Source organism: Triturus cristatus, chromosome 5_2 (genome assembly GCF_964204655.1).
Source record: "Triturus cristatus chromosome 5_2, aTriCri1.1, whole genome shotgun sequence".
NCBI classification, from domain to species: Eukaryota; Metazoa; Chordata; class Amphibia; order Caudata; family Salamandridae; genus Triturus; species Triturus cristatus.
In genome coordinates this window covers 507,564,660-507,853,017 of record NC_140588.1, presented here as the reverse complement: position 1 = coordinate 507,853,017, position 288,358 = coordinate 507,564,660, and positions in this window count along the sequence as shown.

Here is a 288,358-nt window from a genome sequence, read left to right as displayed (position 1 = left end):
GTTCAAGTAAGTGAGGGGGTAGGGGGTGAAAAAAGGAGGTAAGCTGGACCTTTCAGAGGGGAGCAAAAGTAGCGGTGCGGCAGAGGGAAGAAATTGCTTGCCCCCAAAATTAAGATAACTCCATCTTTGAAATCATATTATAAGGTTCTAACTGCCCCCTGTCCCCCCACCCATTGGCATAGTCGGCCGAGTGGGCCGCTGCTCTAACCCCGTTCGGGAGATGGATCCAGAGCAATCTCAAAATAAGCCTCTCTTGACAGTAGCTCAAACCTCCCCTGTTCTCCTGGATTCCGATAACTTGACAATAGTACCATCAGAGGACCTTTGTGGCTCCCAGACCCTTATTCATTCTGAAGTCCCACTCTCAAACTGTTTTGCTCTTTTGGAGATGCAAGATAGTGAATCCGTCTGCGGTTTAGAGCCATTGCAACAAGAAAACCTATTCCAGTTTTCTCAAAACATTTCCCCCCCTAGGGGAGGCTCGATGGCTGATATTTTATTGGCACTTAAAGAAGAGATAGGGAGCAGATTCACTGTCTCTGAAAACAATCAAGCGGCAATACAAGCCTCCTGTGCTGTATTATCCCAGAAGCTGGAAGAGGATTCCCTAAGAACGGATGCGCTTGAGCAAGAGATTCTAAAGATTAAGGACACCATGAGCGCCTCCTTAGTAGAAATGATTACATTAAAGAATCAGAACCAGGAATTGAAGGAAGATCTTGACCGGCTGGAAAACCATTCTAGAAGGAACAATTTGAGTGTTACATGACAAGCCTCCTGTATGATCGCCGGGGCTCAGGGAAGAAAGGTGGTAGGGTCATGCACTTTTTAGACGCTCCGTTATTGTATAGAGATAGGAGTAGTTTATACCTGTTCCCTCCTTTAAATAGTTCTCCTTAGCAGGAAACCGGTGCTTGGCTTTCAGATTCTTCGAGTCCCGAGTCCACGCCCTTCCTGTCAAGTGTTTATTGTTTTCTTAGTTCCTCCCTAATCCTTGCTCTGCCGAGTTCACGGATTCTCACTAACCTTTTAGACCTCCTCCTCTTTGCAAGTCCGTGTTTGTGAGGTACTTCCCTGACACTCGAGTCCCTATCTTCCGGTTGTTCGTGGCCGCGAGGTTGTTTCATTGAAAAACGTGGCAGCATCTCTAAAGCAACCTTGTTGCTCTTTACTTACTCCCAGACGCTCGGTCTGAGCGATACAAGGTTTCCACGCCATATGCGCGAGTAGGAGTGCAGGCGAATACAGTGTCTCCAGTATTCGAGCACACCGCGCTTAGAGGGCGAGGGACGGTTTTCTTGGTTATACGCGCTGGGTGCATTTCCGAAATTCTTTTGAGGATCCTCAACTAAATTTCTGGGCACACTTGGTGTGCGTAGGGCATCCTTCCTTTTCATATACTTCGATGTTAGGAGGCGCTGCCTAGAAGGGCCTCGAATTCACAGTGAAGCATTCTCCTCCCTGTGAATCTCCTCCCCGTAGGGTTTTGCAAGTAAGAACCCCGTAGATACTCCTCTCTTCTAGAGTCTCCTTTGACCCTCCCCGTCTTGATACCTGGCCCTCATCATTCCCATATCCTTCGTTTGCAGCAGCGACTCCGCCCCTATCTACTTTGCTTGGCTACTATCACTGCCCTGCCCAGCTGCTCCAACGTATGCCTGCTGAGTCGCTTCTTAAGACCTAACGAGATGTCCAGCGGATAAGAGGGGTAAGGGGAGGGCACAGCCACCTTAGTAAGAGGATGTATGTTACCCTTCAATAGCTGCTAGAGAGAAGAGAACTAATCTCTATTCTTGTCTTTACTGTCTCTTCTCCAGGTGATTCTCTGCTGTTCCCATTAGGAGACACCCGCTGGGGGAATCAAGTGAGCTCTTCCAAAGCTTGGGTCCCCACATCTCTCAGGGTCTGTTCAGGGTTAGAGTGTATAAAAGTTCACGCTGTCGTGGACAGGCCTCGAGAGTGTGGGGGTATTCTCGTTGCTCCTGTGGATTGGGAATACTGACTCACGCAGGTGCGTTGGAACGGCGACAGAAAGCCAAGCCCACAAATTAAGTCCACCCGAGCGACGATGAATCCGGAAGGAGCTAGTCTAGTAACTGAGAACCCCCATCACAGTCCTACCGTAGAAGAGTTGGCCGCTGCTCTGCTGGACCTCCAAAGAGAAGTAGGGAGACTCAGGGCAGAAAATCATCACTTACACGTAGAATTAGAAGACAACACCATGTAGACAGTGCTACAGTGTCAGAACCTCCACAGAAGAATAAAAGGACATACATACAACCTGCCCGTTTTCTAGTTCCTTCTCCAATGGAGGAGCCTGTGACTGCTAGCCCTTCTACTCCACAAACTATACAGGTAGATGTGCATACACATAACCCCGTCCCTTTAGCGGTCCCAGAAAGGTTTTATGGAGAGAGCGCCAAATTTAGTGTTTTTCTCAATCAATGTCCGTTACATTTCCTTTGTAAAGCTGCTGCCTTTCCCGATGACGCTGCTAAAGTAGCGTTTGTAGTTTTGTACTTAAGGGGTAACGCCGCGAATTGGGCGGTCCCTTTAGTGGAAATCAACGATCCCCTTCTATATAATTATACGCTTTTTAAGGAGAAATTGAAAAGCCTGTTCGCGAAGCATATATATGTACAAGCTAGTGATAGTGAATTATTAAGCTTGAAACAAGGAAGCAAAGATCTATTGACCTATGTAACCGAGTTCAATAGGTTGATCATTGAAACACAATGGCCGGAAGAGAAAAGAACCTCTCTTCTATAGAGGATTAAACGATGACTTGAAAGATCTTTTGTCTCATATTGTGGACCCACCGGAAGATTGTGCTTCCTTTATTGATTTAGTGGTGAAACTCAATCACCGATTAACGGAACGAAAAGGGGAGAAATCCCGGGGAAGCCTAGCTCGTCTACTCATAGTTCGAGGGGACAAAAGAGAAAATAAAGAAATAAAAAGACACGAGTGAACCGATGCAAATCGGAGGTATGAGAAATCCTTTGACTGTGGAAGAAAAAGACAGACGTAGGAAACAAAATCTCTGTCTTTATTGCGGAAAAGGGGGTCACTGTGCGAGAGGTTGTCCAGTTAAAACCGGAACGATCCCGAAGACCGCAGCTATGTGTCAAGAATATGATGTAACGTCGGGAAACTACCGCACTTGACGAAAGAAGAGACCGTTTCTTCGAGTGATATAGGTGGAAAGGTCTCTGTAGAGGTGGCTGGTATTCACACGCCTGTGGCTCATCATTTCACCCTATCAGTTACTCTCATTGTGTCCGTTCAAAGCCGCAAGAACCTATCCATCCTTTTAGACTCAGGGGCGACTGGCAATTTCCTAGACATAAGACTGGCTCAAACCCTGAAAATACCTTTTTTGCCTAAAGCTAAACCAGAACCCATTAGAGCAGTGGACGGAACGGATTTGTCCTCCGGTTTGATCACCTACCATACTCCGGAGTTGACTATGGTGTGCAGCAATGGGCATTCAGAGAAGGTTGTGTTTGATCTTATAGATACTCCTAACTTTTGGGCCATCCTAGGGGTACCATGGTTACAGGCACACAACCCACATATAGACTGGATTTCTCGCAAGGTCACTCTTAAATGTGCCTACTGTATGTTACATTGTTATAATGAAGCTCCCGATTGGGAGACACCTTTATGTTGTGCTGTGGAGAGGTTAGAGCCTTCTCTCCCCCCTATGTACAGAGAGTTTGCAGAAGTTTTCGATGTAGAAAAAGCCTCGGACTTACCTCCTCATAGGAGTTAAGATTGTAGAATAGATCTGATTACTGGGGTCGAACTGCCAGTGAGCCGTGTATATGCTCTAACTGAACCGGCAACCGAGTACCTTCAACAATACCTTGCTGAAATGTTGGACAAGGGATTCATACGACACTCTACATCCCCGGTGTCCTCTCCCCTCTTCTTCATTCCTAAACGCGAAGGGGGGGTCTACGCGCTTGTTTGGATTACCGTGCCTTAAATAAGGCAACAATAAAGAACAAGTATCCATTACCTCTCATTTCTGTACTTCTGGATCAAGTGCGAGGGGCCAAGATATTCACCAAATTGGATCTTAGAGGATCATATCATTTGATTAGGGTTAAACAGGGTGTCGAGTGGAAGACGGCCTTTCGTACGAAGTTTGGCTTATTCGAGTACTGTGTCATGCCATTCGGTCTTTGCAATGCCCCTGCCGCTTTTCAATATTTCATCAATGATATATTATGTGAATATCTTGACCTCTTCGTCATTGTATACACCGACGATATCTTGATTTTTTCCAAATCTGAGACAGAACATGTCGAACACGTAAAAAAGATTTTGAGAAGACTAATGGACAACCATCTCTTCGCTAAATTAGATAAAAGCACGTTCCACACAGATAAGGTGGATTTTCTGGGATTCATCATCTCTCCGGATGGTATTTTGATGGATCCAAAGAAGATAGACGCCCTAGTCAAATGGCCTAGTCCCGCCTCAGTGAAAGAGGTGCAATCGTTCATCGGATTTGCAAACTTTTATAGACGCTTCATCGATCACTTTTCTGGTCTTATCACCCCCATTACGAAATTGTTACGTAAAGGAAGTCGATTCATGTGGTCAGAGGAGGCAGAAAACGCCTTTCGACAGCTAAAGAAAAGTTTCACTACAGCTCCTATCATGTGTCATGCAGACAACACTCAACCATATTATGTGGAAGCAGATGCTTCGCAATATGCGGTAGGAGGAGTGTTATCACAACGTAACCCCACCACGGGGTGTTTACATCCTGTAGCGTATTTCTCAAAGACGCTCCTTCCTGCCGAGTAGAATTACACCATAGGGGAAAGAGAACTCCTGGCTATAAAACTAGCCTTTCAGGAGTGGAGGCATTATTTACTGGGATCACCACATACTATTACGATCTACACAGACCATCGTAATCTGCAATTTTTTAAATCTGCCAAAGCTCTAACCCCTAGACAATTGAGATGGGTGTTATTCTTTAGTGAATTCGATTTCATCATCACCTATCGGCCTGGGACACAACAGGGAAATGCTGATGCGTTGTCTAGATTAAGGGCGGACCATAGAATCCACATCAGCGAACCCACTCCTCTCATTCCGTGCACTAAGATAGTCGGAGTTACTACACAGAACCACTCCCCTTCACCCTTCGTGGATCAGCTGATGAAAGCATATGGAGAGATATCTCCATTAGAGTGGACTACAGACACCCAGCGAACCATTAAAGACGGGTTATACCTTCACAACGATAAGATATATGTTCCACTTATACCTCTCTAACAACAGATAATCAAATGGTGTCATGGTTCGTCTTTAACTGCTCATCCGGGGGGTGAAAAAAACTATTCAGTTATGTCAAAGAGGGTTTTGGTGGAAAGAGATGAGCAAGGACATCATGTCTTACGTATCGAAATGTCAGGTATGCGCAAGACAGAAATCTTTGCATACTGCCCCGGCAGGATTGCTGCGCCCCATATTCATACCGACTATTCCTTGGCATACGGTCAGTATGCATTTTATCACTGATTTGCCTCCAGTACAGGGGTACAACACGATCTTAGTCGTGGTGGATCTGTTTACGAAAATGGCTCATTTCATTCCTTTAAAAAACTTGCCCACTGCTAAAGACTTGGCACAAGTGTTCATCGATCAAATCATTTGATTGCATGGAGTTCCCTCTGTAAGTACCACTGACAGAGGTGTTCAGTTCATTTCACGGTTTTGGCAGGGTTTATGTACAGCGCTAGGAATAGATCATAGATTGTCCACAGCGTATCATCCCCAGACTGACGGCCAGACTGAGAGAACAAATCAGACCCAAGAACAATTCCTGAGATGTTTATTGTCAACCATCACATCTAACTGGGTGCATGCACTATCTTTAGCTGAATTCGCCTATAACAATTCCCCCCTTCTTTTTTGCTCAGGCTCACCATCCCCGGTTCATGCCTTTACCAGTATCTATGCATCTAGATAGCATACCTGCAGTCCACCGTCATCATACTACCATTTTAGACACATGGAAGGCGGCGTCGAGTGAGTTGAGAAAAACCCAAGAAGTCATGAAGAGACAAGCAGATAAACATAGACGGCCAGCCCCCGAATATAAAGTTGGTGATCATATTTGGTTGTCTACTAGGAATCTAAAATTGCCAGGTCCATGTAAACTACAACCCCGTTACATAGGACCCTATAAAATAAGTAAGGCAATCACTCCCGTATCTATGAAATTAGAGTTACCTGAAGAAATGCAAATCCATCCAGTTTTCCATGTGTCCCTCTTGAAAGAATGTCTATTCCCTCTGACTCCTGATGTTCCTCCTCCCCCTGTCCTAGTTGGTGATGATCTAGAATACGAAATCAAAAGAATCTTGGATTCACATAGACATAGGGGGAAACTGCAATATTTAATTGATTGGTTGGGTTTTGCTCCCGAGGATCGTTCTTGGGAACCTGCAGAAAAAGTTCATGCCCCTGTCCTTGTTCGTAGATTTCATGCCCTCCATCCTGACAAACCACGCCCGGTACAGCGGCCTTTGGGTGGGAGAAGTGTTACACGACAAGCCTCCTGTATAATCGCCGGGGCTCAGGGAAGAAAGGTGGTAGGGACATGCACTTTTTAGACGCTCCCTTATTGTATAGAGATAGGAGGAGTTTATACCTGTTCCCTCCTTTAAATAGTTTTCCTTGGCAGGAAACCGGTGCTTGGCTTTCAGATTCTTCGAGTCCCGAGTCCACGCCCTTCCTGTCAAGTGTTCCTGTTTTCTTAGTTCCTCCCTAATCCTTGCTCTGCCGAGTTCACAGATTATCACTACCCTTTTAGACCTCCTCCTCTTTGCAAGTCCGTGTTTGTGAGGTACTTCAATGACACTCGAGTCCCTATCTTCCGGTTGTTCGTGGCCGCGAGGTTGTTTCATTGAAAAACACGGCAGCATCTCTAAAGCAACCTTGTTGCTCTTTATTTACTCCCAGACGCTCGTTCTGAGTGATACAAGGTTTCCATGCCATATGCGCAAGTAGGAGTGCAGGCGAATACAGTGTCTCCAGTATTCGCGCACACCGCGCTTAGAGGGCGAGGGACGGTTTTCTTGGTCATACGCGTTGGGCGCGTTTCCGAAATTCTTTTGAGGATCCTCAACTAAATTTCTGGGCCAACTTGGTGTGCGTAGGGCTTCCTTCCTTTTCATATACTTCAATGTTAGGAGGCGCTGCCTAGAAGGGCCTCGAATTCACAGTGAAGCATTCTCCTCCCTGTGAATCTCCTCCCCTTAGGGTTTTGCAGTTAAGAACCCCGGGGATACTCCTTTTTTCTAGAGTCTCCTTTGACCCTCCCCGTCTTGATACCTGGCCCTCATCATTCCCATATCCTTCGTTTGCTGCAGCGACTCTGCCCCCTATCTACTTTGCTTGGCTACTATCACTGCCCTGCCCAGCTGCTCCAACGTATGCCTGCTGAGTCGCTTCTTAAGACCTAACGAGATGTCCAGCGGATAAGAGGGGTAAGGGGAGGGCACAGTCACCTTAGTAAGAGGATGTATGTTACCCTTCAATAGCTGCTAGAGAGAAGAGAACTAATCTCTATTCTTGTCTTTACTGTCTCTTCTCCAGGTGATTCTCTGCTGTTCCCATTAGGAGACACCCGCTGGGGGAATCAAGTAAGCTCTTCCAAAGCTTGGGTCCCCACATCTCTCAGGGTCTGTTCAGGGTTAGAGTGTATAAAAGTTCACGCTGTCGTGGACAGGCCTCGAGAGTGTGGGGGTATTCTCATCGCTCCTGTGGATTGGGACTACTGACTCATGCAGGTGGGTTGGAACGGCGACATTGAGACTGGTCAAAGTTCTCGAAGCTTTAGAAGGTTCAGATCTGAAAGGTATTGTAATCTCACTACTTAAGGAGACAGTGCTAAAAAATCCGAGCATTGATCTGGAGTGAGAGATACAACGGGTACATCGTGATCCCTATAAGAGGAATCCAGCGAGACTGAAAAATAGGAAGATCTTGGTAAATTTCCACACGTACACAGTAAAGGAGGCAATATTATCAGCAGCTTTGAAGGAAGGGGCACTTACATCCAATGCCCTCTCTAACACCTTTACATTTAACATCAGGTCCGACAACTGTCATACAACGGCGCAGAAACAGTGGGAGATGGGCAAACGAATGGTCGAATTAAATAAACTAGGGGCCAGGGCACAGCTGAGGTTTCCGGCTACTCTTCGTGCCATGTGGAATAATCATATGTACATTTTTCGTTCAGTAGATGAGGCGGATGATCTTATGCATAAAAAATTAAGGAAGGAGGAGAGGTATAAGATTGGATCTTTTTCAAGAAGGGGGAAGCTCAGGACCAGAGAGAGGTAGGGTTTGTAAACGGATATTGTAGTTTTTAATTGACCCGAGGACCAGACGCGTTTAGGCTATTGCCTAATAGTAGGGGGGGTTCACCAGTGGGGGGGTGGGGCACAGGAGGTGATGGGGGGCAGGAAGTGGGGGGGAGCACGGGTGGGGGAGCAGTGGAAAAAAAATGTAAAAAAAAAGTCCTTTGGCCCAACCATCTTTTCTAGGTGACATGCTCTGGAATCTTGGAGTCTTGGTCTCGGGTGTAGTTATAGGAGATGGGTGCCCTCTTACAGTTAAGATCCTGTAATGGGTAGTAGTGATTTAAAATTCCTGTCTTGGAACATTAACGTGTTGCGCTGCCCACATAGACAGAGGTTAGTAATGAAGTATTTAGAACAAAGCCCTGCTCAAATTTGTCTAATTCAGGAGACCCACTTGAGCTATATAGAGAGTCGAGCAGTTTTTTATAAATACACATTGATAAAAAATTATGTGTCGGAGCAGACGGTCCACTGTAAGGGAGTGGCCATTTTGATTAAGCACGGAGCTGGCTGTACTATTAAATCGGTAAAAACAGATCAGTCTGGGAGGTGGGTATTAGCTAGTTTAGTTTTTGGAGGGTCAGAGTTGATATGGGTCTCCTTCTATGGTCCTAATATAGACGATCCCACCTATATTTGTAAGGTACAATGGGTCTTGATGGAAGTAGTTTCGTCGGTAGTAATAGGTGGAGATTTTAATGTCCTTTTAGATCCTCTTAAGGATAGATCAAACCTGAGCCATCATGTTGGAGTTCCCTGGGTTCGCCAGGCCCTGAATAATATGCTACATGATTTAGAGCTTATAGATCTGTGGAGGGCAAAGAAGGGTGACAAACAGGGGTATACATTCCACAGTAAAAAATATGGTCACTTTTCCAGGATCGATTATGTTTTGATCAGTCGCTCTATTGTGGAGAATACAACTTTGATAGACTTTCTGCCTAGCCACATATCTGATCACGCCCCTGTAGCATTTAACTTAAAAGGGTGCCAAAGTAATATAAGGTCTAGTTGGACATGTAAGAGATCTGTTTTAGCTGATCCCGAGATAGTAAGAGACCTTAAAGGTGTAACTCAAAATTATTTTTCAGATAATATGGGCTCCACATCCATGGACTTTGTGTGGGATGCCTTTAATGCATTAATTCAGGGATTCCTACATAGCCGTATTAGTGCAAAGAATAAGTAGGAGGCATGGGATCTTCGGCTAATTGAGGAAAAAAATCTCTCGGTTAGAGGCGGAAAGGACTAGGATCAAACAGGGGGACACTGATGCAATATCCCAAAGACCAAAAGATCTTGATAACGGAGTTTAGAGTTATGCTTGATCAAAAATGTAAGGCTCAGTGGCTCTCTAAATCCATGCAGCATTTCGAATATGGTGAGAAGGGACGAGCTTTGTTGGCATGGAAAGCTAGGGCTGATCGTGCAAAAAACCATATAAGTGAATTAATCATCAATGAAAATGGTGATACTTCAAGCTGGTTAGATGATATTCAAGCACAACTTATTTCTTTATTTGCAGAACTCTATAAAGAGGGAACTACACCCAACCCGAAGGCACTTAAAACATGGCTGAGGGAAAAATCCCTCCTGCGAGTAACAGATGAATGCCGTTCCCTTCTTGACAACCCAATAACGGAGGGCGAGATCAGGGAACAAATTGGGAAGTGTAAAAATAATAAAGCAGCTGGTACAGATGCCATTCCTAGCGAGATATACAAACTTATGCTGGATGAACTGGTACCCATTTTGGGAGTTTTGTTTAATTCAGTTTATCAATCAGAAGGTAAGATACCTGGCTCTTGGAAGGAGGCAACCATTGTTCTTATATTAAAGCCTGGAAAAGACCCACAAAGGGCAGACTCATATAGACCGATCTCCCTGCTGAATGTTGATTACAAGATCTTTTGAGCATTCTAGCAGGGAGGGTAGTTAAAATCGCCCCTCAGCTGATCAATACCGATCAGAAGGGCTTTATTACCAAAAGATATATCCAAGAATTAGCACAATGGCTAATAGGTAATATAGATTTTGACACTGCTCAATGCGAACCCTTGGCTGTAGTGGCGTTGGATGCAGCCAAGGCGTTAAACAGAGTCTGTTGGGTTTATCTTTAGGAGGTTCTGAGGGCTATAGGGCTTGGGCCTATCTTTATTCAAAGCCTGGTAAATTGTTATCAGGGGGCTTCTGCTAAGATTCTAGTAAATGGTGTTCTAACACCTAGCTTTGATATTCTTAGAGGGACATGGCAGGGTTGCCCCCTTTCACCTCTGCTTTTTAACATACATATATATATCGAACCCCTGCCCAAGCCATCAGGGCAGAGGAACTGATTACCCCCTTCAAATCTCATCAACACAGCAGTAAGGTCGCCCTGTATGCGCACGATTTGGTTATATACACTGATGATCCAGGGGGTAACAATACCCAGGGTTGAAGCTCTGTTGTTAGAATTCGGAGCTTACTCAGGATACCTAGCCAATACCGCTAAAACTGAGGTCATGCTTTGGAATATAGACAATTTGGCGGGTAATATTAGCAAAGAATTCAAATATTTGGGTATTATAATAATTAAAGAGATTTCAGAAAATTGGGCAGATCAACTTGAATAGAATCACAAAAGAAGTTGGGCAAATATTAGCAAGGTGGAAAAATCTCCCGTTAACAATCTATGGTAGGGTTAACTTAGATAAAATGGTCATACTCCCCAAATTAATGTTCATTTTAAATGCTATTCCCCTTGCCTTCCCAGAATCAGATATCAGCAAAGTCCAAAGTAAGATTACAAGTTTTATTTGGGCTCAGAAATGGGCCAGATTGGCTTGGAAGAAGCTAAGGCGCAGGTTGATCAAAGGGAGATTGGCTCTCCCAGACCTAAAGTGATATTGTCTTGATTTTCAATTTAAAAACATTCGGTTGATGCTCTCAAAACCAGATGATTCAACATGGGGCAGGTTATTAGCAGAGATGATAACGCAGGAGGGTGGAGAAGGCTTTTCATATAAATTTGGAGCACCGAGAAACTTCAAAAAATTTTGATTGAAAGTCTTAAGGGATGCTCTGAATCTTTGATATAAGATTAGAACCAGATGGGGGATAGGATACTATTCGGAATTTGCCTCAATTTGGGATTCTCCTGGGACACCGGAGTTTCTTAAAGATTATTTGGCAATTCCAATTAAAAGAGCAGGTGTCTCCATCTGGTCAGATCTGGTATCTTCTGAGGGGGTACTTCCATGGAAGGTTTTAAGAGCAAAGATTGGTGAGGACCTTGCTAGATTCAAATACATACAACTGGCTTTGTGGTTCCTAGCTGAGAAGAGTAATATACAAGGGCTATGGGAGGTTGAGAGTTCCCTTCAGGATATTAATCTTAAATATAAAGAAATCTCAAAATGGTATAACATGCTGGTAGAAGCAGAGGATAAGGAACTCCCCCCTTCAACTCATATTTGGAGCCAAACCCCTCTCGGAGGTAACATTGAAGATCTTTACGAACCATCACTGAAGCTGTGGTATAAATACATTAAGCCGGCTAATCTTAAGAAGAACCATTTTTTTGTTATTAATAGATTATACTATACTCCTGCTAGGATTGCAAAGTGTGCCCCTCTTTCAAATCCCAAATGTCCAAGATGTGACCTGCCTCAGGCCAATGACCTTCACATCTTCTTTTAGTGTCCCCTACTATTTCCTTTTTGGTGTGGAATTGAGGAAGTCTTAAGTGGGATTTTCAAAGAAATAAAATCTGCCTAAATATATCTATGGTGTTATTTGGAGATGATGGTATGTTGACGAAGAAACTGAGGCACACCCACAGAGGTCTACTGCTGTACCTGATCTTTATCGCCCGAAGAGAAATATGCTTAAAGTGGAGAGATCCCCTGCCCCCAAAGCCCCAGGATTGGGTCAAAGCTGCTTCTTCAGTGGCCAGGCTGGACCAGAATAGCAATAATGACAATAGTTCAAACATCTGGCAGGCCTTTCCCGATTGGGGCAGAGGCCTGGGCTTTTTGTCAAACCTGTTGGTCCTATGATTACACCAAGCCACCAACAAAGGGACTGGTCCAGGTTGGGACTGAAGTGAATGCAGTGGCTGCGGGGCGCACAGGTTGTGTAAGCAGCTATTCAAGAATTGCAGACACTTTTGGTGAGATGAGGATTAATAAAAAAAAATAATACTAGTTTTGAATCATGTACACACATGCACACATGTACAAGAAAAGCCAGTGGTTGAATTATCTTGGTAAGTTAGGACTAATATGGAAAGAAGAGTGCGTATCATCCGTACATCAGTTGGAAGTCTCAGTATCCATGGAGAGGGAAAAATTATGATATAGGAATGAGCGAATGTCTTCAGGATGATGACATGATTTAGAAATGCCATCTTTCCAAATGTGCAGAGTTGCAGGATCAATAAGTCCATATTTGAATTCTGAGTTTCGTATCTGTGGTCATTGAGGAGAGAGAATCTTAAAGTAGGCTGGCTGTGTCCTTGGCAAAATCTTGATGATTGAAGATTTTATTGCTGTTGACGAGGAGTGAAGAATTTTCTCTTGCCGTTTTCCTTATCAGTAGCTGTTTGTGATGCAAAACCTTAAAAATAACTTGATGTGGTTGACCAGGCTTTCGGTGTAGCAGTATGCTGTGGGCTTTATCAATCTCAATTTCTCTAGAAAGTTTTCATATAGAAGTTCTCCAAATACCGTATGCAATCATACCCCTCTATGCCTTCAGGCAGATTGAATATTTATAAATTATATAATTTATATTGTCTATTTTGTTTTTCCAAGTCAAATTGTTTATTCATAGGAAGAATTTTAGCTGTGATAGGAAGTAGTTGATTTATCTTAGTTTTATTGCCTTTTATTTTAATTTCATTGCATCATTCTTTCATGTGAGTTAAGCCATAACTTTGTGAATATTTCGGTGAGAATATTGTTCATATTACACTGGACAGCTTGTAATTCTTCCATATTTACGATAAGTGATGGTTCAGAGGAGTCAACAATCTTTGATTTAATAGGTGGTAGAGGAACAGCGTGATAATGCTTATTGACGTTAAAAATATGTTTGCCTTCCGTAGTCATCAATATGACAATAAAAATGTAGGCAAGCAGCGTGAAAATGATAGAAATATTGAAATCCATCAAATCAGTGAGATTCTGTAGGTGAAGCAACTAAGTCTGTCTGCAGGGGGATTGTTAGATCTGGGGGGTCTCTAATTGGCAGAGGTAGGTACCACTGTCCAAATAGGGACCCTTACTTCTAGTCAGGGTAAGGGGGATACGCTCTTTAGATAACCCCTGCTCACCCCCTTGCTGGCTTGGCACGAGCAGGCAGGCTTATCAAAGGCAATGTGTAAATTATTTGTACCAACACTCACAGTAACACAGTGAAAACACCAGAAATGGACTCCACACCAGTGTAGATGAATAAAGTACTTTTATATAAACTACACAAGACCAAAACGACACAAATCCAACATACACAGTTCAAGAATATGGTTTCGAAAAGAGTTCTTAGTTTAGCGACAAAATCATTCACCTTAGCATCAATTTTAGCCAACAGTACCTGGTGATGCGATAAAAGACCCTGGGAAGGCGAGGCAGCAACCCCGCTGCACGCAGCGGGTGTGGGCGACAAATCCGGTCTGTATAGGGAGTGAGGCGATACTTGTATGGATTCCAAGGCGTAGCTTTTCCGGTAGAAATTTACTCGCTAAAGCAAGATGCGACAAAATTCGGCCCGCTAACGAGCGGGGCGACAATTTCACCAGCGATGACCTGTGTTGGCTCTGCGATGATATTCACAGAGATAAAATTCGGCATGCTAACGAGCGGTGCGATGATCTTGTTTGGCTCCGCGAGGATCTGACCCAGCGGCGGCATGCTCTGCGACGATGTTCTCAGCGATAAATTTCTGCCCGCTAATGAGCGGAGCGGGGATCTGGGCTGGCTCTGCGACGATGTTCGCAGCGACAAAGTTAGCGGGGTGACGATTCCACCAGCGATGATCCGGCTCAGCGGCAGCAGGCTTTGCGACGATGTTCACAGCGATAAAATTCTGCCCGCTAACAAGCGGAGCGACGGAAATTTTCTCGCCAAGCCGGCTGTGCGTGAAAAAGTGTAGATCCTTTGCTTCTTTCTTCTGGGTCAGCTTCCCAACAGCAGGCACAACTTCCAGAGGCCCCACAATTGGATCAAGCACTCTAGGAAGGGCAGAACTCACTCAGCAGAGTTCACGGGGAAGCTGGGGGTGAAGTCCTTTTGTTCTTGGGACTTCTTAACAGGAGGCCAGACCTTCTCAGGCCCTTGGAAATCTCTTCAAGCAAGGGGACACAGCAACAGCAAAGTCCTTCTCCTCTCCTTGGCAGCAAAGCAACTGCAGGTCAGCCCACAAACACACAGCAGGACAGTCCTTCCCCTTCAGCCTTCCAGCTTTCTCCTTGGCAGAGGTTCCTTCTTGATTCCAGGATGATCTAATTTTCTGTAGTCTGGGTCCCAATACTTCTACCCCAAAATCCTTTGTCCTCTGAAGGCCTTAGCCTAGTCAGAACCAGTTCTGGCTAGTCCTGGAACACTCTGTTTACTTGGTTTCTTCTTTCCTTTGAGAGAGAGGGGCAGGGTCGTCAGCCGCCCAGCAGGGGGTGGAGCCAGCATTGTGGAAGGCAGGCTCAGCCCTATTCAGGCCCAGGTGCTACTCCTCCCACCCATCTACAGGGGAATTTCCCTATTCAGCCCTGGGCTGACTCATCCAGCCTCTGGGAGCCACCCCTGTCCCTCACAAACCAGACAGTCAATTCACAAACAGGCCAAGGCACACAGGAGGACAGAAAAGGAAAACAGCCACCTTCTAAAAGTGCTGTTTTCACACACAGGATTTAAAAACCATCCTTCCTAAAAGATGTGTTATTAAATTCTGAATTCAGGGATACCGAACTTTAGCTTTCTATCTTGCTCCTATGGGAAGATATGCAGGTAAACATTATACTCAGCATTCCCCATTATAGCCTATGGGCAAGATAGCCTTTCAATAGTGAAAAACAAAAATGGCTGTAATTCACTACCAGAGCATGTCACCTACACCAATACATGTTCTACCTTTCACATACACTGCACCCTGCCCAGGGGGGTACCTAGGGCCTTCCATAGGGGTGTCCAATGTGTACAGAAAGGGAAGGGTTAGGCCTGGCCAGTGTGGACACTGGTCAGATCAGCATGGCAGTTAGCAACTGTACCCAGGCACTGCGGTGGCAGGCCTGTGACACCATTTTAGGGCTACTCCTGTGGGTGGCACAATCAGTGCTGCAGGCCCACTAGTAGGATTTGAATCACCAGCCCTGGCACACTCAGTGCACTTTACTAGGGGCTGACAGGTGAAACAAATATGCCAATCAGGGATAACCAATCAATATAACAATTTACCTAGGGAGCACTTGCACTTTGACACTGATCAGCAGTGGCAAAGTGCCCAAAGCATCTAAACCAGCAAAAATCAAAACCCAGCACAGCGTCAAAAATACAGGAGGTAGAGGCAAAAAGTCAGGGGAAACCACGCCAAAGATTCCAGGTCTAACAGGGATCCTAGGCCCAAGCTGCTCCTTTTCTTGAAGAAACTTCTACCTCTCCTGATAGTAAGTTCAGCTGCAAGAATAGTGAGAGCTCGAACACTGTCACCACGAGCTCTTTGACACCTAAAAGAATTCAATAACTACCAATTATATTACCATAGATAGCCCTAAGGTTAAATGTAGGGGTAGGCAGTAAACTATGGTCCACAGGCAGAGCTTGTGGAGTTTTGTCCCCGTGCTCTGCTTGAAGCATAGAGTTCGGCAAAAAGCCTGCCAACCGCCAGGTGGCAGAATGTTTCTCATGTTTCTCATGCACGGCTCGCCAATGTTAAGTTGGTGAGCGGGAAAAAAGGAGTGCTAGACTGCCTCCTGGTGAGCTTTCTCAATGCAGGTGGTCACAGTAGGTCATTACCGCTTTCATTTAGAAAGTTGCAGCATGGGGTGCCAAAGCTACTGCTTGAGTAGAAAGTCTACTCAAGCGGCAGAAAGAAGTAGCATCCCCTGGCATGCCGCGTGGTGTCATTCGTCCTGATTTAACAGTGCGGGACAAGCTCCCAGTACTAAAAATCAGCGAGAAGGACCGGAACTCCAACGCTCACGGAACTCTGCAGAATCTCAGAGATTTTAGGTAACTCCACAGAATACCGCATAGTAAAATGCTGTGTGTTCCGCACACCCCTAGTTAAAAGGTGAGGGATATTCACCTTTAAAACAAAAAATAATGGCCTAAAAAAGCTTACATTTGTTATGGGCTGATCAGGAGCTACTGGGAGGCCGCCATCTCCAGTTCCGCACTCAAGAGGCTCCACGCTCATCCAAACTTTTTGCCATAACCAACACTGTCTCTAACAGAGCACACATGCACACGATAGCAGTGAGGTGAAACATCACTGCTTTTTCATCAATGTGGCAGGGATTAACGGGTTTCAATTTAGCCTATACACTTTCAAATCTGCGAGGTTGGCATGCACATTTTCCATAACGAATGAACAGCAACTCTTTTCTGTGCGAGGACATTACCCCCGAGTTCATGGGAAGATTGAAGTATTTAAGACACGGGTGATTTCTGGTGCCTGAGCTAGTGGTCTGAAGCATGAGGCTGTTCAAACATCAAAAAACGTAGCAGCCCCACCTCTGTGGGGTGTCTCCCTGGGCACTGGTTTGTGGCCGTGTTGGCCTTACTTGGTTGTAAACAAAGTGTGTCTTTCACTCATTCGCTTTTTTTCCCAAGATTGTTCTTTATTTTCACAATCTTCTTACTAGTTGTTCAACATACTACAATTCCCAAAATGCAATATCAAAGCATCATCTTGTTCGGTGTTCCAATGCATTTCGGCTTAACGCCTTCCTCAGGGAACATATTAATGAATGTGATATGACGACTTTCTGCGAGCAGTCCGATATGATATCCACAATCGCCGTGGATATGTATCAATATAGTAAATATTTACATGGCTAACTGCTGTACATGGTTTAAAGATAACAAGAAAATTCCACTCTGTTATTCATCCCATGAGGCTGTAGAGTACTTAAGTGGTATATCCAAAAGTTTTCTCTTTGTAGCAACGCATTGTGGTTGTCTTTTCCTTCTCGTTTTTCCACTACCTCTAAGATGCAAGCTTTTAGTTGGCTGTTGTGGTGTTGAGCCTCTATAAAGTGTTGGGCTATTGTGGATTTCATTTGTTTGGTTCTGATATTGCTTTTATGTTCATTCATCCGCACCTTTAGTTTTCTCTCTGTTTGGCCAACATAGGCTTTCCCACATGGACATTTCAGTAAATAGATTACATTAGATGTATCACATGTAGCCGTTACTTGAAGTTTAATTTTGTGACCTTTCATTGGATGCGTAATGTAAGTCCCTTTAATGATATTGTTGCAGTTGCTGCAGTTCAGGCAGGGACGGTGCCTTTATGTTCTGTTTGAATTTTTTCTGTGGGGTGTTTGATGAGTTCACCAATGTTCTTGCCCCTGGTATAGGCGAATATTGGTTCCTGAATAAAAATGTTCTTGAAATCTTGCTCTAGTTGTAGTAGTGGCCAATGTTTTTTTATTGATCTTTTGAGTTGCAGACTCATGGTGAAGTATTTGCTGACATATGTGATTCTTTCTGTCTTGGTTTTAGACTGTGACGACAGTAGTTGTGTTCTGGTGGAATTGTTTGCTCGGTTCTGAGCTTGTTGGAGTGTGTGTTCTGGGTATCAACGCAGTGCACAAGTGACTTCAATGTGCTGTTCAAACATCCTCAGGGAGCAACCAGTAGATTTGCTGCACCAAATAGCTGCCCTTAACTGTACAGGCATAACCGGAGGTAAAAGCTACTCCATGAATGATCCTTCCTTCGCTAAATGCATGTAAAAGGTAATTCAGGGTATAAACTCGCACTGGCAAGATTGTATTTAATCCTCAAATGTATAGAGTATATTCTGTTGATTAAATCATTCCTAATTGCTGCATTATTCTTGAGAACATACTGGGGTAACCTTCCTGCTGTCTAAGTGTCACCATTATTCCTTCATGATGATAGGCAGATTTGAAATTCTGCTCAGGAAGTATTTAACTTCGATTTTTTTTAAAAGGCATTTGTAGTGGGGTAGAAAATGAGATCATACAAACTTACAAACTTCCATTTCTTTTAAAGTTTAGTCTGTTAACTCCTTTGTAAACCAACTACCCTACTTATTGGCAACGTAAACAGCCTGGGTTTGGAGCATTAAAGGGTGTTCGGATCCAGTTAGAAAATAGATTAAAAAAACTACTGATTTTCTAAGGCTGGGGGTGACGATGCCCTACAATCATTTTGCAGCATTGTACTGAACTTTCTAGTTGCAATTGGCCAGTGCAATAGGAGGGCTTGATATGAAAGAATTAGAAACAACTGTAACACGACAAAACTTGAACAAATCACTTGTAGGTGGACAATAACCTGCATTATATTTCTAAAGGACATTCGCCTTAATGAAAACAGATACTATGAAACTATAACAAAATAAAATATTGTCAACTCATTTTATCAATAAAACAATGAAGTTGTGGGTGAAAAGACATTTTATAACAACACATTTACGGGAAAATGCAGCCAGCACTGGCTTTCAATAACAATTAAAAAAAAAAATAAAGCCAATTTGAAACCCAATTTTAAAGCTGTTTAAAATTATATTAAAAGTAGTTCGGAAATAAGCAGCACAGATGGAGAAAGGCAAACCAGGGAAATCTGATGAAGGTAACACTGGATTAGGCTGTTAAAATAAGAGAATATTATAACAATTAATAATTAAACATACTCTAAAGTGAAATAATATCTGCAAAGTATGCTTTTTCGAATAGGCAATGCAATCTTTATTTATCAATTTAATGCTAGGAAAGCAGATGAGAAACACAAGCAATTTGAGGGTTAGGAAACAAGCCAGAGATGGAGGCATAAAACTAGTTTGAGTTTTGCAGCAGCTCCTAAATAATTGATGACAGCTGGCATTAAAGTGTGCAAAAAATGTGAACATAGCCAAGTAGCTTTACGGGCAATAAATGTAAAATGGATGCAGCTTAAATATAACTAGTTACCCTTTCTTGGATTTGCTCATTGACATGTTAATATTTAGGCCCATATGTATCATTCCAAATTGCGATCGCAAACGCCGAAATTCGCAGAATTCCGGCGTTTGCGATCGCAATTTGGTGCAGGGGTATGTATGAAATCAAAACTTCCTTACAAAATAAGGAATCTCAATTTGCGATTCCTTATTTTCCGATTGCATTTAAGGAATCACAAATTGCGATTCCTTAAATGCAATGTAAGAAGCACAGAAAAAGTGCAATTCAACTTGGTGGTAATTTGCGATTTTCTTTGAAAAATGCACTTTTTTGCATTTTTCAAAGTGCCATGTGGCGCACATACATGCCCTTTAGGGCAGGATTGTGTGTCACATGTGCACACATGCACATTTCAGGGGTGCAACAGGTTGTCCTTTTGACACCCTGGCACCCTTGAAATTACATTCACAATTTGCGATTCTCTAATTGAGAATGTCTTCCCATTCATTCCTATGGGCCTCTATGCCCATTGGAATGAATGGGGAGGTATTCCTTACTTGCGAATTGCAATTTGCAATTCACAATTAAGGAATATGTAGGATTTGCAAAATTATTTGCAAATCCTACATACATAGCATTTTGCGATTCTCAAATAGCGATTCTCTAAAAATCGCTATTTAAGAATCGCAAAACCTAAGGATCATACATATGGCCCTTAGTCTAATACAGTTTTCTTGTGTCACCTTTCTCTGAGAACAGTCTTTGCTTTTCTACTTTTTTCTCTGCATGTGTTTTCTTTCCTTGATTTTTCACCAATTTAATTAAAATGTGAATGGGGGCAGGGCAATGCTCCATACTGAGATATATTTCTTAAGTTACCGGATGAAATACTTTTTATATGACTACTGTTTATTGATGGCGCGCCACCTTTTTTTGGTTTCACTTGTACCACTGGGACATGACAGAATGGTAAGCTCTATCTATTTTAGTTGACTGTTATGCGCCAAAAGAAGATTGTGCTCAGCTGCAGTGGTGTGTTTAGAAGTGGTTAAGGGAGGAGGCACAGAGCAGGCCGCAGATAAAAAAAAAAAAGATGGGACCATCTGCAACAGGCATCCTTGCAGTGTGAGCTTGGGTATCTATCTATCTATCTATCTATCTATCTATCTATCTATCTATCTATCTATCTATCTATCTATCTATCTATCTATCTATCTATCTATCTATCTATCTATCTATCTATCTATCTATCTATCTATCTATCTATCTATCCTCCACCACAAGGGACAACCTCTAGATCATGCCATTTTTTAATCCTTCCACCCAGTACTTAATTAGTTTAATAAAAGTGTCTGTGCCCTCATCAGGAGGCTAATACAGCTTGCACCACCCTGCCAGTGCTGCTAATGACAGTACCGACACAACTACTAACCATCACACTCCTACATGTGTGAGAAATCCGACTATTGCAGGCCACCCACAGCTGTAAGAATGACTTAGGCAGCAGGTATTATTAATTTTGAATGAATATTGAACTATTATGCAACTTTATTTATTTATTTGGTGTTTTATATAGCGCAAACATGACCCTAATAGGCTATCAAAGCGCTTTACATTTACATATCTTACAACTTAGAACAACACAAACGCAACGCAGTTTCTGGAAACCTAATCAGCAAGTTGCTAGAAACAGTTACGCTACAAAATCATAAATTAATTGTACATTGATTTGTGAGAGAAACATTTGTGTTTGACAATTGTATTTAAAATACAAAAATGATGTTAGTGGTCGATGTGTGGTAGTGTATGGATTGGACAAGAGGGTCCTCTCATAATGTCAAGACTGCTGGAGTTAAGGAAGAAATTTGCTCATAAAAAAGGATTTGGCTGCATTTATAAAAGCAGCGATGGACGACATTTTTCTAATGTTAGGGGGGTAGTGATCCAAATGCTTAGTGCTGAGCCAGAGAAAGTTCGGTCATCAGTTATTTTCTTTCGGAGGAGGGCCGGTTTCAGTAATAGATCTCCAAGACTCCGGGAAACCCGGCATCCTCCTGATAGAGTGATATTCTTGGCTAGGTACCTTGGTGTATTGTAGTGTATCGCCTTGTGAGTGATACATGCCATTTTTAGTTGTAATCTTGCTCTGTAGGGCAGCCAGTTGAGCACTTTCAGATGAGGGGTGATGTAGTCGGGTTTTCTGGATCCAGTTATAAGTCTTGTGGATGCATTGAGACAGGCTTTTAGTGGTGCTGTAGAAATCTTAGGAAGACCGGCTAGTGTTGTGCAACCATACTCGATCCTTGATATGACTAGAGCCTGGACTGTTGTTTTAAGATCAGAGTTATTTATGAAAGGTTTCAGTTTTCTGCGGTAGCTTAAGTGGAAGCGGGCGTTTTTTGCCATCGTCTTAATATATGTAAGCATGTTCAGGTTTTTATCTAGCAAGATGCTCAGGGATTTGGTTTAATCTACAATCCTCGGAATACAGTTTAGTGCTGTGATTAGTTTGGTCCACTCCATAATATTCGTTGCGCTTTTCTGGGGGAAATCAGAAGGAATTCAGTTGTATGCTGGGTAACTTGAGGTGATCACTAGTTAGCCAATGGGTGGTTCTCTTTAGTGCTTGGTTCATGATACCGATCTCTTCTATCAATGTGATCTTGATGTACAGCTGTGTATCATCAGCGTACATGTGGAAGGAGATGTTTGCTTGCAGTAAGATTTCTGTGAGTGGCTCTACGTATAAATTGAATAGAGCAAGGGATAGTGTTGAGCCCTGTGGTACTCCGATAAAATGTATGGGTGAAGCAGATAGTGTTTGGTTCACTATGAATTTTTGCGATCTCTTTTCTAAGAACAAACTAAACCACTTCAGCACTGTATCCTCTAAGCCCATCCTTTTTTCAACTGATCTAGTATTTTGGTATGGTTTACAGTGTTGAATGCCGATGAAAGGTCAAGCAGGATTAGGAGGCAGGTTTCGTTGTGGTCAAGGGCAACTTCTGTTACCTGTCTATTTATGGAACCAACACCACCATGTGACAGACTGTAATAGGAGCCAGTGTTGACAATTAAGTGTAGGTGACAGGTACTGGAAACTACAGCTCAAATTAAGTACCACTTCAACCTCAGAAAACAGACGACAGGAGAGTTGGACAGATTTTGAATTCATGTTCTCTGGTGGGATCATATTCCTTATTCAGCCGGCCCCAAAGTCTATCAAGGGTGTATCCTTTTAGACATTTCTAATTGACCCTACTCTAGCCTGAACACAAATATTCCACTTGAAAGAATTACCAAATATTGTTACTGCTGCACCCCCATCATCTCAACAACCAACATCTTTTTGGCCATCAACCCTTAATATGCCCTTACTACCCATTTCCCTGCACACCCTAAACCCTAAAATCACAGTTGGCACCCAAATACCTTTACTCACCCTAAAACCTAAAAATACCCTTGCCACCCAAATACCCTCACCCACCCCTAAATGCTAAAAACACCTTTACCCTTAGAAGGTATGTATGTGTCTCGCAACGCTGCTGGCCTCGTCTACCAAGTAGTGCTAGGCAACGGGTGCGAGTCCCGTTTGCATTCCACAGAAACAATCCTTGTCAGTCCACAAGAAAAGAAAGCCCACGCACAGCATATCAGCTTCACTTTAAATTTAATCGGCAACGCTTTTCAACCTAAGCAAGTCTTCACCACAGTCTCATTTTACAAATTGTGCCCAACCACCTTTAAAAATTGTACATAGTGTGATACATAGAAAAAATAATCCCATCACCAGTCCAACTGCGATAGGGTAGATGCAGTCATGTTATAAACTTTTTTAAATTTAAACAAATTAAATTCTTACAATATGCAATTTGAAAGTCTAATGTTCATAAAAGCAGAAAATTGCGATTAATGTCGGTCAATATGTCAAACATCTATGATGTCATTTCTTTTTCATATTATTGGCAAGTGGCTGAGTCGTCATTGAATCGAAACATATACCTGGACATGTGCTCAAATTCTTCTGTATACACAAAGGACATCAGATATCTGTTATGAGGAAAATATTGTATTAGGAACATACATGTTTTGTTTGTAAGGGTGTGTACAATCATCCTGCCCTCTGATCCAAAAATTGGGTGATGTTTCCCTTTTTCCTCAAATACTGTCAAGTGGCCTGTGCCCTGATATCCATATATTGACATACATTTTCAGTAGTAGTAGTAGTAGTAGTAGTAGTATCTCCTCCTCATACTTTTCCAATCTGGTTTCCATCTGATGTAAAAAAAAACATAATCTCTTCTTGTTCCGTATGTTTCTCCAAATTTGCTCAATATTTGGCAATTTCCTCCATGGCCTGATCAAGCTCTATAGCAGCATACTTTGAAAAAAGGCCCATCATGGCTTTACAGGTCCCTGCCATAGGTGTTGACCATTCTTCTAAAGGTTCTGGATTAGGGTTTTGGTATGTAGGGCTGATCAGTATCCTCAGGCCTCGCGGGACCCTCCCTACTTCAATGTAATTCTCCAAAGACATGACTTCTGAACATCTGTTGATTTTTTTTTTCCATACATTTCTCATACAGGTTAAGCTACTGTTTCAATGTTTTAGCCACATTGGGCTTACCTTGTATGCCTGTTTCTGAGATGTCTGTTATGGTATTGTCATGTTAATTGAAGAGGCTCTTAGCTGCCTCCATTCTTCTCCGTCGAGCCTCACTCATTATTGCTTAATTTATGTGCACAATTGAATTACATCAGACGCTCTTGGCGTGTTCGACTTGAATTCAACATTAATGGTTTCTCAACTATAGCTCTTGAAACACTCCACAAGCCATGCAGTACCAGGGTGGCACCCCTGCGATACCCAATTTCAGATTTGCAGCTGACAGACACATACGGCAGTACAAATGAAGGGGAAAAACAGTTTAGATTGGATTACATCAGACGCACTTGGCGTGTTTGACTTGAATTCAACATTAATGGTTTCTCAGCTGAAGCTCTTGAAACGCTCCACAAGCCATGCAGTACCAGCGTGGCACCCCTGCGATACCCAAATTCAGATTTGCAGCTGACAGACACAAAAGGCAGCACAAACGAAGGGGAAAAACAGTTACAATTAAAGGTCAGTCACCCTTTGCATCCCTTCGATCAGCTTGGTCTTCCTGTTACTGAGGGAGCCAGAAGTCACGACTCCTTTTATTGCTTTTTTCACAATTGGAAATAACGCCTGGACGGTGGAGGGGCCTGGGGGAAAAAAATCCGCAATGCTGCCGGCCTTGCCCAGCAAGTGAGGCTGGTCCTGGGGTATGGATGCAAGTCCCATTTGCAATCCACAGAAAAAATCCTTGTCAGTCCACACGAAAAGAAAGCCCACATACAGCGTGTCAGCTTCACTTGAAGTTTAATCAGCAACGCATTTCAACCTAAGCAGTTCTTAGTCACGGCCTCGTTTTACAAATTGTGCCCATCCACCTTTAAAAATTGTGCATACTGTAAGACATAAAACATACTCCCATCACAACTGAAATAGTGGAGATGCAGTCATGCTATAAACTTTTTTAAGTTTAAAATTTAACCAAATTAAATTATTACAATATGCAATTTGTTCTATTAATCCAAAGTGGTTGAGTCGTTACCGAATCCAAACATATACCTGGACATGTGCTCAAATTGTGCTATATACACAAAGGACATCAGAAATCTGTTATGAGGAAAAAACCGCATCAGACATTTTGATCATCAGTAGATAGTTGTAGTCAGAACCTAGTTTCCATTGGAAAAGCGTTTTTTGACTTGCCTATATCTTTAGTGCTGGTTGAAGAATCTTCACATAATTTCTCCCCAAAAAGTGTCATAGTACGTCTTGTTGTGCATAGCAAGTTTCAGGCTGATCTGTTAAGCAGGGGCCAAGCAAAAGGGGGCTCAGAAAAAGTGCATTTACTTATGGTATTTCCCACAGGTTGCGTAGTTCAACCTACAGTCGAAACCGCTAGACAGAATTACACCAAATTTGGCAGAAAGGTAAATGTTGTTACACAGATTCTTCTTTTGTTATTTGCTGGAAATCCATTCAGTAGTTCATGAGAAATTTAAGTTGAAACATATATTGATATCTGTGGCTGCTGTTATTTCACAGAGATTTGTGCCAACAGGAATACTGTGATTGACTGGAGGCAATCTGAACAGAAAGTCGCGGCTGCCATTTTATCAATCGGGGATGGCTCCCAGGGCTGAAACGTTCTGTTAAAGCGAATATAAGGGGACAGGGTGGAGATGGTTTCATTAGTCCGACACATGTATCCTCTCACTGAACCTGTCCGATTGATACATCCACTTACAGACCCATTCATACACTGACACACCCACTCACTGACCCATGCACCAAGTGACACCTTCACTCAGAGATGGACACACTCAGTAACAGACCCACTGCTACAGCCACACACTCAGTCATAACCAGTTATAGATCTAGTCAGACAGTGATGCAGCCACTCACATAGGCACTCAGAGATTCATACACCCACTCTCAGACCTACTGAGAGACTGATACATCCACTCACAGATTCACTGACAGTCTCATGGACTCACTCAGAAACCCATTCATATTCTCATGCAGTCACTGAGACATCAATACAGACACTTACGCTCTCACTAACAGATCTATTTTTATTCTCACACAGTCACTCACACATCCACTCAGATACTCATACAGCCACTAAGAGATGTACAGAGAGAATCATGTGTCCACTGACAGACCCTGTCAAAGACTGAGACACTTACTCACAGACCAACTGAGAGACTGACACAGCCAGTGATAGGCCCATTCAGAGACTTATGCACCCAGTCCCAAACACACACTCAATGACAGGTGTGCCTACGGACAGAGCCAATATGAGACTTATCGAGCCACTCTAAGACCTACGCAGAGACTCATAGACCATCATTGCACCCACTAACAGTATGATACACCCAGTTACAGACCCACTTAGACCCTTATACACTCACTCAGAAACTCAGTGACACGTTCACAGAGCCAGTCATCTAACTCAATCATTCATACACACTGCCACAGAAACATTCAGAGACTGATATGTTTATATAGAGTTATTAAAATAGTGATGTATCTAGTGTGATGGTTGGAATGAATTATACAATTATACCTTTTGAACGTGGCGATAACTATTGAATTCCTGCTTTTGCTTTGCAGTTTCATGACTTATTCGTGATTGTCGTGGTTAATGACATCATCACAACTCCTGCGTCACCGCAAAAATGAGAAACACTAAGTGGTTTTGCTGAAAAATCATTATAGACAGACAACTTTAAAGAGAAGATAAATAAACAACTTGTGTCAAACATCAATTAAAACATGTCTAGAGTTGTGTCCTGCGTATCTGAAAAAACACGTACTCTACGTCATCACAACAAGAATCGTAAAGACGTCGCATTGATAAAAAAATAGAAAAGAAAACACAACTCTTAATCCACTGAAAAAAATAATAATTGATAACTTTATAAAAGACTCCTCTGGAACGTTTCATAAAAAAGTTTAGGGGTTCCTCATGCCTGGAAATACAGTCACATCTGTACTACACAAACAAGCACTTACTTCTGCAAATAAGAAATCAGCAAGTGTGTTTTCATTGCAGTACCATTTTGTACAGCTATTAGTTAATGACGCTCGAGCTACAATCTCAATAGCACACTTTCACAGCCATTACCATTGGAGACCTTTTGTTAGTGTTCTTTACACCATTGTACTGTAGGAGATACACTATACACTAAGCGAGCTGAGTAGCACTTTGTAATTATCCATTAAAAATGAGCCAAGTGGTATAGATGTGTTATACAAAACAGTTGGCTGCTCTTCAATAAATACATGGGCAGTACTCTTTCAGATACAATACTCATTTTGCTGAAAATTAATTTTCACAGGTTACACTTAGAAAATAAAATGTATGAAATTTGCTCAAAACAAATAAGACGGGGCCATTATAGTTAGGAAAAAAAAATTAAAAACAAACCTTAGATATTCTTTGAAAAAACTAAAGGTTAGAGGGACATTATTGTAAGACTGACAATTCGCTTGTACAAAACCACAGAAATTCAGCAGCTAACTATAACTCACAACCCCCTCAATGCACTGCTTATGACCTCACATATTACATCACTGATGACATGGTCAGTGACATCACTGATATCACTCATGACATCTCAAATGACATTACTGATGGCATCATCAACAGAACCACTCACACATCCACGTATATCCCTGATACAAGATCTTATACTCCCAATTCCACACAAGCACTCATGTGCACATTCGCAGACCTATACAAACAATTGCACACCTACTAACTGATCTATAGAAGCACTCAACATCATCTCACCCATACAGCCACTAACACAACCAGTAAGTCAAATATATAAACACTGATGCATCTACTCACTCACCAGTACTGGCACTCAAACATCTAGTTATGTACACATACAGACACACACCCACTCATACACCCATACAGCCACTCACACCTTTTCACTTGCCCATACAGTCAGTCACACAGCTGCTAAGTTTCTCACACACCAGCTAAATTACACATACATATACACACACATGTACGCACTGACCTCTACAGTCTCTGAAACAAGCACATAATTTCTAGTACAATCTCTCTCACTCACTGTCCTATACAGCCACTTACATAGACATTCACTCACAGTAAAGCCACACACTCACCATAGAGTTACTCAAGCAGCCACTCAGTCACCCATCTATCCACTTACACACCCATTCACAAAGCCTTACAGCCACTCATTCCCTCTCGCTCACCCATAGACACACTTACATACGTGTTTACTCACCCATACAGTCTGTTATGCACCATCTCATTCAACATTTACAGCCACTGATAAACCGGAACAATCACACATGCACCCACTCATTCTCCATTGCAGCCACTTCACAGACACTCAGTAAGCCATGCACATACTCACACACCTACTCACTTACTCATACACCCACTAAGACACCAGTCGCTGACCCATATAAATACTCACACACACCTATTCACTCATGTTTATAGTCTCTCACATACCAACTCACTCTTCTATATATATCTATATATATATATCTATATCTATCTATATATATATATATATATATATATATATATATATATATACACACCTCTCCAAAGATGTAAACCACGCCCTCTGACAGCCAGGCAAGACAAGTGCATGAATCCCTTTGTTTTTACAATACGCATTACGACTGCCCAGCAACCTTGATCACATGTAAAAAAAACACCAATTGTGTGTCCTTAACACTCAATGAAGTGACAACAACGAAGGACTAAAGGAGCTGATTATCACTTCAGCCATCTTAGAGTGTTGTACAACCACACATTTCAGAATGGAAAACGGCCAGAGTTAGACATGTATACAGTAAACAAAATTGTCATGGTTCTTGAAAATAAGAAAATCGTTCTCCTTGGTGTTTCTGAGTGCAGACAAAATAATACTAATGAAAAATCACAAATGCTGATTGCTTCGCGAACACTTCTCAGCCTGCACATAGAAGGAGCACACAGAAAATATGATATGAACATGGATGTGAGTGGTAATCTATGTTTGTCGAACAGTGAGACAACGTTGAAAAATCATGTTGAAAACAATGTTTGAAAGGGAAACAGAACAAAACCATGTCTATTAAGTGCTGTAGGACTGCTGGCAAAATACCATGATCATGGCAATGAAAAGGCATCAGAGAGACGGCATAGTACGAGACCCTGCTGTGTCCCATGAGGCAAGTGCCTGTGTGAAGTGCCTAGATCCAGCAAGACTGGGGTTGATGAGACAGGAAATCCTCATGTGACACGAGAAGATGGCTATATAAAATTGCCCCTATATTTACTGCCTGTTCCACAAAAGCTACAAAATAAAGTCCTCAAGACATGGGAATGAGAAATCTCATGAAAACCAAGCACATCTCAGCAGTGTCTGTATGCGAAGCTCATAGTACAACCATTGAAGAAACAATATAAATTAAAGGCAATCTTAACTGTGATATAACTCCCAGTTGTGCCTCCGAAGAAAAGGGTAGGGAACCTGTGCTGGTGAGCTTAAGGGCGAGTGGGTCCCTTCCTTTCCTCCTGCAAATAAAAACAGAAAAATGAAATAAAATTATAAAATGCAGATAAGAACATTAAAACACAATTTTTGCATAAACCGTGTGTGTCTATGTTTCCAATGCCAAAAACAGTGGCATCCTGGGAGGATGAGGTGTGCCCAATGGGGTGGGGGGAGGGTATGGTAAGTTGGTCAAAATTACTACAATTCCCGCAGATGGGTCCCAAATTCTTCATCCTGGTTTAATCCACCTGGGTTCTTGGTTTGGAAGTCAATGATATATTTGGATTCTTTCTTTCTCAGTTTGAGAACCCTGCCTCTGCCTCTGGTGTTGATCATCCTCTGTTCAATTGCTAAGTAGGAGAGGAAAGATCTGTCTGAAGTGTTTTGCTTGGAAATGACTGGCTACTGGGTAACATGGATCCTTGTTGGTGATTGTTCTCATGTGTTCCAGCACCCTTTTCTTAGCCATTAAAGCAGTGCTCCCAATGTACCACAGTTTACATGGACATTCAATAACGTATATAACGAATGTCATGCTGCATGTGAGAAACTGGGTGATGCATTTGACTGTTTTACCCAGAGGAAATTCCTTCCACATGAAGCTGTTCTTGCAAACTTTGCAATAACCACCTGGGAAGAAACCCTTTAAGATTGTGTTCCTCACTGGCTGCACAGTAATGTCACTGTGGACCAGCAAGTCCCTTATGTTGTGTCAACTACTACAGGTGATGTTGGCTCTGCTCTTGACAGAACAGCCTAGGATGGGACTGCTGGTAAGTATGTCCCAACTTTTCACAAGAATCCATTTGATATCATTAGAATTCTCATTGTTCGTCCAAATGATTTTGGTGTTGTCCTCACTCTCCTCTTCTTCCGTGTTGTTGGTATCGAAAAGGATCTAATTTCTATTGATTCTGTTTGCTCTGTCTATGGCTTTGTTCAATACCCTCTGTGGGTACATCCTTTCCCTAAATCTACCAATCCTGGTATTTTGATCAAGTAGGTAAGCCTCTTCAGTGTTGCAATAGCGCTTTGCGCTCAGCAATTCCCAGTGCTTTAAGTGCTTAAATAAAAGTGCAGGTATTCATGAAATTGAACTGTGGCCTACGGGGCATGGCAAGAAGGAGGACTAGGATGCAGTGCAATGGGGAGGAACAATGACCCGTTTAAAAGGAACAAGAATTGTTGCAAATGATGACAAATTGCTTCATTCTGCAATGTATTATTGATGCCCATGCATGTATTAAGGATACATTTAACACTCTCTTTCAAATGTTGCATATATGAAATTGCCAGTGCACCAATGGCACATGAATCACATTTATTATACACAGTTTCAGCGACCATGGGCAGCTTATAGAAGAAAAGTAGACAATGATTTTCTACCAACCAATACTAGGTGACAAATTATTGAGTAGGTAACCATCAGGTTTCTCTTTTTATCAAAGGCGTTGGTCCAATGAAAGTATAATCTGGAATTCTCAATCCACCAAGAGCAATTGCAAAAATTAAAGTTTTAGTAATCCAATAGGACACAGTTCAGATGAAACCCAACATATTCAGAAAGCACGAGCTAAAGTACTGGATCAAAACAAAAAAAGAAAACTTTGTGGGACTACATTTGGAAGCTTGGAAATTGTCATTAAATGTTACAAAAAGATCAGAAGTACTTCTTGTCATACATCAAAAAAGCATCCACATAGCTTCAAAGGGAGACTTTTCTTCCCCCTGGTTGCGTGAATGACAAGCTGTCTCATCACCTAATCTCCTTCCTAGTTGCAGCCCTGTTTTAACATTTGGTAGTGGTTCAAACCTTTGAATTGGTAGGGCTACACACTTCAAGAACAGAAGGGATGACAGACTATTTGTGGAAAGACAATTTCCCTTTGGTGTAAGCAGATCACTCATGGAGCTAAAGCTTTTTTCACATTCACTGGCGGATACAGCAATGGTTTCAACAGCTTTCATGAATAGCATAAAATCTAGAGGTATGTAGGCAGCTTTGACCTCCATGTACTCTCTAAATCCCCTGCTACTATTAACCACATTTACTCGCAAGATTTGACACAGCAGCCTCACATCCTTGTCACCATATTATATACCCATGCTGTCTTCTGGCCAGTTTTTGGGATAAAGCTGTTTTATGTGCTGCGTAAACAATTTCAAGTTGTCTGCTGTGGGAGTGTCTGCCATTTTAGTGCTGACATGGGACGATTTTGTAGTGGAAAATCTTGTTATTAGGTTTTCAGCTAAGCTCCTTTAGAATTGACCTGCTTTTATCATTGGGAATTTACCCTTTTCATGCAAGTCTACACCCCTAAATGGAACGCATTTTCAGGCTTTCATGGATTCCTCAATGTAAGGACCAGGGGTGTTAACCATTGATTCCTCAGTGTATGGACCAGTGGTGTTAACCATTGATTCAAAGACCCTGACTGCCACTGTCAGCAATTTTTCAGCATCTGGAAGAGTTGTATGATTGCGCTGAAGCTGGCTAGAAAAGTCCCTCAATTCTGCTAGAGCATCCAACATAACACCAACATTCTTTACAAATGAGCAAGAGGTCAGAATATTGTTAAGGACAGCATATTTTGCTCTATCTCTGGCATCACGTTTTGGTCAACAGCAACTTTTGAGAAATGCTGGTGTAGTGATAAAAAGCTCTGCCAAACAGCCTAACACTCCTTTCACTGGAAGCAACCCAGCGAATGCAAACAATCCGCCCAATTTCAAGAAAATGCTGCTCAATTTCTCTTGCACACTGCCTCAGTTCCCTTTGATTTTTTTGGCGAAGCATGGTACAAAGAATATCTGAAAGTGTTTTATGCCTGAAATGTCTTTCATAACATCTCCCACAGCTAACTTCAACCGATGATTGCTGCAGCGCCACACAAATAATCCTGGATAGCGAATCTGAAGCTGTGTTGCAACTCCAGCCTGCTTCCCAAGCATAACTGATGCACCATCACAGGCCTAGGCAATCAAACATTCTTGAAGAAAGTCCTCATGATATCCATGCTTGTGTAGACACTCCATCACAGCAGTGCTGATATCATAAGCTGTGGTGCCTAGAACCAAGTCTTGATTTGCATTGTGCACAGAGATCTACTTAACTTAAAATGAGCGTGCTGTTGTAACTTGCATGGCACCAGTACACTAAACAAACATTAAAAGCTGCATAGACTGGTTTTACTAAAAGATGAATGATCCTGTTCCTATATTATGGCACTGCATTAGCAAGAACATTCAAGGTTGCTTACAGGTGTGAGGTTCTTTATGACAACCACTAGAGTTCTGAGGCAGGGGAGAACCAAATTACATGGCAGGGATTGCAACAAGAAAAGACAATTATGCATCAAGAAAAGACAATTGCTGTGTAACGCAGCACAGTCTGTGGCAGTATCACTTCACTATTGATTGATTTTTACACTGTAACTCAGGGTAGCATGATCACACTACTGCTGCAAATCAACTAGTGACAACAACCAAGGACTGAAGGAGCTGATTATCATGTCAGCCATCTTAGAGTGTTGTACAATCACACATTTCAGAATGTAAAACATTCAGAGTTACACATGTATACAGTAAAGAAAATTGTCATAGTTCTTGAAAATAAGAAAATCCTTCTCCTCTGTGTTTCTGAGTGCAGACAAAATAATACTAATACTAATGAAAAATCACAAATCCTGATTGCTTTGCGTACACTTCTCAGCCTGCACATAGGAGCACACAGAAAATATGATATGAACATTGATGTGAGTGGTAATCTATGTTCGTCGAACAGTGAGATAACGTTGAAAAATCATGTTGAAAACAATGTTTGAAATGGAAACAGAACAAAACCATGTCCATTAAGTGCTGTAAGACTACTGGCTAAATACCATGATCATGGCAATGAAAAGGCATCGGAGAGATGGGTTAGTGCCAGACCCTGTTGTGCCCCATCAGGCAAGTGCTTGTGTGAAGTGGCTAGATCCAGAAAGACTGGGGTTCATGAGACAGGAAAACCTCATGTGAGACGAGAAGGTGGATATATAAAATTGCCCCTATATTCGCTCTGCCTGTTCAAAAGCTACAAAATAAAGTCCTCAAGACATGGGAATGAGAAATATCATGAATAGCAGGCACATCTCAGCAGTGTTTGTATGCGATGCTCATAGTACAACCATTGAAACAACAATATAAATTGAAGACAATCTTAACTGTGATATAACTCCCAGTTGTGCCTCCGAAGAAAAGGGTAGGGAACCCGTGCTGGTGAGCTTATGTGTGAGTGGGTCCCTTCCTTTCCTCCTGCAAATAGAAAAAAAGAAAGAAAATTATAAAGTGCAGATAAGAAAGTTAAAAAAACACTTTTTGCATACACTGTGTGTGTCCATGTTTCCAATGCCAAAAACAGTGGCACCCTGGGAGGATGAGGTGTGCCCAATGGGGTGGGGGGAGGGTATGGTAAGTTGGTCAAAATGACTACTCTTCTCGCAGATGGATCCCCAATTCTTCATCCTGGTTTAATCCACCTGGGTTCTTGGTCTGGAAGTCAATGATATATTTGGATTCTTTCTTTCTTAGTTTGATAACCCTGCCTCTGCATCTGATCATTATCTGTTCAATTGCTAAGTAGGAGAGGAAAGAAATGTCTGAGAAGTGTTTTGCATGGAAATGACTGGCTACTGGGTAACAAGGTTCCTTGTTGGTAATTGCGCTCATGTGTTCCAGTACCCTTTTCTTAGCCATTAAAGTGGCACTCCCAATATACTACAATTTGCATGGACATTCAATAACGTATATAACGAATGTCATGCTACATGTGAGAAACTGGGTGATGCGTTTGACTGTTTTACCCAGAGGAAATTCCTTCCGCATGTAGCTGTTCTTGCAAGCTCTGCAATGACCACACGGGAAGAAACACTTTAAATTGTGTTCCTCACTGGCTGCACAGTAATATAACTGTGGACCAGCATGTCCCTTATGTTGCATCAACTCCTATAGGCGATGTTGGGCTGCTCTTGACCGAACAGCCTATGATGGGATCACTGGTAAGTATGTCCCAACTTTTCACCAGAATCCTTTTGATGTCATTAGAATTCTCACTGTACGTCAGAATGATTCTGGTGTTATCCTCACTCTCCTCTTCTTCCGTGTCGTTGATATCAAAAAGGATCTCATTTCTATTGATTCTGTTTGCTCTGTCTATGGCCTTGTTCAATTCCCACTGTGGGTACATCCTTTCCCTGAATATAACAATCATGGTATTTTGATCAAGTAGGTATGCCTCTTAGTGTTGCAATTGCACTTTGCCCTCAGCAGTTCCCAGTGCTTTAAATGGGGAAATAAAAGTGCAGGTACTCATGAAATTGAACTGCGGCCTGGGGTCGTGGCAAGAAGGAGGGCTAGGATGCAGTGCAATGGGCGGGGAGAATGACGCATTTAAAAGGAGCAAGAATTGTTATTGGGTGCGAATTATGACAAATTGCTTCAATCTGTAATGTATTGTTGATGCCCATGCATGTATTAAGGATACATTTAACATTCTCTTTCAAATGTTGCACATATGAAATTGCCAGTGCACCAATGGCATATGTATCTCATTTATTATATACAGTTTCAGCAACCATGGGCAGCTTATAGAAGAAGAGTAGACAATGATTTTGCACCACCCAATACTAGGTGACACATTATTGAGTAGGTAACTAACAGGTTTCCCTTTTCATCAGAGGCATTTGTCCAATGAAAGTATAATCTGGAATTCTCCATCCACCAAGATCAGATGCAAAGATGAAAGTTTAGTAATCCAACAAAACACAGTTTAGTTAAAATCCAACATATTCAGAAAGCACGAGCTAAAGTACTAGAACAAAACAAAATAAGAAAACGTTGTGGGACTGCATTTGGAAGCTTGGAAATTTTCATTAAATGTTACAAAAATATTAGCAGTGTTTCTTGTCATACATCAAAAAAGCATCCACATAGCTTCAAAGGGGGACTTTTCTTCCCCTTGGTTGTGTGAATGAAGAGCTGTCTCATCAGCCGATCTCCTTCCTAGTTGCAGGTATGTTTTACCATATGGTAGTGGTGCAAACCTTTTGAATTGGTATTCCTACACACTTGAAGAACAGAAGGGACGACAGACTATTTGTGGAAAGAGAATTTCCCTTTGGTGTAAGCAGATAACTCATAGAGCTAAAGCTTCTTTCACATTCACTGGTGGATACAGCAATGGTTTCAACAGCTTTCATCAATGGCATAACATCTAGAGGTATGTAGGCGGCTTTGACCTCCATGTACTCACTAAATCCCCTGCTACAATTCAACACTTTTCTCTCAAGATTTGACACAGCAGCCTCACATCCTTGTCACCATATTATATATCCATGCAGTCTTCTGGCCAGTTTTTGGGAGAAAGCAGTTTTATGTGCTGCGTAAACAAGTTCAAGTTGTCTGTTGTGGTAGTGTCTGCATTTTAGTGCTGATATGGGACGATTTGGTAGTGGAAAATCTTGTTTTTAGGTTTTTCAGCTAAGCTAAAATTGGCCTGCATTTATCATTGGGAATTTACCCTTTTCATTCAAATCTACGCCCCTAAATGGAAGGTATTTTCAGGCTCCCATCGATTCCTCGGTGTATGGACCAGGGGTGTTAAACATTGATTCCTCAGTGTATGGACCAGGGGTGTTAACCATTGATTCAAAGACCCTGACTGCCGCTGTCAGTTATTTTTCTGCATCTGGAAGAGCTGTATGATTGCGCTGAAGCTGGCTAGAAAAGTCACTCAATTCTGCTAGAGCATCTAACATAACACCAACATTCTTTACAAATGAGCAAGAGGTCCGAATATTGTTAAGGACAGCATATTTTGCTCTATCTCTGGCATCACGTTTTTGGTCAATAGCAGCTTTTGAGAAATGCTGGTGTAGTGAAAAAAAGCTCTGTTAAACAGCCTAACGCTCCTTTCACTGGAAGCAACCCAGCGAATGGAAAGAATCCGCCCAATTACAAGAAAATGCTGCTCAATTTCCCTTGCACACTGCCTCAGTTCCCTTTTGATTTTTTCGGCGAAGCATGGTACAAAGAATATCTGAAAGTGATTTATGCCTGAAATGTCTTTCATAACATCTCTCACAGCTAACTTCAACCGATGATTGCTGCAGTGCTACACAAATAATCCTGGATAGCGAATCTGAAGCTGTGTTGCAACTCCAGCCTGCTTCCCAAGCATAACTGATGCACCATCACAGGCCAAGGCAATCAAACATTCTTGAAGAAAGTCCTCATGATATCCATGCTTGTGTAGACACTCCATCACAGCAGTGCTGATACCATTAGCTGTGGTGCCATCCAGTTAAAGTAAAAAAAAAAGTACGCACATCAGAATCATTTGCGACCGCAGCATGCAAGCAAAGGACAAGCACAGATTTTTCATTAAATGTGGTTGACTCGTTATTTAACAAGCATATTTTATGTTTTTTTCCAATATATCCTTAACAAGTGTTTTTCCTCATGCCTGAAGCTATATGGTCTAAAATGTCAGCACATGAATTGTTACTATGAAGAACACTGCCCATATTTAATCCGTTCAGCTGTTGCACATCAACATCCAGTGACCTATCTACAAATTGCTGCCATAATTCCCTATGTTATATGCTGTACGGAATATGCGGCATGTTTCCTGTTCTGCAATATACATTAAATGGGCATGCTTTTACATGCTTTGTCTCGGGGTCTATTGTACAATTTGTTCTTCAGTGACATGAGCTGTTGAAAATGTATGCTCTCTGATATTTTTACGTAGGGACATCTGCTGCTTACATTTATCTTCTCCATAATGAGTTACTTTGCAATCGGACCATTCATGTGCAAATCTTAAACCTTGGATTTTATTTGCACCCAGTGTTAGCGATGTACATGTTGAGCATGCTATATTCTTTACAGTAATATTGCATTTACTCAAATTTCCAGAAGTCCCCCTCTTTGAATTCCTTTGTAGCATTTGTAGTAATAAGCAGTGCTTTGTTTGGCAAACAGGACAAGCTCTCACTAGATTGATGCACAGTAGTGTCCACAGTAATATAATCATCTGCATTATGATTAGTATTATCACCATCAGATACAACACATTCAATACCGTCAGCTCACTCTGGCTCCATTTGTTTCCTTTTAGTGCCTTGAGAGGCACTATCCTTTTGTAACCACTTCAGCAAACTAATTTTCACCACGTAGGCTGAACTTGGAACTGTAGCAACCTAACATCTGACACTGACAATGTCCCTGTTTGCAATGTCTCACAAAGCCCGACTCAGTTAAACTGAAAAAAAATGCTTTGATCTTCAATGACAATACACACATGTTGCATGGATGGTGTCAACGGACTTGTCAAGACGAAATCTTGCACAAATTGATATTGACTTGATAAACAGCACACTAACGCAAATTCTGAAAAATTCGCGCAGCGAGTCCAGTCCATAAGTTAAGTGAGTTAAAGAGAATACGTAACTTGCTAAGGATCACATAATTCGGTCATAGCAGAAGACTCGCTTTGAAAGATGATATGGCTTCCTAGAACCAAGTCTTGATTAGCATTGTGCACAGAGATCTACTTAACATAAACTGAGCATGCTGTTGTAACTTGCATGGCACGAATACATTAAACAAACATTAAAAGCTGCATAGACTGATTTTACTAAAAGATGAATGATCCTGTTCCTATATTTTGGCACTGCATTAGCAAGAACATTCAAGGTTACTTACAGGTGTGAGGTTCTTTATGACAATCACAAGATTTTTGAAGCAGGGGAAAACCAAATTACATGGCAGGGATTGCATCAAGAAAAGACAATCATGCATCAAGAAAGGACAATTGCTGTGTAATGCAGCACAGTCTGTGACAGTATCAAATCAATATGGAGTGATTTTTAGACTGTAACTCTGGGTAGCATGATCACGCTACTGCCGCAGATCAACTAGTACAATTCTTCTAGTTCACTTGCACTATTCATTCATAACAGTTTAGTCTTCATGTAACTAGTTTGTCATGCCTTCTCTGCATGACATTAGCTAGAGTGGCCAGAATGAATATTCATAGAATAGAGTACCTCTCATCTCCTCACAGATCTATGTACCCTGATACTCTTCTGTAAGCCCTGGTGCCCTACCTCTATGCCCCCTGGGTAACCTACCAATCTGCCCATGGGTGCCACTTTCTAAGTACTTTCTTTATACTGGAAACCTCTGCGGTCCCTGACTCTGTACCCTCTGGTTGTCTTGGGTCTGTTCCCCCTGCACCATCCGGTGCCACTGTCCATGTGTTCTCTTGTACCCTTTGGTACCATCTGACATCTCTTCCCTGAATCCTCACTGCACTGCATTTCTGCCCTCTACACCCTCAATGCACTACATCTCTACCATATGGTATCTTTGCACCCTTAGTACACTGCATTTCAACCCTCTGGTCAATCAAGCAATAAAACATTGCTTGTTAAGCGCGCCTACTCACCTGTGAGGGTCTTGAAGCGCTGGTAAATCCGCCTGTGTACCCTCAGTGTACTGGGTCTCTAACCCCTGGTACCTCTGGACCCCCTGGTTCCTCTACCAGCCTACCCTCTGTACCCTCATGGAATAACTCTGCACAGTGCAGCAACACCACCCACATGGTTCTAAGGAGATATGACATTCTTTAAAACAGTTCACAAGAGAGCCGCTTTACAAACCAAGGCCAGAAGGCTGCTTGCACTAAACACGCTGTGTGTGTAGGACAGAGACAGCGTAAGGATTTTTAGGGCTTTGGGACAAATGTATTGTGGGGGCCCTTGCCTGAAACCGTATTGAATTTACGATCTAATTTCAGCTCTTTCGTGCCCTGGTTGGCCAGGTCACTCACATTGCACAGGTGCACTCGTCTAAATTCCAAATCTTCTTACATCTAAAATTTATGGAAAATGACATGTTTTAAATATTGTATTTATTAAAGTCAAAGGGGTAACCCTGTGTCACTCGGAACCTGGGTATTGTTGATATAGTCCACAGAAAGTTCTGTTGGGTAAAATCAATTATTTCTTATATCCTAATCATTTGAATGTGCAAGCATTCCTTTTTCTTTCTAGTCAAAACGTAGCACTTAACACACCATAAAGATACTCCTTGTTATATATACATTGTATTTATATAATTCATTTAGGCGGTCATACAAAGCACAACATAAAATAGCATGAACAAAACAACTAGTTAATCAGTGACTGATGTGTCATATAGTGATCAAAGGAGATAGATTGACAAACAATACATACGTACATGGATAACAAAACAAATAAGGCAATCTCAGTCTAATTAGAGAGTTCGACAGTAACCCGCAATGCCAACTGATTATGGTTACAATGACTAAGGATATGAGTAGGTTATACGTCGACTTTTCGACCCTGGTGTCTTCTTCAGGACAAAATACACCACTTTGTGATAGCATCAATACAAAAAGGGGGGGATTAATTAGAAAGGTGTGTTTATGGTAAGTGATACTTTAAAAAGGGGGAGGCCCGAGCTCAACTCACCTAGTTGTTCCGTTAATTGAAAAACAATGACTCGACCAATCCTGGATGGAGTCGGTAATAAATAGTTGCATCCAAAAACAAATAGGTAACTCCTCCAGATCTGGATGGAGTTAAACGGGGGTATCAAATCATTTAAGGAAAAGCGAAAAAATTGCTTAATTCAGATATCCTTCCAACTGATGGATTGCATAATTAAAAGTGCAAATGGTGAACTCGCAACAAATGCATCATCCTCTGTGCTTAAATGTACTCCAAAATGGTAAGTCTGCATGGACCTCCCATGCGACCGATCGTGAAAGATTCGTAAATGCAGGTACAGATACATTTTGACAGTCTTGTACCATAGTGGGGCCCAGGATTCTGTGGGTTGATCTAGTATAGAAAGGGAACAATTAGGGCCAGGTTTCGGATGGGCAATCCTGTCTCCATGTCGCGGACCAGAATCTCACCTACCCATATAAATCGTAGCACTCAATGCACACTGGCAAGGACAATGAGTGCGGCCAGAGTAAGCTGGTATTTCAAGGTGCTGTATGCTGCATCCACAATCACGTCTGTGGTAGGGGTGCTCGGAACTTGCTTAATCGCGTTACGCAAATCTCCGCGAAACGGTAAAAAGTCTCCGCGAACACGCAGAAATTCCGCGAACACGCGGAATTGCTTGTTCGCGATGCTTACTTCCTGTTCACAATCGCTGTTTGCGTGCTCGGGGAGAAATATCTCGCGAACACGCATTTTGAGAATGTGAACAAGCAAAAAATTTTGCGTAGTTGCGGAAAGCAGATTTTGGGCAATTTCGCGTTCTCCGCGGAACGCGATATTACCCAAATTCCGCAAATTTCGCGAGCGGAACGGAATTTACCGCCCAGGCCTAGTCTGTAGCACACCTGAAATGCCAGAGCTGAATGTCAGATTATGTCAGCCAGTGAACTGAGTCATGGGAAATGAACATGGCTGGGTTCCTTTGTGGATCATTCAAACATTGGTGACTCTTTTAGAAAAAGGGGGGATTGAAAAGGTAACTAATACTACCAATGTTAAATCCCCAGGTATACGTTTGATTACATGACTGTGTGAATGATCATCGTGTGTAATTGTGATATGCTCGAGCGGAGGTGGAATCACAAGTTTTGGTCATGGAAGACCACCTAATTCCCCAATTCGGGCTTTTGTGGAATAACGATAAGAGAGTATGTGATCTACATGAAAAATATCGATGCGCCCCTGAGATGGTCTACATGAAGGCCAAATGCATCCATGACAAAAATGTTCAATTAGTATGGGATATACATTAACAATTTAGTAATTGTAGAGCTACACACTGCAATTATAGGCAAAAATGAGCACAGGGCAGAATGTAGGGATACAATCCATGTCAAAGTTCAATCCTTACATGTACATTTACAATGAATGTGTCTAATCTAATTAACAATGTTAAAAATAAGTATTAAAAGAAAAGCAATTCATGACAGTTCAAGGAGTTGGACCATTGTAGTCAAATCGTATTATGATCGCGAGATGGAAAGGGAGGGGGGGTATTATTTCAACAAGCCATCTGTGTGAAAATGCGTTGGTGAAGGTGCCCAGAGGTTATGAAGCAGACCACTCATGGAGGATGAATATTAACCTGAGTGTTTGTATGTGTGTGTGTCCCACAGGTCATGTGTATGTCAATAGGCCTGTCTGTCTGTTTATCTCTTCCAATTCGTTTAGCCCTCCAGTAACTGAATCAAGGGTATTTATCCACCTACATTCCACCTATATCAAGTTTCAATTGAATGTCACCTCCCCTCGGATTGTGTATTATTCTCTCCAAAATCCACCATCTCAGGCTTTCAGCTGGATGACTATGTTCGTGAAAGTGTTTCAGCAAGGGGTTCCCCTGAGTTTTACACCTAATCCTGCTGCAGTGTTGAAGGATTCACATTTTAGCTTTTGTTTGGTCCGTCCCACATAGATTTTATCACATGGGCATTTGATAGCATAGATTACTTCTGTAGTGTTGCAGTTCATATGGTGTTGTAGTGGGTGTATGAGACCCATATAGCCAAAATGTTTTCCTTCAATTGTGAGTTCACATGCCTTACAATGGCCCCATTTATAGTGTCCTACAAGTAGTGGTAGATTAAGTTGGGCTCTTAGGTCTGGGATTCTGTCCTTTCTAAGAAAAGAGCTAACAACATGGTCCCTAAAGTTATTGCCTCTTTTGAAAGCAAACATAGGTTTCTCTGACATGTCGCTCTCAGTGACCACCAAATTCCGGTATTTATTGACTATCTTCTTGATCTCATTACTCCTGGTGTTGAAAGTGGTGACACATACAAGTTTGTTGGACGTGTCCTCTCTTGCCTTGGTCTCCAAAAGGTTGTCTCAGGGGCAGTACCAAGATCTCTTCCTTGCTCTGTGGAGAAGGCCTCTCTTTCAAGTGATTCATAAGTGTGTCAGTCTCTTTGAAAGAATCAGCACATCGGGTACAATTGCTTCTCAGTCTTAAAAACTGGCCGTAGGGAAGATTGTCACGTAAATTCCTAGGGTGATGAGAGTTGTAGTTTAGAAGTGTGTTGTGCTCTGTAAGTTTTCTGAAAAGGGTTTTGTATGTCTTAGCCTCCTCTATCTTTAAGGATAAGTCAAGGAAGCTGATAGCCTCATTATCACAGGCCATGGTGAACTTGATGTTCGATGATCTGGCATTGAGTCATTGGGAAAAATCAATGCGACTCCATTCATCACCTCTCCAGATCATTAGGACATCATCGATGTAGCATTTCCACATCATGATATTATTTAGGAAGGGGTTATCATAGCCGTAAATGTGTTTGTCTTCATATTTGTCCATAAAGAGATTCGCCAGACTGGAGCAAATCCTGCGCCCATAGCCACTCCCTTGCATCGGACATAGTACTCATTTTGAAACACAAAAATCATTTATACGCATGGCAATATCTGAGAGTTGTATCAAAAAGTCAGTGGGAACTCAGTAGGGTTTCTCCCTTCCTTCCAAGGACTCACGTACTACATCTAGATCCTCATTTTGGGGTAAGCTGGTGTAGAGTGAGGCACCATCCAGGGTTACTAAGAACTGCATTTTAACATTGGATGGTTGGTCTTCCACTAACTGTGTCACATGCATGGTATCCCTAACTTAGGATCTAGTCATCACCACCACTGGTTTCAGAAAAGTGTCAATATATTTATTCAAAGGTTCCAAAATGGAGCCACATCCCAACACAATGGGTCTTCCTGGGGGGTGGTGTAGATCTTTATGCACCAGAGAAGGATGTAGATGTAAGGTGGACAGGGATTTTTTTGTTGAGAAACTTCTACTCTTATTCATTGAGGAATCCCTTGTTCCCCCGTTAAATACTGTAACAGGAGCAGCTCACCAACATTACTGCAAATAATCTGTGGCACCCCCCTGTTTGTGATATGCGAAGTCCTGTTTTGATCTAAATGAACCTTTAACGGATGTTGCATGAAACAAACACAAAATTTCTGGGCTAAAAGTCTGTATTAAACTCCCACATCACCGACATTAAAAATAAATTAAACGAAAATGCTATTTCAAAGGATCTGATTGAACAATTATTTAAGGTCATCAGGGCGAAGCTCTCTGCAGAACAGAGCTACATTTAGGTGTTTTATCAGTGTGCCTTTTGACGTAATGTTGCTGTAATGATAAATATCCTGACTGCCCTTGGTTTACATAATTTAGTAAACGTTCCTGTCCTCTTAGAACTGCAGCTTCCTCCTGGAGCAGGCTAACCTGCTCAGTCAGATGAATACCCCTGCGGACAACTGTCTTGCTGAGCTGATAGGAAACTGCTGTACTCTGCTGGATGGATTGGGAGAGGCTTAGTGAATAATATTAGGAGTGAGTGAGCCTGAGCTTTCCCAACAAGCCGCATTGAGTATCTAACTAAAAAGGAGAGGCGGTGGACAAAGGCATCGATTTAAAGGGCATACTGGGTGGGGCATGGCCAAATGGTAGAAGGTGACAATCCCAAACCAAGAGAACCCCATTCCTTGCACTATAGTAAAGGGACCCTTAAGTAGTAGCAAAACAAGTGGAGGAGGGCCGAATTAAAGAAAGGAGTTCCAATATGATCAGTGGCAATTGGCAGTAGAACCACGCACTAAACAGGAGAAAATGTTGGATGAAAACTTATTGGTAAAGTGTACATTTATCCCCTGTGGCATTTTGGTGCTTCCTGAAAGAAGTATATTATTACCCAAGTTAATGTTACTTATTTTAAACCTCCTGGGATTTAAAGCTGAGACCAAGAGGTCAAACACACATTATTTAAGTGGATGCATTAGGCCACTGAGTAACCACAACACCAACTCCCACCCTATTTCTTGAACATCTAGCAAGTACCATCTAAACCTGAGACAGGCCTGCTTTCATTTCTCTGCCTTGCTTCTATCAGTGCTGCTCTAATAGCCACAGTTGTCCATTCTGGTGGTGAGGGTGGGTAGAGGAGAATCAGTGTAGCTATGAAGCACATCTAACCTAATTAGTTTGACCCTGACTTTCTGTGCCTGCATCAGTGTCTTTCCTGAGACCCAACGCGAGGAGCATCAGTGTGAAAATAGCCTGCTGCGTGCACAGCTCTTACAGTGTGAGGGAGAGGCGACCTACGGCACATGACTGGCTCACAAAAGAGTTCACTGTAGGCTAAGCATTCCACATTTAGGGCCACCAATATATCAGTCTTATATATATATATTATCTACTGGCGGTCGCCAGTAGATAGTTATAGTTAGGATCGTGTTTCCATAGGAAATCTCAAAATTCTATTTTGAATAACTTTGGCGCCGGTCGACGAATCCTCGCGAAATTTTCAAAACAAATGGGGCGCTCCGCTCAGCTCCTACCCTGAAAGTCTCGGGGTGATTCGTCAAGCGGGGGCCGAGAAAAAAAGGGGGGTCCCAAAACGCGTTTTCTCCATGCATTTTTCCATAGGACCTTTAGTCGAAGGTACAGCCCGAACGGCTGAACAGAATTACTTAAAATTTGGCAGAGAGGTAGTCCCCAGGTCAGGGAAGTGCCTTTTGCAGGTCTGGTGTCAATCTGTTCAGTATTTCCTGAGAAAATAGCATTTAAAAGCATATAAATATCTATACGCGCGCACGGTGCCGTGCGCGAGCGAAATTCTGATTGGTTGTTAGATGTCGGTAAACATTCGAATCGGTCGAAATCAGGAAGTGTCGGCCGCCATTTTGTCTCTCGCACTGAAAAGGAAAAAAGGTGGAAAACGTCAAAAGGGGGCAGGGAAGAGAGTTCCTGACCCCCTAGCCTTTGTCAGGGGGTCACAGAAGGACCCCCAAGGGGAAAAAAAACATTTTATTTTTTTAGAAAAAAAACGTGGGGTGCGGGCGCGGTGTGCGCAGCGCACTGAGTGCCCAATGCGCTCGCACGGTGCGCGCACTGTGAAAAACCTTGAAAAAAAAAATTTAATAAATACATAACTTAGCATTTAAAAAACTGTACAAATTCACTTAAAAAACCATAGGTTTCACACACGTTATAGTTAGGAATTAGCATTTAAAAAACCTTGCAAATTCACTTAAACCATAGGTTTCACACAGGTTATAGTTCAGATAACTATAACTCGCACGACCGCCACTCTATCACAAGGATGATGTTATCAGTGATGTCATGAGTGATGCCACTGACCATGTCATGAGTGATGTAATATGTGACGTCATGAGCAGTGGATTGCGGGTGCGCTAGTTATAGTTATCTGAACTAACTATAACGGGGGAATTTCATTGGTTTTTTTACGAGTGAAATATCCACCTAACTATAACCTGTGTGAAACCTATGGTTTTTTAAGTGAATATATATATGTGTGTATATATATATTATCTACTGGCGGTCGCCATTAGATAGTTATAGTTAGGACCTATTTTCCATAGGATATCCGCAACATTTTATTCCCAATAAGTCTGGCACCGGTTGACGAATCCTCGCGAAACTTTCCAACCTTTTGGCCAGCTCCGCTGCGCTCTTACCCTGAAAGTTTTGCGGTGATCCATCAAGCGGGGGCCGAGAAAAAAGGGGGGTCCCAAAACGCGTTTTCCCCATGCAATTTCCCGGATCTGTTGTCGCAGCTACAGCCCGAACCGTTTAACGGAATGACACCAAATTTGGCAAAGAGGTAGTCCTCAGTTCGGACTCGTGCCTTTTGCATATATGGTGTGAATCTGTTCAGTAGTTCCTGAGAAAATTAGGGTAAAATAGTTAGTGATATCTATGGCCGCGGAGGATCCGTGGACCGCCAGCGCACCCTCCCCGAACCGAGCGCGCACCCTCCCGATCGCGCGCTGAATGCAAATTGGCTGTCGAGTGTCTCTCTACATTCGAAACCAGGAACTGTTGGCAGCCATTTTCTGCCTCGGTAGAAGCGAGGCTGAAGAAGCAAGGGGAAAAAGTGTGTAAAACATATAAAGGGGGCAGAGTGGAAATACTCTGACCCTCTAGAGGTGCTTAGGGGGTCCCAGAAGGACCCTCTGGGGCCCCCTTTTTTTTATTTAAAAAAAACGGCGAAATGCGCGCACGGTGCGCGCATCCTATCGCATTGGATGCACGGATTCTCTCACGGTGGTTGCGCGGATCCAAAAACATGGCAAAAAAATATATAAAATAAAGTTTTGCACATATAGTTAAAAAAATATTTTGAAAAATATAAAAAAATATGTTTGAAAAACCCATTAAGTTCAAATACTATTTTTTAATTTTTTAAAGAATTAATTGAAAAAATACATTTAAAAATGGTGATAAAGTATTTTAAAAAAAATGTAATTAATGAAATGACACACTGAATTTGAAAAATATAGAAATCCAATCAAAATCATTAAACATGATATCTTCAGAGATAAGTTATAGATAGGAATTAGCATTTAAAAAACCTTTGAAATTCACTGAAAAAAACATAGGTTTCATGCACGTTATAGTTAGGAATTGGCATTTAAAAAACCTTTGAAATTCACTGAAAAAATCATAGGTTAGAGGCACGTTATAGTTAAGAATTGGCATTTAAAAAACCTTAGAAATTCACTGAAAAAAACCATAGGTTTCAGGGGCGTTATAGTTAGCTGGACATTTCCCTCGTACAAAACCCTAGAAATTCCCCTGTTATAGTTAGTTCAGCTAACTATAACTCGCGCCCACGCAATGCACTGCTGATGACGTCACATATTACATCACTCATGACATGATCAGTGACATCACTGATGACATCACTGATGATAACACTGATGACATCATCCATGTGATAAATTACTGCATCTTCTCACACCCTAATTTAACCGTTGATACACAAACTCAAAATTTCAGACGTCCATTCTCAAAACCATAGTTACTCCAATACCAATAACTACATACCCACTTATTAACTCTTAGGTCTACATACACCTCCACTCATTCACATGTACAGTCACTCATACTTACAGTCACTCCGTACAAGACTATCATATGCATTTATACACCTACATAGACACACACACACCACCAATCATCCATAGAGGTACTGTCACACCTAGTCAGTCATGCAAATAATTAATCACACTCCCATTTACTCACCTATGCAGTTATACACACTCAAGTTCACTTACTCATAAAAATAGGACCACATTCTTACGCTCTTATACAATCATTGATACAAGCACACACATCCATACAGCCACTCTCACAATCACACACTCTCACATATACCCACTAATATACTCTTACACGCATATATACTGCCTTTCACATATGTAGTTAGTCAGAAATGTACCACTGTGATATACATTCAATCCCTAACACACTCATACATATACTCACTCAACCATACAGTTCATCACAGATGCACTCTTAAAACCATGCACCCATAGAATCACCCACTCACACATCTATGCACAGAGTCGCACACAGCCTACCCACACAAACACTCAGGCACCCATACAGATACTCAGACAACCAATCGATAACCCATATAGACACTCATATAGCTATTCACAAAACCATGCAGCCACTTATACACCAACAGACAGAAACATACAGACTTTCACACAGTTTAGTCACTAGTCTGCAGTAAGATACATTTAATGACTCACTTACAGAGTCAGTTACGCACCACAGAAAATCATCCATTTACACACTTGTACACCCACTTATTCTTCAACAGGCCTTTCCCTATATATATTAAACATATTAAAATTGTTCAGAAACACATATTCAATGGATGATGTCATCAGTGATGTCATCAGTGATGTCATTTGAGATGTCATCAGTGATGTCATTTGAGATGTCATCAGTGATGTCACTGACCATGTCATGAGTGATGCAATATGTGACGTCATCAGCAGTGTATTACGGGGGCGCGAGTTATAGTTAGCTGAACTAACTATAACAGGGGAATTTCTAGGGTTTTGTTTGAGGGAAATGTCCAGCTAACTATAACGCCCCTGAAACCTATGGTTTTTTTCAGTGAATGAATATATGTATATATATATATATACATAATGGCTCCAACTGCACCTGGGACCAGCGCACTCACGGACGGGTGCTTTGTAGCGCCGAGGTGCAACCGCGCTAAAATATTCGCTCACTCCTTTTCCACCATCCGGTTAAAGGAAAGCATTCGCAGGGGTTATCTTTCGTATTCTTTATTTAGACCGCTTTAAAACATGACGCGTTTCGGCTTGCGCCTTAATCTGATGTTTTTAGATTTCGCGCCGAGAAACGAACGACATTTTAACAACGCGTCAATGCTCACGTGATACATCAACGTATGGAGAGCAAAAAAGGACCACCATAAGTCCATAAACAAGCGCCATATTGGAGTGAATAAACACCCATTGGAACATCATATAGCAACAATCCCGCTGAATAATTAACAGCATACAGTATATATGTTTACCACAAATGTGTGAACCATATCATGCATAAAATAACATCAACTGTAGTTTGTTGCTAATTAACACAATCATGCCGTGTATTGGCTATAAATCCTAGGAAGACCTATTGTTTCCTCACAAGGTGGACTCACAGAACATTTGTCAACTTTTATTGATTTTTTCCTTTTTCCTTTATTTATTATTTGAAAGTTTTATAGAGCGCGGACAAGACCCTTGCGGGTATCAGAGCGCTTAACAGTACATCAAGTATTATACATAAACCAAAGACAAATTGAAGCATCTATATGCAAAACATGTTACAAAAGCAAGGTGATCAGGTACAATAGGACGCTATTCTCATGCGACAAACAACAGGAAGATGGGATGTCCAGATTGCTTAGTAGGTCCCTTGTCCTAGTCAGGGTAATGGCCACGCTGTATTAGTTCGTCACAGAACAATGGGCCTTAATCAGGTGAATTTGGCCATGAGAATTGATTTTACTTCCTTTTTGAATGAGACAATAGAGGGGTTAAGTCTGGTTTCAGATGGTAAAGCATTCCAGATTCTTGGTGCCATTCCTGAGAAGGTACGGTTGTATGTTTTTTTCTTGTTGAATCTCTGTGGTTTTAGTAATAGTTTTTCCGCACTTCTGGAAGATCTGAGCCCACCAGAGATAGTCAACTTCTGTGTTAGATATCTAGGTGCGTTGTGGTGCAGGGCTTTGTGTGTCATACACGCTATCTTCAAGTGAATTCTGGCTTCCAGGGGAAGCCAGTTCAGTGATTTGAGGTCTGGTGAGATGTGTACATTTCTTTTAGAGCCGGTGATGAGTCTCGCTGCGGCGTTGATTGAGGCTCTTAATGGTGCCGTAGTTGCTTTGGGTAGGCCGCAGAGGGAGACGCTACCGTAATCCACTCTGGGGATAACTAGTGCTTGTACTGCTTGCTTGAAGTCCTTGCTTGGAAGGAAAGGTTTCAGCTTCCTCAGTGTGTTAATCTGGTAGTTAGCTCCCTTTGTAGCGTTGCTGATATGTTTTTGCATATTGAGGCTACTGTCGAGGGTTATTCCCAGTGATTTGGCTGAGTCAACGATGATTGGTTGAACATTGAGTGCCGTCAGGTGTTTTATCCACTCTTGCAGTACAGGGACTTGGGCGGGTGGAGCTATAAGCAGGAATTCAGTTTTTTGGGCGTTAAGTTTGAGATGGTTTTTTGCCAGCCATATCTGGGTGTCCCCCAGCGTTGTGTTGAGTAGTTTGATGTCTTCTAAAGTGTTGATCTTGAGGTATAGTTGTGTGTCATCCGCGTACATGTGGTAGTGCACGTTAGATGCTTGAAGAAGTTCGGTGAGGGGTTCCATGAACAGGTTAAACAAAGTCGGGGATAAAGAGGACCCTTGCGGTACTCCTAGTGTAACTGGTACGGGTTTTGACATGGCGTTGTTGGCCTTGAATTGTTGTGTTCGATTTTGGAGAAAAGAGGTGAACCAGTTTAGCACTACGCCTGATAGACCCATTCTATGCTTCAGGAGATCCAACAGGTTCTCGTGCTTGACCGTATCGAAAGCTGAGGATAAGTCTAGCAGGATGAGTAGGCAGGCTCCGTTATGATCCAGGATTTGTAGCGCGTCATCAATTATGTGTGTCATGGCTGATTCAGTACTGTGACCTGCTCGGAATCCTGATTGGTATTTATTCAGCAAGTCAAAGTGGTCAATAAGACACTACCTGCATACATTAAAGACTCACGGGACTTCCTCATGCACATGGAAAAACAACAATGGAACCCACAATACAAATTAATTGTATTAGATATAACAAGTTTATATACTCGGATCCAGCATGAACATGGCCTTGAAGCAGTAGCTCACTTTTTGAAAAAGAAGCCATTAAAATTTACAGCACATAATGAAATGATTCTTCAATTCACAGAGTTCTGTTTGAAAAATAATATCTTTGTCTTTGGTGAGGACTTTTACCGTCAGATCTCAGGTACGGCGATGGGCACCTGCTTTGCTCCCAGCTACGCGAATTTATTCGTGGGCTGGTGGGAGGAGCAGGTGCCCAAAGGACCCAACAGTACCAATATAGAAAGGGTGATCTCCTGGTATCGTTATATAGACGATCTTTGTATAATCTGGAATGGATCAGAGCAATCAGCCAAAGATTTCATTGATGATTTAAACAGGAACACAGTGAATTTGGAGTTTAGTGGGGAAATCAGCTCTAAAACCATTAAAAAAAAATTGGGATCTTAAAGTAAGCATTGACAATAACAACATAAATATGTCACTGTATCGCAAACCCACGGCCGGGAACTCCCTATTACATGCGGCAAGTAACCACCCACCAGGACTAGTCAAGAGTATCCCCTATGGGGAATTTTTAAGACTCAAACGGAATAGCACTAGGGAAGTGGACTTTGAAAAAGCCGCACAAGCCAGTGTCTCCAGATTCCTGATTAGGGGTTACAATAGCGATCTTCTGGATATAACCCTTAACAAGGTTAGACATGTATCTAGAGAAGACCTTTTTACCAAGGAGAAAGCTAGCAAGGAAGGAATGGGATTGAATAAATTCAGAATGATCACTACTTTTTCGAGTGATGCCAATGAATTAAGAACAATCATGAGAAAAAATTGGCACATTTTGAAAACAGATAGTGTCATTGGTTCAGATATCCCACCTAACCCTTTACTAACCTTCAGAAAGGCTAGATCTTTAAAAGACAGTCTTGTCCAAAGCCAATTTTGTACGAAACTTCCCAAGGGGGGGACCTTAAGGGAGCTTAGGGGTTTCTTCCCTTGTGGGAAATGTAAGGCTTGTGTGAACAGTAGAAGAACATTCACGTATAGGGTCATTGGCCTTAAGAAGCCTAAAGCCATAACTAAGTTTCTGACATGCAGCAGCGCCTATGTAGTGTACTGCCTGGTATGCCCATGTGGTCTGCGTTATATCGGCAGCACTATCCATCCAGTTAAAGTAAGAATCTTGGAGCACATGAGAGCGATAGCGCAAAATGATGCCACCTATTCTGTGGCAAGACATTTTGCTGACAAACATGATAGCAACAGGGAGCTGCTGCGTTTCTATGGGCTAGATCAGCTCCCCTTGAACATCAGGGGAGGGGACAGGATTAAACAGTTACGTAGACTGGAATCGCGATATATTATAGACCTAGGCACGAAGATACCCCAAGGGATGAATGTAGGGGAAGAATTAGCAGTGCATCTAGGAGATTAGTCTTTCTCATTCTTAAAGTCTTTTATGTACTGATGTGTTTCTGTAAAATTATGTTGAATTCAGTTTTATGTACTCCTTAAGGTAACCTTTTTTATACGTTGTTTGGTCTAGAATTATGTATGGAGAGACTTTGATAAAAGCCTATACACGGCGTAATAAGAATACCACCTAGGATTTATAGCCGATACACGGCATGATTGTGTTAATTAGCAACAAACTACAGTTGATGTTATTTTATGCATGATATGGTTCACACATTTGTGGTAAACATATATACTGTATGCTGTTAATTATTCAGCGGGATTGTTGCTTTATGATGTTCCAATGGGGGTTTATTCACTCCAATATGGCGCTTGTTTATGGACTTATGGTGGTCCTTTTTTGCTCTCCATACGTTGATGTATCACGTGACCATTGACGCTTTGTTAAAATGTCGTTTGTTTCTCGGCGCGAAATCTAAAAACATCAGATTAAGGCGCAAGCCAAACGCGTCATGTTTTAAAGCGGTCTAAATAAAGAATACGAAAGATAACCCCTGCGAGTGCTTTCCTTAAACCGGATGGTGGAAAAGGAGTGAGCGAATATATATATATATATATATATATATATATATATATATATATATATATATATATATTTCCTCCAATTGCCACTTACTGCCGAATCAACTTGCGGGTGGGTGCCGTTGGCGTGATTGTGGCAATCACGAATAAAATGTATTCACCAAATCCCTGCCATCGGGTTTTACAACGCACTCCACGGACTCCACCTTTAATTCAAAATTCTTTATTTAGCAGGCAGACCGGTTTCGGCATTCCGCCTTTTTCAATGCCTTGCACGCTGTTTTTAAACGCATCGCCTCCGCTTTTAATTGTCCATTTGTACTCTTCTCTTGTTCAACAAGAGTACCGGCAAGTGATGACGGACTTTCATGGCACACATTTAGTTCAATGTATTAGGTCCGCCATGTCATCGTGGCTAATACAACAATAGTCTCTTAGTGAGCAGGATTGCATGTCTTGATTTTCCATTCAATGACGGCTTGTTACTCTAGTAGACACGATCATGCATTCTTTCAATAAACACCACATTGAAACTCACTCACCACGGGGGCTGAATTAAGGTATGTTCCTCACCCTGCCGTGATCCACTATATCCAGGGGTCAGTCCACAGAAAACAGTTTTGTAACCGCATTCCTGCAATTGAAGTAATTGCTGACTTGGTGTCAATGGGCATCTCTTTCCTGAACATGTGGCGGCGGTTCTGGCAGTCACGTTAACACTTCCTCCAATTGCCACTTACTGCCGAATCAACTTGCGGGTGGGTGCCGTTGGCGTGATTGTGGCAATCACGAATAAAATGTATTCACCAAATCCCTGCCATCGGGTTTTACAACGCACTCCACGGACTCCACCTTTAATTCAAAATTCTTTATTTAGCAGGCAGACCGGTTTCGGCATTCCGCCTTTTTCAATGCCTTGCACGCTGTTTTTAAACGCATCGCCTCCGCTTTTAATTGTCCATTTGTACTCTTCTCTTGTTCAACAAGAGTACCGGCAAGTGATGACGGACTTTCATGGCACACATTTAGTTCAATGTATTAGGTCCGCCATGTCATCGTGGCTAATACAACAATAGTCTCTTAGTGAGCAGGATTGCATGTCTTGATTTTCCATTCAATGACGGCTTGTTACTCTAGTAGACACGATCATGCAGTCTTTCAATAAACACCACGTTGAAACTCACTCACCACGGGGGCTGAATTAAGGTATGTTCCTCACCCTGCCGTGATCCACTATATCCAGGGGTCAGTCCACAGAAAACAGTTTTGTAACCGCATTCCTGCAATTGAAGTAATTGCTGACTTGGTGTCAATGGGCATCTCTTTCCTGAACATGTGGCGGCGGTTCTGGCAGTCACGTTAACACTTCCTCCAATTGCCACTTACTGCCGAATCAACTTGCGGGTGCGTGCCGTTGGCGTGATTGTGGCAATCACGAATAAAATGTATTCACCAAATCCCTGCCATCGGGTTTTACAACGCACTCCACGGACTCCACCTTTAATTCAAAATTCTTTATTTAGCAGGCAGACCGGTTTCGGCATTCCGCCTTTTTCAATGCCTTGCACGCTGTTTTTAAACGCATCGCCTCCGCTTTTAATTGTCCATTTGTACTCTTCTCTTGTTCAACAAGAGTACCGGCAAGTGATGACGGACTTTCATGGCACACATTTAGTTCAATGTATTAGGTCCGCCATGTCATCGTGGCTAATACAACAATAGTCTCTTAGTGAGCAGGATTGCATGTCTTGATTTTCCATTCAATGACGGCTTGTTACTCTAGTAGACACGATCATGCAGTCTTTCAATAAACACCACGTTGAAACTCACTCACCACGGGGGCTGAATTAAGGTATGTTCCTCACCCTGCCGTGATCCACTATATCCAGGGGTCAGTCCACAGAAAACAGTTTTGTAACCGCATTCCTGCAATTGAAGTAATTGCTGACTTGGTGTCAATGGGCATCTCTTTCCTGAACATGTGGCGGCGGTTCTGGCAGTCACGTTAACACTTCCTCCAATTGCCACTTACTGCCGAATCAACTTGCGGGTGGGTGCCGTTGGCGTGATTGTGGCAATCACGAATAAAATGTATTCACCAAATCCCTGCCATCGGGTTTTACAACGCACTCCACGGACTCCACCTTTAATTGAAAATTCTTTATTTAGCAGGCAGACCGGTTTCGGCATTCCGCCTTTTTCAATGCCTTGCACGCTGTTTTTAAACGCATCGCCTCCGCTTTTAATTGTCCATTTGTACTCTTCTCTTGTTCAACAAGAGTACCGGCAAGTGATGACGGACTTTCATGGCACACATTTAGTTCAATGTATTAGGTCCGCCATGTCATCGTGGCTAATACAACAATAGTCTCTTAGTGAGCAGGATTGCATGTCTTGATTTTCCATTCAATGACGGCTTGTTACTCTAGTAGACACGATCATGCAGTCTTTCAATAAACACCACGTTGAAACTCACTCACCACGGGGGCTGAATTAAGGTATGTTCCTCACCCTGCCGTGATCCACTATATCCAGGGGTCAGTCCACAGAAAACAGTTTTGTAACCGCATTCCTGCAATTGAAGTAATTGCTGACTTGGTGTCAATGGGCATCTCTTTCCTGAACATGTGGCGGCGGTTCTGGCAGTCACGTTAACACTTCCTCCAATTGCCACTTACTGCCGAATCAACTTGCGGGTGGGTGCCGTTGGCGTGATTGTGGCAATCACGAATAAAATGTATTCACCAAATCCCTGCCATCGGGTTTTACAACGCACTCCACGGACTCCACCTTGCAAATTCACTGAAAAAACCATAGTTTTCACACACGTTGTAGTTAGGAATTAGCATTTAAAAAAACCTTGCAAATTCACTGAAAAAACCATAGGTTTCACACATGTTATACTTAGCTGGACATTTCACTCATACAAAACCATTGAAATTCCCCCGTTATAGTTAGTTCAGCTAACTATAACTCGCGCGCCCGCAATGCACTGCTGATGACGTCACATATTACATCACTCATGACATGGTCAGTGACATCACTCATGATATCACTGATGACATCCCAAATGACATCACTCATGACATCATCCAGTGAATGTGTGTTTTTCTGAAAATTACATATGTTTTATATATGTATATCTCAAGGTCGATGGAAGAATAAATGGGTATATAAGTGTCTAAATGGATGATTTGTTTTTGAAAAATTGATTGTATAACTGACTGATTAAGTGTATCATAGTGAATACATGGCTTAGTGAGTAATGTTTAAATGTGTAAATATCTGTATCAGTCTCTCACTTTGTGTATAAGTGGCTGCATGGGTTGGTGAGTAGCTACATGAGTGTCTATAGGTTATTAGTTGGTTTTTTGAGTATCAGTATGAGTGTCTGAGTATCTGTATGGTTCGGTGGGGGTATTACGTAGTGCATAGGTGCATGAATGAGTGACTCACTGTTTGTATGTGTTGAAGACAGCATGTGTGCAGGACTGTATGGGCGGATGAGTGTGTGCATGGGTGTGTAAGTGAGTGATAGACTGTCTCAATAGTGTCTTTGAGAAACTACATATGTTTTAAACTAGTATATGTGACTATTGGTGTATATAAGTGAGTATATGTGAGAGTGAGAGATTTAAAGAGTTCCTGTATGAATAAGTATGTATTTCTATAAGTGATTGTTTAAAAGACTACGTATGTGTAAGTTTCTGTAGAAGTAAGTGTGGTGGTGTGTGTATAACTGTATATGCAAGTAAATGGATGTTTGATTCTTTATTAGCATGAGTGACTATGTGTGTGAGTAACTCTATGGATGAGTGGCATTGTGTAACAGGATGTATAGGTGTGTGAGTACATATGATGAGTGGGTACATGTATGAGTGACTGTATAGGACTGTTGGTGAATGATTGGATGTGTATGTGGATCTTAGAATTACTGAATAGGTTGTTGTAACTGGTATTGGTATGTCCATTGTTTTGAACATTGTAGTTTCTATTTTTGAATGTGTGTATCAAAGGTTATATTAGGGGAAGAGGAGGTCTGCCACTCTATCACAAGGATGATGTCATCAGTGATGTCATTAGTGATGTCATTTGAGATGTCATCAGTGATGTCATGAGTGATGTCACTGACCATGTCATGAGTGATGTAATATGTGACGTCATCAGCAGTGCATTGCGAGCGCGCAAGTTATAGTTAGCTGAACTAACTATAACAGAGGAATTTCAATGGTTTTGTACGAGTGAAAAGTCCAGCTAACTATAACGCCCCTGAAACCTATGGGTTTTTCAGTGAATTTCTAAGGTTTTTTAAATGCTAATTCCTAACTATAACGTGCCTGAAACCTATGGTTTTTTCAGTGAATTTCTAAGGTTTTTTAAATGCTAATTTCTAACTATGCCTACAGAGATAGGACATGTGAAGAAAGAAAAAAAAAACGCACAGAAATAAAAAAATGAAATGCAGAAAGAAGCAACAGAAGTCCTCAAAGACGAAGAAAAGTGCAGGAAGAAGGATAACGTGCAGAAAGAACAAACAGAAGAGCAGAAAGAAGCCTTGTTGCAAAATCATCCTGTACCCTCAACTTTTTCAGACGGATACTGGTGGTAACTGAGTCTGACTAACCAGTCCTAGAGCCAGTGCTATGTTAAAAGACACTCAGAATACAGTGAAAATGCCTACATACACTAGGGAACACTATGCGTTGGGGTCCCCCTGTGATTAGCATGACCTCCTCTGTAAGCACCTAGTATATAATAGGGCAGGGGATTAAAACTACCTCTTAAAATGCGCCACAGGGCGTGTTTGCACACGTCACCTCAGGCCCCGTCCCCTCCATTCCCCACTGTGTAAACACGCCCTGTGGCCGTTTTAAGTTGGGAGATTAAGTCCCCTTGAATCCTGATTGTCCCTAGGGTCCAACTAGACCACTAGGTACCCCCAGTAAGCGCCACAGAGCTGCGTTGCAGAGAGGTGTAAAAAGTGGTACGTCCTGGACCACCTCTCTGCAACGCAGCTCAGTGGCGCTTACTGGAAGCACCTGGTGGGCTAGTTAGCCCCCAGGGGCCCTCAGGATTGAAGGGGAATTATTTCCCCAACTTAAAACGCACCATAGGGCATGTTTGCACACGTCACCTCAGGCCCCGTCCCCTCCCTTCCCCACTGTGTAAACACGCCCTGTGGCCGTTTTTTAAGTTGGGAGATTAAGTCCCCTTGAATCCTAAGGGTCCCTAGGGGCAAAATAGCCCACTAGGTACGTCCAGTAAGCGCCATTGCAGGGAGGTGTAAAAAGGGGCACAGCCTGCACCACCTCTCTGCAACGCAGCTCAGTGGCGCTTACTGGAAGCACCTGGTGGTCTAGTTAGCCCCCAGGGGCCCTCAGGATTGAAGGGGAATGATTTCCCCAACTTAAAACGCACCGTAGGGCGTGTTTGCACACATCACCTCAGGCCCCGTCCCCTCCCTTCACCACTGTGTAAACGTGCCCTGTGGCCGTTCTAAGTTGAGAGATTAAGTCCCCTTGAATCCTAAGGGCCCCTAGGGTCAAACTAGCCCACTAGGTACCTCCAGTAAGCGCCACAGAGCTGTGTTGCATAGAGGTGTAAAAAGGGGCGTGGCCTCAGAACACCTGTCTGCAACGCAGCTCCCTGGCGCATACTAGAGATACCTGTTGGGCTAGTTGGCCCTCAGGGACCCTCAGTATTGAAGGGGAATTAATTCCCCAACTTACAACTGGCCAGGGGGCGCGTTTGCAGAGTGCTGCAAGGAGGGGGCGCGGCCTCCGGCGCGATGCCGGTCTTTTATTTATTTTATTTTTTTAAGAAGGAGGGCTGTGTGGCCCCCCTTCTTTTTCTAATTTATTGGCCCTGGGGACCCCATCCCCCAGGGCCTGCACCCTAATTTTTTTTTTTGAAAAAAAAAATTTGGCCCTCCCAAGGCCTTAATCGGTCCCGGGGACCCCAACCCCCGGGTCACGGCCTTTTTTTAAAATTAATTCTTTAGGAGGGGGTTGCGTTGCCCCCCTCCTCAGGCCACTTATGGCCCCGGGGACCCCATCCCCCGGGGCCGGCCTTTGTTTTCTATTATTTAAAAAAATATATATTTATAGAAACACCTAGGACATGCTGGACAAACCGTATGTACCTTTCACCATGATGATTTGCGTGATATTCATTAAAAGGCGACTATGCGTACAATGAATCCACGTGGAATGTATTTACACCACTAGTGAAGCTCTGACGTGTCTGACGCCCTAACGTGCCTAATCCCAGCGCCCCCGCCGGTGGGTACTCTCCAAGTAGACACCCTTGTCGTTTATTTATACAAACATGGGTAGCTATTGACAGGCACATTTAACCCCTTCGCTGCTGCGGACATTCCGCTGCAGCGCTGGGGGGGGGCAGGGGGGCAGCGTGGCGGGCCTGTGCTCATGACGGAGCCGCTCCGTCATGAGCCACAGTTGAGCTGTGCTCATGACGGAACGGTTCCGTCATGACTCCGCCCATTTGCGTTGTCCCCTCGCACAGGCGGGGAAACAGCGCCGCGCAGGCGGAGCGGCCGCCAACAGGATTGTCATGACGGAACCGTTCCGTCATGAGCACACGCCAACCGTGGCTCATGACGGAACGGTTCCGTCATGAGCAGGGAAGGGGTTAATACACACGAACACCAAGCCATTCAAAGGGGATTCAACAAAAATTCGACCAAACTATGCAAGAAAGCCCCCTCACGGTTAATAAAACACACATCCACCACTGAATGTGTAATACTTTTTATTTTACTCTCTGGAAAGGAGACAAACCTCACTTGAGAGTCACAGCATGCTCCTGGCTGCGTTCAATGCTGTGTTACACCCACCAGTGCCCGCCGAGTGCCACACACCTTTGTGTTGTATTCCACCAGCTAGTGCATATGCTATGACACTCTCTAGCCCGTGTGCACTGTAACACCACCCCGTGAATATGTCATGCCACAATTGCCTTCGCACAGGTTATATTGCCCCATCTAACGTGCCTTCCTCGATGCCTATGTTACAACACACAGCGCTATGCCATACATATTACAAGCTGGGATCCATATCTTTGTCACAGTGCATATACAATGTTACACTCCCCAGCACATATTTTATATTACAACTTTAGAGACTAGTTAGGTTACACAACACTGCCCTGTGCATATTACACTCCAAGGCGCATATCGCATAGCACGCGCTAGTGCCTGTGCTATCTTGCGCTCTCCAATGAATCTGTCATTGTGCACAATGTATTGCATATTATATTTCACACCCCGGTTCATCTTATATCACACTTTTTGGTGCATAGTTTATACCATATACTATATCTAGTTTTTATTTTCAATCGTCCTCTCAGGACTATGTTCTATATAACACTGCGTCCACCTACCCTTTTCAAGGGCATTACATTTTGCGATGGGGGGTGGAGGGTCAGGGGTAGGCCTGGGTTAAAATTCCGTTCCGCTCGCGGAAATTGCGATAATTTGACATTTTCGCGTTCCGCGGAGAGCGCGAAAATGTAAAAATTTCCGCAATCCGCATTTTACCGGAAATTTTTTGCTTGCTTGCGCTGTAAAATAATACATTCTCGCGTGCGCGTGATCGCCTTACCTGAATCCCCGCGTTCGCCGACAAGTTTTCCAGATCCGGTCGCGTTCTCCACAAGATGTTGGATTGTTGGTAGCCATTTGCGCTGTCTCGCGACAGTTCGCGCCCGCAGTAATGTCATTCGTCGTGCGATCACATCTTTCGTCTCGCGATCATGCACCGCGAGACAAGTGAAAACAAGATGGCCGCGCCCGCGAGCAACCGCATGGGTAAGTTGGCGAGCCGCTACCAAGCAGAAAATACCGCGAACGGGCGGGAAAAAAACTTCCGCATCTTCGCAATATTTCCACGTGTTTGCGGAGATGTTTAACATTTTCGCGATAAATTGTGAAAGTGAATTTCGCAAATTCGGCCCACCCCTAGTCAGGGGGTGTTTCTGACAAGTGAGCCCGGAGTCACATCACAAACGTCCTCTTCTTCCTGAATAAAAGTGAGATTATGCTGCATACTTGTGCATATTTTAAGTAGTTCACACAGACACACATTTTAAAAACAATAAAGTTCCTAATACCCACCTTCTCTGAACAGTTAACTTGCTGCCCCATCTACCTCCTCCCTATCCTCTGTTGTCTGAATCCATGGACTAGCCTCCTCCCTCCTGCCATGCATGGTTTAATGTGCTGCCACTGCCCTCCATTTAGCATGATGTACCAGTCCACTCCTCCTGCCCTCCATTGCCCAGTTCTATGGCCCATCATTGACCTCCTGCTTAGCCTCTGTGCTTAGCTTGCCAACCCTATTCTCCTTCCCCCTGCCCTCCGATGTCTTTGTGCATGCCCCTGCTCCATCCTTTTTGCCCTCCATTGACCTGCCACTCCTATCTACTCTGAGTGTTCTGTTGAGCTGCCACTCCCCTCCCACCTGCCTAGCATTGTCCGATGACTGTAACCTGTCCCTGCCACCTCCACCCTGCCTGTCCACATGCCATGCCCCTATCCCCTTCCTCCTGTCCTCCATGGTCCATTTTACTGCCACACCCTTCTGCCCTCCCTGGTCTGTTGTGCTGCAACTGCTCTTCCTGCCTGCCCCACGTGGTCTGTTGTGAGGCCCCTTCCCTTGAACTTTCTTATCTGTGCCCAGGTCCTGACCCTCTCTTCTATCCTCCATGGTCCTTTGTGCATGCTCCTGCACCCTCCTTCTTGCCCATCATAACCATTGTGCTGCCACTAACCTTCCCGCTTGCCATGCATGGTCTTCTGTGCTGCCATGGCCCCTCCCACCTTCCCTGTGTGGTCAGCTAGTTGCCCCTGACCCCCTCCCACCTTCCCTCCATGGTCTGTGTGTATGCCATCATAGTCTCATTGTTGCTCTCCATGGTGTGTCTTGTTTCTAGTGCCCATCCTGCCTGACCTCCATGGTCATCTTGCTGCTCCTGCCCTGCCCCCTTGCCCCCAGCCCTCTGTTTCCATGTGCAGACCCCTATTCCCTCCCTCCTGGCTTGTCTGTTCCATTGTAATGCCCCTGATCCGTCCCTCATGCCCTTTATGGTCTGTTATGCTGCAGCTTTCTCTCCTGTCTGTCCATTATGGTCAGCTAGCTACCATTGCCTCTTTCCCCTCTGTTCTCTGTTGTCCATGTGCATGGTCCTGTCACCTCCCTATTGCTTTCTATGGATTGTTGTGCTGCACTCCTGTCCCGCATGCCCTGTGTGGTGTATTGTGCTGCTGCAAACCCTGATGCCTGCCCTGTAGGGTCAGTTTGGTGCACCTCTCCATGTTCCTCCTGTCCTCTGTTATCCAAGTCTATGTCCCTACCCCAATTCATCCTGCCTACCATGATCCAATGTACCATACTTGTGAACATTTTGAACTTGGTAAGAGGGAGATTTTGAATAACAACTGGGGTATTGATTTTCCCCTTTGAGTTAGATTGAAAAAGAGGAGATTGTAGACAGGAGACAGATCAAAGAAAGCCCATTTGAGCTTAAAAACATTGGACGTTTCCTGGCTGAAACGGGTCTGTTGGCATGTATGGTTGTACTACCACTGCCTCTTCCTTCTGCCCACAATGGTCTATTATATTGCCACTGCCTCTCTTGTCAGTCCTGTATTGTTGGTTTGTCTCCCCTGCCCCGCTTTCCACTGCCCTCCATAGTCTGTTGTGCTGCCACTGCCCTTCCTGCCTGCCCAGTGTGGTCAAATTGTTGCCTCTGCACTCTCCTACCTGCCTTCAATTTTCAGAGTCCGTGCCCCTGGACTCTGCCTCTCAGCAGTATCCCAATGAACAACTAGATTGCTAACATTCTATATTTATTACAAAAGTGTGGAACGCCTGACGTCATCTTGATGTAATCAAAACTGTAATACCTAGAGAATTTCCTTTAGAAATTACATATATGAGAGGGTCTTATTTGCATCAAAATTATGGTTAGTGCTCTAAAAAACTAAAATGAGGACATATTTTCTGAATTTTCAAATAGCGACAAAGAACTTCTAAATTATTTGTAATCTTTGTTTTTTTATCCAGTTGACCACTTGGTTAAATGTTGCACCTAGGGGAGAGGATGTAGTGTTATTTCCAGAGTTGCAGACTTTGCAACTGGGGAACCAGGTTGGAGTTTCTGCTTCAGCTCAACATTCTGTGATTCTGGTCAAATCACTTAGTCTCCCCATGTCTACAACCAAAATGAATTTGATGTTGTGTGATGTAACCAATGCTCATGTAAAGCACTCCAATACCTGACAAGTCTGCACTATATAAAACGATAAATACACAAAAAATAAGTGTTTTGCACACTTCTGTCATTGGGCTACATGTGGGCTACATCTGGGTGGTATTTGTGCTGCATTTGGGCTATTTTGTCTCTGGTGGCCATCTTGGGAGATTTATTTGTTATGAAGTTTCCTAATTTCCTCATTTACTGCAGTCTCCTCAGTAGGAAATGCTTTCAGTTTTTTACTTTGATTCCATCAAGAAGGTATTCAGATATGTCACACATTTGCCATAAATTCTGAATGTTAGCACTCTAGTTGCTCATTAGATCACTGTAGTAAAGCTACTGCTCACCAGGGAAGTCTGCTGCTGGTATTGAAAGTGCATGTTTCAGTCTGCATATCAGAATGTTTTAATGCAATAGAAGAGGATTTGAGAAGTCACTCAAAATGTGCCCTAATGTTTCTTTCTTCAGCACTAATCATATTTTCTATGGGAAAATGAACCCCCTCATTGTGTTCCTTTTTAAATTAAATGTTTTAATTGTTACCAGTTTATTCCAAACAAGATGACTTCAAGTGTGCCATACTTTTGTCATAAGTAAGACAGTAAGCGCTCTAGTTGCGCTTAAGAACACTCTGGGACATTCTGTCATTGGGCTATACTTGGGCTACATCTGGGTGATATTTGGGCTACATTTGGGCTCTTTTGTCTCTGGTGGCCATCTTGGGAGATTTATTTGTTATGAAGTTTCCTCATTTCCTCATTTACTACAGTCTCCTCAGTAGGAAATACTTTCAGTTTTTTACTTTGATTTTCATCAAGAAGGCATTCAGATGTGTCACACATTTGCCATAAATTCTGAATGTTAGCACTCTAGTTGCTCATTAGATCACTGTAGTAAAGCTACTGCTCACCAGGGAAGTCTGCTGCTGGTATTCAAAGTGCATGTTTCAGTCTGCATGTCAGAATTTTTTTATGAAATAGAAGAGGATTTGAGAAGTCACTCAAAATGTGCCCTAATTTTTCTTTCTGCAGCACTATTCATACTTTCTATGGCAAAATGAACCCCCTCATTTTGTTCCTTTTTAAATTAAATGTTTTAAGAGTTACCACTTTATTCCAATCAAGATGGCTTCAGGTGTGCAATACGTTTGTCATAAGTAGGACTGTTAACGCTCTAGTTGTTCTTTAGAACACTCTGGGAATCTGCAGTAGAACTCAAAGGAATCAACTGACAGTCTCTGCCCTTGTTGGATGTACATGTTTTACTGAGAATGTCAGACTTCATTCTCACATGACTGAGAAAGACAATGTGAATTTACAGAAAATATGCTCTCAGTTTAGCTTATAGATCACCTTCCAAACCTCTGTGGGAAAAGCATGAGAAAATAGTTTTCTCTCAAACATGATTCATGATATCACAGCAGAAGGCTTTTTCACATGGTAAAATCACCCTAGAACACACCACAATTCCTAAAATGAGTATGGTACCATCAACAAATTATTTATAATGTAACTAAAGTCTTAAAACCTTCTATTAACTGCAATGCTTTTTAATGAGGTGCTATCATGTATATTGGTCCCAAGATGGCTGCCAACACTTCTTGGATGAAGTACTGACAGCCAATCAGATCTCACGATGAGATGTGTGGTTAGGCTCCGCCCAGATATATCTATCTTTTTAACTCTAATTTTCTCAGGAACTACTGAACGGATTTACACCATTTAAGCAAAAGGCATGAGTCTGAACTGAGGACTACCTCTTTGCCAAATTTGGTGAAATTCCGTTCAGCAGTTCGGGCTGTAGCTGCATCAACAGGTCCTATGGGAAAATGCATGCGGAAAACGCGTTTTGGGACCCCCCCTCTTTTCTCGGTCCCCGCTTGACGAATCACCGTGAAATTTTCAGGATAGGAGCGGACCGGAGCTGGCCTAAAGTTTGGAATATTACGCGAAGATTCGTCAATCGGCGCCAACGTTATTCCAAATAGAATGTTGCGGATATCCTATGGAAAATAGGTCCTAACTATAACTACCTACTGGCGACTGCCAGTAGGTAATGTATCAAAAACTGCTCAACAGTAAAAACGCCACACGCGATGTGTAAGATTTCTCCTTTAATGTAGGGCAGGCAGCTGCACAGTCTGCCGACTTGCCATACGCGTTTCAGTATTGTTCCCTTGGTCACTGGCTCGGCTTGTGGTGAAATGCAGCTTAACAAAATATCTCGCACCTGCGTTTTCTGTTTAAATAGTCCTGCCCATCCGGGAATATTTTCAAGTGCATGCTGGTTTAGACAGTCCTTTAACTTTAACCATAGTGCCATCGCTGTATTAATCCTCCATCTGTATAAACCAGCGGGTTGCTGTTTAGTCCGTCGCTGTTGTGCCACTTTTCTTACGCTTGCCGAACAGGTTACATCACTCCTTAAGTGCGCTTGTGATTCAAAGCGCAAGGACCCACTAAACCACAGTGGGGCGTTTTCGTGGCTAGAGCAGGCCACTGTACTTTTCAATTGAAAACTGCTCAACAGCAGAAACGCCACACGCGATGTGTAAGATTTCACCTTTAATGTAGGGCAGGCAGCTGCACAATCAGTCAAGGCTTTCAAGCACGAAATCTGCCGACTTGCCATACGCGTTTCAGGATTGTTCCCTTGGTCACTGGCTCGGCTTGTGGTGAAATGCAGCTTAACAAAATATCTCGCACCTGCGTTTTCTGTTTAAATAGTATATATATATATAGTATAATATATATCTTTCTACTGGCCTGCGCTCATTTTAACATAGCTGTTGAGGTACCTGATTCTGTTATAAATGCATGTTGTTCAACCGTGATAGCTTGCTGCTGCAGGGTATGTCTCTTGCTTTACTCAAATGAATTGTGACAGCCAGCAGTAAACTACAATGACATGACTACATCTCAAAGCTATTTAAATATTTAATTAGAGGATAAGCCTTGATAGACAGAGCTTGAACAAGGACACATTTCACTGAACTATGCTAAACGATCAAAAGGGAAACTTCACAGAAGAAGATTATCAAAAGATAGAAGCAAATTTAAATTCTGAAAACAAATCACTGACATAAACCGTGTTCAAGAATTGAAATATATCACTGAGGGTTGAGATTTCTGGAAGAATACACACTGCATTGATCAAACTTTTATCATGCCAGATGTACTTTAAAAAGTGATTCAAGCACAACATAAGAAAACAGAAAAGCACAACCATAATGTAGGGAAATCCCAGAGTGGCAATTACAAGTTTGATTCCAGTGTGCAGCTGGACTATGCTGCAAACTAAAAACACTCGGTGCATATCAAACAGTTATAAAAGAAAGCTCTGCTCAGTAAACACTGAATTCCAGATGCACTAAACAGAAAATAGCATCAAGTACAATGGACAGGAAAATGTTGTAGTAAAATATGGACCACACCACCTGTAAAGAAATCTAGAATACCTGAAGAGTCTCATTGCTGACTGTCAAATTGCTTCTCAGTAGCATTTGATGTACTACGTGTGATAACAAGTTACAGAGGACATTATTTGGTCTGTAAGAGTGACATAATAAGTTTTAAATGAAGCTGTAATTCTTTTATGTTTGAAAAGAAGTATATAAGGTTAATTTGCTAAAGGCGCCCAACTTTTAGGCAGTCTGATTTTTTGTTTCTTTGTTGCAAATTCGAGGTGAAATTGTGGATTCATGAGAGAGGAGGAGAGTCTTGCTGAGGCAAGATGGCGGCTGCCAACTCTGACGAGTGAGCTGGCTGCTCCTGTACTCCCGCACCCATGAGAGGATTGACTGTAGGGGAAAGTAAGAGGAGGAAGCTTGAGATCAGGCCCTGAGTACAGCTGAGACTCACCGGCATGCTGGGCTTTAAGGAGGCTACATTCCTTGCTCGGTGTGCGCATCTCCACGGTGGATACATTGTGTCTGCGAGGAGCTGGCAGTGGAGGCTGAGACGCCCAGTCGCAACAGTAGCAAGTTTGAAACTCTGAGGTTCGGGTGGAGGAACTCGTAGTGCGCTGACAATGCCACCGAAAGGCGGAAGAGGGAAGCCCCAGCTTCAGGCTGATTCCAAGGCTACAGCGAAGATCACAGAGACACCAAGCGGCAAGAATACTTCAAACTCAAGCGGAAAAGCGAACAATGGGAATTGTGCTCCCAGCACCATTAACGTCGCAGACAAAGAACTTGCAATAAACGGAAGAGACACTATCAACAGCTCTGGTAAGCGAACCATCCCCCAAATATTTTCGGTGGGAAAGGGCAAAAAAAAAGATGCTCAGACTCCCCATTGGAAGCACCTTCAGTGGTATTGGGGGATGAGGACGTCGGTGACTGTCTGGGGGGGCAGGAGGTAGTGGAGGTAGTGGAGGAGGGCCCTTGTACTCCCCTGCTTACCCAATCTTTTGCTGTGAGTGATCTCAGCCCCGTACCAGGCAATAATAATGACATGAGCAATGGTGAGGTACAACCAGTAGAAGGAGAGCCAGACAGGACAGTACTTAGTAATGGTGAGCAGGGGCTTGAGATGCCTTTGGAATATGATATAACTACTAATGCTAGTGCTGGCAATCAGGAAGGAGCTGGTTTAGCTGGTATCAATAAAGGGGCAGAACAGCAGAGCAGTGAGCCTCTCATGAAGGAGGCAGAATTGTCGGGTATCTCTCCTTTTATTTCTCTACCTTATTGGACACTGTATTAAGAGTCTATATGGATGGTGGAGATTTGAATGGGTGTCTACGTTTTAAATCCTTCTCTGCTTATGGTGTATTATACTCCATGAGCATTAATATTTCATATGTGCTTAGGGGGAAAAGAATAAGTAAGGAACTTTGGAATGTTTTTGAGTTTGCTAGGTGTTTTCTCTGTGCTTAATTGGAGAGGTTACGGACTGGCTACTGCACATGGGGTATCATACGGGTGTGGGAGGCACTTTTTGGGTGGTGGGAGCATGTCATCGTTAGGACTAGTAGTCCTAAAGCCTCATTGTAGGGGTAGGGTGGGGCGGTTCGGGGGGGGGGGGTTTGTGGGGGGAAGGGTAGTGGTGGGAGGAAGGGGGATGGTGGGGGTAAAAATAGGAAAATGATCCACAGCAGCAAAGAAAGGTGCAGAGCTTTGAGCATATTTATGTATTGTTCTGAACAAGTGATAATATTAATGCGGAACATATGGCTAAGATAGGCCTTTGAATATGTACATTGAATGTGTGTGGGTTAAATAACCATTATAAGAGGCAGAGGGTGGCTACAGAGCTAGGGGTGATCCAGGCAGATGTAGTGTGTCTGCAGGAGATGCACATTCCGTGGGGGAAACCAAAGATTTTGTCAGAATTGGGGTATGTAGTTTTGAGCAGCTTCACGGCAATCAAATATGATCAGGGGGTTTGCGATCTTAGCAAGACCCTCTATCCAAACAACGGGACTTATATTGGTTGATGCGCATGGACGATGAGTAATATTTACCCTATGTACAGTATATGGCTCTAATTTCGACGAAGCCCTGATACTGGAATATCTCAACCAATGTATACATTTTGTTATTTCATCTTTATGGCTACGGCGGTGGCACGGATATCAATAGCTTCCTTCTGGCTGCGACAAGAGGTTCCATCTTTTGAAATGTGGCGAGCCAAGCTGCTTAATATCTTTAATATGGAATATAGGCTATATTCTGGTAAAGTACCTAGAAAAAGAAAGTTGGGTTTACAGGTTTGGGGGGCTTTGAGGGATTATATGGCAGGATAATTTGTTATGGATATATGAAATTTGTCATTTTTTGAGTTATTTAGATGGAAAGCTATATTTATGTAGGATCATGTATGGTATGTCTTCTGTTATTGCTTGTAATAATCAAAGATGGATATTTTTATGTATCTTGCTGCTTGGGATTTCAATTAAAAAAAATGGATTTATTAAAGACTGACTGTGAGTACGAGCCCCTCATATTGGCAACTGCAATAATGACAGCGGAGATAATTTGACCTCAACCTCCTCAAGTGCTACCCTGATTTTTTTCTTTTTCCTGACTTGCTCTGGTGTTTTTCTGCTTGAGCTCATCAATGTGTGCATCACCAAAGGTGTTCTTCTTTGCTGATGCTCTCCAGCAGAGAACTAGAATCTGCAGCCCAATAGCAGCACCTTAAAATAGATTTTCAGGGAGAAGGACATTTGGTGGTTAGTGACTTTTGGTGGTTAGTGTAGGCTTTTTATGTGTACCTCTTATTGCGAGGTGGACTACTAGCACTCCCTAGGAAATTTGTTTAGTCCCCCATATCTGGGGATTCTTACTTCCACCCCCCCAACTCTATGGACTGTGCGGTTTTAAGAAATTAAGTTACACTTCAATATATGAGACTGGGTAACTATCTGCAATGTGCATGGTGTCAGGTCTAAGGGGTGTCTCCACCACCTGCTATCCTCAGGAGCAAAGATGGGATCCCATCTCTCCCATAGGGTACAGTCAACTCCTACTCATAGAGCAACAGGATGGCTTACTCGTACCCCTAGGGAGAGGAAAGACACTTCAGGACCTCCAGAGAGAAGACACAACGTTTTCTGTCTCAAGAAGGGAACTCAGGAGAATAAACTGCAGAGAATAAAGAGAGAAACAGAAGGTAAACAGGAAATCATTTAACCCCTTCGATGCTGCGCAGATTCCGCCGCTGTGCTGACGGAATCTTGCGCGGGCGTGGTCATGACGGAATGGTTCCGTCATGAGCACAGCTCAACCGTGGGTCATGACGGAACCATTCCGTCATGAGCACCGAAGGGGTTAAATAGCAATCTAATGTGTGTAAGCTAATAGCTACAACTCATATGTCCCTTATTGTGTGTGGTCCCACACTCACCTTAAACGGAGGAGGAGGTCTGTATAATATGAGAAGTTGTAGTCCAAATAGAAGAGGAAGCAATAACCCCTGCTGGAGACACTCTATCCCAGTCCGAGTGAAAAGTACAAAGAAAACAGCAGCAGCAGCTTCCGTAATGTGTTTTCTCTTTCAGCTCAGCAGGTCACTATTCCGTTCTTATCAGCTAGAATCAGAATATCCCACAAAAAATAAAAGTCTCCTTTGTTTTTGTACCCAAAAAGTATGGTCTGAGTTCAAGGTTATACGTGCCTCCTGGTGTAGACTAACGAAAGGAAGTTAAAGAAGTCTGTGTCTTCCGTAGCTTTTCGGAAGGATAAACGCCGTCCTAAACGAAAACAATGATTAATGGAAACCAGCAGGGAGGCAATTATCCCAGCGGGGCAGAAGCTTTTAGCGAGTCCGTGAGAGCGCGTGAGTCTGTATAGGACGATTCGCTTTCTCGCAGCTGGCGCGTTCTCATGCAGGGAAGAAGAACAGCGCCCAAAAATAAAAGTTCAATAGTCTCTCACGAGAGTTTCCAAGTCGGCGCTTCTTAGCGCAATGAAGGGGGCATGAACAATGCGATGACTATTGGAATTCCAAGTGCGTACTGCACCGCACAGCAGATCAGAAGTCCTGAGAGTCACGACGGATCAGGACAGGCAGGTTCCAACGGTAGTAAGAAGCCAAGCAATTAGTGTTAGGGGCGGTTCTCATTTTAAACACATGGTCAGCTGACACCTCCTTCGGCAGCGTGAGATCACACACAATCTGCTCGCCCACCCAGATGCATTGTAGTCCTAGTAGTGCAGTAAGTCCACCCACTGTCTGCTCAACCATCCAGATGCATTGTGGTACTAGTAGTGTAGTGAGCTGTGGGCCTAAGACTAGGTGCAAGAAGTTGGGCGTGTAACACATGGTGTCTAGTAAACAACATGTCTAATGTTGTACAAAAACTTTTTTCGCCTTCAGTTGTATGACATTATATTGAGAAAAACAATATTGACATACACAAATATCACCAAAAAATCAACATCATAAATATTTTGACCCTATATGGAAAAAAACCCTAAACTAAACATCATGAACAAAAAACACAGAAATAATATTACCTATGCATTAAAATGAAGGAAATTTAACAAAAATCCCATAAAACTAAATATTGAACACTGGAAAATTTACATAATTCTAAATGGAACTCACAATATCATATTAACTATAAACACACATGGAAATAAAATAAAATCTGCTTTACATTAATTGAATAATAAAAACATTAATGCCCCAATTACGAGTCTGGCGGTCAATGGACCGCAAGAATCGCCCGGGGGTGGCGGAGGTGGTCTCTCGACCTCTCGATTACAACTCTGAACCACTGTTTCCCGGCAGTGTTGTGGTGGTCAAAAGGAATAAATATGCTTGCGTTCCTGGCAAGCATATTAGAAGTTTACTATCTGCCACGGTTTTTATGGTGGTTCCACCGATAACAAAACCATGATGGAGAGGAAACAAAGGGGGCCCTACAGGGCCCCCAGGTGCCTCACGCCCTGTGGATGCACACAGGAGGGGACAACAGGGGCCCCCCTGTGTGCATGCACACCAGCTCCTGCACGGTATGGACTTTTCAGTCCATGCCGTGCAGGAACTATTTTTGGCATTCCAATTGCAGTGCCCATTGTAAAAAAAAAAGCCTACTAGACAGGAGTAAACTCCTACTCTGGTGGGCGGTCCGACCATGGCTTTGGCGATGCCGTGGCGGGGCATACCCTGCACCGCACTGCCAAAGTTGTAATCGGGCCATAATTGGTGTTCACCATGAATAGTCCAAATTATTCTAAATAGTCTCCAATCAGCTAATCAAATTCAACTCTAAAAACTGCTAGCAAATAAGAACGCTTTTCCAATTAACAAACAGTACAAATAGGCCAGAAAAATGAACAAGGAATTGCTTATTAAAGAGAATTACAGTAGTATAGTATCACTTTGCAGGGTTGCAAGCCTTCAAAAGATGACTTCAACACTTTAACGTGCCCAAAATACTACAAACAAAGTTAGTTTGACAATAAATGAAAATGAATACCTTTAAAAAAAAAACTAAAAGTATATTAAGATGACAAATAATAAAGATTATGCTGCATGTTTATTTCTCCAAATTACAGAAGCATCCTCTATTAGAAAGAGAAAATGCTGAAAAAGAAACTTAAATCAGGGATGCAAAATTACTGGAAAAACAAAAAGACCACCTAGAAAGACAGCAACAAAAGAAAACCTAGTTTATCATAAAATGTAAATTACATGTATGTATTAATTGTGTTTATGTATGTACATATAACTATCTATCTATGTATGGATATATAGGGCGCTGCGGCGGGTGAGACTACCACCTGCGCCGTGGCCACGGCAGATGGTTCTGCTGGCCCCAGTAAGTCAAGTTTATTATCATTTCTTACTTTTACCTATTCCCACTATTAAAATTATGGTCTTGTATTTTTTTATTCTATATATTTTTTCTCTCAACCTCCCTATCTAATGTTTTAGGGGGTGGAGAACTTAGTGTATGGATTGCAGGAAGGCGTTGACATTTCAACCCAGGAACGTGCGTTAATGAACCAATGTCACAATGGGCCTTCTTCAGGACAGGGGAGTGGACAGCCTATATGGGCAAAATGAGTCAAAGATTAAAAGGGGTGTGTTTCAAAGAAAGACGTAAGTACTTACTGGTTGGTCAAGCTGACCTACCAGATATAGTGGTGTTGAATTCCACCTGTGGGCCTTAAAGGTAGCCAATTAATCCACCGTTTGATTGGATTTTGTTGAATTCCACCTGTGGGCCTTAAAGGTAGAAAATTAATCCACAGTCCGGTTCGATTCAGTAATTGAAGCGTATTTACTTTAGGAAAAGAAAAGTTAAGACTGAACGAATAAGCCTTACTGCTTTAGAAGTGGTGGAGTGTACCTTTAGGTCAGTTTAAGCTGGAGTTATGAGGTAGCAGTGGGGTTAACCAGATGTTCGTGAACCAGAACTTAATCTAGGATGGAAAAATTAAGCAGTTTTAGTGTGGTGTTCCGTGAAGTGAGTGGTGTGCACAATTGATTGTGAAAGGTCAATCACATTTCGCCCTGTCATGTCGCTAAGGGAATCAAGGTCCAAGCGAAGTGTGAGAGATGGTTCATGCAGCTGAGGAACTATTATATGGATATTTTGAAGGGTGCCAACCATTAAATCAATTATGATATGCCGGGTGTGCATATTTACATTATGTGTAATTAATCAAAATACGCCAAGTCATGCCGCTAAGGAATCTGGGTCCGAGCGATGTGAGTCATGCAGCTAAGGACCTGTCATGTGAATCATTTGCGGGACGGCAGCCATTAAACCAAAATTAATTTCAATACGTTGGGTCATGCAGCTAAGGACCCGTGTCCTGGGGGAAGTGAAAGCCAGAACACAACAACGTGTGATCTAATTCATTCTAAGGCATATGGGTACGGGCAATGAGAACGCCGGTAAATATCAAAGTTAATGACTCCATCGTGTGGAGTATTAATGCGAGATGCAGTATAGACAGGTTCAAATTGTAACAGCCCCTAATTGAAAAAATTCCAAATGTGAAGCAAAATACAAGAAGGAATGCGAGCAGAGGAGTGTCCAGGCGTGTGTTTAGAAAAAGGGGCGTGCCTCAGCATCTTACTTATCTTAATGGTAGCCTCTGTAGAAATCAATAGGCTGAAAGACAAGGAAAAAGTATGCTCAAGGACTCTTATCCACTACGGATAAGCCAAACAAGGAGTCAAAGCATGCAACGAAGTGCTCGTGTTTCCTACCTGTAACCGCATATGTAGGTCACTGACTACGTTTCATGCGTGCGGGTAGAAAAAAGGAATTTATGGATGCCTCTGTTATTTCTTGACAGGATGCAATGTACACGTTGCGGAGTGACGTGATGGTGTAATGGAGGTAACACCCATAGAAACAGATATGCGCGTATTCCAGATGGCTTACAAAGTGGAGGGTCAGCGGAATTAATTATATAGGTCAGGATGTCTGTGCAGACAAATCAAAATTACCACTCAAAATGCATATCAACAATATGCAATACATATTTGATTACCATTGAGTTAACAAAAATTGACCTAAGAGGATTTATCAACATAATTTAAAAAATCCAAATAAGCAAAATAGGTTCTGTCTCGGGGGAAGACAGTCCCTTCATAGGTACATGAATGAATATATCAACACATAAGCAATGGGGAGAAAAATATTTACAATAATTTACAATGTGCATATTAGAGATGTATAACCATATACATGAACAGTTATTCAATTACAAGCAATTACAGGTTATCCAATGTTTATAATGTGAGTGCATATTAAAGACCCTTGTACTAGTGTACCCATAAAAAGGTATAACCATATGCATGACCAGTTAATCGGTTACAAGCAATTACAGATTATCCAATGTTTCTAATGTAAGATCTTATTAAAGACTCGAGTACTGGTGCACCCATAATTAGGTGGCATCAACCTTGGTGCACAAAGATGCCAGAGGCAATAGTGTATGTAGCACTAGGGACAAGAACAATATGGCAGAGGTCTGATGTAAAAACTGCGCTCATGTTGTCATAACTTTTTTTTTATTTTTTTTATTTTATTTATTTGCAGTTAGTACACCTCATAAAAAAATAAAGACACATCAGCATAAATACATAGCAGGAGAATGCAAAGTGCCATACATGAGATACAGTAAGAAATTTATAAAAGCAGATTTAAAAAAGAAAAAACTTTTTTTAAGTCTAGCTCGACTGATTACTGGTCATCTCTCTCCAGATTGAGACCGGCGCCCATAATTTTTGGCCAAAATCACGCATTTTTTTACCCTTCTGTTCATACAAACCGTTCTCCATGTTATGAATACTCAACAGCCTAGAAAGCCACATTTGAAAAGACGGGGCCATAGTATCTTTCCAGCCTGAGGAGATTAAAATCCTCAATACCGCAACCGACATAAAAACCAACGCTTCTTCAGCTTGAGACAGTTTTTGCTTATTATCACAACCCAGCAGCATCAGGGTAGGGGATAGATCGATCTTATGACCTAGCAGCCCCTCCCAAAATTTACAGACTTCCCTCTGTACTGGAGCAAGTGAGCTACAATGGAAAAACATGTGCAGGAGATCTGCTGGCCCAGAGTTGCATCTAGGACATTTATCATCCCCCCTGACCCCCCAGGCATATAATTTGGCTGGGGAATGATATAGATTAAATACCGTTTTATAATGCTGGGCCCTCAGGTTGGTGGATCTAAAAACTTTTTTATTCAGGGAAATGGCCAGGTCTAGGTCAGCATCGGGGTCATCTAATTTCCCGGCCAGAGATACTTCCGTTTTTTCCATATCATCTGGTATTTCCAAGATAAGCTGCTTATATACCAATTTGATCTTTTTAGGCCCTGCCATTAACAGTTCAATAACAGAGACAACCTCCATTGACAGGGGTTTTGGTCTCACTGCCTTAAATGCTCGGGCAACTTGACCATAGAGAAACCACTGATTGGTCGGAATACCATACAAGTGATGGATAGTATCAAAACCCAGCGGAGCATGGTTCCCCCAAATATCGCCTAGAGACCTAATACCAAAATTTCTCCAGGTCTGTAAATTCCTATGAGACCCAACAAAGGGAAGCAAACTAGAGTTACAGAGCTGGAGATAACGATTTACCTCAGGGATTTACATAACTTCGAAATAGATCTCCAAACCTCCCACACCCCTTCCAAAATCTTCAAACGAGGCCTCTTATAAAACCTGCGATCCACCTCACGCCACAACAGCCCAGCAGCCTGTTCCCCGATTAACAGCTCAAAGATAGAAGGTAGATCCGAGGCTAACAAATTAACACCATCATGGTTGACCTCCTGTTGGAACAGGATGGACATTTGTGTCAAAAGGCATGACCAATGATACAATCTTAGATTTGGTAAGGCCAAACCACCCCTTTCCCTGGGAAGGGACATATAGTTAGTTGAACGCCTAATCCTGCCATACTGCCAAACAAATTTGATAAAGATAGACTCCAACCTTTTAATAATTTTCTCATCCAAAAATAAGGGTATGGCCCTAAACAAATAGAGAACTCTAGGGAAGATAGACATTTTTAATACGTTTACCCGCCCAATCAAAGAAAGGTGTAGCACGTCTATCCTCTTTAGCTCTTTTTCAATGGATTTTATGATTGGGGGATAGTTCTCAGCAATTATTTCCCCGACTGAGGCATTGATCTTAATCCCTAAATAGGTTGCTGACTCCACATACCTCGAGTCGCTTTTAACTATATTCGGAGAGCAAATTATTTGGGTTTTGGTCTCGTTAAGAAGGTAACCAGACCGCTTACCAAATTCCTCTGTTATTTCAACCAAGGCCTTAAGCGCCTGCTGGGGGTTGTCTGTAATTATTGCCAGGTCATCGGTATAGGCAAAAATTTTACTAGTATGACCATTGCAAACCACCGGGCTAATCCTAGAAGACCCCAAGATTTTCTGAATAAGAGGGTCTATATAAAGCGCAAAGAGGATTGGGGAGCATGGGCAACCTTGGCGGGTGCCCCTCTTAATAACTAGTTTCTCGGAGCTCTCACCCATAACCACCACCCTAGCAACAGGATCTACATACATTGCTTGGAGAGCTCTGATAACCTTTTCACCAAATCCTCTGCCCACCAATACACCCCAAAGGAAATCCCAGACAACCCTGTCGAAGGCTTTTTCTGCGTCGAGCAGAATCATGGCGATCTCCCCTCCCCCCGCACCCTGGGCGTCAAACAGTGCTATAGCTCTTCTAACATGGTCAGTTGTACCGCGGCCCGGAATAAAACCATGCTGCCAGGGGGAGACAAGACCGCCAATGATCCTGCCCAACCTCTTAGCCCATACTTTAGAGTATAACTTCGTGTCTGCGTTTATGAGCGATATCAGACGATAAGAGCCAAGTTTCTCCGGGGGTTTCCCCTTCTTATGAAAAACCACGATGTTGGTTTCTCGCCAGGAGGCTGGAACCACTCCCGTGAACATTATTCCGTTGAACAAATCCACTAATAATGGAATGACTACCGATTCAAGACTTTTATATACTTCCAGGGGGATCCCGTCCGGGCCAGCGGCCTTACCAGAGGCCAGTTCGTGCAAGGCTTCTAAGATTTCCCCCTCGCTAATATCCCTATCCAGTTCAGCCTTCTCACAGGTGTTAAGACGGGGGCCGTTATCATCCACATCGAGGTCTTGTTTATCACCCTGAGCTTCGTCGTCATACAGGCGCTGATAGAAATCTTTAAAAGCCTGTAGAATCTCGTTTGGCTGTGTAAATATCTTGCCATTTTCCTCGATCAAGGAAATAATATTTCTGGCTCTCCCCTGTCTTATTTGCAGGGCCAATACTCTACCTGCCTGCTCCCCCGTTTCATATCGTTTAGCTCTGGATATCTGATACTCTGCTGAAACTTTCTGAGTCAAAGACTTCTGAAGTTCAGCTCTGATTTTTAACAAATCGCTCTGACTCCTCCTACTGTCCCTACCCCTGATTATATCTCTCATATGCTGTTCTTCGTCTGTAGTCATAATACCTACTAATTTCTCCCCTTCCCTCTTGTCCTCCTTTCTTAATCTAGCCCCGAAGCCTATAGATTCCCCCCTTAAAGCCACTTTAAAAGAGTCCCAAACAATGATCCTGGAGGCACTATAGCGATTGGCAGCAAAAAACGCATCTGCCCATTTCAAAATATGCCCGGTGAATCTGGCATCTCCCAATAGTTGCCTCTCAAACGTCCACCTAGACCTGACCCTAGCAGGACCAGATATTTCATAGGACAATATAAGCGGATTATGGTTGGACAATATCTTCGGGGGTTTAGTTATTCCAACCTTATTTAATTCATTGGCAGAGATGAGGAAATAGTCCAATTTGGAGAATTTCTGAAAGGGATTTGAAAAGTAAGTATAACCCTGATTTAATGGCTCTTTTGCCTCCCAGACGTCCTTAAGCCCATGTGAAGTAATAAGGGCCTTTATTGCCCTAAACACTCTTGGTTTTCTACCCCGATATACCACGGAGTTACTCCAATCAGCAGAGATATTGAAATCGCCACACATAATAATGGGGGCTGGCCAGGACGCGAGTTCTAATTCTAGAAAGTTAAATAGCTCCGGATCGTCTTCATTTGAGCCATACACCACACAGAGTGTCTGGCCGCTTGCGAGTTCGACCAGAGCCCATCTACCATTGCTATCTGATTTAGTCCTTCTGACCCCACCCAGAGTTTTTTTTACTAGGATCGCGACCCCTCTAATTGTAGAGGATTGAGTAGAACATGCTACCAACTCAAAACCAGTAAGGAACAACAATTTCCTTTTAGACCATGGAATGTGGGTCTCCTGAAGGCAGAGTATATCAATTCTGTTATTCTTGGTAAAATATCCCAACCTTAAACGTTTCTTCCAATCATTCAACCCACCTATATTCAGAGAACAAACCCTAATGCAGATCATCTTGACATGAAAAAACAACGGCACTATAAACCTGCTTTTCAAACTGCTTCTGAAGCATTACCGCTATTATCTGACAAAAAAGAAAAAACAGAGAAAAAAAAATAAACAAGGTGAAACAAACTGCATTTTTTACCCCAATTTTTCCCCCGATGAACCCCACCTCCCCCCCAACCACCCTGAACTCCCTCCCTACCAGAGAGATACCCACCCCTGAAGCTATCCCTCTCCAGAACCCCCCTAGGTGAGGCGCTCAGACTAAGTCTGTGCATGTGATGATAACGCAGTACGTGAGTGAGGGCAATGCCAGGAAACCAAGAAGTTAAAAGACCCTTAAATGCCCCTTAATTTAACAATATCTCCTTTCATCTATTTTTAATCAGCAGAGCGACCAACAACCCCACCACCCCAATGTATGAGAGATTAACACCCGAAGTCCAGTCTACCGGTTAATCGGCCTTCTTCTCCAGAGAGGCCAAGTACTCCTTTGCTTTTATTTCTGATGAAAAAAAGAAGGTCCTCCCTTCATTAACCACTTTTAACTGAGCCGGGTTAACAAGAAAGGCCTGGATTCTCTTCTCCTGGAATGGCTTGATCATTTCCCTCAAGCGCCACCTCCTTTCCACAGTCGTATGACAGTAGTCCGGGCGGACAAAAAAGGAAAACCCGTCACCATTCCTCCTAGCATCTGGCCTAGCCTTTTCTGCGATAGACTGTCTCAAAATGAAGTTTCCGAAAAATATTAGCACTGCTCGGGGTTTATCACCTTCCTTAGCGTTGGGCGTACGATGAACTCGTTGAATCTCGTTGGCCCAATTCCAACTTGAAAGCTCAGGAAATGCTTGATTAAACAGCTTGATTATCAATGCCTTTATGTCCGGCCCTTCCATCCCCTCCGGGATCCCCAAGACCCTCAGGTTGTTTCTCCGTAGCCTGTTCTCCATCTCTTCCATTTTCCAGTGTAGGTCTGTAACCTGAGAACAATGGGCGTTCACTTTACTAGTAGCCTCGGCTACCTCAGCCTCCGTTGACACCACCCTCTCCTCCAAATTTGAGACTCTATCAGCCGTATTAGTGCAGGCTTTCGAGAGCTTCCTGACCACTCCCTGCATCTTCCTCATGGCAGCCTGGACTTTGCGATTATCCTGGCGCGTTTCTTTTCTGTGAGCCAGGATCTCCTGATGTATGGCTTCCAGGAGGGGACGATCAGAACTATCCGCTACGGGACCTCCCTGCAGTGCTAAGTCGGGAGTGTGATCCCATCTCAATTCTCGGGTAGAGTAACCCATTTTCAAAGTCTGACTTTTAGCCACCGGGGGCCGCACAGTAGTTGATGTAAGGCCCTCCTCTGATTCTGAATCGGAGCCTAGGTAGGAGCTGTGTTCTTCTTCTTCGGACCACTCCGCACCATCGGAAACTGAAAAGTAATATTCACTTGGCACTTTTTCCTTATCAGCATTTACGCCAGTTAGCAGCAGGACAGTTTTCTGTACTTCTGTATTTGCTTCTGCTCCTGAACCCAACTGGTTTTCCACTGTATTACTGTTCTCCTTCCCAGTATCTAGGGAGGCTTCAATAATATCCTCGGAGACCGGCTCATCGAGGGCAACTATAGAAACTGAAGAGATGGGGGCAGTGCATTCCTCCGAGATCGTGCAGGGGTAACTAGACATACTATCCACCGAGGGATTTGCGCCAACCCCCAATAACTCAGAGCCCTTCTCCTTTTCCTTTTCCTTTTCCTTTTCCCTCCCCGCCTTGGGGAAAATATCTGCAATTGATGCTGCCGCCAGCCGGGTCCTACCTGCCACCTGCTGCTTTTTCTTAGACTGTGCGGGTAAAATTTGGGATCCTTGTGAGACCTCCACTCCTTCTGGCTCTATCACATCTCTTTGAGATTTCTTCCTGTGCGGTATTGATTTACCCCCAGCAGCCACCTTAGGAGCCATAACAGCCCTCTGTGCTCTCTGCACTCTCTGCACTCTGCTCTCCGCTCTCAGCACTCTCAGCCCCAGTGATTGAATTCCTCGGCTGCCTCCGCCTCCAATCTGGGAGCAGCACGTCGTCGCTCTCCGATGCCTCGAGACGAGGCTCCGCCTCTCCTCACCTCCGCAGAATTCTCGCGTTCCGCAGGCAGAGAGAACGGCAGCAAACGCGGCCAGGGCAAGACGGCGAGCCAGCTTCCACTGCTTCAGCTGCTGACACCCGGTGAGTACTGTCGACATATTCGGTTTCCAATGATCCGTTATTCCGATGGTATAATGAGCCCGTAACTACGGGGAGTCCGTAACTACGGGGAGACGCTCCTCGGGGGCTTAACTCATTGCCCTCACTACACTGCTGCGTCGGCCTCGGTTACGGGGACGCCATCTTGCCTCTCGACCTCGAACAGCTATCTTTCCTATGATGTGTCCGAAGCATCGCTCATGTTGTCATAACTATGTATACTAACTTGGATAGATGTACATTGGTCACAATGGCAATCCCCTATCAGTACTATCCTCATGTTGTCAACCCATGTCTTCTATTTGCCTCATGTCTTGAACAGGAGGCCTAGTTGTCTGTTTCTTCGAATTTAATCAAACCCTGGGTGACTGTGTCCAACATGTGTATCCATTTGCACTCCCTGTAAGTAAGGGATGATGTAATTTAGCCGCCTCTGGAGTGTTGTAAAATCCTTTCCACCACCCACCATTTCAGGCTTTCCACCTGGTGTGCCATGTTGGAAACGTGTTCTACCAAAAAAACACAACCAACGCATTTTGTTCACCACTGTGAACTTCTTCAGGGTCTTTAATAAGCCCTTACGTTAGAAACATTGGATAATGTGTAATTGCTTGTAATTGATTAACTGGTCATGCAACCGGTTATACCTATTTATGGGTACAGTAGTACTCAGGTCTTTAATAAGCCCTCACAATATTAACATTGGATAACCTGTAGTTGATTAACTGGTCATGCATATGTTTATAAATCTCTAATATGCACATAGAAAATTATTGTAAATATTTGTCTTCAGGGCTGTAATTTAACAAAAACATACTTAAATAAAATTACAATACAATACATAATATACCAAAGCAACAATAAAGTCAAAGTGAAAAAAATTCAATACTTGGCCTCCGAAAACAGAGAAATTGTATTTTCTTTTAAAATTATTATCCTACTACCTATATTGATACAAAAAATACAATAGAATCATAGAACTGTATTAAAACCCAATTAAAACCAATCACCTTCTAAATTGTGGAGTAACAGACAAACATGTCATATAGTACATGTTACAGTTATATCAGAACACATCCAACCAATTTTTCCTAATATGCAATTTTCAAGTCATAGGAGATTATGTAGCATACATCAACAGAAGGGAAAGATACCAGAGTCCGAAAGTAAATAGACATAATTCGGCTCATGTTCTAGTACATATACTAGCAGAATTACTATCATAACAGACAAAGGAAAAAGGATGAAATCGACAAAGTCAATATTTCCAGTAAGTACATAATTTACATTACAGTATTTCTTTAACAAGAAAAGAGGGAGGGAAAAAAACACAATTAACCAACAAAAGAATAATACATAATTTACTTGACATTGGCAAGGCTCCTACTCTCAACTAATATATCCATATATATCTTTTTAGCAACAATTATAAATACAAATCATCCCTATAATACACAGTGAATATACAATGATGTGCGTCTCAGAATACTGTAGTCCACCATGTGGAAAAATACCATATATGCATAGGGTCTCCTTTGTATTAAAAACTCTGGAAACTTTTCATATCAGGGCAGGCTGCCCCATACTTGACACCTAGGGCCTCATGTAGGTAGCATACCAGTTACCACTTCTAAAATACCGAACGATACCGAATCGGTATTTTAGAAGTGGTAACTCGTATGTAGGTAATGAGTCGGTATTTTTTACCGATTCGTTACAATTCGGTAATTACCGAATCGGTATTTACCGATTCGGTAATGAGGCATACCTTCCCATTGATGGGAAGGTATGCCTCATTACCGAATCGGTAAATACCGATTCGGTAATGTGGTGAACACATGCAAGGGTGGCAGGGTGTCACATTGACACCCTGTTGCACCCCTGATTCGGCCATGTGTACACATGTGGCACACATACATGCCCTAAGGGCATGTATGTATGCCACATTGCACACTGCTACGCGCGTAAAAATGCATAAACACATACATTGATTATTTACCACCAACTATAAGTTGGTGGTAAATACCGACTCTTAAACACACCCACACACTCCCCCTACATCTCGATTTTGGTTTCGGAATTTACCGAATCGGTAAAATTACCGATTCGGAAAAGTTACCGATTCGGTAACATTACCGATTCGGTATTATTACCGAATCGGTAATTTTACCGATTCGGTAAATTCCGAAACCAATAATTGTCCCCCTACATACCAATAGCCAAAATACCGGTCGGTAACGGTATAATTACCGAAAATCGGCCGTTACCGACCGGTATTTGGCTACCTACATGAGGCCCCTAGTGAGATAACAAAGTGCCCCATCAAACCAAACTCTAAAATATTATCAAATAGAGGACACAGCAATATAAATAGGCTTGTGTGCTTTTCAGGACTGTTTTAAATATGTTTATGTTTAATTGTCTTTTATAATGTGCTACCATTGGGTATGTTTGTACTTTTATGTATACTTCGTATCCAAATAAAGATGAATTGACTGATTAATTGTCAAGAATCCATGGCATTGCAATATAATTGAGTCCATCTGAAAAGCAAGAAAAGACAAATACCTTCTAGTCCGGCACTATCCCCTGTGGAGAAGTAGATATCCCTACAGCCAGCTTTGGATCACCTCACTACTCAAAAACATACAGACGACATATTGCGTGAATTCTAAGATGGCCTCCAAGATAACAGGAGAAAATTCTGGGCGGTCTAGTTGTTTGATCCAGTCCAGGCCGAGGTGCGTGCGTGTGCAGAGCATAACGCACTTCAACTGAATTCCTGAGGAGATCTGTAGCATTTCACCTGCGCACCTGTCCTAAGGAGAATTAGTGTCTCTTCTGTGCACTGGTTAAAAGAGGAATTCAAGTCAGAATCTGGAGAAATTATTGCACCAGTTATCCTGATGTCGCTTTTGGAGAGAGAATAATATTTTTTGAATCTGAGAGAGATAGCGAGTCGTGAGTATTGTCTTTTGACAAAACCTGAACTGAGGTTGAGAAATGTTTAAAAGACACTCAAATCTAATTATCATTTTCCTTCAACAACTATGATATATATATATATCCTTGTTACCGCGTCGTGAATTCGGCAATCATCCGGAAATCAACAAACAGGTACACGGACCTCTTTAAGTGCAAATTATACTTTATTGCAAAAAGCAACAGCCATAACGTTTCGGCTCCTCCGAGCCTTGCTCACATGACAACGTACCCACCAATGAGTGCAGCTTTTAAAGTGACAGGATCAGTTGATACAACATCACGTGGGAAACTCAGCCATAGACACAGAAAATATACTGCAAAATATATCTAGGACCCTATGGTACTCAGCCATCAAATAACCGACAGTTGTACACCAGATTGGTAAAGATATCGAACTGTAGTAGGTCATGAATAATATGCATAAATAAATGCAGAGTGAGCTGCGTGATTTACAATCAATGCTTAAATGCTTGATCTCAAAAATAAATGAATCAATTCACAAAAAAAAGCTCTACGGACTGTTAGTAGATACCAGATCCTAAGTAAATATACTGTACTGTGCCATCAGGTGACCTTTCCCAACCGTAAATGAATTTAAAGTGCTAAAGTGCATAAAAAAAATATATAAAACAAATCAAATCTTTAAAAAAAATTGTATCGCTTAAATGATTCAAATGTCAAAAGATGCGGTCCCGCATCAATTGTACAGATAATTGGAAACAGAGCAAAGCAAGGGGAAAAATGGGGAAATAGAGTTATCACAAATACAAGCAGATATTTTTTGGACCACATTACCAATGGAGTAATGGCTGAAAATGTGTGCAAAGAAAGGATCAAGGATCAAGGATCATGCCTCCATGTGCAAAAACCTGCATACAGTACTAATATTAGAAATAAATTATGATATAAATATAGAATAAATATCCATAAATAACAGAATAAATAGGTATAAGAACATATCAATAAAATATTGCATGATTCCAATTAGTCTGAGGGAGTTAAAACCAATGACCCTCCCTTTAAAAATATCTTACTTCAATATTAAATATCATATCTTCATTGCAATCTATACCATATAAGATCCCTAGATCGTGTTGTCACATTATCTTAACGTGTTCTAGCCATTATCAGGGTGATGGAGAGTTACATAAACCATGTTCAGAGTATTATGTACACCACATTGCAAGTTTCAGAAGATCAGCCTAAACATGTATGGAGGTCCTCTGTAATATTCAAACCCACTGGGAACTTAGAGTCCAATTGGAGAATATATCGGGTCTCTAATCTACGCAAGTTAGACTCCCTGTCACCCCCCCTCCTACTTGGTGCAATGGCATCGATGATAAAATACTTAAGACCACTGTTGTCACTGTTATGTGCTTCTCTAAAGTGTCTAGCAACTGGATAAGTATGATCCTGGTTAGAGATTGCACGGAGATGCTGCAATATGCGTTTGTGTGCGGCTAACTTAGTGCTACCTACATATCTGATGATGCAAGGGCATATGAGCACGTAAACAGCAAACTCTGTCTTACAGGTAAGCAGTTTATTAATCTTATGTTCCCTACAACTAAAAGGGTCAACATAGGTCTTAGTATTAATGCCATGGAGACACGCCTTGCAAGTCTTACATTTGTAAAACCCACTATTGGTTTGTAACCTAGTGGTCTTATCGATCACCTCCGGGTTGGTGTTAACCAAGCAATCCCTCATTGACGGTGCCCTGCTGTGTGTGATCGAAACCCTTAATGGAAGCATGGGGCCAATAACAGGGTCACTAAGGATAATGGGCCAATTCCTATTGATGATTTTGTGAAGACTAGAGTGTTGTTGACTATAGCCCATACTAATTCTAAAGGGGTCAGTTGTAATCCCTTTGGCTCCTGCTACTGTAGCATCCTGTTGCTTCGGTAACTTGGCCGTGATGGTATTGCGGCCCAGTAACTCCTCCCTACTCATGATCATGGATTTGGCGATGGCACTGTCTATCATATTATGGGAATACCCTGTTTCCCTGAATCTCTGTTTGCTCAGAGATTGTGCTAATATAAGATCATCTTTATTACTGCAAATCCTTCTCAGGCGCAGCATTTCCCCGTATGGTATGCTGCTGATAAGGTGGAGTGGGTGTGCACTAGTTGCGTGCAATGTAGAGTTACCCGCAGTTGCCTTACGATATAGCCTAGTTTCGATGTTGCCATTGTGTATATAGACCTCAGTATCGAGAAATGTAATACTGGTTTGACTAAAAGAGGCAGTGAAATGAAGGTTAAGATCATTCTCATTCAACTCAATAATAAAATTAACAGCTTCCTCATTAGTACCATTCCATATCAGAAAAAGATCATCGATATAACGTAGCCAAACAATCACCTTCTCTTCAAAATTCCTAGCATGTTTGTTCTTAAGCACAAATACCTCCCAGTAACCCATGTGCAGGCAGGCGTAGCTAGGGGAAAAACTAGCCCTCATAGCTACGCCTCGCAACTGGCGATAAAGAAGATTGTTATACATGAAATTATTGTTCATAAGGCAATGTTCCAACATCTCAACCAACATATCATTGTGATCCTTAAACTGCAGTGATTTTTGAGAAAGGTAATAATGAGTGGCCTGAATACCATCTTTGTGCCTAATACTCGTATATAAAGATGTTACATCCAATGCCAACATCCAATACTCTGATTTCCAGGCCACATTCATGATTTTGCGTAAAAAATCCCCAGTGTCTTGAACATAGGAATCTAATCATTTAACAAAATCCTGTAGAAAAAAATCAATATATTGAGAGGTTTTTTCATACATCCCATTCCGGGCTGAGATAATAGGTCTACCTGGTGGATAGTCCCGATTTTTATGTATCTTCGGGATGAAATATATGGTAGGGATGACAGGTTTGTCCTTTCTCATTAAGTTATACTCAGCTTCCGAAATCAAACTTTGCCTTCTCCAACACGCCAATTTGATATTAAAATCCTTATTTGATCCATTAATGGCTGCTGAAGTGGTTCGGACATAACAGTCTCTATCATTGAGTTGTGAAAAAGCTTCACGGCCATAGTCATCCCTTGTCATAAGTACAATATTGCCTCCTTTATCACTTTGGCGAACAATAACATTCTTTTCCTGCTTGAGTTTGCGCATAAGATTCTCATACTGCTGAGTTTGGTAGGTGTATCGACGTTGTTTTTTCTGGGTCTCAATGTGCAGTTTTTTTATTTCTGCTGTCACATTTTCATGATAAATGTCAAGAGAATCCCGTGGCATAATGGGATTGAATGTGGAGGGGAGTCTAAAAGGAGTTGTCGGAGTGAATTGATTAATACCTTCAGTTCCCATTGTATTGATGATGCTACTAGTTCCCTCCGTGTCCCCTAACTCTTGCATAGCCTCTAATAATGGGACCTCAGATGAGGGAGTAGCTATGGTGTTGCATTGTTTGATGTTTTTTAATGGAAAGGATTTTTTTAGTTTTAATTTTCTCACCGTTTTGTATACGTCTACTTTTGTGGCGGCATAGTCAAAATTAACTTGGGGTGAGAAGGAAAGCCCGATTTTGAGAATAGCCTTTTCATCCTCCGTGAGTGTTAGTGGGGTCAAATTGACTATAGTATTGTTACTTGTGTCCTTAGGATTTATTTCTTCATCCAGTGGCCTCTCCCCCTCTTTTTGTTTTGACTTGGGGCTCCTCTTCCTCGCCCTGCTCCTCTGCACCTCTGCCTGTGCCTGTAATTGGCGTGTTTTCGTCGTAATTCTTTACTGTTGGTCATGGACGTAAGGTTTGTCTCCTTTCTACACATAAAAAATTGATTTCTTCTCCCGGGGACGGTTTAGAAATCTGGCCTGTTGCCAGCCCATTGCGTAACTCTGACTCTGAATCGCTGCCCCCTGCTGAGCTCAATTTGGAATGTGAAGTATCAGCCACATTAGTATTCCTGCTAGGCCCTTTGGGGGTCGGTACACCTTTGGCCTTGGGAACTCGCAATACATCATATTTCTTAGCAAAAGTAAATATATACCATTCTCCCATTCTTTCTCCCAGGTAGCACAAGAAAAGAGCACGACATAGCTCCAGGATGGCTTTAATGATTTTTCTTGCGCATGATGTAAGCAGTCCATAAAACGCTTGGCAGACGCGTTTCAGCCTCAATTGGCTTTCTCACAGTCTCTTCATTATCCATGGCATCCTTCTCGGCCAGGCTGCCGAGTTAAATGCATCCAAAAGTTGCGAAAATACCTGCCCAAGTGGGCCGAACTGAAAACACCAGATACCGCTTATTACTTTAAATCAGGCAGCCTGGCCGAGAAGGATGCCCCACCATAAACCTTGCTTGGGGCCAAAGGGGCTTTGGATCTGCGGACCTCGAGGCGCAGCTTAGGACAGTAAGCGGTATCTGGTGTTTTCAGTTAAGCCCACTTAGGCAGGTATTTTGTAATAGAAAAAGACACTGTATTTTGAACTGCACCCACGAGGGAAAAATCTTTTTGCTAACACTGAACTACGGGTCACAGCATGCCTGAACGATGACTCACCTGTGAGACCCACGTGGGTAGTATTTCAGCATGCAGCAAATCGGCACTCGAGCTAGCTTGCTGGTTTGTACAGTGTCAACCTCTGATGAAGGAGCCTCCCGGCTCTGAAACGCGTAAGGACTTTGCATTGAGCAGAAAATACCGGTTCTGTTAAATGTAGCTCTTGTATGGAAGCACTCAGCAGCGTGGGCGTCCTTGCTTCAGAGCAACTTTTGTATGTATATGTATATATATATATATATATATTCAGTGAAAAAACCATAGGTTTCACACACGTTATAGTTAGGAATTAGCATTTAAAAAACCTTAGAAATTCAGTGAAAAAACCATAGGTTTCACACATGTTATAGTTAGCTGGACATTTTACTCGTAAAAAACCAATGAAATTGCCCCGTTATAGTTAGTTCAGCTAACTATAACTCGCGCGCCCGCAATGCACTGCTGATGACGTCACATATTACATCACTCATGACATGGTCAGTGACATCACTCATGACATCACTGATGACATCTCAAATGACATCACTGATGACATCACTGATGACATCATCCTTGTGATAGAGTGGCAGACCTCCTCTCACCTTAATATAAGCTTTGATACACACATTCAAAAATAGAGACTAAAAATTTCAAAACAATGGACATACCAATACCAGTTACAACAACCTCTTCAGTAATTCTAAGATCCACATACTCATCCACTCATTCACCAACAGTCCTATACAGTCACTCATACATGTACTCACTCATCATATGTACTCATACATCTATACATCCTGTTACACAATGCCACTCATCCATAGAGTTACTCACACACATAGTCACTCATGCTAATAAAGAAACAAACATCAATTTACTTGCATATACAGTAATACACACACCACCATACTTACTTCTACGGAAAGTAACACATAGTTAGTCTTTTAAACAATCACTTATAGATACACATACTTATTCATACAGGAACTCTTTCAATCTCTCCCTCTCATATATACTCACATATATACACCAATACTCACATATACTAGTTTAAAACATATGTAGTTACTCCTGAAGACACTATTGAGACAGTCATTCACTCAATAACACACCCATACACACACTCATCCACACATACAGTCCTGCACACATGCTGTCTTCAACACATACAAACAGTGAGTCACTCATTCATGCATCTATGCACTACGTAATACCCCCCACCGAACCATGCAGACACTCAGACTGATACTCAAAAAACCAACTAATAACCTATATAGACACCCATGTAGCTACTCACCAACCCATGCAGCCACTTATACACAAAGTGAGAGACTGATACAGATATTTACATATTTAAACATTACTCACTAAGCCATGTATTCACTATGATACACTTAATCAGTCAGTTACACAATCAATTTTTCAAAAACAAATCATCCATTTAGACACTTATATACCCATTTATTCTTCCATCGACCTTGAGATATACATATATAAAACATATTTAATTTTCAGAAAAACACACATTCACTGGATGATGTCATCAGTGATGTCATCAGTGATGTCATTTGAGATGTCATCAGTGATGTCATGAGTGATGTCACTGACCATGTCATGAGTGATGTAATATGTGACGTCATCAGCAGTGCATTGCGGGCGCGCGAGTTATAGTTAGCTGAACTAACTATAACGGGGCAATTTCATTGGTTTTTTACGAGTAAAATGTCCAGCTAACTATAACATGTGTGAAACCTATGGTTTTTTCACTGAATTTCTAAGGTTTTTTAAATGCTAATTCCTAACTATAACGTGTGTGAAACCTATGGTTTTTTCACTGAATTTCTAAGGTTTTTTAAATGCTAATTCCTAACTATAACGTGTGTGAAACCTATGGTTTTTTCAGTGAATTTCTAAGGTTTTTTAAATGCTAATTCCTAACTATAACGTGTGTGAAACCCATGTTTTTTTCAGTGAATTTGCAAGGTTTTTTAAATGCTATTTTTTGTTTTTTTTCTTCATTTTTTTCAAACATATTTTTAATTTAATTTTTTACCTTTTATAAAGACTATGTTTATTTTTTTAAAATCATTAAATATTTATTTTATATAAATTTTTTAAAATAAACAAGTGACATTTATTTCAAGATTTTTTTTTTTTTTTTTTTTTTTATAGTACGCGTACCGTAAGCTCACGGTAAGCGTACGGTTTACGCACTGTCCGTAATCTATCTACGCTGCTTGCGTATAGTTACGTACTTTGCGTGGCGCGCGTACTGCACGTGGGACGCGTGCGCGCTTACGCAACACGCGCACGTTACGCGGAAGTGCCGGGAAATGACTGTTATGCGCATGCGCGCAAGCGCGTGTCTTTTTTACGCGCACGCGTACTTTTTGCCGTAAGCGTACCGTAAGCGTACCGTAAGCGTACGGTAGGTCATGTGATCTTGAAACACAACTTTTGATTGGTTGAAACTACTTTCAGTTCTAGAAGTCTCCTACACCACACCCATTCCCCTCATTTCTGCTTGTGATCCCTTGGGAGAAGGAGCTGGTTTGTCTTTGGGATACGATGGCAGAACAGCAGAGCTCTTCTGAGAGTGAGGCTAGCACCAGCAGCACTGTCTTGAGGCAGAGAGCGAGGAAAGTAAAACCTTCTTATGTTTGGGATTATTTTACTTTTCCAGAAGGCCAGCAAAAGGTGAATGCACCCTTAGTTACTTGCAAGCTGTGTCAGCGTGTACTTTCTAGAGGTAATCCTGACAGGAAGTATTCCTTTGGGAATCACACCATGATGAGGCACCTCAAGGATGTACACAAAAGGACACATGCTCAACTTTTTGGAGGTAACTCTTCAGAAAGACGAGCCAGTACATCCACAGCAGCTCAGCCTGGACCATCACCTGCAGAGCTTACTCCTTCTTCTGCAGCTCAGGTGAGCCCTTCATCTGTGGGGGGAGAATCTCCTTTTGCTGGCCCTCTGGAAATGAACCCTCGATTTCGGAAGGTTGATATTCATTGCACATTTTGTAAAGCTCTAATTTGTTATAGGGAGACCAGTGTTTCCCTAATGAATAACAAAATAGATCAGCACATTTGTAGCTTTGAATGATTTTCCCATGGTTCCTTTCCTCTGTCCCTGCATGAACACAACGGTTCTTTTAAGAGCCAACCTTATCTTTCATCTTTTTTTTACATTTTTTTTAAAAAACTTTTTTTTTTTTTTTTACCGTACGCGTACGGTAAGCGTACCTTTTTTTTTATTTTTTAAAAAAAACACTAAAAATCATTTTTCACATTACAAGGTCCTTGAAAGACTACAATTATTACTATTGACTTACCATACTCACTGAAAAAAATATTTATTCATTTGTTTTTTTAAAAAATAGTTTTTAAAATGGTTGTAGTTTACGAAAATTTTCTATATCGATCTGAAAAAAAAGAAAAAAGTATTAATATTTTTAAAACATTTTATAATACAGTACACATATTTACATTTTTTTCCAAAAAATATTTTTGCCTTATTTTTGCTGTTTTCAGAATATATTGCATTTCACTATAAATTGTGAAAGCAATTGCATTCATCATTTTACAGCGGGCAAAAAAAAATAACAATCTCAAAGATTGTATTAAAAAAGCCCAGAATCTCTTCTCACTTAAACTTATCATTACAGAAATGCATATTATTCTTAAAAAATATCATCTAAAAACAATACTTTTTTCTTTAAAATACCGTCTGATATTTTTGTTTCAGGAGTATAATCACAATATTATATCTCAAATAACTCCAAAATACATCTGATTTTATTTCCTTTAGGCCAAATTGTATTTTTTTTTTTCCCTGGAATAAATTTCCAAGGGAAAACCATTAAAATTCTAAAGTTTAATCTGTCCAGATCTCACCGATTCTCTGTAACATTTTGGTTCACAAAAATTTTTTGAATTATTTATTTAGTCCACAATAGAATTGCTTACTTTTCCACATGGCCAAATAGTAATTTTTTAAATCATTTTTGTAAAAATTTCCAATGGCAGTCCAATAGCATTCCAAAATTTAAAATGTGCAGAAGTTACCGTTTATCTCTAAATTATTGGTTTTTCAGAATTGCATGAAAAATTTAAAAAGTCCACATTACAATTGGTTATCTTTCCTTTAGGCCAAATGATAATTTTAAAAAATATTTTTTCTACAAAATTGCAATGGTAATCCAGTAAAATGGTAAAATTATTTTGTCCACATCTTGCCAAGTCTCTCTAAAATTTAGGTTTCAGAAAGATTAGATAGGAATTTGCTAAATCAAAAGGCAAACGTTGTTTGAAAATCAATTGGGAATCATTACACAGTGTCCAGCCTTTTTCACATTTAAGATAAACTGTGTAATGTCCAGAAGTAACAGTAGGTCCATCATGGAAAATTATTGCAACAGTTACAAAAGTTTTTCCTGAAATTGATAATTGCTGTCCTGTAAACTTCTTTATTAAAGTATCCAATTTTGATCCATCAGCTCTACATCGTTGCATCATTAAAATTACATACTGTCCGTATTCCCTTAAAATTAATGTTGAAAACATGTCAGAATTACACTCACCACATTTCATGCTATGATTAGCATCTTTAACTAATTTTGCAAAAGTGACTGTTTTACTCTCTGGCAATGTCAAATAAATAAACCTTTCATTATCAACAATAGAGCCACATATATTATAACAATTTTCACAACTATGTTCCCATTTATAAGAGAGACCAAAAAAAATGTCAATGGGAACTCCTTCTTCTTCCACTACCTGAAGAAAATACATCAAAAATTCGTGTGCATCTTGCTGTTCATTTTGAGAAAACTGTGTTCGTCCTGAACATACATCTAAAAGTTTTCTAATGTCAGTAGCACTTTCTATTTGAGTTTTATCTTTACTCAGCTTTTGAAAAAGGAGACTGAGCTCTGAACAGAATCTTTTTCCCTGATTTACTATTATCTGCTCTTGCAAACTTTCCAGATAAAATGCAACATTCAGCACTACATTAGCGTAGCAGTTGACACCAGAGCTATTTTCAAAATGACATCCTACAACCTGTTCTTCATTTTCCTTATTCTTTTTGCTTGCAATTACATCACTCCTCTTTTTTTTCCTCTTCTCTACATCTTCATTACAGATATTCTCATTTCTCCTTTTACGAGAAACTACACGTTTCTCCAACACAGGATACTGACCTAAATGAGGAGCATAGCTTCTTCTTAATCTATTATACTCCTTTACACAGTTTGTATCAGCACTAACTTTTGAATCATCAAAGTCAATCATGAATAAACCTGATAATGTTTTGACTCGTGACAAAGCTACATATGCCATACCTTCTTTGAACACAGTTGAACCAATGTTCACAAATGCACAATCTACAGTCAATCCTTGAGACTTGTGGATAGTTACAGCATATGCTAGTGAAAACGGAAACTGCTTCCTACGTACATATAAGTCTTTCACAAGCATGAAACGAACTGAACAACGACAAATGTCTTTAACTTCCTCTATCTGATCAAATTTTATTTTTAAACATTCAATTCCATCTTTTTTCTGATAATTAATAAAACCCACAACTCTTCCCATCGCTCCATTCACTAAGCCTTTTTCAACATCCAAATTTCTCCTTAAAAACACTCTACAGTTCATGCAAACATATAGATTTTTTTCTAATCCTGCTGTTTTGGAGATATTCTTCTCTAGTGAGTCCAATTTATTTTTCAGTTTGCCTGTTACTGTGACAGTAATTCTTCCATCCTCAATTTTGTCCACTGCTTCCAATTTCATGATGTCTTCATTTTCCAATTTCAAAAGCTCCTCATTAAATATTGAGCATTCACGTAGAGTTGGCATTAAGCAGATGACACTTTTGTTTTCTGCAATATTCTTGTATATTTTCTCTGCAACTATTTCTTCCTTTGGAAATAAGTTATGTAGCAGCCGACTCTGTAATGCTTTTTTGCCAACTTCTGTGAGTAGTCCAATTCTGATATCTTTCAGAATACTTCCATATTCTTCATCGTTTGCTTGCCTCATATTAGTTGTAAGTTCCTTGTACTCAAAGAAGGACCAAATATTTGTATTTCCAATGCTTCCCAATGACTTCTTCGTGTCTTCATGTGTCACAGTATTAAACACTGGTTGACCTTTAACTGGAGTAAGTTGCAAAAGATCCCCAAAAACTATGACGTGTTTTCCACCAAATAACACGTCATAGTCTGTCTTCAAAATTTGCTGCATTCTTAAATGCACAAAGGCAAGCATTAAGTTTGATACCATGCTCACCTCATCAATAATGAGAACTTGCATCTTCTTCAATACTCTTGACACTTCTAAGGATGCTTCTCCAGTTAGCTTGTTGAATTGTATTTTGTTCTCATGCTCCACTGGTAACATTAGCAAACGATGTAAGGTGATTCCTTTTATGTTATATGCTGCTAACCCAGTTGGAGCAGTAACCACACAAGACAAAGTAGAATCCGTTTTTTGCTTTAGGTAGCTTCTGATGACTTTAATTAGGAAACTTTTTCCAGTGCCAGCTTGTCCGCTTACATACATCCTGATTGGATGAAATGATGTGCATGAGCACTCTTTTTTAATATGTAGAAATCCGTGATCAATTTTGTTTTTGATCTCTTCATAAATTTGTTGCTGCTCTTGATTCAGTTGTCTTTCCAAATTTTCTAAGTCTATAAATTCTTCTTGAGCTTGATTCATAGCCGTTTCCACTTCATTCATGGCTATTGATGCTTCATTTTCAACGATTGGTTGTCCTAGGGGATCTTGACTGTATGTTCCTGAACTTTGGCTGTCCTGAGAACTGTCTCTAGCTATTTCTGCTGCAATTGTAGTTTCCTTTTCAATTTCTTCATTTAACATTTGCAGATAAGTTGAGAATGTACTGCATTGTATGCTGTCTTTGCAAGCATTAAAAGAATCTTCATAGCTCTGAAATTCGCCCAGTAGTTCATCCTCTGTACGCCATGGTTTAAACAACTGTAAAAGAGCCAAGTAGTAAAATTCTTTCTTGTCGGTAGTGTCGCAACTCAGCTTCCGGTGATTTATCAAACTTCCTTTGGTTTGCTTCACCAAACATCCTTCTTCACCAACAACTTTATATTTTCCACTGTTGATGTCTTCTGCAGCTTTCCGTGAATAAATGTAGTTCTGCAGCACTTCATAGAGACACATGTTCTCCAGATGATGACTTCTCTTGGGATAATATGTGTCCAACATGTTTGTTTTCAATATGTCTGTACTTTCTGGGTCATTCTCGGCCAAATATTCAATTTCTCCAACAGATTTCAGTACCCGATTTCTCATTGCTGCAAGGCCTAAACTTGCCCAAATTATTCTTCTTGACTTCGAGTAGAGACTTGCAGAAGATAACCTATCTGAACATTCGTAGGATCCAATTTCTCGATGCGATAACATCTTCAAACTAAAACTGTACAGCTTCTTACTGACAGTCTTCTCGTGAGAAATCTCTTCCCACATTTCCTTCAATTCTGTTTTTTCTGATTTCGTAATGTAAGACGTTACATATCGAGCAACAGCAATGGAATTGTCAGCAACATACTGTATATCCATGTTAGCGTTCCACATGGATAAAATGACTGGGTTGTAGTCATTTATATTTTTTGATTCTTCTTTTCTTTTAAGGTTGTAGGTATTCTTAGGTGATTTTCTTGTGATAGTATGTCTCACAGCTGACATAAAACTGTTGACTCTTCCATTTGTAAGAACAGGTCTAGGAAATCCAAATCGACATTTAGTGTAGTATTTTTCTTTGCTCTTGTATTTCCGTCGACAGTATTTTCCACACCGATGACTTTGGAAACGTAGAACTTGCTCCTTTAACTTGTTCTCTTCTGTGTTTTTAGGTATAGCACATGTTGCATATTCTTCAATGTAAGATAACACTGCTTCATCAGTATCTGTTCCAAACTTTGGGGCATCCTTGATCCACAGCAGCATATGAATATGAGGAGCACCTCTTGCCTGGTACTCTTTTCTCCAAAAGAAATCCACTACTTCTCCAAGGGGTGGATTTTTTTTATTGCAGATGAAGGACATCATAGCCTCAAATCTATGATTGAAATATCTGCAAACATTAACCGGATCCAATGAGCACAGTTCTCCTGCTGTCTTGTATTCGATGTTTTCAATGTTTGAATTGGCCTCTCGTAGAAAATCCAGTAAATCATCCCAAGCGTACTCGGCGCAGCTTAGGGTAAGGAACCATGTTGGTGTTCCTAAGTTGCGTAACATGCATTTTAGTTCACCATGGCGTCGGTACCAATATTCATTTGTCCCACGCTGACAAGCCATCAGATTGATCAGTTGTGTTTCCAAATGATCATCTCGGTGCTGCACTTTCTCCATAAAATCCTTAGCAGACACATTTTGTAAATGTACTCCACTTTTTAAAATGTGATTTACTGCATAAGACAGTGCAGACAAGTCGCTTTCAAATAAAAGATGGAACAAATAAGGGATACTTTGTCGAAATCTTGGATCTTCAGCATATAGTCTTGTAGTCCGATACTCAGAAGCTGGAATCTGTTCCGGACGTTCATCGTATCTTCCTCCTTTTCCTTTAGGAAACAGCTGGGGAAAACATCGAGCTTCCAAGCTCTCCTCCCATACACTCACAGGATTTCCTTTTGCTTTCTTCATCTGAAAGAGATCAATATTGTCTCCCATAACTTCTTTCGAATGGAGAGGATGTATGCTAAAATGTTCATAAATTTCTTCTTCCTTTGACTTGTCCACTTTTTCAATTTGTCCAGTTGGTGTTTCTGTGTCTCCTTGTAAATCTTCTTCTTCTTCTTCTTCTTCTATATAAATTGATTCATACCATTTGTTATTTTTTTTCAAATACAAATTTGCTCTTTGTACTTTCCGCACATCTACCAGCTCCTGCCAAATCTTCTTATTCTTTGTAGGGACACCATTAACCAGAATAATTAATGGTTCAGTTTCCAAAGTATCCGCATCAATAGTTTCCATATTTTTTTTCAAATCCAAGGGCAAATACACCACTCTACCTTTTAAACCTCTCAGTAAATCTGAAGGAGGTAATTTACCAGTTTTGGGCTCCATACGTACTATGGTCTGGAACGGATGAACACATTGAATGAGTATAGACTCATATGTATTTAATTCAGAAAGTTCAGCAGGAATAGCATCCAATTCGAAATTATTATGTACAGCTCTGGTCGGCATTCTATTTTCCTCTAACTTGTTGTAGCAGTATTTGCAAATACGCTGATCTTCACCCAATTCAAAACAATTTTCAAGAAATATATATGTGGCAAAATCCATCCACTTATAATTATCTTCAATTTCACTCTTTCTGTAGAGATCAACATTCCTAGTTTGTTTTCTATAATGAGTTCTGCGGCAACAAATACAAGTAACATTTGGTCTTTCATTAGAGACTATTGCAAATTTTGTTATGTGATCATTAAATGTGTTACTTACAGAGGGTTCTACATTCTCTTCCACTTCTGCCTCATTTATTGTGTCCTTCTCTGCACTGTTTTGTTCAGGACCAAAGTAACAAAACTGAATTTCATCAACAACCTTCTCTACATCTGATACCGTTCCTCGGAACAGAGCCCTATTCAATTCATTTAACTTTATTGCTGGACTTTTGGCAAAATACAACCGTCTCACAAACTTTCTCATTTCAGTATGATGAACAGCCAGCATCCTAAAATGATGGAAAACACTATTGCACACTTTTCTAGATAGACAAGCAAGAGAATGACCCTGCAAACCAGTATTCTCTCTCACTCTGCATGGATCCAGACTTTGAAGCACCTTAATCTTTTGTTTTACACTTTTTTTACTATATTCTCTTAGAAACTCTCGAAATCTGTCAATAGATTCCTGACGCACAGTGCAAATACTACTACAATTCCAAGTGTACACTGGGGCTTTAGGACGTCTCCCCATTGCCTCATCTGCCATCACTTGTACCTCATCTCTTGGAACCATTATCTCCTTCTCCATTATGCAACCATTTTTTACTTCGTATGAACGACCTCTGGTGTCAACTGCATGCAGCAAACTATTACTTTGAAAATAGCTTTCTTCATTAAAAAAAGGTTCACTACTTGAACTATGCATCCACTTTCCTAAAAACACTTTACAAAAGTTTGTTCTGTTCACTACTCTTTTGCTTTTGCTTTGTGATTTCAGTACATTAACCATTTTATCTAATGTACGCATCCTATTCAAAATTAATATGAATAGTTTCCTTTTTAATTCTAATGCTTTTGCTGCAATGGCTTCAATTTCTTTTTTTCTCTTATAATATTTAGCCTTTTGCTTATATTTCTTTATATCCTTTATCAAATTGGACATAACTCTTCTCTGAAACATTTTTCTACGTATCTCTTTAAATGCTGTTTTTCTGTTTATGTTAAACTTTTCAATTGCAGAAGGTATATTTGCATTAACTAAATCCTCAATTTTTTGCTGTTCTGTAGGTTTTGTTACATTTTTCCGAGAACAGACATTTTGTACATTTTTGTTTGTTTTCAATATTTTGTTTAGGAATTGTCTTTTTTGCTTACCAGAAGATTTTTTCTTTTTCCCAACATCAGCATCTTCTACTAACTTTGATCCTCCAGTTGTCCTCAAATATAGTTTTTTTTTTAGCGTTTTTTGAACTCGAGATTTTGTAGGCATCTTAAATTTTGTTCACTGTTCTTCAGCAATACCTGAAAAAAACTAAAAAAAAAATCCTTTATTGTATTTAAATATATTACTACATTTCTTTTCACAATAGTCACAAAACGAAATTTCTTTGCCATTTTCAATGCACACAAACTGCTCTTTTTTTAAAATTTATTTAAATGCACATGTCCAAGCTTTTTTTTTTTTTCAGATCACCACCGTGTGTATTCTCTGTGACTGCCTACACTCCAGCAGGGGCCACCAGCCTTAGTGATGCAGAATATATTTGCATTACAGACTTAAACCTGAAAACCCCACTCGCTTCTAATTACTGTGCATGACTATAAATGGCAAGCACATGGGTGTGTGCTAAGCCTCTGCTTCTTCCCCCAAAAATTCGCTCCTCTTTTCCATCTACTGCAACTGTGAAATCACCAGAGCAAGACGCAATAAATTTCTGCCTATAATTCTTCTATGCACACAGAGTCATGTTTTCACATAAGTGCCAAAACGAAATTTCTTTGCCAATTTGAAAGCACACTTACTGCTCTTTTTTTTTTGGGCCAAGTGAAAATCTCTTTTTACACTTTGAAATCACTTTTACAGACTGACACATTCTGAAACCTTTTTTTTAAATTTATTTAAATGCACATGTCCAAGCTGTTTTTTTTTCAGACCACCACCGTGTGTATTCTCTGTGACTGCCTACACTCCAGCAGGGGCAACCAGCCTTAGTGATGCTGAATGTATTTGCATTACAGACTTAAACCTGAAAACCCCACTCGCTTCTAATTACTGTGCATGACTATACATGGCAAGCACATGGGTGTGTGCTAAGCCTCTGCTTCTTCCCCCAAAAATTCGCTCCTCTTTTCCATCTACTGCAACTGTGAAATCACCAGAGCAAGACGCAATAAATTTCTGCCTATAATTCTTCTATGCACACAGAGTCATGTTTTCACATAAGTGCCAAAACGAAATTTCTTTGCCAATTTGAAAGCACACTTACTGCTCTTTTTTTTTTGGGCCAAGTGAAAATCTCTTTTTACACTTTGAAATCACTTTTACAGACTGACACATTCTGAAACCTTTTTTTTAAAATTTATTTAAATGCACATGTCCAAGCTGTTTTTTTTTCAGACCACCACCGTGTGTATTCTCTGTGACTGCCTACACTCCAGCAGGGGCAACCAGCCTTAGTGATGCTGAATGTATTTCCATTACAGACTTAAACCTGAAAACCCCACTCGCTTCTAATTACTGTGCATGACTATACATGGCAAGCACATGGGTGTGTGCTAAGCCTCTGCTTCTTCCCCCAAAAATTCGCTCCTCTTTTCCATCTACTGCAACTGTGAAATCACCAGAGCAAGACGCAATAAATTTCTGCCTATAATTCTTCTATGCACACAGAGTCATGTTTTCACATTAGTGCCAAAACGAAATTTCTTTGCCAATTTGAAAGCACACTTACTGCTCTTTTTTTTTTGGGCCAAGTGAAAATCTCTTTTTACACTTTGAAATCACTTTTACAGACTGACACATTCTGAAACCTTTTTTTTAAATTTATTTAAATGCACATGTCCAAGCTGTTTTTTTTTCAGACCACCACCGTGTGTATTCTCTGTGACTGCCTACACTCCAGCAGGAGCAACCAGCCTTAGTGATGCTGAATGTATTTGCATTACAGACTTAAACCTGAAAACCCCACTCGCTTCTAATTACTGTGCATGACTATACATGGCAAGCACATGGGTGTGTGCTAAGCCTCTGCTTCTTCCCCCAAAAATTCGCTCCTCTTTTCCATCTACTGCAACTGTGAAATCACCAGAGCAAGACGCAATACATTTCTGCCTATAATTCTTCTATGGACACAGAGTCATGTTTTCACATAAGTGCCAAAACGAAATTTCTTTGCCAATTTGAAAGCACACTTACTGCTCTTTTTTTTTTGGGCCAAGTAAAAATCTCTTTTTACACTTTGAAATCACTTTTACAGACTGACACATTCTGAAACCTTTTTTTTAAATTTATTTAAATGCACATGTCCAAGCTGTTTTTTTTTCAGACCACCACCGTGTGTATTCTCTGTGACTGCCTACACTCCAGCAGGAGCAACCAGCCTTAGTGATGCTGAATGTATTTGCATTACAGACTTAAACCTGAAAACCCCACTCGCTTCTAATTACTGTGCATGACTATACATGGCAAGCACATGGGTGTGTGCTAAGCCTCTGCTTCTTCCCCCAAAAATTCGCTCCTCTTTTCCATCTACTGCAACTGTGAAATCACCAGAGCAAGACGCAATACATTTCTGCCTATAATTCTTCTATGGACACAGAGTCATGTTTTCACATTAGTGCCAAAACGAAATTTCTTTGCCAATTTGAAAGCACACTTACTGCTCTTTTTTTTTTGGGCCAAGTGAAAATCTCTTTTTACACTTTGAAATCACTTTTACAGACTGACACATTCTGAAACCTTTTTTTTAAATTTATTTAAATGCACATGTCCAAGCTGTTTTTTTTTCAGACCACCACCGTGTGTATTCTCTGTGACTGCCTACACTCCAGCAGGGGCAACCAGCCTTAGTGATGCTGAATGTATTTGCATTACAGACTTAAACCTGAAAACCCCACTCGCTTCTAATTACTGTGCATGACTATACATGGCAAGCACATGGGTGTGTGCTAAGCCTCTGCTTCTTCCCCCAAAAATTCGCTCCTCTTTTCCATCTACTGCAACTGTGAAATCACCAGAGCAAGACGCAATACATTTCTGCCTATAATTCTTCTATGCACACAGAGTCATGTTTTCACATTAGTGCCAAAACGAAATTTCTTTGCCAATTTGAAAGCACACTTACTGCTCTTTTTTTTTCGGGCCAAGTGAAAATCTCTTTTTACACTTTGAAATCACTTTTACAGACTGACACATTCTGAAACCTTTTTTTTAAATTTATTTAAATGCACATGTCCAAGCTGTTTTTTTTTCAGACCACCACCGTGTGTATTCTCTGTGACTGCCTACACTCCAGCAGGAGCAACCAGCCTTAGTGATGCTGAATGTATTTGCATTACAGACTTAAACCTGAAAACCCCACTCGCTTCTAATTACTGTGCATGACTATACATGGCAAGCACATGGGTGTGTGCTAAGCCTCTGCTTCTTCCCCCAAAAATTCGCTCCTCTTTTCCATCTACTGCAACTGTGAAATCACCAGAGCAAGACGCAATACATTTCTGCCTATAATTCTTCTATGCACACAGAGTCATGTTTTCACATAAGTGCCAAAACGAAATTTCTTTGCCAATTTGAAAGCACACTTACTGCTCTTTTTTTTTCGGGCCAAGTGAACATCTCTTTTTACACTTTGAAATCACTTTTACAGACTGACACATTCTGAAACCTTTTTTTTAAATTTATTTAAATGCACATGTCCAAGCTGTTTTTTTTTCAGACCACCACCGTGTGTATTCTCTGTGACTGCCTACACTCCAGCAGGAGCAACCAGCCTTAGTGATGCTGAATGTATTTGCATTACAGACTTAAACCTGAAAACCCCACTCGCTTCTAATTACTGTGCATGACTATACATGGCAAGCACATGGGTGTGTGCTAAGCCTCTGCTTCTTCCCCCAAAAATTCGCTCCTCTTTTCCATCTACTGCAACTGTGAAATCACCAGAGCAAGACGCAATACATTTCTGCCTATAATTCTTCTATGCACACAGAGTCATGTTTTCACATAAGTGCCAAAACGAAATTTCTTTGCCAATTTGAAAGCACACTTACTGCTCTTTTTTTTTCGGGCCAAGTGAAAATCTCTTTTACAGACTGACACATTATGAATCCACCATGTGTAACTACAACAAAAACAATTCCCATTTCTATTATTCATTTCTTTAGTTACCACATACATCCCCTCTCAAACTGTAAACTCACCTTTAAATTTAGTTAGTTGTGAAAGAAATGTGTCACTCAAACAGCAGATTATCAGAGCCAGGATCTCTGTTCTGTACACCTCTCTCCTCTCAGCAGAACCAGATAATGGCAAACTTTCCCTCTATTTTTCCACACATATACATGTAAGTTTCAAATCTCAGTGCTTCCCCCTTTTTTTCAAATGTAATGACACATTTCTATTGGTTGAAAACCAACCCTTTTCCAAAAGTACCCTGCCCCCAACTTGACTTCTGCCTAGTACCCTTCCCCCAACTTGACTTCTGCCTGCTACCATAGCAACAGCTCTTGGAACACTGCTGTGTGCAGTTAGGTCAGAAGTTCGACACACAATGTTTCAATTCCACAGAGCAAGAGTGCTTGACTTTTCAATCCTAACTGCAAATCCATAGTACTGTTCTTTGGTTACACATTTTTTTGTACCAATACAAAACATGCTTCTATTAATTTTCACATACAGCCTAGTTTTTATTCTAGAATGGTATGAAACAGCCAATCAGTTCTTTTTGTTTTGTAAAAAATATGTATGCCTCCATTTCCAAACTGTCTTTATTTTCATATTGCCATTCTACTGAAAGACACCTCCTGAGTGCATCCAGTTCTCCTTTGAAGATGTTCACAGTGTGGATTGTAGGGCACAGCTATGTCTTCTGGAGTGAAAAGTTTGCAGAGAAAACAGATATGGTGAGAGACCTTGCTTTGCCAAATGTAGACATTAAATGGATTGGTCAGAGAGGGTTAAAGTGGCACCAATTGATGCCATTGGTGAAATCCTTCATGCAAATCCAACACCCTGACCTCATAATAGTGCACTGTGGTGGCAATGACCTAGGCACTTTGACTGGGGTAGGTCTGGAAATGCTTATGAAGGACACCTTTGCACAACTGTTTACACTTTTCCCTAAAACTGCCTTTGTGTTTTCCAACATATGCCAAAGGCAAAAATGGAACTGGTCCAATCATTTCTGTCCACAGATTGACAAAGCAAGAAAGCACGTCAACAAATCTGTTTCTGCTTTCCTCCGTGACTATGGTATGGGTGCCATTTACCACAACAACTTGCGTTACGACATGCAAGACATTTATAGAGGAGATGGTGTGCACTTCAATGATGAAGGGAACAGAGTCTTCCTCTTGAACCTTAGACTCTGCATCGGTACTTACTTGTAAGTACCACTAAAAAAATGACTCCATAAACACAACAGCTCTTTTTAGAGCTCCCTAATTTCTAAACTCTTAAATCTGATTTTCATTTATTTATTTTTATTTTTTTTACCGTACGCTTACCGTGAGCTTACCGTACGCGTACCCCGTGATTTTTTTTAAAATCAATAAATGTTTTTTTTGTACTTTTCTGTCCTTCTTTGACCCCCTTACAATTGTTAGGGGGTCTGTAACTCTCCTCATTGCCCCCTTTCTTTGTTTTCACTCTTTTTTTTCAGAGTGAAATACACAAAATGGCGGCCGCCGCTTCCTGGTTTCGGCCGATTCGAATGTTTACTAAGATCTAAGAGCCAATCAGAATCTCGCTCGCGCACGCCACCGTACGCTTACCGTAAGCGTACGGTAAGCGTACCGTAAGCTGGCTCAGATATATATATTGATTTAAAGGCTATTTTCTCAGAATCTACTGAACAAATTTACACCAAACCTACAAAAGGCACTTCCTTGACCTAGGGACTACCTCTCTGCCAAATTTCTAGTAATTCTGTTCAGCCGTTCGGGCTGTAGGTCGTTCTAAAGGTCCTATGGAAAAATGCATGGGAAAAACGCGTTTTGGGACCCCCCTTTTATCTCAGCCCCCGCTTGACGGATCCCCCCGAGACTTTCAGGGTAGGAGCGGAGCATAGCGCCCCACCTATTTTGAGAAATTCGCGAGGATTCGTCGACCGGCGCCAAAGTTATTCAAAATAGAATGTTGCGGATTTCCTATGGAAACGTGGTCCTAACTATAACTACCTACTGGCGACCGCCAGTAGGTAATATATCTATATATATATATATATATATATATATATATATATCCAATACTTAACATCAGCGCTCACCGCACCAAAAGTCGCCCTTTCCCCGCCTCTCACAATGGCGGTCCGTGGTGAGGAAGCGAACCTCGACAAATGCACCCAGGCTGAATTCTTCGTTGTACGAAAAAAAGGACAGCAACCACGGACTCTTAAGATTTAAATGCGCTTCATTTATTTCGCAAAAGATGGCCCACTCTACGCGTTTCGGGATTGACTCCCTTGTTCACGAGTGTGGTGGTTCCAATAAAGTGTTGTTTAAATAAACAGTCATGTGATTACATAGAAATACATCAACATAGAGAACGGACTAAATGTTTGGGAGTTACTTCACTCCAATTTCAATTCAAAAAAGCAAATCCCACATCTTTGAACGGTGCGAGTCTCAGGGTAAGAAAACAAACTTTTCAAATCATCCCAGTGTTTGAATAAGACCATTATTACATAAATGACAAAGGAGCAAATCATTCAATGTTAATCTTCCCCGCTTTGCTAAGATTCAAAATTGTATCTAAATCTCTGAATATGTCTCAAACAACGTATTGTGCAATCATATTTACCAAGTGGAATCACGGGACACGAAAATGTACTTGCTATTCAACCCAAGTGGGTCAAAATGGTCTTTTCAAATTAAACTCATTAATATGGAACAGTCATACCATAAGTATTACTCTTATCTTCCTTCGTGGAACAATCCACAGATACTTTGGCTTATTTGCATTTCATTGAAGAATAATCTGATCTCTATGAAAACAAAAAGAAAAAATACAATTACCATTCAATTACATTGTCGTTTTATCATTACAAACTACACTGTACCACAAAAATAGACACTTTTAGAATGATGAATTCATAAATACTTAAAAATTCCTCTTTTGGCTGAGACTGAATGAAGAAACAATGACCTTGTTTCTTTGATTTCTTATTCCAAGCTGTACTAAGAAAATATGTAACACGTGCAGTGTTAAACACATCCAGAACGGTGTACTCTCCTATCCCAAATGAACTTCCATTTCCTCATCACAATTATGCCCATTGGGAACTAGGGTCTTGTACTGTATAATCAATTTCGACTCAAGGCGTCTAAGATCTTGCACTCTGTTCCCACCTCTTTCATTAAATCTTACTGAATTTAGTACACAAAAATTGAGCAGGGAATTGTTTTGCCCATGATGGCTTTGAAAGTGTCTTGCCATAGGGTATTGCTTGTCGCCATTCTTAATTGCACGTAAATGCTCCAATACCCTTTTCTTTGCCTTGTGGATCGTGCTACCAATGTATGCTTTTTTACATGGACAGAATAAGGCATACACTACAAATTCAGTATTACAGGATGTGTGTTTCAAGATCTTAAAAGGTTTACACTCTGCTGACAATTTACATTCTTTCTTGTGGGAATTGTTTTTGCATGCCTTGCAATTGCGGCATGGATAAAACCCCTGTATTCCAAGACTTCTCACCTCTACTGGTTCAACTGCTCTACAAAGAGTGTCCTTGAGAGATTTGGCTTTTCTAAAAGTAATCTGGGTCAGTGTCCCTATGTTACTTGTGAGATCTTTATCCGTGTGTAACACCGGCCAGAATTTAGTGATACTTTTCCTTACATCGTGTGCCTGTCTACTAAAGGTGGTAATGAATCTGATTTTAGGATCCTCTGCACTATTGTTTTTTTCTATCAGCAATGAGGCTCTCGTTCTCTCCTTCACTTTAGCTCTGGCCTTGTTAATCACTGTTTTTGAATAGCCTCTCTCAAGGAATCTTTGTATCATTATACTTTCCTCTTTTTCAAAACTCTCAAAAGTGCTGCAATTACGTTTGGCACGGAGGAGTTCTCCCAGGGGAATGCTGTCAATTAAAGAATGTGGGTGACAGCTCTTAGCGTGAAGTACACTGCTCCCTGCAGTGGTTTTCCTGAAAAGTGAACTTTCTAACTTGTTCTTGTGTACAGTCAGTGTTAAGTCAAGGAATTCCAAAGTTCTATTGGACCATTGACTAGTGAATTGTAAATTAAAGTCATTGGTATTGAGAACTTTTACAAACTCTTTAGCCTCACCTTCATTCCCCTTCCATACACAGAAAATGTTGTCAATATAACGAACCAAAAGTGCCACTCTGTCATTGAAGAACTCTAATTTCCTCACAATCAATTTCTCCCAGTACCCCAGATAGAGACCCGCAAAGCAAGGAGCAAAGCAGGTCCCCATCGAAGTACCGAGGGTCTGTTTAAAGATTTTGTTGTCAAAAATAAAAAAAAATTGTTTAAGACAGATGGACATCATTTCAATGAGCATTTCTGTGAGAACAAAGTATGAGACAGATCTTTCATTCAGGAAGTGCCTGCATGCCTGGAGCCCCAGTTCATGTGGTACATGTGTATAAACTCATCACGTCCAAAGACAGCAATGAGAATTCTTCTTGCCATTCGAAATTGTCCACGCGTCTCAAAAAATCCCCCGTATCTTTCACGTACGAGGGTAATGTTTTAACAAAAGACTGGAGAAAAAAATCAACATATCTGGATGCATTTTCCATGCAGCTCCCTCTAGATGAAACTATTGGCCTCCCAGGGGGATTTTGCATGTTTTTATGGATCTTAGGCAGTAGATACAACGCAGGGAGTTTAGGATATTTACAGAGAAGAAAGTAATATTCCCCTTGGTCTAAAAGTTCTTTATCTTTCCACTCTAAAAGACGTTTATGAAATGCTTTGATGGAATTCTCGTAATCCATTCTATTACTCCTCTCATAGCTGTCTTTATCAGCTAGTTGTCTAATCCCTTCCTCAATGTACTTTTGTTTAGATAGTATAACTACATTCCCTCCTTTATCGGATTTTTTAATGACAATGGTGTTGTCTTTCTTTAAATTTTCAATAACCGTCATCTGTTCTTTGGAAATATTTCCCCACCCATAATATTTCTTATTGGCTAACTTGGACGATTCCTGAATAACTCCCTGTTCAAAGACATTGATCGCCTCATTCTTAATTTGGGATAGAAAGATCGACTTTGGCTTAAAACTTGTTTTAGCACTCAGATTCAAAGGAACATTGTCATGCATTAAACTGGCAAAGGGATCAACATCAATTTGACTCTCATCGGCCAACACTTGCATAGTATGTAAAGTTTCAACATCAGACATTGTTGTTAAACTCGGGGATTCCCCCTCTGTATTTTTGTTACCTGTGATCTTAGTGGCATACCATTTTTTTATGCGTAATTTACGTGTAAAATAGAACAGATCAATACGAGTCTGTGTGTAATTAAAGTCATTTACAGGACAAAAGGTAAGTCCTAATGATAATATATCTACCTCCATCGGGCTTAATGTCCTTTCTGAAAGGTTGATGACTGCTTTTTTTAATTGAAATTGGAGTGAAGTAACTCCCAAACATTTAGTCCGTTCTCTATGTTGATGTATTTCTATGTAATCACATGACTGTTTATTTAAACAACACTTTATTGGAACCACCACACTCGTGAACAAGGGAGTCAATCCCGAAACGCGTAGAGTGGGCCATCTTTTGCGAAATGAATCAAGCGCATTTAAATCTTAAGAGTCCGTGGTTGCTGTCCTTTTTTTCGTACAACGAAGAATTCAGCCTGGGTGCATATAAATATCAACATCCTAGAGAACAAGATCGTATATACAAGAGCAGAGACTGTGAAAATATAGATTTCAAGCCTCCTAAACAATCATGAGGATTTTTCTCTGCTAAATTCCTACGAGAGAAGCTATTCCTCAGTAGCCCTCAGGTAATGGCGATACACATAGCCTAAATAGAAATTATAGAGTTGTGTTAATTAAGCTCTGGAGAGAAATTAAACTAAATGTCCCTAGTAATTGTTTTTACCTGTCTTTTAGGCACAACTTCAGACGCTTGCATAAAAAGCAGAAGTCCAATCGAAAAGTAGAAGAATATCTATAGAGGAGTCTCTCTTTTGTCCCATTCCACTTTCCCCCTCACTGGTATTGGAGATAGATATTATAATTCATCTGTCTCTGGAAGTTGTGGTTGGGACTGATGACAGCTCTTCTGCTCCTGTGGAAAGAATACGTGTGATCTCTTACATTCATTGAAATAGAGAACAATAGAGAAGTTGGAGAACAGACAGATGAAAATAAAAATAAAATAACAATAAAAAGAAAAACAAGGTGGTCAACAAAATGTGTACATTCTTAGTGTTACTGCAATCTGGCTTAATGCTCGTGCATTGATTCTCCTTTCAGAGCTCTTCATTGGGTTTCTGAAGAGATACCTTTTTCTCTCATTATTCCAAGTTAATTTAGAATAGGAATGTTTCCTTTATGGAACATGCTTGCTGTATTATTACTATATTAACTGTGATTTTACTAACATGTTGTTTCTATTTTATAATCAAATATTGATTGATGGACTATATTACCTTTTAATGCTTGAATCCAAAGATTAATATCTAACGAATAAAAAGATGAAATACTAAATGAATTGAAAATAAAACCCTTTAACTCACACTAAATTGCATATTGACTGAACTAAAATTCTTTTAATGATTTATTGCTATTCAGATGATTGCTCCTTACTTACAAAGGTCCATATGCCAGTGACGGGGATATTTAATGATTACACCCAAAAATGTAGATATTGAAAACCCTGCTCTCTCAATGTGTGACTTTTTAGGGTAGAGATTTTGTGTTATAAACATACCTGGAATACCTCCCATATGACTTTATGAAAGCGGTCTCGTGTTCCTGAAATTTGTCCCGAATTAAGTGGATCCAAATATTTTCACACCTTTGAAGTGAGAGGAGACCTGTTGATGAAAATGATTCCAGGGTTTCTTTTAGAGTGACATTAAAGGAAGGAAAAATTCCAGGACTCTGTCAGATCGGCAGGAATGAATGAACGAGGGGGTAAAGGAGATTACCCAGCTTGTTCGTTGAAGAAATCTGAAAACCTGAGTACCTAAGTTAGTAGCAAAAACAGAACAGCTTACTATCTTTTTCTGAGGTGGATGTGAAATTTGTTTTCCTGGTTGCACAACATTCCCTTTTTATTTAGTTAATAAGGATTTTGGCCACAAGATGTCAATGTTCTAATGAAAGAACCATGAAGGGTATAGGGTCTCTAGCCCCAAGGAGCAAAGGCACTTGCACTGGCTTGTTGACAAAAAGGCATTACTGATAAATCAACGTTTTATGGAGTAAAGAGGTTAAAACAGAATTTAGAAAGTGTAGGTCTGTATAAGCCACATGCGATCAGATTAATTTCGCACTGTAGAGTTTATTGCAAGCCATCAAGTACATATTGGATGTGAATGGTACTGAAATAATACCAGGCAGCTGTTGCAGCAAATAGAATATACCTATTCTAATTGAAACACGCACATATAGCTTTAATCTAAATAAACCATAATATGTTTATTTATAGCAGCAAAATCAGATTACTATAAAAAGAATGCTTTACACCTCAATGAGGGAACAGTCAGCCCTAGCAAGAACCCATTCTTGAAAGTTGTTGCCACCTGAAACCTGGTTGAGTGAAGGCTAAATCATTCTATTTCCAACCAAATCAAATGCAGTCAGACCCAACACTCTTAAAACAGTAAAAAAATAATCTGACACACGGTTATGGAGCTGTATAGATGAGAAGAAATGTTGGAAATGTAAGATCCACAACAACTGAGGAGTCTGGGGCAGATTGGTATTAAAGCAGCAGGTCACACAACTCTGCTAAAATATCACAATGCTCAGAAGGAGGTAATAATATAATACATGACCAAAAACACAGAAAATAGGGGAGAGGCAAACCAAAGGTCAATAATTTTAATTTGCATTAGCAAGGTAGCAGATAATTTTGCAGACTAAGGGAACACATTGGGCCATGAAGAATGACAATCTGAACATGAATCACAGGGATCAAGCTTTCATCTCTTACCACGTAGGCAATCACAATTGTTTGAAACATCAGAGCAGTTGTGAGTCTACCATTAGCATCAAGATCCTCTAATAAGATTCAAAAAGCTAAAGCTGGGGTTAAATTAAGCAGAAGGAAATCGTGACCATTTATCATTGCACCTTAGGCAGAACTGAAACGATTTAGTGCTCTCTTAGTTGAGCAAACAGCAATAAGTGATATGCTCAAGGAAGCACCTCGCCTGAATGACCAGAAGCAAAAAGATGTATGTTATATGCCGAGTCACTTTGATTCAGCAGAAATGTTCAGCTCTTTTAACAGACCCTTCTAATTGCACAGAATCTATAGGGCTTATGGACCCTAAAGATCAGCCTGAGGCTGACACAGGTACTAAGCAACCATGCGACTTCACTGGAAGCAAGAACAATGATAATGACTTGCTTTCCCCTGCCGACTCTGACCTCAGTAGGTGCATGGAGACCTAACTATTAAGGAAGAACAGTCAATACATGCATGCAATAGTGTCTAGATGTTCAAATAATAAACATGCTGCCTATTAGAGTCAAACTCAAGAAAACCAATCAGAAGAGTAACATGATTGTATGAGATTTTAGAGGCTGTCCAATAGTCTAATCAGGTGCATCTACATACAGGGCAAGATTTGCACCAGATTCATACTAAATTGGAATACTTTGCACAACAACTGGTGAAGGTTTAGGGAACATTTGAAAAATCCTGGGTTGCCTGCAAATACACTATAGCCTCTCATAGACTAAGAGGGGAGGAACTAGATGGATATGGGCATTGGGATTTTAACCCTCTAAACCATTTGCAAAGAGGAAAATTAAAACCCTACAAATCAGTGCTGTTCCCAAAGGGAGATTTCCCACACAGTGGGAGCAGTCTGAATACCCTGTGTGTAAAATGAAAATAAAGTGAACATATCAACATTTTCAGATAATCCCCCACACATCAACCCAGGTGTTGTGCTTCACTCTTGGGCTTTGCCATTCACCAAGAATGATTACGATGGGGAATGGGCTTCCTACATGACTTGAAGCACTTCAGCGCTGTAATTAGCTGAAGTGGGATTTCAAAAGTGAGGTTTAAAAATCCCTAGGGTGTTTTGAATATGTCTATATTCCTTGAGTACTGAGGAGCTAATTATAAATTTAATGTACATGAGACTGAAGAGAACTAATACTCCTGCACCTTGGTTGTCAACATTGTGTGCCTTTTGGAGTCGCCTATGAATCTCGCCTTGTGGGCTCACACCCTGTTTGACCATCTTGTTAGGAGGAAGTCACACCTCTTCGAAAGACAGGACCTCTGTGTTCCTTCCTAAGAGTCATTCACATCTCTCCACAGGACGGGCAGGGGCTGTCTGAAGGACAGCAATTTCCGTGCAACTGTAAAAGGTCACTGGAAACTTTGGGTTCTAAAGTTGCCATTTTTGAAAAATGTACACTAAATTCGACTTAGGCATCAGGTTTACTGCATTAATTCATTTGATACCGTAAAATATAATCTAGAGTAGCCCCATTCAGCAATTACCACTGCGGCATTGTCAGAGTGTAACTATATACTCACCGATCAGGCTACTAATCATTTCACAGTAAAAACGATGGTGCAGTGTTTTTACTGTCAGGGCATGTAAAATTTCCACAACACATGCCCATCTTTTTTATATAATGCATCCTGTCTTTGGTGCTCAGTTGGCCTGATTGAGGGGTGACTTCTAAATATTCAAAAGGAAGCTTTGAGATGTGCCATTACTTTAAATGGCAAAGTGTAGTCAACAGTGTAAAACTGATGTGCCAACCGGCAATTGTGTGCTGGGAGTCCTGCTTTGCTTTGTCACACTTTAGGTGGCACAACAATTGCTGCAGTCCACAAGGAAAACTTTAACTCACAGTCCCTGGTACCATATACTAGGGATTTATAAGTAAGTTAACTTATGCCAATTGTGTTTGAGACAATTAGACTTTTTTTATATATATAATTGGTTTTTAAAAGAATACAGAAAAATAGTGCAATACAAACAGTAGTCGATGAAAACATAGCCAGATTACATATCACAAACTTTAAAGAGTAAATTAATTCAAGTTATAAGGAACGACAGGTATTTTTAAGAGGGTCATCACCGCCTATTCATTTCAGAGCAAGAAACTGAAGACTATTGTGATGGTCTGTTAATGTGTAGCAAAGCTAAAAGTGATGTGCGTAAGTATATCAGAACAAATATAAGGGGAAAGGGGAGAGAAACAGGAAATAGTAGGGGGGATCAGGACCAATGGGACAGTAGAAGCCACGGATAAAGCCAACAAATAGTGGCAAATGAGGCGCCTGGAGAGGGTTATGCTGATTTCGAATCCAAAGCAGTATATTTGTCCAATGAGCATATTAGATTAGATATTTGGGGGTAGACCAGATGGGAAGATTGCGAGCTGTTTGCACTCCTGAGGAAAGAAACCCATGCCCACCAGTTGTGGTGTGAGAGATTAGTAAAAGATTTCCACTCTGAGAGGATAACTTTCACTGCAATCACCAGTAGAAGGTTAAGCAGGCCATACCATTGCTGTTTCAGGTAAATGTAGGCCTGGAGGCCCATCGACCTAGGACTACAGTGGGGAAGTCAAGGACAATATATACACAAAAAGCTCAGCTGCTTGTAAATTGGGTCCCAATAAGGGACTAGGAGTGAACACTGGAAGAACATGTGTTGATGTGAGCCAGTCTCTGATTACAGTTCCAATAGGTGTCACTGTCTCGCTGATTTAGCTTATGGAGTCTGGCAGGGGTCCAATGGAGTAGGTTAATTGTATAGAATTTAGATTGCAGGGGCAGCAGAACAATTGTATTACAAAATGTGAGCTTGGTAATCTTTTTCCAGGTCTTGTCAGCGATATGGCCAAATATCTTAGGCCTATTTTGAGTGTGGGATCAAAGTTTGTGTTTGGGACGGGTTGGATAGGAAGTTATACATTTTTCAGGTGCTACGGCCTGCAAGAAGCCATGTAGTTAACCAACATGGAAGGGAGGGATGGTTTGAGTGAGTAAACTTAGAGAATTTTACTTTGATCTTTAAGAAACTATACAAATCAAGGTTAGGAAGATCATATAGCTGTGCTAGTTGGGAGAACGAAAGTGGGGAGTTAATAGTATCATCCAAGTCTTTGATCTGACTAATGCCTGTGGAGGCCCAAGAGAGGGAGTGACTCCGCCACATCAGTCATAGTTTATGGTTCTGCCAAAGAGAGTTCATCTTGGAATTTTGGACAGAGATGGGCATCTGTTTGTCCAAGATCTTTAGTGCTGCCGCTGTGTCTGAAAATATGCAAAGAGAATGCTGAGGTTTGAATCTTGGCATAGTAATGATGGAGGACAGATGGAAAGGAGATCAGAGGTCTTGTTCTATCTCAATCCAATGCAGGATCAGGCAATCTGGTATCAGACATAGCGCCCTCTATGTCCCCAGAAAAGCTAATTGGTATTAGCTTCAGTCTGGGAGATTGCAGCCCCCTAGTGGAAAGCTCTTTCTAAGGGCTTTGTAGGACACCCTCATCTTATATCGCTCCATAAAAGTTTTGATTTAATTATATCAATTTCTTGAAGGAAAGAGGGAGTGAGTTTCATTGGAAGCATGGCGGAAACCAAATTTACAATTGGTGTAATCATCATTTTGAACTTTTGGAGCCTACCCCACCACTTAATATGTTTAAGTGATCAGCAGGTAAGCAGATCTTCAACTTTGGTAATTGTTTGGTATTCATTATTTTTTAGAGTTTCAGTTAATCTTTACAGAACGAAATATCAAGATATTCAAAATGTTTAGGTTGCCACCTAAGTCCTGAGTCGCCAAAAAGTTAGGAGAGATCACTGGGAAAACAACCATTTTATCCTTGTTCATACACCCGCAAGAATTCCTGAATTATATTATTGATATTTGGGATCGCATTCTCAATGTCTTCTGTGGAGATGAGAATGTTATCTGCATATTTTACGGTTCTGTAGACTTTAGCGCCAAACTAAAGACCCTTAATGTAGGGGGATTAGATGAGCAGTCTTTGTAAATGGTCAATATTGAGGAGAAAGAGCAAAAAGAAAAGGAGGCGCCCTTGTCTCGTCCCTTAGTGAAGATTGAAAGAAGTGGAGGTGGAGCCATTGATTCAAATTTTTGCCCTGGGATTGGCATACAGGGACATAACCAAGTAAATGATCGCACTACCAAGATTATGGGACTCAAGCACCGCTTGTAAGATGGGCCAAGAAACCTTGTTGAAGGCCTTTTCGGCAGCTAGGGTGGTCGTGGCAGCCGAGGATGAGGACGGGTGTGCATTTTCAATTACATGGATAAAAGTACGGATATTGTCATTAGCGAGTCGCCATTTAACGTAGCCGGTTTGAGATTTGTGAATACATTTGGGATTAGACGGGCTCTAGTACTTTGGCAATAATTTTTGCAAAGATTTTGGCCTCCATATTCAAAAGTGAAATGGGGCTCAATTGTTTTGGGTCCGAATGGTCTTTACCCTCTTTGGCGATAACTACTATTGTGGCATCTGATGCCATTTCTGACACCTAACCACTAGTAGCAAAATGAACAATGGTGTTCTTAAGGTGCCTGATAATATGACCAGTAAATGTTTTATAAAAGATTATGGAAAAACCATCTAGGCCTGGTTGTTTCCCTGAGTGGATCGAGTTTATTGGCGTCATAATCACTTTTTTGGTCATTGGATCACTCTTTCGGAGTCTGAGAACAAGTCTGCAGGGAGGGAATTTAAGAAGCTCCAGACATTTTGTCTTATCTTATGTAGTTTGAAGGGGTGTAAAGTTTTTAGTAAAATTCCCTAAACACTTCAAGGATGTTTTTGGTTTTGACCTTCTGCGATCCATCATGCACCTTAATATGTGTAATTTGGTAATTACAATTCTTGAGTTTGAGGGTGCTTGCAAGATCTTTTTCTGCTCTATTCCGAAAGAGGAGTTGTGTTGATTTTTGGGCCTGAACATATAAATTTGCTTCTTTACTAACAATGGTATTATATGTGTTCTTGAGCTGTTTTATTTCCTGTGGTGGGTTTCTTTTGTTAGAATGTCTTAAGGTTTACTCATTGCGCATAATTTCAGCTCCTAGAGATTGTAGGGATTGTGATGGCTCTATTATTCTTAGACTTAATGATTTGACCTCTAATTACACTTTTAAATGAGTCCCAAAGTGACACCAGGGAGGGGACTGAATGTTCATTCTCGTGGAAAAAGAACTTTATTTCCTTTTTCAATTCCGAAACATCAATTTCATTTTCTAAAATGCCAGAATGTAACTGCCTGATCTGGTCTACGCCTTTAACTGGTCCATTAAATATGGATATGGAAATGGCAGCGTGATCAGAGACCAAAATGGGGTGAATCTTTGGGTTAGAAGCAACTCTAAGGATTGAGGCATCTACAAGAAGATAATCAATATGAGAGAAACTTAAGTTGGGAACTGAAATTAAAGTGAAATTAATGCCTTTGGGATTGTGTAGTGTCCACACATCTGACAGACAGTGAGTGGAGCAAAGGTTCAGCTTTTTTTTGTGCGCCCTGGGAGTTCTAAATTTCAAGGCTGTATGGCACTCAAGAAAGGGATCCATACGGAGGTTAAAATTGCCTCCTAAAATCAGTTTTGAGTCCTAATGAATGTCCACTAACCTTTTGTTAAGTACGCCAAAATGCTGGATAATCAATATTGGCAGCATATATATTCATAATGTAAAGTTCCTTTTCTCTATTATTTGATCTATTCAAGAGCCATCTGCCATTTCTGTCATTTTCAGAGGCAATAACAGTACCTGATTTTTTTGAGAAAGTAGTGTAAGGATGCCATTCTTTTACCCTTGAGCCTCAGAACAAATAACATCAGATACTCATTCCTTCCTCATCAACAAGGTCTCTTTAAACCCAATCTTTTTTCTTGGAGAAGTACGATATTGCCTGCTAAATATTTACAATACTCAAGGATCTTAGACCTTTTAATTGTGTGGTTTAGTCCCTTCACATTGAGTGAAATAACATCTAATGAGGTCATTGGAGCTCTTGCTGGCCGTGATCCAAGTGACTAGGTAAGAACCAAGTTAATGAGACAGAGTTGGAATCGAAACAAGTACCTCCATCTAGTATAATTCTACAAAGAAAGCCACTGCTTAGTCAAACCAAGATCCAATATGTATGATAATATCAATACTACAAATAACCTCTATGAAAATCAAGCAGAGGATATACACAATGAAGTTCCTGGAACTCTGTCCACATCCATTCATGACTCCGATTTGTTATCGAGAAACGTTGATAGCTCAAAAGATTCTTGCCTGTCCTTTAAACGTAATACGGAACTTAGACAGGCTCGAGAAGGGTATCTCCATGTCTGTAAGTCTTTTACGTAATGCCATGAAACCTTACTGATGTATGACCATCTCTCTTGCGTAGTCTTGTGAGATGGAGATTATATGGTTCTGCCACAAGATCATTCACGTCTTCCATATCTGTGACAGGATTTGTTCCATATGCTGATGATGTAGTGGTTTAAAGATCAGTGGCCTCAGAGAGGACGTGGATTTTGGTCTAAAAGATAGGACCTTTGAGCTCGTTCAATCTCAAAGACTTTGGAAAAGGTAGTTTGGAGCACTTCTGGAATCCATGAGATTAGAAAGTCAGATTGAGACCAGGCTGAGTTTTCAATGCCCTCTGGTAGTCCAAAGATACGCACATTGCTCCTACAGTTACGGTCTTCCTCCTCAGTAAGATCCCTTCTCAGAGAAGATATAGACCGTTCGAGGCATTGTATTTGTTTTGCTTGAACATTGGTGTAATCCTGCACTGTGCTTATTCAAGATTCAACATTGGAAATTCCTATTGTTAAATCCTTGAAATCCTTACAAATACCTGTGAATAAGACCTTTAGCAGATCTGTGTTTGTCTTAGTGCTTTGTGCAGTATTATGCACTAAGTTCAGTTTGAGAAGAAAGGCCTTCAAAGTGGAGGAGGAGTCAGGACTGCCTTTCACTAGAGACTCCGGAATTGGACATGACTACTTGGAGCATTTGAGGTCTGCCTTGGCCTCTCTCTCTTTTATATTACTCTATCTAGAATCTGACATCTTGTAGGACGCAGAGACGCCGCCGGTTCCTAGATTGATAAAACCATTTTAAGCTCTACCTTTATGACGACATTCGTTTCTTTACAAAAAAAGTCCGTCGTTGTCATCATTCCACGACGTAAAACGCTTGACTAGTATATCTAGAATTTTATCTGTTACCGTACAACATAAAAAAAGAAGAGATTATCATCCCTAGAGAACAAACCACTTACCTAGAATCAACCACTAACGAAGTGAAGGAAGCATAATTACTAGAGTGTGAGAAACGTATCTAGAACACAAATAACGTTAACGTGTGGCTCCTCCTGATGAAGACGCAGCTTGCGTCGAAACGCGCGTCGAGAAAGAATCTACTCGTCAGCCACTAAATAATGTGTATTTTTGTAATTGTAATTATTATGTGATGGGATAAAAAGTGTAATATTTCAGAAATTTTAATAATTGTATCTTATTCTGTATGGTGAATTGTTTTTTAATATGTCATTAAATGAATGTTTTTAAATATAGTAATTGTTAGTTGACTTTATACGATTTGCACTCCAATATCTCAAAGAAATTAAATGCACTAATTGGGCATATATTTACCAACAGACTACAGACAGTCTAACCATATTTGCCTAGGATTTATACCTTACTTGATAGTACCCTGCCCTAGGAATTACATAACTATTGTACAGGGGGCCCTTGTTTACTTTCCTGGAGGAGTCAGGACTGCCTTTCACTAGAGACTCCGGAATTGGACATGACTACTTGGAGCATTTGAGGTCTGCCTTGGCCTCTCTCTCTTTTATATTACTCTATCTAGAATCTGACATCTTGTATAAGGTATGTGTAAATCCAGTTCCTTTAGGCTAACTTTAAAAACTCTAGCTTGAGATCCGTTGTAGCAGATTCAGAAGGCACCTACTCCACTGACACAGATAATTGAAATCTGTCGGCTATAGCAAGAATGACTCTTTGATAACACTCTCATGGGACTATTATAGGACCAAATAACTGCAATGAGTAGAAATTCCTCAGAGAAATGGTGAGTTAAGTAGAGCACTGAACAGTGTTTCAAGAGGAACATGTATATAGTTGAAGGATGGTCTTAGTTGCTGGGCAGTTCTCTCTGGTTAATAAGTGGAACCCCAGCTACCCTCCAGCACAGAGTGACTCTGCTCTGGTTGTGTCCCCGATAGAGTTCAAGTTGTCACTAGGCCTAATAGGACTGTAACCCAGCAATAACGACTAGTCTAGATCTTGTTGCAGATCAGCATGAACACAATAATTTCCTATGAGGTACAATACATTCCAGAAGACCAGAGGGGAACTGCCACACAATGGGATCTCACTCGAGCAGTTGACAGAGCTCAGGACAGCTTTCCAACCATTTCACTCAGTACAGCTTTACAACAATATCGTGGGTAGATTATGTCCCTCAGATCACCTATCAGTGTGGGCCAGTCAAGTAAAGTTGACTTACTACCACATAACATCCATATCTTCGCTAACAAGCAACAGTTTGACAGGCTACACTGAAAGCAGCCATCTTAGGAGGTCAGGATAGCAGATGTAGGCATTTCAAGGCATCATTAAAACAGTTCCAGGAAGTGGTCCCGCCCAGGCGTCTTGTTGGCCACCAGTGGGCAATAGAAAAAAGAGAAAGGAAAAAAAAATCAGTCACAAACCTGCACCCATCACATTCTGCGCTCAGGTAGGCTGGCAGCAGGACTCCTGAGAAGAACTACGTGGCATCAGAGTGCCGCCATCTTAGACCATTCTGTCATGGAATGTTAAGATCAGAAGACTGGTAAATGGCATTAAATGGTAGTTTTGTGTTAGGCAAACTGCATCAAGCAGGGGATACGACCGGTTCAAGCTTGCTTCAGCCAGGCTCCATAAGTAGCCAGCCAGAATGCAGATAGATGGGGTTTCAGCAAGAGCAGCCGGCCACCACAATCTTAAGTGTGAGGTCTCATCCATCCTGGGACTCCAGGGACGTAGTAAGTGGACATCAGGGCTGATAGTCAGGTTGATACTCGCTCCCCTCTGACCATACTCAGTTCCGCTTATTAGGGAGCACTGGCACTGAGTCCTGTTTGGCAGTACTCAGTGGACTTACAGAGTTGAAAAACCAGCAGCATCAGTCCAAAACCCTGGGTGTATTCATTAAAAAAACAGATCTTCATTTACAGGGAAAGGTCCGAAACGAGAGTTGTCTATTATTAAAGCTCAATGTGTTCCTTTTTAATAAAGCTAAACCCAGCCAACAGACACAAACAGAACTTGCCTGTTTTTCTAATTAGTTAATCAAGGAAGAAATCTTCGCCGAAGCAAGGGGTGATAGGATGGTTACATCGAAAACTAGATTCTCCAAAACACAAATTTTATAGCAATCCTGTCTGAAAATCCGATTGAATAACAATTTCAAAATAAAGCATGAAGTTGGCAAGGCTCTGGCGCTAGTACAGGATATGAAAGATGACAAACGATGAACAGCTTAAGGTAATTTGTTTAGGCCAACTAATATGAATCAATTCAGAAATACATTTTGCTAACTTTTTCTTTTAATGGACACAGATGTCTCTGACGTAGAGGTGCACTACCCCAGCTAGGATGCTTACCAGCGGATCCAGTCAATTGGAGAAAGAGAGCGGGGGGTTTGACCTGCACAGGTGCATGAGAGGGGGGGGCTTTTTTGGGGGGGGGGGAAAGCTTGGGGCTCATTTGCAGGGCTCAGGGATTCAGGAAATAAAGCATGTAAAATGACTGAGAAAGTATACTATCTTGATAAACAATAATTATATGCAACACATGTGAATGTTCTGTGGTGCTTCTGGACTAAACATTTTAGATGGCTAATGAAGCTACTTTGCTGGAACATTAAGGGAATAAAGAACCAAAATAAATGGAGAGCTATGAGAGTCAAAATAGAGGGAGGAGATTAACCATTGATAGCCTGCCAGCAGGAGCCACATGTATCCTATGCTGAACAAATGAAGATGAAGTAGTTTGCACTTAAAATAGCTGTTTGTAAACTCAAGCTATAATCATTTAAGAGTGACAATGTCTTACATATGGTGCAAGCTCTCACAGATACTGAATGTTAATGGCTGATTGCTGTATTACCTATAATTCTGATAGTTCCACCTTATGTTCTATTTACAGTCCTAAGAGAAATGATCGAAAAATATTCAATTATTCAGCTTTAGTGTTTTCTAATTAAAATGGTCTGTACATATTGGGCGGGGCTTCGCATTGTACCTTGAACTTAGCAAGAAGCACTACTAATTCTCGAAAAATCAATCCTATTTTTAGGTTCAAGCTGCCATTTTTATTCTTATGTTCAATAGCACAGGGAATCCCGGGCATTCCATAGTGCCTGGGGAAATCAATAGTGTTAAGTAACAGTGCTCCAAAGAATATTAATGATCTTCCAAAAAAATCAAATCAACATAGCCAAACAATATTAAAGAGCAATCAATTTATATACAGTAATAACAGTGTGGTGAAAAAACTGTGAATTGTTATGCATGCGCTCGGCGCTCAATCAGTGATACATATGTATGTGTTATGCAATATTTGTATCATATGCATAGTATTCAGCCCGTATGTTTCAAATTATTCTCATATAGGTGGGTCTGTATTTTTTATCAACGGCCTTTCAATCCATTACAATGGTGGGACATGATCAGGACAAAAAGGTCAATGATAGCTCGAGATAGTTGTGTTTGAAATAAAATGGACACGCAGGTGAAAAAAAGGACAAACATGCATTAATCAGAAAACTAAAGGCTGACAGCGAGAATCATTCTCACTATTTACTAACAATGGTGTTCTATCACAATGTTCGAAGTGGTGATAATGTCGGTGGAGCTGAGAAAATAGATAAGGAACAGGAGGAGAGGGTAAGTGACATATCGTGTAAGAATCAAGAATATAAAATAGTTCTCAGGTTTCTGGAAGGGCTTACCGGTCAAGGCGAGCAGGCAGAAAGCAGGCTGGATTAGAGAATGGTCACTGGTTGGTGTGGGGTGGTACACAAAGTGCCCCACTTCATTAGTGTTATGGCCATCAACTGGATATAAGGAGTGGGGTGAGAAATTTCTGCAGTGGGTGACAAAAAGTGAAAGATGTGGCAGAACTTTAAAACATTATATAAATTACTTATGGCCGAAAAACACTTTCAAAGCTTGGAAATGCAGAGGCGAAAATGGATAAGATGAAAGATGGATTGCTAGTGCCTGGAATAATTCTCTGGCACCGACAGTAGCAGAATGGTGAGCAATGTTGCAACAAGATTATGAGTCCGATGCTACCATAGCCAAGGTTAGAGGTCCTAGATTGTTTGAAAGGATCTAGTCCAGCTTACATTGGGAATAGTTCTGGGACGGGGGCGTGGTTTGGATGTCGGTGAAGATGGCGGCGTGAGCCTTCATCTCTCCTCATTGTTATGCCAATTTCAAAGTTTTCATCCGTTTTCAGCAACGTATGAAGTCACTTCTACCAGCGATTTTGTGGCAATACCTGTGAGGCACCCAACGGTATCAAAAAGTTGGTGCTTTGCCTGCTTGCCTTGCCTGCGTGTGAGTGCTTCCTGCACACCAGTCAATCACCGTATGTAAGGCGGAGCAATTTTAAAAGGGTCTGGAGCCACGTCTGTAATGTTAGGCACTAGGCCAGCATGCTGTGTGCAATGGCTGACACAGTACACATAGTTAGGGGTAGTGGGAATGGCCACGAGCACGTGCGCTCGGCCTTTTTATTAACAGCGTCACCTGACACAGTGACGTCTGTGGTGGGTGGGTGCATAGAGTATTACTAGGAGTAAGAACACTAGAACGTGTCCAGGCACGGACACTACATCCCTCCCAATTTTTAATGACAAAACCCAAAGTCAAAGTTCAACCTGTGGGAGAAAGAAAGATATATACAGATGTAATACAGTGACCAAACTTCTGCAGAGTCTTTTACGCCTCCGCTGCTTGGAGTCACAGACGATGTTCTTCCTGTCGCGGAGACCACCAGTTCACTGTGGCCCCAGCCATGGGTGCTCGATGGATCCAGTCCGTTGACGACTCTGCCTTGAAGTTGCCCTCACAGTCTTTTCTTCACCTTACTTCAGTGGCGACAAATGCGGTTGGAGTTCTTGTGGTTCACCGCTAGATGTTGCAGTTCATCTTTCAGTCCTGTCCTTTCCTTCATCGGTAGCGTGTGTTTTGCTTGGCAAAAGACGGGTTGTTTGCAAGACACCCCTCTCACCATGATGCCCCTCTCGCGGGTGTTCCCCTGCCACGGGATATCCCTGAGGCCCTCTTCATCAGATTTGTCCTGGGTTGGGTGTACTGTATTGTGTTACTCCCACTCCGATCAGTGTGGGTGCGGAGGAGACAACAAGTCTCACCTCAGATTCCGCAGTCGCACCTGGAGGGTAGCTGTTGGCTCCTGTCTTCGCGTGCGATGTCTTCATCCTCCCGGGACCTTTGCTGAAGGGCGGCTGATGACCATCTCTCGTCACGGGGACGCTCTCTCACTGGCATCCCTGAGGCCTCTGCCCCTGAGTCACCACGGCTGGCATTGTCCAGTGTCCGTGTGACCCCAAAAGTGGATGTTCTGAATGGTCCAGCCTGCTCACCTCTGCAGATCCCAGGTGTGCTGAAGCATCGTGAATCAGATGGTCTTCTCTCCGTGCCACGGGTGTTCTCAGGACTTGCGCTCCGTGTTCTGGCACTTGTCGCCTTCCTTATCTTCGGGGTGTGAGTAGTCTTGCCACACTCTTCTCTCTTTCCCTCGGTTCTTTTCTCCGTGAGGATGTCGTGTCACTCTGACTTCTTCTCCTCCCGCTCTTAACAGTGGCCAACGTGCCACGGATCTATTTCCTTCTTCTCCTCTTCTTGCAGCGGCAACCGTGCCACTCAGATCTCTTTCTTCTTTTCTTGTAGTGGCAATCATGCCACTCCGATCTCTTCTTTCTTCTTTTCTTGTAGTGGCAAACGTGCCACTCCGATCTCTTCTTTCTTCTTTTTCTTGTAGTGGCAATCGTGCCACTCCGACATCTTCATCCATTCGCTTCATGACGTAATCTGGACCGTTTCAGTTCTCCTCTGGTCTGGCCAGGCTTCTCCATGCAGCGCGCGCACTCTGCACGTGTTCCCCCTGGTCTTGTCCTCGTCCGAGGACACACTCTCCATCTTCCTCAGAATCTAGAGTTAGCGTTGTGACCTTCTCTTCGTCTTCTCCTTTCACCGGCTACTTTGGTTGTCGAAGTTCGTGGGGCCATACTCTTGGTCCTCTTCGTTCTTGAATTTCTTGGACCACTTGGCGGTCCACTCTGCCGATCTCTGGCAGGATACCTTCGGTCTTTTCGTCAGACCTCTTGTTCCGTAGTTTCACTGACCCTTGCGTTGGTCACCTCCTTTTGCAACCCCTGGTGGGTTGGCTTCTGTGTGTTGACCACCTGGCTGGTCACTTGTTGGTGTGATGTTCACTCTGACCCTTGCGTCGGTCACCTCCTTTTGCAACCCCTGGTGGGTTGGCTTTTGTGGTGCAACCATTTGGCTGGTCGGCTTTACGAGGTGCGTCACGTCGTGTGACTACCTGTGTCTTCTTACTTGTCGGGCGCTGGTGCGTGCCTCTCTTCGTACCGTCGTGGTACATCTTCAGTGTAGCGTTGCTCCTTGCACCGTGTGATCTCTGGTTGTGGTGGCTTCTTGGCGCCACTGGGTGTGCCCTCTGCATCCTTACCCTTGAGTGTCGTTGGATACTTGCTGCGCACATCTTCTTCAGTGAGTTCCACTCTTGTAGGCGCTGCTGTGTACCTTCCGCGTCCAGGGTACATCTGCGCAGAGTCCTTTAGCTCTCTCGAGGGTTCACTCCACTTGATGCGGCGACAGCGCAATCCTCGCTGGGGTGGATGTGGCTTGACCCTTTTTTTCCTCTTCCTCCTTGTCGCTGTGGGATGGCACTGCATCCCTCTGGCACACTGTTGTCTGCCTCCAAGGCTTCCCCTTGTTTTCAGACTTTGAACATGCTGTACACATTTCTTCCAGTGCAGTTGCTGGAAACGGCCACTAGATGGCAGTGTTGCTTTACGCTTCATTCAGCAGCAACCTTCTTTGCTGCTAAACTTTATGCCGTGTTTTCTTTCACTTTTCCCAGGCTTCACACGGGCCGTGTAGGAGAGCTGGAGCCACAGCAGAACATTGGGAGCAGGGCACCGCCAAGCAGCAGGTAAGTCTCTTTACATTTATGTATTTGCCTTAGTTCGTGCTGGGACATAAAGGGCTGGCCTCCTGATTGTTTTCTCTCCGCTACCCGCCTGCAGCAGTCCCACAGTTATCACGCTGCACAGGGGAGGGGAGAAAAACCAGCGCTGTTGCGGAAACATGCTGCCTCCATGCTTTGGCAGTCTCCAATCCTGCGGGATATCATAGCGGACATCAGCAGGGTCTCGAGCCAACGCTAATCCCCCTCCTGCGTCTCTTCTCGTTGCTGGGCGCAGCGGCCAGCTCTTCTCATTACGCCGCTTTTACGGGCCTTCACCTTTGACTCGCTCACTTCTCCCGCCCGCCTGGAGTCGCCTTGAGTGCTCTGCTTCGTGCTCCTCGCCCACAGTTTCAGTCACACGCTGCGCAGGGGAGCGGGCGGAGATTGGTTACTCACCGATGCGGCTGCGGGTGGGCTCCGCTCTTCGTTTCTGCTTCTTCCGCCCCCGCGGCAGGTCTCCTAGATTCACGGACCGCACGGGGGGTTTTGCCGGTGCCGCTCCACCGCCGCCTCATGCGGCGACAGACCTCTCCTCCGGGCACAGTCTCTCTGCTCCACTTCACTTTCGGACGTGGGGTGGGCACCCGCGGACCGTGCCGTGCTCCAGGCAGGCCACGCTTGGTCGCGGGGTTTGAAGGCGCGGGGTGGGCACTCGCTGGCCTTCCTTTACTTCCTCCCCTGCGCGGCTCCTCACCTTCAGCCGGCGGGCCTCCTGCTCCACGCGGGTGGGCTCTGCGTGATTCACGCCACTTGCCGGGTCGCGGCCGATGCGGGTGGGCTCCGCCTGGCTTGCCCTTCACCACGGGGCACAGCGGCAGGCTTAATGGGGTCGGGGTGGGCACCCGACTTCCTCGCCTTCTCTCTGGGGCGGCTTGCACGCCCGCTGGTCTTCGTGGTGGTCCGGGGTGGGCTCCCGGGCGCCGTCTTCGCGCCTGGGGCTCTTCACATGCCCGCAGGCGATCAGGCACTTCTCGCCTGCTGGGGGGCCTTCACGCAGGCCGCTCTCTCCCCCCCTTCATATGAGCTGGGCTGCTGCACACCAGGGCACAGCCCCCTCGTCGCCAGTGTAATGTTGGGCACTAGGCCCGCATGCTGTGTGCAAGGACTGACACAGGACACATAGTTAGGGGTAGTGGGAATGGCCACGAGCACGTGCGCTCGGCCTTTTTATTAACAGCGTCACCTGACACAGTGACGTCTGTGGTGGGTGGGTGTATAGAGTATTACTAAGAGTAAGAACACTAGAACGTGTCCAGGCACGGACACTACAACGTCGACGTTCTTCTAGCTGTATAAAGCCATAAAGTAAGGTTTTACGTGCTGTGACCATAGATGTGTGCGCGTAAGATGGCAACCATATCTGCAATTCGCACTTAGGTTTAAACCTAGACCTACAATCAATACAGCACAGCGGAGCATTGACAGCATTCAAAGGACCAAGACTCATTGCTCGCAAGGATTGTATAGCAACACAAGCAAGCACAAGCAGCGTTCGTGCATTGTGATGCCTGTTAGCAATTGGCACGAGAGCAAACTGGCGAGACCGTAATAATTACAAATGCCGCAGCTCCACAGCGGTCTCAGCGATCACACTTTTTGGGGGTACTTAAGAAGCATCACAACAGTAACAAAACAGATTAGTGCACGGCTTAACCAGGCTCATTTATCTTAAGAGAAGCCTCGTAGCTAAACCATGTGCGCAGAGAGGCTTGGGCACAAAATGGCGGACAAATCAGGTCCGTAATTATTGCAACACTGTAGCCCCTTCACACTGCAGTCACAAGTTTTAGCGCATTACTACGCTTCAGTGCTCTGTATATCAAGCTAGTGGGGCAATTTAATGCGAAGCAGTACAGTACGATCCTAATCATTTCAACTCTTCGCCACATGCGAGATGGAGTGCTAATGCACAGGTTTATCATGACCTTTTCAAACTGATTGCTGGAGCGGAAATTGCACGCATACTGTATTTCAGGACTAGAGACGTTGCGTGGACGTTTACTTCTCAGCTGGTCTTCCTATTATTGATTACGGAGTGATTATTCAGCATATCGATACATACTAGCCTTACGAAACACGTCTCGGCTGCCTGTACCTATATTATAGTTTTCTAAAAGAACAATAAAGAACAAAGTAAAGAAAACCTTGAATCAACCTGTGATCTTCGACTGTTTTGTGACAAATGATGAAAGCCAGCTTCACTGGCTTGGATTACCATTGAGTGTGTCTCAGTAAGTGTGCGATACATTTGTGGACTCCAGAGGGGATTTTGTCTCCTGTGGCGGTTGTTTTGTCTTCCAAAGGCAGAGGAGGACGTTTTGCCTGAAAAACACCTAAATACATGGAGTTAATGTAAATTATTTTATCAGACACACAAAATAGTAGATGTGCATGTTAAATCTGGCAGATTCTGCCTGGGTTTCTTTGTCCAATAATGATCCTATTCATGCTTTGCCCTCGGGATGCCTGACTTTAAAATGGCGGAAGCCATGTGACTGTGTCTTTGTTGTTCCTGCCCTGTAAAATCGCTATTCTGCTTAGAGCTGTTAAAATTCTTCAAGCTACTGCCTTTGAGGTAATAATCTTCAAATTGATACCTATGTGGTTCATCTATGCTGTGGATCAGACAATCACCATCTGCTACCCTATGCCTGTCCTTAGCATGGCACTCATAATAATATTCTAGAAGATTTTAGCAGATTCTGCAAAGCCAAACAGCAAAATATCGTCCAGACAACCAACTCTTCTTTCCTCTGTTGTCTCGCTCTGCTGCACTAGTCAACAGTAATCAACGTTCAGTGACAATCAGTGACAACCTGTGCCTAACGTTCTACGTCAACCAATAACAACCAGTGTTCAATATTAACCAGGGTCATCCTACTCCTAGTAACTGGTGTCTATCAATGACTATCAATGACTACCAGTGTCTTCCACTTTCCTTTCTTCCAGTGTCTACCAGTGGCTTATAGGGTTTAACAAATGTCTTCCAGTGTCTAACAGTGACATCCAGTGACAACCAGTGCTAACCAGTACCAACCAGTACCAACCAGTCCCACCAGCGCTTGGCTAACAGCAACCTGTGCCCAGTGACAAAGAGTATTATTCATGCTGCAACATTGCAACACTTCAAGTGCTGGAGCTGGTGCAACCAGAGTAAGCAATACTAGTACAAGTTTTACCAATAGTGCCAGTTGTACCTTTGGCACTGTCTAGTCAGTGGTCATCAACTTGTAGAGTCAATATTGAGATAGTGTCCATTGTGATAAGTGTGCCTCCAGGGTGCTCTTGAGGTTACGCTTCCTTTTACCAATAACATAACTTCTAAGGTCATCACTATGGGCACCAGCCGGTGTCTACAAGAAAAACTGAAGAAGCAGGGTAACTGCCCAAAAATGACTGACAAAGAGGTTATGACAAACCTCAAAAGAATCAAGGCTGACCCGCCAAATCCAAATTCTCCTATCAAAAGCAAACAGGACATCAATGCTATAATGGATACCTTATTAAGTAAGCTAGCAGAGGTCCACGCTAAATTCACGAAAGAAGAAATCTCTGCAATCAGACAAGATATTAGGGACACCAACGCTAGATTGACAGAAACAGAAAGCAGAATCAGCCAGCTAGAAGACACAGAAGCTAAAGTGAACAAATCCCTCAAAAGCCTAACAATCACGACGGACTATATTACAAAACGTCTTTCAGGGCTCGAAGACAGAAACAGGAGAGGAAATTAAAGATTTTTGGGAATTCCTAAAGGTGAGGAAGACCCATCTGGGTCATGCATCACTTTTTGGGAAAGTTGGTTAGGGCAAGACACTAACCTGTCTTTTAGTAAACCCCTAGAGTTTGACAGAGCCCATCGGGTTCTAACTAGAATCCTTGCGAGCCAGAAATCTCCAAGACCAATTGTTTGTAAACCTCTCCGCTACCAGCATGTAGAACAGATTCTTGCCTTCATGCGTAAAAATAACAACATCCTTTGGAAAAACAACAACATTTGTATCTCACAAGATTAACAGCAAAGTGACTGTGGATACAAGGAAAGGTTTTTCTGGCACTTCGCCCAAGACTAAGAGCCTTGAGCTATCATATTGCCTTTGCGGGCCCAGCAAAATTTCCTGTAATGATTCAGGGCTCTCCACACCTCTTCACAGATCAACTACAACTGAAAAGATTTCTTGACGAGAAAGATGATTCTCTTATGGACACGGCGGCTTCAGGGCCATCTACCATAAACACATTATTCTCCATTGTATCAACACTCCACCCAAACTGCACAATGGCAATTTGAACTCTCTTGACCTCTACCTGAAGCTACTTGCACGATTCCGCATCTGAATCGTATAGCGTCAATTTGTACTCTTCTGGCCTTTATCTGAAGCTACGTGCACGACTCCTCAAAATAACTTGATATGTTAAGGTCACAGGTCTGATTCTTCTCTCGGGTTTATCTGTCCTCAAACATCGGTGAGATGAACTCTCCTGGTCTTCAATTGATTTCCATTCACGACTCTTTAAGCTAAATTGATTTGTTAATTGATATGATAATGTCACAGGCCATGGGCTTGAATCTTTGGTCCTTACTGTAGGGCAACAGGTGAGATGATCTCTCTTCGTCTTCAATTGTTCTTCATGCATGACTCTTCAAGCTAATTTGATGTATTATTATGTTAATATGTTAATATCACAGGCCACTGGTTTGGATCTGGCTTGAGTCTTTCATCCTTACTGAAGGTCATCAGGTAATTGTCGGATATATACTAGGTAATATTATATAGACATCAGGTGAATGGATAGACACATTGACTGTTCACAGGTTTTTTGAGGGTAAGATGTGTCTCTGCTCCTGTTAATGTTTAGCTAGGTATCTGGTCCCTCCTGTTCACTATTGTGCTGATTTGACAATTGTTTATGCCCCGTTAGCAATCTGTTGTTAAACGGTCTATGAATATAACTACTGGCTAGGCGCGGTTAGATGACCAACTGGCCTGGTTGCCAATAGATACTGTTGATTATGGAGTTATATCAGACTACTTACTCCACTCTGCGTCATATGGCTAATACGCATAGGCGGTTATATATGTTAGCGCATAAGTTCTTTGTTCGTTCATGTATTGCAATGGTTCATATCACAGTCTAAGCGCACTCAGTTATCAGTTCTCTGCCTTAGACATTTTTACGTTTATTCCTTAAACCACAGATTGGACTCATTTATTCATGCGTTCAATGCATTCTTGTCTGGCCCCCATGGGAGGAGAGCTCTATTCTCCTGTTACCACACTAGTTCACTTCCTTCTGGGTTGGGTGGGAGGGTTAGTGATGTGGGTGGGTAGGGCATGGGTTTTGGATCTTTTTCTGATTTCATTTTGTTTTATTTGTTGTTGTCGTCATTTTCATTCTGATTATAATTATTGTTTTCCTTCCTCAAGTGCCATGTCACTTTAGTAAAGTGCCATGTTTTGCAGTGATAATCTTGTATATACAGGTGGTACATCTTTGAATGGTAAGCTTCATATACGTGATATGTTTCTTTACTCAAGTGCCATGTTTTGCAGTGATAACCTTGTATATACAGGGGATACTTCATTGAATGGTAAGCTCTAAATACGAGTCATATACATATTGCAAAGTAATTCAACTCCACTGCTTCTACTAACTTATTCGCAATTACAAAAAGGTACTACAAGCTCTCCTCATATATAGAGTAAACCGCACAAAACTAATCCCCTAATTAGAGAATGACTTACGATTATCATAACGCAATTATGATGTTGCAAACTTCCCCCGGTGCTATGACCCATAACAGTCACAAGATAGTCTCACTGAATGTTAAGGGCATAAACCACTCTATTAAAAGAAGAAAGATCCTTGACTATCTCCAAAAACAGAAGGATTACGTCTTCCTCTTACAGGAAACGAAGATCGATTCCAAACAATTTAACTCACTTAGAAATAGGTTTTACAGTGATGTTGCTGGTTCAGATGCACTAAGTAAGAAAAATGGTGTCCTGACTTTAGTAGCCAAAAAAGCCAACATAGACATGGTGACAAGCGCATCTGATACTCAGGGGAGGTGGATCACAGCGAAATTGGTAAAAGATATTACGGAATTCTACATTACTAATATTTATGCCCCCAAAAGGGATGACTCAAACGTCTGGGATGGTCTTAGCAATAAGGGTGGGCGGAATGTGCGAAATTGACTTTCGCAAATTATCGCAAAATTGCGCAAAATCTCCGCGAGCATGCAAAACTTTCGCGAAGATGCGGAGATTGCTTTTCACGCCCGTTTGCGATGTGTTTTTGCGTGCTTGCGGGGAAATATATCTCCAACTTGCCCATGCGGCCGCTAATGGGCGCAGCCATCTTGCTCGCGATGCTTATTTCCTGTTCGCGATCGCAATGACGTGTTCGCGATCGCAAACTCTTGCAGGATAGCGCGACCGGCAATCAACAATTCAACATCTTGTGGCACGCGCGAACGGATAGGAAAACTCGGCGGCGAACGCAGAGACCCGGTAAGTCACGACCGCGTGCGCGAGAATGCATTTTTAAAACGCGAACAAGAAAAAAACGTCAGTTTCGCGGCAGGCTGCGAAAGTTTTGACATTTTCGTGCTCTCCGCGGAACGCAAAAATGTAAAAATATCGCAAATTCGGTGAGCGGAACGAAATTTACAGCCCAGGCCTACTTAGCAAGCAAATTGAAACGATCCCAGATACTGCTATGCACATCTTAGCGGGCGGCTTCAACCTGCTCATGGACCCTGCCTTAGATAGGGATTCACGCTGTCCGTTTCGTACAAACAACTCTCACAAAGCCCTTATCAATCTTTGCACACGCTTCAACTTGACAGACACTTGGAGGCTACAAAATCCCACAGGGAGGGAGTACACCTTCTATTCTTCTCCACATAACTCTTACTCACGCATTGATTACCTAATTGTTTCTGGTAACGCTATAGCCAGGATCGAACATATCTCCATTGAACCTAGAGTGATCTCAGACCACTCATGTATTAGCTTGTCTATAACTGACACGAAGACTTTCAAGAAACAACCTCTTTGGAGACTCAATAATGAAGTCTTCAAAAAGGAATTAAATAGACAAAACATTGAAAGTGTGATCCGGAATTAAATAAAATAAAGAATTAAATAAAATAAAATGGGAGAAACCTTGGACCTCACAAGGTGGGAGGCTTTAAAAAGCACCATCAGAGGTGAGATCATTAAAATTAGAACTGCCATGAATAGGGACTCCAATAGCAATCTTGAAAACTAGAAAAGGAAATTGCTGTGCGAGAAGAAAAACATGTTATATCTAGAGATATCTCAGTCTTGAACGACATAGTGAAAAAGAAATACGAGTATAATAAAATAATAAGTGAAAAAACAGGGATATGGATAAATAAACAAAAAAACATCAAGCTTTGTGAATCCAACAAGGCAGGGAAGAGCCTAGCTTCATACTTAAAGTTCAAAATACAGAAGAATACGATAAAGAATCTAATAGACCAAAAGGGAATAGCTCACTCTGACCATGATAAATTTGCAGAAACTTTTAAGAACTTCTACAGCACTCTGTATAGTAAGAACCAGGATCTGGACAGCACAAACACCCAGGTCTATCTCAACAAATGTACCCTACCTGCCCTCTCAGAACAAGAAAAAAATGAAATTAACAGCCCAATCTGCGCAACAGAAATTAAAAACGTGATAAAGGCCCTCAAAGTTGGCAAAGCTCCCAACCCGATGGGTTTAATGTTTTTACTCTGCGCTGATTCCCCCACTTCTAAACATGTTCAACAAATTTAGTGACTCTGTCCAGATTAATGAGACACTGGCTGAGTCTATCATAGCAATGATTCCCAAGGAAGGGAAGGACCCAACACTCCCTAAAAACTATAGGACTGTATCTCTAATTAATATAGACTGCAAAATGTATGCAATGATCCTTGCTAAGCACCTCCAAATATTTTTACCAAATCTCATCCATCCTGCACAAGTTGTTTTTTTTAAAAACAGACAATCTCGTGATAATACTCGTACTCTATCTCACGTCCTAGAGAAAGCCAAACTTACTGACTGACCGACAGTGGTAATCACTTTGGATGCCGAAAAGGCTTTTGGCAAAATTGATTGGACCTACTTGAAAGTAACACTCGATAAATTTAACCTGGGTGAGAACTTTACACGTATGGTAATGACACTATATTTTAACCCCTCCGCCAGGGTCAGTTCAGGAGGATGCCTCTCATCTTTCTTTAAACTAGAACAGGGTACAAGGCAAAGCTGTCCTCTGTACCCTTTCTGTTCCCTCTTGCAATTGAACCTTTCCTCTATCAACTTAGGAACAATAACCAGATCACTGGGATACGCTTTAACAACCCCACGGTCAAAATAACTGCTTACGCCAATGACATGTTAGTTATATTCGAGAATGCGGAAGCTGCTATTCCTGCACTTATGTCCTCATTAGAAAAATTTGCTGCAGTGTCTGGTTATAAGTTCAATAAAGATAAGACTGAGGTAAAACTCCTGAACAACCGCGGTGGAAAATTAATCATTAACAACTTGGGTCTTTTATGGCGACCTAATTGCTTCAAATACCTAGAATTAAACTTCAAGAGAGATTTGATCACCACCCTTCAGACCAATGAAAAAAAAACCTTCAAGAAAATCTCTTCATTGCTAGATTGTTGGTCACCTAGATTTTTATCTTGGTGGGGAAGAACTGAGGCATTAAAAATCATGATTACTCCACTTGTTAACTATCCAGCCAGCATGCTACCAATGACGCTCTCAAATGACATCCTGAGCAGGATCTATAAACATTTTTAATTTGTTCCTTTGGCAAGGTAAGAGACCCAGAATATCCATGAAAAAACTTCAATTGTCCAAAGAAAAAGGTGGTCTGGGCCTTCTGAACTTTAGGAACTATCAAACTGCCTATCTTTGTAAACAGGGGTCTAACTGGCTACTTCCCCAGGCTGACTACATCCCAGTCTGGTTGGACATAGAAAGATCAATCATCAACAATATGCCCTTGCCTGCCCTCCTCACTATGGATATATCTTCCATGGATTCTCTATTGGGAACAGTGGTCTAAAAATGGCATAAATGTAGTCAAAGACCTTTTTACAGGGACACTCCCCTTACCTTTCTCCGAGCTTCAGTCTCGAGTCGGGCTAAACCCGGTAGATTTTTATAAATTCCTAAAACTAAAATCACTCCTCTCGTTGCGCTCTATAAAACCTTTCGATCCCTCGTTACTTTCAAAGATGCTGCAGCTACTAAAGTCAGGACACACCGTCTCTAAAATATACAAGCTCCTATCCCCTAAGTCACGCAAATCTCACATGATGTGTGAGGTAAAATGGGAATCCGAACCTAACTCTAGTAAAATCTAATTCGAATAAAAGAAGATATATATCATCCCCTTCTCGAATAAAATCTCTCCAATATTATCGCAAACCAAGCTTATAATAATGAATAGGACATATTGGACCCCCAAGAGGATCTTTAAACTTAACCTCAGCGAGAGCCCTACATGTTGGAATTGTAATTCTCATGTTGGCAACCTTGCTCATATGCTCTTCCATTGCCCTATCCTACAAACATATTGGGATAAGAGCTACGAATGTATAAGCAAAACTTTCAATACTTGCATGAACGCCAGTGTTTTGGAATTAAGAATAAGAATAGACCACAAGGTTGGAGAGGTAATCATGGTCAGCTATGAACCCTTCTTAAAACAATGCTCGCTTATCACACACAGGTGTAACAGATTACTGATCTCATTGATCTAAAACTGTAATATTGTTAAAATGGTTACTTTACTTGATTACATTTTGGGCAGCTTTGAGGTTATGAACAAGCTTATTGAACTATTACATTTTTAAAAGAAAGTTTATTGAGCTTATACCCACTTTGTCTGAGGCTCCAGGATTCGGGTTATCTGGTTAGGTTTTCAGATCCACAGTCCTTCAAACGAGTTAGATTATGGTAGTTAACAAAGTATTGTACATATGGCTGGCATGATGTAAAATGTTTCAAATGTCTAGATATATAATGCTCAGTCAAGATTCTCAATCATCAAACATTTCTCATAATCTTGGGAAAGTTGTTTCATGGCGGTATATTGAGCACTCCAATGAGCATTCAGTTGAATTTGTTCTGTCAAGTGGTGGGATTTATTGTCATACTTTGCATTTAGGCGGGGGTAAAGGGCTGTAAACCAAGCGCCTTTCAAATAGGGGAGGGGCAACAGGCACTCTGCCTTGTTTGGGAGTGGGTAGTTTGAAATCCACTGGCAGGGGGGAAGGGAGGGGGAGTTGTAGGATGGGGCAAGGGGGGAAATGTTCTGTTATTGTATTCAAGTCACAAAGTCTGGAAAATTTGATTGTCAAGTATACTCTCTCTGCATTAGCAAGGAATGGGGCCACACTGCTATTTAAGCCCTGTATACCTGACCATCAGTTCAAGCCTACTAACTCACAAGAAACGTTGATTATTGAAGTCACTGCTCCATACGATGTGCCCCGTGGCTCCTGTAATATCTATCTGCAAGAACTATGGCGGGAAACCTAGTAGAAACGTCACTGTCCGTCCTGACCTGGAACTTACACAGGATGGGGGATAAAATAAAACGCGAGGGAACGGAAATTGTCGCCCACCCTTAGTGCTTTCTCCCCATATCTACCGTCAGCAATTTGCTGTTATCATTGATGGAGGTCTGGGCATCCATGGGTTTCTCGAGCACAATCCCCGTATAGTTCCTGACACCAGTAGGTTCTGTCTCCTCATCTGCTGCTCTGGTCGGTCTCTGACCCTTTATAAACAAGAGGCATGTAAACTGCATACGTAAAAGCCCTGCCCCACACACTGGCGGTGTGTAACGTCTTCCCACCCTTTCCCCACTATGATGGACAGCTTACTCGAGGGACCCCGGTACCCATCGGCGCGGAGGCAAATTTACAGACACACATGGTCGCTGGAGACAACTCTTCTGGCCCTTTACGCAGCTGTAGTGTAGGAAAAGCACTATACATTTACCCAACGAGGTAGCACTTACTGATTAGCCAGTAGAAAGTACTAGAGTTGAGTAGAGGTATTGCACAAAACGGTGGCATCTTCTTGGATAAATATGCAGAGCAGGATTCATTCTGGCACGATGCTCCTGTCACAAAAATTAAACCTCAACAGGAAGCACTTATACTGAATTTGACCTTTAACTCAGGCACCTGCTTTATTTATATCTGTAAGTCTTACAGAGATAAATAAAGCAGGTGCCCGAGTCGAAGGTCAAATTCAGTAACGCATTAATCAGCACAAAATCTCAGCGATCACGCGAAATTTCGTGTGATAGCAGAGATTTTTTGCCATTTCGCGATATTTTGCAAAAGGCACTTTCGCAAATTCCGCCCACCCTTAATTTTAATATGACCATGGACGACCAAATAGATAGACAATCACTACGCCTCCAGATGCGACCCAGTACATATATGTCGGAGTTCACGACGGCCATGAGACTCACTGATGTGTGGCCCACTTTACAGCCGGACCTAACCCGCTATACCTTTAATTCAAATGCACCTAAAAGCAGGTCCCGTATAGACTATTTTCTGACATACCTGGCAGACATTGGCAACTTTTGGAACCCAAGTTGCCTATCACGGGGTATCTCGGACCATTCTCCGGTGTGGGTAGAGGTCACCTATTACAACAAGCGACATCGTATAATAACAATAGAAAATATTACAACTTGAGAGTGAACTCCAGCAGCTTGAGGCAGAGCATACCCAGTCGCCTAGTGAAGCTATTACACATAAACTGACCATTAAACAACTAGAATATAGAACCCTGGCTGGAGAGCGGATGCGGGCCCGAATGCTTCATACATGGCATAAATGAAGTAGGAGATAGGGCGGGGAAAATGCTGGAAATGGTTGGAAAAAGAGAACAGGGAGAGCGCTGGATATCCAGATTAACTCTTAGTGATACACAGTAAATCTCATACCCACAAGAGATTGCGGAGGCTTTCGCAGACCACCTGGAGAAGGTTTACACCTCCTCGAATGACTATATGGCAGAGGACTCCAGACAACTGCTGGCAGACATGCATATGCCTACCCTGACTGATGTAGACAGGGTCATAATGGAGGAGGATCTCACAGATGATGAAATCTGACAAACAATAAATAGTATACAATCGGGGAAGGCGATGGGACCCAATGGGGTCCCCATTGCATTTCTTAAAACAATGACCTCACAGGTCGCGCCCCACCTAAAGGAAATATATAACGAAAACTATGAAAAAGGAAACCTACCGGAAAACCAACGTTTGGCTTCTATTGTAGTTATTCGTAAGCCGGGGAAACCGACTGATTGTTGCAGTTCGTATTGACCAATTTCCTTTATCAACGTGGAAGCAAAGGTCCTTGCAAAACTCCTAGCCTCTCGACTATCTCCATAATCCCATCATTGGTCCATCCAGACTAGTCTGGCTTGGTGCCATGTCGGAACACGGCACTGAACATGCACCGCCTTCACAATGTCCTAGGTCATAAACAACTCCTAGAGGAAGATGCAGTGGAGTTATCTCTCGATGCCTCAATGGCATTTGACTCTATAGAATGGCCATGTCTCTTCGAAGTGCTTCAGTGCCTAGGGTTCGGCCCAAAATATATGGGCTGGATTAAACTGCTTTACAAGGATTTACGGGGCCAGGTCAGAGTTAACAACCGCATGTCCAGGACATTTACACTAGGCAGAGGTACTGGACAGGGCTACCGCCTGTCCCTTTTGACCTTCTCATTAATGTTGGAGCCATTGGCAACATGGGTGAGGAGTGACCCATTGCTCAGAGGGCTGAAATGGGCGGAGGGATAAGAAGAAAGGATATCTCTTTATGCTGACGATTTCCTGTTATATCTAGCGAACCCTCATAAATCTGTGAATAGAATCTTAGATATCATTATGAATTTTGGCAAATACTCCGGCTTTTCAATTAACTGGTCCAAGTCAGTAATTTTTGCTATTCAGGAACCAATTCCAAAACTCCCCCCCACCCCAGACTGAGAGGTGGAAATAGATCTCGATGGATTCCGATACCTAGGAAACTTTATAACCCCAGATTCTTAACTCTTCTACGACAAAAATGTAGTCATCCCCCTGGAAAGACTGAGTAATGATGTTAAGCACTTGCAGATCCCTGCCTCTTTCTTTGCTGTGTCGGGCTGCCCTATTTAAGATGTTGGCTCTCCCTCATTTTTTTGTACATCCTTCAGAACTGCCCTTACAGGGACCCTGACTCTTACTTTCGGAATGTAGAATTGAGGTTAGAACTTTGCTGTGGGATGGAGGAGCGGCTCGTATAGCGCTACATAAATTAACTAAAGGGTGGTATGATGGAGGGATTGCACTCCCAGATATACGACTCTATCATTGGGCCTCACACTTAGTGGTATTGAATCACTAGATATATCGCTCCCTGACAGACCCTGCATACTTGTTAGACAGATATCAGATGGGAAGGGAGGGGTGCCTAGGAGCTCTCTATATGAAAGTCCGAAAAGGGCGGTACTTGCGAAATCTGTCGCCAAGCTACTAGACGTCTTGGCTGGTCAGACGTACTGACCCAGGCCCCACCATTGTGGTCAACTCAAAAACTTGGACTTTTATGTAACCAACCTGTTTTGATAAATGGGGCACAATTGGAATCTCCACAATAAGCCATCTAGTAAAACAGGGCAAAATCCTCACATTTAAGAAGTTATGGGAATAGTATGAACTAGCTCAGGGGGAGACCTTCTGCTTTTTGCAGATCCGCCATGCCCTTTAAGCAGCACTCCCAGACACAGAAAGCCTACCAGAATAGCCCCCTTTGGAGGATTGATTGCTCTCTGAACCTATTTTAAACAAAGCCATATCACTAACGTATCGGAAACTATGTAATAACTTACCGGATCCGTTTCAGGCCCTTCGAGAAAGGTGGCAAGCTTATATAGGGCACATAGAAGATGATGACTGGCAAACAGCACTGATGTCCCCAAGGGAGGCAGCCATCCCTCTTCGTCTCCATCTGATTCAATTAAAAATCCTACATAGATCTTATTTCACTGGGGTCACACTAGCAAATATGGGGAATAGACAAGATGCAATATGTCTCCCCGGATGTCACCAAGAGGCAACCTTTTACCATACTATATGGGAATGTCCATTTGTACGATCTATATGGGAAAGAGCAACAAAACACATACAGGAAGCACTGGACAAAAAAATTAACCTCACATCACCACTAGGGCTCCTTAATATCTGGGAGGCGACTGACCTTACAGAGGTGGAGCAACAACTGGCCACTCTAGGGTATACATTAGTGAAACGCGTAATCGCAATGAAGTGGGGTGTGGCAGAGGGACCGTCGACAAGGATTGGGCAAAGGAACTAGACAAATGTATGGCTGCATAAAAAGAGGTGTTTAAATCTAGAGGCTTTCCTAAGAAGTGGGATAAAAATGGAGCAAATGGAACATATATCGGGGGGACTTGTGTATCTCTCCTACTAAAGAGATGGAGATGACAAAACACGGTGGGTATACTATGGATGTGCATGACTGAATCACTGTTAATTACTGTTAATCGCAATGTATTCCTGCACTTCATGTAACGAGGCTGAAATATATGAATACAACTGTTTATGATTATCAGATTTTTTTAAACAATAAAAATAGAACCTAAGCCTTTTAGTTTTGAATACTGTAGGCTAAATATGTAACATATATGAAATGCCCATATCAATTTATTGAAGTAAGTGAATAAGTAGGAGGTTTAGGGGCATTCATTAATTGGATTTATATGCTTGAGAGCCAATGATTAATCCGTGTATACATAAACAGAAGGAATTGAATATTCTTTCATAGTGATGAGCTTAATCGCTTGATTAATGCAATATTATAATATCTGACAATATTTATGCGCATCTATGGTTCTTTTTCTCCAATGTCTTAATAAAAACATCCACCTCAAATGAATGATATAAGCAGTGTTGCTTGAACTGACTGTGCATTATAAAAGGCAATAGACAAAGTTATCATCTGTACAGAGTGGTGCTGAACTGGGGTGGCGGAGTGAGCTAAAGAAAGATGATGGATTAAACCCAGATCAGTTGACTGGGGGTGAGGGCTTGCAATGTTCAACATTCCGTCCATCATCCCCTTTGGTTTTGCTTTGTTCACCCTAAGTTGGCAGGGTATGCCCAGACGTGGGTCCCTTGCTCACTTTGCCACTAGATTCAAGCTAGCCTGGCTGATGACGGCTGATTAGCCAGAAACCGGTCCCAGGATTCTTGTTTCTGGTCCGGGAAGACATGGCTTGGCAGTTCGGGCTGGACTGTTCCCATGAGGCAGAGGGTCAGACTGATTTGCATATGGCCATGTCTGAACTGGGGTGGTGGAGTTAGCTAAAGAAAGATGATGGATTAAACCCAGATCAGTTGACTGGGGGTGAGTGCTTGCAATGTTCAACACTCCGTCCATCATCCCCTTTGGTTTTCCTTTGGCACTGTATAGAGGCTCTTCCTGTTCATTTAAAGCATTTACTGAGCTATGCTGAATCATCTAGTCTGAAACCATCAGACTGGACAGACAGTTTTCTTCCCATAAGGTCATGCCATTGCCTCAGGTTGGTGTAGTCTCTGAAGACCGAGGAGGTATGTGAGTACCCTATATTGTTGCTAGTTTATTTCAGTGCTAACGTGAAATAAATAGCTAATGTTTCTTTTGAGAGGCCAATCTAGCACCCTCAAGAGTTAAGGATTAGCCTGAAGACAGATACAAATAACAAAAGAGCAAACAACACCTAACGAGCTTGTAGCAAGTTGTAGGCCATGCACAGCCATTCCCTTTATCAATAATATGTGGAATAAGTGTTTTAAATATCTTCATTCATTTTAGAAATCGCGTTTACATTTTTTTTTTTAATCCTCTTGATTCCCCACTTAAAACTGTTTTAACATTCGTCAATTTCGGACTCAGCACTATTCTAACATCTGTCATATTTCAAAGTAATAATATAATTTTTAGACACTATTAGAAATCCAGTCCTCAAAAAATGATGGAGTAATTTAGAATTTGGCGGATGCAGAGCATCTGCCAAGAAATAGTGGATGCACCACACAGATAAACTGAAGTTCCTTCGCCCCATTTGGTTTTGAGGAAAGCACAGCATTCCTGATGATACAACCTCGTCTGGCTCTGCCATTGGAACCCTGATGACGTCACCCAAAGGACCGCCAGGTCACAGAGGCCCCATCTTGGTTATGATGTCTGGCACCGGATTTCCCTGCACTGAACCAAAATTCAGTCCACGATAGGCCACCCGCCATATTGTATGTAACCTCCAAGTGCCTCTATGCCCTCTTGGGTGATTAGTGCGCTATACAAGCCAATATAACATACTCTACTTAGTTCTTTAATTAAACTTTATTCAGGCGGTCTCGAACCCTAATTCTAAGAATAGTTCATGCTGCCCTGCAGTCCTGGGTCATGACACTGGCGGAAACAAACAATGAGACAAGAAGACAGTGAGAAAAGAGGAGAAGTCACAAAAAATCCTGCCCCGTTTCGTTTCGAAAATGAGCAGAAGATAAGGGCTCCACGCTTCTAGCTCTCTCACAGTTACATACAGATGCTCTCACTAAAAAGTGTATGGTACTACAAATGCTTTTGATGTGTCCACCTCCAACCAGACTTTTCGAAAGAACAGAATGATCTTAAGCAGTACTTTTTATTAAACTATTTTGATGTCTGGATTTGGAAAAACACGCCCCCAACCAATGCTGTGCAGCTGAGCAATAGGGTCAAAAACTTCCTTCCCGGCAGGGGGTTTGTAAATAGCGTTAAAATCTGTATTCGTCTTGTCACAAGGGGACCATAGCTCCAGGGTTCTAACAGTATTGGAATTGTTGCCCTTTGGGAAACGAAGGCTTCTAATTTGTCGCATTCTAAGCCTTCCATATGTATTTGTGTCTGAAACTGGTGGAGTGAATAGGAAAATCGATGTAAATCACTAGCATCTTCTTACTTTGTTATACATAAAGGAAGATATGGAAAGTTTGACGAGTGCCTTCTTTTGCCTGTCAGAGGAACCCATGTCAAGGGTGTTGAAGGAGCTTAGGATTTGCATGTATGCAATTCTGTGGCCACTCTCCATCCACAGGCTGCAAACCGATATCCCACACATACATTAGCAGACGATGGGCCCTTAGATATTTCTGATGCACAGGGGAGGGACTTGGTGTTTTAGCATTATCCCACGCAGTTCTAATAAGTGAATAATTGTGGCAATAAATTGTGTCAGCAAGACAAAACCATGAGCTGCAGCTCAATGTTGTTCTTGACATGAAATGTCAGCAATGTATAAGCTGTGGGTGAAAGGGATAATTTACATATTAGTTAGGAAGGAGCACTGAATGCCAGAGAGGCAGCCATTTCATTATCTGTGAAGTTGAATTCGATGTATGTGAATGGATAGTAGTTGAACACACAGAAGACGATGCCTTTTATGTTAGTGCACCCTTTGCTTCTCCTAAAGGCTTTTGCATGCTAAGGAAAACAAGTGTGCATGACTGTTTGGCAGCAGTCGGCTCAGAAAACTGTCGACTTCTCTCCTCTCTTTTGCTTCATGTGACCTAGCTTGGAGTAGATTTGCAGTGGAAGGGGATGACAGAGTGATAAGCATTTTGATTGCTGCATTTTCCACCAGTCGCACATGTATATTCTTTCTAGGAAAGGTAGTGTAAAAAGTATATTTTGTTCTCAGGCACGGAAAAGGGCATTGAAGGAAAAAAATAAAAGTCATCAAAGGGCACAAAAGCACAGACGGCAGGAACCATTCTGGTCCTCTTTACACCAAGCAGCTTCTGAGAGAAGCAAGAAGGCTTTTTGGTGCATTGTAGCCTTAAATTCAGCCATGAATAAGAGTCCAGCAGTTATTGAAATATCTATCGGCAGAAAATTGGGCAAACTATATTAAAGATCTGTATAAACTAAATACGGACGCCATAGCCTATGTGATGCCCTACTCACTGACTGAATTAATTGACTCATCTTCCTGCGACCAGATGGTTGGGTATATAAATAAAGCTGGGGCTTCTTTTGCAATGGCACCCAATGAAATTCCGATTTCGGTTCTTAAAAATAATCCCAAAATGTAGGCCAAGTCGTTGGCCACTCTATTTGAGTACTGTGGCCACTGGTCGACTCGCAAGCTTTTGGAAAGAGAGCATCTTTGTCCCTCTCCACAGGACAGGAAATAAGGAAGTTGTTGGCCTTTATCTCCAAATTGCATTATCTGATGCAGTCAGAATTTATATTGCTAAGAGTATCTTGGACCATTTAGAGAACCGGACCCAGGAAGCAAACATTATTCCATTAGATCAATCTGGTTTCAACAGTCTGTAACAGACAATATCGTGGTATTTCAGAGTATATTAGAGAAATATATAGTAAGAAATAAGTCATCCATATATGCAGCTGTTTTTGATATTTTTCCAATGCATTTAATACGAGACCCACTTTATGGTCAAAACTGTCAGATTTGTGAATTTTAATAGAGATTTGTAAAACAAATATTATTTTGGCTATCTTTGATTGCAGGCTTTATTGAAATGATTGGTGTCCGGCACTGGGTCAGATATTCCAGGTTCAGTTACAAAGGCAAAAACACATACGTGATCAAAAGTGCATGTGTTGAGAGTGGCAGACCTGGCCACACCGCGTGGAAACATAATACCAGCACTATTGATCCACAAAGGACGGTTTTGAAATGTTAATAAGTATTTGATGAAGATGTAATTGCGTTTTCTCAAAAAGAGGACATATTGTGTTCTATTTGGAAAGGGATGCTTAACATAATGTCTTCAAGTGCTTTCACCAAGTTCTGCAAGTGAATCCATCATTTTGATGTCTATGTAGAGATCATCCTTCTCAGACAGAACACACCAAGAGCCAAAAGCCCAAAGCCCATCTGCTCATCAAGATGTCGCTATTCAGGCACCCCGAGACATCCGCCATCACATGCAACTTGTTTGTCTAGATTGGCCCATATTTTATTATTGCTTGTCTGAGCTTCATTCTTTTGAATTTAAATGATTTAGTATTTCTGAGACATTTGCTTCATTTAACTTTTAACTGAAACTTTAAAGTGAAAAAAATGTGCAGCTGAATGTGCAAAAGCAGTGTCACCTCTTCCAGCCTTGACCCCTGCTTTCAATGGGCTGTGATGCATAGAGTCCTTTCCATTTGTACTCAGTATAGAAAAAAAAAACAAGAATTGGAAATGCAATTGGTCTCACATTTGCTTGAATTAGAGCTATTGGTGCTGTAAACAACAATGTCTTTTACCCATGTGTTATGGAGTGTATGTATGTGGTGTGTGGTGGAATTATGTTGGTTGGCTTGAAATTCATAGTTGTGGATTTGTGAGGCATGGAATTGTGTTTTGTGGAGTGTATTTGTGTAGTGGAATTATGTGGCATGGCGTGAAGTTGGAATATGTGGATAGTAATTATGTGGTATTTAGTTTACTGGAATTATGTGGAGTGGGATTGTGTGTTATGGAGTGTAATTATGTGGAATGGTATTTTGTGTTGTGGAGTGGTATGTATTTGAGTATATTGTGTGGTGTGCTGTAGAATTTTGTGGCATGATGTGGATTTCTGTGGTGTGGATTGGGTGTATATGGTGTGTTGCGTAATTGCGTTGAATTATGTGGTTTGGTGTTGAACTTTGTGGTGTGGATTGGAAATGCCTACCATTGCAGACAAAATGAGTGAGCCCTATTCAGCGGCAGGCTGTTCTGCCTGTGATAGAATTTCCTGGTAACATGTGCACATGCCCCTAGAAAGTAGAGCACTTCAGTGCTAAGGCTGTTGGGCCAATCTCTCCTTCCATTTATTCTATTTTTTTAAACAGTTTTTTATTCTTTTAATTTCTATTGCATATGCAGAAAAAATACAAAAAAGCATAATTGCCGATGCCCTTCCCACGTGTTTTGGCAATGTTTGCTAAAAAATAATGTTGAAACGAAAGCCAAGGAGGGAAATCCCCTCAGCCACGAACCCATTGGTGTCCATGGAAATAGATGCATCTGCACACACACACACAAACACACACACACACGCTTCCACACACACACTGCACAAACACCTCAGCCAGGCACCACACACAGACAGGCACCGCACAATCACCTTAGCCAGGCACCGCACACACTGAACAAACATCTCAGGCAGGCATCGCACACACCGCAGTAAGTGAATGCTGCACACGTATTGTCTGTAAATCATTTAAGTCATCGATATTTCAACAGAAAAATCCTATCCCACAAACAACTCTAAAAATAGTTAACTTATTTTGCACTATGTTTCCTCTTTATGTAATAAAAAATGTATGTTGCTTCAAAAGCCGATGTTTTGCATTTCAAACGTTGCTTCCACTTATAAATATGTAAACAAAAAAAATGGTTTTACGTAAATTTGCGTCACAGTGCAAATTCCATAAAACACAAGCAACTCAAATCATACCTATGACGTATCCCGTTTTTGCAGCAGGGCAAATGTTCTTTAATATGGCCCCTGAGATAAATCATTTGCCTTTCGAGTTGGATGAGCTTCTTCTAAGGCTGATCAAACCCCAAAACCCTATATTCTCTGAAGTGAGGAACAAAGCAAGGACATTTTAAAATTCTTCTGCTTCATGTTTTCGGAGCGCTCGTACAAAGCCAGAGGCTCGTTTGTGTGTGTCTGCAGGGGCTGCAGCGGGTGGTCGCTTTCTGCCCTCAAGCTGTTTGTACCCATATCACGGAGGTACAAAGGTAATGTTCTGTTGGCTGTGTCTGCTTCTGTCTCTTTAAAACATCCATGATGTATGTTCGCTATAGCTCTTACAGTGATTGGCCGCAGTGCTTCATAAACAAACAAGTAAAAACAATGAAGTAAGTGTGAATTAGACATGTTATGTAACTGGCGATACACCAGCATCAATCTCTACTCTCATGCTTGTCTGCAGCGCCTCATGCTTATGCACAGCTAACAGCTCAGCATGCCATGACTGGAATGTTTATGATGATGTCACACCAGTCCCCAAAGCTCTCACATAGACAAACGTATAAACCTCATCCTATCAGCTGCGCACTCTTTAAAGCCACCTAGTATTAAGACACAAAGCAGAGCGCTTTATAGCCTTGCCGTCGGTATGAAGCGCTATGTAAATTCTGCAATATTAGCTCCTCTAAAGTAACGGCAAAATGACATAACAAGGGGGAGCAGATCTGGCCCAGCGGCCAGTGCTGCTGACCTTAGAATTGAGGAACCAGGTTCGAGTCTTGACGTCGGCTCAGCATCCTGTGATTAAGGGCAAGTCACTTAACCTCTCCATGCCTACCACAACAAGCTGTAAATAATTACAAGAGGAGAAAAGCAACAAGAAACCCCGGCACTGAAAACTTTCCCTGAATTTTTTTTTTATGGTTCAAATCTTTATATTCAGTTATGCCAACTCGCAGTGTAAATGCCATCCAGTATACAACGCTTTCATCAAATCTACAAGATGCAGCTCCTGTGAATAATAGAAAAACAATTGAAAACATACCCCTCGCCCCCCCCCCCCGCCCAAAAACACGTAGCTTGCTTCTCGACTATATTATTCAGAACATTCAGTTTGTTTTAGGAGTCCGTCCCTGAGCCGAAGATGGCGGTCAGTTCGGAGAGCCGTAGTATACAGAGGCATTTAGGGCATGTCAGTTCTCAAAAGTCTTGGGAGAGAAGGGATAGGTATGGCCTCCAAAGGTCTACATAAGATGCCCCATTGTTTGTAATGAAGAGTGTAATCTTTTCCATTCCAAGGATATACCACAGGCGGTGAAGCCATCCCAGGTGTATAGGTATGTGTGTCGTCCCCCAGTGTGTGAGTGTGTTCTGCATAGCTGCCTCCAAAGCCATTCCAATTTGCCACCCCATAGAGATTTCAGGGGAAAAGTGAGATGATTGGGTAAGCCTGGTAGAATATAAGATGGGAATCAGGGAAGTTGAGTGTCTAGGTAGCGGTCAATGCCACTGAATGTTTTTGTCCAATATACTTGTATCTTTGGACAGTCCCACAATATGTGTGTGGGAGACCCTGCCATCCCACAACTCCTCCTGCAGTCTGCGCTTTTGGTTGGGTCAACCCTGCATAGCCACTCTTGGGTGAGATACCAATATGTCACCACTTTGGTAAATGTTTCTGTAAGGGCATTGTGGCAGGCCGTGTGGCAAGTCCTGTAGTAAATATTCTCCCAATCCATGGAGGGCAACTGTCTCTCAAGTTCCTTCTTCCATTGTGTTTGGTTGGGTTTATGTGTCTATCTCGTGGGTTGGATCAAAAAGGCATACATGTCAGTGATCATTCTTTTGTCAGAAGTTTTAGTGATCACCCACTTTTCATAGACAGTGAAATGTCTCTGGCTAGTGGCCTTATTGTAAGGGTGGAGAAGCCAGTGGTGGGGTTGCATGTATTATATAAGTTCCATCTCAGGAAGAGCAATTCCACGCGTAATTGTGGAAATTAGATTACCCCCTCCTCGTCTAACATGTGTCCTATGGAGCGGCATTTGGTCTGTCGCCAGTTGGTGAACGCTGCAGGATTGTTCCCGGGTGTGAGGTGCAGATTGTCAAATAAAGGTGTCAGCGGGGTGGGAAAAGACGACAGCCCGCGACGAGTACTGCACCGATCCCAGGCGTCCATAGTTGCCTTGGTGATTGGCTAGAGGTATAAACTCGGAGGTCAATGTGATCTCTTCAGGAAGGGGATCTTCCATACAGAGGTTCCCGCTAGTGCTCGGTCCTGGAAGACCCAATGTTGCTCTGATTCCTCCTTGTTCCATTCGATCAAATATCTTTGCTGGCCAGCCTGGCAGCATAATTGAAGGTTAGGGACACGCAATCCCCCAGCAGCTGGGGAAAGATAGCTAACTTCTCTCTGCTTCCGAGGTTTTTTACTGACCCACACAAATTGATGAAGTTCAGATTGCAGCCTAGGTATCATTCCTGTCTGAGGCATCAGCGGAAGTGTTTTAAATAGGCAGAGAATTTTGGGTAAGATAGTCATCTTAAGGGCCGTAACTCTTCCAAGTCAAGAAATCGTGAAGCGATCCACCAAGCCAGTTCTATTTTGACATGCCTGTATAGGGACCGATAATTGATGATGGCAGTTTTCTGTAGCGAGGACACTAATCAAATTCCCAGGTAGGAAATTGCATCCTTCATCCATTGTATAAGGTATTGTGCTGCAAGTTGGGATTCAATCTCGGGGGTAGGGAGAGATTCATGGCCTGAGACTTAGCAACATTAAATTGAAAGCCTGAGGCGAGGCCACACACCTCCAGTTTGGAAAGAAAAGCTGGCAGGGCTGAGGTTGGTTTGTTCGAGGCAACAAACACATCATCCGTGTATAGGCTGATTGTGTGCTGTTCTCCTCTGAACGTGGTGCCAGTGATCTTAGGATTGTCTCGGACTCTCTGGGCTAGGGGTTCCATATATAATGCAAACAGAATACCAAAATGAGTAAGTGCCTTCTATGAGTACCAAAATGAGTAAGTGCCTTCTGTGAAAACCAACATGGTAGTAAGTTTAGGATTTTGTCAGTTAGTTCTGTGAATCGGACCCCTAGGTTTTGCTTCCTAGTGTGCAATTTGTTGGCCAAGAGACGGCCTCCGTTATCTCCCCCTATGTAGAAAGCATGATGCAACCTAAGTGCGGCATATTCGACTCTGTCAAGATTGATGCTTGCCAACCGTGTGCATGCAGCTGTCAATTGCCGCCAGATCCTTGGCGCTCCAGTGCCCTGGTGGATGCCCTCAAGCTTTTTCCCATGCCTAGTTAAAAGGTCTCTCTTCTCTTTACAAACTTTGTTGTCTGCTGCTGAAATAGCAATGTGTTCCCCGTGAATGACCGCCTTTAAGGCCTCCCGGAGTGTAGTGACAGAGATTTTGGGGGTGTCTTTCAACACTTGGAAATCAGAGATAGCCTGTCCAACCTGTTTCACCACTTCAGGGCATTACAGTAATGTGTGTCTCTTAACTGTCAGGTCCATGTAGAATGTAAATGTAAATCCATATTTGTAAAGCGCGAACTACTCACCCTTATGGGTCTCAAGGCGCTGGGGGCCATTGTGGAAATTAAGTGAGCTATTGCCCAGAGTCACATGGTGCTGAGCTGAGCTGCCGCCGGAGCCGGGGATCTAACCGTGAACCCTGCCGTCCGAAGTCAGCTGCCTTGGTCGCTGCACCACACCTCTCCACCAGAATGGCGTGTGGGTGGAGATATAAGTGTCAGTGAGACCCTGAGTGATCTGACAACATGGCCGGCAGTAACTCAGAGTCTGAGGTGAGATTGAGAATTTCCTTCATGCCCAAGAAGAGACCGTATGTTTTATGTGCATGTGAAAGGTAAGAGTATTCACGGGCCTTGGGGTGATGTATTCTCTGGATGTCTTGGAGACCCATATCTCTACCTTGATAGTGCTCCCACCTGGCCATATCTGGATGTGGACCTAGCATTGAGGTCATTGTCTACTACCAAATTAAAATCCCCACCAACAAGAACCCGTCATTCTTGGGTGTACAAAACCTCTGTGAGCACGGATTGTATGAATGCCTCCTGACCCTCATTAAGGGCGTAGATAGATGCCCCCTCCAATGACTAGTGGCTGAGGGTAAGGTAAAATGCGAGGTGTTGGCCCTTCACCTCTGCAACCTTAGTGCCTATGTTCCCTTTAAAGGTATGCAAGAAGAGGAGAGCCGCTCCCGCTGTCTTAGTGCGTGTAGAGGAGAAGAATTGATGCAAGAAGGTGCGAGAATAACGCCTGTGGTAGTCTTGTGGGAGGAGGTGTCTCTCTTGAAGGTAAGCATATGTCTGCTCCTGTATCCAGCGCCGGGACACCCCTATTTGGGGTAGCCGTGCGCTCTATAAACTGTATTAATAATAATAATAATATTCTCCAAGTATGACAGGACTGCACTGGTTTGATTGGGCTATTAAAGCCCTTGACGTTAAAGGTAATAACCTTAAGGGTGTAAGTACCCTGAGAAAGCTGTAAACAACCCTACATGAGAATCAGTGTATGGCCTGGGGTTGATCTGTCATCCCAGGAACTTGCGGCTGCTGCAGGCATGTTGTATTGTGAGTGCTGTAAGCATGAGTGAATCCCCGACTTAAACAAAAAACCCTTCAACTGAACAAACAAAAATGTGAGTGGAAACATGAATATTCAAGTGAGAAGAAAGAACTTAACAGTCCACATTTCTAGGTACCCGATGTGGTAGTGTGTTCCGGGGGCCATTCCGCTCCATCCCCCTGCCCCGCCCTGCCACCCACACACCAGCTGTGCAGTTTGCAAAGTTACTTGCCCATTCACATTAAGAGGGGTCAGTTTTCGCTAGTGCTCCAGGTAGTGACTCCAGGGCTGCTTGCTTGCCTTTTGCGATGGTGCCTGGGTCGGTTCTGGCAAGCATTTTCCCCGGTCCATGGGTTCACCAGTGAGAGTGACCATTCGGCAAGCATGGCAGGGATGTTCAAGATGTGGAGCTGTATATTACAAGATCTATGCCCAGCACCTTGCATGTTTCTTCGAAGGAGCAGAGTTGGAGAAGCTTACCATCTAAGCGGAAGACCAAGCAGAATGGATACCACCAGGAGTAGGGTACCCCCATGTTTTGGAGGTGGGAAGTCGCCAGTCTGTAAGTGCACCTCTTTTGCAGGGTGGATGCAGCTAGATCCTGGTAGAGAGTGAGCGCTTGGTCTGGGAAGGTGATAAGGTGTTTCTCTCGGATGTTACGTAAGATGTCCTCTTTTAACTGTAATTCATGAAGGCAAACCAATATGTCAGCTGGTGGAGCTGTCTCTGCCCACTTGGGGCCTACTCTATGTGCTCAGTCAGTTTTTATCTCAAGAGTTGGGGGGAATTCAGAATGAAGCAGAAAATATCTGTGACGAAGCCCCTGAGGTCTGTGTACCTACTGCCTTGCATAGTGCTCCTCTGATACGGATATTATTTTGACGGGACCTGTTTTAAAGATCCTCACTGTGGGCTTGTAGTTCCAATTGCTGATCACGAAGCCGTAGGATCTCCTGCTGCAGTGCAATTGCTCTGGTCCTCCAGCGTAGCGACTCAGACCCCAAAAGAATCCATGAACTTCTGTTTTTTACATTGGAAAGCCAATGTACTGTCAACAATTCGTCACAATCAGGTGGACATATAAATAAATGTTTCTTATTACTAATGGTTTGCAATACCGTTTTCCAAAGTTATTTTGTATTTGCCCAGTGTAAAATTCTACACTTTTTTGCAGATGTATGCAATGGAATTTCTGAGTGCCAGTGTTAATCCTTAGACAAAAAGCAAAACGAAACAACAGCGGGCACTGCTGCCCAAAACATTGATATATTCAGAGCCTTTCAGAGACAACAAGAGAAGATTCCACAGAGACTCTTAATTGTAGCATATTTTAACATAAATTACGTCAATGTCGAGAATGTATAGCATCTTGTTACATACATCTTCATAATGTCTTATGAAGAAACAAATAATTTCCACTTCACACCCAGATAATGGTTTGTGACACAATCCAAAATGTCTGCCTTGTTTCAAAGGGTTTTCTAATCATATGTGCCACAGTTTAACATAAACACTACCATTCCAAGATGTCATTCTCGCAAGCAGCTAAATAAAGGTGTGGCAGGCTCCCCTACTCATGTTGTTGAGAATTGATCCATACTAGTGTGCTGTATAATTAGGTTAGAGAAAACAGTATTCTCTACAATCCATAAATACTCCCCATAAGTTGCCTTTATTGGGAGGGAGAGGATCAATTCCTAGAACTGCTGACTTTGGCAGTGGGGAACCTGGTTCAAGTCCCGGCGTGAGTACAACATAAAGTGATTGTGGTGAACAACTTAACTTTCTTATGCCTAACAAAAGCAGTTTTTTTTTCAAGTTAGCGAAGTGGCATAGCAAACAGAGCTGTCGACTTTGATCCTGGGGAACCGAGTTAGAGTCTCTGCATCAGCTCTACAAAAAACATGCCGATGGTAACAATTTTAAACGCATAAAAAATATAATTAAAAAATGGTTGAACATGTACAGTTACCGGATCAGGTGAACAAACAGTGGAGGAGCAAAAGAAAGCAAGCGGGAGGGGGAAGCATACAGAACAGATGCCCTCAGAACGCATCTGATGAGTAGGAAACAAAGAAATGCAAATGCTGTGTGTGTTTGTTACCTCGAAAGCCAACACAGGAGGGGGAAGTGCATGGAACAGGCATTCTTGGAATGCGTCTGATGAGCAGGAAACAAAAAAATGCGAATACCATGTATGTGTTAGCTCAAAAAGTCAACCAAAAAAAAAATACCCACAATGTATCAGAAATAAAAATCAAGAGTAAGAGCACAAGTAACATGGGCAGCTCTCATGGCAGTTTACAAAGGTCTATAAGGAAGGATTACCAAGTGTATTCACCAATCAGGAGCCTGCATTTACAAAGGACAGTAAGATTAACGAATAAAAAAGATGATTTGTACTTGAGGCCCATATTTTAGATACAGCATGTCTCGAAGAGACAGCGGATGGGCTGCCTATGAGAGAATAAAACCATCACTGAATTTTCCCATTTCAGATGCTGGGGCCAATTCAAAAGGCATGTAAAAGTATGTAAAAGAGTGTTACTCTTTTATACATACTCTTTTACGTACTCTTACATGCCTTTGTGAATCAGTCCTAGAGTATCTGATCCAGAGAAGGGTGGTAATAGAGGATCCCCACAAAAACAGGGCTAGTGGAATTTCCTCCTCAAGTTTAGTTCATCCAGAGGACTCACCCATGGAGAAATTATCATAGCGACACTATAGTATGGCAGTGGTAAACCCTCTACAAGAGAAAGAGCTGAGTACATCACACAAATGGAAACATCTTTTCTCTTAATTAGACCCTAAGCATGCATGACACGTGAGTAGAAGTGTATTTGTAAGCAAATGTAACAATCATTGAAGAAACAATCATTGATTCCTGCTGTCACAGGCTGGGGCTGATTTAGAGAAGGGTGGAAGCATATCAGCTCCAGAAAAGCTGTGATTATTTAGTTTCCTTCTAAGTGTCATTTCCACCACAATATGCTCTGCAAGAGAACCTTCCTTTTCCATGTCGACTGCTCATTTATGTAGCCAGACCTGTCAATCCTGCACACAAGCTGGCTTTGTTAATCTGGCCAATCCACAGCATTGTTCCACAGGTTTATAACCAAATTATTTTCAGCAAATATAAGACAAAATTGCATTCTATTTATGTATTTATTTTTTCATTCACTGAGTGGTAAGATGGCTATCAGATATGAGACATAGGGAAAACCTAATGAAGCAAGTCTTAATAAAGACCCCAGCCTCTTTTGGAAGACTGTGGCTACCTTTTTTCAAGACACTCATAACAGTTGTATTGATGTTACAATCATGCATGAGAAATGGGTTGAGAAATTTGCTGTTGTGTATAGAAGTGAGGTGGAGGACTTTTGCACCTGTGAGTCTATTGAAAATCAAGTAAGTGTGACTCTTGCAGAGTTGGCACCTCCTACTTATGAGGAAGTCACAAAAGCCTTAAGCCAAACCATAAAGAATAAGACATCTGGCCCGGATGGTGTCCCTGCCGATCTCTTACTGGCGAACCCTGTTCTTTGGCTCCCACTGTTAACCATCATCCTAAGCTGTGTAGCACACTTGGGCCCACCAAAATCTTGGGCAAAAGTGAATATAATACCTATTTTTGTAAAGGGAAACATGTCTGACCCTAAGTGTTATCGCCCAATTTCATTAATTGACTGCACATGCAAATTAATGGGCAGGGTCATACTGAATTGTTTGGAAGCTTGGGTACCTGAAAGAGGGAACCTTTCTGCCATACAGTATGGTTTAAGGAGGGGCATGGGTACTGTTGAGCAGGGCCTCAACCTCCACCTGGTCATAAGTAAGTCTGCACCAGCAAACAATGCTTCCCTTTAATTGGGATTTATGGATTCAACATCTGCTTTTTACTGGGTGGTGAGAGGGAAGCTGTGGAAAGAAATGCTAGACATGGGCATAGATGACACCATCAGCACCGCCGAACACCTGCACTTCCAGATCCACACTGACCCCAACACCACCCTCATATGCACCCTCATCTACAGACCCCCCCAGACCCCGACCGCAGTTTAGCGACTCCATCGCCGACTTCATCAGCACACACGCCCTCGCCTCCACGGTCTACATCCTCCTCAGGGACCTGAACTTTCACCTCAAACAACGACTCCAACTCCTCCACCCTGATCGACAACCTCAGCAACCTCGGACTCAGACAACTCCTCACAACACCCACTCACTTCGCCGGCCACACGCTGGACCCCATCTTCTCAGCAAGCACTCACATCTCCTTCGACCAGACCACCGAACTCCACTGGACTGACCAGCGCTGCATCCACTTCACCTTCCGGAAACCCACCACACACGACCGCACCCAGCAGATGCCTCACCGCAGCTGGGGCAAGATCACCGAGGACCAGCTAACCACCGCCCTCGCCCAGAGCCCACCCACAGACCCAACCGACCCCGATGCCACAGCCCACAGCCTCAGACAATGGATCGACGACTGCGCCAACACCCTCGCCCCGCTGAAGAACCCCCCCAACATCCACACCAGCAAGAGAGCCAGCTGGTTCACCAAAGACCTCCAGGCCTCCATGAACCTGCCGAAAACTAGAAAAAAACTGGACCCGCGAAAGAACACCAGAGAGCTACACAGCCCACAGGAACGCCACCCGCCAACACCACCAACTCATCAGATCCGCCAAAAGGACCGCCTTCAGAGACCGCATAGACAACAACGCACACAACAGCAAAGTGCTCTTCAGCATCGTGAAGGAACTCTCCAACCCCAGCTCCAACACCAACGACATCCCACTGTCACAAGATCTGTGTGACTCGCTGGCCACCTTCTTCTATCGCAAGATAGCAGACATCTATGACAGCTTCGACGCCTTCACCACCCCGGCAACCGCCGATACCCCCGCTCCCACGACCACCACCTGCACCAACCGCCTGCTCGCCTGGACCAACATCAACGATGATGACACCATCAAGATCACGAACACCGTCCACTCCAGATCCCCGGAAGACCCCTGCCCTCACCACATCTTCAACAAAGCTAGCAGCACCATCGCACCCCACCTCCGGAAAACCATCAACATCTCCTTCGAGACAGCGACCTTCCCGGAGAGCTGGAAGCACGCAGAGATCAACGCCTTACTCAAGAACCCAAGGCGGACCCCAAGGACCTCAAGAACTTTCGACCCATCTCCCGTTCCCGGCGAAAGGCATCGAAAAGGTGGTAAACAAACAACTGACCAGCTTCCTCAAAGAGAACAAAATCCTGGACCCGTCCCAGTCCAGGTTTCGCAGCAAACACAGCACCGAAACGGCCCTCATCGCCGCCACTGACGACATCAGGACCCTGCTCAACAACAGAAAAACCACTGCCCTCATCCTCCTGGACCTATCAGCCGCTTTCGACACAGTCTGTCACCGCACACTAAAAGCACGCCTCCACGACGCCGGAATCCAAGAGAATGCCCTGGAATGGACCACCTCCTTCCTTTCTGGGAGAACCCAGAACGTCCGCCTCCCCCCCTTCCACTCCGAAGCCACCAAGATCATCTGCGGTGTACCCCAAGGCTCATACCTCAGCCCAACATTGTTCAACGTCTACATGGCACCGCTCGCCCACGTCGCCCGACGACTCAACCTAAACATCATCTCGTACGCCGATGACACCCAGCTGATCCTCTCACTCATCAAGGACCACCAAAACCAACCTCCACGAAGGAATGAAGGCCGTCGCTGACTGGATGAGAAACAGCCAACTGAAGCTGGGACGACTCCTGGTGGCCGACAGCACTAGGAGCACCCCCTACACCCACCGACCACGCACAAAACCTAGGGGTCATCCTTGACTCCACCCTCTCCATGAAGAAGCAGGTCAACGCCGTTTCCTCCTCCTGCTTCCACACCCTCCGCATGCTTCGCAGGATCTTCAAGTGGATCCCCACCAAAACTAGAAGGACGGTCGCCCAGGCCCTCGTCAGCAGTAGACTGGACTACAGCAACACACTCTACGCAGGAGCCCCGGCCAAACTCCTGAAACGGCTCCAACGCATCCAGAACGCCTCCGCACGCCTGATCCTCGACATCCCCCGCCGCAGCCACATCACACCCCACCTGAGAGACCTGCACTGGCTCCCCATCAACAAGAGGATAACCTTCAAGCTCCTCGCCCACGCACACAAGGCACTCCATGACACCGGACCAGCGTACCTCAACAGCAGACTCAGCCTCTACACCCCCACCCGCCAGCTACGCTCCGCAGACCACACCCTCGCCACCGTCCCCCGCATCCAAAGAGTGACCGCCGGCGGCAGATCATTCTCCCACCTTGCCACCAAGACATGGAGCACCCTCCCCATCCGCCTACGGCAGACCGAAGACCTCCTAACCTTCAGGAGACTTCTCAAGACCTGGCTCTTCGAACATTAGCAGCATTCCCCCCCTAGCGCCTTGAGACCCTCACGGGTATTTAGTGCGCTTTACAAATGCTATGATTGATTGATTGATAGACATTTCTCTAGTTCACTTTCTTGCACAGATGCCCCAGGGTGTTACTGGGAGAGTCGGGTATGGGGCAGATGGGGAATTCATCACCCCCATTAAAATGAATCGTAGAGTATGAAAGGTGCGTGTTAGCCCCTTTTTTATTCTGTTTATACATTAACGACCTGAAAAGCTACCCCAACCAAGGGCAGGTCGATGTTCCAAGGGTAGGGACTAGATATCTCCCAGCGTTGCTTTATGCTGATGACTGTGTGCTGATGTCCAGAACTGGTGTGGGTCTGCAAACCGTTTTAGCCAGATTTAATGATTTTATGTGTGACTTGGGTCTAAAGACCAATACGGCCAAATCTTATGCCATGGTGGTTGGGAATACCCCTCCCCTCTTAAAGTCCTGATTTATTAATGATGTTAGGATGCTCTATGTTCTAAATTTCTCCTACCTAGGTCTGCCCTTTGACCAGAAAGGATCTTGGCACCACCTGGTTGAAACCAGGGTAAGATGTTTCAACCGAAACATGGAGGCACTATTTAAGTTTGTGAGAAAACTAGTTCTGTATGGGGCAGGAGTTTGGGGCTTTTGCAACTCGTCACACCTCCAGACGGCAGATAATTCCTTTCTTAGACACTTAGTAGCAGTTCCTAGTAGTCTCCCGATCATATGTTGTCATTTGGAATTAGGCCTGACTCCTCTGATCTATTGTATACAAATTGCACTAACTTTGTTATGGCACTCGGTATGGGCAACCCTTAATCATGCTATAATATTGGACTATATGAGCCTTGATCCTATGCAGAAAATACCATGGCTTAGCTACATAAAAAGCAGCTGGAGCTAGCAGGGAGAGTGGACTGTTTTTCCAACCCCAAACTTATTGTCAAAATTTCGAAAACCCAGCTAAAAACTGGATCTTTTATCTATTTTAAAGGCGAACAGGGAGCGCTTAGAGACTGTGAAGAAGAGAGTAGGGGAAAATTTGCTCATAGTTTGCTCTGAACGTCCAGAGCCCTATCTTTGTTTTTTCTTTTGCCACTCAAAATGGGTTTATCTTATGATTTTCAGGTATAGCATCGCACATGTGATGGTTTCCTACCACCGCAAGGCCTACTGTGATGCTAAACTTGATTCAACTCTACAGCAGTTTGTTTACGAAATTTTGTTAGGAAATGAGGATTTCTATATCACTAGGTGATGAGCTATATCTTTTCAAAGGATGCACAATGTATTTTGATCTTAATTTAATAACGTTATGGTTTTTAATCATGATCCCTGAAATGTATGTGTTGCTCACTTACCTATTATTGGTAATTTGTTTATCGTATTTACTGAAATCGTTATATTGTGTACTTTTTAATTTTTACTTTATGGCAAAATACACTTTACTTTTTTCCGAGTGGTCAAAAACACATGCTTGATGTACAGGTATTGTTTTTATATTTCACATCCGAAAGCCTATAACCTGATGCTGTCCTACGGAATATTATTTAACCACCCAGTCTACATTGTTTATAATGAATTTTATTATATTTTCTGTTTTTTCTATTCAATGTTCTCTTCTATGGTTGTGAAAAGAACCGAATAAAGAATATTTGACTGACTGACTGGTTTTTAAAGAGTGAAGACTCACTACGAAGGTAGCAGAGTGATTCATATTGTGCCTGATCTCGGGTCTTGTGGTTATGTACGTTTCTCTGAATATCGTGCTTGTGGGATGGTTTGTGCACTTGGTGGTGGCTTTCCTGCACTTATTAGCACAGTCCATTCTTGTGCCTCCCTTGGCCCCTTGTGTGGGGTAAAAAAGGTATGGACTATGGGAAAATGTTTATATATAAGTGATAAAGACAGGCTGGCTGTCAGCATATCTAAATTGTTCATATATACAGTTGTGTGGCATATTGATGCATCTGCCACAAAACTAACATTTTCTTTTCACATAAACCAGTGTATTGTCATACATCTCTAATGTGAATCCATTGTGCAGCATGTATGTCTCCATGTGGCTCTCTACACATGTCCGGTGCCACCAAAGAACCCACACAAGCATGTATTCGTGAGAAGTCTCCTTCTACAACAGAATCCTCGCATCAGAGACGATGCATTGGTTCTGCTCTAGGTTGATCCACGCAGCAGGGTTGATGTGTTGATTCTGCTGAATCCACAGAGGGCTGGCAGAGCACCTTTAGGCCCACATCCAAGGTTCCAGGATTTGGGTGGCACAGTCCAGGTGCTGGTAAAAGAGGCAAGCCCTTGGAGTCACTCTGGTGATCCTGGGTTCAGGTTACAGGACCAGTTCTTCTCACCCAGGAAAGAGGGAAGCAAGTCAGCACGGTGGGCAGAAGTCTTCCAAGGCAGTAGTCCAGCAGAGAGGCAGTCTTTTCAGCAGCACAGCAGTCCTTCTTACTAGCAGAGTCTTCCACAGGCCCAGAAGTGTACTGAAGAGTTGGATCTAAAGGTCCAATAGTTATACCTGGTGCCCACCTTCAAGTGGAGGAAGGTTCTAGATGTTTCGACCCACCTAGGGTATCAGACAATCTCTTACTCCCATGCCCCAACGTATCTGGTGTCACAAAAGACTAGTGATAAACCCTTTGTGAGAGTGCTCAGGCAGAGCCCTTGGGATGTGCAAGCGTGGTAGCTGACATCTCCTACCCTCGTTAACTCAGAGTGACCTATCCGGCCAACACATACCTTCCTTTTATCTCACTGTTTGGGAGTAATACACAAATACCAGCGGCCAACTACACCTAGTCATGTGACACAGGATCTGGCTGTAGGTAATAAATGGTTAGGACAAAAAATGCCAACTTTCTAAAAGTAAAAACAACAGTTGATGGACAGAATGCAGTACAATGTCATACATTCACCCCAGTACAGAGATCTAGGCCTAAATCCATCGTTTTTTTGCTCACCATGCCGTTCCAGTTTGAACCCAGGCATATGCAAATTAGTATTGACCCTGTGCCTCATGGGAACAGCCCAGCCCGAACTGCCAAGCCAGGTCTTCCCTGGACTGGAAACAAGCATCCTAGGACCGGTTTCGGGGTTTCACCCCTCTTCAGCCAGGATAGCTTGATTCCAGTGGCATGGAGTGCACGGGACCCACGTCTGGGCATACCCTTCCCACTCGGGGTGACAAATGCAAAAACAACAGTTGATGGACAGAATGCAGAACAATGTTATACATTCACCCCAGTACAGAGATCTGGGCCTAAATCCATTGTTATTTTGCTCACCTTGCCATTACAGTTTGAACCCAGCCATATGCAAATCAGTCTTGACCCTGTGCCTCATGGGAACAGTCCAACCTGAACTGCCAAGCCAGGTCCTCCCTGGACTGGAGCAAGCATCCTAGGACCGGTTTCGGGGTTTCACCCCTCTTCAGCCAGGATAGCTTGATTCCAGTGGCATGGAGAGCACGGGACCCACGTCTGGGCATACCCTTCCCACTCGGGGTGACAAATGCAAAAACAACAGTTGATGGACAGAATGCAGAACAATGTCATACATTCACCACAGTACAGAGATCTGGGCCTAAATCCATTGTTATTTTGCTCACCTTGCCATTCCAGTTTGAACCCTGCCATATGCAAATCAGTCTTGACCCTGTGCCTCATGGGAACAGTCCAGCCCGAACTGCCAAGCCAGGGCCTCCCTGGACTGGAAACAAGCATCCTAGGACAGGTTTCGGGGTTTCACCCCTCTTCAGCCAGGATAGCTTGATTCCACTTTCTAAAAGTGACATTTTCAGAATTGTGGCTTGAAATCCAACTTTACCATTGATGAGGACTTTTAATTGCAATCTGGAGACACTAAACGTGACCTGTCTACCTGCTCCCAATGTAGATGTTATAGCATATTAAATGTAATAAGTTAACTCCAATGTTATCCTATGGGAGGAATAGGCCCTGTAGCGGTGAAACAATTAATTTAAGAGTTTTGCAGTACCAACACATGTAAAACTTAGACGTACATGCCCAACATTTTAAATACACTACACCCTGCCTCTGGACTGTTGGGCCTACACTGTGGTGAATTATGTGCTTTAAGAATAAAGGTTTGGGACTGGCAAAAGGTTTATTTTACCAGGTTGACATGACAGTTTAAAAACTGCACACACAGGCTGCAATGGCAGGCCTGAGGTGTGTTTAAATAGCTACTTAAGTGGGTGGCACAATCAGTGTAGCAGGCCTACTAGTAGCATGGCCCTGGGTACATGTAGTATAATTTTCCTAGGGACTATCATGTAAATTAACTATGCCAATGGGGTGTAAACCAATTCCAGAGAGCACAAGCACTTTAGTACTGGTTAGCAGTGGTAAAATGTGCAGAATCCTAAAAAGCCAACAAAAATGGTTCGTATAACAGGAGAGTGGAGGCAAAAAGTTTGGGCATGACCCTGCAGAAAGTGTCAAGTCCAACACTCCTCCTTGGCCAATATGTTGTATGGCTTCATGGGCTTTTCACTCAAGAAATAATTGCAGTTTTGAAAGCATAGTGTGAGGTCAGTAGCACCAGCTTCTACTCATTCAAGAAAATTAATGTACTGCCTCTTCAACCACACAGGAAGCTTGAGTGATGGGGTCTTGTATCCTACAGCAGAGATATGGATTTAAGTGAATGTGCCACAGAAAGAGACGACACCATCATCTGCATGATGTGGATAGCCTGTCTCCTTCTTTCAATGTAAAATGATCAATATTCAAGCAAGTATTATCACTGATCCCCTGGTAGACAAGGGTTTGGTGGGCATAGTTGAAATGATGATGATGGTTACTGAAGTGGAGTCCTCACCATCAACTTTTGAACACATCACATTGGAGGAGACACTGGGAGATATTTGTTGTCTCAAATCAGGATCACTGCAGATTCCTGCCCTCCTAATTTCTTAGAATTGTGGCCTACTGGGTACTTAAGGATTTATTGTCCACCGCGATAATGCTGCATGTCTGGAAACAAGCAATAAGTCTCCCCCTCTCCCGGTACCCGGAGATCAACAAACCTCTTGCACCTGAACCAGTCTGGCTTCAGACCTAATTTTAGCACTGAGACCGCATTGATGGAGGTTACTGTCCATCAGAGGGACCCCGAGATGCATGGTGGAAGGCGGTGCTGATTACGGTGGACCTGTCAGCTGCCTTTGACACACTCCTCCATTCCAGGCTCTTGGCTTACCGACAGTCAATTGGAGTGAAAGGCCAGGCTTTAATCTGGCTTGCATCTTTTTTGAGCAATATGGCTATCTCAATTTTCTTCAGGATCCCTGGAATTAACAATGGGAGTGCCTTAAGACGTTGTTCCAAACCCCACACTGTTCAACATCTATCTCATGCCACTAGCCCAGCTGGCAGAAGCCCTTGGGGCAAAAATAATTTCCTATGCCGATGACAGGCAGCTGGTATTCTCCTGTAAAAAAGGAAAAGAGATTGCAGGGGAGTCTATTAAATCTTGCTTAGCAGCTGTATTCAACTGGATGACTCTCAATTAGGCCTGGGCAAAATTTCCGTTCCGTTCGCGGAATTTGCGATAATTTGGCATTTCCGCGTTCCGCGGAGAGCGCGGAAATGTCAAAATTTCCGCATTCCGCAGCTTTGCGATAATTTGGTTCTTGCTCGCGCTGTAAAATAATACATTCTCGCGCGCGCGCGATCGCCTTACCTGAATCCCCGCGTTCGCCGACAAGTTTTCCCGATCCGGTCGCATTCTCCATGAGGTGTTGTATTGTTTTAGCCATTTGCGCTGTCTCGCGACAGTTCGCGTCTGCAGTGACGTCATGCGTCGCGCGATCACGTCTTTTTTCTCGCGATCATGCACCGTGAGACAACTGAAAACAAGATGGCCGCGCCCGCGAGCAACCGCAGGGGTAAGTTAGCGACCCGCAACCATGCAAAAAATATCGCGAACGGTCGGGAAAAAAACTTCCGCATCTTCGCGATATTTCCGCTTGTTTGCGGAGATTTTTAACATTTTCGCGATAATTTGCGAAAGTCGCTTTCGCAAATTCCGCCCACCCCTACTCTCAATCAACTGAAATGTGGTGCAGACAAAACAAACATTTAGTTTTTTGGTCAAAATTCTCCTGCACCTTGGTAGACCTGTTGTCCCCCCTCCTCTTCCCACCAGGCCCGCATGGTGGAGTAGTAGAAAATCTCTGTGTCAAATTTGATAACAGTCTATCCTTCCAACCACAAATACATTATGTGGTGTGCTTTTGCTTTGGCGTGCTGTGCATTTTCAAAACATTTCTGCATTATCTTTCATTCTCAGTTAGGAAATCAGTTATTCAGGCACTTATCACATCTAGGCTGGACTATGCAAGTGCCTAGAAATTGAGACTGCTGGACTACCTGGTCAGTAGACTCCAGGTGTCCAGAATGCTGTGGCCTGCATACTCCTCAGCCTGCTATTGAGAACACATATGTCGCCTCACCTTTTTTCCCTTCTCTGTCTCCCAGTGAGGAAGCAAATCCTGTTTAAAGCTCTGTTCCTGGTTCATAAAACACTTCATCACATGGGTCCGCATTATTTCGGCCCCAGAATCAGTTTTTACCTCCCCACTAGGTACCTGTGTTCTGCCAACAAGCTACTGGCAAGGGTACCTAAAATATGCCATGCGTGAGCAGGAGGGAGTGCTTTTTCCTATCTGGAGCCATCAGCATGGAATAATCTCCCTCTTGAGCTTCACTCAATGGAATCAATGTCAATTTTCCCAAAAATATTAAAGACATGGCTCTTTGTTCACAATGAGTGAAATATGGAGTGCTTGGTAGAAAGTATTTTGTGAATACGTCACATACCTGCGTCCACTGGCAAGCATACACGTTTATTGGAATACATAGACACTGAAGATATAGCACCATACATATGATTTGAACAACAATTTCTAACAAGCAAACAAATCAGCAAGTACATCACAAGCAAAATTAGCATGTTGAGGTGATCAATCCCTAAACAGGGGGAAGACACTTAAACCATCTTATTTCATGGTCAAAGTCTAGCTACTTATCATGATCCCTCAGAAAAATAGAAGTGATGCTCTCTATGTAACTGCTGACAGAGCTTTTGGAATGTTTCAGTAGTTTTACTGCCCACTCATGCTTGCACTACATTCCAGAGCCACATGTTTGTTTTAACTTGGATTGCTACTGGCAATCTGCAGCCTTCAAAGTTACACCCTGAATGTGCACCTATGATCTGTGTTTCACCTATCTGCATTATTGAAAGTTCACTAATTGCCAAACAGTTTTCCAACATTGCTTGGGGTATTTAAAGATGGCTAAGCGGACCGCGCTGACTTGCTAACCCTCTTTGAAAATTTCACCAACTTCAGAAAGATGGAAATGTTTTTTAAAAAGTGCTGTTAAATTAAAGTTTATATGTTGTGAGAGAAAGAGTTGGCAAAGTCTACTTTTTTGGGAAATGGAGAAATATTCAGTACATTTTTCAGGGGATTGTTTTCTCACAAGCAAAGTTATTTGTGACTAGCATATTTGTTTTACCCAATTTTGTGAAACTTCAACATTTGTAATCTCCTTAAAAGTATGTGTCCTACTTTGCTCTTGTCACCCATTTGGTATGGTCTGCTTAAACAATTGATACTCAGTATCAATTGTAGATGGTCACAAAACAGCAGCCTTCTTTAGCAGCACACCACCATTACAGTCTAGTGTGAATCTGAAATTTATTGAGTGGTGTCTTTTTGTTTGCATGTGTAAAAGGAGGTAACAAGGTAATTGCATTGTCTGTTTTCTTACACTAACATACAGTGTCTCATTCCACATATTACAATGTGACAAGATTAACACATCGTGCACGGGTACTACACTCTGATCTACCTCCATGAGGTTTGTCGTCAATATGAAGCTGACATAGGAAAAAACGTTGTCATGGTTCCGTGGTTGATTTATCTGACAATGTTCAGCCTGGACTCCTTAAGACATAATAGCAATCTTCATTAATCATGACAAATATCTATATCACGTGGCTGTGGGCTTACACGCTTCACCTCTTTTCTTACATGCCCACAAACAAGCAGGCCAGAACAGATCAGCAATGAAATGAAATGAAATGAAATGAAAAGGTGATTTGTATAGCGCGGCTGCTGCCCGAGGGCGTCCAAGCGCTGAGTAGAGGGCAAAGTACTCTGAGGAGGGGGTGAGGTGCTTAGTTTCTGAAAAGGAGGGTTTTTAGTTCTATATATGCACAATGGGTTTTTATGCCCAATAAAGCAGATTGCGACAACTTGATTGTCCATATTCAACTTTTCAGTGGTCTTTTAATGGTAAGTATATATTTCTATCAAAGGAACTGATTCGAAAACGTGGGGTCGCACGTGCAAACTAATTACCTTAGGAGTGCCAGATTCTGGTAGGAGTCTGCGGCAAGTTGGCATGTTTTCCGTCTGGTTTCCACCTAACAACCTGAAATATTTGTTCAATTACTTGAATTTTAATGTCGTTCTTTGCAACCCAATACTTTTTATTTTATTTAAGAGACTTATAATGCATGCTGCTACCCACACTGAGTGGTTTCTCAGTGTGGGACAGAGGCAACCAAAGGTGACTCCAGCAGACAGCTAGAAAAGCCAAGTCTTAAAATTCTTACTCTAGGCAAGTAAGGAGTTACAGTCCCTAAGACAAGCAGGGATAGAATTCCACAGCTTAGTACCAAGGTAAGTAAAGGAATGTCCCTCCATGCGGGTAAATCGAAACCTAGGAATAGCGAACAGCAAGAGGCTGGATGATCTCAGCAGACGTGTGGGAATATAGGGAGTCACCAGCCCTTGAATGTATAAGGGAGCTAGGCTGTGTCTTGCCCTGAACATATAGCACAGTGCCTTGAATTCAATGCGCTTTGCAATCTTCAGCCAGTGCAGTTTGTGAGGCAAAGGAGAGACTGACGCATATCACGGTAGCCACTGAAAAAGTAACCGGGCTACTGCATTCTAAATGATCTGTAGATGATAAATCGAGGTCTAATGCACCCAGGCACACCACATTGCCATAATCCAATCTAGATACGACCAGAGCCTGAATAACTGTTCTCTGGGCTGCTAAGGGCATTAGCCAAAGGATCTTTTTCAGCCACTTGAGGACAGAAAAACAGGTAGCAGTAACTTTAGACACCTGTGGCTTCAGGGAAAGCTTATCATCAATAATAAAGCCGAGATTCTTGACCTTAGTGGCCTGGCTAGGTAACGGTCCAAGGGAGTCTGGCCAGTGGGTGGATCCCAAAAGATCAGGGTTATTTCCCAGAACCAGAACTTCAGTTTTATCACCGTTAAGCTTCAGCACATTTTTATTCATCCATAAGGAGATATTCCTCAGGCCCAATCATAGCAATGAGGAATCATGATGTTGCGTGGCTGATAATGAAAAGATGAACTGATTGTCATCAGCATATAAAAAGAGGGTAAACCCATACTTCTCAATTACATCTGCTAATGGACGAGCATAAATGTTAAAAAGCAAGGGGCTCAAAATGGATCTCTGAGGGACGCCCGAGGCCAGAGCTAATGTCTTAGGTACTGCATAGGCCAAAGAGACCTTGAAGCGGCGATCCTTTAAAAAGGAGATCACCACTTCGAGGCCAAACCTCTTATGCCCAAAGACTCAGGTCTGCTTGTCAGAATAGAATGAGACACTGTGTCAAACGCCACACTCAGGTCAAGCAGAATGAGATTAGCCATGCCAGCAGAGTCAAAATGTTGTCTAAGACATTCTCCAACCTGAAGAAGAGCGGATTCAGTGCTGTGCGCAGCCCAGAACCCGCCAGACTGCGAAGGATGGCGAAGCCGATGAGTTACAACAAATGTGGAGAGTTGATAGTTAACATGCTTTTCCAAGATTTTGAAGAAGACAGGAAAAAGGGAAATAGGTTGGAAACTTGACCAGCAGGAAGGGTCCAGATCATCTTTTTTTTTAGGAGGGGGAGAGTAATAGCGTGCTTTTAATTCTGAGGTGTGGTTGCCTTATCTCAGAGAGGTATTAAGGAGATTGAAAATAACAGTTATAACGTAATCGTCTAAAAGTCTGAGTTTCGCGGGGGAGGGACTTAAGCCAGACTTAATAGATTGCAGCAATTTTTTTAGTGTAGCAATATCCAAAAAGGGCCATGTCCCAATTTTGGAGGTCTCCTCAGGCTTATTAACTGGAAGAATAACTTCCTTGTGACTGCTCGGTGTGGCAACGAAACGCATGAAGCTCTCTGTCTTTGCAGTTTCTTCTGCTAATTGGCAGTGAATTTTATCTACTTTTCCTTGAAAAAAACTGGCTAACTCGTTGCACTGATATTGTGAGAGAGAAAGTGGAGGCAGGATGTTGCTAGCAGCTGAAAGATCTTTCACCACCTGAAAGAGAGTCTTCTGGCAGTAATGAGAGCTGGCAATCTTTTCGGTAAAATACTTGGCACACGCTGATTTACAGAGGGCATGATATTTTTTCAGCGCTGCCCCATACTCTGACTTAGCCACTACATTATACAGTTTTTTCTATGGTCTTTCTAGGATTTTACATCATTTCTTTTCTTGTCTCAGGGTGTCAGTAAACCAAGGAGGGTAAATTCTACACGTCAATTAGAAATAGGTGTCAAGATGGTATCAATGGCCTCGGTAAGCCACTGGTGAACAGAAATTTGGTCAGAGTTGGGTTAGGAGATAAGGGTTGGTTTCATAGTAAGAAGCAGCTCATCTAACTCAGAAATGTTAAGTTTAGACCAGTTGCTGGCTCTGGGTTTCAAAACAGGCTGAGAGAAAAGGACGGAGGGGACCCTAATTCTGAAAGGCACTGCAAAGTGATCCGACCAACAGAATTGAAGAGGAGCAGTGATAGTCAGAGTCTTTAAGTTAGAGGAAATGTGGTTCAAAAGGTGCCCTGCAATGTGAGTGGGTGCAGAGTTGAGTGCTAAATTAAAAATGTCTAGGTCATCGATAAAAGCTGAGGTTGTATTGTTGTTTGCATTCTCAAGATTAATTTTGATGTATCTATTTCTTAGCTTGCCTCTACAGGAAACCTGACTTCCATTTAGTTATGATTCCTTAAGACACCACTACTTTGGATAGGATAGGTCTAAGTTTGAATGTCAAAGTAAGTTGAAATGGAGGGGTTACATTTCTGTGGAATGGCAAAATATAAATGTGATTAACTGGGTTGTTGCTTTAGGTGCTTCTGAGCCATTCACAAGCAACAGTCACAGTTCTTAAAAGGGTGAGCCACAAAAGTTACTAAATTAAGCTATACTTAACCCTCCGGTAGCCTGGCAGAAAAGAAGTCAGGTTCAACTTAGAGGCAATGTGTAAAATATGTATGCAGTACTTCAAAAAGTTATAAAGTGAAAAAACAACACAAGAAAAATCCCACACCAATTTGGAAAAATAGAGTAAAGTCTAATAAATGTATTGAGACCAACAAGACAAAAATCGAGACTGGGAAAAGTTGAAAGTTACTGCTGACCGTAAGTGTGGTTTGGATACACAAAGTAGATTGGGCCCGGTCTTTGCTTACCTTCAGACTTAAATTTTGTTTTGAAGAAAACTGTCTTAGGAGGCAAAATTCAGCAGGGCATGGCAGTTGGCAGTGTCTGAGGCAGAGGTGTCATTGTTGGGGAGCCGCTAGATGAAATAGCTGTAAAGAGTTCTACGATCAGACTTAGTCTCTTTTTGGAAGCAAAAATCTCTAGGAGGACAAAGCTGGAGTCTGTTTTCGACAAGGGCTCCAGGAGGCTAGATACACTTCCAGCAAGAGCATCTGAACAGGATCTGCTGCTGTGGAGAAGAATGTAGCAGGAGCAACCGTGAATTCAGGCCGATCGGCGATGTACCTTGGGTGGATTGGCAAGCAGGCAGGTCCTGGTCTCCTCTCAGTTCTCGGAGCATTTTTTGGCAGAAAATTTTCTAGGTCTCAATTTGTGGATCTCGGTTGTCTGGGCACCTTTAGCACCACTTCCGAGGGTCCAGGATCAGAGAGGCACCACTTGGAAGGTTAGGGCTCATACAGGCTGGGTCCAGGTGAATGTTGAAGATGGTTGGAGCCTTTTCGGTCCCTGAGTCTCTGATCAGGAAGACAGCCTTGAAGTTACTCTGGAAGTCCTTGGTTCAAGTAGAAGTTCATGTCTCAAGCAGCAGGGCTGTCCTCTGAGGGCACAGGGTAGGCTTCAGGCAGCAAAGAAGTCTTCTTGCAGCAGCAGGGAAGTCTTCTGAAGTGCCCAGCAGGCCACAGGCAGCAGGGCTGTCCTTTGAGAGTCCTCCGCAAGTCTAGAAGTGAACTGAAGACTGAGCCAGAGGGGCCTATTCGTATACCCAGTATCAGCTTTGAAGTAGAAGAAATGTCCAGAATCCTCCCCCTCCCCCTCAAGTGTCTTGAATTTCCTTACTCTCTGCCCTGGTCCCAGGGCGTTTTAGGTCACAACGGCCTATTGTGAAGTATTTTGAGTATGCATGCTGCGGCACTGTCTTTAAAGTGCAAGTGTGGCTGTGTACAACTCCACCCCTATCCTCTAAGAGTGTACCATCCTGCCACCACCTAGTCCCTGTATTGTGTGGCTGTCTGGGAGGAATAAACAAAGGCTAACTGCCACTCCGACCTAGTCATGTGACCCAGAAGCAGGGTGCTGGTACCAAATGAGTAGGACAAAAAACGCCAAATTACTGAAAGTGTCATTTTCTAAATTGTGACTTAAATTCAGACTTTACTATTAACTGAAGATTTAAGATTGCAATTACATAGACACCAAACATGATATTTCTGCCTGTTCCCAAACAAAGTTTATAACTCATTTAATTTAATAAGGTAACAAAATGTTATCCTATGGGAGAAGTAGGCCTCACATCGGTGAAAAATGAATTTAGGGGTTTTCTCCACAAGGAACATGTCTGTCGTGATTCCTCTGCCTTTGAAACAAGCAGAGTTATTCAACCCTAAAAAACCCTCCCCTTTCCCGTGCAAACCTGCACCACCGAAGCGTAAAATGCAATGTTTTATGTCTGCACTGTGTAAAATGTAATGTTTGGTGTCTGCGCAATGTTTTGACAGTTTACTTTAAAGTTTCATGGCATTGTTGAATTGCGGGGACCATTCGCTTTTCGTTTACTTTTAAGCTGAACTATTTTGCATGACAGGATCATTTTACTTTGTTATACCCAGCACTGTTCAGGGAAAGTCATTCTCTGTGATCGCACGATGTTTAGAGGCTTCAGGATGGCAGCGATCGCAGCGCCTGTTACCGACGGTGTGGCAATTCCAATACGGACATCAGAGGAAGTTTCTTCTTAACCCGTTCAGCTGGAGAACCTGAAAGAAAAAGAAAGACAAAGAAAGGTAAGTTACTTCACTTGATTTAAGGTGCCCATCGCAAGACAGTTAATTGTACTAACGCGAGGAAAGAAATTTATGACAATTTGTGGACACAATTTATTTTTAAGGAAAAGACTTTTGGAACCTAAGAAAGCTACAACAAAACCCATGTTGAAAGTTTGTAACTAAAACTGTAGAAGCCTGTTTGTTTTGGAATTTTATTTTCTTTTTTCTTAGTGATCATATTGATGGACCTCATTGGGGATAGTAAAATAATGTAAGTACAGTTAGAAAGATATCTTTTGTAAAAGCATATTGTGGTATCTTAAATGGAGTAAGATTGTTCAGAAGTAATTTGATAATATTTTTTCTCTCAAAGAAAAGAAGAGGTAACCGAAAGTGAGAAAAGGCTCCCTTAGAGCATACGCACTTTTTCATCCCCACAAGAATCATCATAGTGGACATCACAAAAACTACTAGGACGCTCATCACACTTACTTGAGTTCGCAGGTAGGGAATCTATCACTGACGTAGTATTTTTAGCAAGAAGAAGTGAGATTATGCTTAAATCACAGTCTAACTATTGCTATTAAGTTAGTGTCATATTGTTCCCTCGCAGGTCGACACCAAGAGCCCAGCAGCGTCCAATATCTGGCCCTCCTCCCTAAATTCTATTGTTTAGCTTAGTGATTCTATAAAACACAGGTTATCAAGTAATGTTAAGGGAAGTTGATCCTTAGCGTCTGTGCGAAACCAACGGTGCATATACAAGGTAAGAGTGCATGGTTACCCTGACAGAAGGCTAAGAACACGTAAAACGGTTCGTCCAGACGCCATGGATCAAGCTTAGCAAATCTCTTTACAAGATATCACCACCATGTTAGCTGATATTAAATCAAAAAACGCGTCTTTACGCTGAGATTTATAAACACTGCAAAATTCTATGCGAGATCATTCGGCTTGGGGTTCCTCCACTATGCACAAACCTGTTCTTAAACCACCTACATTTCAGCCTAATTTTCAGTCAGCAACGCAAACGTTGCATTCTTCTAGTGCTACTTCTTCTACCCAACTTCAAGTGGTAACCCCAGTATCTGTTCCTTTAGCCCCCCCAGAACTGTTTCTTGGGGACAGCAACAAGTTTACAATTTTCTTGAATCAATGCCATTTGCATTTTATAGGTAAACCTGCGGCCTTTCCCGAAGATTCTTCCAAAGTGGCCTTTGTTCTGTCATATCTGGGAAGGGACGCAGCTTTATGGTCAGTCCCTTTAGTAGAACGTGACGATCCATTACTATATAACTTTGATCATTTTAAGGCTACAATGAAAACATTATTTGCCAAACATGTGTTTGTACAATCAGCAGACCATGAACAGGGCTCATCAGATCCATTACATTATATTTCCATATTCAACCAGTTGGTTATTGAAGCAGAATGGCCAGAAGAATATAGGCCAACGAGATGAGCTCAAGGATATGGTAACTCAGATTATAGATCCTCCTGATGATATTAGTGTGTTTATCGATCTCGTAGTAAAACGAAACCACCGTTTACAGGAACGTAAAGGGGAAAGAAGAAAAACAGAACATAAAATGTTTGTCTTTAAAGAAAGGACTTATCCAAAAACAGAGATCCCCAGTAAACCTGATTTAGGGGAACCGATGCAAATAGGAACTATCCAAGGACCCATCACTAAAGAAGAAAAAGAGAAACATCGTACATTGAACCAGTGTCTTTATTGTGGGAAAACGGGACACTTCGTTAAATAAAGGGAAACCCAAGTCAGTGGAAGTAGCTGTCAGTCAATTATCGGAAAACTAGAAAACTCGACGAAAGACGAGGTCAGTTTCTCGAGTATGTTTTCTAGTTTGGCCCCCACAGCTCCTGCTGCTTCCTTCCACCATCTTAGCATTCAGGTTACACTAAGGTCAATAGATAATGACACGCATACCTGGTCAGTAGATGCTTTAATTGACTCCGGAACTACGGGAAATTTCATGTACAATTTTTACAAAACTTAGGGTTAAGAACCGAGTCTAAAGCCCATCCCAAAATCTTTCGTGCAGTAGATGGAAAAGAATTGACTTCAGGTCTAATACAAAATCATACGGAAAGCCTAATTATGATGTGTTCTGCAATTCATAGTGAAAAAAAATGTATTCAATGTCATAGATGCCCCTCAATTTCGTCTCATTTTAGGTATTCCCTGGTTAGTTCAACATAACCCAAGAATAGATTGGATCAAGAAAACAGCATTTCGCAGTAAATTTGGCCTTTTCAAATATCAGGTCATGCCCTTCGGACTCTGCAACGATCCCGCTGCTTTTCAATTTTTATAAATGAGGTTTTGCGTGAATTCACTGACATCTGTTGTGTTGTCTACATTGATGACATACTTATATATTCCAACTCCGTATCAGAACATGTAAAACAAGTACGAGCCATCCTTAAAAAATTGTTGCAAAATTCCTTATATGTCAAATTGGAAAAAAGCATGTTTCACACCTCCAGTGTAGATTTTCTGGGATAAATAATTAGTCCTTCTGGAATTGAAATGGCCCCGAAAAAGATCAAAGCAATACTTACCTGGCCTAGCCCTTCGTCTGTGAAACAAATCCAAAGTTTTGTAGGGTTTGCCAGTTTTAACCGGCGGTTTATTCCCAACTTTTCCCAGACGATAAGATCAATTACCAAACTCAGCTCGTATTTTAATGCATCCCGACCCTTCCCTTCCATTCATAATTGAAACAGACGCTTCACAATTTGCTTTAGGGGGTATTTTGTTGCAAAGACATAAGGACACCGGGCAAATGCATCCTATTGCTTATTACTCCAGAAAACTATTGTCTGCAGAACAGAATTACGCCATAGATGACAGGGAACTATTGGACATAAAAGCCGTTGTTGAAGAATGGCAACACTACTTGTTGGGAGCAAGACACTCGGTTAAAGTTTATGCAGATCATCAAAATCTGCAAAGCTTAAGAACGTAAAAGCTCTCTCAGCTCGCCAACTTCGCTGGACATTGTTTTTTATCGATTACAACTTTGTTCTCACCTTTCGGCCAGTAAAATAAAAGAATAAAGCTGATGCTCTGTCATGTACAGGTTTAGATGAAGGAATCACAAACCTTCAAGAAGACCCTAAAACTATTTTACCCACACACTGCTTTCAAGCCAGCATTGCAAATTCAGATGTGGTATCAAACGTACAAGACAAATTAAAATCAAGAACTGTTTTAGAATAGCAGCAGTTGTACCCATTGTTACAATGGAAAAAACAAACACTATTTATGAATGAACAGATATTTGTGCCTTCTACGACTTCCCAAAAACAAGTTATACAGCTACATCACGATACTTCTTTGTCTGCTCATCCTGGGATTACCAAAACTTATCATTTAATTAAACAAACATTTTGGTGGCCTTCCATGTTTAAGGATATTCAAGAGTATGTTGAAACCTGTGCCATATGCATTCAGAATTAATCTGACCATCATGCGCCTAGTGGTTTATTACAACCATTACCAATACCTCCTCTACCGTGGCATATTGTTTCCCTTGATTTTATAGTTGAACTCCCTCCTGCAAAAAATGGTTTCTCTACTATTTTAACCGTAGTTGACCATTTTACACGTCTGGCCCATTTTATATCACTAAAGAAACTTCCTTCAGCATTCGAGTTGGCTCAAATATATGTGCAAGAAATCATTCGTCTTCATGGCATACCATCTGTTATAACTTCTAATAGAGGCCCCCAATTTATTTCCCATTTTTGGCATAATTTAAATAAGGCACTAGGCCTGGATGTGTTTACTTCTTCAGGTTATCATCCCCAAACTGATGGGTTAACAGAACCCACTAATCAAACAATTTATCAATACTTGAGTTGTATGTTGGGAGCTTGTGATCAAGAAAGGTGTGATATTTTAGGGGCATTGGAATTTGCCTATAATAATGCAGAACACTCCTCCATTGACATATCACCATTCTTCTGTGCTTATGGTTATCATCCCAAAAAAAAAAACCTGGACAGTTACCTTCTTCGTAATCTGTTCCATCCACTCATGATTATGTAGCTAAATTGACAACCATTCAACAACAGGCTCAATTTTATTTAGCAAAGGCAAAAGAAAATCAAAAAAATAAAGCAGATCTCAATCGCTCTAAACAACCATTATATGCATAGGGGACAAGACATCTGCATATAAAAGGAAATAAAAAGTTCTGCCCTCGGTTCATTGAGCCCTTCCCAGTTGAAAAAATTATAAACCCAGTTAGCCTAAAATTGACTCTCCCACCAAAATACCATTGTCATCTCGTTTTCGATGTTTCTCTTCTGAAACCATACAACCCCATGACTCGCATGAAACCTCCACCTCTTCCTATTGACATTGAGGGTGTTCCAGAATTTGAGGTTAAAGCAGTACTAGATTCGAAGAGAGTGAGAGGAAAATTCTATTATCTAGTGGATTGGAAAGGGTATGGTCCCGAGAAGCAATCTTGGGAACCCCAGGCACATTTAAAAAATGTTCCATGCTTGGTGAAGGCTTTTCATCTTCGATATCCTGATAAACCAAGACCGATTCCTATGGTTGAGGGGAGGTTTTGAGAGGAGAGTACTGTCGTGATTCCTCTGCCTTTGAATCAAGCACTGTTATTCATCCCTAAAAAACCCTCCCCTTTCCCATGCAAACCTGCACCACCGAAGTGTAAAATGTAATGTTTTATGTCTGCACTGTGTAAAATGTTTGGTGTCTGCGCAATGTTTTAACAGTTTACTTTACAGTTTCATGGCATTGTTGAATTGCGGGGACCATTCGCTTCTCGTTTACTTTTAAGCTGAACTATTTTGCATGATGGGTTCATTGGACTTTGTTATACCCAGCGCTGTTCAGGGAAAGTCATTCTCTGTGATCGCACAATGCTTAGAGGCTTCAGGATGGCAGCGATCGCATCGCGTGTTACCGCCGGTATGGCATTGCCAATTCAGAACAGATAATGCCATGCCCCACGTCATGTTAAAACATGCTCCAACGTGACGGCCATTTTGGGTGTGGCACTTCTATTTAATAACCCCTTCAGTGCTCATGACGGAGCAGTTCCGTTATGTGCCACGGTCGGCGTGTGCTCATGACAGAACCGCTCCATCATGGCACCCACCCATGGGGGAAACGCTGGTGCTCCTCCCATGGGAAGCCCAACATTGTGCCACAATGGGGGATGGCAGCGGAAGAGCTTCTGTTGCCACCCATGACCCCCTCGGCGATCCTGTGACATCAGCGCACACAGCACCCGCCGACATCATCAGGAAGCGCTGGATGCCTGGAAACCATTTTTTTCCAGGCGTCCATAGGAGGAAGAGGTGAGTTTTGGGCTCCGGTGGTGCCGGGGGGCAGATCCGGTCACATTGAGGCATCGGGGGAGAGGAAATAGTGTTTCCTCTCCCCTGATGTCTCAATGCATGACATTCCTGCTGCACGATCGGCACAGTGTTGCGATCGTGCAGCAGGAATGGCTCCACTAGACACCAGGGATGTCTTTTTTCTTTAAAGAAAGTGACCCCTTGGGCAAGGGTCGCTTCCTATGGGGGATAATTATTTCAAAGACTTTTCTGCCCCCCCCCCGGGGACAGCTCGCCCAATGTTTTGGGCATTTCTGGTCCCAGGGGGCGGCAGAAAGCCCACTAAAGCCATGGAATTTTTTTTATTTAATTGGAAGCGACCCCTTGGGCAAAGGTCGCTTCCAGGGGCCATATTTTTTTAAAAAGTATAATTGTTTATTTGGCGCCGAAATCCCCACTAGACACCAGGGAGTGTTTTTAATTTTAAATGGAAGCAACCTTTGGGCAAGGGATGCTTCCTTTTGGGCCTAAATAATTTTAAAGACTTTTCTGCCCCCCTGGGGACAGATCGCCTGCATATTTTGGCATTTCTGGCCCGGGGGAGCAGAAAAGTCCACTAGAGCCAGGGATTTAATAATAAAGAAATTGGAAGCGACCCCTTGAGCAAGGGTCACTTACAGGGGACATATTTTTTATAATGTGTATTCTGCCCCCCTGGGGACAGATCGGCTTGTTTATTTTGCCTTTCTGCCCCCGGGTGGGCAGAATACCCCACTAGACACCAGGGAGTTATTTAACATTCAAATGGAAGCGTCCCCTTAGGCAAGGGTCACTTTCAGGGGGCAGATTTCTTTTATGTGTGTATTCTGCCCTCCCTGGGGGTGATCGGCCTGTTTTTTTGGCCTTTTTGCACCGGGGGGGAGGTGCAGAAAATCCACTAAGCACCAGGGATTTTGTTTTTTGTGTAATGGAAGTGACATGGTTGCTTCCAAGGGGGTAAAATTTGGTTAATGTTTTTTCTGCCCCTCCTGGGGACAGATATGCCCCTTTTTTGGCCTTTCTGCCCTAGGCGGGAGGAGGGAGGCAGAAAACCCTACTAGGGACCAGGGATTTATTTCTTTAGCAAGGGGGGGGCACATTTCTGTCTGCTGTTTTCTGCCCCACTTGGGGACAGATCGCCCTGGCAGACAACCTCACCCGATCCCTTGGGCAAGATCACCCCCCATTTTTCTCAGCTCTATTTGAAGGCCCATCTAGTAGATTGACTATTTGGGTAGTGACATAGCGTGTTATAATGTTAATTGTTTTATTTCTTGTGAATTGCAATTGTAATGCTTTATTTCTCCCTTTTTGTTTTAGTTCAAGGCTTTTGCTCTTTAGACTGTTCCAGGTTGCTATTTCGTTACCAGTGGTTCTGCTGTTTGTGTACTGTCTTGCATGTGTTTGGTAAGAGACTTTTTTTGTACAATGTAAATGAGTTTCATTTTGCTGCATACATTTGTTTTTTGCAAATGGTGTAATAATAGCAGTATGTTTGGCTTCTGTTTTTTGAGTGTCAAAAACTTGTTGTGTTCGTGCTCAATGTGTATTTTGTTGTCTTGTGAGTAATTGGTTTTGTTGTTTTCTTTCTAGTGGGATATTGTTGGTTTTTGCTGTCTCTCTGCAGAGTAGGTGCTGGTGAGTGTAGCTGTCTCTTGCGAGGGAATTGTATAGTTTTTGAGTATATAGATCTTTGTGATAAAGGCACACATTTATTTTACTTATTTTGCACAGTGTTGGTTGTTGTTGACTTGTTTGTGCAGTCTCCTTTCTTAGTAAGGATAATGGCTAGCCGCAGGATTACTGCTCAGCAGGTTGTTGGTATGCTTTTTGAGTCTTCCTCTGACCATGGTTCAGAGACTGACTTTGCATCTGAGGCAGAGGAGGGAGGGGAAGATTCAGGCAGTGAGTTGTCTCTCCAAATGGAATCATCGGATGATGAAGCTACTCTCAGTGCGGATGAAGTGCCTGTTTTAAAGGAGGACATTGATGTGCCGATAGTGCAGCAAGAGGCACCTGGGCTGCAGCCAGGGGCTGCAAGGCTTCCAGTTGGAATTGATGACCTCTGGGTTGCCCCAGGCATTGTGCAGCTGGCATTGCCAGACTTTACTGGTGTTCCAGGGTGTATAGTGAATACAGAAACATTTTTGCCAATACATTTTTTTCAGTTGTTTATGGATGATGTGTTTTTGGCAGAGATTGTTGAGCAGACTAATTTGTATGCCAATCAGTTTTTGAGGTGGTACAAAAGGGGGTGGTGATGGACAGAGCATCAGAACCAATCAAACACTCACACCCAGTCAACTGACCTGGGTTTGATCCATCACCGTTCTTTAGCCCACTCTGCCACCCCAGTTCAGACATGGCCATATGCAAATCAGTCTGACCCTGTGCCTCATGGGAACAGTCCAGCCCGAACTGCCAAGCCATGCCTTCCCTGGACCAGAAACAAGCTTCCTAGGACCGGTTTCTGGCATTTCAGCCGTCTTCAGCCAGGCTTGCTTGAATCCAGTGGCAAAGTGAGCAAGGGACTCACGTCCGAGCATACCCTGCCAACTTATGGCGAACAAAGTGGTACAAAAGGGGGTGGTGGTGGCAGAGTGGGCTAAAGAACGGTGATGGATCAAACCCAGATCTGTTGACTGGGTGTGAGTGTTTGATTGGTTCTGATGCTCAGTCCATCACCACCCCCTTTTGTACCAATCAGTTTTTGAGGGACAACAGTGCTAGCCTTAGGCCCCACTCTAGAGCTACCCAGTGGACTCCCACAAATCTGGAAGAGATGAAGAAGTTCTTGGGGTTAACACTTTTTATGGGCTTACTAAAGAAGCCATCAATGTCTTCATATTGGTCTACTAGTCCCTTGATGACAACGGCTATATTTCTGGCAGTCATGAGTCGTGATAGGTATTTGCTTCTGCTTCGGATGCTGCATTTTGTAGATAATTGTTTACCATTTCCACGAAATCGCCCTGAGTGTGACCAGTCATTGATCATTTTGTAGATCGATTTTCTGAGATCTATGCTTCAGGGAAAGAAATAGCAGTGGATGAGTCTTTGGTCTTGTTCAAGAACTGCTTGGTTTTTAGGCAATACATTCCTAACAAGAGGGCACGCCATGGAATTAAGCTGTACATGCTGTGTGACAATAGGACTGGATATGTCTCTAATTTCAGGGTGTACACCGGTAAGGAATCTAGGATTAACCCCCCTGGTTGTCCGTCCACTTTTGGAGTGACTGAGAAAATTGTGTGGGAACTTGGTACAGGACTTTTAAACAAAGGTCACCATTTATATGTAGATAATTTCTACACTGGTGTGTAGTTGTTTAGGGAATTGGCCAAAGTGGACACTGTTGCTTGTGGCACAATCCGCTCTAACCGTAAAGGTTTTCCAAAAGAACTTGCTTGTCAAAAGCTTGTGCGGGGACAGTGCAGTGCGTTGCGTTGCGAGGAACTTCTAGCTGTGAAGTTTTCAGACAGGAGAGATGTCTACATGCTGACTACCATCCATGATGAAAGCACTTCACCTGTGACTGTTTGGGGCCAGGTTGCTGAAGCGCGCAAACCCGTGTGCATTTTAGACTATAATAGGCACATGGGTGGTGTTGCTTGAGTAGATCAGAGGTTGGAACCTTACACTGCTCTTCGTAAGGCTTACATTTGGTATAAGAAGTTGACTATCCATCTTTTCCACTTGGCAACCTTTAATGCTTTTGTTATATTCAAGGATTCTTGTCCCGAGTCAAAGACGACTTTTGCTAAGTTTCAGGAGTCTGTAACTGGCAGCCTTGTTGTAGTGGAACAAACAAGTGTTCCTAGAGGTGGAGTGGTGGAGGATGTTCCCAGATTGAAAGATCACCACTTTCCTGATCACATTCCTCCCACACCCTCAAAAGTCTTTCCCAGTAGGAGATGTAGAGTCTGTTGGTGAAGAGGTACGCGGAAGAAGACTCGTATGTACTGCCCCGAGTTTCCTTCTAACCCTGCGCTGTGTGTGCCTGCTTGTTTTGAATGTACCACACGCAAAATAATTTTTGGGAGCATCCATGAGTGGTAAAGTGAACTGCCTGGTCTCTATTGTCTTATATTTTTTGTTCAGTTTCAAGGTTGGCATTTGTGCAATGTTTTTAGTTTCAGATGTTGTGTTAGTAGATTTGTATCTCTTTGTAATTTGTTTGGGTTTTCTTTTTTGTATAAAAAAATCCTAAATGTGATGGCGGTGTGTGCTGGCGATTGGCTGGTGGTGTGCATGGACTGGCGCTTGGCTGGCGGTGTGCGTGGACTGGTGCTTTGCTGGCGGTGTGCGTGGACTGGTGCTTGGCTGGTGGTGTGCGTGGACTGGTGCTTGGCTGGTGGTGTGAGTGGACTGGTGCTTGGCTGGTGGTGTGAGTGGACTGGCACTTGGCTGGTGGTTTGCATGGACTGGTGCTTGGCTGGCGGTATGCCTGGACTGGTGCTTGGCTGGCGGTGTGCCTGGGCTGGCGCTTGGTTGGCGGTGTGCCTGGACTGGTGCTTGGCTGGCGGTGTGCCTGGACTGGTGCTTGGCTGGCGGTGTGCCTGGACTGGTGCTTGGCTGGCAGTGTGCGTGGACTGGTGCTTGGCTAGCGGTGTGCGTGGACTGGTGCTTAGCTGGAGGTGTGAGTGGACTGGCTTTTGGCTGGCGGTGTGCGTGGACTGGCGCTTAGCTGGCGGTGTGCGTGGACTGACGCTTGGCTGGCAGTGTGGGTGGACTTGCGCTTGGCTGGCGGTGTGGGTGGACTTGCACTTGGCTGGCGGTGTGGGTGGACTGGCTCTTGGATGGCGGTGTGTGAGTAATGACTTGCTGCTGGTCACTACACACACTGCTAGCCACACGCCTCTCCACGCAATCTGTGAGCTGGTGTGGTTTCTGTGTCAGGAATGTAGGCATGTGAAAGTGATGGGCCCTTGAATGGTGCTGTCTGCTGGTGTGAGTGTTGTAATGTGCTGGGCCCGCGGCTGGCAGTGTGAATGGTTTTGTATGTGTCACACGTATGAAAGGTGTATGAATGGCCTGTAAAGAGATTGGTGTCAATGGTTCAGTTTCTCATCCATTCAATTATTAACAGTGCATTTCATTTATGTGAAATCTCTGGTTAATACAACTGTATATACTGAATTATCACTCACCCTCGTGCCAAATCCAACCAGTATGTATGTGTGCTTGAGGAATAGGGGGTTGTGCAGAAATATTTGTCTTTTCTGTCTTTCTCAAGCAGTGTGTATTTTGTCCCTTATTGTGAATGTTGTAATGTGTTGGTTTCATGCCTGGTGGTGTGAATGGTCTTGTATGTATCACGTATGAAAGGTGTGTGAATGGCCTGTAAAGCGGTTGGTGCCTTGTCGTGGCTTTACAGCTCACGAGCTGCAAGTAACTGGTTCAGTTTTTTGTCCTTTCAATTATTGACAGTTAATTCCATTTTTGTGAAATCTCTTGGTAATCAAATGTTATATACTGAACCATCACTCGCCCTCATGCCAAATCCAACCTGTATGTGTGCGTGCTTGAGTAATATATGGCTGTGCAGTAATCTTTGTCTTTTTTGTCTCTCTGCCAAGGTGTACATTTCATCTGAGTAAAAAGTACAAACTGTAGATATTGTCATAAACTAAACACCCATGGGAGTACATGGTGATGTCTTTCTTGTGGATCCCAACAAGTTGTCTTACCCACAATGTCCTGTAAACCTCAAAATGTGTCTGTCACATTTTCCTTGCATTAGTGTGCCCTATTTTAATGCTGCAGAAAGTAACAACAAATGACCAACCCCCCAGCATTTCTCCAAGTATCCCATAGAAATGGTACCTCATGTGTGTGAGTGGGTCAAGTACCCGCGGCAGGGAAGGGCCCAAAACGTATTGAGGCGAAATCAAAATTACCTATAACCTGGGGAAATGCTGGGTTGGAGAAAATTTGTGGTTCCATGCAGATTCCAGAACTTTCCCACACAGAAATTTGAGAAAAAAATGATTTTTTCAGCAAATTTTGAGGTTAGCAAGGGATTCTGGGTAGGAGAATGTTGGGGGACCCACGCAAGCCATAGCTCGCTGGACTCCCCCGGGTGTCTAGTTTCAAGAAATGTGTGGGTTTGGTAGGTTTCCCTAGATGGCCGCCGAGCCCCGGGCCAAAAACTCAGGGGACCTCCCTTGCAAAACGAGGTTTGTGTGTGACTGATAGGTAATTTTGATGTCGCCTGAATAAGTTTTGGACCCTTGCCTGTGGTGGGTCCTTGACTCACCCACGCAAGTGGGGTACCATTTTTTTCAGGAGACATGTAGGAACGCTGGGTGGGAGGAAATTTGGCGATCCACACAGATTCCAGAACTTTCCCACACAGAAATTGGAGAAAAAAGTGATTTTTTTCAGCAAAATTTGAGGTTTGCAGGGGGTTCTGGTTGGGAGAATGTTGGGGGACCCACGCAAGTCATACCTCGCAGGACTCCCCCGGGTGCCTATTTTCCAAAAATGTGTGGGTTTGGTAGGTTTCCCTATATGGCTGCCGAGCCCCGGGCCAAAAACTCATTGGACCCCCTTGCAAAACCAGGTTGGTTTTTGATAGGTAATTTTGATGTCGCCTCAATAGGTTTTGGGCCCTTGCCTGTTGCGGGTACTTGACCCACCCACGCAAGTGAGGTACCATTTTTCTCAGAAGACTATTGGGAATTCGGGGTGGGTGGAATTTTGTGCATCCACGCAGATTCCAGAATTTGCCACCACAGAAATGTGAGGAAAATGTGTTTTTTGGGTCATTTGTTTAGGTTTGCAAGGGATTATGGGTAACAAAACCTGGTGAGAGACAGTCAAGTCACCCAATCCTGGATTCTGCTGGGTGACTAATTTTCAAAAATGTATAGGTCTGCTAGGTTTCCCTAGGTGCCGGCAGAGCTACGGTTCAAAAACTACAGCTAGGCACTTTGCAAAAATAAAATGGTAATTTTTCACTGTGAACATGTGGGGTGTCCATGTTGCATTTTGCACCATTTCCTGTCGCGGGCACTAGGCCTACCCACACAAGTAAGGTACCATTTTTCTTTGAAGACTTTGGGGAACACGGGGTGGGTGGAATTTTGTAGATCCATGCAGATTCTAGAACTTTCCACTACAGAAATGTGAGGAAAATGTGTTTTTTGGAAACATTTTTAGGTTTGCAAGGGATTCTGGATAACAGAACCTGGTGAGAGCCTGTCAGGTCACCCCATCCTGGATTTCCCTGAGTGTCTAGTTTTAAAAAATGTATAGGTTTGCTAGGTTTCCCTAGGTGCTGGCAGAGCTATGGTTCAAAAACTACAGCTAGGCACTTTTCAAAAAAAGGGTCATTTTTCACTGAGAAAATTAGGTGTGTCCGCGTTGCATTTTGCACAGTTTCCCGTTGAGGGCACTAGGCCTACCCACACAATTGAGGTACCATTGTTCTCAGAAGACTTTGGGAAATGCTGGGAGAGTGGAATTTTGTGGATCCACGCAGATTCCAGAACTTTCCACCACAGAAATATGAGGAAAATGTTTCTCTTTTGACAAATATTTAGGTTTGCAAGGGATTCTGGGTAGCACAACCTGGAGAGAGCCAGTCAAGTCACCCCATCCTAGATTCCCCTGGGTGTCTAGTTTCCAAAAAAGTATAGGTTTTGCTAGGTTTCCCTAGGTGCCGGCAGAGCTAGGGTTAAAAAACAACAGCTAGGCACTTTGCAAAAACAGGCTCATTTTTCACTGTGAAAAGTGGGGTGTCCACGTTGCATTTTGGGCTGTTTCCTGTCGCGGGTACCAGGCTTACCCACACAAGTGAGGTACCATTTTTATCGGGAGACTTAGGGTAACACAGAATTGTAGAGCAACTGTTATTACCTATTGACTTTTGATGCATTTCTGCCTTCCAAATAAAAGACAATGTGTAAAAAAGAAGTCATTTTGAAAAATGGCCTATAATTCTCATGCTAGTATGGATACACCCAATTTCGGAAATATGCAAATATCTACTGTTTCTAAACTCTATATTTTGTTCTCTTTTCAGAAATACATAGGTGTCTTTCATACCGATTTTTCCATGTATACATTTTCCCAAAATAATTGCTATATACCCGGTACATAATAAAAATCCATTGCAAGACGCTGCTCAGTTATTGGCTCTGGGTTCATTGGGTTCTTGGTGACCTAAAAGTCCTATATATCCCCACAACCGGAAAGGTCCATTGGATGTAACGGTATATTGCTTTCAAACAGCTGTCATAATTAGAAGAAGTTACAGGTGAAAACGTTGACACAAATGGCTGTTTTTTTCAACTAATTTTCAATGATTCCTATATTTAACTGTTAGTTTCTATAAAGAAACCTTGAAGGAACTACACAAATGACCCCTTGCTGAATTTAGAATTTTGTCTACGTTTCTAAAATGTATACCCATTTCTACCATTAACTGGAAGAAGCTTGAAAGCACGCAAAAAAATTCAGAAATAGGCTATATCCAGGTAAAATGCCAAAACTTTGTAAAGACTTTTAGTTTTCTGACAAAAGTCTGTCATTCCCTAAAATCTGGGAAATTGGTGATCTCAGCCCCACAAACCCTTTTTTGATACCATTTGCAGAGCAAATATCAGAAGCTTTCATTTGCAGCACTTTTTTCCCATTTTTCCCCCCAAAAACAAAATGTTGCTGTATTTTGGCTAATTTCTGGGTCCCCTTCAGAGTAATCCACAAACCCTGGGTACCATTAAAATCCCCATGATGTTGGAAGAAAAGGACGCAAATTTTGCGTGGATACCTTAAATGGTCAAAAAGTTACAGAGTCCTAAGCGCGAACTACCCCAAATAGCCAAAAAAGGCTTAGCACAGGGGGGTTAAAGCCACACCCAAGTTCCAGAACCTGCTTAGCCTTCCTCTCATCTTCATGGAAGGTTCCCGTAACTCCATCTTTACCTGCAAATCCAGCGCGGCAAGTCCTTGGCTCAAGATCTTCGCAGATATCATCCTTCGGACATCAGGGGAAGTTTCTTCTTAACATGTTCACCTGGAGAAGAGGAAGGTGCACCAGTAAGAAGTCCAAAACAATATGGATAGTCCTTATTATGTTTCTTTAATCCTTGTATATTTTCTTAAAAACAGACATCAGCCAACGCGTTTCGTTCTATAAGACAAGAACTTCTTCAGGGCTGAAACAAGTAACAAACAAATATACAGACATAACTACATTGATATAAAAATATATAATCATACATTATGTTGTAAACAACAAAGAAGCACATAGGACCATACAAAACGACATAGATATATACACAAATATTCATACAATACATATATATATATATACAAAAATACATCAAACCTTTGTACTATAAAAACATACAAATACATTCAAATGTCATGAATAGTATAAAATCCAATAGCAACCATTAATTCAAAGAATAAAGTTCATTGTGAATATTCCCAAGCTATTTCGAACACTTATATATTTATATTTTTCAAGAATATATAAACAACTTAAACTTAATTGGTGTGCAGCCTATCGGAAAAACCCCAACAGAAAAGTTAAAATGGGGGAAGGTATATATAATTAAAGCAATCTCACCTCTACTTTAGCGAAGTTGGATTCCCGCAAATATCAATCTGTTTCCACACGATCAATAGATCGGTATTGTAATAAAATTCAGTAAAGAATTCAAAGATGTATATAAAATTGAGTCATACAGATGTCTTTCAAAAGGTCTAAAGGTTCGGTAACCGAGAAGAAAAGAGAAAAAAGTTCTTCAATAGAAAAACCGCAAAAAATAAGAAGTAAAAACGAACAATAAATTTGGCTCGTAAGTACGTGAAATGAATGGTTATCAATAATCAACAAAAATAATTAAGCAACAAACTTGTAAATGTTTGATCCATAAAATATTGTCAGCGATTCAATTAATATACAGCATGCCAATGTGTATTTAAAACGAGATATCCAATTTATTAAACCATAATATGGTCATACTAAAGAATAATCCCAAATAATAGCTCACCTAAATAATTTGGAAATTCACTTGAGAAATATAATAAAGGATGCCAGTATGTCCATTAAGTCATGACGCCAAGTGGCAAGAGTCTGAATGTTATTTAAACATTTCAGAGCGCTAAAACAAAGTGAAAGGAAAACGATGAACGAAGGAAAAATACACAAAAGTAAACAACAGCAGTAAGTGAAAAAGCAGAAAAATGATACTCAAATAAAAATAAAGCTATAAGTATGAGAAATAAGCATGACCACAGTGCTAGTAGTCACAAATAGAATTAATTCTTCTTATGATTGGTAAATATTCAAACAACGCATGGGCGCTTGGTCACAGGATACAGTCGCGATTTAAGAATTAATTCAAGTTGTCAAACATATGCGATGCTATTCTAATGACATAGCATAAAGACCATAAGGCATGTAACATGTATATCACCAAAACAAGTTTGGACACAGTATCACTGACCCCAATAAAAGGCAAAAAATCCTGTTGTTTATCCATCCCTATTAGAAGTCTGACCGTAAAGTTAGATAACGAGTAACTTTAACGGAATTTCCAGTTACCAAGATTCAAAAGGACGTGTGATATAAACGAGATGAGAGCTTACCTTTTCCTGATACGAAAAGCAGCGAAAGGAGTAACGCGATCAATCAGCACACCTGTGTGTTCACAGGTTACCGCGGGAATGCTGTTTAAATCTATTGCCGGAAATGAGGTGGCGCCTCCCATGGTATAAATTGGAGGGCCTGTAAATAAAGGCGCCATATTGGAGTGGCGGAGAGTTAGCATCAGCAAATGTAAACCCAAAAATAAAAACGGCTTTAAATATATAAAGAAGGAAATAAATGACCAAAAGGTACCAAAGGTAATAACTAAGGCATTACCAGTCTGCCAATATATAAACAGAGAAGAAAAAATAAAAATAAAATAAGAACAATAATATATAACGTAAAAAGAAAAAATATAATTATTAATATATCGCGTCCAAAATGTAACCAGACCAGAGTAGATACTCCCACTTGATCATAATTACAAAGGCGGAACGTATGGTCCGGATAATACTGGTGAACCAAATATCAGAAAAAAACGGCTATATATATTGTAGAATCGGCCGAGAGGCGCCATATTAAAGTGGTATAATCACACTTAATCACAAGTGTGAATTCAGATCTTATTGCCGGAATAGTATTATTAGACCGAACGTCTGAAAAATACAAGCATATGTAAAATACAGTCGAGCGAAATGTGCCGTATTTTGAGTAATGTATAAGTCAGGCAATGTTGTTTATGCAGAATTACGGGCCAGACAAGAGTAATATATTTGGGACTGAAAAAGAAATGTTATATATATCTTAATTAATTGGAGGTAATATGTCTCCACCTATATTTTCGAAATAGATGTCTTTATAGAGAGAAATATATTTATTTATTTGTACCACATCCCAGATATACATTGGGAGTGAGAAAATAGACAATAGCACTATGGACATACACACATGAAAAGAGAAAGGAAAAATAAATCAAAAAAATATATGTATATGTAAGTGATGCATCGGACAGATATGAACTGATCCCAGATCATATCCAAATGATTAAATACACATATTGATTATGACCGTATATCGTCACGAACATAGAACAGAGGCTCAGCTTAAATAAAAAAATATTTTTTTTAGTTCAACCATCATAAGAAATAATGCATCTCGGTATCAGAATTGTGTCCCAAGGTGGCAGCTCGTAGACGACAAATCCATTTAGATTCACATTGTCTCAGTATCAACTCTCTATTTTGTCCTCTTTTGCCTCCAGGGATATGTTCTATTCCATGGAACCAAAAAGAGGAAGGGCAGTCTGTATGTTTCATCCTGTAATGTTCAGTGATGGGGTATCTGGTATCATTATTTATTAGTGCTCTCCTATGTTCTTGTATACGAGTTTTTAAAGGGCGGATGGTACTACCCACGTAAATGATGTCACAGTCACATCCCAGGATATATACAACATGGGTAGTATTACAATTGATAAATTCGTTGATGTAAAACGTGCGTACACAGTTGTACGAGAAGCTTTTGATTTTGTTTTTACCCATGGGGCATACATTACAGCTGCCGCAAACAAAGAATCCTTTAGGTTTGTTTGGAAGCCAAGTACCACTTGTTTGTGGGGAGGTAATATAACTGGGACACAAATCATTTCTCAAGGAAACGCCTTTTTTGTATGTAACACTAGGCATTAAGGAGATGCTATCTTTGAGTCCATCAATGGAAGTCAAAAGATGCCAATTCTTTCTTAGAGCTCTAAATATACCATCACTATGTGTAGTGTATTGAGTAATAAATCTTGCCATGTTGTTAGATTTGTCACCAATTTTGTTTTTGTCCAGTAGTGTTGCATCCCTGGTTGAGGACAAAATTCTTCTTTCAGCATTATCAAGAATCTTCTTACTGTAACCTCTGGTTTGAAATCTTTTTTTGGTTTCACTGACATTTAAGAGAAAATTGTTCTCCTCGCTGCAATTCCTTCTAATGCGTACAAATTCCCCAAAGGGGATGTTCTTAATTACTGAACTTGCATGGGCACTAGAGGCATGTAGAACTGAATTGCATGCAGTCTCCTTTCTATAGAGTTTACTTTGGATCATGTCATTTTCAACATAAAAGTTGATATCTAGAAAATTCATACTGCTTTTATGGTATGACATAGTCAGTTTTACATTGAACACATTATCATTTAGATATGTGTGGTATTGCTCCAATTTTTCAACAGAACCGGACCAGAGACAGATGATATCGTCTATGTACCTCCCCCAGAATACAATGTATTCGGTCCAGGGGGAGGCACATCGGGCCCAGGCATGCTCCTTCTCGTACCACCCCATAAAGAGGCAGGCATACGAAGGAGCAAACCTGGAACCCATCGCCGCGCCCTTGATCTGCTGATACCACTGGTTGTCATGTAGGAAAAAGTTGTTCATTAGTATGATATTGACCATCTTAATGACCATCTCGTTATGTTCGTAACGCTCCGCACCTTCCCGGTCCAAAAAAGAGCGTAGTGCCATTAGGCCAAATTTTTGGTGAATACACGTGTAAAGACTTTCAACATCAAATGTTACAAAAAGTAATTCCTCAGACCATTGAAAGTCTTTGAGTTTGACAAGAATATCTTTACTATCCTTTACGTAAGATGGTAAGTCCAATACATATTTGCATATTTGAAGATCTACAAAGTGTGAAAGTTTTTCTGTGGGTGAACCAACTCCCGAAATGATAGGTCTTCCTGGGGGGAATTGTCCCCCCTTGTGTATTTTCGGTAGAATATATATACAAGGGAATGAAGGACATTCAACCTTTAAGAATCTATATTCATCCTCTGATAGTAATGAGATATCCCTCCACTCGACCAGTGTGGAATTGATCATAGTGGAAAGGGCAGGTATTGGGTTATTTTTGACCTGCCTGTAACATGTGTTATCCTTTAGTTGTCTATTGATTTCATTGAGATAGTCTGTGCGATTCATAATGACCACATTTCCCCCTTTATCTGCCTCGCGTATCACTATGGTATCATCATCTTTTAGACGCTGCAGGGCCTGTCTTTCTTCAAGGGAAATGTTCTGCGTTTTGCGTGGTTTATATTTATTAGGTGTTTCAAGTGCATAGAATTCTTCAGTCATTTTTTTATAGAAGATATCAATGTTTGGATCGTATCCAAATATAGGTACAAATTTGGATTTAGGACGTAAACCACTATCATTATGAACATCTTGACAAACATTAAATTCATTCAACAGAGAGGGTATATCACTTGGACAGTCATCACAAATAGACAAAAGACATTGGATATTCTTAATGTCCGCTATTGTATGAGAGCTAGGCTCAGTAGTTGTTACATTGGTGTCCTGTTCATGTGGTTTGTTTGAAAAATAGTCACGGAGTTTAAGATTTCGAACAAATTTATAGAGATCCACATGTATGTTAACCAAATCACCACATTGAGTAGGACAAAAGTTCAAACCTTTACTTAGGATACGGATCTCATTGTTATCAAGAATTTTATTGGAAAGATTGACAATTTTCAAAGTATGCTCATCTTCATTAGCAACAATATCATCAGATATTAAATCATGTTTCACTTTTTGGCCTTGGTCGATGTATCCCCCTTGCCTATTGTAGCCTTGGTGTTTCCTTTTGGACCTCCTCCCACCACGCCTGATCTTAACTGTTCCTGTTTTTGTTGTAGTCTGTTGGAGATGCGTAGTTTCGCAAGTTCTTTTTGAAAGGGCGATGTCCCTTCCCCTAAAGGGATGTCCTGCGCTACAGAGGTTGATGCAACACTCCCTTGTGATGAAATAGATATGTTGCTAGTTGATCCAGTATCATCACTCTCTCCCTTGTCATCTCTGTTCCTTTTCTTGTCCTCAAGCCCTTGAACATTATCAAACTTTTTGTGAAAAGTATAAATTCTACCATCACGGTAGTCTCGGTCGTCCCTCTTAATCTTTCTGAGTTTTTTATCTCTAAGGTATGTCTGGTGATTATCTATAACCTGTTTCAAGATGTTATAATTTTTCTCGACTAGATCCTTCTCAGCCATATCATTAATCTGCTTTTCAATCACTGCAATCTCCTCCTGCAACTTTTCCCCTTTTTCCTTCGCATGTTTTACCAAAATTTTCATCATGATCTGTGATGCTCCCTCCAGATTGCCTTCCCATTCCTGAAGTAAGGCATCACTAAGATCCTCAAATGTTGGGAAGATCAGGATGCGTAACCCTCTTGGCACCTTGCCATTTTCTATATATTGTTGGAGGGTTACGCCATCCCACCACCTGCTTAATTCCGCTTTTTTAAGGCGTTCTAATTTCCCCTTTGGGGAATTTGTACGCATTAGAAGGAATTGCAGCGAGGAGAACAATTTTCTCTTAAATGTCAGTGAAACCAAAAAAAGATTTCAAACCAGAGGTTACAGTAAGAAGATTCTTGATAATGCTGAAAGAAGAATTTTGTCCTCAACCAGGGATGCAACACTACTGGACAAAAACAAAATTGGTGACAAATCTAACAACATGGCAAGATTTATTACTCAATACACTACACATAGTGATGGTATATTTAGAGCTCTAAGAAAGAATTGGCATCTTTTGACTTCCATTGATGGACTCAAAGATAGCATCTCCTTAATGCCTAGTGTTACATACAAAAAAGGCGTTTCCTTGAGAAATGATTTGTGTCCCAGTTATATTACCTCCCCACAAACAAGTGGTACTTGGCTTCCAAACAAACCTAAAGGATTCTTTGTTTGCGGCAGCTGTAATGTATGCCCCATGGGTAAAAACAAAATCAAAAGCTTCTCGTACAACTGTGTACGCACGTTTTACATCAACGAATTTATCAATTGTAATACTACCCATGTTGTATATATCCTGGGATGTGACTGTGACATCATTTACGTGGGTAGTACCATCCGCCCTTTAAAAACACGTATACAAGAACATAGGAGAGCACTAATAAATAATGATACCAGATACCCCATCACTGAACATTACAGGATGAAACATACAGACTGCCCTTCCTCTTTTTGGTTCCATGGAATAGAACATATCCCTGGAGGCAAAAGAGGACAAAATAGAGAGTTGATACTGAGACAATGTGAATCTAAATGGATTTGTCGTCTACGAGCTGCCACCTTGGGACACAATTCTGATACCGAGATGCATTATTTCTTATGATGGTTGAACTAAAAAAAATATTTTTTTATTTAAGCTGAGCCTCTGTTCTATGTTCGTGACGATATACGGTCATAATCAATATGTGTATTTAATCATTTGGATATGATCTGGGATCAGTTCATATCTGTCCGATGCATCACTTACATATACATATATTTTTTTGATTTATTTTTCCTTTCTCTTTTCATGTGTGTATGTCCATAGTGCTATTGTCTATTTTCTCACTCCCAATGTATATCTGGGATGTGGTACAAATAAATAAATATATTTCTCTCTATAAAGACATCTATTTCGAAAATATAGGTGGAGACATATTACCTCCAATTAATTAAGATATATATAACATTTCTTTTTCAGTCCCAAATATATTACTCTTGTCTGGCCCGTAATTCTGCATAAACAACATTGCCTGACTTATACATTACTCAAAATACGGCACATTTCGCTCGACTGTATTTTACATATGCTTGTATTTTTCAGACGTTCGGTCTAATAATACTATTCCGGCAATAAGATCTGAATTCACACTTGTGATTAAGTGTGATTATACCACTTTAATATGGCGCCTCTCGGCCGATTCTACAATATATATAGCCGTTTTTTTCTGATATTTGGTTCACCAGTATTATCCGGACCATACGTTCCGCCTTTGTAATTATGATCAAGTGGGAGTATCTACTCTGGTCTGGTTACATTTTGGACGCGATATATTAATAATTATATTTTTTCTTTTTACGTTATATATTATTGTTCTTATTTTATTTTTATTTTTTCTTCTCTGTTTATATATTGGCAGACTGGTAATGCCTTAGTTATTACCTTTGGTACCTTTTGGTCTTTTATTTCCTTCTTTATATATTTAAAGCCGTTTTTATTTTTGGGTTTACATTTGCTGATGCTAACTCTACGCCACTCCAATATGGCGCCTTTATTTACAGGCCCTCCAATTTATACCATGGGAGGCGCCACCTCATTTCCGGCAATAGATTTAAACAGCATTCCCGCGGTAACCTGTGAACACACAGGTGTGCTGATTGATCGCGTTACTCCTTTCGCTGCTTTTCGTATCAGGAAAAGGTAAGCTCTCATCTCGTTTATATCACACGTCCTTTTGAATCTTGGTAACTGGAAATTCCGTTAAAGTTACTCGTTATCTAACTTTACGGTCAGACTTCTAATAGGGATGGATAAACAACAGGATTTTTTGCCTTTTATTGGGGTCAGTGATACTGTGTCCAAACTTGTTTTGGTGATATACATGTTACATGCCTTATGGTCTTTATGCTATGTCATTAGAATAGCATCGCATATGTTTGACAACTTGAATTAATTCTTAAATCGCGACTGTATCCTGTGACCAAGCGCCCATGCGTTGTTTGAATATTTACCAATCATAAGAAGAATTAATTCTATTTGTGACTACTAGCACTGTGGTCATGCTTATTTCTCATACTTATAGCTTTATTTTTATTTGAGTATCATTTTTCTGCTTTTTCACTTACTGCTGTTGTTTACTTTTGTGTATTTTTCCTTCGTTCATCGTTTTCCTTTCACTTTGTTTTAGCGCTCTGAAATGTTTAAATAACATTCAGACTCTTGCCACTTGGCGTCATGACTTAATGGACATACTGGCATCCTTTATTATATTTCTCAAGTGAATTTCCAACATTATTTAGGTGAGCTATTATTTGGGATTATTCTTTAGTATGACCATATTATGGTTTAATAAATTGGATATCTCGTTTTAAATACACATTGGCATGCTGTATATTAATTGAATCGCTGACAATATTTTATGGATCAAACATTTACAAGTTTGTTGCTTAATTATTTTTGTTGATTATTGATAACCATTCATTTCACGTACTTACGAGCCAAATTTATTGTTCGTTTTTACTTCTTATTTTTTGCGGTTTTTCTATTGAAGAACTTTTTTCTCTTTTCTTATCGGTTACCGAACCTTTAGACCTTTTGAAAGACATCTGTATGACTCAATTTTATATACATCTTTGAATTCTTTACTGAATTTTATTACAATACCGATCTATTGATCGTGTGGAAACAGATTGATATTTGCGGGAATCCAACTTCGCTAAAGTAGAGGTGAGATTGCTTTAATTATATATACCTTCCCCCATTTTAACTTTTCTGTTGGGGTTTTTCCGATAGGCTGCACACCAATTAAGTTTAAGTTGTTTATATATTCTTGAAAAATATAAATATATAAGTGTTCGAAATAGCTTGGGAATATTCACAATGAACTTTATTCTTTGAATTAATGGTTGCTATTGGATTTTATACTATTCATGACATTTGAATGTATTTGTATGTTTTTATAGTACAAAGGTTTGATGTATTTTTGTATATATATATATATGTATTGTATGAATATTTGTGTATATATCTATGTCGTTTTGTATGGTCCTATGTGCTTCTTTGTTGTTTACAACATAATGTATGATTATATATTTTTATATCAATGTAGTTATGTCTGTATATTTGTTTGTTACTTGTTTCAGCCCTGAAGAAGTTCTTGTCTTATAGAACGAAACGCGTTGGCTGATGTCTGTTTTTAAGAAAATATACAAGGATTAAAGAAACATAATAAGGACTCTCCATATTGTTTTGGACTTCTTACTGGTGCACCTTCCTCTTTTGTTAAAAAAGTCTGTATATCTGTAAATCAGTAAAGTCCTTCTGCGGCGGACTTTTGGAAGAATTGTGCACAGGACCTATATATTTTTGTATACAGTAAGACTGAGGTGCAGAACCGGTGGTCAGCCGTGGTGGTGCTTTGTGTTAAGTATGTTCACCTGGAGAACCTGAAAGAAAAAGAAAGACAAAGAAATCTAAGTTACTTCACTTGATTTAAGGCACCCATTGCAAGACAGTTAATTGTACTAACGCGAGGAAAGAAATTTATGACAATTTGTGGACAGTATTTATTTTAAAGGAAAATACTTTTGGAACCTAAGAAAGCTACAACAAAACCCATGTTGAAAGTTTGTAACTAAAACTGTTTTGGAATTTTGTTTTCTTTTTTCTTAGTGATCATATTGATGGACCTCATTTGGGATAGTAAAAGAATGTAAGTACAGTTAGAAAGATATCTTTTGTAAAAGCATATTATGGTATCTTAAATGGAGCAAGATTGTTCAGAAGTAATTTGATAATATTTTTTCACTCAAAGAAAAGAAGAGGTAACTGAAAGTGAGAAAAGGCACCTCAGAGCATACGCACTTTATCATCCCTACAAGAATCATCATAGTGGATATCACAAGAGCTACTAGGACGCTCATCACTCTTACTTTTGAGTTCGCAGGTAGGGAATCTATCACTAACGTAGTATTTTTAGCAAGAAGAAGTGAGATTATGCTTAATTCACATTCTGACTATTGCTATTAAGTTAGTGTCATATTGTTGCCTCGCAGGTCGACAAGAGCCCATCAGCATCCAGTATCCGGCCCTCCTCCCTAAATCCTATTGTTTAGCTTAGTGATTCTATAAACCACAGGCTATCAAGTAGGGTTAAGGGGAGTTGGTCCATAGCGTCCCTGCGAACCCAATGGTACACATACAAGGTAATCCTGACAATGTCCGATCATTTAAATACAATGCATCCTGCTCTTTTGGCTGTTTAGAGCCTACCCCAGTTCTGACTTCCATTTTTATAAAGGGAGTTTTAGGCTTGGCAAAGGGGTTAATTTACAAAGTCGAAGTAGCAGTATAAGCTGCACTACAGACTGCAATGACAGGCCTGAGACATGTATTACAGGGCTACTTAAGTGGGTGGCACAATACGTGCCACAGGCCCACTAGTAGTATTTAATTTATAGATCCTTGGTATGTGTGGTATCACTTTACTATGGACTTACAGGTAAATTACATTTGCCAATTAGGTGCAAGTTAATTTTACCATGTGGTAAGGAGTGAACACACGTACTTAGGAACTGGTTTCAAAAAGGTTAGTGCACAGAATTCTATGGCCAACAAAACAATTTCAGAAAAAGAAGAAGAGTGAAGGCAAAGACGTTGGGGTTGACCCTACAGAGAGGGCCAAGTTCAACAATAAAACACAACAGCTATGTAAGGGTAAGGTCACTGATGACCAACTTAGTGAGGCAAAATACCAGTTGAAGCTGTATTTACTCTTCCAAAACACCAGTTCTTCCATTTTGGTTTTGATGGATTTGGCAATAGCCGTATTATCACAGTTATATTAATCTAAATGTGTCAAAAGCTGTTATATGCCTATAGGGGTGCAGTCATGTCAGACAGTTTCATGTCTGTACATTAAGTACTGCAACAGTGATCCTTCCAGTGATGGTGGAAAAGGTTCTGATTCTATTGAGTTCCTTGTGCAAATCAAAAGGGAATGAGTGATACTTTGTTGTAAAGATTTTTTTAAAAATCAATTAAAATATAGTTTGTAAACATTAAGTCAAGAGTGAGTTTAAAACAGACAAAACAATCGTTATTGGTTGAAATGTGTAAAATATTATTTTAATCAAAACAATGGTAATATTTAGATTTCTAAAAAGAATCAGTGGTACGTCTCAAGCAATTTCAATTTTCTTATAAGTTGTGGGTAATGCAGCACACTAACAATTAACTAAAGCATACAATAGATTTGTTTAATGTACTTATAAAACAGTATAATAGTGACCACCTTCATTGATCTAATGTTACCTGTCCTAAACAAAGGACACAGATATATATTATTAAGATCGAATAGATATGAACATTTGCAAATTACATCTTTAATTGTTTGATAAGCCGCATTACATAATGTTGTTTGAAAATGAAATACCTTGAAAAAACTAAAGACAATAGGCGTTAGGCAAAACAGGAACAGTTCATTTAAATAAACAGTGCAGCCATGAGAACAGTTGCAGACATATGATCTGAGGACTATCTCAACTTACAATTGATCGGCCATGGAATTTTATACAATTTGTTGAATGCAATAAAACCGTTTTGGTGATCCTTTTTGGGTTAAGAATGTGAACCGCTGTCTTAGGAGCCATTACTTAATGTTTTTGATGAGGAATCCAGGTGGGCCATGACCTTGCGTGGACACAATCAGGCCTGTGGGTAATGTGTCCAAAACTGTGTGTATGCTGTGTCCTGATTGGCTATGCGCTCCTAACTTCTTGTGGCATCTGATTTCATGATGTTTTGGGAACATGCGTACCCCTTTAGCCATGTGTGCGTTATTGGGGCCCATCTCTCTGGACCATTGTGGTGTCGCTGCACCTACTTGTGGGATAAATCTGGGGTTTCCTGTTCACAAGTTTCTCTGCCGGCTACGTGCCACCCCACCTGTGATCTCTCAATCAGTGACCTCGGGACTGGGTCTTAGCGCTTGCCTGACTATGTATTTTTGGAGTCGGGGTTAACGTTTTGAGTTCATAACAGGCGAATTTGTCAAGAGAGATGCAATTTTGTTTTTATACATGAACGTATTATTAATACGTTATTAATACTTACTCAGTATTAACAATAACAGCAATATATATGTTCTTTAACCAAGATTTTCAGGCAGCCTCTTTTTAAGATTAGGGATATATATTAGTCTTAATCTCAGATAAGCATCTTTTGCCTTTAGGTTGAAATCCCAATAGAAATACCTCTCTTTACTATAGATGTTATGACAATAGGTTGAATTTTGATAAGTTACAGATCAAGTTAAGTCATTAAAATAATACATTTCTCTTATTTTGCTTCCTATTAACTTTTCATGTTGGGCTTTATTCACAGGCAAAACATTGCTATTGGTTGTAAATAGGATTAAAGAGTGTATTAATGCGCTTACTAATTAAGGACTGAGCATGTGTCACTAATGAAATGGCTTCAATATAAATGCGTTTTTAAACTATATGTTCCCTCGCAGTCATACCGTCACAAAAAAAATTTATTAGATTGAATAACATGCCGACATGAGTCTCAATCCAAACCTCAGTCTAAAATTTAGTGTGCCCTTGCTTCTCCATCTTCTTGGCCACCATGATGCCTTCGGGGTATTTGTGGCCCTCACCAATCCTTAACATCACATATGTGACATATGCTTCTGATTATAACCATTTCTAGCCGTTGTATTATCTGTTGCTGGAACATCAGTGAACCACCAACAGTTAGGGAACTAATTTTGGTTCTTGCGGAAGTGATGGAAGGTTTAAAGCCCTTCCTCCAGATTTTCTAGAAAATAATAATTAGCATAACCTTCGATTTTTTGATAGTTGCTCAGTTGTGCATATTGCCGATAGGTATTTAAAACTTGTTGCGTTCCACCAAAATACATCATTTTAGCTTTTGTTAATTTGACTGCCAAACTACTGTTATTATATTCCTATAGGCAGTTTAGTTGTCATTACAGGCCAATTTGGCTTAAAGAAAAGATGACTTAGTCATCTGCCTATGCTTAATGGCAGTTTTTTTCTTGAGCCAGATTTAGGATTGAGCTATCTGGCAAATCAAAACAACCTATCCGGATATGAAAATGTAAAAAGGGTACTGTCAATGTCCTTTTAGTGCAATTTATTCCCAAGTGGATTCCTGTCAACTTTGTTGAAGGAAGTCGAGTAATTAATACAACTTGCAAACAGTCTGTTGTCCTTTTTCCTTTTATTCTGTGTGCTAATGAGGCTAGAGCCCTAATATTGATTTTGGAACATGTGGATGTGAAGCTGTTAGGCAACACTTAATAATCTTTTTTCTCTGTTGCCCATTTCAAAAGTTTGTTCAACCAAAATGTGGCTGAAGTGTTTCCATTCGGTTCCAGTAAATCCTTATGACCATAACTTTTTGGCTCTAATGAACTGGTTGTAAGATTGAAGCTTCTCATGACAAAGGAAGCGAACCGGTTTGCAAAAGAATCGTGTAAATATGACTTAGTGGTGCACTCCAATCAATTGGCTGCAAGGAGCATGGCAACAGGAATCCCATTCGGTTTGCAAAATCGAAGATTTACTTTCTTTCATTTATGACAACATTTCTTAACCCAATAGTGTAGTAACTTCAAACTTTGTTTTTGCCACGATGCACCTTTTTTTAGTCCATTGAAGTGATCATTTAAGAAGAAATGTTACATATCTTCTTTCTAGTCTGCAAGCCTCGCCAGCACCACTTTGCAAAGAACTTGCTGGGGTCATAGGGTAAGTCAATGAGAGTGTTATTCTTGTGGTGAGAATTGCTTCCCTTCTTGAAAGCGGGTTATAACACTCTCACCTTTCAGGGTATGAGAATAAAGCCTACAACCTTCTCCACCTGAAACAGGAGAAACATTAGCACTTAAGTTATTTGTTTTTTTAACTAATGCATTATGTTCAGCCATCATTACCTACTACTATAGTCTGTCTTTTAGTTAAGCCTATCCATAGTACATCCAAAATTATTTTCTTCCTGTTTCTGGCCTTCTTGTCAAACCAGACGTTGCCCCCTTCTCCAAGTACGTTCCGCCATTTCAGACCTACCTACTCAAGGACTTCCCTGGTTAAGCTTGAACACTTCCAATGAACAACTACTTTTTCAAAGGCGAATCAGTAAATCTGGCTGGAATTAAGAACCGGCTGACACTTCAGTGTAGAATCATACTAAGATGTTCACTCAATACCTTTGATCAGCTACATGTGGAGATCCACCATCCATTTGAGACCACCCGCTCTCCTAAATTCTCTGGGGCTATCAATTGCCCTTGTGCCCTTCTTGATGCCTGCCTATACAAAACTCAAACACTTCTAGGTACTGATTACTGCTGGCATGCCACACAATTTAAAAGAAGGAACATTTATTTTGTCTAGATACAAATACCCAGTCAATGACTGTTCTTGAAGTCCAATATGACAGATTATGAGGCTGGCTGCTACATGCCCCCAGAAACCTCTAACATATGTACAAAGAATCCGAGAATAGGTGAGAACATTTTAAAAACTCTGGGCCCGATTCACAGAACTAACTTTAGACAAAATGCTAAACTTACTACCATTTTGGTATTCACAGAAGGCACTTATTCATTTTGGTATTCACAGAAGGCACTTACTCATCAATGAGTAAGTGCCTTCTGTGAATACCAAAATGAATAAGTGCCTTCTGTGAATACCAAACTGGTAGTAAGTTTAGGATTTTGTCTCAAGTTAGTTCTGTGAATCGGGCCCCTAAGTCTCAGCTGTGACCCCTTATGAAGCATAACATAAGAATTTGTGAATTCAAAAGTTTAAAATGATTAGCTAAGTCCTCAACGAACCCCAAAACCATTTGTGGGTATTATCTTTAGTAGTCTTGAGCTTTAAAAAACAAAACATAAAAATATACCCCAAATGACAAATCTGACCTATGAAAGAAAGTACTCATCAGTCTGGTCTGTTATGAAGCTTTAGACCCCTACCACCGCATATCAGAATAACCTCTTGTAAAAGGCATATATAGCCTTACAGCTAAGTTGGCTTTTCCCTTTCATTTGCCAACTATAGACTTATAAAACCACACATATGGGGATGCCATGAACTGTCAGAGCAGAGGATTGCCATATGATATGTTCTTCCACTACATATTTACCCATACGAGCCAAATCCTTGAGCTGCATACAGAGTTAAACAAGCATTGGCATAGCCAATAGGTCTCGCCTTTGGGATCTTATAAGTGCTTAGCCTTGCAACAGTTGATGTTGTTGCACCAAGGATTTTGTGCTGCATAACAAAATACTTATAAGGTCCTAAAAGCGAGGCCTATTGGCTATGCCAATGCTTGTGCATATACAACTAGTATCACAAGAGGTGCTTGGGCGGATAAAGCTGCCAATGTTGTACACACCATCTCTGCATCAAATGATATACTCTAGCATTGCTTTTTAAATCCTCAGGCCCAACTCATAACTTTATCATCGTACTTAAAAGTAGAACATTGTACTTAATGAAACAGAAATAGCCCACATAAATTCATGAAGATTTATGGGCGATATGAAACAAGCATGTAAATGCAGAAACCGACTGGCAATATGTGCTTCGTTCATCAAGTGTGGCTAGCCAAGTGTAAGAGGAAATGCAAGGGCAAATGAGGCTTCATATATCCCTGCCAGTCTCAATCTGGGAATGTAAAGGTGTTTCTGACATTTTATGTCATATTCAGGGAAATGGAAGGCCCAGAAATAAGTACGGGGGCACAGAGAAAGAGTCTAATGCAGCAAGAGACTGGCAAAATAAATGTAATATGGAAACATTTTAAAAACAACTGAATGAGCGCAAGGGCATTCGGTGAACATGTAATACAAAGTATTGCAGCAAAAAATTGTTAGACTGGTGGGTATGGTAAGAGGGCATAGCAGCAAAATAAACTAGGGGACAACAATGGAGTGGGAAGCAGCGGCGGCTGGGAGAGGGTATCTACGGGAACAGAGTGGGGAGTTGGAAAGCAGCACTCAAGAAAAAAGCACTCATGCAAGAAAACATACATTGCGGGCGGCAGAAGCACATATGGGTGAGCTCAACATGAAGGAAGCATGGGAGAAGCACACGGGTGAGAGAGAGCAACCAAGAGTGTTGCAGAGGAAGAGGAAATAAGTACAAGAGGGAGTTAGCTGAAAAAAAATACATGCACTCTTATGGAGTGAATAAAAACAGGAAAGTTGATTTCCAAAACGTGAGCAATGCAAGGATACAACTAAAGAGGCTATGCACCAGAGGAGGGACAAACACATAAGAGGAAGGGAAACCCACACGAGAACATCAAAGCGGCCGCAAAAGGGATCGCGATCAAGTGTGGCACGCACATGCACTCAAGCTCTAGGCCGGCCTTGGTAGCATTTTTTTAACCCCTCAAAAAAAGTCTCGCCAGACCAGCGCATGCGCTGGGTCAGACAAGACCTAAAAAGGCACCTTTTCCTGCCTAAAATCCAGCTTACATCAACCACTCACTCTTTTAACCAAACAGCAGGCAGAAATCCTTCCCCCACTGTGACTCTGGGCAATAGCTTGCTTAATCTTCCCGACTGCCCCCAGCGCCGGGACACCTCTCCGGAGGTAGGTGTGCGTTTTCAAATGCTGGCATTTATTTACATTTCCCACTTACTTTCATCACCAAGCATATCCTGTATTTATTGTATGTATTCTATTATATGTCTGCTTCAGCATGATGCGACATAACATAACAGGTAATCATGGAAAAGTTAATCGGCACGTGGTGGCAAGTTGGTAAATAATTGGAGATAGGTGTGATACCACTCTATACGGGCTACTGTGATATTCTTGTGTGAATCTACAGCTCAACTTTTTATGAAGTAACAAGAAGACTTATATAGGAAATAATTTACTTATGTTGGCCCTGAGAAAGCCTGGGGCTTGACTGGTACCCAAGTGGTAACACGTCTTGTAGAAGTGCTAGATAGCGTAGCTCAAGTGCTTAATTTGTGCCCATGTTTGCTAGTGCTCGGTTCTGGCACTTCTTTCTGAACACTGGCAGTAATCCACCACATAGTGGCACTGTGTTTCTACTTTAATTCTTCAGTGGAGATATAATATACTTTTTTTTTTTTAAGTAGCACATATGTACAGTTGCCGCTTGCAATTGATAGCACTAGCAAGAGCTAGGGTGGCTCAAGCTACAGTGGACTCCCGAGAAATACATTGTAAATACTTATTTTTTTTGTTTAAACAAATTAAGCACTGTGTAGCTGGTTGCCAGTATAGTTACCTATCCAAATGCACCAGATTAAGTTCTTACTTCCAATGGCAAAATATTTTTGGGTAGTCTGGGCGTTATCAATTTGAATCCTTAAGGTGTCACTATAGTTCTTTAAGGAGTCTGCGACAAGGACTTAACCTATAATGTGACCTTTAAAAACCATAAGAAATCACTCGTCTATTACACTGTAAAATGCAACGATGGACTCGCCTGAAATTTAACCTTGCCTTTCAGTATAGTTTATAGCACTGAAAACAAACCATCATGTTATCAGAAGTGCATTTTACTTGCCCAGCAGCAAGTTGGTGACAGAGACAAAAAAAACTCCAAAATGTTTTGGAAAAATGATTATCCTAGTGTTTAATTAGGCATGTTGTAATTCATGCTCACGTCGGGCGCCATTATCCTGCATAGAAGTCAACAAAAACACATTTCTATTTTCAAATGGCGCAGCTACAGCAGTTTGAGCAGCTGAGAGGCCAAGCTTGTGCTGCAGTAGGATATTTTTGAATGACCTTGAGAAGCTTTGCCTCGCGCACTGCAGAGATCCTTACTGAGGTTCCAAGAGAAAACAACCACGGCACGGTGTGACAATTAACAGAAGGCTCAGAGAGACACTGTTAACCAGCACAGGGCATGACGAATGTCTGGTGAGGGCGCTGCACTGAACCCAGGAGGAGCGAGATCATCATTTCTCTGAGCCTCTTAAGTCATCACCCCAAATGATTTTCGAACATGGATGGGGGGGTGACACAAAAATATCTCAATACATCATAATATTTTATGGCTGGTCCTACCTTTCCAACTGCACTGAAAGAGTTCACATTGAGTGACTGGAATATCAGAAGGGGCCACGTAGAGTATCCGGGGGTCAAGTGGAGTTATCCTGGTGGGTCATTCCTTTGGTGCTTGTTCATCGCACTCGTGGTGCACCCTTTGGTGCAACTCATGAAGGTCCAAATGTACCTTGATAATGACCATATCGAGGTGCAATCGTGCCAAAACCGCCACCAGTCGGGAACACCAGTTGGTCTTGATGAAAGAGAGTTTACTATGTCCAAACAGAGCCAAGTTAGAAAGCCTGATCCACAGTGCTTAGATTGTAAAAGAATGAGTGCCGGTGCCCAGAGCTGGACTCAGAAACCCACGACTGCTGCTATTAAATGTCGGTGCATTGAATGCCAAGTCTGGGCAGCCTTGAATACACGTCATGTTTCTTTAGTCAATACGAGACACTCCCTGGCCTTTTGTCTCAGTCTTGCAGGTTCCTGCTTTCTCTGTTTGTGACGTTTTTTCTGTCCTTCCACTCTTTCTTCTTCCCTTTTGGGTGTTTTTCCCTCTCATGCTCTCTGTAAATGTCTAATGAGGAAAACTAAGAGGCAGTCCTCAAAACTGAGTGCTGGTTGGCTGCATCGGCAGCCACTTCTGATCAGGGAGGACCATAATCAGTTTCACTGTCTTTTGAATTGCCTATACTTAGGAGCACCACCTTCCAGCAGTACTGAAGTTTAGGAATATCAGAAGGGGTCATGTGGAGTATCCTGGGGGGTTCATTCCTTTTGTGCTTGTCCATCGCCCTCATGGTGCACCCTTTGTTGCAACTCGTGAAGCTCCAAATGTACCTTGATAATGCCTAAACCGAGGTACAATCTTGCCAAAACCGCCACTAGTCAGAAACATCAGTTGCTCTGCTTAGAAACGCACGACCGGTGCTATTAAAAGTTGGCGCATCAAATGTCAAATATGGGCAGCTTTGAATCCATGTCATGTCTCCTTAGTCCATAGAAGACACTCCGTGAATTCTTAGCTCACTCTTGCAGGTTCCTGCTTTCTCAGTTTGTGACTTTTTTTCTCCTATCCCCTCTGGATGTTCTCCCTCTCATGCTCTCTGTAAATGTCTGAGTGGAAAAATAAGTGTCAGTCCACAAAATTGAGTGCTGGTGGGCCACACCGGCAGCCACTGCTGATCAGGGACGATCATAATCAGTCTGTAGTATCTTCTTGTTATGTTTATAATGTCCCCTCTAATCTGGTACCTAGCTGCTCAGCCAGTGTGAGTGTTTTGTATGGAATGTTGGTGTGATGGACTTGTGTGAAAGGCTTCGGTGCCTGGTGTGAGTGATGACAGTTGGATGATGGGCTGAGCAGCAGGCAGGCTGCTCCTGGTTTGGCTGCTACCACTGTTCTTATGGACTTAATAAATAACTTAAAAGACACTACTCGGCTACGTCTACTTCATCACATCTATGCATGGAACTTATTATGGAGACGATTTGAAGACTAATTCACGTACTACAAGTTGTCTCAAGGAAGTTAAAGATGACAATGCCAAAGATGTCTTAAAGTTGGATGAAACATACAGAAACTACAAGTGCAGAGAGCACAAGGAACATGTATAGGTTCACAAATGACCACACAGACAGCGCAAGTACATTTCCAGGGGAAATGGTCCAAAAGAGACAACAGAGGAAGTGTGGACACAGAAGGGAAAATATCTACAAGAAACAAATGAAATGGAGCATCAAGAAACAAGAGAAACTGGAGCAAAACGCCTCACAGCCTCACCAGTGTCCCTCACACCGGACAACCCCAGCCCAAGCGTCCTCTGCTCTGCTCACAAACATCTTAATTGTTGGACTAGCATAAAGTTTGACTCAAGATTATCATGTTGGTTATCCTGTTTTAACGTTGCACTCTGAACATCTTTTGGGACAAGGTGTGTTTTATCTACAACAAGTATTGGCATCTATTTCTTCTCTACTGAAATTCAACTTGTGCCTTTTGATGTGGACTTGGCAGCATTAAATCGCAGGTACACGTTACTTTTCAAAATGTGTCTTTTGGAAAAGTGCACTGTGTGCACAGTGTTTTGTATGGAGTCTGTCTGCGGTTTGAGTTACACGGACATTCAGACATTTGTTGTGTTGCCTTTACTAACATGAGGAATTCAGCCCATGTACCTGCTGCCGGAGCTGGACATTTTTGGTGAGACAATATGTGTTTTTGTAAATACATTTACCAGTTCAAGTCCCCTCGTAGTTGTGGGCAGTTAAACTGTGGCATTGCCTTTTCAAAACTGTGCACGAGCCGGCTAATGCGCGAGAAGCTTACCTGCTCTATGACGGTCGAGTGGAGGAGCTGCAGGGACTTTCCTGATGTCGCTTTAGTTTGACACGAATAGCACTGCTCAAAGAGATTTTTAAGCATGAATGTGCCTGGAGCCACCCTGCAGGCAACTGTTCAGCGTGCCGCCATCCTGGATATTCAGCACCACGTATTGCCTCTACCCGGTTAGGCCAGCTCGGGTACAGCATGAAAGGCAAGTTTTTATCTTGTCGCAGCTTTTGCTCTGCCGACGAGGGATCCAGCTGCTCTCTGGCCGCAGCGTACTGTGTCCCTGCTCATACAAGATTTTTCTGCCCATGTGAGATCCAGTTTCTTTTGGCAATGTTGTGCTGTCCTGTAGCTTTGCTCAGTGTTATATTATTCTCATGCATTTCTATGTTATCTCTGTATCTTTATGTCATGCTTCTGCTCCCTGGCAACCTGTCCTCTCTTATGCTGTTCTGAATGAAAGGGCCAGAGAGAGATAGCAGTTGCTGTGGAGAGTGACTTGTGCCTTCAGGGGTCGTTCCTGTTTACTGAATAAACGCCCTAACCACCATCAAATGTGTTGTGCCTCTTCAAGACTGGCGACGAGGGTGTGATACCCTCTGTAGAGAGGTCACAAGCTGTGGAGGATGTTTTGGTCATCATCGCACAAGAAGGACCATTTGTGGATTGTATGCAACCCCTGAAGCGTCTTTTTAAAAGACATTACTCGGCACTGGAGGATCACCCAGTGTCCATCTAGCCTTTGGAGACAGGTGCAAATTTCTGCTCTTTTCCTGTATAGCCCAAAAGCTTACCTGTTGGGGGCAACCGTTGGAAGGGCCATGCACCTTCTTCATTCTTCATCTTGTTGAAGTTTGAATGTTGCTGCCCGAGAGTTCTTTTGCCAACACGCTGCTTCAGACATGCCCCCATCTCTTAGTCAGGCAGACGTCCTGACGCTCACGCATCAAGCACACTACTTGTGTAGGAAATGTGCCGCCATATTGGAAGAGTGAAACATCGGTGATACGCACACTAGGAACGTGTGTGTTTATTCCTGCAGTCAAGTGTTTCTACATCTGCGTTTTTCACCCGATAAAGCGAGTGTGTAGCGTGATTAACACACCTAGCATCGGTGACATGCACACCTCTCATGAATGCACATGGTTTCCAGCCTTCAACTGTCGAGTCTGAGGTGGTACTGTATTCTGACATTATTTTTTTCTTTCTTTTTACGCTTAGCAGCCGGACATTGGTAAATCGAGAGTTCTTCCCATGACACCTTCTATCTGTGAATTTGAGACTATTTGGAAGTATCAGCAGTACGCAGAGGAACTTACATTTCTTAATGATGACATCACAAGTCATTCGCTCACCACCTTTTTTCCTACAAAATCCAGACCAACCTTGCATGACTTGGGAAGACTGGAAGTAGACTTTCAAAACATATTTAGATGCTATAGGTGGTGATGTATATGTGTCAAAGAGGAAATTAGCGATTCTTAAACAATGTTTAGGATTAAAGGGCAGGAATGTTTTGAAAACCTTACCCATGGTGGAGGCGAATACTGAGAGTGAGGCTGGTGGGGAGGGTGAAAGCAATATAGATGTGTATGAAATTGCTTTGAAGGCCTTAGAGGAAAATCTTTGAAAAAAAGTCAGTGAAGTTGTAGAAAGGCATAAATTATTTTCACGCACACAGTCACAAGGAGAGTCTATTGAGCAATATGTGGCTAACTTAAGAATGTTAGCTGTCACCTGTAAGTTTAGGGACATGAGAGATGAAATTATTAGGGATCATCTGATTAACAGCATGGTTAATGTTAAAATTCAAGAGAAATTACTTGGCATGAAGCATCCCTCTTTAAAGAAAACTTTGTTAGTGGCTAAGAGAATGGAGAATACCTCCAGATATGTGAAGGAGTTGGGTACGGTCTCTAAAAAAGTTAATCAAGAAGAAGCAGTTCATAACATCAAGAAAGGTGTTAAGAAAATTGATGAGAAAGCAACATCTAAAAAGAAACAAGAAGTAGTAAAATTCAAGTCCAAGTCATGTTTCAGGTGCGGTAGTTCAAGACACACCGCAGATGCCAATCACTTTCCTGCTGTTAAAATTAGATGTTACAAATCTAGAAGGTTTGGCCATTTTGCGAGATTGTGTAAAAGCTCTGAATCTCCTGCTCATTATAAGTCAGTCAATCCAGTAAAGGAACCATCTGAAAGGGAGGGTGTTTCATGTGAGAGACCAACCAAGTTCTTAATTGTGAAGGGGCAAGAATGATAGTTGTAGTCCTCCTAAATGTGGAATTAAAATTAAGGGTAAGGAAGTACAGGTTTGGGCGGATTCTTGTTCTCCATTCACTATCATCGACAAATCCATTTGGGAAGGTTTGGGTGGCAAGCTAGATGATTTACATTCCACTGATGTCACTCCGGAAGGGTATTGAAGAGACAAATTAACTGTTCTGGGTTATGTAGAAACAGAAATGTGTTTTTTGGATAGAAAAACTACAGCCAAGCTATATATTGTAAACAAATGAAGATCTATTTTGGGTTGGAAGGAACAGCTGGCTTTTGAAATTGTGTTGGACCCTAATCATCCGCAACAGGTACTGTTGACATCATCTGTGGACACTATAGATTGGGTTACCAAATAAAAAATTGGGATGTTTAAAAAAATTAAAACACCGCATTATATTGAAGGAGAATGCAGTACCCAAGGTACACAAAGTTATAAATGTTCCGTTGATGTTAAGAGACAAACGTAGGGATAAATTGCAGAGGCTTTGCAAGGAGGGGGTGATCAAACCCATTGAAGCATCTGAGTGGTTGAGTCCAATTGTTTTAGCCAAGAAACCGCATGGTAATATCACGATGTGCATAGACTTGAGAGACTTGTATGACAACATCTGGATTGACTGACATTCCCTTTCCCGTATTAGTGAGATGTTAGCAAATGTAAAAGGGGGTGCATATTTCTCCACGTTGGATTTATCCAATGCTTACCACCAAGTGTTGTTGCATGAGGATTCGAGACATGTTACGTCTTTCATCACTCCCGAGGGCGCATTTTAGTTTATTCGAATGCCATGTGGTTTGGCCTCGGCTTCTGCCGTCTTCCAAAGAGTTATGCAAGCTGTTTTGTCTGGTTTGAAAAACATTTTGGTGTTTCAGGATGATGTCCTGGAGTGGGGGTGTAATAAGGCCATGCATGATGAGATTTTGGAAGTGGTGTTGAAGAAGCTATTGGATGCATGTCTCACTATAGCTTTGGAAAAGTGCAGGTTTGGTTTGAGTCAAATCGAATACTTAAGTCACACTTTGACCTGTGAGGGGGTTAAGCCCAAGCAGAGTGTGGTGGAAGCCATAGAAAAAGCACCTGCTCCATGTGACAAAGATCAACTCAGGTCATTCCTCGGTCTTGCAGAGTACTATTCAAAATTCGTGCACCATTTTTCTGAGAAAGTACTTGATCTAAGAAACTTAATGAAAAAGGGGGTCAAATTTGAGTGGTCTGAAAATTATCAACTTAATTTAGAGGAGATAAAGAAAAACATTGCTAGCGCAGTCACTCTGACGTCATTTGATCCTGAAGATGAAACCATCATTTCCACTGACGACAGCAACCATGGTCTTGGTGCTCTGCTCATGCAGGTACACAAGGGCAATGAGAGAGTGGTGGCTTTCGCTTCCCGCACATTAAAAGGTGAAGAGCATACTTATTCCACCATTGAGAAGGAGGCCCTGGCATGTTGGTGGGGTGTGCAATATTTCCGTATTTTTGTGTGGGGAACCAGGTTCCAGTTGCATACAGACCACAAGCCCTTAGTGGATCTTTTCTCCACAAGAGGTGCGGCCAAAGCAACACCTAGGATTGCCAAGTGGTTGTACCGCCTTCAGGAGTACGTTTTGAGGTAAAAAATGTTCCACGCACCAAGAATGTTAATGCTGATTGCATATCCAGATTACCATTGGATAACGTACAAGATGAGGATGATGACCAATGGATGGTGGCGGAGGTGAAAGATGTATGTAGTGCCATCAGTGAAGAGGATTGGAGAAAAGCGGTTACTGAAGATGCAGTGTTTATCAAAATCATGGGAGTTTTAGGGTGTGAGCATGGTAGAAGTTTGCACAAGGAATTGGAGTCTTTCAAGCTAATTTGGTCTGAATTAAATATTTTGGATTGTTTGTTGAGAAGAGGATGTAGGTTAGTGGATCCTTTGGTGTTGAGGGAAAGATTATTAAATATCATGCACGAAGGACATGGTTGTATGTCTGCAATGAAAAGGAGAATTAGGGAGGCCAGGGATGGATATCCAGATTGAGAGATATCATAGCGTGTGCATGTAGTGATAAGACTCATTCTTCTCAGGAAACGACCATCGTTTGATACCTTGAATGTGAGTGAAAGGTTTGCCATAGTCATGGTCGACTATTTTTCTAAGTGACCGGAAGTAGCTTTTGTGAGGAAGGTCAAATCCAGTGGAGTCATTTCTTTTTCTGAGGACATTTTCAGGAGAGAATGTTGCCCTGCCGAGATTGTTACTGATAATGGTCCCCAATTTGTATCAGAAGAATTTGAAAGGTTCTTGGTCAGATGGGGAATCAAACATACCAGAACCCCTGTCTATCATCCCATGGTAAACGGCCTGGTCGAGCACTTTAATAGGGTTCTGGTGGAATGTGTTCAACTATCGTGCATGAATGGTGAGTGCTGGAAGAGACAGGTCAAGGACATGTTATGGTCATATCGCACCACACCCCATTCTGTGACTAAAGAGACACCTTTTTCCTTACTTAAGGGCAGAATACCATGCACTGTAGCGGTACCTGCTTGGATGAACAGAGCAGGGAAATGTGACATTGGCTTAAAGGGTGTACAGTGTAGAGTGGATAAGTACCAGAAGGCTTATTGTAAAAGGCACAATAAAAAGGTTATAAAACCTAAGCGTCTTTTTACAGAGGGTATGTTGTTAGGGTGTTTTTGGGAGACAAAGCAAGGAAAGGTTTTCCGAAATGGTTTTGTCCCAAAAGAGTGGTTGTTGTGAAGGGTAACTGTGTGAAAGTGTCAGCTGGTAAATGGTGGAACACCAGAAAAGTGACGACATGCAGTGGTACTGAAGTGGCTGTGTTATTGAAGTCTCAGCGGGAGGCTATTGCGCATGAAGAAGATCCGTGCTTGTTTAATGTGCCCTTGTCTAGGGTCAGAGATGATTCCCAAAAAGTTTGATGATTACATATGTTCTTAATGTTTCCTGTTTTTGTTTGGAAATTTTCTTAAGAGGGGAGATGTGTTAGATTCTTCTCATGCATTTCTATGTTATCTCTGTATCCTTATGTCATGCTTATGGAATGTCTTCTGCTCCCTGGCAACCTGTCCTCTCTGATGCTGTTCTAGAATGTAAGGGCCAGAGAGAGATAGCAGTTTCTGTGGAGAGTGGCTGGTGCCTTCAGGGGTCATTCCTGTTTACTGAAAAAAATCTCTAACCACCCACAAATGTGCTGTGCCTCTTCAAAACTCAGGTATCGATTTATCTCTGTTTTGTTTGGTGTTACATTATTTTAACAAACTGGTTGGAAGGTGCAGTTCTCAAGTACAACTGCGTTTAAATAAGTCCTTGACACCTTGGACAGTGACTCATTTTCATCTCAGAAGTGGTATACATCTTTATATTTTTAGACAGTGTTTCTTGTCACATGTGAGAAGTTTTTCATGATGTTATAATTATTGCTGTGTAGAGATAGTCAAGTTTGTGGGGCATGATTAAATTGAATGCCTAGAATGTTGTATATAAAAATATAACTAATTTGTTTTGAGTGAGGGGTTATAGTTGTTTGCCAGCATTTGAGTTTCTCACCTTTATTTCTCTTGTTTTACTGTCATTGGATGTTTTGTTAGCCCATTTCTATATGTTGGGTGGGTGTGTCGAGCCTTAAAGGAGGGTGGTATGTTGTGTTTTAGGAGTTTTTGGCTTGTTGTTTTGCAAAGCCTTTATCCCTTTCATAAGGGATGGGAAGGGGTTTTAGTACCACTTCCACGTGGTAGCCACTTTTCCCTTACTCGAGGGGTGGTTTAAGGGTTGTCTTTCCCTTTTTTCAGTTTATGGGTTATAGTCCCATTTAACCTAGTGTTGTCATGTTCTTTATGTGTGTAACTCTCCATGTTGGTTATTGCAGTGTGTAAGTCAGCTTGTGCTTCACACTTTGTTTGTTGTAATGGGTGTTAGTCCCGTCTACACAGTTTGTAGTGGGTGTTAGTCCCATCTACAAAGTTTGTAGTGGGTGTCAGTCCCACCTACGCAGTTAGTAATGGGTGTTAGTCCCATCTTCAGTTCGCGTTTTGGGTCATAGTCCTATTTTCGCATGAATGGTCCCTTACATGAGGGGTGGCAAGTTGGGTTATAGTCCCTGCTACACATTTTTCTTGGTTGTGTTCCTTAGATAGGAGTACGTACATGGGTGCAGTCCACCCATGGTAAGGAGTACATACATGGGTGCGGTCCACCCATAGTGTTTGTGTCAATAGTAAGGAGTACGTACATGGGTATGGTCCACCCATAAGTGTTTGAGTTCTGGGGGTGCTTTGCTCCCATGTGTCTCATCAGTGGGAGAGTTCTCAGAGTCTGTTCCTACCGTGTTTCTCTGCATATTGTTTCACGTGTATTGTCATGTGGTGTTACCTCAATATTTGTCAGTGAGCTCAACATTCTTTGAACTTTCCTTTTGTTTTATTATTAAAGATGGAGGATGTTTGATTGTTCATTTGTATCTTTTCATTCTTCTTTCCTTCTTTGCTTAGTCTGTGTTCCCTCTCGTGGTGTGGCATTTACCATTCATCCCTTGGTTATAGACTATTGCCTTCATTTGTACATTGTGTCTATAGTTGTATTTCATTTTTAGTTTGGTTTAATTAATTTTCAATTTTAAGGGGAGAAGATAATGTAGTATCTTTTTATCATGTTTATAATGTCCCCTGTAATTTGGTTCCTAGCTGCTCAGCCAGTATGAGTATTCTGTATGGAATGTTGGACTTGTGTGGAATGCTTGGGTGCCTGGTGTGAGTGTTGACAGTTGGATGATGGGCTGAGCGGCAGCAGGCTGCTCCTGGTGGGGCTGCTACCACTGTTCTTATGGACTTAATAAATAACTTAAAAGACACTACTCGACTATGTCTACTTCATCACATTTACGCATGGAACTTACTTGGTACAGTCTCACTGCCTTTTGAGTTGCCCCTACCTAGGTGCACCACCTTCCAGCAGTACTGAAGTCAAATTTGAATCTGAACTCTCCTAAATTGCCAAGTCAATTCAATGTTCCAAATCTTTGGCATTGTTATGTTCAATATAGGTACCCTAATATAGGCCCGGGTAATATCACACACCTTCACCTACATTACCACCCTTATACTATACAGTAACAAGCCTTTAGGATTGAACCTTTACCTAGTTCTAGTCCTGGGTGCAGAAGGAGGGTTTTTCCTGAACAATGCCGTCCTATAACTTCATCAATGGACTCATACAGTATGAATGAATATTCATGAGGGTTCTTGGAAACCAGGCAGGGGCTCCACCACCTACCCCACCATATCTACGTACAAGGTTCATCCCATATGTCATCCTCAAATCCAACAATGGCTAGTACATGAGACAAGGGACAAAGAAACACTAGATACTTTTTGCATAAATACAGCACCTCTTGCTTGGGTAGATAGAGGGAACCAAGACTTCCAGGCAGACATACTGACCAGAGACGCTGAGGCTCCTGCTGCAGATGCTCCAGCTGACTGTGGTCTAAACATCCCTTGCGGGGTGTTCAACTTGAGACCAGGATGGGCTCCTACATTCTCACACTTCAGGTAATGGGGTTTGACTAAATCCTAGAGGGATTCTTGGCTTCACACCTACTTACATGCTAGGTACACTTAGGTACATCAAGACAGGCATCGTAGGAGTACGCACACTTTTATCCTGCATTTTATATATATATATATATATTTTTTTTTTATTAAATCTGTTTTTATTGATTTTTCCAGTTACATTTGCAGGAGCTCGGTTGGCTTCTGCGAGGGATCATACATCTTACCACATGTTACTGACAGAATCACATGTTGAATACAAAAGAAACAGAGCTTTGCAATAATTCCTGTAATATTCGCCACACCAGATGGTACGGAAATCTCTTAAACGGCTTAGCCCTTAAACATAACAAATTGCAGCACTTTACAATAAAATACAAGTGTATCAAGATGTCGTTTGTAGCCTCCCAGCCGATTCCATGCGGATTACTAAACAGATATCAATAAAACAAAGCGGCTAATAACCCAACAACCTCAACGTAGACCAGCTCCATTATGTATGTACCTATCACCATTACCCTTCTGCTTCCCCTCTCCCATGTCACTGTGCTGTGACTTAGCTATTGCTCCCAACTTTATGCCTAGGTGCACTTTCTCGCGGTGCCTGTTTTTGGTATTGATCTCACGTGGAACACTACGGTTCTGCTCCGGGTGGTCTCCCTTTTCTTACCCTGGATGTGCATCCCCCTCCTTAGGCCGCTCCCCTAAGCCCACCCCCTCGACTCGCCCGAGCGCCTGGAGCAACTCCCATTGCGCAGCTATGGGTGTCTTCCTCAACCCCAGTGTCTCCTCCCGACGAATGGCGGTACCCTCCGCTCCGGCCCACGCGGCGAGCGAGCACCTCCACGCTTGTGGGTGAGGTGGATCCTGTGCTTTCCACCTCCTGGTCAGGAGGCGCTTTGCGACCGCGAGCCCCAGATCTAGGAACCGGGACGTCACTTTGGTGGTCGGGGTCCTGCGGAATTGATGCAGCAGGTAGACTGTCCAATCAAAGGGTATGTCGCAACCTGTGCTAGTGCGCAGTGACTCGCTGATTGTGTACCAGTATGTGCGCAATTTGCAACAGCTCCACAGCATGTGCACCAGATCAGCTCCCGGTGCAGCGCATCTAGAACATATTGCATCAGTGCGGTGAAAGTACCTGTTAAGAGCCACGGGGGTGAGATACGCCCTGTGTACAACAAACAACTGTATCTGCCGGAGGCGCATGTTTCTGGGTATGCGCACCGGGCATTTCAATATTCGTTCCCATTCTTTATCCGCCAGCTGTCTCCCCAGATCCAATTCCCACTTGCGCCTGAGCGGCTCCAGGGTGACCGCCGTGTGTGTCCGTAGTGATGCCGCGAACCAACGAATCAGGCATCGGCCTCTCCCCATGACATAAAGATACTGTATAGTTAGGTGTTGGCTGGGTTCTTTGGACATGTCTCCCCACTTGGCAGTCAGGGTCCTAATTAATGAATGATGTGTTAAGAATTGTCCCGGTGGCAGTCCCCCCTTCCCAACCAGAGCGTCATATGGGAGGAGCACGCCATCTCGGTATAGGTCGCGCAAGGTCTGTATATCTGCCTCCCGCCAGTGCGCCAGTGCGCCAGCGCAGGGGAAGTGACCGATCCCGCTCCTCTAGGGGAACACTGTAGCGGAATGGCCGGCGCGTAAGGGACCACGTTTCTGGTAAGGAATAAGCTCCTACGATAGCATCGGTATGCCACCGCGAGGAGGAGTGGGGTTGGCGTCGCAGACTTGGTGGCCGGATGGAACAGCACCAGCAACTGCTCCAAAGAGCGTGGTGGCAGCACGGATGCGGTGTCCTCCCGACCCCTATCTGCCACCCAGCAGGCTATCCACTGCAGCTGGGCCGCTAAGTAGTAATGCTCGAAATAGGGCACGGCCAGGCTTCCCTGATCCGTAGGGAGATAGAGTTTTGTTAGTGCCATCCTATGCCTGCTGTTCCCCCAGATGAGGTCTCTGAGTGTTTGCGACAATTTAGCAAAAAAGGCAGCCGGGATATATAGGGGTAGGTTAGCAAAATAATACAGTAACCGAGGGAGGATCACCATTTTGGACAGCGCTACTCTACCCGTGACTGTTAGCGGCAGTGTGTTCCAGAAGCGCACCTGCGACTTAATGGCCGTGAAGGCTCTGCCCAGATTACCGTCAGACAGATCTACTGGCTGGCGGTATATCCGGAGTCCCAAATATCGAAAGGTGTCTTCTCTCCACTGTACCCTAGTGCCATTTAGGGTGTTTCCGGGGTCCTGCCGCCCTTCGCCGAACGCGTAGAGACAGGATTTACTGGCGTTCACCCGAAGAGCCGAGATGGTGGAAAAGTCGTGCAGGGTGCGGGCTAACTGAGGGGGGATATCGTGTATGTCCCTCACATACACCAACAGGTCGTCGGCGTAGAGCGACACCTGGTGCACTGCATCCCCCAATGGTATGCCAGCCCCCAGCATCTCCCGCAAGGTCGCCGCCAGTGCGAATAGGAGCCGCGAGAGCGGGCACCCTTGTCGCGTGCCCCTGCAGATTGGTGTTACAACAAACAATTGATGGACGGAATGCTGACAATGCAGACATTCTCCCCCAGTCAAGAGATCTGGGTTAAATCCATCGTTCTTTTGCCCACTACACCACCCCAGTTTAGACATGGCCATATGCAAATCAGTCTTGACCCTGTGCCTCATGGGAACAGTCCAGCCCGAAATACTGCAGATTGGTATGGCGCTAGAGATGTACGGGCCCAGTTGCACCCTCACCGTGGGGTTCTTGTACAGAAGGCCCACCAGTTGTAGGAAGCCCAAACCAAGGTCCTAGCGCAACAGCAGCGCCGATAGGTAGCGCCACTCCAGGCAGTCAAACGCCTTTTCCAGGTCCAGTATAAGGCAGCCTGCTTTGGGCCACTCGTGTGCTATCCGCAGCTACCCTGAAAAACCTCCTCAGGTTCAGTGACGTGCTGCGTTTTGGCACAAAGCCATTCTGGTCCTTGTGGACCAGGTGAGAAACCACCGGCGCCAGTTGCTCCGCCAGCACTTTAGCGAGGACCTTACAATCAACATTAAGGAGCGCCAGTGGCCGGTAGGACCCCAAGTCCGTGGGGTCTCCACCAGGTAGGCTTCGCTCATCGAGGGGGGTAGCTCGCCCGTCTCAAGCGCCTCTGTGTACAACCTGTGAAGGTGCTGCACCAGATGCTCCCGGAAGGCTTTGTAGAACTCGGCGGGCAGGCCATCCGGACCCGGAGTTTTCCCGGAGGCCATGGATTAGATGGCGTCCCCTTATAATTAAGGGTCTCTTGGTGCGCATTGGAGGCCGTTGGCAGCTGAGCTCGTCCGAAGAACCGCTCTAGGTCATCCCTTGAGCAACAGACTTTTGCACGGTACAATCGTGTGTAATGGTCCACCATAACCTTATGGATCTCCCTTTGGGTACACACAAGGTCTCCCTCCGATGTGTGCACCGCTGCAATCGGGGCGCGAGCACCGTCTTGTTTTAAAAGCCAGGTGAGTAGGCGTCCCGCCCTATCCGCCACGGCGTGCGTGCTGTGTGTGCCGCCTAATTCAGACACCTTAAATGCTCCAAAAGTGTTGTATGTTGTGTCCGGAGATCGACCAATTGGTTTGCATATCTGCCGCCACCCTCCCCCTCACGCTCGTACTGCAGAAGTTGGGACTCAAGGTGGGCGATCGACTGCGCCAGCTGCCTCCACATGCTCCACGTGGCCCCCAAATAGTGGCCCCGGAGCGTTGCTTTAAGTGCGTCCCACTCCACCAACGCGTTACTCGCCGTACCCTCGTTGAGCTCGAAGTGTGAAAGGATAGCGTTTTCCACTGAGGAGCGGAATTCAGGGTCCTCCAGTACAGTAGGTTGGAGCCGCCATGTGGGCACGGGAGGCCGATCCGCGTCCCAGCTGAGCTGAAGCCACAGGGGATTATTATCGGAGTGCGTCCGCCCCAAATATTCTGCTTTCACCACCAGTGGTAACAACACCGGGGACCCCACTACTCTGTCCAGTCGCACATGTAGGTCGTGCGTCGTGGAATAGTAGGAATAGATACGGTCGGCGGGATATAGGGCCCGCCTGATATCGAGTATCGCCCATTGCGAGGGCCAATCGGTCAGTGCCCGCGCCGTGGAGGCAGCTGCCGTCGCGCGAAGAGGAGGAAAGGACTAGTCCAGATGTACGTCGAGCACAGAGTTAAAGTCCCCTCCTATCAGCCAGGGGATCCCGGCGTAAGGGGTCAGATCCAGCGACAGTTGCGTAAGGAAGGGTATTTGGTCAACGTTCGGAGCATAAATCGAAGCCAGCAATACGGATTGGCTATTAAGTGTGCCCCGTACCAGGGTATACCTGCCGTCAGGGTCTATCGACACGTCCGTACTGACGAATGGGACTCCCGCCCTAACCCACACGAGGGTGCCCCTGGCATGTGCTGAGTACACTGTACCATACACTTGACCTCGCCAACGCCTCCGCAGCTTGTCTAACTCCGGCCGTGTCATGTGTGTCTCTTGTAGGAGAGCGATTCCAACTGAGTGTCACTGGAGGTAAGCAAAGATGGAATATCTCCGTGTGGGAGTATGCATGCCTCGTATGTTCCACGTGAGTATACTAAACGCACATCATGTTTAAAGTGGGTAGTCACTGGGGGAAGCAGGGGCGGGACATGAGTCAGCAAGCACGCACTATGGTGAATTGTGGAGGCTCCGGTCTGAGGTAACAATAACAACTTAGTAACTACAAACAACATAACGGCTGGGGCGGACTATGCAAGTGTGTCCGTCCAAACTTACGCTACCTTGCGTAGATGAAAACTAGGTCAGGGTGTGACCCGGGGGAGTATACGTGTAGGTAACAGCTTGCCGTCGCTATCCCCCGTGTCCCATGCGCGCGGTGTGCCATCTATGTGTGTCGCCAGCATCGGCCTATGGAGGTAGCGGGGTGCAGGTGAGGAGCGAGGGAGACCGCGCGCGCACGGTTTACCACCACCCAGAGTGACCCAGTGGATGGGCGACAGCAGACTGGGCGATTCCCCCCCACCAACCCGGGCAGCCAGCAGAGCCAACTGCACCATGAACCCTCCCCCGCTCCCCGAAGGTCACAGCAATAAACAGTAAGATACTTGCACAAGCAATGCGGCCCGGGCAGCCTCTCAGTCCAGGATATCGTCTGCAGTTTGTGGGGTAACCTCTGGCCCACAAAAGTCCTCAGAGTTTGCCGTCAATGGTGACGATGAGCCGCTCACCACCACCTCATGTCGCTCGTCGACGTCCAGCCGGTCCGCGGGTCCTGGGCTTGCGATCGTCGTGACTGCCTTCAGCGCATTTTGGCGTTCCAGTCTCATTTTCTCCGGTGTCGATGCTGCAGTCTTCGACGCCGCCTCGCGCATGGTCCCGCACCGCCTGCGCCTCCTGCCCAGCCGGGCGCCATCTCCCAAGTCAGCCAGCCTCGGTCCCGTCCACAGCCCGGATTCTTCAAGCCAGTTCCATACCTCCGCTATTGAGTCGAAGTAGCGGGTTTTACCCTTCTCCACCACTCGCAGTCTAGCGGGGAACAAGAGCGAGTACGGCAATGACAGTTCCCGGAGTTGGCGTTTTACTGCCATGTAGTTGTTTCTGCGGCGTTGCACCAAGGCAGTATAGTCCGGGAAAAACATGACTTGACTGCCACCCACCTGGAGACCGTTCATATCCCGAACCTCTCTTAGCACCGCATCTCTGTCTCTATAGTTGAGGAGTTTGAACAGGAGTGGGTGTGGTCGGGCTCCCGGCCGAGGCCCCTGGGTGGGCACCCGATGGGCTCTTTCCATCACGAATTGGGCCAACAGTTTCCCTGGCGGCATGAGAGTGCGAAGCCAGGTCTCCATATACTGTTCCGGGTCTCGCCCCTCCTCTCCCTCCGGCAGACCTACGGCGCGGATGTTATTGCGGTGAGACCGCCTCTCCGCATCCTCCGTCCTGTCCTCTAGCACGTGGATGCGGTCCGGCATATCCTGCAGAGTAGCAGCATGACTGCGGGTAACTGGTTGCAACTCCTTGAGTGTTTGCCCTTGGGTGGCAACTGTGTCCGCCAGCTTGCGGTGGTCCGCACGGAGGAGTGTGAAATCCGAGGAGACCTTGTCGATTCGGTTTTCCAGTGATGTCCTGGTGTGGTCCAAGATTGTCCCTATTTTCTCCACCGCAGTGAGGACAAAGTCAATCTTTGCTGCGAGCACCGCAGACGTCAGCCCCTCTTCGGTCTCGCCTCGCTGGTGCGTGCGGTCGGGAGTAGTCGCACACAGCGATCCCTGCTGCGCCTTGGCCCGCATGCGGCCCATCACCAACTGCTGTGCCGTGTGCATCTTCCGCCAATACCCAGCAAAGTGGACACGCCTGCGGCACAGCCGCGTCCGCCGTGGTGGAAAGAAGACGGGCGGCCGAAGACAAGGCCCGCCCGGCCGATGCACGCAGAGGGAGGCCTCCAGACGCCACCCCGGCGCAGAGATCCACACGCACACTGGGCCACTCAGGCTCCGCAGGTGAAGGTCCTCATCAGCTCCCAGCTCCTGGTCCACACCCCCAGAGAACCTCCGTCACGCCACCCTAGCGGCAGGGGTGTGCGTCAGGTACGGCCACCTCTCCCGGCGGGGGCCACGATGGGGCAGCGCGCCCAAGCCGGCGAAGGTGAGCACACCCCAGGCCAAGGTCCAGAAGTGGGCGCTCGTTATGGGGCAGTGCCGCACCCCACGGGGAAGACCACCAGTCAGTCTCGTCTTCCACGGCCGCCCCTTCCAGCCGAGCAGCGACCCACAAGTGCCACTAGCAGGGCGCGGGGAAAGTTCAGGACGGCAGCACAGCCGCTAGGTACGCCTCTCGCTGCAGATCAACCGCTGTCACCTCCACGAAAGGCCGGCCGCAGCTCCAGCCCAGTGCACCCCACAGTCGCGCTCCACCGATCTCAGGCGCAGCGCCAGCAGGCTTACCGCCGGGGACGTTGCTCGGGTCTAAGGCGCACTCCGCACCCCTCTCAGCTCCACTTTCTCAGCGGTTACCGGGAGGCGAGGGCAAGCTTCCCTCCCCTGCGCCAGGGGGGCGGCATCTGTGTCTCGCCTGGGCCCACCTTCCATGTGGGTACCTCGCCGTCTAGCTCCTCCACTCCCACGCCTTCTGCGCTCGTCCGTTCATGCACCCAGCATGGTGCTGGTCGCAAAATGGCTGTCTCTGCCAGGCTCCCAGGCTCCCGCTCCATACAGCTGACTCCAGGCCCCACTCGTAATTCTCAGCGCCTACAGTTTCTAGGCTGCCAGGGCGTCACTGCCTCCACCGACCCCCGTCTGCACCGAATCCGGCAGTCTTCGTCGCCCGGGCGCGTCCGCCACCAGGGCCGCACTCCTCTCGCCAAGTCTCTGGGCACCTCGCACCGGTAGCACTCTGCGGGGCCCCATGTTTCCTGGCCTCAGTCTGCCTGCGGGCTCCCTTGGGCTATGCCCGCTCACTGGCCTCAGGCTCCAGGGGTCCGCCCGCTGCTCCCGCTTCACATCTGGAGTCGCCTCCCACAGCTCGCCCGCATCAGCGCAGTTATCCCAGCTCGGTGTCTGCCGCGGCGGGCTCCGCCAGGTGCCTCAGCTCCAGCCGCGCTCTACGCAGCCCCCTGCTTTTTTTGGCGCCCTAGGCCGCACCTCGTCGGCGCTCCGCTGCTCGGTCACAGAGCTGGCGCAGCCCCAAGTTGCCGCCGGTGCCTCCACTCGTGTGTACCACGGTCCCGCCAGCTATCGGTGTAAAGGGCAGCACCTCAGGATCACTTTATGAGCTTGCGTCCGCCATTGTGGCTGGCTAGCCGCGCCCCCATCCTGCATTTTATATTCATGTATTTATTAATGCTTATTGCAAAATGATAGAACTGTACTATCCTTTTATATTCACTATACTGCTAATCATATATCTCTGCTACTGTCTAATGGTTGTTGCAACACATATTCTACACAAGAATAACAACTGTTCAATAAATCCCTATTGAAACTCCCAGACTGTTTATTCTGTGTATCTCTGAGACAAACTAAGTGAGCATGAGTGACTGAGCGAAAAGTAGTACATTGTATCCACGATCCTGAGGGATCAGGGTTGTCATGATCTAAGGTTGCCAAAAACTATTTTCTCCCTGATAAGAGGAGACACTAGCGGTAATGTGAGCTAGCTAATGCGAGCTAGCTAATGCAAACAAGCTAACATTCTCGGTAGGGGTGCTCAGAGCCAGTATGTCACAGTTTATGTTAGCCAAACGCGCAGGTCCTGCATAAGTACTATACGAACTACACGACATGGTGCCGCTAACGTTGGTTGGGTACTTATTTAACAGTAGAATCAGAGTAGTTCAGTCATGCTATTCTCAGAGACCCCTACTCACAAAACAGCAGAGACGTCTGGAGTGGGTGGGCACAAACCCCGCCACAGCTGAGTAGGGGAAAAATCCTATTTATTAGCTGTTGGTTAATCAAGCTTTAAGGACATAGTGTTCCTAAAATTGTGCATAAAACCTTATCTTAGTTCCCATTGAACAAACTTCTTCTCTACAAAAATGACTGAGAGCGATAATAAAGTAGCAAATCTACAAATCTCAGCAGGAGAAGAAGATGCAAACGCAATTCACATTGAACCTAAATTCGGACATACTATCACCCTGAAACTCTTAGAAAATGGTTTATCAGCTAGGGGTGGCTTAGTAGCTTTTGTGATTGAGGCACACAAATCTAACAAAACAGGTATTCTATTCAGGGGTTACATTCCCAGAAGCAGATGCGAGAACACAGACATTTCACTACTATACAGAAAGAGATGTATCAATGCAATATGGTTCATGTGAGGACATAGAGATTCCACTAACGTACCAGGAACATTTATACTGGTTTAAAGACGTCCTACCCCACATAATACACAGAGTAAGATTAGGCCCGCTTAGAAGAGACGGGGCAACATGGCCAATATTAGCAGCCTACACACCACAACCTGACATTGATAGAATGCCACAGCCAGACTTACTCATACAACACAAAGATTTAATTAAAATCTACAGAAACCTGACGTAATTCATCATGAGGACTTTCACAGTCCAACCAGCAACAGTTGCAACAAATGGAACTCAATTACAGGGTACAGCAACTAAAATCACACCACAAACGTTACACGCGGTAATGGGCAAATTGCCCACAAAACATAAACAAATGCCATTCTGGGTAGATCAGAAAATAACACAGCTTGAGGCAGTATTTCCAAATACTACCCCGTATGAAAAACACAGAATGTTAACAATCTGCTTGCCCATGGGGATAACACCACAAGTAGAAAGTTGTACCAATTGGGGTACACTTTTTGCTGCCATATATACCAGAACTCATGATATTCCTTCAATAGTGGTAGTACCTGATGTATTAGACAAATACAAAATGAGTATGGAGCAGAATCCGCCCTGAACTTAGGGATGAAGTTACTAAATACCTATTACCAGGTCTCTGCCATAATACTATCTAATATTAAAGGGGACGCAGCTTCAGTGGCAATCCCCCAACACCTAAGGGAGTTCAGTTCATTAGAACATCAACACAAACTACCCAAAATAATTGAAACTGCATATGCAGAATTAGGCAGAGACAGTTTGGGTCGGAAAGCTTTAAAACCTCAACTGATGAGCAGTCCTAAAAAGGACACTTCCAAGCAGACACCTGCTTCTTCAAAAAAGAAGTTGGATAATAAAAAACAACAGAACTTTAAGGAAAAAAGATCTCAATCCCGAGGTAGATCTCCTCCACAGAAGCCCTCTGAAAAGAGGTATAAACTCAGGAATAGGGATAATATTAGGAAATCTGACAGGTATCAGGATACTAATACAAGTTCCTCTCGTTCCTTTCAGGGCTCGACGAAAAACTCAAAGATAGGACGGTCAGAACACAAAGAAGAGAATACAGAGTTCAGAGACAAAGAGCACGCTCAAGACTATACTTCCAAAAAAGAAGAAAAGCCAAAATCAAAGCTCAATTTAAGAAGAAGAAAGTTGCAGGCCTGAAGATCAGACATTCCCAGAATTCTGAGGACGCAGCTTCTGAACGGGGAATGGGCTCTGATGATGCTAGACAGTGCGGCAGAAGTAACAATAGCTTGCCACAACCTGATTGAATTTCTGATGACAGCGGACTTGAAGGATGACATCACAGTGGAAACACCAGATACGAGGGTGAGCGTCCCACATAAGTTACATGAGATAACACTCCAAATGGAGGAAGACAAGCCTAGGAAAGTTAAAGGTCTCTTTTTGGAAAATATGTCACCTGGTTATGGCATCCTATTAGCAGAACAAGATTGGCTGCCAGGATTTGTTATGGAGTTCCCTAGGGGAGAAACGATAATTTTTCCATCCTTCTCCGACCTCGTTCCTATTCATCTTAAACACGCATACGCACGGGAGTGGGCGGTTGCCCTAGCTCCAGCATTGTACAAAAATCATTCCGGATGGGATGAGAATTCGATCCAGCACCTAATCCAGTTAAAAGTTTCACCAAATGCGCAGAGGCAATATCCTATAAGGCAAGAAGCTAAAAAACAGGTCAGGGAGTCATTGAAACATGCACCTCACCAATTAACAATCCTTTGTTTCCTGTAATGAAACCTGACAATACATATCGTCTAGTTTTAGATTACAGACTCTTAAACCTTCGCTGTCCAAAATGCACACAGTGCCGCATAAATGAATAACATTGTGCGGAAAAAATACAAGACTACACTTGATATCTCAAATGGATTTTTCTGCCAAAATATAGCACCTGAAAGCAGGTATTTGTCTGCATTCTCGGCGTTAGGGTCTCGGCAACAATTTTGTCATCTCTCCCAGTGGTATAAGAATAGCCTGGGGTGTTTTCAACAAGAGTAACAGAATTACTGCAAAATTTTGACGAGGAAGCATTGTCCTATGTGGATGATATTTACCTGATGTATGATTACTTCAAGAGGCACTTGACCAGGGTGAAACACCATAATTATCGGATTCACTTCTGAGGGCTGCAGATGTAACTTTAAAAATCAAAAATTGCCCACCTCAGTGTCCTGATTTTGTGATATGAGCTTTCAAGTGAAGGGAAAAGTCTGGCAGCTAACTTTTTAGAAAAGTGTGCGCTGCTCCAACCTCCAAAAACATAAAAAAATCTACAATAAATACAGGGATTCCTATATTTTGGCAGAACATACATTTTGGATTCCGCAGAAAGAGTAAACCCTTTATATAACTTAATAAAGCCTGAATTTTTAGTTAGACATTGGACACAGGAACACACAAACATCCTACGTTCACTACAAGAAGACATGATTGCTTCCAAACACTTACGGACACACGTAAACATGCGCAACCTAGTGATCCGTGTAATAGTGGGTCAATGTGGGTACACTTACTTAACCTTCAATGAAGGGGAAACCGTACCAATCACATTCAAATCACACCTGTACACAAGTGCAGCAATGCATTTCACTTCAACAGAAAAAATCCTGACAGCAGTTCAGACCGCTGCAGCAAGAGAAAGCACTGGCTGAGGGGAAACACATAATTGGCGTCATCCCGGTACCAGCCTTAAAGGCTGTTGCAAAGGCTAGCATTCCAAATTCAAAAGCCTTACATCCGAGATGGATACAATGGGCTAATGACGTTGGATACTGATTTGATCCAAGTCTAAAAACACAAGCATTTCTGCAATACAAACAACAATATCCTCTACCAAATGAAATATTGCCTCTAGATCAGCATGAATTAATTACTTACACTGCTCAACCAAACATAGGGAGTAAGCGACAATACAGCGCAGCATGTGCTATTGTTAAAGGTCGCATGCCGGATGGGAAGTTCCATCCAAGTTGCACCTAAACGCAATTTCTAGAAGATTGCACGGCACAGTTAGCAGAGTTAAAAGCACTAATACTGGCACTTGTAAGTACGGATCACGAATTCCCCACACTAATCATGTGTGATTCTTTTTACTGTGTGCAGTCATACATTGAGTACTTACATCATTGGGAACAAAATGGGTTTAAAGATGCAAAAGGTGGCACAATTAAGCATAAAATGCTATGGGAACAGGTAGTTGAGTTGAAAAACGAAATACCACTGGCTCACATGATACACACACTGAGTCATCAACGTGATGGCGTCCACATTGAAGGAAATTCATTGGCTAATGAAGCCGCAGAAGAGGCTGTACGCATGGCTTCCGTGGCTGCAATCACTCTTTCAAAAATGAGAATAGCCGGTGGGATTATGGTGGCTGTTATTGCTTCGCGCAAAGACAGCTCAGCAGTACCAAAGAAATTTCCTCTCAAGTACTCCTACAAGTTATATTCAAACAACATTCCATATGCTCAGATTCCTGGAGTGGGGGACAGAGTAATACCAAATATGGATCGTAGCCAAGGTTTAAAACTAGCAGCACACGAGGGTTTGGGTTCTGCGCACCCAGGCGATACAGCGACTATTTCTTTGTTGAAACAGCGCTATTGGTGGTCAGGTCTAACAAAACAAACTAAAGACTATGTCTTGAAATGTGACATCTGCCAACAGATGAAAGGCTCTACCATAACATTCCCGCCATAGACACCGCTACAGATATCTGACAAACCGCTCACATGTGTGAATCTGGACCACTGTGGCCCCTTACAATCTGATGGGGCTTACAAATGCATCATGGTTGCAGTGGATTCATGCTCAAGATTCCTATGGGTTTGGCCTTGGCTATTGGTTGACGGACTTGACGCTCGAACTGTTATCAAAGATTTGCAAGTCTTTATAGGGACATACGCAGTTGGCACGTTACATGCTGACCGTGGCCCGGCATTTAGCTCTCGGGCTTACAAAGAGGCCATGGAAAGTATGGGTGTAGCAGTGCGGTACTCCTCTCCATAACATCCTGAGGGAAATTTGGTTGTGGAGAGGAAAAAAAAAATCGGGACTTAAAGCAATCTTTAACAGCTAGGGTATTAGGCAAGGGTGGTAGTTGGATCAATCATCTCTACAGGGTACAGCGAGCACTCAATAACCAGCCAAGAAGTTCTCTAGGGGGTGTCACTCCATATGAGGTCCTATTTGGGATAAGAATGTGGGTACCTGATCTTGATTGTGAAGGCACATTGGCGGATGAGAAACCATTTGATATCTGTGATCGTTTGGCTGTTTTACAGATCTAAATGAATCCAGGACACAACAGAGTAATGTGCTCCAGAAACAGACCGCTACTGGGGAAGTCAAGGCAGTTACGGCAAGACCTGTCTGGATCCCAAAAGTCAGGGATCTGGTCAGAGAGAAAGTAGCGAACAAAAAATAATTTGAACCATCATACAGAAAACCTGTACCTTTCCTAGCAATTCAAGGAACAAGAATTGTACTTTTGCTACCTCTTGCCGGGAAAATAGAGAAAAGATTTGTCTCATTTAAGTTAATCAAACCACACTATGTGGCCGATACTGAACAGTAGGCCTCGTGGAGTCCACAGTAGCAGACACCCTCCTCTAGCTACAATACAAGAAGGTCAAACAGAAAGACTCATCACATTCAAAGAGCCTCCAATGCGGAATGAAGGACTAAGCAATAATGCTACGGAACTCTGCAATAAGTTTGTTCCATGCACAGAGGTGATATAGCAGACGTAGCCAGGTAGTGTCTTTCAAGTTATTTATTAAGTTCTTAACATCAGAGATAGCAGCCCCACCAGGATCAGCCTGCTAGCTTCTCAGCCCATCTTCCCAACTGTCTCACTCATACCAGGCAGCCAAGCATTCCACTCATGTCAACATTCCACAGAACACTCACACTGACTCAGCAGCTATATAAAGGGGAACACTATTAGCATAACATGAAGATACTATAAACTCGTTCCCCTTGAACCCAAAATTCGACTTCAAAATCCAACTCAAAGCAACAGCCAAGTTGCAATAAGACCAAATACTGATGTGTACATCAACATGCCTCGACGAGAGCAATCTACGATTTCAACAAATCCCGATGCAATTCCTACAATTGATCGAACTACTTCTGGCTACTTCATGAACTTTGATACGTTTTCCTTGGATCCAAGTGAACCGGAAACGACACCAGCCCAACAAACAAACGAGCAACAAGTCAAGAACTTTCTGAATTTTCTCAAAAAGACTTGGGTAGAACTCTGGGTAATTACTGGGATACTGTTTTTCCTTTCTGGCTAGGCTAAGGTATAACTTTTAGCATGCTTATTAATGGACGATACCTTCAACAAAGCTCTACAGCCCAAAAAGTTAATTTGATTTTAAAACCGCATCAATCATCTCATCGTAAACAAACAGACTTGTCATCAGTGACCATCACAGCAGTTCCTATACCTTAAAACATTTCTCATCTGTTTAAAATTTCATTAAATGATATCATTACCTTCAGTACATTTTCTGATGATTGGGACTCTGAAACTGTGAATAACATGTTGTCTGATTTAGAAAAAACGGTCACATTTCCGAACACTGAAATGTTAGAAGGTAATAAAGACTATGACACTTTGTATTGCTACCAACATTTTGGTCATCATTTCCTGCACAAATCTATATCACCTAGACATGTTTTTGAGTACTATCAGTGGGAACATTGCCCTAAACCACCTAAAGACAGTTTGCTAACATTTGCACAATCATTCTCATATTTTTTAGGGTTTAACATCACTGACCCCATATCATTTTATTACAAAGTGGCATCCACATCAGCCCAGAAAATTATGTTGACAAACACCAAACAGATTTACTCTGCTTCCTTTATTGCCCAATTGTCTAAACAGGGTTTTGACCTATGGAAGGACACAATAGACGTAAAATCAGTCTGGGGTTCTAGAGGCTGGCAAGTCCAGGGAACTGAAGCGCTATTTAGAGCATGCCTCATTCCACAGCAGATGATATTTCTAAATGACACTGTGCAACAGACATCCTGTCTTGGACTAGCCAAGAACAAGGACCTGAACATACCTCAGTTTCCAACACCATCACAAATGGAGGGGTGGCAAAATTCGACTTCACAAGAAGGGGCAACAATAGATGACATTTTACAGTACAATAGATCAGACCCTAATTGGAAAGAATGGTTGATTTGGCCCTTAGACTCAAACAGATGTCAGAAAATATTCTGGGATACCACCGAAGGGTTCACTATCCATAGGCCAGATCCACGATATGTACAAAGAGAACACCCAGGGGTAGTGACATCCTACAGTGTTGGGAAGTTGTGCCTTGATTTGCTAGAAACCTCAACACTCACAGAAGTAAAACAGCACATATCCCTACTCACACAAGACATGGATCTTAGGGACTTTTTACTAGGCCCCAGGAAACCACGTCCAAAACGCTTCATATATGCTGGCATTTATGCTGCCTACAATGAAATTTGGAAAATATCCCAACAAGAGGCCACTGAGAGAATACGGGAAATAGACCGTATTCACTTAGAAAAGGCATTTGAGGTAGTGGCTAATGGGTTAACAACTTTGAACTCCAGGATATATTCCTTAGGCAACATTGTATCTTCTGCGATAGACGTACTGGAGCAAGATTTGGCCTTATTACAACCCGGGCAATTTCAGTTACGTTCTATTAAGGTATTAAGCTGGACGCTTAAATCTTTGCATGCAGGCTATGTGCCTTGGCTATATATATAAACTGTTTTCGGCATACAATCTAACAGATAAACAGATGGAAATGGCACAAAGGGGAGTGAGGTATACAATGCTGCATATTGAAAAACTGGATAGATCATCATTTACTGTAACAGAAGGGGGATGGGAGCACACTGCTACCTCCCAGCACAGTTCGCCCCTTTGCATCCTGGTACATGCAGTTCAATTTAAATGCTTACTTGAAATTTTGCAGAGTGTCTCACCAAAGTTGGTGCAGGTTAGTGCTGTTAATCTCTAGACACATGTGTTTCTGGATTTCATCCTTCTTCAGTAGAGATAAAACGAAATTCTTCTGGGGTTTGCTGAGAAAGCTGCCACAATCCTCTCAGGTCTCTGTACCTCTCCCTGGCGCACAGGTGCCTCCCATGAGCTCGTCAGCCCAGTGGCTCAAGGGAGCCTTTTTGAAACAGAAGGGGGGTGGGAGCACACTGCTACCTCCCAGCACAGTTCGCCCCTTTGCATCCTGGTACATGCAGTTCAATTTAAATGCTTACTTGAAATTTTGCAGAGTGTCTCACCAAAGTTGGTGCAGGTTAGTGCTGTTAATCTCTAGACACATGTGTTTCTGGATTTCATCCTTCTTCAGGAGAGATAAAACGAAATTCTTCTGGGGTTTGTTGAGAAAGCTGCCCCAATCCTCTCAGGTCTCTGTACCTCTCCCTGGCGCACAGGTGCCTCCCATGAGCTCGTCAGCCCAGTGGCTCAAGGGAGCCTTTTTGAAACAGAAGGGGGATGGGAGCACACTGCTACCTCCCAGCACAGTTCGCCCCTTTGCATCCTGGTACATGCAGTTCAATTTAAATGCTTACTTGAAATTTTGCAGAGCGTCTCACCAAAGTTGGTGCAGGTTAGTGCTGTTAATCTCTAGACACATGTGTTTCTGGATTTCATCCTTCTTCAGTAGAGATAAAACAAAATTCTTCTGGGGTTTGCTGAGAAAGCTGCCCCAATCCTCTCAGGTCTCTGTACCTCTCCCTGGCGCACAGGTGCCTCCCATGAGCTCGTCAGCCCAGTGGCTCAAGGGAGCCTTTTTGAAACAGAAGGGGATGGGAGCACACTGCTACCTCCCAGCACAGGTCGCCCCTTTGCATCCTGGTGCATGCAGTTCAATTTAAATGCTTACTTGAAATTTTGCAGAGTGTCTCACCAAAGTTGGTGCAGGTTAGTGCTGTTAATCTCTAGACACATGTGTTTCTGGATTTCATCCTTCTTCAGTAGAGATAAAACGAAATTCTTTTGGGGTTTGCTGAGAAAGCTGCCACAATCCTCTCAGGTCTCTGAACCTCTACCTGGCGCACAGGTGCCTCCCATGAGCTCATCAGCCCAGTGGCTCAAGGGAGCCTTTTTGAAACAGAAGAGGGATGGGAGCACACTGCTACCTCCCAGCACAGTTCGCCCCTTTGCATCCTGGTACATGCAGTTCAATTTAAATGCTTACTTGAAATTTTGCAGAATGTCTCACCAAAGTTGGTGCAGGTTAGTGCTGTTAATCTCTAGACACATGTGTTTCTGGATTTCATCCTTCTTTAGTAGAGATAAAACGAAATTCTTCTGGGGTTTGCTGAGAAAGATGCCACAATCCTCTCAGGTCTCTGTACCTCTCCCTGGCGCACAGGTGCCTCCCATGAGCCCGTCGGCCCAGTGGCTCAAGGGAGCCTTTTTGAAACAGAAGGGGGATGGGAGCACACTGCTACCTCCCAGCACAGGTCGCCCCTTTGCATTCTGGTACATGCAGTTCAATTTAAATGCTTACTTGAAATTTTGCAGTGTGTCTCACCAAACTTGGTGCAGGTTAGTGCTGTTAATCTCTAGACACATGTGTTTCTGGATTTCATCCTTCTTCAGTAGAAATAAAACAAAATTCTTCTGGGGTTTGCTGAGAAAGCTGCCACAATCCTCTCAGGTCTCTGTACCTCTCCCTGGCGCACAGGTGCCTCCCATGAGCTCGTCAGCCCAGTGGCTCATGGGAGCCTTTTTGAAACAGAAGGGGGATGGGAGCACACTGCTACCTCCCAGCACAGTTCGCCCCTTTGCATCCTGGTACATGCAGTTCAATTTAAATGCTTAATTGAAATTTTGCAGAGTGTCTCACCAAAGTTGGCGCAGGTTAGTGCTGTTAATCTCTAGACTCGTGTGTTTCTGGATTTCATCCTTCTTCAGTAGAGATAAAACAAAATTCTTCTGGGGTTTGCTGAGAAAGCTGCCACAATCCTCTCAGGTACCTCTCCCTGGCGCTCGCGGAAATTGCGATAATTTGACATCTTCGCGTTCCGCGGAGAGCACGAAAATGTCAATTTCCACAATCCGCATTTTACCGGAAATTTTTTGCTTGCTCGCGCTGTAAAATAATACATTTTTGCGTGCGCGCGATCGCCTTACCTGAATCCCCGCGTTCGCCGACAAGTTTTCTCGATCCGGTTGCGTTCTCCACGAGATGTTGGTTTGTTGGTAGCCATTTGCGCTGTCTCGCGACAGTTCGCACCCGCAGTAACATCATTCGTAGCTACGATCACGTCTTTCTTCTCGCGATCATGCACTGCGAGACAAGTGAAAACAGGATGGCCGCGCCCGCAAGCAACCGCATGGGTAAGTTGGCGAGCCGCGACCACGCAGAACATACCACGAACGGGCGGGAAAAAACTTCCGCATCTTCGCGATATTTCCGCGTGTTTGTGGAGATCTTTAAAATGTTCTCGATAATTTGCGAAAGTGAATTTCGCAAATTCCGCCCACCCCTAATTAAAACGCCCAGACTGTTTATTCTGTGTATCTCCGAGACAAACTAAGTGAGCACGAGTGACTGAGAGAAAAGTAGTACATTGTTTCCACAAGCCTGAGGAATCAGGGTTGTCATGATCTAAGGTTGCCAGAAACTATTCTCTCCTCGATAAGAGGAGACACTAGTGGCACTGTGAGATAGCTAATGCAAACAGGGTACCATTCTCAGTGGGGGTGTTCAGATCCGGTCTGCCACCAGACCCACAGTTTGTTATCCAAACGCGCAGGTCCTGCATGGGTACTATAGGAACTACATGACAGTATAAGGCTCATCCTACTTTAAAGAATCCTTTCAGTCCTCTGAAATGGCTACCTGGTAGAGTATACAAGAGCCCTTGTGATGGCTTGTTTAAACTATAACAACAGATACTCCAGACTCGCAGAGAAACAAATCAGCACGTTTTAATGGCTCCTAAATCAAGCAAGCTTAATTTGTGCTATGTTGTATTTATGTATAAAGTGATGCCCTACACCGAAGCTTCTTAGCACTAAGAATAAAATATTACTTAAGAAGAAACATAGGAAGCGTAAACTAGTTATGTTTTTAACAGTCGTACGAAATGAAGGTGATTTTGTTCTGTACCAAGAGTTGGTGGTGCACTATTCGACTGTCTAGCAGCTGCCACCAAGAAGAGTGGTCTCAAAGGTAGGAGGACGTGTTCTTGGAATTTTATAAGAGAGAGGTTGGCAGATTTGAGAGTTTGTGATGGGAGGTACAGGATGTGCCTTATCCGGCAGCATTGCAACAACTCAAAACTTCTCTTTACACCACCCTTCTGCCTCTAGTGAATGTGAAATTGACCAGTACGTACCACTTCCTGTGGCAGAGGGTGAGGATGCCTGTGTGTGAGAGGTCAAACCTAATCTGCAACAAGCCTTAAAGTAGAACAAACGTGGAGACATAACTCTGCAAACACATTCGGTCTATACTGTGGAATTCATTGAAGAAATCTTTTGGGGCAGAATAAATTCACAATCATCAGTTCAGAAAAGTGTACTGCTCCTCTGTCCTTATAAATAAACTCTGCATTCAGGTTGGAACAACCAAAAAGATCAGATTGGGACTACCCCTTGATTGCAATCTAGTACCTGCAATATTTCACCTCACACACATTATGTCTACAAATTGTCCCGAAGTAACTAAAATGTGAAATGTATCACTCTGTAATTACAAGTCCTGATTGAAATTTAAAGTATGCCAGGGTACTTTTGGGCATTTGGTGTTGTGCATGTTGCTCAAAATTCCTGAAATGACACCATTGCGATACTTCACGTAGTTATATGCCATTCGCCGTAAAAATGTATTGCAAATGCGCCATTCGTGGTAAATTTTTTTACCACAAATGCTTGGGAACTTCAAAACACAAGTAGAAGCAATTGACATACTTTTGTTGTTTAGCGCTATTTTTAGCGCCAAATATATTATTGTGTCACAAACAGATACACTTCATGCAAAAATATAGTGCTAAGTGACGGGTTTGCATTTTTTATGCAATTTCGCATATTTTTGCCAAAATGATGCATAATTATGTGAAAGCAAGAATAAATTCCTGTTAAAACATGGGTAATGTTCTCATCGTAGACAAATAATGGGCTTCAGCATTGCACTTATCTCAGGCTAAACATATGATAAAAGGTGGTTCATGCAAAGGAGTATTTGCAGTTGAGTCCCACCACCCAGCTGGGAGGAAGGGACAAGAGAAGGAGAGCGATATGCTGGTCCTCTTCTCACTCAGGTCTGAGGCTGGCGCTAGAAGTGCAGCACAGCAGTGTGCATGTACACTTCGCACACAAGAGTCACCTTTAATATTGCTCCAATTTCACGTATCAGTAGGTTTATAGTATAGGTTGTGTGCGGGTTTCTGGGTGCATGATAGAGAGATAGCAGCAATGGGTGTGGACAGTGACTGAGAAAAGTAAACGTTCTCCAGGATTCGTGGCAATAATGTGTCTCGACCTAAAGCGCTCAATAGAGATGCGTCCAGCCACTAGGTTAAGGTCTCCTCCTCACATTGGTAGAGCATGAAGTAGTACTGCTGGCTGTCGGTGTCACTGTCATCACTGTCATCACTGCTGCCTGCTTCCTCCTTTGGTCTCCCTACTGTAGCTTTGGCCTGTCCACTGTCCACTGTTAAACAACATGTGTTAATGCCATACTTTCTCAGAGTTCCTGAGTCAAAAAGCTGTAGGCTGTAACTCAGCTGTCTCCTGCATCCTGGAATGGCAAAGCATCATGTGGCTTGGTAGCCTGGACCTACAGCTCACTCATCTCTGTATCTGACTGCTATCTCTTCCTGATGACACAGGGCTATAAACCATTGTGTAAGTAGAAGCCAGGATGTTGGACTTGGCCCTTTTGGGCAGGTTCACCCCTAAACATTTTGCCTTAAGCTCTTACATGTTGTTGGTGGTTTTAGGCTTCTGGGCACTTTAGCCCTGTGGTCCAGTATAAAGTGTGTGCGCTCTCTGTGTACGTGTGGTGAGACTGGCCTGCCCTCCCATAGGAATGCATTGGGAATCAGTATGTCTGTGGTAATTCCTGGCATGAGGGAAGAGCAGGGTCGAGTTTGGTATGTATGAAATTGTGTGAATAAATGCTGTGCAATAGTGTGCGCAGATTTATTGTGGTTATTTTAGAAATGCCACTTTTAGAAGTTGGCATTTCTGTGTGCTTTGTGTCTGCCTGCCTGATGTGAATTGCATGTCTGGCTTGTGAGTGACAGGAGCTAGGAGGTGTGTGTGGCTCCAGGAGAGGCAGGATGAGTCAGCGCTGGGCTGAATAGGACATCTGGGCTGAGAGTAGTGGGAGGGATAATCCCCTGACCTAGAATAGGATGGTGCCTGCCCTGTACAATGTTGGCTCCGCCCCCTGTGGTGTGTCTGATCACCTAGCCCCCACCTGACAAAGGGGAAGAGGAGCTTGCAAAACAAATTGCTCCATTTCCCCCTGAACCAGTTGCATCTGGTTCCCCCTTGCCCTGCACTAAAGACAAAGGAATGTTGATATAAATATACGGGCTGTGACCCAATGATGTTGTTCAGTTGGTTCCTGAATCCTGCCGGGGCGTGCTGCTGCTGGGGCCCAGGGGGGGCTGCCATGAGGGGTGCCTCCCTGGGCCCTACATTGCCCCTTCATCTCTAAGGACTTATTCTTTTTGATGCAGGACCTTTGCCTGCTTCTTGCGCCTTGTGAGCGCATGAATTTGAAGGAAGAGAAGAGCATGGGCTGTTGCAGCGCGGCACTGCACGTGGAGATAGAGGGAATCCCGGCGTGAGGGATTCCCCCATGATGCTGCTGAGGCGGGAGCCCACCCCGCATTCTTTGTGTATTGAGCGGGAGCCCACCCCGCTTATTGGGTATTCTGAAATGCGGGTGCCAACCCCGCTTTTGCGTTTATTTAATTAGCAGGAGCCCAACCCGCATTGCCCGAGACGAAATCACCGCCGCGGCCCGAGCCACGAATGGAAGTCAGGCGCACCCGCCTGCCTGTGGGTGTGGTCTCGCGGGCGTCATTTCTGCCTTCCCCCGGCCGGGAGAAGGTGATGCGAATGTCCGGAGCCTGCAGCCTGTGGTGATGGAGGCGGAGGGGGCCCGAGGCGCATTGTCGGTGCCTGCCCCCACCGCATGAGTGGAAGCGCCGCCGAAGCCTTCCCAGCGAGGGGGGAGACCAGAGTGCGGGCCGGACGTGGCACCTTGGGTAACTGGTCCCGCAGCGTGAAGAGCGCCTCCCAAGACCAGTCCGGTGAGTGGGGGCTCCAGGGGCGCATTATTGGTGCCGATCGCGCCACCGTGACTGCGTTGGTACTGAGCGGGCCGCTCCAACGAGGGGCAGTTTTCAGTGAATTTTAGGCCCCGAGGGCCCCAGTGACTTGGGGGCATATTGAGGCACATTGTCGGTGCCTGGGAAGTCCTGCAAGAGAGAGGGCTGCCCCAACGATGGTGGCATGTTTTGAGAGCCACGTGGGGGTCCAGAGGGCAAAGACGTGCCAGGCCCCTTTTTTGAGTAATGGCACAGCTGCGCCGCCATAGCGGGCAGCTGCAACGTGGGCGCATTGATTCGTAGGGCCCCTGTGAGGGGTCCAGAGGCCCAGTGGTGCCAGTGATGTTCCCAGCTGCCCAGCAATTAGTGGGCAGCTGCTACGTTTAGGTCACAGATCTTTGGGGCAGGTTTTGAGAGATAGGAGTGGGATGCACTTCTTTGCCCCAGCGCGATGGCGCACCTTGGATTCTGCTGCATTGGCAGCGCGCCCTGACACTTTGGACATAGGGCATTTGAGCCCTAGAGAAGGACAGTTGGCCAGAGGGGGTCCGTGATTATGTGCGTAATGTGAATATGCTTGTGAGGTTATTTCCTACTGTGAGATTTTCCCCTAATGTGGGTTATGCTTAGGAGGTTAGGGTCTAATGCGTTTAGACTTATGAAATGATTGCATATGGTGTTATGCTGGTGAGGTTGACGCAGACTGTATTTCACGCTTAAATGTGATACTGTGCATGATATGGTTTATGTTATATGATGATGTTGAGTACAGTGGTTACCAGTGATTACTGGTTGTACGTTTATGTGATGTCCTACTTTTACTAAGTTCACTTTGTGATGGTTCTGAAAGTGGTCCAGTTGGCCCTGTCAGGTGTATATAATCCCTTGTAGATATTACCTAGTGCCAGGGGGCACAATGTATATTATGTGATTACTATTCTAATGTGAGAATACAAAGGCTATTTTTGATAGAACCTTATGTGGAGTTCCTTTTGTGGTGTGCCTGGTATGTTGTTGCTGTGTGCGTGCGCAAACGCTTTACACATGGCCTCCAGGATAAGCCTAACTGCTCGTGCCAAGCTACCAAGGGGGTGAGCAGGGGTTATCTTTGGCGTGTAACTCCCTGGCCCTGACTAGAGTGGTGGTCTCTGCCTCGCTTTGGCTCAAGCCGTAGCCAACCAGAGATCCCATTTCTAACACAGGATTACCACTATCGCCTACGTTTTAATTTGGTGATAAAGGAGAGAAGCAGTGGCCAAGAGACACGGTTGGCTCCCTGTGTGAGTGTCCAATTATGTGTGTGTGTGAGTAATGTGAACATGTATGTGTGTGGGTGTGTGTGTGTGTGTGTGCACGCATATCTTGTGAATGAATGGTTTTCTGCTTGGGAGTTAAAGGGAGACATACTTGTGGTGTTAGAAATGGGGGTCTCTATTTGGCAGAGACATGCACCTTTGCGCAAATAGAGACCCTTGGTTCTAGTCAGAGTAAGGGAGTTACACACTCTAGATATTCCCTGCTCCACACCCTTGGTAGATTAGCACGAGCAGACAGGCAAAGGCAATGTGTAAAGTATTTGTACGTCAAATACACAGTAACACAGTGAAAACACCACAAATGGACACCACACCGGTTTAGAAAAATAAAGTATGTTTATCCAAGGCAATCAAGCCAAAAACAACAAATCTAACATACATGTATCAACATATGAGTTTTAGAACAGTTATTTAAGAAATATTACTTGTAGAAACAAATAGCTCCACCTGGGGTCTTTATGACGTTGTGACAGGCTTCAGTCCAAAATACAAGATACACAATTGAAGTATAGCGCTGACCTCTAGGTGCCCAGCATCGTGGAGGTGAGGCGTTGGTGCCAAGGCAAAGCCGGTTCCCTGGTTGGCATGGGCGAGGGGAGGCTAGGCGAGGCATCAAGTTCATGAAGAGACACGTCCATGAGGAGACAAAATGCCTAATCCAGGGCAGGGGAAGTTAGGTGACATAGGCAGTGAGGTGTCGTTTTTGGTGAGGCGATACGAAGTCGAAGAGTTTGTGAAGTCACCCCTGTCAGTTATCGATAACAGGATGCAGGTGCTATGGGTGACAGCATTGGTGTGAGTGCTGGTGATGGGAACGCCGATAACTGCAGGTGTCAACAGGTGTCGGAGCTGCATTGCAGGTGGAGCTGTTCATTGTGCACTTTCTGAGCGGTGCCTCCGACCTCGGTGCAGGTCACAGCGCCACTGGCGGTGTCGCTGGCGGTGTTGGAGTTGTCTTTCTTGCTTTGCAACCACAACCACACAATTCTCGGGGCCCAGGAACTGGAATTGGCAACCTTTTGAATTAAGGAGTCCAAAGAGGAGTCCAGGTGCTGGTCAGTGGGTTGCAGGTGAACTATTTGTGGCACTGAGACTTACTTCAGAACAGGAGGCCAGCACATACAGGTCCTTGGAGATTATTCTTCAAGCAGGTTCACAGCAAAGTTCCAGTCTTTGCCCTCTTTTTGGCAGGAGCAGCAACTGCATGCCAACCCAACAAAGCACACACAGCAAAGGGGCAGTACTCCTCCTTACAGCTCTCCAGCTCTTCTCCTTGGCAGAGGTTCCTCTTGAGTCCAGAAGTGATTTAATTATCTGGGGTTTAAGGTCTAATATTTATGCCCCATTTTAAATGTGTTCTCTTTGTGGAAAGGGTCTCTGAGCCTAGTCCAAAACAGTTCTGTCCTCTCTGGTGCAGCATCACTACAGGATGAGGAGACAGCATAGTGCTGAGGAGACAGTGACTACTCAGGTGCTAATGAAAATCCTCCCACTACACAAAATACATCCAGGGTCTATTCAGCCCCAACTATGAGTCACCCAGGAAAGGCAGGACACACCCCAACCCCCCTTGTGGCTTTCTACAGTAAATGCACATCCCCAGATCCTGTAACTTTAAAACCAGACAGTCTATACACAAAACAGCAGAGGCACACAGAATGGTTAAACAAGAAAATGCCTACTTTTTAAAAGTGACATTTTCAAAAACAAAATTTAAAAACCATCTCCCTAAAAAGATGTGGTATTAAATTCTGAGTTGACAGAGCCTAAACTGCATTGCTCTATCTTGTCCCAATGGAAAGTTATACGTGTAGGATTTTACAAAGTAACTCCCATGTTAGCCTATTAGACATATAGCCTTTCAATAGTGAAAATGAAATTCGGAGTATGTCACTATCAGGACATGTAACACACACCAGTACATTTCCTACCTTTCACATACACTGCACCCTGCCCATGGTCGTACCTTGGGCCAACATGAGGGGGGAAGAAAAGGGAAGGTTAAAGCCCGGCAAGTAGGTGCACAGGTCACCTCGACATGACAGTTTAAAACTGCGAGCGCAGACACTGCAGCGGCAGGTCTGAGATACATTTACAAGGCTACTTTTGTGGGGGGCACAACCAGAGCTGCTGGCCCACTAGTTGCATTTGATTTGCAGGATTTGGCACACTCAGTGTACTTTACTAAGGACTTACTAGTAAATCAATTATATCAATCATGGATAACCAATCAGAATACCAATTTACACAGGGATCACTTGCACTTTGACACTGATCAGCAGTGATAAAGTGTCCAAAGCATCTAAGCCAGCAAAGTGAAATCCAGCATACCATCAAAAATACAGGAGGCAGAGCAAAAAGTCAGGGGAAACCACAACAAGGATACCAAGTTTAATAGGAGGGCTCTCTGGGATGATACTGACCCTGACATTTTGTGTACATTTGACCATCCCTGGAAAACGAGTGGCATATCATGGGCTAACTTCATAACGCTAAGAGTATACGTAGCATAATAGCATTTCTCCTAGACATACGGTTGGTATTCCTGACAAAATTATGTCTCCTTGACTTATTGTAGGCACACTTTCATATTCATGACTGCCCCTGGCATAATGGTATCCATGGTATATTGGTGATCATCTTTGACAAATTAAGGCATTCACATAATTGTGACTATCCCTCTCATAACGGTGGCCCTTGCACAGTGGTGCCCCTCTTGGCATATTGTGACTGAATGTTACATCTCCGTGACTAGCCCTGTTCTAATAGTAGCCACTGACTAATAAAGGCCAACCTTGACCTATTCAGAATATTGTAACATTGCTGTGGCTTTCTCTGGTATAATAAGTTTAATTGACAGGTAGTAATTGTTAAACAAACTTAGTTAACAGAGTGCTGGGAATATGGAATCTCCTATCATAGACAATGTACCACAGTAATCAAGTATTTGTAATGGAAACAATTAAATCTATGATTGTAAAACATTAATGATTGTTAAAAGTATGTCACATTAGTTAAATATACAGTTGAACATTCATAAAATAAAAAAACCATGTGGCAGATGCATCCCAGTCATCGAGTGAGTTAATTGCGAAAAAGTTTAAAAATAAGAAACCAAAACGTTGATATTTTGAGGATCTGAATGCACTCAGTTAGAAAAAATTAACTCGTTTTGAAAGGAAAAACATTTGTAATATATTTTATGCATGCCACTATAGCATAATAAGCTGAATTTGTAATAATTCTCATTCTACTATTGAAGCTCAATATGAATGTGATTTAGAATTACAATTGAATAATAAGAAAGGCAGGTGTTGAATACATGAAGCAGGTAGACTCTGTGCTAATATATAATGTTTCTGTCCTGGTTTCAATGTCAACACATGCACCTAATTTTTTCTTAAAAGATCTTAACGTTGCTTCTCAATGTGTTCCCCATTTAACTATGTGTTTACAATTTATTTATGGGTTCTTTTAAAAATGTCAAGTTGCCTTTCGGATTTTCCAGAGCAGCTCTTATGACTACAATGTGGTTAAATATGGTTAGACGTGAGCTGCCAAACATTCAAATGAAATAAAAACATTCTATTGGCTTTTGCACAGGGTCAGTTAGTTGTTACAAAGATATAGAGACTGACAACCAGTTTATTGGCGGCGACCAAGAGGTATTTGGGACGGCAGGGACATATTTTGAGTGCAGAATGGGTCTCAAGAAATCTGCCTCCTTAAAAAATAAAAAAAAATAAAGTGGTGCACTCTGAAGCAGTATTTTCAGATGAACTGTATGAAACCCCAGTGGTTTGCAGGACGTTTTAAAGTGGCATTCATAAAATATTGCGATACCAAATTGTTTGCCAAGTGAGCATGAATCTCACCCAAGAGTATTGGGAGGAATAGGAATTCGAAAACAATGAGGTTTTTCTCCCACAATAAGATTCGGAAAGTGGTTATAGAATGTTTTTACTAAGATATTAACTAAACAGCTAGTTGGTTGTATTTTACAGGCAGGTCAAGTTTACTTTGTTTTTTCATTTTTGAACATGAATAATTAGACCCCCCAAAAAGGAGCGAGGAAGATGTTTTGCGCTTGATAGCTAGGCCTGGAACACTGACCATCAACTTTCGTCAATCAAGGTGCCAGGAAGCGTACATGAACTGAGGAGCTTCAATCTGATTTGAAGGTTCAAGTCTAAAATGTGATCCTCTTACGGTCCTTGGTGGGGTTCTGGCAGATGCTAGTGATGGGGCCAGACTCCTCGATCTAAATTTTACTTAGAAACCCTTGGCCGATGGTCTTCATTGCCTGCTATAGAAGTGTAGATGGGAGAAACACAAGTCACCAATTATACATTTCCCCTCCCCATCTGACTAAAGGACCATGCACTCTGGATTTAGGTTTTGGTAATTTATCACAAAGCCAAAAATAACAGGATATAGACACACCTCAAAAGAAGAGTATAAAGATACATGAATACTGATACAGAGCCCAATCTACGAATATAGTTTATTCGGCACAATAGGCACAGAACAATGAATTCCAGAATCAGAACACAACTGAGTATAGACACTGCGTCCAAATCCCTTTTCATTTGTATTTTCGAACTAAAGAATAATCTGTCCCTACTCTACATCTAAAGTGGCATCCATTCCCTTCCTAATTTCCTAAAAGAATTTCCCTCAAAGGTGTCAGCACGTAATGACTCCTTAAGAAGTGCACTCATGTTAAATGGGTCAAGTAGCATGAAGCTATGGAGCTCGTTCTAAGATGCTCCCTTTCCTCTGTCAAAAACAGAAGACCTACCAATCTGTTCCTGTGCCCAATACAAAAAGGCAAAGTTACACCACTAACAAGTCCCATGGTACGCTATTACTTGAACACCTCTTTCGAGTAACTTTCCACCAACGTCCAATTAATTTGGGCCTTTACCGACCACCTTGGTTCCCAGGTTTCACCAGGCACGAAAGGTATCCTCTCTTCTCTCTGTTCAGGCTGTTCAAAGGCATTCCTTTTCTCCCCATGTACCTTCTTAAATCTAAAATATCGAGGTCAAATTCCTGCACCTGCAGTAGGGGCGTAAGGAAACTTTCTACGGACACATACATTTTAATTAACTCCTGACTTGTGAGCAAGCGAGGAGAAATGAAACTTAAGAAAAACGCAAATTAGGCCTACCATTGGCTAACCTAAGAATGTTCTTTAATGTGCACCTGTTACCCAAGCCACTATAATAATCATTTATAAAAAATGAATACATTTATTTTACCTAATATTCATATTGCACATGCATGATTACATGATTTCTCTAAACACATGCAAAATCCTGATCATTCCTGTAAATAACGTTAGTTTCATTCTACTGATTTAACATGAAGATATAAACTTCATTCTAATAACATGATTTACAGCAAAACAATAGAATAAACATGAGAGTGCAGTTCGTACATGGATATAATGCACCCTTACAAATTAAATAGCATTGGGCGTTCTATTAGCTTCCCCCTCTGATGACTAGTGTCATCCAACACAGCACCTTTCCCTTGCTATGTTCTCCTTGCAGAAAAGACCAACCTACAAAGAAGTTGTAGTCTGCCTAAACGTCTCCAGGTTGTTAAGGTTCCGATTATGACTGTCCTGCAGTCTTTCCATCTGCCTTTCCCGTCTCCTACGAGAACTCTCAGCCTGTCTTGCCTTGTGCCACTTATAAGCTCTAAAGGCACCCAACAATACAATGATACAGATAACGACTATTATGATAGGTTTCAGGATGTATACAATAATTCCCTGTCCCAAACTTCCAAACCAACTTCCAACCTTTCCAAATCCTTGGCCAATTCGATCCCAAATCCCTTCAGTTGCCAAATCATGTATGTCGTGGTGTATCTCAGTGATGTTGCTTATATATTTCTTAAATCGTTGCTATTGTCAGAAATTTAAGTGCAACACTGTTGGACCCTCAATAATTTACAGACTCTGCTCTCTTTTGCCAATAATACATCTAATGCAAGATGGTTCTGAAGCACGATGGTCCTTATAGAGACCATCTCTCCATCAACAAGCAGCAAAGCGTGGGCCATGTTCACTGACAATTTGTCCACCAGTGTTGACAACCTCCTAATATTTACATCATTCAGAACCACTTCCAAACTCGGTATCATTGCTCCAAATACATCTCCAACAATTCATCCTGCACTCGTGCCACGTTTCTCTCTATGTGGTTGTTTCCCTTCCAATGGCAATAAGTCTTTCACGTAGAATATCTTAGGGAATACCATAGCCAGTTAACACATTCCATACCAGTTGGGAGGCAAACGAACATACGCATTTTTTCCACATACAAAATACACATTGGGCACTATGGGTAATTTATCCAACAGCGCCTTCTTTATTGATTCCTCAATCAAAATAATTTGGTCCCATTCACTCTCTCCCACAAATATTTTGTCATAGTATGTCTGTTTTTGTCTAATGCAAAGTGTTCCTTTCTGTTGTAAATCTAGAGCTATTGGACCAGAGCTTCCCTTCGCCTTAAGATCTAACTCCTCTTGGATCCATGGAACCCCCTCATGCCTAGGATCAGGCCTGAATAATGACTGGCTTTGCCTATCCTCTATCTGATCCACACATTTCTTTTCTATGTCAGATAACATAGATGTCAAATTGTCTAAATGGGCATATGCTGTATCCAAAGTTACTATGGCACAAAATATTTCAACATCCTCTCTTCCTGCTTATAATAATCATATTTGTTCAGATATTTAAGAACTGGGACCTCAGGGAGCACTACATCATAATTAGAGAAGTAGTACTCAAAATGTGCTTTACCATAAAACATACTCCCCAACAAACTACAAGTGATGCCATATGTCAGGGATAGGTGACAATATCTAATGCCCTCCGCTACTGACGCTGGCAACTGCATACACACAAAGCAATCCATTCCATCCATGATATCCACATACTCATGCAACAACCTTGCATACACATTTAACGTAAAGTCACCTTTGGAGAGGTCTACATGTAATAAACGACTAGTCTCTTCTATCATGTCCCTATCTGATTCTGATGCACCCTCTCTTATATCTGTTATAGAAGGTGTGGGTGCCCCTCGTTCCCCTTCTCCCTCTGCAACATTGGACTCGACCATGGATGTAATGACCACTACAGTGATGACTACAATCACTTCTACTATGAGTGTACCTATCACACATTTCTGCCTATGGTTTGAATTTCCAGACTCCATTTTGAATCAGTTCTTCAACAAGGTGCAGAAGTGGAATCAACAAAGTATTTTCTTCTCCTTTGATAATTCTGCATACAAAGTCCTTACTGGATCCCTTTGGGAATTTTGGAATGCTTCCGTATTCAGTCCAGCAGTAATGATCTACAGTTCATCAACAGCCATCCCTAGCCCTCTTTCTTCTACTGCAAAGTCCCTAAATGTTTTCTTCTTCCACTTAGGCCTAGCTTATCTTCTTTTAGAGCAACGATTACGTATTTTCTTTCTCTTTATTAAGTTCAATTGTCATCATAGATCAAATCGGTGGCAAGGACATTAACAACGAGTTGCAAGATCTCTATACGAAAAGCTGTCAATTCTTGAGCTGAGGGCTGGTGGACAAATGTTGGAAATGAGAGTTGATTTAAGATCAAAATTCACCATCCACTCAGCCATGGAGGATCAGGTACCGTCAGAGTCAAAAGCCTGAGGGCCTCAAATCCAGGGACTAACAGTTCAATGTTAATAATCAGTGCAGTCTCCTCATGTTTCACTCTTCTAGACCTCAGCCTCCTTGACCTCCCTTGTCCCTGCATCTGTGACCAGGTATGTGCACTCGGGAGCAGCGTACTTTCAGCACAGCACGTTTCCTCTCTTTGATCTCCATAAGCCTTCTTGACTTGGCTCTGAGTCACTTTGCTCAGATTCAGACGTTTCGGAGATGGGAGCGAGATCCTTTTCTGATGTAAGCTTCAAATTTAGTCTTGCTTTTCTCACTGGCCACGTTTCGCTTCCAGCCTTTGTCCTGCTCTCCACCCTTGCCTGCCCACACCAGTCTGCTCAGCTGAATCTGACTCTACTTCAACTCCAACGATTCCATCTCCATCAGTATCTGTACTAGGATCTTGGGCAGTGTGATCCATTTCAGCTCATCCTGAACAGTCTATTTCAGCAGGAACCCTTACAGCTTGGCTTGTCCCCTCTTCCGACCTTGCGATCTCAGCTGGATTTCTTTGAGCGAGAAGAGCTGTTTCTTCCAAGGGTTCCAGGAACTCTGCGTGTGTGGGAGGCATGGATACAGATCGGTAAGCCTCTGCACTTCATGGCTGTACTTGTAACCAGGATCACTTGTTACGGACCTCGCCACCGTGCATCAAGGCAATTCTTTCTCATGTGCTTTCTGACCAAAACCCAGTCCCCCAGGCTTAGGTCGTGCCGGACATCTTTTGAGGTGGGGGCAGCCGCAGCCTTGACCAGGTGAGACACAGAATTAAACACATCATCCAGTCCCTTGCAGTAATCGAGAACCAAATCATCGGTGATATTTAGCAATGATGTAGCAGGCACTGCAGGCAAGCGCTTTGCCCTCCCTATCCCTATCAATATATTGTGGGGTTAAAGTCCTCTTCTATCCAGAGTACTGGGCAAACTCATTAGCACCAAGGGCAGTGCATCCAGCCATTTCAAAGACGTCAACGAACAAACCTTCGCCCCTCTCATGTTGGTGGTCCCATTTATCTGTTCCACTAGGGCAGACGCCTCCGCCCTGTAGCTACAATGCAGTCTCTGATCAACTTGTAAGGGGATGCTAAACAGTTTCATGATCTCATTGTGAAAGTGAGTTCCTCTGTCAGATTTCAACGAGGTTGGAAATGCAAACCGTGGGAGGACCTCTCTAAGCAACAACTTTGCCACTGTAAGACTGTCACACCGCCTAGCTGGAAACGCCTAAACCCAACATGAAAAGACACACACTGTGAGAAGTTGGCCTGGTATTTGCTGTCCACTAGTTATAGTGGGCAGCCTGTACCAGTCCAAACAACCCTTTATTGGTTATAGGTTAAAGACAACCTTTATTGAAAGCTATCCTAGTGGTAGCTATGGAGAGCAGCCTTCAGGCTAAGTCTTGAAGGAATGTAAAGCAGCTTGTTTTTACCAGTCTCTATTCTCTTGAGTGCCTAAATGAAAGATAACCACACCAGGTATATATATAAAATATATGTATTTATTACTAAACACACCCTCCTAGTCTATTTATGAGACTAGAGGTCTAAACACATAAATTACACTTCAAATATTACAGTAAAATAGCACAAATAGACGTCAGGCCCGAGAGGCGAGCCAAACCATATCCTAAAATAGTGGTATAAGAACCACGACTTAACTAGACACAAGGCCTAGAGCCTGTAGAATCGCTGGGACCCCAAGGAACCACCCAAGGTAGTGACACAGGGGACCCACGGGGGCCGTGTGCAGTGTGTGAACACAGCTGCGAGCTCCCGTTAGCTTCTATGGGGAAAGTCGTGGTTAGATTTTTAAAGATTAGGGACACTTAGAATTGAGTCAGAACCAAACCCTTTTGGACTTAGGAAGTTCTAGAGCTAGCACCCACGGGAGCACCGGAGTACTCGTGTTACCTCACCCAGGAAAGCCGGGTGCATAGGTATCTTTTGGTGTCGGGTCGCGTCGTCGATTTCAATGGGAGCTTGCGAAGAAGTGCTGCTGCCGGGAAGATGCGAAGTGTCCGAAGAGATCCAGGTCTGGATCGAAGATGAGAAGTACCTGAAAGCAGAGGGGACAGAGTCTGGGTCACTTGCCAGTGACCATTAAGGCAATAGGCAGATGCCCACCGATGTCAGGTGATTTCAGGTGAAGCTTGACTCTTCAGCCACGAGGACCAGGAGGTGTCGAGGACAACCAGTAGCTGGATTCGAGCTGTCCCACAAAGGATGTCAAGTGCTGCGGTGTCGAGGTTCGAATTGGATTCACCAAGCCTTGGCAACAGCAACCCACGCAGAAACAAGAAAGATGATCGGTGCAGACCAGCAAGGTCTGTGGGGATCACCACTTGGTAGGGAGTCGTGGCACATCTGGAGCAACCAGGGGAGCCCAAGGAAATACAAAGTTACCCCCTCAGGGACCCACCAGTCAACGGACCAGGGATCGCGAAGGGACCTCGAGACAAAACCAAAATTGGGGCCCACGGGTCACTCGGGGTGACTAAGCCAACAATCTAAGGTGGATTCAGTGCTCGAGGTGGGGGCTACAAGTGAGCCCAAGCACGACTTCAGCAGACGTCGAGAAGTCAATGCACTTGCAGAAATGCACAGTGACCAGGAGTTCGGGTTCCACGCTACTCACGAGGGCTGCGGGTCTCAGCTTTGCTGGGCACTCGGGTCGGCCTCTGAGATGTCTGGAAATCCTCTTCCTGGGCTGCAAATACTTCAGAATCCGGCGGGAGCTTCAATAATGCAGACTGGCAAATTGCTTCATTGGTGCCTGCCAAGCAGGGGAGTCACTCCTTGACCCCAAGGAAGACTTTTTCAGTCCTCTAGTCTTGAGAAGAGCGTCGAAGTTCCAGGATTCAGCTTCAGAGTTTTGTCCAGGGATATCTAAAGTTCTGGTTACAGAGGTTCCTTACTTCTACCTAAAGAAGGGGTTGGACTAGCTCTTGGGACCCACCTATGGGAGGGTTTGGAAAGAGGGGTGGCTACACCCATTTCCTTTGTCCAGTTTCACGCCAGAGCAGGGGCTGGAAGCCCATGAACCGGTCTGAGCTGGACTATGCACAGGCACACCAAATGTGCCCCCAGTGCAGGACTTCAAAGCACTCAGAGAGTGCTCTCACCCAGCCCTAATACACATAAGCCTGTCTGGGAGGTGGTTACACCTCCCTGTGACAAGAAACCTATTGTCCAGGCCTCCCCTGCCGGAGTTTCGGTCAGCAGCAGGTGGCCAGATCCGTGTCTGTGGCTGCAGCATCCATTTTGTGATGCCAGGGCTCTCTTAAGTGTCTACCGGGTATACCAGTGGGTACATGTCTCTCCCTCTAGAGGGGTGGAATTCTATCCTCACCATCAGAACTGGCAGGGGGCAGGATTCCAAAGCGTTTGACACCAAACACGACATGTTTCTGCGCAGCCATCCCATAGTTAGCATTTACCGCGAAGTTATAATGCACTTAAGAGTATATGGTCAGGATGCACTACTTGCACTACTTGCTCACTTTGCCACTGGATTCAAGCAAGCCTGGCTGAAGACGGCTGAAATGCCAGAAACCGGTCCTAGGAAGCTTGTTTCCGGTCCAGGGAAGGCATGGCTTGGCAGTTCGGGCTGGACTGTTCCCATGAGGCACAGGGTCAGACTGATTTGCATATGGCCATGTCTGAACTGGGGTGGCAGAGTGGGCTAAAGAACGGCGATGGATCAAACCCAGATCTGTTGACTGGGTGTGAGTGTTTGATTGGTTCTGATGCTCCGTCCATCACCACCCTCTTTTGTACCGCTTTTGTTTGCCATAAGTTGGCAGGGTATGCTCAGACGTGAGTCCCTTGCTCACTTTGCCACTGGATTCAAGCAAGCCTGGCTGAAGACGGCTGAAATGCCAGAAACCGGTCCTAGGAAGCTTGTTTCCGGTCCAGGGAAGGCATGGCTTGGCAGTTCGGGCTGGACTGTTCCCATGAGGCACAGGGTCAGACTGATTTGCATATGGCCATGTCTGAACTGGGGTGGCAGAGTGGGCTAAAGAACGGCGATGGATCAAACCCAGATCTGTTGACTGGGTGTGAGTGTTTGATTGGTTCTGATGCTCCGTCCATCACCACCCCCTTTTGTACCGCTTTGTTTGCCATAAGTTGGCAGGGTATGCTCAGACGTGAGTCCCTTGCTCACTTTTCCACTGGATTCAAGCAAGCCTGGCTGAAGACGGTTGAAATGCCAGAAACCGGTCCTAGGAAGCTTGTTTCCGGTCCAGGGAAGGCATGGCTTAGCAGTTTGGGCTGGACTGTTCCCATGAGGCACAGGGTCAGACTGATTTGCATATGGCCATGTCTGAACTGGGGTGGCAGAGTGGGCTAAAGAACGGCGATGGATCAAACCCAGATCTGTTGACTGGGTGTGAGTGTTTGATTGGTTCTGATGCTCCGTCCATCACCACCCCCTTTTGTACCGCTTTGTTTGCCATAAGTTGGCAGGGTATGCTCAGACGTGAGTCCCTTGCTCACTTTGCCACTGGATTCAAGCAAGCCTGGCTGAAGACGGCTGAAATGCCAGAAACTGGTCCTAGGAAGCTTGTTTCCGGTCCAGGGAAGGCATGGCTTGGCAGTTCGGGCTGGACTGTTCCCATGAGGCACAGGGTCAGACTGATTTGCATATGGCCATGTCTGAACTGGGGTGGCAGAGTGGGCTAAAGAACGGTGATGGATCAAACCCAGATCTGTTGACTGGGTGTGAGTGTTTGATTGGTTCTGATGCTCCGTCCATCACCACCCCCTTTTCTACCGCTTTGTTTGCCATAAGTTGGCAGGGTATGCTCAGACGTGAGTCCCTTGCTCACTTTGCCACTGGATTCAAGCAAGCCTGGCTGAAGACGGCTGAAATGCCAGAAACCGGTCCTAGGAAGCTTGTTTCCGGTCCAGGGAAGGCATGGCTTGGCAGTTCGGGCTGGACTGTTCCCATGAGGCACAGGGTCAGACTGATTTGCATATGGCCATGTCTGAACTGGGGTGGCAGAGTGGGCTAAAGAACGGCGATGGATCAAACCCAGATCTGTTGACTGGATGTGAGTGTTTGATTGGTTCTGATGCTCCGTCCATCACCACCCCCTTTTGTACCACTTTGTTTGCCATAAGTTGGCAGGGTATGCTCAGATGTGAGTCCCTTGCTCACTTTGCCACTGCATTCAAGCAAGCCTTGCTGAAGACGGCTGAAATGCCAGAAACCGGTCCTAGGAAGCTTGTTTCCGGTCCAGGGAAGGCATGGCTTGGCAGTTCGGGCTGGACTGTTCCCATGAGGCACAGGGTCAGACTGATTTGCATATGGCCATGTTTGAACTGGGGTGGCAGAGTGGGCTAAAGACCGGCGATGGATCAAACCCAGATCTGTTGACTGGGTGTGAGTGTTTGATTGGTTCTGATGCTCCGTCCATCACCACCCCCTTTTGTACCGCTTTGTTTGCCATAAGTTGGCAGGGTATGCTCAGACGCGAGTCCCTTGCTCACTTTGCCACTGGATTCAAGCAAGCCTGGCTGAAGACGGCTGAAATGCCAGAAACCGGTCCTAGGAAGCTTGTTTCCGGTCCAGGGAAGGCATGGCTTGGCAGTTCGGGCTGGACTGTTCCCATGAGGCACAGGGTCAGACTGATTTGCATATGGCCATGTCTGAACTGGGGTGGCAGAGTGGGCTAAAGAACGGCGATGGATCAAACCCAGATCTGTTGACTGGGTGTGAGTGTTTGATTGGTTCTGATGCTCCGTCCATCACCACCCCCTTTTGTACCGCACTACAAACAGCATCAGAGAAGGGTCTCCGAACGCTGCAGAGGGGCTCTGCTCATGCAGGGGCACCCTCTCACATAAGAACCAAGCACTCTGCCTTCAGGATTGATAAGGCCTGCCATAGGAGTGACTTATAGGTTTATTTGTGTGTATATATATATAGTGATATAGGTAACCTATATCACAGTGGGGGGTGCATGCACCACCTTACCCAGGCTGCAGTAGCAGACCTGTGGTGTAATTTTGGGTGGCTTTCCAGGGGTGGCATAAGACATCCTTCAGCCCCTGGTAGGCCTCTGGGGTACCTATGCCCTGGGTACATAGTATTCTATATACTAGGGACTTATAAGGGAACTTCAGAATCCAATCTGTGATGTACCTAATGTACATTTAATCAATTTAGAGAGGAAGCAGCTAGGCTGGGGCCCTGAATAGCAGCGTCCCAGCCAGACTAAAGTTAAAAAACAGTGAAACACCCGCAAAAAGTGGGGGTAAACATGTGAAGCAGATCCTACTCTCCTACACTCCTTTTTTCGATTCTCCTTCCAGGTGCAGTCGCATGCACCTTCTTCCAATCAGGCCAACTGGGCCTATCAATTTTGATGGTCTCTGGACCATGCGGGTGAGACTTCCAGCTGCTCTCCTCTCTTCTTCTTCATGGGTGCTGGTTGGCCTACAGCCACGTGACTTCCGTGTTTCTTCTTCCGGGGGTTTCGTGGTGCCAGGGTGGCCATTACCTTCTGCGCTCGAGGGCCTTCTGCTAGCACCTCGAGGCTTTGCAATCTTGCCGCTTGATCCTGCTTCTGTTCAGGCATGCTTGGTCACTTCAAGTGACGTGCTCCTTGCTTCCGGTGTGATGTGGCATCCAGGCCACGTGTTGCATGTCCTTGGGGCACATGTTGTTGTGGCAGCTTGCAATGTGGAGTGTGCGACTCTCCTCCTGACTGCGTGGGGCCTCTGGCGGCTCCATTTTGAGGCAGTGTAAGGTAGGACACAGTGCTGTATTTGGCCCACTACGGGGCTTCGCTGGTGCAGTGGAGATGTGAAACCTCCTAGCTACCTTCTGTATTGCATCCCTTTCATGGAGCAGTCTCACCCTCTGGGGCGCCTGCTCATGCGGTTGAACTTCTGGGTGCATGCTCTTGCGTACCTCATATTTGGCGTGCCTCATCCTTCGCAGTGCCCTCTTCTGGCACTTGGCCTGCTTGATCCCATATCTTGCGGTAGTGGCCATTCACCATCAGGGCTTTGTGTCGTAGTGTCTTTGCTTGATATGGCGTCAGATAGCATCCGGGGGCTGTATGTGAAATGCACATTCTCCTTGCACCTTTAGAGGGCTTACCACCTTGTGCCTTGCTGCCCTTGTCAACTTGACGCTTGTCAGGACAGGTGCAGCTTCGGGCTTTATTGGGGGCTCTTGCATTGTCTCTGCACACTTTGTAAGGGCACACCTGAGTAGGCTAGTGCCTCTCACTGGTGTCTTGAACTTCCGCTTTGGTGCTTGACTGGGGCAGCTTTGGGCTACTGGAGTACTCTCTGCTGGGTTTACTGTCTCTCTGTGCTGGGACAGCACTATCGTCAGCACTGCAATGTGTCTACCTGCTGTCTGGTGTGAAACCACTTCCGTTCTCCATTTTCCCCCTTTGATACTTCTCAGGGCTTTGCAGTGCACTTGGGGGTGCCTGTACATGGACAGGCATAGAACTGCCTCTCCCTTTGCTGTGCTATGCCAGTGCTGCCAACTGTTTCTATGTAGCTCACTCGTTCTCACAGTCTTTGGGCACTTGATCTCTCAGCAAACCTCTGGCCTGCTGCAGGTCTCCAGGTGGCACAGTGGTCATCATTTTACTCAGCTCACGTAGGGTTGGAGCCCTGCAGCTCAGGCAGGCATGGTGCGGGAATGTGCTTGAGCTGAGGATGCAGGAGGGACAGACTGCGCTAGAACAGTAAGGCGGTTCCTCCTGTTCATTTTACCCTTGTGCCATTACCATGGATGTATTAGCTGGCTTGTCGTGCATTTAGTTCCTTTTTGAGCTGCCTCTCGTATTGTGCTTGAGGACAATGCGGTGCACCCAGGCTACCGCTAGGTGGCGCTGCACACTTCTATCCAGCCGCAGCAGCCTTACTTCCAATTGCTGGTGTGGTATTGGAGTCAGGTGGGCCTCTTCATTCACTGGCCGCATCCGGGTGCAGGAGTCAGAAGCACTTTCTGGGACGTCTCTGGCTGGCCAGTAACACCTCTTCAGACCTGCAGACTCCCAGACCAGGTGATCGCTGCTTGGGCTAGGAACCTGGAAGGCAGCGCTTTCGCTACGGCACCTCTTCGCTGGGGCAGCCGGCTCAGGGCTAGGCAGCCACCAAGTGCCTGAGCAGGTAAGGGGGCATGGACCAGTTCACCGCGCTGCTGCTTTGCCTTCACTTCCACCCAGGCCCTTCACACTGGCGGCATCGCTCGGGGCCCCAGCGGGCGTAGTGCTGCACTTGGTGGTGCAGCCACTTCCTGTTGCGCTCACTCCCTTGCAGACGGGATTCACACTAACCAGTTCCACTGCCTGGAGTAGGGGTGATAGGGCCACTGACTCGGTCTTTTGTTTCCCGGGGGCAACGACCAGGCACACAAGGTAGTGAGTGTCGGCGCAGGCTGACCAGTGGCGCTGGGTGCCAGGTAGGGGTGGGCGGAATTTGCGAAATTAACTTTCGCAAATTATCGCGAAAATGCTGAAAATCTCCGCAAACACGCCGGAAATATCGCAAAGACGCGGAAGTTTTTTTCCCGCCTGTTCGCGGTATTTTTTGCGTGTACGCGGGTCGCCAACTTACCCATGCGGTTGCTCACGGGCACGGCCATCTTGTTTTCACTTGTCCCGCCCTCTCGCTATGCTTACTTCCTGTTCCGGGTCGCGCAATGCATGTTCGCGCCCGTTCGCGGTCGATATTTCCTGTTCGCGACCGCTTTTACTTGATCGCGTTGCTTTTTGCTTGCTCGGGGAGAAAATATCGCGCGAACTTGCGCACGTGGTCGCAATGGGCGCGGCCATCTTGTTTTTCACTCTATTGCATGGTTCTGGGGCCTGATTTTCAATCCTCTCAAAATCTTTTCAATCCTTTGTTTATAGCCACTTTTTTTTTATCTTTATTACTTATTATTTCTCTAACTATTTTCGTGCTTCTATATTTTTGGTGTTTGTCTACTTTTTTTTGTTTTTTAGCTACTTTTTCTCTTTCTATTGCCTGCTATTTATTTCCTTTACTCCTTTATTTATTTTACATTTTCTTTCCCGCCCTGTCCCCAGAACCATGTCCAAGGGTAGGGCTGTTCGCCGGCGCAGCCAGGGCCGCGACCACCTTCCTTGTGGAAGGCGGCGCCCACAAGGGGTGCAGGCACGGGCCTTATTTGGGGAGGTGGAGTTGGCTGCACTAATTTTCTTTGTGCAGCGCCACCTCCCCTCAACCCTGGCAGCAGGTGGCAGGCCTGGGTCCGGGTACGGCCTCCGGGAGCGTCGGCAGCGGTGGGGGAAGGTGCGCCGGGCAGTGTCGCGCATCTCTGGGGTCCGGCGCACCCAGGCACAGCTGACGCACCGGTGGTCCGACATCCTGGACCGTGAGCAGGACCTGCTGGACCTGCTAGGAGTGGAGGTCCCTGGGCTTGGTGAGTACATATTTAATTACTACAACTTTGTGTCTGTTCTTCTGCTCTGTGTTATATATTGCGAATATTTTTTTTCCTTCCAAACAGCTAGAATGTTGCTGCTTACAATACATTCCAGGTTAATAACGTTTAAAAGTCTTCTGTGATTATGGTGCTCTTCTGCGCTACTACTAATCTTACTTGTTTGCAACTTTGCGTTTGCGCTTGCTTAGCGTGATTCTTTACGAGTTTATTTTAGAGAAATTAAGTTACGTAATGCTACAGTGACTCTAGTCCACTCCTTACTTTGTCCCGTCACTAATAGATAGGGGCAGATTGATGTTTAGGTACACTACTTTGTATGAGCTTCTAATTTGTTAGTGGTATGCGTGATGCCCCCTCACTCAGTTACATGACGTGCTGCTAGTACGGCAGTCTTTAGAACCTTTTCTAGTTTGTTCAACGATTGGTGGTAGGCTTAGCAGTTACTTAGCAGTAGCAGATCAGCATCAAACCAAAATTTGGTGTATACAAAAAATGTAGTCATGTGCATGTGTCCTCCATGATTTGACCATACGCATTGTTGAGGAATACAGTGGAAATGCATACTTAATGTACAATTGGCATGCCTGGAATAGGTGGGCTAGGTTGGGTGGTACGTTTTACTTAGGCTTAGTTGTAACTTAGTTTTCTGGTAGCAGAATGGAAGACTGGATTACTGTTGATAAATAGTAACTTAAGTAGTCGAACTGCGAATCCCCCGATATTACATGTTGACCAGATGAGATCGGTCAATGTAGTTATTGCAATTGTTGTTTACATAAGTGTTTTTTGACCGTTGTTGAAAAATATTGTATTTGTTTGACACCATCCATCAATGTTTGTCTCTTTCTTATATCTTTCCTGTTCATCAGCACCCAGGGGCAGACCGACAGGGACTGGGCAGTCGGCGGGACAGGAAGAACACCACCAGGAGGACACCGCTGAGGGCTCCTCTGCTGGCCCCAGTAAGTCTTCTTGTTTTTAATAATATTTCTTATTCCATAACTTTTACTGCCCCATATTTTTCCCGAACTATTGTTTGTTTCCAAATGCTATTTTTTTACCACCAATTATCCTTCGATCTGTATGGTTTCAAAAATCTTATCCCTGCCTCCGCTATGATGACTCTGAGTACTACTACTTCTACATACTATCAGTCTGTCTGTACTGTAGTAGCTAGTCTTGCCCAGTTGGCCAGTGCCACTCTTTGTGAAAGGTTGCAATATAAAACTCATATTCACCAGTAGCTCGAGCCATTTAGTCCAATCCGTTGGGTCGTCGTCTTGTACTACTTTTACTCTTATTGATCTTGAGGCTTTGAAAATTCACAGCAACAACAGCCCTACCAGATTTATTACTATTTTGATATGATACCCTATAGGACATACTACTGTTGTAGGGATCTTGCACATACATTTGCACCAGAAAATAGGATGTTGGTCATGGTAGGTTGGACCTTCCTTGCACACCTCAATTAGAAATTCCGCACCCACCACAATTCCACTGCTTGACTATAGTACTGTCTTGTCATAACTATTAGGTCTGGGAACCCTCCCCCCAAGATACCCAACAAGTAGACAACCCAGAACATAACACACCCAACCTCTCAGTCGTGGAAGCAATTCACATGCACACCCTAACTTTAATTTGCTCACTCGTGTAAGTTAGTCCACACCAAATACCACCAAGTCTATGTAAGTTCAAAATGTTTATTTCAATTTGAGAAGGTCTGTACACTGTTTTCTTAGCAGCACCAATCGGAAAATCAATAACATTAAAACAATATACATTGTTACACTTATACAGTTGGGAATTAAATCATGATAACTGAACAGTGGTGGAAGGCAGCACCACCATCCCATAGCAATTTAGTTTATATAAATTTATAAAAGAAGATGTGAGTGAAGGGACCCCTCACCTTAGAAGAACCTACTACTGGCAGTTGTTGCATCATTCAGAAGCTCTGGTTCGTAGAAGGGAATCTTGCGTCTGTAATGCGAAAAAAGAAATGGTGTGCGTTAGTATATTGCAACTTGCAAGCATTTCTCAGCCGTGCCAAAAAGTGTAGCATCTATGGATAAGCAATATGGACTAACAGTAACAGTAGTACACCAGTACTTCCTAAAAAAGTGGCTTGTTAATGTTTGTTGACCGCTTTTACGCAGCGCGTAGACTAGACAGTAGCAGTGTGAGGCAGGTCATGTGGGCTCAAAGGTGTCTTAAGAAGCTGCAAGGTAAAGGTAACGTCACATGTGCAAAAATAAAAGCCACAAAGGTAAAATGGTAGCATGGCTAGGGCTAATTAAGCAAAGGCTACAATGATCATATATAACTATTAGTGTCTACTCTACTACTACCTGATTTGTACTAGTGATGTATGTTAGTATTAACTCATTTTTCAACCTTGCAACTGATCAATAGGGGGGAGGTGTATATGACGCCTAATAAATGTGTAATGTTTTCTAGGCGCACTACCGACCACCAGTGCCGGGGCCAGTGAACAAGGCGACGTGGAGGGCGAGGATGCGGCAGTTGCTGCCGATACCGACGATGGAGCGGTAGGGGGAGTGGCAGCACCAGTGGCAGGCGGTGGTAAGTTAGATTCATAATCCTTAACTATTGTTGAACTTGACAGCACACTCACTGCAAGGGTGTACTGTATGTATATGTATACTGTACAGTTGTGACTTAGGGCCCCATTAGGATGGTGGGCGTATTGCCCCCGCCGGGCCGGCTGGAATTCACTGCCGAAACCGCAGGGGCAAACCTCCGCCATCCCTGTAGAAATTATTCAGACCCCCCACATGTCGACCAGGCGGAAAAGGGTTCAATATGCCGGTGGTGTCTCTCTGAACACACCGCCAGCCATATAATCTGCATTTTGGAATGCCTTTGCGTGGCGGCATTGCCGTCCGCCACGGAAAGGCATGCAGACATTGCAGACTATGCTTGGGTGCCCCCATGGAGGGTACCTACCTATGCTATGGTACCCCCCGCCTTTCCAAGCAAAACGTGACGGGCTCCGTGCGGGGCCCGTCATGTTGTGCTTGGAAAAGCAGCACAACATGTATTTTTAGCATTGCTTTCGGCACCACCAACCAGAATGTAAAAAAAACAGGATGCGCCAGCCACTGTGCCGGGCGCATCATCCTAATTAATTGTCCCCATGGGACCCCCACCCTTTGTAGCGTGAGGATGGAGCCCGCCATACGATGTCGTAAGTAGTAAGTATGAGTTGTTGTGAACGTTTGAAGTGTGAACTATAAGACTAGAATCCCTTTAATTGGCATAGGAGCGGGAGTATTGAGTAACCAATGGCCAAATCTATCTAATTTCAACTCCGCTTTGAAAGTTTTATGGAGAAGAGCACCTGGTGCACTGTTCAAAAAAGTGAAAGACGGGTGGAAGGAAGAAGGACGGGCGCGATTTAAAATGTTATGTACTACTGTGCTTTATAGTGCTACTCTACCATGCTACTATGTGTATAAATAATTAACTTGTCTTACTGTTTTTCGAAGAGTATATTTAAAAAAATTTCTTTTTGATACACAGCTACTCCTAAACTAAATCGAAGGGAGTTGGCGGCCAAAGCACGGCGCCGGAAGCTGGTGGCAATCCAGCGAGAATACCGGCGGCTGGTGGTCTTAGCCGAGGAGGAGGAGGAGACTGCGGCTGCAATTGTGGAAGCCTCCTCCCGTGGCCCGGGCCCCAGCCACCACCCTCCAGCGGTACGGTGCCACCGTCTGGCGGCTGCCCGCCGCCACCGTGCCCTCTCCAGTGCCCCCCCCACTGTGGCTGCAACTGCCGCACCCTTAGATGCCGCGTCGCCCGTTTAGAGGGCGAGATGCGCCAGATACGTGTCCGCCTCGAGTCCCGCCCCACCAGTTAGTCCCTGTCATCCTGTTCTGCCCCTTTTTTAATTCTTGCTCTTAACTCGTTTGGGCGTTACAGACTTTTTTCTACTATGGACAGTGGTTGGGGTTAGGGAGGGGGGTGGGTCAGCTTTTGTGGGTTTAGTTTATTTTTGTTAGGGTAAATTAAATATATTTTTCTATGTTACATGCACTGTTGTTAACGTTTTGTAGGTGGGGTAACTGTTTAACATCACACTGTTTCCTTGCTGGTGCATGGCCGCCCATAGCCTGTGTTTGATTTCAATAATTGGCTGACTGTATAAGACACAAACAGATAGATGAGAGACACACCTCACTCATTGACTGGTCCTTCTAGTACTTTCAGTCTGTCCTCTAGTCTATGCATTCTTTGTACTGGTGTGTGAAAACGAAATCATTGACATGTCCATTATTAATTCTGCCTCCCCCAAACTTGTCTCTTACCGGTGCTTGATGTTTATGTCCAACTGTGTCACAGCACTGGCTGCATGGTGAAGATGGTTTCCTTTTTCATACATGCCATGATTGGGGTGGTGGTGGTGGTGGTGGTGGTAGTATAGTAGTAGTAGTAGACACTGGCAGGGCGGCAGCATTTCCAAAACAAGAAAAGGAGACAGTCAATCGCCTTTCAGAGACTGTTAGAGGAGTACTTGAATGAAGTACAGTACAGAACTTACCGAGCAACAATAATATGCTCAAATTTCTGACAAAAAAACTGAATGGTGGTTAGGAGGATAGCCTACTAGACAGAGTTACAAACTATAGTTGTGTCGAGTCACTTGACTATGCCTACAGTCTAACAGTTAGTGCTGTATATGAGGAATGACAACAAACAAATCCAATCAATGCCCGCAATTCATGCTGAGGTATATGTTCCTTTGTTAAAAAAAATAACCTCTGAAATATCCTACTCATGGGTGGCCAAGCAGAAGAAGATCATCGCTCTGCCTTGAAATTGAAGTAGTGTTGCTTTCACCACATCCGCCCCAGCAAGTGTGTGATTAAGTATTGGTGTACATTTAATTTAGTTAAACCTCGACAATAAGTCACACAGCCCGGGGGAAGAGGGCTAGGGTTTGTTGAATGGATGGGAAGGGTTTTTTTGGGAAAGGTTTGACATAGAAAAACAGTATGCATACATAGACAAACAAAGAACAATCATTGAAGACTACCATATCCATATGTTAAGGGAGAAAAAGGCAATGCATGCATGATGATGAGCGACCCGGATTACATACACTTCTAGTTCTTGTTCTGTTGTTCCGGCCTTAATACTTTAAAACATAGCAAATAGAAATTTTTAATATTGGTAGGGAAGAAACGTAAACACAGAGCAAACCTAATGATGATAACAACTCCAAGAACACACTGTTGTAAAGATTCTATACAAGATATTAATCAAATTATTTAAAAGAAGATAAAAGTGGATACTGTTACTGTCTTATCCTGGTCAAAAATGTGGACTGGATTTGCATCTCGGCATTCCTCTTGCTCCTCTCATCCATCAATCTTGGGTGTGTCGCCTCGCCACTGCCCGGCTGGAAAAAAAAAGGTGATGGATTGGTAAGGTAATTAATATGCATTGTAATGTTTTACAAAGATTAGGGCAAGGCCCGGCGTGTAATTGTAGATGGAAAATCAAAGGGGATATTGAGAAAGAAAGTTAAAACAAATGCACAAGTGATGGTGTAGTGCAACAAGAACACTTTCCGAGGTGGCATGTATGCATCATCTCTACTCTAGTCTGTTTCCAGCATTGACCTTCAACAGTAACAGGAGAGAGCAGGCCCACAGTGCTTAGCATTAGCACATCCTACGTTAACACTTTAGAGTCCTTTTTTTTCTCTCAAAGAGTTGGACAAACGCCAAGCACATTATCCATTCCAAACATAGCATTTTACAGTTTAAGTTAGAAAAATCAATGCACTGCAGTCATCCCACTGCTACACTCTATTCAACTTCTACACAGACATTTGGGTCTGCTGTGGTTGTTGTTGACGTGTTTACCTTTAGGCTTTTCCGTTTTATGCCACTCCTGAAACTTCCTCCTGACTTCATCATCATCTCTGATACTTTTACTGACTGACTGTGAAGATCGGCCTGCAGTATAAGTAAAATTTTTATGACACAACAAGAGTAGCAATATAAATATTACTGACTTGAGTCATTCTTTATTGTGTACAGAAAGATAGATTACTACTAGTACACTTTGACATCACTTTGTGCACAACAAACAAACAACGCAAACACAAAGACCAATAGCTCAGAGTCAGGTGTCCAATGCATGCCATTAATTGTCATCATAAATTACCTGTTCCTTCTCATCTTAAGTTAACGGGCCGTCTATTTCGCCATCATCATCATGGACGGTGCTGTTGTGTCACAGTCATTTGCATTGCGCAGATTGAGTGAGTCCCCTTCCTGTATTGAATTAAAAGCAATGTATCACCAAGATGCAGGAGAAGTACAAATTTCTTATTTGCAAGAAGGGGAAAATTAGTGTTCTGTAGAAAGTTGATTAGTGGCAGTGCACAATTACATAAATTCATGCGCAACAAACACAACAAAATCTACAACATTCAGTCTGCGATTCTGCGGCCAATGCATGGCATCAATCATTACCTGTTCCATCTTATTTTCAGTTAATGGCCAGTCTCTCTCGGCTCTGAAAGGAGGATGCTATAGTAGTCATCTGATTCATGGTCCACTTGTTTTGGAAGGACGAGGAAAGTTTGAATTTGTTGTTACCATCATCCAATCCTCATTCATGAGGGCAATGGAATTGAGCAGGAGATTCAGTATGATGGAGCGGAGGAGCTGGATTCGGAGGACTGTACTGTCAAATAGCAGACACCTGAAACTTGTATATTAAATTAGAAGAGTAGAAGAAGGTGGTAATGGATTGGTTGTGATTCACAAGTTTATAACCGGAACAACAGACACAAACAAAGGGGGAAAAAAGGGAGGAAGACAGTAAGTGCGAGCCTAATTGTCAGGGAAGTATAGCTCGTCCTCAAACTCTGGGGGTTCAGCCAGTAGTAGGTAATCATACTTCCGTCACCTGAGCCGCTGTCCTCATCTTCCTCCGTTGATTCATGTATTGTGTAATTCGGTGGTATGAAGTGCTGATTCATTTTGATCATTGTTAACCTCTCTACGTTTTTGGGAGATAGACTGGTCCTTCTCAATGTTAAAATGGAACCAGCAGCACTGAAAACACGTTCGAAAGAGACACTTGCGACAGGGCAAGCCAGATAGCTTATCGCCAGCCTGCTGAGCTGTGGCCATTCAGACCTTTTCCTATACCAATACTGCAATAGGTTTTTATCAACGTACACCTCTGTTGGGTCGTCCAGATAGGCCTGGACCATCCGCTCAATGTTCAGGGTTGCTGCTGGTAAGCTTTTGTGCTGTTTTTTCTGTGCATCAGCACTGTGCTTACAATAGCCCATCTTTACATACCAATCCTGTAATGATAATGATTGTACTCGGCCTAATGATCCAGTTATTGTTTCTGTAGTCGATAGTGATGGTGAGTGTTGTGATTGTGAGCCAACCGCACTGCCCTCAGCCGACGAAGTTGCACTTGATTCTGCATGGCCTGCTTCAGTATCAGTACTTCTTGTGGGTTGATCTTGCGGGCTTTTAATTAGCAGCCATTCGTTTTCCAACTTACTGGCTGCTTCAGCTATACATCTTTTGTAGTGGGCAACATCATTGTCGGAAAAAGCAAGGAATGTCTTCAGTATTCCCAATTTTGCACGTGGATCCAGAATTGTGGCACAAATGTAATGTTCTTGTGACAAAATTTTATTTTGTAACCTTACATTTTCAGTTAAGCGCCGGGATAAGCTCTCCACCAAGTCATGGGCTTGCCTTCTGTCCTCTACACCTTTGTATGATTCAGACACATTATTCAGCTCATACTCTAGCATTTGCAATAATGGGATAGCTTGGCCCATTGTACAGTCCTCCTTGCTGACTTCACGTGTGAAGACCTCAAAAGGAGAAAGCATCTAAGTCAGGCATTTAATTAGGCTCCATTGCTCCATGTCAAGGATCATGCCTTTAACAGTAGCACTAGCATCCCCTCTTCTTTTCCAGACATATTCATGGAGTGACATGTGCTGTTCGGACAGACGATCAAGCATGTAATATGTTGAGTTCCAACGTGTTGCCACCTCCTGGATGAGTGCCTTGACTGGCATCCTAAGTTCACGTTGGATGATCCTCAGCTGCTTCCGAGCTTTAAAAGAATGGCTGAAATGAGTGCATATTCTTCGGCAGATGGCCAGTAAATTGCTGACTATGGGTTCTTTTTTCAGAAAGTCTTGAACTATAATGTTTATGCAGTGCGCCAAACACGGAACCCTGAAATAGGAACCAAGTTCCATGGCCTTAAGTACATTACTGCCATTGTCTGTGGCAACAAAACCAATACAAAGCCCTCTGGGCCGCAGCCATTCCAAAACCTTGGTGCGAAACTCGTGTAAAATGTTTTGAGCCGTATGAGATTTCTCCATGGCGAACATGGCTACAGTTGCATGTTTCCGAGTACCTTCAAAAATCGCAGCTGTGTCAACAACACCTCGTGCAGATAGTTTATCTTTAACCCCCACAAAAGAGATCCAGTGTGCAGTGATGCACATGTAATCTGTGGCTTGGCAACTGCTCCACATGTCTGTTGTCAGGTGGATATTGTGCACAGCACTCTTCTGCAAAGCGTGTCCAACCAATTCCAGCACATCATGATGTAGTGCCGGAACAGCAATTCTTGCGAAATAGGACCGGCTGGGAACTTTCCATTTCGGGCAGATAGCAGACACAAATTCAAGGAAACCCACCCCTTCCACAAATGAAAAAGGAAGAAGGTCCAGCGTTATCATTTTAGCCAGCTTCGCATTGTACAATCGTGCCGTTGGGTGGTTGCGTTGGAACTGCCCCTCCAACCTAAACATGCTCTCAATGGTAGGCTGGCTTACTTTCCTTAGTGGTGCTGTTTTCATTAACCCACTACGGCTCAACGACACAGATTGTCTCATAGAGGTACTCGCCGGTCGCCTTGGTGTCTCACACAGACTCTGAGTATGGCTCTTACTGCGGTGCCACTCTGATGTTACTGAGGAGGATGTGGGCGCACCACTGCAGTACTGGGGACAGTGCTAGAAATGCCTCCCTCTTCACCTGCCACCGCAATAATATTGCTCTCTGATTCATCCTGACCAACTTCAATAGGTTGAGTTTTTCTACTTTCTTTTAACTTAAGTAGGTGATCCTCCCACACGATAGTGTGGTGTATTCTGAGATGACTTGCTTGTCCTCCGTTACCATAATTTGTACCAAGCTTACCACGCTGAACACCTTGCCAACAAATTGAGCATATAGCAACGTTCTCCTCCTTGGCGCTAACAGAAAAGAAGTCCCAAACTGGGGAGGAGAACTTTCTGGCACTGCTAGATGTGCCACTTTCAAGATGAACTAGAGGGGGTGTTTGAAAATGTGTGCCCCTGTGCACCTACACTGTGACTTTTACTACCACTACCTACTGAGATGGTTGAGCTGGATGTAGGTCCCTGTCGGGCCTTGGAAAATATGGCAGCTGGAGGTAGTGGTGGTGTAACCTGTGTTGGTGAGATCCGTGCTACATCCCGCTCAGTAGCAGCCTTTCTGGATAGGGTGAGAATGTTGGTCTCCAATCCCTTTGGGGCGGGAGTAATGTGCATGATGACTGGCTCGTCTTCATCAACATCATCACCCCCCTCTTCTACATTTACCTCCATAACTCCAAGCTTTTCTGGGACCTTCCTTTTCAGAAGCATTTTCTTGTGGCGTATATCACTCTCAGACCGTGCTGGTGGGACCCAAGTGTCATCACGATCATCAGAAGCGGGGCTTGAAGAAGAAGATGATGGACTAAGCCTCCTTTTCCTTGCTGGTTATCTGGAAGACAATAGATCTTCTGAAACAGTGGTTTGACTTTGCTCCACTTTGTCTGCAGGAAGCTCGATTTCCTGAAATGCCCCTACGTCAGGAGCAACAACTACTATGGTGGGCTGTTGCGGCAGCTGCTGCTGTTCTTGTTGCGGCGGGTGCTGCTGTTCTTGTTGCGGCGGGTGCTGCTGTTCTTGTTGCAGCGGGTGCTGCTGTTCTTGTTGCGGCGGCTGCTGCTGTTCTTTTTGCGGCGGCTGCTGCTGTTCTTGTTTCGGCGGCTGCACACTGTTCTGCTGAGTTTGCGCCTGCGTTGAACTTGATTGTGTACTACTTTGCGGTAATGACATTTCTTCAACATCGCTGCTCGTTAGTAGACTGGCTACTTCTGCAACACTAAAGCCCTTGGGCCTAGGTTGGTGGGGTTGGACCGCTGTGCTGCTCCCAGCTTGGTTCCCGGACAACGCTTTGGTGCCAAAAAAAACATTGGCCGGCACACCACCAGTCGTGGTTAATGGCACTTCCTTTTTCCGTTCCTTCTTCTCACCGGCAACTTTCTTGGTACTGGACCTGGTACCTTTCTTTGGTGCCATCTTCTTCAGATGTCAGGCAGGATGCAGATGCACAACAAGTTCTGGTCACACGTGGATGTGATGCGCAGCAGGACTTCTGTCTGGCTGGCAGTACAACGGGTAGCCGGGTGATGCTGATGACACCTCCTACTCTGTCTTTTGTGCACCTAAAAGCAAATAAGACAGGAGAAGAACATCAGTGAAATGTTGCATTTGTTGTTGTGGTTCAGTTACTTAGTACTGTACTAGTGCAAACAAAAGATAGTCTAGCCATTTATGACTTTTTTTTTTCACTAGAGCTATGTTATACTACTGTGTACAGCCACACACTACACTCTCAGGAAGGATAGGAAAGTTAATAATAAGTTAATAACCACCAAAATAAAAATGTAATGAAAGTGGGGTGGACCATTAAATTATTTGAGCATCTCAGCATCCATGGAGCAGCTGCTGGCAAAGGGGATGGATGGATGGAAGCAGTAAGCCAAATAGCCAATAGGAAAACCATGCAGGCCTATGGCAAAAGCAGGACACTAATAACTCACAGTCAAAAAAACACCCAAAAATGGCCACCACCCACATGGACACTCACAAATCACAAACAAGCCAGGGGCCTGGGAAACACCAGGAGCTGACAAAAGGCCTATAAAAGCCAGGTAAAGGATGCATGCTAAAGCACACTGCTCTGCCTTTTTAATGCAACAAAATGGAAATACGAACATTCACAGGCCCCAAAAAGGTCTGCAGGGTGCATGCATTGCACACCAACATACCAGACACATACAACAAAAGCATGTCTTTAAGACAACCAACATCAGAAAGGCCACCCCAAAAAACACACTTCCCCAACTCAATCCAATGCCATCCATGCCCTAAATGATGTCTAAATTAAACAGACCACACAGAAAACACTTGATTAATAAAGCTGTGGCTACCTGCTCTGATCCTAGTGGATGAAAAAGCAGGCCTGTTGGCAGACAAGGCCAGGCAAGCTTGCAGGCCTAGGCTTCAAAATGGCCACCAGCCACATGGCCAGGCCCAACAACATCACAAAGGCCACCCCAAAAAACACATTTCCCCAACTCAATCCAATGCCATCCATGCCCTAAATGATGTCTAAATTCAACAGACCACACAGAAAACACTTGATTAATAAAGCTGTGGCTACCTGCTCTGATCCTAGTGGATGAAAAAGCAGGCCTGTTGGCAGACAAGGCCAGGCAAGCTTGCAGGCCTAGGCTTCAAAATGGCCACCAGCCACATGGCCAGGCCCAACAACATCACAAAGGCCACCCCAAAAAACACACTTCCCCAACTCAATCCAATGCCATCCATGCCCTAAATGATGTTTAAATTCAACAGATCACTCAGAAAACACTTGATTAATAAAGCTGTGGCTACCTGCTCTGATCCTAGTGGATGAAAAAGCAGGCCTGTTGGCAGACAAGGCCAGGCAAGCTTGCAGGCCTAGGCTTCAAAATGGCCACCAGCCACATGGCCAGGCCCAACAACATCACAAAGGCCACCCCAAAAAACACACTTCCCCAACTCAATCCAATGCCATCCATGCCCTAAATGATGTCTAAATTCAACAGATCACACAGAAAACACTTGATTAATAAAGCTGTGGCTACCTGCTCTGATCCTAGTGGATGAAAAAGCAGGCCTGTTGGCAGACAAGGCCAGGCAAGCTTGCAGGCCTTGGCTTCAAAATGGCCACTAGTCACATGGCCAGGCCCAACAACATCACAAAGGCCACCCCAAAAAACACACTTCCCCAACTCAATCCAATGCCATCCATGCCCTAAATGATGTCTAAATTCAACAGATCACACAGAAAACCCTTGATTAATAAAGCTGTGGCTACCTGCTCTGATCCTAGTGGATGAAAAAGCAGGCCTGTTGGCAGACAAGGCCAGGCAAGCTTGCAGGGCTAGGTTCAAAATGGCCACCAGCCACATGGCCAGGCCCAACAACATCAGAAAGCCCACCCCAAAAACACACTTCTCCAACTCAATCCAATGCCATCCATGCCCTAAATGATGTCTAAATTCAACAAACCACACAGAAAACACTTGATTAATAAAGCTGTGGCTACCTGCTCTGATCCTAGTGGATTAAAAAGCAGGCCTGTTGGCAGACAAGGCCAGGCACGCTTGCAGGCCTAGGCTTCAAAATGGCCACCAGCCACATGGCCAGGCCCAACAACATCACAAAGGCCACCCCAAAAAACACACTTCCCCAACTCAATCCAATGCCATCCATGCCCTAAATGATGTCTAAATTCGACAGATCACACAGAAAACACTTGATTAATAAAGCTGTGGCTACCTGCTCTGATCCTAGTGGATGAAAAAGCAGGCCTGTTGGCAGACAAGGCCAGGCAAGCTTGCAGGCCTAGGCTTCAAAATGGCCACCAGCCACATGGCCAGGCCCAACAACATCACAAAGGCCACCCCAAAAAACACACTTCCCCAACTCAATCCAATGCCATCCATTCCCTAAATGATGTCTAAATTCAACAGATCACTCAGACAACACTTGATTAATAAAGCTGTGGCTACCTGCTCTGATCCTAGTGGATGAAAAAGCAGGCCTGTTGACAGACAAGGCCAGGCAAGCTTGCAGGCCTAGGCTTCAAAATGGCCACCAGCCACATGGCCAGGCCCAACAACATCACAAAGGCCACCCCCAAAAAGCACACTTACCCAACTCAATCCAATGCCATCCATGCCCTAAATGTGCTTGAAAATGAAATACATTCAAAAAACAACAAAAGGAACAGTTGCTTCATCATGCACACACACACCCATGAGGCCATGCCCATGGCTAGCTCGGGCCTACTACTACTACTACCCACAAAATAAAAAAATAAAAAAAGGAATGATGATAATTAATTATCAAAAATATATTGTAGTTACAACAACTGCAGTGCCCACAATCAAACAAACACAACAACCACTTACTTGTAAAATATCCTATTCCAAAAATCCTCAAATCCAATTGCAATGATGCAGCAGACAAAAAGAGTGATCTTTCCAGCTCCACATCCAAAGGCAGAATGAGCAGGAGATGGACAAAGCACTGGGAGGAGCCTGCTGGACAGGAACAGGAAGTTGGAGATTCTGTGTCACTTCCTCCCTCTCTCCACCTTTTAAAAAAATGACTCCTTGCACAAAAAAGGAAAGCCAAATGTCAATGTAAGGAGTTGTTTTCATCCAAAATCAGCATTTGCAGAAGGTTTCATGCTGCTAGAGCCGATATTCCTCTCCAAATTGAAAATTTTACGTTGTTGAGTTCTCGAGCTTCACATTACTTCCGCCGGCGTGTCGAAAACGACATGATCGCGTTCTCTTCTTTGTCCCTGTCGCGTTGGATATGACGTGTTCGGGGTCTCTTTCTCCTGTTCGCGTTCGATTAGACGTTCCCGCGTCCTCATCCTCTGGCTCGCGATGTAGAATGACGTGTTCGAGATCTCAATGTTCTCATACTCGCGCGGTGCATGATCGCGAGAAGAAAGACGTGATTGCGCGACAAATGACGTTAATGCGGCTGCGAACTGTCGCGAGACAGCGCAAAATGGCTACCAACAATCCAACATCTCGTGGAGAACGCGACCGGGTCGGGAAAACTTGTCGGCGAACGCGGGGATTCAGGTAAGGCGATCGCGCGAACGCGAGAATGTATTTTTTTACAGCGCGAGCAAGAAACAAATTATCGCTAAGCTGCGGAATGCGGAAATTTTGACATTTTCGCGCTTTCCGTGGAACGCGAAAATGCCAAAATATCGCAATTTCCGCGAACGGAATGGAATTTTGGCCCAGGCCTAGTGCCAGGGACAATTTCTGCTCCTCTCACCTGGGCACTTGGTCAGTCAGAGGGTAGATGCCGTCATCTCGCCCCACGTGGGCGATGCTGGTGCTGGGTGGTGGTTTAACTCTTGTGGTGCCTATCAACATTATGTGTGGGCTCCTCCAGCCTGGTGCTGGCTTCAACACTCCACACCCATTGATGGATGTCACGCTGCTGGGCCTGTCCGCGTGGCGGGACTACTGCAACCTCAGCATATGGGCAGATACAGGGGCATTACCACAGCAGGCATGGGGGTGCTTTAGGCATCGGCTGCACTTTCCCTCCCACCACAGACTGGAAGACGGCCACCAGTGGCCATGCAGGGATCGACCCGCTCGTCGCCATTGTTGTGTCTTGGGCCCTAGGCCCACATGCAGGCACAATAAGAGTACAGACACATAGTTGGGATACTGGAACTGGCCTCTAGCACGTGCACTCGGGCCCTATTATTAACATGCTCACGTCCCTCGTGACGCCTGTGATGGATGGGTGTTAGGTGCATGTGTGTCCAGCCCTCGAGGGAATGGCTGGAAAGACCAGTGCCTGCTGAGACACTATAACGTCTCCAGCAGGACACAACAGGCTCCAGCTTCCCAGGGGATTGCCCACTTACCTAGCAGGCCAGTCCGGCCAGGGTATGCACCTATGTGAAGCCTTACTTTGAGGGCCCACAAGTTCTTCAATGAAAGGACACTACTACACATTACTCCACGCACAACACAGTGGATAAATATAAATTGAATGAAAAATTGGAAACAAAATTTATTGGCACCTTCTCCCAGCTGTGAGAGGAAAGGAAACTATTTCGAGCCCACGTATATTGTAAATCAAAAATATGTGTTTGTTCCCCATAAGCTGGTAAGGTAGTACGTTGTTTATTTACGATCTGTATAATACTTGATGAATTTCTTTGAGTGTGTATTAAAGGACTAGCGCTGTACCTTACAGACGCCATCAATGCATCACATCCTCAGTTATTTTTGTACGAAGGGATTGGTAGCACTGTTGTTAGGTCTCGCCTGACCCAGCGCATGCGCTGGTCTGGAGAGACTTATTGAGAGGGCTCCAAAAAGTGCTACCAGGCCAGCCTAGGGCTACAGTGCATGTGCGCGGGCGCGCACGCCACTTTTACCGCGATTACTTTCACTTTAGCGACCGCACGGCCGCTTGGCATAGCCAATAGGTCTCGCTTTTGGGACCTTATAAGTGTTTAGTTATGCAACTGTTGCATGGCTAAACACTTCTAAGGTCCCAAAGGCGAGACCTATTGGCTATGCCAATGCTTATCTATGTAATATTCTCAAGCTGGTTCTCAATTCAAAACCACATAGGGTTTGTTATCTTGGTTCTCTGGGTTTTCAGGCAGCAGATATTCAGCCATTTTCTGAGAATCCCCGGTCTCTGTCACCAGTGCGAGCCAAGTACCTGGTATTTAAGGACAACCTTTAATGCTCTTGTCTCTTTTGCCCATGATGCAGTGACAATGTGGCAGGGTCCTTTACATCCCAGGGGGGTTTGTTCAGGTGGTAAAAGGGGACTTCTAGGTAGGATCTTAATCCCTCCTCCCCCACCTTAATGCCAACCTCACAGCGAGTTCCCCGATGGAGTGCGCATAGTGTTAATCGCCAGTCGTTACCTTAAGATCTGGGTCAGTTAGTGCACTCACAGAAGCAGATATGTACCAAGTTTAAGTAGGCACCACATTCAATGACTTTCACTCAACCTAAATCAGGTGGTGAAATTTTACCATTGTTGCTGATGATCTTGCACCACAAGAGCAGGCAATTCGCTTGGGTCAGTTTTCTGGGTCTGACTTGCAGTGATTCAGACAATGCCCTGGATCAGGGGGCCAACAAACAGTTGTGCATAAGAATCAACTCACTTGGTCTTCGGTGATGACCTCAGGTAAGCTTTTGGGTCTTAGGCCCCAGTTACTTCTCTGCGTGTTTGTATAGTCTCTGGGAAGGTTGTTTCATTACTGTAGCAACCAGCAGGTCTGCAGGCCAATGCCAGTGGCCCTCAGTTACCTCACCTAACCTGGAGCAGCTTGTGCTCTCCTCTTCCTTTCAGCAGCTTTACCAGCAGGTGCTCGGTCCCCCACAGCATGGGGGACTTGCATGGTCTTCTTCAGTGATTCATCCTTTGAATGTTCAGAAGCCCAACCCTTACATTGATCACCTTTTGTGTGTGAGCTGCTAGACCCTCAAAACAGCACGGATATTTTGCTCTTTGGTCCCAAATCCTAGTGGTGTAGACCGCACCTTTTTAGGTCTCGCCTGACCCAGCACATGCGCTGGTCTGGCGAGACTTTTTGGAGAGGGCTCCAAAAAGTGCTACCAGCCCAGCCTAGAGCTACAGTGCATGTGCGCGGGCGCGCGCGCCGCGCTTTTCCACGATTACTTTAACATTCGCGACCGCACGGCCGCTTTGATGTTTGATCGCGATCACTTTAGTTATGCAACTGTTGCACGGCTAAACACTTATAAGGTCCCAAAGGCGAGACCTATTGGCTATGCCAATGCTTGTTTTTAATTGTACCCAACATAGAGAGCAGAAATCCGTACATGTTTAAATAGCAGGCACCAGCATCCGTTTGTGGCCCAAGACACTGAAATTCTTTACACAATGATTCTACTCACCCTGCAAATGTGCGAGTGTGCTTTTTAGGTCTCGCTAGAGTCAGCGCATGCGCTGCTCTTGCGAGAAATTTAGTAGGTGGTTTAATAGTGCTACCCAGGCCGGCCACCAGCTTGCTATTATGCACACAAGCGCACGCGACTTGCACAGCACTTTTTCCTGACGCACGCGTGCGCACAACTCGCGTCACCACTCGCGTTTTAAATTTTTTTTTAAATTTCATTTCGAGGCCGCGCGACGTTACTTTTACGGCCGAGCGGCCAATGCTTATTTGTCATGTAATGTGTATTACTGCACTGGGCCCCGTTTATAAGAGTACTAGATACCTGTTTGGGTTACATTGCTATATGAATGATGGCTATTCCGAGAACAATAGAAACAAAAATGTCTTTCTGCTGTATCAACCCTCTTAAGAAACGCATAATACGTTCAGGTGCAAGTCTTGTAGCCATTGTATTTGTCGCATTGATGGCTCATGGTACAGTGACTTCCGTAAAAACTACCAATCATATGATCCTCTAGCAGCAGCCAGAACTGCATAAGCAGTTGCACCACTCACCCGCACGGCTCACGGACCAATCCCTGCTTCCCAGTCTTGTTCTTAAGACCCTCACACCAAAACACTAGTTGTTCAGCAGTCATAAGCGGGCACTGATTCCTTGAAGACGTATGTGGGGACGATAATGCATATATGCCCCATCCCCTTGGAGTGTTACTTTCACTCGCCATGAGGTATATTTTCTACCAGAAAACTATTTTGATGCTGTTCATTATGGGCAGGAACCTGGGGGACTGGCTCAATTACTACTATATATAAGAGGCTTCCGCCTCATGGAGCAACATTTAGACAGTGCATCACGGAGGTTGGCCATATACCGTGATTTTAGCATTATGGCCTTTTAAGGCTAACATTACTACTGGGTGTTTGTTAAAAATAAACAACTGTACAAAACCCTGAGGTCTACAAAAGTACTAAGGAAGTGTGGAAAACCACTACTCGCTGTTTTGACAAATTAAACAATGATAATGTGAAACAAAACAAACCACAACATATAGAACAGCCCAAAGTGACTAACTATGGGCATATCCCTTTACAGGACGAAATCCCTCACTCACCAGAGGTGACATGCTTCATCATTTGGGATTCTCCTCCCAGAGGAAAAACCTAGTTCCTCTGAGGGCTACAACCCCCTCTCTGAGGAGCTCTGGGATGTTTTCAATATAGTACTGGATGTTCTAAATCCACAAATGAAGAGGTAATAGTGTGAGTGAGGGAGCAGCGCAAACAAAATACTATCAAAACTGTGAGGAAAGTGCAAAATAAAACTAGCTAAAGGACGTCAAAAAAATCTTTATTGTAAGACGTACTTTGCTAGGATTAAAAAAGCAGTGCACCAACGGTCTAGATTTGAAACCATGATGATGAAATGAAAACTACTTGGTCAACATGTTTCAGCCATATAGCCTATGGGTAGGCTAGGCTTTCATCAGGACCTAAGATGCTGCTGCAAAAACAATATGTATGTGACGTGACACAGAAGGATGCAGGAACAGGAACACAAATTTGCTTGTTGTGCCTGTTAGAAGCCCATTACCTCCAAACAAACAAAAAAAACGACATCAATGTGATGATCGTAGGTATATAAAAAGAGTTGTTGTGTTTCACATAAAGAATTATATATAGGGATACACTCACCCGTAACTACTGGGTAAGTCACCACACCTCTACCTGGCAACCGTTCAGGAAAGGGGCACTGCCCTAGGAAAAAACGGTGGTAACCAATTGTTAACAATATCATGTCTTTAGGATACAACCGAAGTATCACGAAACTGTGAATTCTTTCATAAAGCATGTATATCAGAAGGCAAACCGACAGAGGGAGACTATTGCAAGGGGGGGTTTAAACAAAAAAGCTTCTAGAGCCATAATGCTAGCGGGATGGTGTGATCTAAACCAAAACCAATGTAATTTAAATCACACCGCAGGTATACCCGATTCACAAGATACTACTATGATCAGATATATGAAATCACAAGTAGCAAAAACTGATGGTTAAACTGTTTAAGCAAATCAGGCTGTTGCTATCAGGAACAATGTTCACAATATTCCAGACATATGGTGAAACAAGGCTACAATATAAGACTAGTCACCAGGAATATAACAGGTCGACCAGCAATCAGATAAGAGTGTACCAATGTCTCTCAAGCCTATATCGGCACGCAAAAAAGAGCTAAACAAAAGCCAGCCACGCAGTTATTCTAAACTGCCATCAAGGGGGCTTACCTATCCGTCGGTACGCCGGCGTAGTGTAGAGCCTGAAGCCGGAGGTACCGGGACGTTAGAAGTGCATCCTTTTGAGAGAATGTTTCAAAGTGACGACCAATCCAAGTACAGATGAAAGCTCGCGTTACGTATTAGCGTCACAGAGTACACAGCGCATGCGCAGTACAAATACGCTCTGTCCATAACCATGTGTCTATTAATTAAAGTGAACGTACTGAGGGCATGATCTGCATCTTGAAATTTAAAGCGCATGCGTGCTGAAAGACCCGCTAAGCCAGCAGGTTTACGCATATAAGCCAATATAGTGTAAAATGCACAGCGCATGTACGTGAAATCTGTAATTCACAAACACGCTTCATCAGACTACTAATAACCGTAAAAGAGGAGACTAAATCCATAGAAACAAATAGAAAATAAGTATCCTTCTATGCGTTGTGAAACAGCCCAACAGGGATCAATAGGCATTATACCATGCATTTGTGACAATTTCGTTATACAATCTAGTATCCACTAGTAGAGCCAAAGACTGGATGTAGCGTCTATTAGCCAGCCAGCACAATCTAACATAAATTAATCGACTGAGGCACCAGTAACGGCTCGATCCTAAAGAAAATATTAACAAAAAAGCAAAAAAACAAAAAAAACACTAATATGTTGCTAGGAACATGAGCCTGGTATAGTTAACATATCCCTGCAGTCACAATTAGGGACGGAGCATGACCTACAATAAGTCTGGAATTACAGATGTCCAATTAAAGTCTCAGAACAAATAACTACAGTAACAGCCATGGAATATCATCATTCAGGCCTATGGTGTCAGTCTGTAATTTGTGTACCCACCATTGTTCTCACCTGAACAAGAACGTGGTCAAATCAGTAATATGGGGTGGAATAAATGGTTTTTCAAGCACCGTCCATTTCAAATCATTTGGTCAGTGTTTTGCTACAAAGAAATGATTGGTTAATTTGGTTAATGTTTTACCACAGCGGATAGTGCTCTTATGCTCAAGAATGCGGGTTTTCACCCGTCGAGTGGTCATGCCCACATAACGCAAAGGGCACGGGCAAGTAATCAAATAGATAAGATTGTTACTGTTGCAATTGGTGTGGCAGTTAAGAACCCATGGTCTGGGTGAACCAATGTCTATCTCTGTTGTCGTAGATGTATGGGGGCAGGCCGCACATGTCCCACAGAGAAAATGTCCTAGTACTGGAGGCAAACCCCATAGAGTGTTTTGTACATTGTTGCAGATACGTGGACGAGTATGTACCAAATGATCTTTAATGTTGCTACTACATTTGAAAGCAAAAAGGGGACGAGGCAGTACTTCTGCACCTATATTCAAGATCTTCCAGTTGGAAAGAATACTCTTCTTGATCTTATTTGAAAATTTACAAAAGGTATGAACACAGGTCAAACGATTGGTTGCCTCTTTTGGGATACTGGGTTCTAACAAAGCTAGTCGATTGTTATTGAAAGCTCGTGTAGAGGATTTTCTCACCAATCTTTTCGGATATTGTCTTGCTTGTAGTTGCTTCGATAGATTATGAGCATGTACCTGATACTTTACAGTGGATGAACAGTTTCTTTTCAAACGTAAAAACTGGCCAAAAGGCAAGTTATCCCGTAGCGCTCGGGGATGGTAACTTCCATATAGCAAAAGGGAGTTCTTGGCCATCGGTTTTTGATACAATTCAGTGCACAAACCCCCCTCAGTGGGTGAAATTAAAATGTCCAAAAAGGGTAAATGGGTCTTACTATATTCACAAGTGAAATTCAGAAATGCATTGCAACTGTTAAGCCAAGTTTTGAACTCAGTAAGAGATGTTAATGTGCCTCGCCAGACTACAAAGACATCGTCAATATATCTTTTCCACACACGTATGTGATCTTTGTAGTCTGATGAAGCGTGTTTGTGAATTACAGATTTCACGTACATGCGCTGTGCATTTTACACTATATTGCCTTACATGCATAAACCTGGTGGCTTAGCGGGTCTTTCAGCACGCATGCGCTTTAAATTTCAAGATGCAGATCACGCCCTCAGTACGTTCACTTTAATTAATAGACGCGTGGTTATGGACATAGCGTATTTGTACTGCGCATGCGCTGTGTACTCTGTGACGTTAATATGTAACGCGAGCTTTCATCTGTACTTGGATTGCTCGTTACTTTGAAACATTCTCTCAAAAGGAGGCACTTCTAATGTCCCGGTACCTCTGGCTTCAGGCTCTACACTATGCCGGTGTACCGACGGATAGGTAAGCCCCCTTGATGACAGTTTAGAATAACTGCGTGGCTGGCTTTTGTTTAGCTCTTTTTCGCGTGCCGATATAGGCTTGAGAGACATTGGTACACTCTTATCTGATAGCTGGTCGACCTGTTATATTCATGGTGACTAGTCTTATATTGTAGCCTTGTTTCACCTTATGTCTGGAATATTGTGAACATTGTTCCTGATAGCAACAGCCTGATTTGCTTAAACAGTTTATCCATCAGTTTTTGCTACTTGTGATTTCATATATCTGATCATAGTAGTATTTTGTGAATCGGGTATACCTGCGGTGTGACTTAAATTACATTGGTTTTGGTTTAGATCACACCATCCCGCTAGCATTATGGCTCTAGATTTAAACCCCCCTGTGGGATATGAGAGTCCCTGACGGGAAGATGGACCACAAAATGCCGGGTTCAGAAAGGCGGAACTGCTCTTACTTTTATTATTAAGTCTTACAGGTAGGGTAGGAGTTGTTTTGGGATTTTCCCTGGATGTGGCTCAGGCCAAAACACTTAGAAAAACAAAAACAGTCAAGATCCAGGGGGTCTTCCTGCGTCGGGCCTTCCTTGAGGTTGGCGGATCTTGGACCTCCGTGCTCTTGGTCGTCAATGGATATGCTCGACGGGTGAGGGAAGGGAGGAAAAGAAACAAAACAGAGCGGGGTCAGTTTCGATACTAATTGTGTTTAGTCTGTGCTACCACCACCGAAGACAAAAGTGTGGAATGGGTCTGTGGGCAATTCTGCAGTGTATCACCCCTACTCCAGTGCCCTACCTCCCTTCGTCGCCACCCCACCACCCCCACCCGAATGGTCCCCGAAGAGGCACTTGCCTTAAGCCACGGCCCGTTGCCCGGACCATGGCGCTGGGACCCGGGGCGTCTTCTCCTCCCTTCAGCCCACCGGAATTGGTCGCCTTAAGTACGCTGCTCTCCCGGCTCCGTCTTGTTGAATCCACCCTGCTTTCACCATCTTCCACTCCGCTCTCCTTCTCCTCCGTTCCGTTTTCGTTCTCCTCTTCTCCGTCCTTGCCTTCTTCCATTCGTCACTCGCCTTCTCCTCCACTTTCACCGTCTTCGGCGTCCTCGGGATGCACCGCTCTCCATCCTTCGATCTCGCGCCATTCCAGCTCCTCCTCTGGACGCTTTATGCGTCCCGCGTCTCCTTCCGTCCTTGACTCCTCCCCTCGTGCCGGGTCCAAGGCTAGCCCGCTGCCTGTTTCTGGAGTGGATTGAAGCGGCACAGTCAGAGTCCACTTCCGGTCTGCCCCGCTCTCCTTCTTACATATCTCTTCCGCTAGAAATGGACGTCGGGTCATTCAGTGGAGGTATTCCGGGACAGGTAGTCTGCCCAGCCTTGTTTGGCACCGGGCATATGCAAGGTCTGAAATGAGAAAGGTTGCAGAGATATGAACCACCTGAGTATGCGTTGATTGGAATCCTTGTGTTTCACGAGCCAGGTTAAGGGGGCATGGTCTGTGAGTATAGTGAAGGGGCGTCCTAGTAGGTAGTATTGAAGTGCTTCAACCGCCCATTTGATTGCCAGGCACTCCTTCTCAATGGTAGAGTAATGGCTTTCCCTGGGGAATAACTTTCTACTGATATATAGAACAGGCTTAAGGTCACCCCTTGAGTCAGGCTGCTGCAGCACGGCACCCAGACCTAGGCCTGAAGCATCGGTCTGGAGGACAAAGGGTTTGTGGAAAGCAGGGCAGTGTAAGACGGGAGCTGTGCATATGGTGTTTTTTAGAGCGTGGAAGCTGTGCTCGTGTTCCGTTGTCCAGGATTCTATTCGGGAAGGGTAGGTTTTGGTTAGGAGATCCGTTAGGGGACTGGCCAGGGAAGAAAAGTTTGAGATGAATCTTCTATAGTGCCCGATGAACCCAAGGAAAGAACGAAAGTCACGTTTGGTTTTGGGAGTAGGAAGGGACTTGATTGCCTCAATTTTGTTTAGCTGCAGTTTTATCAGACCCCCTTGTATCGTGTATCCAAGATACTGTATTTTTTGGGGTTTATCTTTAGACCGGCCTCCTGGATGGCTGAAAATACGGCAGCTAGGTGTTTCAGATGGTCTGTCCATGTTGGGCTAAAAACGACTATGTCGTCTTAGTATGCGGCCGCGTAACCTATATGGGGCTTCAGCAAGCGATCGATAAGACGCTGAAATGTCGCCGGTGCCCCATGGAGGCCGAAAGGGAGTACCCGGAATTGATAGAGCCCAGAGGGGGTTGAGAAGGCGGTTTTCTCTTTGGCTTGGGGGGTCAGTGGGATCTGCCAATAACCCATATTAAGGTCAAGGGTTGTCAAATACCTGGCATTCCCTAGTTTCTCGATTAGTTCATCAATGCGAGGCATCGGATAGGAGTCAAATTTAGTGACACTGTTCACTTGACGAAAGTCAATACAGAAATGCAGGCTCCCGTCGGGTTTCGGTACTATAACTATTGGTGAACACCAGTTGCTTGTGGAGGGTTCTATGATGTGTGCCTGCAACATAGCTGTTACCTCTTTCTCTACTGCTTCCCTCCTTGCTTCTGGAATGTGATACGGCTTCTATTTTACGATACTGTTGTCTAGTGAAATGATATCGTGGTGAATCATGGAGGTCAACCCCGGGGTGGAAGAGAATAGACCAGGGAAGCGGTCTAGCATGGAGGATAATTGGGTCTGCTGGTTGGGAGACATTATGTTCCCAACGGGTGCTTTCTCGTCTACGGCTTCCTGTGTGTTTGCTGTGGATATCTCTAGGGCCTTTCGGTGTTTACTATAAGAGCCGGATGCCCTGTACTATCGGGCACAGCAGGCTCCTCCCATTTTTTTAGAAGGTTAACATGGTAAATTTGTTTGCCCCCGGCCCGGAGGGGCTGGAGAATGCTGTATGTGACTGGGGTTATTTTCTTTTCAATAATATAGGGGCCTTGCCATTTGGACAACAGTTTGTTCTCTGTTGTTGGGAGCAAGAGAAGAACCTTATCTCCGGGAGCGAATTCTCTTAACCGGCTATTTCGGTCGTAATATAGCTTTTGGGTAGCTTGGGCTTTTTCCACGTGTTCGTGCACCAAACCCCAAATCCTGGAGACAGCGGATTTTAAATCGGCTGCATATTTGGGTATTGGTTGTCCCTCCTCGTCCTCCCCTTCCCATTGTTCGGCCGCCATGTCAAGCAGGGTTCAGGGTTTTCTCCCGAACAGTAGCTCAAACAGGGAGTAACCTGTTGATTTCTGCTCATGTGTTCGTATTGCAAAAATAATAAGGGGTAGCTTTTGGTCCCAATCCCTTCCGGTTTCGGAGATAACCTTGCGGAGCATACCTTTGATGATTTTATTATAGCGTTCCACAAGGCCATCTGTTTGGGGGTGATAAACAGACGTTTGGCATTGACGGATACCTAAGATTTTACACACCTGTGCCATTAAACGGGACACGAAAGGGGTTCTTTGGTCTGTAAGTATATCGGAAGGAAACCCCACCCGGTAGAAGAAAGAAACCATAGCCCTAGCCACAGCAGGGGAGGTCATTGTGGTCAAAGGAAAGGCCTCTGGGTATTTGCTAGCATAGTCTATGATGACCAGAATATATCTATGGCCTCTAGCAGAGGGGGTAAGTGGGCCTACCAAGTCCATGCCAACACGTTTAAATGGGACGTCTATGATAGGTAAGGGGAGCAGAGGGGCCTTTTTTATCCCTTCGGGGTTGGTGTATTGACACCATACACAGGACGCACAATGCTTCGCCACGTCCTTGTAGACCCCCGGCCAATAAAACCTGCACAAGAGGTACTTCAGTGTATTTTCTTTCCCATAGTGTCCACCCCCTGTGTGGTTGTGGGCTAATTGCATTACATGGTCACGAAAAGAACGAGGCACTAATAGTTGTGTCTTGACATGTTCCCCCTCCTTTACAGAACGATATAGCAAACCCTTGTTAACAAAAAAATATGGTCCTACCTTGTTTGGTTCTTGCTCCTGTACCTGCTCCCAGGCATGGACAAGGGTCTGATCGTCCCTCTGGGCTGAGCGGAAGCTAATCGGGGCTGCCTCAATGGGGTCTGTAAGGGAGATAGGAAAAGCTTGATGTAATTTTTGGGTCTGGCTATACAGGTGTTTTGCTTCTGTCTTTCATTCTTACTTTTCCTGTTTTTGCCTGTTCTATCCTCCAGGATACTGTCGCTAAAGGGTGCCTCATGTAACCAGGACAGCGTATCTCTCTTTGTTTCTCGTCTAAGTACTGTTAAAATTTTGGGTGGTCTGTACCAATAATGACTGCCTTGGGTAAGGACGTAATGACCCCTACCTTCCGTATTTGGGGATCGTTTGCGACATCTAGCAAGACCTCCGCGACGGGGTATGATCTGGTATCCCCGTGAACACAGGTAACATGTACCCTTTCGGTCTCTCGTAATTGCGGTTGGGAGACCAGGGCTCTATCCACCACTGACACATGACACCCGGTATCCAATAGTGCCTGTTGCTTTTTCCCGTTAAGCAGTATGTCTTTCTTGTACCGATGGGAACCCTGGCCTGGCACATATATCCGTCCCCTAGAATACCCTACTTCCATGGGTTCTGCTGTCGGGGTTTTGTGGAACATTGTCGGGCTATGTGTCCCCACTCAGAACAATGATAGCACTGGGGTCCCTGACCACTCGGGCCAGTGATGGGGGAGACTGGTCTAGGGTTTACACAGCGTTTTGGATCAGGTCTGGGTGTGTTTCTCTGGGGAAAAGAGGGGGTTTGGGGTACGCCGGCCTTAAACTCTGGGGATCTGTGAAAAGCACGAGCCAGGTCGACAGCCGTTGCTGTTGTGAGATTGGGATGTTGTTTTACCTATGAACGGGTTGTTGTGGGCAGGGCGTCAAGGAATTGTTCTAGATACACCTTTTCAGTTACTTCTTCTACAGTGGATACATGAGGAGTCAACCAGCGGTTCCCCAGGTCCCTGATCCTGTAATATAGGGCGCGCGGATTGTCCCCAGTGGTCCACCTTTCTTTCCGGAATTTGGCCCTGTAGTATTCCTGGTCACATCCTAACCGTTCTAGAATGGCTTTTTCACATCCTCGTATGTGGTCGTTCCAGCGGGGTTGGCGGTCTGGTAGGCAGCTTGAAGCTCTCCGGCCAGGAGAGGGGCTGTGTATTGACTCCACCTTTCCTGGGGCATGCAGCAGTTTTTGCAACCCTCTCAAAGTTAATAAAAAAAGTAATCGGGGTCGTCGCCTTCCTGAAACTTTTGCAGGACCGACCCAGGGACATATGGGTGCACTCTGGTACTGACAATGGCATCTGTCAGTCTGAGTATCGCTGTGTCTTGTACCTGTTGGTTGGAGGTGAGTAGGACTGCTTGGTCCCGCAGGGCTTCATGTAATGCTTCCCTATCCTTCCGGGCTGTTTGGACCTGTTCCTCAAGTGCCAATTGGAGGTGTCTCCGCCCCTCTGCCAGCTGGTTGATAATGCTTTCTATAGTGACAGGCACGGGCTGTGTCATTGTCGACACCTGGGGGTATCCCACTTCTGACACCAAGTTGTGGGATATGAGAGTCCCTGACGGGAAGATGGACCACAAGACGCTGGGTTCAGAAAGGCGTAACTGCTCTTACTTTTATTATTAAGTCTTACAGGTAGGGTAGGGGTTGTTTTGGGATTTTCCCTGGATGTGGCTCAGGCCTAAACACTTAGAAAAACAAAAACAGTCAAGATCCAGGGCGTCTTCCTTTGCCGGGTCTATCTTGAGGTTAAGGGATCTTGGACCTCCGTGCTCTTGGTTGTCAATGAATATGCTCGACGGGTGAGGGAAGGGAGGAAAAGAAACAAAACAGAGCGGGGTCAGTTTCGATACTAATTGTGTTTAGTCTGTGCTACCACCACCGAAGACAAAAGTGTGGGAATGGGTCTGTGGGGAATTCTGCAGTGTATCACCCCTACTCCACTGCCCTACCTCCCTTCGTCGCCACCCCACCACCCCCACCCAAATGGTCCCCAAAGAGGCACTTGCCTTAAGCCACGGCCCGTTCCCCGGACCGTGGTGCTGGGACCCGGGGAGTCTTCTCCTCCCTTCAGCCCACCGGTATTGGTCGCTTAAGTATACCGCTCTCCCGGCTCTGTCTTGTTGGCTTCACCCTGCTTTCACCATCTTCCGCTCCGCTCTCCTTCTCCTCCGTTCCGTTTTCGTTCTCCTCTTCTCTGTCCTTGCCTTCTTCCGTTCGTCGCTCTCCTTCTCCTCCACTTTCGCCGTCTTCGCCGTCCTCGGGATGCACCGCTCTCCGTCCTTCAATCTCGCGCCGTTCCAGCTCCTCCTCTGGATGCTTTATGCGTCCCGCGTCTCCTTCCGTCCTTGACTCCTCCCTTCTTGCCGGGTCCAAGGCTAGACCGCTGCCTGTTTCCGGAGTGGATTGAAGCGGCACAGTCAGAGTCCACTTCCGGTCTGCCCCGATCTCCTCCTTACACCCCCCTTGCAATAGTCTCCCTCTGTTGGTTTGCCTTCTGATATACATGCTTTAGGAAAGTATTCACAGTTTTGTGATACTTCGGTTGTATCCTAAAGACATGATATTGTTAACAATTGGTTACCACCGTTTTTTCCTAGAGCGGTGCCCCTTTCCTGAGCAGTTGCCAGGTAGAGGTGTGGTGACTTACCCAGTAGTTACGGGTGAGTGTATCCCTATATATAATTCTTTATGTGAAACACAACAACTCTTTTTATATACCTGCGATCATCACATTGATGTTGTTTTTTTTGTTTGTTTGGAGGTAATGGTCTTCTAACAGGCACAACAAGCAAATTTGTGTTCCTGTTCCTGTATCCTTTTGTGTCACGTCACTTACACATTTTTTTTGAAGCAGCATCTTAGGTCCTGATGAAAGCCCAGCCTACCCATAGGCTATATGGCTGAAACATGTTGACCAAGTCGTTTTCATTTCACCATCACGGTTTCAAATCTAGACTGTTGGTGCACTGCTTTTTTAATCCTAGCAAAGTACGTTTTACAATAAAGATTTTTTTGACGTCCTTTAGCTAGTTTTATCTTGCACTTTTGATAGTATTTTGTTTGCGCTGTGCCCTCACTCACACTATTAGCTTTCCATTTGTGGATTTAGAACATCCAGTACTATATTGAAAACATCCCTGAGCTCCTCCCTCCCAGAGGAACTAGGTTTTTCCTCTGGGAGGAGAATCCCAAATGATGAAGCATGTCACCTCTGGTGAGTGAGGGATTTTGTCCTGTAAAGGGATATGCCCATAGTTAATCACTTTGGGCTGTTCTATATGTTGTGGTTTGTTTTGTTTCACATTATCATTGTTTATTTTGTCAAAACAGCTAGTAGTGCTTTTCCACACTTCCTTAGTACTTTTGTAGACCTCAGGATTTTGTACAGTTGTTTGTTCTGAATTTGGGGGATAAATCCTGTGTGGTCTTAAAACTCTCCCTGGGACCCTCCGGCTTTGAACCGTATATTGTTATAGTGATTGTGAAAAATCCCTTCCTGTGATTAATATGGATTATGCACAGCACCCTAACTTTAATAAGAGATTTCAACGCCCTACTCTCCTCCATCACTGGTTTATACCCACATCCAGTGTATTATGTTCTCATACATGAGGGGAGGCCCCAGCGTCCACTCACTCACGCAAACCCTCTGGACCATCTCCTTAAACAATATACCATGGGTTGCCGTAAAGGCTCCAGACCAGGAACTTGTGTTTTCAATGCATAGATAATGTAGCTCCAAGAAGTGGTCAGTACCATTAATCATGGTATGCTTCTGCGATAAGTGTATGACTACAGTAACGTGCCCCCTGTCTGATGCGTATGATTCCCGAACCATTCGCAATTAGGGTAAGATGTGTGACTGTACCGGCATGGTTTTTGGAGTGTTGTAATGTGCATGCTCACACGTGCAGTGTACCCTTGCAATGGTTTGCCATGCTTACACTTTATAGCAACATTTTAAATCACACCATATGAAAAAGCTTTTAACTATACACTAATCTGACGTAGACAGGTGGTTGATGCCGGACTCACTCTCACAGACACTCTCACAGACACTCTCTCACACTCTCTCACAGACACTCTCTCACAGACACTCTCTCAGAGACACTCTCTCAGAGACACTCTCTCACAGACTCTCACACACAGACTCTCTCACTCACTCTCTCTCACAGACTCTCTCACAGACACTCTCTCGCACTCTCTCACACTCACACTCTCTCACACTCTCTCTCACAGACACTCGATCACAGACACTCGATCACAGACACTCTCTCACACTCTCACAGACACTCTCTCACACTCTCACAGACACTCTCTCACTCACTCTCACAGACTCACTCTCCCACTCTCTCTCACTGACTGACTCACTCACTGACTCCCTCTCTCACTGACTGACTCCCTCTCTCTAACTGACTCTCTCTCTCACTGACTCTTTCGCTCATGGGGCCCGATTCACAGAACTAACTTAAAACAAAATCCTAAACTTACTACCATTTTGGTATTCACAGAAGGCACTTACTCATTTTGGTATTCACAGAAGGCACTTACTCCTTTCGGTATTCACAGAAGTTAGGAGTCCTAACTTTAGGACTCCTAAATGCCTTCTGTGAATACCGAAAGTCTTAAAATTAGGATTTTTCTCAGTTTAGTAGTAGTATAGTTAGGACTCCTAACTTTAGGACTCCTAAATGCCTTCTGTGAATACCGAAAGTCTTAAAATTAGGATTTTTCTCAATTTAGTAGTCCTAAGTTTAGGACTCCTAACTTTAGGACTCCTAAATGCCTTCTGTGAATACCGAAAGTCTTAAAATTAGGATTTTTCTCAATTTAGGAGTAGTATAGTTAGGACTCCTAACTTTAGGACTCCTAAATGCCTTCTGTGAATACCGAAAGTCTTAAAATTAGGATTTTTCTCAATTTAGTAGTCCTAAATTTAGATTTAGGACTACTAAATTGAGAAAAATCCTAATTTTAAGACTTTCGGTATTCACAGAAGGCATTTAGGAGTCCTAAAGTTAGGACTCCTAACTTCTGTGAATACCGAAATGAGTAAGTGCCTTCTGTGAATACCAAAATGAGTAAGTGCCTTCTGTGAATACCAAAATGGTAGTAAGTTTAGGATTTTGTCTTAAGTTAGTTCTGTGAATCGGGCCCTCAGACTCTCTATCTCTCATGGACTCTCTCTCTCACGAACTTTCTCTCACGAACTCTCTCACTGACTCTCTCTCACTGACTGACTCTTTTCACTGACTGACACTCTCTCTCACTGACTGACTGACTCTCGCTAAAAGACTGACTCTCGCTAAAAGACTGACTCTCGCTTAAAGACTGACTGTCACTTAAAGACTGACTCACTCTCACTGACTGAATATCTCACTGACTCACTCTCTTTCACTCACTGACTGACTCTCTCACTCTCATTTACTCTCACTGACTGACCCTCACTCTCACTGACTGACTCTCACTGACTCTCACTCTCTCACTAACTGACTAACTCTCTCACTCTCACTGACTGACTGACTGACCTTCACCCTCCTGATATTTATGCCCCCATAGCAAAAAAAAACACAACAAGCAACCATTGGGAGACAGATACAAGTTGCCAGCATTGAAAGGACAAAAAAAACTCAAGACATTATTTTTCATACTTTTTTAATATGGTCGTTTAGTTGTACATAATGCTTTTTGGTCATATCCAAGGTAACCTAAATGCTTCTGACACTTCTTTATTATAACTTTTCAGCATGCTGCAAACTTCTGTACAGCACAGCTTAAAGACATAGATAAAGTCAATATCTCTGGCTAAACACTTATAAGTTCCCAAAGGCGAGACCTATTGGCTATGCCAATGCTTGTTTCCCCAAGCTACGAATGTTGTGACCTCTGAATTACAGTGCATTGAAAGAATAAGCTTCCAGGACTCCAACGCTGTGCTGTGAATTACAATATACACGTTCACGTCAGTTCCTGCTCACTGATTAGTGCCTCAGCATTCAGCAAACACGAAAACGGGAAAGAGTTTCACAATTAAGTAAATGAAAGTACAACAGAGCCCTTTTGTTGTTCATCAGGGACGTGTAGCTTTCTGCTAAACTGCAAATGAATTCAGCACAGGCCAGCATTCCAAATTGCTCTTGCAAGCATTCCTTTATTATTTTATTTTGTTATGCTCTGACTTTCTTCCAGATTCTGACTTAATGTCCTAGTCTGAAGTTGCCGAAATAGCACCCCATGGCCTACTATTGCTGCGGAAGGATATTACCTTTGTAAGCTGCCTAATGATCCAAAAGGCCCGGGAAATAGGAAGAGCGGCTTTCAAAGAAATAGTTCAACGCTATAAAAATTGTGAGCAGTAAAATATTTTAGCGGCATTTGCTGTTTGCTTGTTTGTACATCGTGTTGGCACTTGGCTGAAATGTTAGCTCACTCTATGCCACGTGTTTCATTTCACCGATGAACATGTGTTACATTGATATGATCAGCATATTTACTGCAAGGGTAGGGAAGTGTACGCTCAGCTAAGGCCAAGAGTAGACACGTCCAAGAAAATTAACGGAGAAACTGCAGACATTCTATGCTGTAACACCAACTGCTACTAAAACAACGCACAAGAGCCGAAATGCATTGCATTTATGTCTAGTGATGCCGAAATAAAGCAATCTGCTATTCAGTGCTGTTTTTGGACGATTGCTGTCACACAAGAGGGATGCTAACCCTCCTGTCTTGGTCTGTTGCCAACCATCCGGGTAAATAGTAACTTACGCAGGTAATCAAAATAATTCTTTATTTGGCACAACCTCAGAATCATAAAAACCACATATGGAGGTATAAAACAGGGCGCGTAAATCATACTACATGAATCGCATTTCCTAGCACCACATAAATCACCTTTAGCACATAGTCTCCTAATAAAGACCATAGTAGCGGCATTAATCACATTAGGGCCTGGCACCCTATTAACCTCACTGTCCCCCTGACCAACTGGCCTTCTCAAAAGGGGCTTAAACGCCCTGTGTCCAGAATATCTGCAGCATAGTTTGCACGTGCGCATTGCGCTGGGGCCTAGGAGTGCATCTTACTCCTCTCTCTCACAAGGCCCCCAAAGAACTGTGGCCTAAACGTTGCAGCTGGCACTAAGTGCTGCGCAGCTGTAATGCCAAACGTGGGCCTGGGCACTCACTATGCCCTCTGAGCAATTGCATAAAATGTTGCAGCTGCCTGCACTGGTGCGGTGCAGCTGAGAAAAATGGTCTTGGGCCCTGGCACGACTGTGCCCTCGGGGCCCCACTGGGGTTCTTTAAATAACACTGGCCCCACATCTTTGCAGTTGCCCACTGTTAACGGGGGCAACTGAAAAACCATGGTACGGGCCCCTCTGGGCCTCCTAACAACTCTGTGGCCATGGATGGCGGGCATCGACGATGTGCCCCAACGCACCCCCAGCCACCATCGGACAGAGCCCCACTCACCGGGACTCAGCTGGAGGACTCCTGACTTCACCCAGGCCCTCTCTGGACCCGGGATTTCAGCGTGGAGCCGGCGAGGCTTGGGTCACCATGGGCCGCAGTTGGGCAGCTCAGCCACTGCCTCCTCACCTTCTGTGGATGGGCCGGCCACGGGGCGAGTCTCCGGCGGCTCGCTTCCTTTTTCCAGCAGACGCGGGGCTTCCCTTAGCTCACGGGAGCCCTGCTCGTCATTGGCTGGCTTCCGGCAGGCTCGGCAGGCCACGCCCCTGTCTCAAGCAGACTTGCCTGCCTTCCGGCCTCGTCTGCGGCGCTGCTCCTCCTCGGGTAGTGGCCGCGGCAGTGATTTTCTCCTACCAATATTAGAATGCGGGGTAGGCTCCCACAAAGCCCATTCAATAAAACAAAGGCAGCCAGAAGGCGGGGTGGGCACCCGCTATGAAGTCAGCAAAAGCGGGGGAATCCCTAACGATCGTGGAAAGGAAAGCGCTCTTCAAAGCAAAACGCTCCTGGAGAAATGAAGTTAAAGCACTCACAAGGCGCCAAGGAGCTACAGCTCCAGTAGCAGACAAAGGTCTTTCAGTAAAAAGCATCAGTCCTTCGGCGAAGGGGCAAAAGGTCCCAGGGGCATAGCTGGGCCCAGGGAGGCAGCCCTCCTGGCAGGTCCAGCAGCAGCATGCCCCGCAGGTTTAGGACCAGGTTCAGAACATTTTCATGGGGTCACAGCCCCTATATGTAAACTAACATTTCCTTTGTGTCACAGCGCATGGCTTGGGAATACCAGTCAGGACTGGTTTAGAGGGGCTTTGGAGCACTTTGTTTTGCCAAGCTCCTCTCCCCTTTGTCAGGTGGGGGCTCAGTGATCAGACACACCACAGGGGGTGGAGCCAGCATTGTACTGCCTGGGCACAGTCCTATTCAGAGTCAGGGGATTACCCCTCCCACTACTCTTAGCCCAGGTGTCCCTTTCAGCTCGGCGCTGACTCACCCTGCCCCTCCTGGAGCCATCCACACCTCTCAGCTCCTGTCACTCACAAGCCAGATATGCAATTCACATCAGGCAGGCAGACACATAGCACACAGAAATGGCAGCTTCTAAAAGTGGTATTTCTCTACCAGTCACCATAAATCTGCGCACACCATTGCGCAGCATTTATTCTCACGAATTCATACATACTAAACTCGACCCTGCTCGCCTCTCATACCAGGAATTACCATGGACACACTTATCCCACATGCATTCCTATGGGAGGGCAGGCCAATCTCACCCCATGCACTCAGAGAGCGCACACACTTTACACTGGGCCACAGTGCCCAATTTCCCAGAGGCCTAAAATCCCTACCACCATGTCAGAGCTTAAGGCAAAAAGTTCAGGGGTGAACCTGCCAAAAAGGGCCAAGTCCAACACAACACAAAAAACAATCAGAGGCAACTTAAGGATTTTTGGGGCCCTGATCCAAACTTATTTAGGGGGCCCCTGTTAAGGACAATTTTGAATTTATGATTCAATTTCATCTCTTTTATGCCCTCTTTGTCCAGGTCACTCACAATACACAGAGACACTCCTCCAAATTCTAAATGTATTACATTTAATATTCAGGAATTGTGATGTGTTATTCAATATTGTAACACAGGAGCAGCTCCCTAATATTACTGGAAATTATATCTGTGACACCCTCCCATTTCTCATATGTGAGGTCCTGTTTTGATCTAAAATAAACTTTTTTATGGATGCTGCATGAAACATATATGCAACATTTCTCTGCAAAATGTCTATAATAGATTGTCACAGACCACC